This window comes from Diceros bicornis, chromosome 32 (genome assembly GCF_020826845.1).
Source record: "Diceros bicornis minor isolate mBicDic1 chromosome 32, mDicBic1.mat.cur, whole genome shotgun sequence".
Classification (NCBI taxonomy): Eukaryota; Metazoa; Chordata; class Mammalia; order Perissodactyla; family Rhinocerotidae; genus Diceros; species Diceros bicornis.
In genome coordinates this window covers 11,029,428-11,255,728 of record NC_080771.1, presented here as the reverse complement: position 1 = coordinate 11,255,728, position 226,301 = coordinate 11,029,428, and the positions used below count along the sequence as shown (strand labels likewise).

Here is a 226,301-nt window from a genome sequence, read left to right as displayed (position 1 = left end):
GTGTTCAGAGATGCAGACTGCTGATGTACAGGGGCTCTGGAGTCAGACTGCCTAGCTTCCAATCTCAGCTCGACCATGTACCACAGATGCCCACGGGCCTCTCTGAGTCCCGATGACGTCATCTGTAAGATGGAGATAATACATTGCACCACACAGGGCCACTGTGATGGGCAAATAATAGACTGGCATTTTCAAGTCTGAATGGGAATGAGGAATAAAGCCGACCTATCATCCCCTTGACTTTGCTACAGCTGGAGTAGAATGGAAGCCCCCTGAGAACTCTGTCTTCTCTGAATCCTGCCTCTGCCCAGGGTTATATACACAGAAGAGGTGTGATCGCCTCTTTCCTGACTCTTTAGCTGAGAGTTTGTACAAAGACCACATTAGTTATAACAATATAAATCACAGCTTTCCCCACCATCCATATTTAATCCAATTTCATACAAAAACAGACCCTAAAACACCAACCAAGGCTTACTCTCTTGGGACAATAACTACATCTGGGCTGGGCCCAGGGCAGCACATGGATGTGTGACCTATGCGGTTACCCATGGCCCTGTGTTTATTGAATGCTCTGCATCTTCAAATTCTTTATAATTTTTGAACAGGGGGTCTCATATTTTTATTTGCACTGGGCCCCACAATTTGTACAGCCTGTCCTGGCTAGACTGGAATACCACCTGATGTCTGAAAAGGCCCATGGGAAAGGGAAGGAGAGATGTGTCTTTTTGCACTCAGCATCCATCTCCTTTCCTGCAGCCACAGGATCCTGCTCCCTTTTAGAAGATTACCTTTCACTCATGCATCGTGAGTCAAACATGGGGACCCAAGTCAGGCCCATTGGCTCTCTTTCCTGGGAATCTGAATCTTGAGAGCTATTGCCCCCTCTTCCTCGCTAACAGAACCGTGGTTTAGCTTTGGGCAGCAAGATGCCCAGCTCCAGGGATGAAGCCCTGGCGTAAGCCAGTCACTGCTCTTCTGAGCCGTTATGCCAGGCAATAACTGTCCCAGCCTTCCCTGTGGCTAAGGGTGGCCATTGACCCTGTTCTAACCAATGAGTTATAAAGGGAAGGATGGTAGGAGGCCTCCTTAATAAAACAAAAACCCCCTATTGCTGCTGTCCCTCTTTCTTCCTACTTGCCACACTGCTGGGAGAATATATTTGGAGCTGCAGCAGCCATTTTGTGACCGAAGATCCAAAGAATCAGAGATGGAGACTGTGACACGCCTGAGTTGCCAAGCCAACCTCGAAACCGCTCATGTCCAGAGTACTTGTTACATGAGATGGTGAAATACCTTTCTTATTTAAGCCATCTTAGTCCCCATCTCTGTCACCCGCAGCTGGAAACATCCTGAGAGACAATCAGTGAGATGGAAAGGGAGGGAACGAAAGTGGGCACAGGTGCACCACAACTTTGGCCCTGACCACACAGACCCCTCGTTCCTGTTGACAGATCCTTGTTAGTACCAGGCTTCCCGGCCTTCCTGGTCTGGTCTCCAGCTTTTCCCTAAGTACACAGGCTACCGTGTGTATTTTGAATGTAGTCACCTTCAGCTTAAGTCCGTCAGAGTTGGTTTTTGTCGCTCACAGTGAAAGAAACCTCACTGATGCAGACAAAAGTGCTTCTGGGAGTTTCCTGGTTATTTAAAATTCAAAATCTGGGCCACCCATTCTGGGTGTCTAGAACAGCACTTGTGGGTTCTTAATGCAAACATCAGGAAGAGACGCTCAGAGATGGGAATAGAGGAGAGACGAGGCTGTTCTAAGATCAAATTCAAATACATCTCTGTGGCAGGGAAACCAACAGAGAGAGCGACGTGTCCTCCGGGGAGAACATGGGCTTTCCCCAGCTCCCTCCCTGTCCTGAAGAGGGACACAGCAGCAAGGACCCCTGGGACAGACCCCTCCTCATTTATGATCCTTTCCACTGAGCCTTCACTCTCTGCTGTCTTTTACAACGAAGTGCTAAGAACACAGGTGTCTGTGCTTTGTGGGTTTCGGAGAGCTTTCCCGCTCAAGTAGCCTTGTCCACCTCGCTACTGTGAGGTGATCAGGAAGGGAATTATTAGACCCAAATCAGAGGTGAGGAAATCGAAACCTCAGGTAAAGAAATTTATCCTCAGGGAATCAGCACCCCGGCTAGAGACAGAAATCGCCAAGAGAAAAGACCCTGAAGGCCACTGTCTTGCCTCTGCCACAGGCCTGTAGTGCAGACTCAGCTGCAGAACTTTCATTCATTCAATAAATATTTTTAAAAATCCTTTCTATGTGCCAAGCACTGTTCTGGTTGCTTCCCAGGCCTCAGGAGTTCCATCTCTAAGCTGGGAGTAAAAACGGTAAACAGTTAGCCATTGACGATTAGGTAGCTAGTAACTACAGTTTTTTGCAATTACTAATTATAGCTTCTAGTGGTCCCCCTCCCATTGTTAACTGCGCTGCTTAGGCAATGTACTATCCAGCTCCCACTAGGTTCTGATTTCCCTGGCGCCTGGGTCACCATGGTAACGGATGTTTGAGCTGTTTTTCAGGAATTAGGACCCCCTTGTCCAGTTCAGGCGGGTTGAGACCACGAACTCATCAACTGCACCTGTGCAAATGCTCGACAAGTGACCTTTTTGACGTCAAGGAGCTAAATCTCCACCCTCAGATCATGGTAACGCCGCCATTTTGTGAACATGTGTCCTGTGAAGAGGCATGAAGCTTGACTACACTCGCACAGATCATCAATTACCCCACTTCTCCTCACCTCCAATCACCTATCTCCACACTTCAGACCACCTTGCTCTCTACCCCATAAACATCCCTGAGTCCCCATTTTTGGGGAGACAGATTTAAGACTCGTTCTCCCGCTTCCTCACTTGGCTGCCTTGTGATTAAAACCCTCCCTCTGCCGAAATCTCATTGTCTCGGTGATTGGCTTTCCGGGTGACGGGCAAAACAAGCCTGGTTTGGTAACCAGGAATAAAACAACCCTTCCAGGGCTGTTGTAAGAAGATTCAATGGGTACTTGATAAGCTGACTGTAACCATGTTGTCTTAGTCTCCTAGGGCTGCTGTAACAAAATACCAGACTGGATGGCTTCAACAACAGGAATTTATTTTCTCACAGTTCTGGAGGCTGGAAGTCTAAGATCAAGGCTTAGTTTCTGGTGAGGGCTCTCTTCCTGGCTTGCAGATGGCCGCCTTCTGACTCTGTCCTCATAAGGCCTTTCTTCTGTGTCTGCAGAGAGAGAGAGCACTCTCTGGTGTCTCTTCTTATAAGGTCACTAATCCCATTAGATCAGGCCCCACCCTTATGACCTCATTTAACCTTAATTATTTTCTTAGAGGCCTCATCTCCAAATACAGCCACTCTGGAGGTTAGGGCTTCAACATATGAATTTGAGGGGGACACGTTCCCTCCACAGCACGTAAACTACGGATGTCAACATTTCCTGGATTCAGGATCTGAGCACAAGCTCCTCCAGTATTCCTTCAGAAATGAAAAGAAAGAAGGTCTGAGTGCCATTTTTACTTTATTCTTTCAGTGGGCATGAGGGGTTGGGATCTCTGAGGGGTCTTCACTGGTCACCACAGTAGAGTGCCAGATTTAGCATGTAAAAATACAAGATGCCCAGTTAAATTTGAATTTCAGATAAACAAGGAAAGAAGGAGGGTTTTTCGGTGTTTTGTTTTTTTGTTTTTTTGTTTTTTTTAGCACAAGTATAGCCCATGCAATTTATGGGAGATGCTTATGCTAAAAAACCATTTGTTATTTTTCTGAAATTCATATTCAACTGGTTGTCCTGAATTTTATCTGGCAACTCTCCCGGGCAAAGACCAACATCACCAGCACTAGTCAACAGGGCAGTAGCCTCCATTGCTGACTTTGGCCCTGAGGCACTCGGTCCCTCCCAGCCTGGAAAGGCCGGGCTAGGCATTTGACTGGACGCCTCACCCCCTCCCTTCTCCAGAGCTGGTCATGACTGGTGGGGGAGGAAGAAAAGGACCCTTCCCAGTCTAGTCACCTTTTGTCAGTGTTTGGTTTTTAACATTCATCGTTATTAATTTTATCCTGAATACACACACAGGTGTTCCGGATCAGAGACAGATTTCTTATTAATTATATTAAAGGAAATACTAAGCACATCGCCCCTGCCTCCTGGTCCCCCAGGCCTTACCCTTGGCCAGGGATCAAATGTCCTATGCAAGTAGCCGGACACTCCACAGGAGGAGAACTAAGAAAAATTATGTTTTTTCCACTTATAAAGAGGAAAGAGGTAACTATTCCCCTCCCTTCCTGAAAGAGTCTTCTTGGAAACTTAACGGGCCTGAAACCTGACTCCAAGCCTTTGGCATGTAAATCTCTCTCCAGGAGCTGGACAGCCCCTGGTGTCTCTGCTTTCACGTTTAGTGTAGTCTCCAAGTTCTGGGACTTCATCCTGTTTGATGTAAATACCTGGGGAGACCGCCCTGGAGTCTTCCAGCACCTTGGGGCTTGACCTATGGACCCACGGCCCAGCTGGAGCCATTTGGCCCTGTCCCCGAGATGAGGAACTCGATCATCCTTTCAGAGGAGAGCAATTAACTAGACAAATGGCTGCAGATCTAATTATCAACTACGTGAAGAGTCTCGGGAGGCTGGGAGAAATTCAGGGAAGTTTTATTTCCCACAGTCAGTGTCTATATAAATGTGTATATAGACTGTGGTGATCAACCCCACCTTGAGCATTTCCGGATTTCTGAAACCGAAAGCGTTTTGCTCCTTAAAGAAAGGGAAAAAAGAACTGGAAGTCTCTCCAGACAGATCCAAAAGAGTAATTCAGATGATCTGAAAACTTCCATGTGTAAGCCTAAAGTAAGTAAAAGATTTTAAAATCGAATTGACCTCAATTCCACGGATAGTCACATATTTGATGATTTTTGTCAAATTTGTAATGAACAGCACCCACCAGGAAAGAAAGGTGCCAGGAAGGAAAATGAGCCACAAAAGTTTGTACCAAAAAATAATGCTTTGCCTTCTATCAGAATCTGAATTTACTTGAAAGAGTGGACCTGAGGATGTAGGGAGATCCTCTTTTTAATTACCCCTGAGGAGCGTTACCTGATGACTAGGGAGAAGTTTTTGAAGACTAGAAAAGGAAATTAGAACCTTTGCATGATTCAGATTTGAATTCTTCATTGCAATCTGGGGTAATTCTTCCAGATATGAGTAACTCCCTCTGAAGACAAGGAACTGAAGCAAAGAATAATGCTTGTTGAATCATAGAGTTTCTCAGATGTGCTTAGAAGGAGATCAAAGGGCTCCCATCCACTTTTACTAGCAGGGCCCTAATGACATCTGCATGAGATTGCTAACATGAAAAAAAAATAAGAATATTTCTCTTAGTTTGTCAGCAAATGATAGAATGTTGAATGGTGCAACTAACAAGCAGCACTCAAAGCTGTGTATGCTTGGGCATTTGGAGCTGTTCTACTAGCAATTTCTTTGTTTTCTTTTTGTGAAGAAGATTAGCCCTGAGCTAACGTCTGTTGCCAATCCTCTTTTTTGCTGAGGAAGATTGGCCCTGGGCTAACATCTGTGCCCATCTTCCTCTATTTTATATGAGACGCCGCCACAGCATGGCTTGACAAGCCATGCATCTGTCCGCACCGGGATCCGAACCTGTGAACCCCCAGCCGCCAAAGCAGAGCTCATGAACTTAACCACTAAGCCACCAGGTCAGCCCTACTAGCAATTTCTTTTTGATGTCTGACAGAAGAGACAATTACAGTCTTGTGAGTCGCTTAACAACGGGCTCACCTTCTGAGAAATGCGTCGATAGGCGATTTTGTTGTGTGAACATCGGAGTGTACTTACACAAACCTACGTGGTATAGCCTACTGCACACCTAGGCCAAATGGTACTAATCTTAGGGGACCACCGTCATATATGCGATCCATCAGTGACCGAAAGGTTGTTATGCGACTCGTGACTGTACTCTCGTAGAACAACATAACAAAGTAAGAAAGTGGTCAGCTATAGAGACTTGACTCATTTCTTCAGTGCTTGGTTTCATCATAAACTTTGGTTTCTGTTGAAAGCTTGCCTAAATCGCTTTATATCCCTGTATTAGTAAGCTGCATATCTGTGGTATCTCCAGTGAGCTTTCTTATATTGTATTCAACTGAGTGCTTTATTACTCATACTTAGCAGAGAACTGCAGTCCTCAATGCCATCAGAATGTTTGTGAATGAGATCCCCAATGCCCCTACCTTGTCGTTGGTTCTTTATTGGGTTTTTGACCTTTCGTCTTGATGTTGCTCTGATTTGGTCTTTATGTGACCTAGATGGCCTTGCTTCCTTCATCTGAGCATTCTGGTCCTTGGCGGGCCTGGCTGATCCAGCCTCTGCCAGGCCAGGACTCCCCGCCCTGTGCTTTCCTTCCACTGGGTGCTCCATCTCCTCCTGCCTCTAGGCTTCCATTCCCTTTCTTATTATTTTATGACCTTTTAGATTTTTGTGGTTATGGAAATTGTGTGTGCGTGTGTCAGCACTCTAGCCCTTCTTTCTCTGGAGGCCTATGTTTTATATATACATCCCCCCAGGCATTGAAGGAAGTATTTTTTGCTTTCTTTCCTTCTCAGGCCCAGCATGGCGTTTGGTACTTTCCTTTACTCCCATTGTGGAATACATTTTTTGAGGCGGTCCGCCGTTTTATAACTTTGGGACCACTCATCTTCATAATCCCCTTGAAATTTATTCTACCCAGATGATTATGTAATTTTTCAAGACTATCGTCTATCCAGAAGCTTGGAGTAGCCCCTAATTCTGCTCATTTATAATCTGCGAGTTCTGATTCTTCCGCTGAGTTGGAATCCGACAACATAAAAGCACATATGCAAAATTGACCATCACAGCACACAGCCTTAACTCTTAACTGGTTCTATGTCTTGGACTTATTACAGCAAACATTTTCACTTAAGGACTTTATTTTTTTCCCTCTCAAACAACTTTATTCTTGCAAGGCTTTATCTCCAGGCTGAATCTAGAAAAAAGTTAGTGTTGTTTATATTGATCTATACATTGATTTAAATGGTTAAGTAGCAGTTCTGCTGACAAGAGTGAAAAATAGAAAGAAAAAAATCCTTCCGTCACAAGAAGCACATTATTGGAACAAAAGAAATTCTTTCGATTGAATTAAATAATTCAATTATCTACTTTAATGTAACTTCCCTTGTTATTAACAAAACCCAAAAGGAAAAACTAGGTCCATCTGGGAGGTACACAAGGCTCATAGACCAGAAGTGCGTGGACAACCAGGATAAGAAGTGACATTTTTTGGCGGAGCCTTTCCTGTGTGATATCAGCTCATGGAGTTGACAGGTCCATTAATCAAGGGACACTTACATCCAGCAAGCTGAAAAGACAGGCTCGAATTGCTGAGTATTCATTACAGGAAAAATAAGTCTCATAAAAACCTCTGAGCAAAGCACACTTATCAACAAAAAAGAGGTAATGAATGTGACGTCTGTGGATATACAGAATTTCCAAATGCAATTTCGGGACCAAAAGAAAAAAGAATGGGGCCGTTTGGAGAATAAGAACACATTTACATTTCAACGGGTGCCAATTCAGAAGGTAATTTTTCACAAGAACCTAATATATTTTAAATCACCGTGAAATTAATTGCTGGTGTTTTCCTTGTTCGGATTTTATTCTGAGGCTGATGAATTTGCACTGGGCTAATGGACCTTCTCCCGAAATGCTTTGGTTACTGATTTAAGCATGAACAGAATTTAACGTTTTTGTCTACTTAAGGTTTGTTTTTCAACTCTGTATGTTTGAAACTCTTTGAATTTGTCAGATAAAACTGAAACTGAACTGATCCCAATAGAACATGTCATCCTTTATGTAACTGTACGAGGCATAAAAGAGATACATCTGGTGAGCTTACAGGTTGAGGCCTATACTTAATGGCAGATGAAATATAAAAATCAGGCACAGACCTGCCTCTTAAGTCCATCCCCCGTAACCAGCTACATTCTTTTATGTTGTTAATGCCTGAAACGCCTGTGCCCAGCGACTCATCCCCCTCCTTCAAGGCTGTCTCCAAAACCGACCCATTAAATTCCAACTCCAGTCATAAAAAGACCGACTTGTGTTTCCTCCTGCAGCTTCTGCCTTTTTCAAAGACTCTTAGATTATAAATTTCCCCAAGAAAGAAATAATCTGGAGATAAGATGTATTGGCCGTCCCAGTCTCCCCTTTGTCTATGTGCACGTTCACTCTTGCCGATACAAGTGGCCTTATTTTTGGCTTGGAAAATATGGTCACTGTAGTGGGATGGTCCAGTTTCAACATCATACTGTATGTATTTCTGGGGTCATGCAATAATAATCACTGCATATGTAATGTATCAGTCCGTAAATAGCGACAAAGACTCTATCAGACTCCAATAAGGCATGATATAGAACAGGTTTATAAAGTATTGTGCTCTGCAGACGTAGGTTATTATTATTGCAAATATAATTATGCATATAATGGGATCTCCCTTTAGAGATGGTTTAAATGTAGGACTGATTTGTCCTGTTCCCCACTCAAAGGCCCTTATTTACTTAAGCGCCTATAAAGTACCTGCCCTTTTAAATGTTTGCTTTGCCCAGAAAGTGTGTCAGGAGCGTGGCCCTGGGGACAGACTATAGCAAAGCCTCAGTGTCATTCTCCTTCCATAAATGTTCAATTTTTTAAAAAAATTTTGTTTATTTATTCAACGGGTTGGTTGCTGCATGTTTTTGGCAACTAGAAAGTAATTTAGAAAACAAATACCAGGTTGATAAAATTTTCAGGTCAGTAAGTTTTAATGGAACTTACACATGCATCATTTAGACACTAATGTTTTGTTATCATTTTGCAGCTTCTCTCAGAATCATCTTTAATATTTTCTATAATATTAATCAGCTGTGTTTGGATTTTTTTGTTTGTCTGTTTGTGAGGAAGATCAGCCCTGAGCTAACATCTGCCAATCCTCCTCTTTTTGCTGAGGAAGACTGGCCCTGGGCTAACATCCGTGCCCATCCTCCTCTACTTTATATGGGACGCCGCCACAGCATGGCTTGACCAGTGGTGCATCAATGTGTGCCTGAGCTCTGAACCTGCTACCCCAGGCTGCCAAAGCGGAGCTGGTGCACTTAACAGCCACGCCACTGGGCCTGCCCCGATCTTGGGATTTTTAGCATTTCTTGTCACTCTGATGAAGGTAAAGAAAGCCATTTGAAAAATACATTATATACTTTTGTTTGTTTGTTTGTTTTGCTGATGAAGATTAGCCCTGAGCTAACGTCTGTTTTGTATGTGGGATGCCACCACAGCATGGCTTGACAAGTGGGGTCTAGGTCCCGCCAGGGATCTGAACTTGCAAACCTGGGCTGCTGAAGCAAGCCAGCCAGACTTAACCACTACACCACCGGGCTGGCCCCTATGTTATATACTCTTAATTAAATATTTAATTTGGGGGGCTGACCCGGTGGCGCAAGCAGTTAAGTGTGTGCGCTCCACTGCGGCAGCCCGGGTCCGCTGGGGATCCCGGGTGCGCATCGAAGCACCGCTTGTTGAGCCATGCTGCAGCGGCATCCCATATAAAGTAGAGGAAGATGGGCATGGATGTTAGCCCAGGGCCAGTCTTCCTCAGCAAAAAAAAAAAAAAAAAGGAGGATTGGCAGATGTTAGCTCAAGGCCGATCTTCCTCACACACACAAAAGAATATTTAATTTGTAGTTTTATTGGTTCATTAGAACTCTAAGCCATAGCTTCTTCGAAAGTACATTTCCTCCCAAAGAGAAGATTTAACTCGGAGAACAAGCAGTAAGTTGATCAATGAATGAGAGGACTGCAATACACAGGAATTGTTTTGCTGCCTTTTTCATGTGTCGGGCATCCTAATGGGCTGCTTCACACACCTGAGGTTCATTAGTTATTCCATCACCAGGGTAAAGGACGCAGAGTCACTGAGGTTAGGAAGTTCACGTTTGACCTAATTTCTTGCTGCCTTGTAACGTAATTAAGCTTGGGGCTTCCTTCTCGCGTCCACCCTCCCCGCTGGCCGCCTTTCCCCGCTACTGCGCCCGTGTACCACTAGGTGGCGCTGAGACTCGGGTTATAGCTGCCAGAGGCTCAGAAAACACTTGTAACGGAGCCAAGCCGCTGGAGTTTGAGAGCTGGGCGATCCCGTCCAAGCTCCTCCGGCAGCACTTTTGTTTCACAAATGAGGAAACAGAAATTCAGTGAAAATAAGTAATTTGTCAGCGTCCCCTCTCTCCCTTTCTGCTGCTGCGTTTTTTTTCTTGTATATTAATAGCTCCCAGCGTAACCTCATCAGTGGAGAAGGAGCCCAGGCAGGAACAGAGCTCAGAGAGGGACGTGGTCGGATTTGCTTTGCAGAAAGAGCACTCGCAGCGGCAGGGTACCATTCATTCATTCATTCGTGCAACCAGGCAGCACCTGTTGAGTACTTACTTTTCCTTTGCACAGTGCTAGGCACTGGGAATTAAATAAACAAACAAGACGAGGGTTCTAGGAACTCACATTCCCTTAGGAAATACAGAAATGAAAAAAAAAACCACACCCTACATCAAAGAGGCTGTAATAGGGGTGATTACAGGATGCTCTGGTCACTTAAGGAATTTGCAGCCAGTTGCATGAGGAATTTAAAGGGAAGATTTCAGTGAGATAACATTAGAGGCTGAAGGATACATAGCGTCCTGAGAAAAGGGAGGATCGGCCTTCCAGGCAGAGAAGAGCATGCACGAAGTGGAGGGGCTTGCTGCAGAGCAGCTGTCTGTGGCTGACGCCCTAAGGGCATGGGGCAGAGGGGTGCTGGCAATCCTGGAAGGATGGAGCGGCCTGTGAAGGCTTGGTCCAAGGTGTTAGGCTCAGGAATCTGCCCTAAAGCTGGGGGGGCAGCCCAGGGAGGAGCACAGCGCAAAGAACGGTGTGGACAGATTTGCTTCTCAGCAAAAGCTCCCTGGCAGCTGCGAGGAGGCCCAGAGGCGAGGAAGCCTTGGGGCTGGAGACTGGTGTCACAGCCCAGTGCCAAGGTCAGGGAGGGGGCACAGCCGGGATGGGAGGGAAGGCTGCGGGGGAGAGATTTCACGAGTGGAACCCACAGAGTTCTTTTTTTTTTTTTTTTTAATTAATTTTTTCCCCCAAAGCCCCAGTTGATAGTTGTATGTCATAGTTGCACATCCTTCTAGTTGCTGTATGTGGGATGCGGCCTCAGCATGGCCGGAGAAGTGGTGCGTCGGTGCGAGCCCGGGATCCGAACCCAGGCCACCAGCATCGGAGCGCACGCACTTAACCACTAAGCCACGGGGCCGGCCCAGCCACAGAGTTCTCTTTGAAAAACGGTGGTTAGGATTGTAACCAGTATCCTTAGAGGGTTGTTACAACCCTAGTGCTTGAATTACTTATAAAGCGCGGAAGAAATTGTTGTAATTAAATGCACATATTACTTCGATAATGTTTTTGAAATTATTTTTAAAATGCGACTTAATGGCATTCCAAGTCGAAGTACAGAAAATCCTCCTGTAGAGAAACCGCTCCCCCACCCGACTTAAAGGATCATGAGCCCACCTCCCCCTCCCCCTCCCCCAGCACTGACTGATGAGAATTAGGAAGAAACAGACCTCTTTGTGCCACGCTGGCCATCCTCCTCCTCTTCTGGATCATGCCCACTGATGTCCTTTTAATTCTGTTTCCACCAGAGCCCTTTCTTCTGGCTGCGACCACTGATGATGGCTGAGGCCGTGATTTCTCTCCTGGACCCACAGTCACCAAGGCCAGCCCGCAGTGGCCTGCTTGGTGGTGAGCTGTGCCTTTCCTTGCAGCTGGAAGGGTGCATCTTTTGGGGCTGTTGAGGGGGCTGCTCTGGGTAGGCCCCACGCTGCCACCTTCCCCTGGAGGGACTTGTCTTTTTAAGAATTTCCAAGTCTGGAACCATCCTGTTTTCCTTTTGTCCCACTCAAGCACTGATATATTTATTAATACTATTAATGTCACTTGACACCCCAAATTAAAAGTTCTGTGAACCGAATCATATTCCAAATGTGTTGGGGGTGGGAGGATGTGAATGGAAAGAGATGCAGTGAAGTCCTGGGTAAGATGAGGACCCTTAAAATGTTTTAAGCACGGAATAATTTCTTTGTTTTGTTTGCACAGATTTCCAAGTTTGGGGTTTTCTTTAAGAGGTAATAAAAGCTCCTATTTATTGGGAGGTTACCAGGTACCAGGCATTTTTAGTATTTTGTCTCTAACCCTCCAGGATCCTCCCCCGCACATCCTCCACGGGGCCAGCACGTGATGGGGGCTCAGGGCAGGTCTGCGAGAGTGCTGGCTCTCCCCTTACAGAGACGACCTGCAGCTCAGGCTGTGGGCACCGTTTATTGATCCACGCGTTACGGAAGTGCTCGGTTTAATTAGGGAAGTTCAAGGAGGCCTCTCTGAGAAGAAGACCCTCGAGCTGAAGGGTGGGAAAGAGCCACCATATAAGGAACGAAAGGGATCCCAGGCACGGGCAGCTGTAGGTAAGCCCACCCTGCCAGGATTTGCATCCAGAAGCTCATCCTCCCTCTTTGAGGGTCTAAACACATCCCTGACCAGTCCTCCTACTCCTGGAGATTGAGAATATCTTACCCACCTTCTGCCCTCCGGCCCCTCAATACCACAGTGAACACTGTGTCGTGAGCATCTCCTGGGAAAGTGGCAGCTGCTGGGTCCACAGTTCTTCCTGCCACCTGCAGTTTTCCCTTGAGAACTTCCAGGCTGGTCAACTGCCCTGGTCAACCTCATTCGATTTATGAGATTGACAAATAATGATCTAAGGTGTCATGTGATAGAATTAGAGGGGAGGATGTTGAGATAGAAGATCGACCGTGAGGATGAGTGAAAATACATAAGTTAGTTTCATTCGAATGTCCAATTTGATTCCCAAACTTGACTCTGCCCTTACATAATTTCCTTGGCAGGGATTAAGAGAGCTTTGTCTGCTACCGTTGTTTTTACTTTTTTATTTTTGTAGGTAAAGTGTTTTGAAATGAAACCAATAGTTTAGAGTTTTTAGTTATCTACACATGCTCTCCCATTGTAATTGTCCTATTACTCAGGGGGTGTGGGAGGAGAACTGTGTGAGGGAAGTTTCTAAGAAGGCCAATGTAGACAACATAATCTTGGAGTCTTTGGCAGCTCAGCAGGAGTGAATGAGTCCCCTGGTGGGGTTTCTGAAAGCCTGGCGAAAACAGCTATAATGAATATCTCTTTAAGTAATATCCTTTTTACTCCTAACTAAAGTCCATTTTGACTGCTCTAACCAAACTTTTGGGGAAGGGAGGGTGAGGAACACAGCCTTGGGGCCTATGGCAGTTCAATGGGAATGGATGAGCCCCCTGGTAGAGTTTCAGAATATTGGCAGCCAGGATTACACCCAACCTAGACAGGAGAGGGGACTAGTCACTCCTGGGGAAATTGACCAGGTCAAGAGAAAGGACCTAATAAAACTGCCAGCAGAGGCCTTGCCCTGAAAGGTCCTGGTCCCCACTCCACCACTCTGAGGGAGTCCTCCAACCACAGGCTCCACCCACACATACAGTTTCCTATTGACTTTGTAGTGCCCCATCCTTAAATATGAACAGAAAGTCAAGAACAATCTAACAGGAAGTCTCTAACTGACAAGTAGAGAGGGAACAAAAACCCTTATAATTCACAGTCCCTGAGAGATGAGATGAACTGCATTCTTGAAATGTTATTTAGTAAATGAATATTCAAAAAACAAGAAAAATCTCCGGGGAATTAAACATGTAGGGCCGGCCCCGTGGCTTAGCGATTAAGTGCGCGCGCTCCGCTGCTGGCGGCCCGGGTTCGGATCCCGGGCGCGCACTGACGCACCGCTTCTCCGGCCATGCTGAGGCCACGTCCCACATACAGCAACTAGAAGGATGTGCAGCTGTGACATACAACTATCTGCTGGGGCTTTGGGGGAAAAATAAATAAATAAAATTAAACATATAATGTGAGGGGGAAAATCAGTACATGAGTTGGAAGATAAAGTTGAGGAAATTTCTCAGGAGCTGGAACAAAAAGAGAGAGAGGAAAAATAGAAACAAAGGTAGAATCAAATCAGGAATTCCAAACCCAGACCCAAAGCTGTTCCAAAGAGAACCAAGAAAATAGAGGGAAGGAGAACATCAAAGAAATGACGCAGGAAATTTCCCGCAACTGAAGCACATGAATTTCTGGATTGAAAATGTCCTGATGAGGGCCTGGGATGATGGATGACTCACTCTTTAAGGACTCGAATATCTCAGGTATGTCCAGATATTTTCACAGTGTTTTACTCAGAGATTTCCACTACAAAGTGGAATAAAACTTAATAAAGTTTCCCCCTTTAAAAAATTTCCCGTTATAAACAAGAGTGAGCTACTGGAAATCCTTTGAATCTTAACATCATGCGACGAAGAACATTAAGCCCTTCTACTCAACATCTATTCTAGAAGCAGCGAGCTTATGTCCTTCCCTTCATGAAACAAAGGGCACTAACTCTGTAGTTTAAAAGACTAGACTGACTTCCAGATTCTTGGAGAAGTGCCGCCATGTACCCACCTAGTACTTTCATAAGTGCTTTCAAATAATTTCATCAGTAACAGCGAAGTAAATGCCCTCACAGATACTCACACACAGCAGTTTATCTCAATTGATGTGGTGTGTGTAAGTTTGCATTGTCATTATCTACAAGGTAATTTATCTCAATTAAACTAGTCTCTGGGGAATAAGTTGATGAGTGGAAACTGGGTTTCATTGTTCTGTTTATTTACAACTTACCCTTTCTCCTGATCACCAATTATCAACGAACTATTCTGGCAGTTGCCTTGAATTGGTTAATGGGGGTTTTAGTCTCCAGCAATAGGACCCAATTTCAGGCTAATGGATCTACAGATATAAACCGCTAAAGCTAACCTCTCTGCTAATCCCTTGTACCATCTGCTCACTCCCATACTCTTGTCTTCTGCTTGTTAAAAAGTGCATAAGAAGTGGGTGACTTATCCCGACATCCAAGGGGAGACCATTTTTAGGATTCTAGGACTAATGTTTCATCGAGGGGAGAAAAAGACGAAATTAAATCATCATAGAAATTCTCTCACAAAGCTTAATTTTGTGTGAATATTATCTGCCTTGAAAACAAAACAAAGTTTAAGCTCACTGCCTCCAGTGAATCTAAATTCTTTAGATTTATTCCTCTAACAGAATTTTGCAACCTTGAAAACGTGTGCTAAACCTCCGCAGGTTTTCTTTAAGGCCGTCTGAAGATACACAAGCATGTTCTAAGACATGGTCAATGTTTTTGCTAAAAACACTATGTAGTCATTCTTAGGGCTTCTGTTGAGTGAGAGAGACGCGTCAGTGATCTGCACCTAGAACCTAAAATGAAGCTCCTAAGGCATCTTACTGCTGGCCCTGAATTGCAGCTCTCTGTGTGGTCCTTCACTCAGTTAAATCACTCCTTACTCGCTTCCAGCTTACGCTAAAGAAAACAATGACCGAATAACAATGGTTCCAGGGCACTCTTGCTTCCCGCCGGCATCATAATAACAAATGAACACCCATGTGGACAAAACAAGCTTTTAGTTTTAGCAGACGCCACAAAATGTATGTCAGTTTCAAGGCATTAGATATAAAATAACGACTTAAGAACAAAACCGTGGCTTCCAATGTATTTTTTAATTAACAACAAAGATGCTCCAACAATAATTTTTCAGAGTATTTTAAAACGGTTTAAAAAGGACTCTTCTACCACCTGGACTTAATCTAAAAGTATATACTCTTGGGCCAGCCCCGTGGCTTAGCGGTTAAGTGCGCGCGCTCCGCTGCTGGCGGCCTGGGTTCAGATCCTGGTCGTGCACCAACGCACTGCTTCTCCGGCCATGCTGAGGCGGCGTCCCACATACAGCAACTGGAAGGATGTGTAGCTATGACATACAACTATCTACTGGGGCTTTGGGGGAAAAAATAAATGAATAAAATTATTTAAAAAAAGTATATACTCTTGAACAATAAGATGAAGGAAAAGAAGTCTTAATCTTCTCTCATACACCCGCATCACTCACCTCCCCAGCTCATAACAGAAAATTGGGCAGCCCTGTGTGTATTTGATATGCACAGAGTCTATTTGGAATAAAAAACGAAAACAAACTCCTTTTCATTAGTCATTTCTTTGTTTTGCTCATAAAAGAGTTACCCCAGGTCATAGACGAGCTCATGGAATTCATATAAGTAAAAGGTTTCTCAAAACCCAATACGAGTGTTTGTTTGGGAAGGAAATTGGACCTGGCAGAATGGAACCAACGTGGACCGGTGGTGCAGCTTTGAACCAGCCATGGGAGTGACACTTCTAATCTGCTTTTCTTGTTAACACCCAGATGGAGACGGAGAGAGAGGAGGGAGGGCATGCTGTCTGTAACCAGATGCATTAGAGAGTCAGGGCCGGGACAGGTCTGAGGAGAATTTGCACCTGTTTGGGCTGAACGGTGCCCTCCTCTCTTGGCCTGAGTGGCTGGGTCTCCTGGGCGGTCATCACATCCCAGACCTGCAGCGAGCCCACTTCTAGCAGGATCCCTCTCTACTATTCGCTTTCTTCAGCAATTAATATTTTTATTTAGAAAGCTGAGTGCCTGGAAGGCCCCTGGAGGCGGCTGGGAGGCCACAGGTAGGAAAAGATGCGTCCTACTGCTCTGTTTCTCCCAGCCTGATTTCGGGTCTGGAGCCAGGAGCCCCAAAGTGCTCTCAGGGCAGCTGAGGACCCAGTGGGTGGGGGTCCTCCACCTCCCAGCCCCACCCAGGAACAGGGGTGGGGTTTTCCCTTCCCCAGGCCACCCACTGGCCCCTAGAGGTCAAGGATCACCCCTCTCTGTTGGGGTGGGGGTAGGCATAAGCTTATAAGTGTCTATCGGGAGGTGCCTATATGGTCTCCAGCCTCTCCCCCCATCTCATCTCCCTGGGGGTCAGGAAAGTCCAAAACATTTTCTCTGCTCTCTTCCTCATCTTTGTGCCACAGAAATTCCGTACCTCACAGGGCCTCCCCTTCCCCATCACAAGTCTTTAGTTGTGTGCCAGGCTCTGCACAGCTGCCTGCAATACACTGGCAAACAAGAGAGACGGAGATCTCTACCTCGTAGGGCTTCCCCACCTCACAGAGGAAAACATAATGAACCACAGGCACAACAAATAAGTGTGTCATTTAGCATGTCAGAGGTGTTCAGTGCTATGAAGGAAAAAAAGGAAGCCAGGGCAGGGGGAGGGTTGTCAGGAGGCGGGGGGCGGAGGTGGAAGACGAGGGGTGAGGAATGAGTTATTATCAATAAGGTGGCAGGGGGAGCCTCCTTGAGGAAAAGACATCTGAGCAGGTGTGAAGGCGGGGAGGGAGGGAGCCATGTGGATATCCGGGGGAGAGCATCCAGATAGAGGAAGCAGCCAGTGCAAAGGTCCTGAGGTGCCTGGTGGATTTCAGGAGCAGAGTGGAGGAGTGGGGAATAGTGCGAGGTTCAGAGCAGAGAGGCCTCGAGGCCACTGTAAGACCTGGGCTTTTACTCGGAGTGATGATGGGAGCCATCGAAGGCACTGAGCAGGAAAGTGACATGATTTGATTTTGAGTTTTTTTCTTGAGATATAATTGACATACAACATACTAGCTTCAGGTGTACAACCTTATGGTTCAATATTTGTATGCATTATGAAATGATCACCAAAGTCTAGTTAACATCCATCACCACACATAGTTACAAATTTTTTTTTCTTGTGATGAGAACTTTTAAGATCTATTCTGTTAGGGCTTTCAAACATGCAATACAGTATTGTTAACTATAGTCACCACGCTGTACGTCACAGCCCCAGGACTGACTTATTTTATAACTGGAAGTTCGTGCCACTTGGATTTTAATGGGATCGCTCTGGCGGCTGAGATGAGAAGTGATGGTAGTGGGTCAAGGGCTGGAGCTGGGAGGCCACTCAGAGCCTGTCCACGGCAGGCATCCGTCCAGGCGGGGATGGCGGGAGCAGCGGAGGGGGTGACGAGTGGTCAGATTCTGGACAATATTTGAAGGTGGAGTGGACGGGAGTTGTAACTGACAGGATGTGGGGTGTGAAAGAGAGAAAGAGACGAGATGCCTGCGAAGTTTCCACCTGAGTCGCAGGAAGGATGCAGATGTTATTAGCTGGGATGGGAAGGCTGGGGGTGAAGCAGGATTTTTGGGGAATGAAAATCAAGGTTCAACTTTGAACACCTTGGCTTCCCCCTGGAATGTCAGGAGCCTAATTGACTTTATTTTCGTCCCCCTGCTACAACAATTCTAGATCTTCTCACCTCCGTGTGGACCGCAGAGGAGACACGCTGGCTAGAAAATTCAGAGGATGTTTCAAGACCCTTGCCTGTGCCCCGGGCCGTCCCCTGAAAGCTGAAGGACAGCCTGTCCTCAAAGCCTTCTAATTGCTGGACTAAAGACTGAATGCCCGCCTTGTTCAAAACCAAAGCCACTGCTGGTCCCGCTAGGAATTGGTGAACCAAGCAGAAAATTCCAGGGCACAGGCTACTGCAGCCTCCAGTTTGGAAGATTCTGCCCCCACAGTCTGACAGAGGAAGCCGGGCCCCAGGCAGTCATGTTTGTGGTTCCAGCCCTGATGCGGCTGAGCTTGAGCAGCTGGGCCCTGTGGAGGGGACGGAGGGGAGAGTGGGAGAGAGACGCCAGCACAGGCCAGGAGGAGGCCCCTGGCTGTCACAGCTGGCACTGGCCTGGCCCCGGCACCTCCAACGGAGCTGTCCTCGCCAAACTCCAAGCCCCCTCCCCAGGAAGCATCCTGGTCTCAGAGACAACGGACCGTGGCTTGCAGGTAAGGAGCCAGGGGACCACTACCAGACCTCGCCAAGGGGTTTAAATTGCCTTTAGGTAAAGGAAAGAACCTTCTCCAGGATGGAGTATGGGTGTTTTCCTTCAAGTCCTGTCAACATGTCTGAAGGTTGCCAGATTTAGGCGTTTCTAGTATCTTCTATACTCTCAGAAGCTCCTTCTAACTGCTCTAATCCTCAGAGTACCAGGTTTTTCCAGGGATAAAGATCTGTGTAGCCAGGGCTGAGTTCAGTACTCAAGCCCACCACTTCCTGGCCATGGGACCTGGAGCAAGTTACCTAATTGCTCCGTGCCTCAGTTTCCTCACTTGTAAAGTGGGGATAATAATACGTAGTAATGAGGGAATGCCTGTAAAGTGTATAGCCCAGAGCCTCGTTGACAGTGAAAGCTCAATAGACGGTGGTTTATATTCACGTTCTGATTCTGCTGTGGTTCAATCTCTGTCAAGTAGTTCAGAATTAATGAAAAATCCTTTTATCTGAGACTTCCCAATTCACCTGTGAGATAATTCGTCTTTAAAATCCTTTCTTACACAGTTCCTTGCACAAAATAGGTGCTCCACAGTATTGACTTAGAGGAATTTGAATACAACCGTGTGGCCTGGTGTTAGGATCCTGGCCCTGCCCCTTACTGGTTGTGTGATCTTGGGCAAGTCACAAACATCTCCTAAACCTCAGTTTTGGGACCTATTAAAATGGGAATAATGGACTCTGTCTCATTGGGTTGTCATGAGGATGAAAGAGATAGTAGGGGCCGGCCTGGTGGCTTAGCGGTTAAGTACGGGCACTCCACTTTGGCGGCCGGGGGTTCACAGGTTCGGATCCCCGGGGCACACCGATGCACTGATTGTCAAGCCATGCCGTGGCGGGGTCTCATATAAAGTAGAGGAAGATGGGCACAGATGTTAGCCCAGGGCCAGTCTTTCTCAGCAAAAAAAGAGGAGGATTGGCATCAGATGTTAGCTCAGAGCTGATCTTCCTCACAAAAAATAAAAGAAGAAAGAGATAGTAATGCCAAGGAATTGAATAAATGCCCAAGTTATTAGTATTGTTGAACTGTTTTATTGGATTGAATTATGAAATGGAATTATTGAATTATTATTGCATTGTTTTCATTGCTATTGTTGTTGTTGTTGTTCTTATTATTGATAAAATGGCGGAGCCTGGGAGGGGGGTTGATTAGTTTCCGAGTGATTCCCGCTTTGCTGCCCTGGATTGTGTTAATTATTTACAAGTTCTTTATCTGGCTCTGCTTGATTGATTGATTTCTTCACTCAGTAAATATGTATTGAATGTTTGCTCTGTACCAGGCCCCATTCCAGGCCGTGATCAGGCCAACACGGTTCTCTCTTTTGGAGCTCGCATTCCTGGTAGGGGAGGCAGACAGAAAACAAGATAATTTCAGATGGTGCTAAGAGCCATGATGAGAACACAGAAAGAGGGTGGGTGATGGGAGGCTGGGGGTGGTCAGGAGAGGTTTCTCTGAGGAAGTGACCTGAGATGGGCAGGAGCCAGCCTTGAGAAAAGGAGAATGGGAGATGTGGCTGTCAACCTAAATAAAGAGGTAAACTGAGGCAAGCTCGAATTACCAGAAATTGAGTTTGTTTGGGAATAGCAGAGGAATTGCCATTTGGGAAACGCATGCTGTAGCAAGCTACAGGCGAGTCCGTTGAGGGTTTGGGGCGGGCTGTATTTATGGGCGAGGAGCGCAAAGAGGGGGAAGTCCAGCCAGAGTCCAAGCAGGAAGTTCATTGACTTGAAGATGGGGAGGGGTTCTTGGCAGATGTTCATTGGTCAGAAATAAGTGTGGGTCTAACGTAAATTAGGCATTTACAGGGGATCAGCCTCTCAGTTCTTAAGTTCCATTCTTCTGAGGGCGCATGTGTGAGATTCTCCATTTTATAGCCTCCAGTTCCATGTTAGATTGAAATCCTTTCACAGGGGTATGTGTGGAGGGGTGAATGGGGTGGCCCAGACAGCGGAGCACCCAGAGCAAAGATGCTGAAATGGAAGAGCCAGGCATGGTGATAGACTCAGAGAGGCCCATGTGGCTGGAGACCCAAGCACATTGGGGCAAAGTGAATTAGAGAGGCTGATGGGGCAGGTCCTATAGGACCTCAGGGGTGGTAGGGAATTTGGGTTTTATTTTAATGTAATAGGGAATCATTGGAGGGTGTGACTCTGTCCCCAGGTATTCTGTGACTGCCCTCCCACTTCCTTCAGGTCTCAAATGCCCCTTTCAGTGAGGCCTTCCCTGACCACCCTACCTACCATTGCAGCCCCCTATTTAAAGGGCTGGAATGAATTCAGTCACTCACCACATTCCGTGTCCTCCTTCCCTGAGTTATTTTTCCCCTCAGGTCTTTTTATCCTCTAACGCTGTCTACGTTTCCCTCTTTAATTTTGTTAATGATCCTCTTCCCGAGGAGAATGCAAGGTCTAGCAAGGTCTAGAAAGTGCTAGAACAGTGCTGGCCCAGAGTAAGTGTGCAAATATTTGTTGACTGCAAGACTGAATAAAGGGACATGTTGTAGGTCACATTGTTGCAAGGTCTCTCTGGCTGCCTCGTGGAAAGGGGATTGGAGGACACGGGGAGCCTGGTGAGGTGGCTTCCCTGGCTCTCTAGTGTTACCAAACCAGGCTCGTTTTGCCCAGGGCACAGTATGTCAATCACTGAGACAATGAGTTTGCAGCAGAGAGAGGGTTTATTCACAAGGCAGTCAAGCAAGGAGACAGGAAAACAAGACTCAAATCTGCCTCCCTGAAAATAGGGATTAGGGATATTTATGGGATAGAGGGGTCTGAAGTGAGGGAATAGGTGATTGGAAGTGAGGAGAAGTGAGGGAATTGATCATCTGCGCAAGCGTAGTGGAGCTTCATGGCTCTTCTTAGGCCAAATGTTCACAAAATGGCGGCATTAGCATGACCTGAGGATGGAGTTTTCAGGCCCCTGACGTCAAAGGGTCACCTATCGGGCATTCGCGCAGGCCCAGTTGATGAGTCAGTGGTCTTAACTGGCCTGAACTGGACAAGGAGTCAACTCTCAGTTCCTGAAAAACAACTTAAGCACCCGTTACTATGGTGACCCAAGCGTCAGAGATGGTCTCTATAGGGTGGGATTTAGTAATGCATTATCTAGCTGCTTTTGCAAACAGACAGCTAACTGAGTCTAGCTAAGGCAAGTCGGCACCCAGTTTCACTAGGACACAGGTGGCGGGAGGTGGTCCAGTTTTCCATCGTCTTGCATATAGGGCCCGCTGGCCTTGCTAACGGCTGGAGTGTGGGTTTGAGGAGTGAGAGGACTCGCTCTAGGTTTTTGATTTGAGCACCTGGGACCATTTACTGAGACTGGGGAGGCTGAAGAGGAACAGATCGGGGTCGGGGGGCAGCGATCCAGTTGCAGGAGTCAACTTGAGGAGTCTGTGAGACGGCTGAGAGTGGCTTTGTAAATGGAAAAAGATGGTGATGAAAACAAAAGTGCTTAAAATAGTGGAGAAGCTGTCGAATCGACAGATATGAGCTGCTCACGTATCAGGGAATTTGAGATCCAGAAAAAGACAATCCAAAACCTAGATCTGAGTAAGTTTGGGGAAATACACCCTACACTTTGATTACATTCAAGTATAAAGCATCAAATAATAATGTTAGCCAAAACCCCTATATTTTCAAGTCACAGGAAGTGCTTTAATATAAATTTCAATGGAATTTTAAATAAAATGAAGAGAATGACATTGGGGGAGGTCTCCAATTTATAGTATTTTTTTTTTTGCCTTTCAGTTAAAGAGACAATTACAAATCTTGAATATTTTAGGGGATGGATACCACCCCAAATAAGGGTTATTTTCTAGAATGCTGTTCTAGGTTTTTAGGAAGAGGCCCACTGAGTTTTGCCTCCACGTGGGACCATCCAGGCCTGCCCTACATTTCCCAGGGGCCATTTCAACCACATCACCTTTCCACTGAGAGCTTCATGTACCTGCACATGGCGGTGCATTTTTGGTTGGTTTTCACATGCACACACGTTACAGATCTTTCTGTGACGAGGTTTGTGGCAACTCTAAGATGAGGAGTGGTTCCGGAAGCCAAGATGACAATGCAAAACCTGGAAGAAATGGATTAAGCAAAGCTATGCTACAGTCTAACCTTGATGGTCTTCTTGAAAGCATTTTGCTTTTTGGAACACGGAAGCTGCAGCACCATAGCAATTTCAGCCCGTTCCTTCCTCCTCACAGGGAAGTCATAAAAGCAATATTTTCCACCTAAAGATTTTCCTGCCCCCACGAAAATGATTTGCTGACGGTTCATATTTTCCCACACCGAGCCGTGCCTTCCCAACGCCGTCTGCGTGCGCTTGCCAACAGATACGCATGAAGACTCGCTTTCGAGAGAAATTGCTGCAGACAAGCCAGGCAGGGTTGTAACCAGGTGGCCGTGTCGGGAACTCCCGGGGTGTGTTTATTATTCCGTGTGCGTTGAGGCTGCGAGGACCCAGCCAGGGCTGCCTGGAGGATTGCTATGCAGCTCGCAGGACACATGAATTCTGAATCTCACAAGCTGCTTGCAAGGAGGTTTGTAGCTAAAATATCAGCTGCTCTTGCAGGTAAATCTGAGTTTAATTCCATCTCTGATTGCTGGGCTTGGGGACGCTGCTTTGCCCCCCATTTCTCTGTTCTTTGTCCTCTGGTGGCAGATTTGCTGGCAGTGCATGGTTTGGTGCAGGAATGACTGCTCCTTGAGAAGATAAAAGACAGCCCTGCTCTATCGATAGATTGAAGCTGTGCTATGTTGCCTCCTCGCCTCATTTTTCCCCCCAACCACTCCTACTTGACCCTGGTTCAGAAAGCCAGTGTAGAAGAGCCACCAGGAGTGGGTGGATCTGGGTCTGAGCCAGGCTCTGCCACGGCCACCTCTGTGTGACCCTCCACCTGAGCCTCAGCGTCCCATCCATGCAATGAGGAAGTTCAGGAATATCATCACCTCCACCTCCTTCCACAGCAGTGATGCTCTGCCTGGCATGGATGCTCAGAGACACAAGGTTCTCTGTGCACTGGTTATCAAAGATCCCAGTTCCAAGGGCCTTATCTGGAGGCAGTACCAGCCCCTCAATTATGAACACTGACAGCAGAAAATGGGTGCACCGTTATCCTCACACGTCCCTGAGGACACGTGTCTGCCCACACCTGCCCCGAACAAATGCTGGGAAAATGAAAATGTCAATTAAATGGTTGCTATGGCAACCTGATCTCATGTTTGCTGCTACATTTTCAGTGTTGTGATCATTATTTTCCTACTGAGTTGATTGAATTCCTTCTTGTTGCCTCCTTCCCCAACTCTGTCACCCTTTCAAAACACACACACACACTCACAAGTACTCACACACACACTATACACACTGGTTTGTAAAGACTAACAGAGCCAATGATGCATCTTTAAAGGGCTGAGACAAAAGGCAGGAAAATGCTTTTGGAGCAAGATTGTGCATTTTTGTATTCTTTGTGTGCCTTTTGGGGGGGTTCAATGAGATATAGGGAATTTTCAGCTTGAGATCAGGAAAATGTCGACCACTAATTCCCTTCATGACCTTGAACGAGCTCTCCAACTTCTTGAGCCACAAGTTTAAGCTCTTTATCAAGAGAAAATAATGCTCTTATCCCTACCAGGGAGGTCGGATAAAGACTGGACAAGAAAATGCCTGCGGTCTTCGCCTTCCCTGGGGAGGAGGGACCTGCACACCGCTCCTGGCTGCTTTCACTCTGGAATCCAGTGTGACCTGGGTGACGAGCAACAGCCTGAGAAAGGAGCCTGGGTGGGAACTGAGTTTTATTAGCTACAAAACTTTGAGTTGCTCCCGAACCAGGTTTGTTTTGCCCGCAGCACGATTATGCCAATCACCAAGATGACGAATTTGTAGGAGAGAAAGGGTTTATTCCCATGGCAGCCAAGGGAGGAGACGGAGGAACAAATCTCAAATCCGCCTCTCCAAAAAATGGGGATTAGAGATATTTATGGGATAAGGGGGCAGGGTGGTCTGAAGTGAGGGAATAGATGATTGGAGGTAAGGAGAAGTGAGGTAATTGATGATCTGCGCAAGCGTAGTCAAGCTTCACGGCTCTTCATAGGACGCATGTTCACAAAATGGCGGCGTTGGCATGATCTGACATCTGGAGGTCACTTATGGGTCATCCTCACAGGCCCAGTTGATGAGTTGGTGGTCTCAGCTGGCCTGAACTGGACAAGGAGTGACAAGGAACTGGACAGTTCCTGAAAAACTGAGCACCCCACCTGTTGCCATGGTGACCCAAGCATCAGAGATGTTATCTATGGGGTGGGTTTTAGTAATGCATTATCTACCTTTGTTTGCAAACAGACAAATAACTGAGTGTAGTTAAAGCAAGTTGGCTCCTGGTTTCAGAGTTAGTCCCTTAATCCCTCTGTTAGTCTATGAAACAGGGCTGACAGAGGGTGCTACCTCATTGGGCTTTTCTGATAATTTAATGAAGTGCCCTAGAAAATGCTGGCATGTAGTAAGTACCCAATAGATGATAGTTCTTATTATATCAGGTTGGTCACTTCAGGAGACCCACAAAGGAAAATTCTACTGTCAGATTGTCATAGCTGGAAGATAAGCGCTTTAACTTTCCACATACGTGGCTTCGCTGCTTTTCGGAATGCGTTCCAGCCTCATGTTTCAGAGCAAGGTAGGATGCCGTAGACAAACATTCATTTTTCCTCCCTGTGATAAAGCAGCTGATTCGATTTTGATTTTTTTTCTATTTTGTTTTGTTTTTAAAAGTCTGTTTTTCCGTTGCCAAAACCTTCTCGTGGTGAAAGCACCTATCGCTGATGTTGACGTGCCTTGGGGGCAGAGAGAGCATCTCTCCCATGACTGGGTGCCTAGAACAAAAGAGGGAATCTTCTTCGGTTCTTACTCACAGGGTGGAGGGGCCCTGCAGGGAGCCAGTCAGCCTTGGCAAAGAGGAGAACCAAAGAAGGGGGCTTTTTTTGTTGCTTTTTTTAACCTCCTGAACTTTACCATCAGAGGTAGGTGTCTTCCTCTGTCTTCTCGATCCGCTTCCTTGGAGAAGAACACTGAGCCGTGCTAATTCATTGCTGCTTCTGCAGAGCAGAGCGCAGTAGAGAGACACTGGAAAGTAACCCCCATTCTAGACGGCATCTAAAGGTATTTTTATTTCACAGAGATTTCAGAATTTTAACACTTTAAAAAAAAGATCAAAATGAATATTTTACTGAATAACGAATGAACTGTATAATGTGTATAACCTTTGCAATATTATATATTTTTTAATGTTTAAAAAATGTCAGGGGGCACAGTTTGCGCAGGGACACACTGATGTTTCCTAGTCCTAGAAAAGTTGGAACAAGGAGAGCTCCACTGAGAAACAGCACTAAGGTGATTTTAACAGATGGCAACCTTTAGCAATTTTTTTCAAGTAATTTATTGGATAATGAGTTCCTAAACTACCATACGTGTATTACTTTAAAAGAAAAATGCAGGGCTGGCCCGATGGCGTAGCGAGTAAGTGCGCGCGCTCCGCTGTGGTGGCCCAGGGTTCGAAGGTTCAGATCCAGGGCGCGGACCGAGGCACGCTTGTCAGGCCATGCTGTGGCGGCGTCCCACATAAAGTGGAGGAAGATGGGCACGGATGTTAGCCCAGGGCCAGTCTTCCTCAGCAAAAAAAAGAGGAGGATTGGCATGGATGTTAGCTCAGGGCTAATCTTCCTCACAAAATAAATAAATAAATAAATAAAAATTGCTATTGATTCTCCCTAGTTCTGTCCCCAAGCTTCCTCGGAGAGGGGAGGCCATCGATTCTTTTTCAAGCATCTCCAGGGTGCTATGGCTAAACTGTCTGTGTTCAAGAATTAGGGGAGAGGCTCTAGGTGAAGTTGATGGGGAGGCTGAGGGTCCCCAAGCTTCCTTTTGACGCCATCACTATTCCTGCTGCCACCACATCTTGCACAAGATGGGAAGGGGGAACCACTGGCCCCTCCCCCCATCCTGGGCCCCTGGGCTTATCTTTTTATAAAAGAAGAGCCACTTCAAGATGATTCTGCAAAAATCCCTCTTTCAAAATACTTTCCCATAAGCATAAGCAAGAGAGTCCCAAGGCCGGGAGTTAGGGGAAGGGGTGATGGGAGAGGACTCGGCTTTATCCGGAGACTTTTCTGCTTTTAAAAGGAAAGCATCTGGGCCCGCCCTGTGGCTTAGCGGTTGAGTGTGCGGCTCCGCTGCTGCCGGCCCGGGTTCGAATCCTGGGTGCACACCAATGCACCACTCCTCTGGCCATGCTGAGGCTGCGTCCCACATACAGCAACTAGAAGGATGTGCAACTATGACATACAACTAGGTACTGGGGCTTTGGGGGAAAAATAAATAAATAAAATTAAAAGGAAAGCATCTGACTACTGCAATTAGTTGTAATGTTAAATCTCCATGGCAAGACAGCACCAAAGGGGCTTGCTACCTGCCAGGTGTGTGAAGAGGGGGAGTGGGTATGCTGGGGGAAAAAACGAACCTTTCAATAAATAATCCTGCCACAAATGTCTACGTTTAATTCATTTTGTACCCCATCTCCCCCACCCCTCAAACAAAAGAAACCTTGAGGATTAGTTTATAGTAGTGGTTCCTTGAAACCCAAGTTGTGGAGTGCAGACTGCTCAGGGCTCCCTGTCTACCCGGTGAAGGGCAGCCACGGGTGTCCCTGGGACCTGAGGAACGTCTAGGACCTCATTCTCACCCACAGCATCAGCACCACCTGTGAGCTTGTCAGAGATGCAGAATCTCAAGCCCCATCTTAGGCTGCATTTTAACAACATCCCAAGTGATTCGTGTGCACCATGTGGTTTGAGAAGCACTGCTCTTGGGAGGGGGCTGGGGGTGCCTACTGCCAAGCGCTTTGGGAACACCCTGAGAAACTCTTTGTTGGGTTAGAGGGGTTCAGCCTCCCTGGTGTGAGCAGCTGTGGCTCTAACTACAGCACTGAGCCTCGGTGTCAGATGGGCTCACCTGCTGGGCGACAGGACTGTGCACCTGGAAGGAATCCCAGGTCTGCTCGTTACTCAGGCCTCTGTTCTAATTTCACGGTTTCTGCCTGAGGTTGTGTAATCCTGGATTTGCGAGGCTCAAGTGTGGCGTAAGTCACCAGGGCTGATGAATTTCCGACTCTGGTGACACCTTAATTGGAGGCGACGCTCCCCTTTCCTTAGTAAGGTCACTGCCTCCTGTCTAAACTGTCTCCTCAAAGTCTTGGAAGGAAAAGGAGGCTGACTCCATGATGTGGCCTCAGTGGTGGCTTTAGTGGCTTCTCCCAATTTATCAAGTCTCAGGCAAGCCCACACTGTAACAATTACTCAAGGCCCTAGGGATGTTGGGATCAATTTTTTTTCTTTCCCAAACAAATGAATATTCTTCTGGGTTTTACTAGTTGCAACTGTTTTCCTATACAGAAAACACTTTATTTCCACCCATTCTCATTACAACCGCATTGGGGCGGGGAGAGGGTTGTTATTATTCCCATTTTCCAGAAGGGAAAACAGAGTCAGAAAGGTAAAGTAACTTTCTCAGAGTCACACAGCAAACCGAATGGCAGAGCGGGGACCGGAACCCAGGTCTGAAAGACTCTAAAGCCAGGGCTGTCTGTCCACTGGGGCTGTACCTGGACTTTCAAAGACAGAATTCCCATGGTCGAGGGCCGTCTGTTGTTTCTTTCAGGTGAGGAAGAAAGGCTGGAATGTTCTTCCAGATGATCTTTGTCATTCTCCTGCTTCTCCCAGCTCAGGGGCAGGCACCTCCAGGGGCTCACACTGTTTCTCACCTTCTCCCTGTGAATGACTCAGCCCCTGAAACGTGGCTCCTCCGCTCTAAAGCCTTCTTGGAAGGCCAGGAGTTGAGCCCGGGCAGCTTGCCCACCAGGGAGTGTGGCCAGCCGGGCAAGTGTCCATGGCCCAGTGGCCGTTCCGGCTGTGGCCTTCCCAGGGACAGGTGCACCCTCAGCTCCCGGGATTGCCCTGGTCCTCCTCTGACACTGCGGGAGAGGCTGGGACGTTTCTTTGACAGCTCTGGCCTTTGGAGGGGAACAGATCTGGACGCACTTGTGCCTCTGTGGGCCCCTTTCCCCATTAAAAAGAAAAATCTAAAACTATATTTTACCACTACGTTGGTGTAAAGATGAATATATGAATGTTATATATTAAAACATTTTCTTCACCCTGAAAATTTATCTTTTTCCTTCTGATTTTAAGTGAAATTAAAACACTTTCATGGGCCCCTCGAAGTCCTGTAGACCCTGGGCACAGTGCCTACTGCCCCTACTGGATAGGTTGGCCTTGTGCTTGCCTAGTTTGTGGTGACCTTGAGCAAGTTGTTTGACTTTCCTGAGCCTGAGTTTCCTCATCTGTAAAATGGGTCCAGCAACAGTGTCTGCTTTAATCCATAGCAAGGGGCTTGCGTAAAGGTAGCCCCGTGGTGCCTGGCATTGTTAGTGATCAGTGGAGGTGCTGCTCTGCTGGGGAGTGAGGGGCTTGCTGTAGAAGGGGGTTGAGTGCCTTCCCTGGAGAGTGGGCTGCTTCTTAGGCACCTGTCGGAAGGTCACTAAGGGTGAGGGTTTCCGATGTCGGCCCTGCTTCCCGCTGCTGCATCACAAACCATCAGGGCCAGAAGAGTCGGGGTTCCTGCCCTCCGCCCAGGCCCGTGAGGAGACTGGATCTGTCAGGGCAGAGCTGGGATGGGGCCCCAGGCTTGGACCCCAGCCCAGCACCACTGGGCCACACCCTAGGCTGTCTCTTCGGGGGTGCCACCCTTGGGGAGACAATTACAAGCAGATCTTCTTGGCAATGACGTAGCAAGACTTTGCCACAAACCCCCCTCCTGCTGCCCACGTTGCCTCTGTGGCCTTTCCCCCACCGGCTCCACATCCTCACGGCCCCATCTGCACGTGGGCGGTCACAGGCAGTGCCCGGCGAGGGCCTGGCCATTCAGGGCGGCACGGCCCTGGGCCGAGGCCTGGCTCTGCCACCCAGGTACTGGGTAGGTTGCTTCACATCGGCTTCCTTGCCTGGGAAAGGGACGTCTGACCTCACGAGGAAATTGCAAAGGTGACACGATGACGCAGGTGAAGGGCTTGCTTGGTGATAGGCACAGGCGGGGGCTCCATCATGAGGGTGAAGGTGATGAGGAGCAGGAGGGACGCAGAGCTGCCTCCTCCTCCATTCTCCTTCAGGAAGCTTCTCAGGGAAAGCTCCGAGGGTCCATGGGCAAAGCCGTGGGCTGCCTGGGTTACAAATCCAAATAGGATAATCCTAGAATTTACCTCGAGGGGTTGTTAGGAGGAATAAATAAGCTAACACAGCTAAAATGCTTGCATTGCTACCTGGTATGTAGTAAGTGCTCAGTAAATGTTAGGTATTTTTTTCTCAGTACACAAGCTACATATGGCAGAATGGCTCTAGCCTTCAGGAGGGAACCTTCTAGAACTTACGGAGGTTCTGGAAATGGGAGTTCTCAGGTCCTTCCTCTCCAGAGTGTGAGAGACACATTCTTCCCCCACTGGAAGGTATGTAGCTCAGGGAGCCTGGGGGAGTTTCTGTCCATCCGTGGCCTCGTGGTTGCTAAGACCAAGATGATGACTTCTTAGCCTTAGAAAATGGCTGTGTTACCAGGAAGGCTGTAGCCCTGAAAATCCCCATGAGGTGCCATACAGGCAGCAGGAGGCTCTGGAGAGAGTCTGAGCTCCAGGAACTCTGAGGGAAAGGGGGAAGGAAGGGAAGGAATGGCAGATGTCGAGCAGCTCCTCCGTGCCAGGCACCGGGCAGCTCTTTGGCTCTCCTCCAGGTTCGTGGAAACAGCCTTGCGTGGATTTCCGTCAAGGGAATGACCTGGGAGGTGGTCAGCCAGGGCCCTTCGCTCTCTGGCTTCAGCTCTTGCCATATCTTCACTGTGGGCAGTGCCCTTGGACTTCGAGCCAGTTGGACACCACGATGTGGCCTGTGTCCACGGCCCAGGGAAAGCTCCTGGCTCCCACGGGCACCGAGTCTGACCCTGAGCCCCTGACACCAGACTCCGACCAGCCACAGCTGTTCACAGCTCTGCTTCCCTTTAGCTTCCCCCTCGTGGACCCCCTTTAGTCTGATGGACCCTGAAGCAGAGACAACGGAGCCCGTGCTCCCGGTACAGTGCTTTCCTGCAGAGACTTTCGTTACCCCGAGTCCCATTGGCTGCGGTATAAAATATTAATACCTAACTGAGCGTGAGAGCTACGGAGCCTTCCCGGCACGGGGTCTGGTTTCACAGGCCCGAGCAGGCAGCAGCTGCAGGCAGGGTCCACCGCAGGCCCCACCGCACCACCGTGAGGAGCAGCCCGGCCCACGCTCCCGCTCAACAGCCACGATCTGGGGACCTGAGGTCAAGGAGCATGACGACCGCGAGAGGTATGTACCCCTGTGGACGGAGCATGATAAAGAATCCGACTTCTGGAATCTGAACTGGACTCCGCCGGCTGTCTCTGTGACTGTCGGCGGAACACGCTGGGCGCTTCCTGTATAACGACCGAATCAAAACACACACACACACACACACACACACACACACACACACACACACGCAGGAGTGACGCCTGGAGGCAATCTTCTCACACATGTGCTTTTCTCCTATACCAAGACTTCTCAATGTGGAGTCTGTGAGCCTCCCTCTGGAAATCGAATGCAAAATAATTGCATAGGTTTTTTTCTTGTTTTTCATTAGGATCTCAAGGGGGTCATTGGGTCCTACCCAAAATTTAAAAGTGATAATACTAGCAATTCCCCTTCTAGGAATACCTACGACTACTTGTAAGTGAGAGCAAAGATCCAGGTACAAGGCCATTCCCGGAAGTTGTTTGTGGTTGCAAAAGACTAGAAATGGCTCCATTATTCGTCAACAGAGAGTCGTGAAATCAGTGGGGTCCCTTGACCCTTTGGAAGATACACAACCACAGGGGGACAGGGCTCTGTGTGTGATGTGGTGGGCACAAAGTGCAGAACAGTATGTGTGCTGAGCCAACATTGGTGGGGGAACGCGACATTCCTTAGCGTGAGCTTGTCTATGGGGTTACCTCTGGGAAGGATTGGCCAGCCACTGGGCGATGTGGTTGTGTCAGAGGAGGCGGGTGGGGGGACAGAGGTCAGGGGTGAGGGGGAGACTTTCTTTTCACCCAAGTTTGTACTGTTTAAACTTGTGTGGCATAAAAACAGTCAAACAAGCAAACAGCCCCACGGGCAGCATGCTGCCTTGGCTTTCAAAAGAACCTGAGCAGAGAGGCATGTGACCGGTGAACCGAGGCTGAACGAGAGGCAGCTAATTTGAGTGGGCAGCTGCCACTCCTCTAAATTAAGAAGGTGGCCGAGGCAAAGCCTGACTCACAGCTGGCCCTAGCGGCCGAGGGAGTTAAGTGGAGTGGCGTCCTCCTTGCTCGGTGTTTAACAGCCGGCTGCATGCAAGATCATCTCCTCGCCATCATCACGGTGTCCTGGCTTTTATGGAAGGAGCTCAAGCTTGTGTGCAAACCCTGTTGACCCTCCTCAGAGCCCTGGAGGCTGGAGGGCTGTAGCACAGATGCTTGGTTGGCATCTCTCAGGGAGGGTCAGGAGGGAGGGACTGAACGGTGACTGGTGAGCTCTGACAGTGCAGCCTTTGCCCCACGTCACTCAGGAGGGAAGTCCCCGGGAGGTCATCCATGTGGCAGAGCAGTCTGGGACTGCCCACAGGCCAGCCTGCCAGACAGGCCGGGCTGGGGCGCGTTGTGCTGTCAGCCACATTCCTTGGCCGTGAATTGCCCTGTTGACGGGGCCAGAGCCCCAGCTGCTGACGTCCATCCATCTTTCACATGTTGGGTTCCGGCCTCAGTGATAGCTGAGTAGGCTGCAGATGCGGGTTAACTACTCGCCTGAGGCCAACAGAGGGCCCGGTCAAGAGGTGCCAGTGGGGTGGGGCTGGCCAAACCATTTGCTTCATTCCACTCTTGGGGCCTCAAGAGTGACCCAGGCAAAGGGCCACTTGCCCGCTTTGAAATCTTGTTCTGTGAGGTGAAAGCCTTATTTTGCCCATATGTCTCCAGCCCGGCTCTTGTTGGGTGGGATGAGACGCCCAACCTGCATTCTGCCCTCTCACAGCCACCCTGGCCCTGGCGGAAGACGCGGCCTCAGGGCCCCCGCTGTGGGAGGGAGGCTCACTGGACCCACAGAGGCGCATCACGCACCCACAGCATCATCCACGGGGGTCGCCTGGAAGCAGGGCGACCCACCCTCCCGTTCACTCAGGACTGAGGGATCTCCCAGGATGTGGGACTTTCAGTGCTAAAACCAGGACAGTCCCGGGCAAACCTGGACCACCCTCCCTGGAAGCCTGCCACCAGAGGGACACGCTGTCCCCGGCCAGAGGGACACGCCGGGACTCTGCATCCTTTCAAGGGCAAGACCCCGCATTTCTTTTTTGTTTCTCTTTCATAATTATAGACTTTACAGAAAAGTTGCGAGAATAAGACAAAGAATCCCCAGATCCCCTCCACGTAGATCCCCCAAGTATTAACATTTTACAACACTTGCTTTATCCTTTTCTCTCTCTGAACTCTGAGTAAGTTGCAGGCACGATGCTTCTTTACCCCTAGATACTTCAGTGTATATTCCCTAAATATAGAAATTCTCTCTTATAACCACTGCAGGATGATCACAATCAGCACATTAATGTTGCAACAATACTATCTGTCTAATCTACGTATCGGGGTTTTGTCAATTGTCCCAATAATGCCCTTTATGGCAAAAGGAAGTGTAGCTCAGGTGTCGCCTGCGTGGGCAGGTCTCTGTAGTCTCCCTCGACCTGCAACAGTTCCTGAGGTTTTCTACTGATTTTGTGTCACCGATACTTTTTAAGAGGACAGACCAGTTATTTAGTAGAATGAAGGACCCTCTAGCAGTGCCTGGCATACAACTGGCCCCTAATAAGTGCTACTATGTATTGAGCACCAACTGTGTACCGGGCTCTTCCCATACATTATCTCGCTCATCTCTTCGACAACCTTTTGAAGGACAAGTGAGATGATTATCCCTATTTTGTACATAACGAAACAGGCTCAGGGAGGTCAAGGGGCTGGCCTGAGGTCATTTAGCCAGTGAGAGGTTGGCCTGGATTTTAACTCCAGAGCCCAGGCTCCTAAGAACTGGGCCCTTGTGCCCTGGCGTAATTTTCCTGGTGTTTTATTTGCAGGTGTTGTTTCTTTTAACTTCTGGAACTCTGAGGTCAGCAAATTGTTGTCAAGGTCCACGGCCATCCCCTATCCAGACCCCCTCACCCCAGGCACCTATAGAGACAAGAAGGCGTATCCTTGTACTTTCCCCAGGCCTGCAAGAAACAAGGGGGCAATTAGCCTTCAGAGCCTTGGAGAGATTGCGAGCAAATGGGTGCAGAAGAGGGCAGGGTGAAAGTTCACCTTTGAGTCTAAAAACCGCTGCCTCCTGATCCGAGTCCCTGTATGGGCTAGAGAGGATGTGGGCTGGGAAATCCTCCCTGGTCTGGTCTCTGTGGCTGTGGCTGTAGCTGAAGCAGCAGAGGGTCCCCTGGCTCCCCTTCCTGCCTCTGCGCCTGCCCAGAGCCACAGCCTGAGGCAGAGCATCCTCACATGGTCTGGTCACCCTCCTCCAGGAAGTCCTCCTGGCTGGAGACCCAGCAGCCTTAGGCAGCCCCCACCTCCTTTACCCTGTCCCCATCCTGCCTCCCCCACCTCCAGAACAGTTCTCCTCACTCGCTGCATGTAAGAGGTGTTCAATACCCACGAATGAATGAATGAATGAATGGGCGCAGGATGCCTTGGGGCCTACCTTTCGCTTGTCACCCTGACAAGTAAGCTTTAAGCTCTTACCTGCCTCTCCATAGTCTCTTACACCTGCTGGTTGGCCACGAGGTCTCGTCTGACTGCTCTTGAGAAAACAGCCTCCTTTCCGTCCGCCTCTGCCCTTGTTTGTGGCCAGGCGGCCCCCGTGGCTCCCACACTCCCCTCCTCTCCCAGGACTTCCCAGAAGCTTCCACTTGGCTTTGCCCTCTCGGGCTGCTCTTCTCATCACATCACAGCTGCTGGGCCAGCCTCTTCCCCGTCTTTCTCTGGGTGATCCACGCGTGACTCTGTATTTCTATTGAATTTGTTCATTTAGTCATTCGACAAATATCCTCTGAGCACCTACTGTGTGTGAGGCACTGTGCTGGGGGCTGGGATCAGCAGGGAACGAGACAGAGTCCTGTCTTCATGGGAGAAAGACGATTAAGGAGCAAACAATCAATAAAAAGGCCATGGCAGGTTGCTATAAGGGCAATGAAGAAAGAAAATAGGGGGATTACGTAGAGAATAACTGGGGGCCACCGACACTGGACTGGTGGCCACAGAAGGCCACTCTGAGGAAGGGACAGCTGAGCTGAGATTCTAAGGACGAGGCGCAGAGTTTGGGGAATGGCATTCCAGGCAGAGGGAACAGCAAGTGCAAAGGCCTGGTGGCATGTTCTGGAATAAGAAGGAAGCCTGTGTGGCTGGAGCTGAGCTGAGCTGAGGGAGGTCATCGGGGCCAGCCCTGCAGAGCCTTGTTGAACACACTAGGGAGTCTGGATTGCGTCGTAAGCTCCCTGGGAGGCCACTGGGCTTTTAGAGTCAAAAGGCGATGTGGTCTCCCTTACATGTTAGGACCTCTCTGGCCACTGCGGCAGATCAAACAGGAGGTCCCCAGGCTGCCACCCTCCTGCCTGGGCCAAGTCACGTCCTCCCCTTTGCCCTGCGTGGCTCCAGGGGGGCACTGGCTCGCCCCGGCCTCCTGGTCCTCAGTCCCGTCCCCCCTCTCTCAGACCCCCCGCCGGCCCCACTCTGGCCCTCGCATGGACTACGGGGCTCTCACCACAGCGGCCACTGTCGCAGCCTCCGGCCTCCCGAATGCCCTTTCTGCAGAGACCAAGACTGGTGCTCTGGACGCAGGCAGGCCTGGGACCAAGTCCTGGCTTGGACACTTGCCAGCAGGGTGACCATCCTCTGAGCCTCAGTCTCCTCCTCTGGAAAAGTAGGGGTACCAACAGTACCTACTTCATGGGGCGCTTGTGGGGATTAACAGAAAATGCTGGACTGTGCCTGGAGCCGGCCCTGGCACAGGCCAACAGTGCACTGAGTCTGTGTCTCCGCCCTTCTCGGCCGGGAGCCTCTGGAGGAACGGTGCCCACCGCTTGGCTTGCTGCCACCCAGGCTCCGGGGCTCAGCTGTGAGCTGTGGGGCCTCGTGGATTCTTGACCTGGTTACTCTGCTCTGTAGCCGCTCAAACAGCTGGCCTTGTGCTGGCAGATTGTCAGGGACGAGGGGCTGAAACCTGAGGAGGAGAATTTAAGCCACAGATTTACGATACCTTTTATGAGCTTGGCAGTGTGGCTGAAGTGGGTGTTATCAGTAAACACAGCAAGGCTATTGATCACGCTGGCTAAGTTGCCTCGACTGACTTGGCAAAGCCGTGGAATGTCGCGTTAGACCCCCATTTGGAGTCTATATAGTGGAGTGTGCTGGACCTGGGGTCAAAAGACCTGCCACTCTTAGCTGTGTGACCTTCACAGAGCCTGTTTCCTTTGTAAACCACAAGCTGGGGCCTTGAAGGTTGTGGTGGCGAGAAGAAAATGTGACGATGGCCAGGAGAAGCTTTGCAAATATTGAACCACTGGGTCGCTATGAGGAAATGGTGATGAGGATGATGTCTGAGACAGTGTAGTGTGGGTTCTAGAATCAGAGATACTGGGTTCCAGTCCCAGCTGTGTGACCTCAGGCAAGTTGCTTAACCTCTCTGAGCCTCAGTTTTGTCATCTGTAAGATGGGGATAAGCACAACATCAAGGTTGTTGGGGGATCACTTACGATGTCCTGGGTTGACTGGTGTCTTCCACAAACTGATGTCCATTTGGAACCTGTGAACTGCTCTTACTTGGAAATAGGGTCTTTGCAGATGTAATCAAGGTAAGATGAGGTTGTACTAGATCGGAGTGTTCCCTAATCCAACATGACCGATGTCCTTATAAGAAGAGGGAAATTTGGACAGAGACGCGGACACAGAGAGGAGAACACCATGGCGAGACAGAGACGGAGATTGGAGTAATCCGTCTACAAGCTAAGGAACGCCAAGGATGGCCAGTAACCACCAAAAGCTGGAAGGGCCAAGCAAGGATTCTTCCCTAGAGCCCTCTGAGGGAGCGTGGCTCTGCCAACACCTTGAATGTGGACCTCTGGTCTCCAGACCTGGGAGAGAATAAATTTCTGTTGTTTAAGCCACCTGGCCTGTGGGAATTTGTTATCACAACCACAGGAAACTAACACATGCAATAATCCAGAGAAAGTGCTCAGCATGGTACTTGGCACGTAGTAAGCAGTGTATTATTGTTATCATTCTTATAATTGTCTTTAGCGATGGTTCAAGGTAGATAGTGATGGCCACGGACTTGGCTGGGGGAGAGGCTGGCAACCTCCCTGGCATCAGGCCTTGCTGGCAGTGAGGGTGTGGTGGCTGACTTGGGCCATGGTCTCGTGAGCCCCTGCCTAGATGGGGTGGCAGCCCTTGGGGGCGGTGGCTGGCTTCCATGAATCTTGGGGGGTTATGTTGAGGCTTGGGGGCGGGTCTCCATGAGCCCTTGTTGTGGGGAGGAGTGGGGGCTGCCCGCAGCCGTGGCCTCCTGGGAGCCGCCTCGTGTGGCAGCAGCCCCAGCCTGGTTTCTGGAGCCCATCTGGGCAGATGCCTCATAAACCTGTCTGGCAACCACATTCCTCGCACGCTCGGGGCAGCCAGTGTCACGTCACAGCCCACTGTGGTCTTGTAACTCGTGGAAGAGGAGCATCAGCTGCGACTCTGGTGGGCAGTTCTGGGCCCAGAGGTTCCCCTGTGGCAGGCGGACCCTGCCTCCGGCCCAGCTTCTGTCAGCGATCACAGGTCTGAGGTCTCCTCAGAAGGAAGGGAGAGACGGGCCTCTGGATTCTTCAAACACTCCAGGACAGATCTCACTCCATTTCCTGCCTTCCTCGGGGGCCTGTCATGGCTTCTGGGTTTGGGGCAAGGAGGGTCATGGTTTGGGTTTTAGGTGCGAGTGAACAGTGGAGAAAGTTCTGGCAGTTTCCTTGGACTGCCCACTGTATCCTTTAAGCCCTCGGTTTTCTCACCTGTAAATGGGGACGTTTGGAGGACTTGAGGAGCTATTGGAAGGGGAGGGCACCCTCCCTCCCTCTGCCCACCAGCACGGGGCACATTTGTTGAGTGACTAGGAGAGGCAGGTCAAATGGCTGGTGGGAGGGTTTGACCGCATCCTTTCCAGCTCGTGTCCACTGACTTACATCAGGACTGAGGCGGCCTCAAGGGGAAAGGGACAGGACTCCTCACCACCTCGGCTGAAGTTCACGATGTAACAGCTGCTCTGCTGGGCAGGGGCGGCCCCGCTGAGTCCACCGTACAAATGGAAGCTGGCCCCCAGGCAGAGTTCACCCCAGGGCAGCCCCTGGGGATTCTGGGAAACGTTTGAAGCTGGGGTGGAGGGTCCTAGAAAACAGTGGGGTTGAGCTTGCAGCACGGAGCTGGGAAAACCCCCCCTGAAGCTATTCTGCTCTCAAATTGCACAAATTCCGCCCCCAGCCAGCCACCGGGATCCCCAGAGCCTCGGGCACCATCTACCCAGGAGGCCTGCCCGCCGTGGGCTCTGAGCATCATGGGGCTGGTTTGGGCAGAGTCTGTTTCTGTGGGTAAAGGCAGGACTGATCGGAGAAGCAAAAGCAGGCCACCCCAGGTGCCCAGCCTCCTGTCTGCCAGCGTCAGGCTCCAAAGATAACATCGTCCCAGCCAGGACAGGCTAGGCCTGGGCATTCTGGAGTGGGCGCAGGGCTCTGTTTCTGGAACTCTTTTCCTATCCAAGTCCCTTTCCATTTTCACCCGCACTTGACTGTAACAAAAGGATTTGAGTATCTGCTGCAAGCTAGGCTTTGTAGCAGAAGAAGGAACAGCAAAAACAGTAATGGTGGTAGTCCTAACAATAGTGATAGTTTTTTCATCTGTGACATGGGATAATAATAATGCCCACGTCCTAGGGTGCTGTAAGGATTAACTGAGATCTGGCATGTAACGTACCGAGCACATAGTGCCTGGCACACAGTAAATGCTTCATAAATATTACCCATAATAATAGTAACTATTATTATTAGGGGTGGCATTTATGAGGACATTGAAGCTCAGAGAGGTTAAGTGCCTTACCTAAGGTCACACAGCATGGGAGCCTGAATCAAGGAGCTCAAGTGTAATGGAGGAGACTGACAAGGCCCCGACAAGCTCCAATCCGGTGTACTGAGTGAGCTAAGGGCAGGGTAGGTGGTCCTGGGGCTATTCTGACTGGGCAGTGTCAGGAAGTCCCCATGGAGGAGGTGAAATTTCCACTGGGCCTCCCAAGGTGAGTGGGCTGTCATCATGGAGGTAACTGCATGTGCAAAAGTGGGGAGGCATAGACACAAGGGAAATTCAAAGAATGGCAAGAAGGCACCTCGGGGGGCTCAGTGGGAGAGAAGGCTGGGCAGCTGGTGTGCAGGCAGATGGTGAAAAGCAGATAGTGCACGTGGAGGATTGACACAGGGTGACGAGGACCCCACCGACTGACTGTACCCTCGAGGGGCAGTGTGGTACAGTGGTTCAAGACCTGGACCCTGGAGCCAGCCTGACTGGGTCAGCTCTGTGGCGTGGGGCCAGGAGTAGCACGAGCACCCCGCAGCGGGAGGAAGAAGGCAGGGGCCCTCAGCCCGTGCGGGGTGCATTCCCTCAGCCTCTGCCTGCCTGCCTGCAGGCACGTGGGTTTGACAGAGGGCTGGGACTCTCAGAGGCGATGTAGCTTCCGTTGTTCCCTTATGGCCTGCCGTCCACGGCCATTTGCCCGAGGAGGCGGGCGTGAGGAGGATGTGCCCACGTGGACCTGGACGGGGAGGTTTGCCTGCGGGGAGGTGCCTTCTGGCTTGTCTGCCTTTGGAGATTTAGACAGGGAAGCTGTGCCTCTAAGACCCTCTGGGGTCCTCCTCTTGCAACAGCAAGTTGCCCTCAGAGCAGGAGTAGCATGAGCTCCTTCCATTTATTGGCCAATTTTGCCCTCATTTTGGGTCCCCTGCACCTGTGCCCCTGGCTTGGGGTCAAAACGTTGCCTCTGGTGCGGCTGCATGCGTCTGCGACCCCACTGTGCCCAGCAGAACACAGCTGTACCAGTTTGTGGGGCCCCTCAGGAGCAGCAGGTACGTCCGACGCACACTTCCTGGAGCGCCACGATGTTTCCAGGCAACAGACAGCCCCAGGCCAGTGTTTCCAGGGCTCCCCATCCAAGCGCCACCTCGCCGTGACTCTCAGGGTCTCCTCCTTGATGGTCCCCCTGCTTTGGCCTCCATCCATCTTCTTGCCATCCCCCGCCCCTCCTCCCAGTCCTCCAGGTCCTCTGCTCTTTGCTTCATGGCTCCCTAGGCCTCCCAGGAGGTCAGGGGCTCCCATCACCTCTGGTCGGAATGTGGAGCCATCACTTGCGTGTCTGCGCACCCACCTTTCCCAGGCTCTGGAGCGCGGGTGCCTGGAGGAGGGACGACTGGGGAGGGGTTGGGTGCTGAGGGCCCTACTCCCGGGAGGCAAATCTCAAAGGCAGCTGGCCCATCCTCTGTGCAGGTCTCCCCCTCCCTCCTTCCTTCTTCCTTTCTCTCTTAAACAGCTTTATTGAGATATAATTAACATATCATAAAATTCACCCATTTAAAGTGTACAATCCAATGGTTTTTGGAATACCTGCAGAATTGTGCAACCATCCCATAATCTAATTTTGGAACATTTCCGTCACTCCAAAGAGAAACCTCATTAGCAGTGACTCCCCGCCCCCCAGGACGCCCCCCGGGCCCAATCTCCTTTCTTTTGTTGGCATTCATCTGTGAAGCAGCTATAAGTAGTGAAGACAGAGCCCCAGGTACAAAGACGGACTCACCCTCCCTTGGACCAGGCCTGCAGCCAGCAGAAGCTCAGAATCACAGTTATCTCCTCCAACTTGCCCACTCCCTCCCTCGGGGCTTTAGGGCTTCAGGGCTGGAGAGGTCACCAGCCCACCCTCCTCCTTTACCCAGAGAGGGACATGAGACCCGAGAGGGGAAGAAATCTGCCCAAGGTCACGCACGACTGGGAACACAGGTCCTGCCCCCTAGTACCCACCTTTTCCAGCCCTCTAAGCTGCCTTCCCACAGCTGCCCCCTAATCAGTCATGGGCCTCCCCCAGCCATTCTTATAACACAGCACCTCAGTTACTGCGTCTGTAAAATGGGAATTATCATACCTACTACACGTGTTGTGAAGACTACACGGAATCGGAGGCAGTCCTGTACGTAAAGTTTCCCCCAGTGCTTGGCAATAGCCGGCCCTCAGCAGAAGCAAGCTAAATCAAATCAGATTCAATTCCCACCGTGGCATTCCAGGCCCTGTACATTGAGGCTGTTTGGTATGGATAGAGGTTCTTCCCACCCCACTCCCAAAGATGATGGATAGGAGCCACGGAAACTGCTGAGCTCCCAGTCACTTCTTCCCCGTCACCTGGGAGCTGGTGATGTCGGCAGGGCGGTGGAAGGTTGAGACTTGTCGTGATGACTAAGAACCCCAAGCTGTGGGAGTCTGGTTAATCAGCAGCGTGAAAACTTCCGGTGGCTGTTTGCAAACAAGGGCCACCCCCAGAGGAGGAGGACCAGAGGGTTGGGGGGAGGCCGCGGGGCTGCCACAGAGCCTGGGGGAGCGAGGCTGGCAGGGCCCAGGGGCTGGCAGGGCCGTGGCTGCGGTTCCCTGGGAACACAGGGCTTCCCTTACCTGCCTGCTCCCCCCTGCCACCCCTTCTCCCCCCCGCCAGGAACGGAAAGCTGACTGCAGACACCAGAGCCTCTTGAGGGATTCTCTTTCCAGGAGTGCCTGAGTGACTTACCGCAAGAAGCCGGAATGAAGTGCCAGGCTGGTGTCAGAGCAAGGATAACCTCATTAATGCTAATGGCCTCCTGGACAGAATCTTCCAGGGCTGTGGGATGTCCCAGAACCCACCTGGGAAGGTGTCTGGGGGCTGAAGAGCACGCGATGGGGGCAGTGGCGCTGACTCAGAGCTCTCAGGCCCGCCCAGCCCAGCCCAGCCCCGCAGACAGAAACACCGACAAACAAACCAGACACTCCCCGTTCTTGACAGCCATCAGGCAGACCTCTTTTTATAGGCCTCATGCCTCACGGGGGAACCAGCCGGGCCGAGAATTCCAGATCCAAAAGAAAAACTATAAATTAACACAAGAAGTAGTTCTCGTCAAAAATGCTGCCAACAATGATGTGGAGTGTAAATTTGGTACAATCCTTCTGATGGCAATCTGGCAACATGTTTAGAAAGTGTAAAACAAATGCTCAGACTCTTTATTCAGAAGAGTCTATGAAATTAACAACTCTCTCTCTGTCTCTCCCCTCAACCCAGGGAATGAACAGGCTGTGGGTGGGGAGATGTTGACAGCAATGCTGTTTACAAAAGTGAAGAAATGGCAGCTGTACACATATCTGACCCCCTGGAATGGTCAGTTCAGTCCGGGTAGAGTCATTTAGTGGAATATTATGCAGCCATTTAAAATGATTATTCTTTTCAGTCGTTTTGACTGAGCGCTGGGTGTGCCCCAGACACTAGGACCCCAACACTGAATGGGACCGGCCTCATCCTCAGTCTGGGGCCTGCAGTTCAAAAAACAGCAGGCCTTAGTAGGAAAAAGTAGCTTGGAAAATGCTTATTATATGATTTCAGAAAAGGCAGAGTAGAAAATTGTATCCACTTTCGTGCCTTCCACTATAATCACAGCGAGTTTTTGTGGAACGCTGACTGTGTGCCAGCTGCTGGGCTATGGGTGTGACGTGTTTGCTCTTATTTACTTCTCGCAACTCAGTGGGTTAGGTACTAGTGCTACTGTCGTTGTCACAGGAGGAAACTGAGGCATGGAGGAAGTGACTGAACCAGGGTTCAAACCCAGGACCCCCTGACCTCTAATCCCAGTGTTAACCATTGCTCTATACTGTCTCCCCTTAATATAGTAATAACATCTGTTCAAGGTCAAGTACCAACAAGAAAGTCCGAGCCAGTGACAATAAGTTAAGGGTGGCGGGATTTAGGGACTTTTTCTTCTCTTGGTTTCTCCTACATTTATGCAGGAAAAAAAAAATTGAAGTTAAAAAAAAAAACAGCCACCTAGAATTTGCAGCAGATGGGGAAAATGAATGGGGAAGTTGAAAAGAAGCAGGATTGATGTTAATAATGCATGCCTTGGCTTAGAAGAAGGAGCTGGAATGATTTAGGAGCAAGGAGGGAAGCCAGGAGCTTTTGGGCCAAGGAGCCCAGGCGGGAGAGCTGACTCAGAGGGAGGCGGGGAGGGGGCGGGCCTTATCTTCCCCGGCCGTTCTTGCTAAATCTTTTTATTACCTGGTGCTTAAGTACACATCTCCTTAGTGTTTGCATTCCTCTCATTTTTTAGACTACAGGAAATGATAAAGAGGGGGAAAAAAACCCCTCTGTTTGCTTTCCACCCTGGAGAGCTCAGAGGGGGCTATCTCTGCCAAATTGTTCCTCAGGTCAGAAAGAGGTTTTAGGTTCCCCTCCCCTGAGAGCCAGGAAGTGCTGCTAGGTCCAACCTCCCTGGCAAATGCAGAAAGGGAGTCACTGTCCAGGGATTTGAAAGCAAGGTGGTTTTATTGGGGGGAGGGTGGCCTTGGTTCCCTGCAGAGACCTTTAGAAATGGGAGAACTGTTCCCCTGGTAATACAGCTTCTGGCAAGAAGGTGCCTTGGGCAGGGATGGGGAGGGCACAGAGGGAGCTGGAAAGGGAGAGAGGGGAGAAAGGTACCATTTGTTCAAATCTATTGAGCACCTAATGCCCGTAGGAGCCCAGTCTGTAGCAGACAAGAGCGACCAGAAGGTACGGTCCAGCCAAGGGTCATCCAGGACCCCACCCCTTCATGTCCACTTGGGAGCATGGCTTCCTGAGAGCTGGCAGGTGTGAGCCAAGAGGCAGCCCGCCTGGTACACCCAGAGGTCGGGTACAGCTGGAGAGGAGTCACACTCCTGTTTGCAGGGCCGGCTGCAGAGCCCTCCCCAGCCCCTCCTCGGGCTGCTCCCTGGCTCTTTCTGCGCTGTCCAGGACAGACTGTTTCAGGGGTATCTGAAGATGAGGATTCAAAACAGCAGCTAATTGAGTCAGGATTACTTAATATGTGACTCAACTCCAGAATGGTGTTCTCTAACTTCAAGTTTTCTAACTTCAACTGTTTATTACCCAGACTCGTGCAAGGATATACACTTGTCACAGCTGCAGGGTGCTCCTTACAGACGACACTGAAATAATTCCTTAAGGATTCTTCTCTGACTTCCGATAAGAACGATCATGAATTTATACGGGAAGAAGGTCTGCTCGGATATGCTTCATGCACCCTGTTCTTCCTGTCTGAATTATACGTGATCTATTTATTTATTCAATAAAAACTTACATGACGCCAGGCACTGCAGAGGCTTTCCCTGTGATCAAGTCAGGAAAGGGCCCTGCCCTCAAGGAGCTGATGGTGTAGACAGGAGGGGTGATTACAATCCAGTGTGGGGGGTGCTGCAGGGGGATGAGCAGTAGGGGGACTGTGGTCTCTGCGGGGGTCAAGGAAGGTGACCTCTAAGCTTGAAGGACTTGGAGGAGGAGTCGGCCAGGTAAAGGAGGGTGGAGGCAGGTGGGAGCGGGGCGAAGTGGAGGACTTCTGGGCAGGAAAAACAGCATTGCGGAGGCCTGGAGGCGAGCGAATCTCAAGTGAAATCGTTAAAACCGGAAAATCGTGTACATCTTACGTGTGCTTTACTCTGGGTTACTATGAGAATCAGATTCAACACAATCTGGCTTGTTATTCCTCTCTTTTGGTTTCCTTCTGGGTGGAACTCCTTTGGCCTGGACTGTGGCTATCTTTCTGATGGATGCCTGAGAGTTAAGGGGCTTCAGGCTCTTAGAACACAAAGATGGCGCTGCCACCCCCCGCCTGGGGGACCGAGTGGATGTGGATACGGATCTGCAGTGTTCCGGTCACTGCTTTGTCTGGCCCTCCCTGAGACAGCTCTGCCTCCCCCAGAAGGTGGGCAGGAGGTCAAGACCAAAGGCTGAACCCAGGAGTCCTCACTCATGGGTTCAGGACCCCAGCGTGGGATGGCCAGGTTTCTGGCAAATCCTCCACCTTCCCTGTGGCCAGGGGAGAGTTGGCAGCCTCCACATGAAACAGTCAGCGAAGTTCCTGGGATAAAAATGACCTTGAAGTCATTGGTATGCACTTCCTGGTGACATTGTGCATTCTTAAACTAAATTCCAACAGTCATGAAGCAATTTGTTTTCCCATTTCGTCAGAGTTTTGCTAGAATTCCGAAAATTCCTCCTCCTAACACCTCAATTTTCTTTTTTTTCTGTGAGGAGATCAGCCCTGTGCTAACATCTGCCAATCCTCCTCTTTTTTCGCTGAGGAAGATTGGCCCTGGGCTAACATCTGTGCCTATCTCCCTCCACTTTATATGGGACACCGCCACAGCATGGCTTGCCAAGCAGTGTGTCCGTGTGCGCCCGGGATCCAAACCGGCGAACCCCGGGCTGCCACAGCAGAGCGCGCGCACTTAACTGCTTGCGCCACCAGGCCAGCCCCTCAATTTTCTTTTTCTTTCACTGGCGCTTTGATCTTAATAAACTCTTGCAGCTGTATACATCTGAGAATACTGTATGTATGTGTATCTACGTACACACAGACACCTATTGGGTTCCAGTCTCAGCTTTATCACACACCAGATTTGTGAATGAACTTTCAGAGGCTCAGTTTCCTCTCCTGAAAAACTGGGGATATGATGGTGCCCCCCTCATAGGGCGTTCAGGGTTAAATGGGATCTTGTTTCTAAAGAGCTTAGCACAGCGGCTGGCACCGTATTAGCTTAGAATAAATGGTAGCTATTATGTGCATAGAAAAAAAAAAGACTGTACTGAAATGTTGGCAGCATTTATCTCTAGTGGGTGGGATGATGGTTACAATGAACATCTATTACTTTTGTAATCGGAGAAAAAGAACAATAAATGTTATTATTAATTTAAAAATCTGGCTCTGGCTTTGGCAGAAGGAGCCTGCAGTTAGTGTCAATGTACCAGCCAGCGAGTAAGACAGGGGTTACACCAGCACTGTGAAGGCAGACGCTACCCCCCCTCCAGTCAAAGACTATAATAAAGGGAGGTACTTGGTCAGGCCTCTAGAGGAGTTTCACCCTCATCCATCCTTACCGTTCCCTGGCCACTGCTGTCTGGAGAGGCAGGCAGGGGGACTCAGAGAAGGTAACTCTCAAATTATGGCCTTCTCTCCCATTGACGGGGTTACCCAGGGTTCTTAGCTGGAAATCTCTAACTCTCAATGGACCCATCCCAGGAGAGTGACATCTATCCTCTACTGGGCCTTCACTCAGCATCTCAGTTAGAAAATAAAACACACACTAGCTCACTTCCTGTAGGGGGATTGCGAGTGTCCAGGTCTGGCATCCAGAACAATCTGGGCCCAGGACCTTGGCTCTGTCTCCCGTTGAGATGCTTGACCGCCAGCCCAGCGCCTGGGCAGCTGCAGGGGAGAACCCTCCTGGAGCTGCACGCCCCCTCCAGTGCCCTCCTTGCTCCTCCTGGGCCATCCCCTGACAATCAGGAAGGGGCAGCGTGCCCACCCTCCTCAGATTGTCTGCGGAACCATCAGCCTGCACTGGGCTGGCCTCCAAGCTTCATTCTTTCTCCTCCTTCCACAGCCTGGAGGGGGAACATTGCTGCAGACTCTGGAGTAAATGCCACCTCTGTTTGGGAGACAAAGAACAGAGTAGCTCCTCTGGGTCAGCTGCCTCTCCTTGGCTGGCTGGCTCTCTGCCTCCCCGAGGCCTCTTCCAAGGCATCCTACAAGGAGGGCCTTCCGGGGCTACACCGGGAGCCGCTGCCTGCTCCCGGAGCTGCTGCACTCAGAATGTGTTTTCATGGGAGCTAAAAGGAATATTTTACCTTAAAAAAATCCCAAGTAGCTTGCCTGCTCTGGAAGATGTAAATTTGCCTGGTGGGGGAGGTGGGGGTTGTGGGTGGAGCTGTGGCTGGGGAGGCAGCACGGCCTATGTATTCCTACCAGAGCTAGTGGGAGCATGTGTGTGATAATGTGTAAAAGTACGTGTGTGTAACTAGAGTGTGTAAGAGCACGTGTGAAAGTGTGTACTAGGATTTAAAAGAATGTGTATACTGCAATGTGACCGAATGTGTCCTAGAGCATGTGAGGGAACATGTGTGTGAGCATGGGGAAGTATTTGTGTGAAAGTATGAGTGTGGTATGATGTGAGTGCATGTGTAAAGTGTATGAGAACATGTGAAAGTGTACACACGTATTATCTAGTGTCTAAGAGCATGTGTGAAAATGTTGCTAGAATGTGAAGAAAACACGTGTACTAGAATTTGTGAGTGTGTCAAGGATGGCAAGGGAGCACATGTGAGAAGTGTGTGTGAGTACTAACCAGAGTGTGAAAGTTTTGCACTAGCATCTGAGGATGTATTAGAGTGTAAGTGCAAAAGCATGTACATATGAACTGGTGTGGGATGCGTGTGAGAACTGTGAATGCGTTCGTGTGTACTAACTAGAGCCTGTGCGCGAACATATGTGTGCTAGTGTAAGGGCCATGAGGACGTACGCCGATGTGCGTGCACCAGCAGGTGAGCGCTCACGTGTGCACTAGCGCGGGCGGGACGCGGGGAGCGCGGAGCCCAGGGGGAAGGTCTGGGGGGACCAGGAAGGCGGCGGAGCGGGCGCCCCGCGCGGGAGCGAGCGTGAGTGCGCGCGGGAGCCTGTGCCGGAGCGCGCGCGCCGCCCCCCGCCGGGGTCGGAGCCGGTTGCCATGGGAACGCGCCGCGGCCCGAGTTAATCATTTCCTGTGGAAAGTGTGCGGGAGGGGCGGGAGCGGGGCGGGAGCGGGGCGGGCCGAGGAGGCGGCGGCGTGGAGCTGCCTCCCGCCGGCGGGCCGGGCCGGGCCGAGCCCCGGGCGCTGCGGCGACGCCGGGATCCTGCCTCCGCCAGGCCGGTGAGTCGGGGGCCCGGGCGGGCTGGAGGTGGGCTGGGCGCTCGCGGTCCGCCCGGCCCGGCGTTCGGGCGCCGCGTGCGGGCCCGCCCTGCCCGCGGGACCCCCCTGCCCAGACCCTCTGCGGGGCGCGAGGAGGGCCCGGCCCAGAGGACCTTGCCCGGAGCAGGGCATGGGGGCGGCACGTCCCCTGGGATCGGAGCAGCCTCGGGACCCCCTTTGCAATTTCATTGGCCCAGGAGAGCCAGACCCTCCCGGGGAACCGCGTGCCAGTCAGCGCCGCCCCCTCCCCGGGCAGAGGTCGCCGCACCCGCAGGGCGCCCTCGAAGGCTGCAGTTTCGGGCCCTCCCACCACGTACGTCCCCTGGGCAGTTCGCTTTCCCCCTCGCAGGGCCGGGGGTGGGGCGGGCCAGTCCCGAGGTTGGGAAGGAGGGCCTGGGCCGCTGCCTTCGTGGGCACTGGGGAATTGAGCCATTGACATCGGCAGCCTGGGGGGTCCCAGCAGCGAGGGCGAGCCGGAATCCAGCTCCTTTAGCCCCCTGTTGTGAGTTAGAGCAGAACTCTGGCGCAGTGAAGGGCCTGGTTCTGGGAGATTTTAAAGAGGAAGCTGCATTTAAATTCTCAAGTAGCATTTGCAGTCTTCCCTACCCCGAACACATCTTTCTTAAGGTTGGAGGTGGTGGCCACCCCTGGACTTTCACCTTCCCTGGCTGTCCCTCCGCTTGAGCCTGGGTGAACACCTATCTTTGCCCCTGCGGCGCATTCCGCACGCCCTTGATAAAGTAGCCCTCTCCTTGGCCAGGGAGAGCCTGCATTTGCAAAGAATGCAGTCTCAGAGTGGGGCCCTGTATTTGCAGTGACCGGACTTCAGGGACATAGGGTGATGAGTTCTGCTGTCCTCACCGGCACCAGGGAGCAGAGGCTTTGAAATCTGGGTTGCCCTGGAAAACCCAGGATGTGTGACTGTGGGCAGGGGAGGTCCCAACCCTTGTCCAACCTCCCTGACCTTCTGCCGGCTCTCCCAGGGAGACAGCCCTCCCCAGCAGTGGTCTCTGGGCGGTTGTCAAGTCTGTCCCTCAGTCATTGCAATATCCCTGGTCTGGGGGGAGGGGGCTGCAGCTCTACCACCTGGGGCTAAACCCAGAGAGGCAGATGCCCCTCCCCCTCACCTGCCCCCCCTGCATTCACCCACCACTGGAGGGAGGTCACTGAAAAATAAAATTTTTGAGTTCTTTATACATGCCGTTATTGTTCTGAACACTTTATATATGCATTGTCTAATCTTTACCCCAACCCTATAAGGTGGATTTCTCCCCATTTTACAGATGGAGATAGTGAGGCACAGAGAGACCACATAATTCTCCTAGGGTCACACATCTAGTAAGTGGCACAGCCAGGTTCTGAGCCAGCTCCACTGTTATGCTCCCCACTCCGTCACCCCACCCCATGACCTAGGTGGGTAGAGTCTCCAGCCTTGGGCTTATTTGAGAGTCCTTGATACTTTTGACCTTCACAGCCCTCCCGCTGCTAAATTCAGCTGCCTTTTCCTCTTCAGGATCTTGCACACGCCCTTCCTCTTTCTTCCTGATATCTTCCTGGCTGCCTCCCCAACTTCCCTTCCTGAAAGCCACAGATTCTTGCCCCTCAGACTTAGCTGATCTCCTTAAAAGTCTTTCCCCTCAGCCGTGGAACCAACCTTCGATGCCCTACGCCGTCTCACCTCTCCAGCAGCTTGGTGGGCAGGTGGAGCCTGTCTCTCTCCCTCCTTGCCCGTCGGGCCGCTGGTCCTTGGGGTTGGTTGTGTGCCCAGCTCTGTGCCAAGCAGCCTGGAGAAGAGGGCATCTGGCTGCTGCCCCTTCGACTCTACACTGGTCCATCTCCAGTTCCTCTGTGGAGCCCGCCCACATATCTGGATTAGCCTCCGCCGGGTTCTTTGGACCACAGCCCCCTCCCAGTGAGACTGCCCCCAGGAGCCTCCTCCTCCAAGTCATCTTCCTCCCGCAAGGAAGGCAGAGACCACGACTCCGACTCCGAGCCGGGAGCCTGGCATTCTGCCAGGGCTCTGCTCTGCGAACATGGGTCACCAGATCTTCGGACCGCCCAGCCCTGCGCTCATAGTTCTTTTTCGTCTCGATGCTTCCATCATTCCTGCCCCTCTGTCGGCCCAGCATGCTCCAGTTTCTCCTGTTCTGAATACCACATCCTCTTGATTCATCCTCTCCTTCCCATCCTAGCCAAACTTCCCCAAAGAGAAGGCGGTGGCTGCTGCCTCTAGCCCCCGTCCACCCCATGGGTCTTCCCCGGTCTGCCCTCTGCCCTGCTCCATTGGCCTTCTCCCTTTTTTTTTTTTAATTTTTATTTTATTTATTTTTCCACCAAAGCCCCAGTATATAGTTGTATGTCATAGCTGCACATCCTTCTAGTTGCTGTATGTGGGACGCGGCCTCAGCATGGCCGGAGAAGCGGTGCGTCGGTGCGCGACCGGGATCCAAACCCGGGCCACCAGCAGCGGAGCGCGCGCACTTAACCGCTAAGCCAGGGGGCCGGCCCTTGCCTTCTCCCTTAAAGGGCCCCCGGGGGCTTTCTTCCAGTTTGACTGCTCTGTGGCCTGGGTCACTGGGAGCTGATCATCCTCTCCTCCCCACTCACCCTCCAGGCATCTCCGAGGACTCGGCACCTGCCTGGCCCTCCTGCCGCCTCTCTGACCTCCCTTCCCCGGCTTCCCTTCCCATCCAGATTGAGCTCTGCCCTCCCTGATTGTCTCTCATCTTGCACAGTCTTTGGTGACTGCATCCTTACCTGTGGCATCAGTGACCTTTAGCCTCCCAGCTCAGAGTCTCCAGCCCGGCTCTCTCTTTCAAGCTTCAGTGTGAGCTTTTGTGTGCGTTCCTTGCACGGCCTTCTCCCAACAAGCCGGGGCTTGGTGTTTGGTGTGGACGTAGCTGCAGCTCCAGGCTGGTGCTGTGGGGCTGCAAAGATGAACGAAGGTGCTGTGGGCCGTGCCCTCAGGAGCCATAGAGGGTCAGGGGAGGTGGACACCGTTCAAATAGATATCTTTACTGCCTGGTGGAAAGTGGTCACTGCAGTGAGGGATGGGGAAAGTGGTCGGCAACCCCAGTAGCACCATTAGGAAGTCCCTTGGGTGCCTCCAACTCCATTTTAAACCCCAGAGCAAACTCAGCGTTGCCTCTGAGCTGACTTCACTTCTTCTGTAAATGGTGTCCCTGTTTGTCCAAGTCTGGGACTGTAGTTTGGTCACCTTAAATGCCCTCAAGGCTGCTTTGCACACATGAGGTGCTCAATAAAGACTTATGCAGTGAATGCTTGAGCTCTGTTCTCTTCATTTGCTCAGTTCATAAGGGACCTAAGCGGTTTTCCATCCCAGATCCCTGCTCCCCACCCCCACGTCCCTTCTCTCACGGCTCCCGGTGCGTGCCTGCATCCTGTTCCGATTGTGAAGGTCTGTTGAAATGTTTATCTCCCTCCCGACCCGGAGCTTTGAGGCCCGGTCGCTGCTGATCAAAGAGGACCCCTGGCAGGTGCCTGGCCCACAGCAGGCACTCAATAAATAATTATTAAATGAAAAATGAATGAATCTTTGTACCTCAGTACTAGCATGGTGCCTGCCACCTTGTAGGCTCAGAGTGAAGGCTGGTTGAATACATGAATGAGCCGACTTTAAGAGAATTTGCTACATATAGACCTAACTTGTCACTGGCAATAGTCTGGGCCCCTTCTGAGCCCCTCATCAGTGACATGTTAATATTCAGAGCATCAGCCACTTGGCTGACAGGCCTGGGGCAGAGGAGCCTGAGCTCAAGAGTTAGTTACTTGGCTGACTGCAGTCGGAAAATAAGATGAAGTAGAGAAAAAGGATCAGATTTATGGAGATGCTGTTGACTTGTGCTTCCTCCACGTGGGGAAGACCTGGCCTGTCTTCACCCTGCCAGGCTCACAGTGCAGGGACTGAGATGTGGGGTCTCCACAGTGTGCTGCAGACACACCTGAGGGCTCCTTGCCCACTTTTGAGCCTCCCCATTCTGGAACAAGCACCTAGAAATGGTGACAGGCCCCGTTTCTTCCCTGAGCCCTGGGGGTCCTTGGGGGACATTGGATTTGGGGCAGACCCTTCCAGATGGCGGCTCCGATCTGCCCCGGGGTGCCACCCTGGGGTCTTCAATCTCGTCTCCCCTTGTTCTCTCTGCAGGCTGCCGGCCGCCCAGAGGAGACTGCTGAGCCCCGGGCCATGGTCCCTTCTCGCAGGACGTGGAACCTGGGAGCCACGCCCTCGCTGCTCGGCCTGTGGAGAGTGGGCCGGGCCGGGGAGCCTGAGCCTGGGATGGCTCGCCCCGCCCCAGCCAGCCCGGCCGCCCGCCCTTTCCCACACACCGGCCAGGGGAGGTTGAGAACTGGTGAGTCCGCATTTTTAAAATGCCTCTTTATTTCCTTTCCTTCCTCCAGATACCAGAGATGAAACGGGGTTTCTCGCAAGTTCCTAGGCTCAGTCAGAGCTGTCAGGTAATTACAGGGTACCTGGCAGCCCGTGAGCCGGGCAGCCGGGCGTGGAGCAGGGTGTCAGTCTCGCCGGGCGCTCTGCCCTGTGCCGTCGGTACAGAGAAGCCCTGGACGCCGGGTTCAATGTTAACGCAGTCCCTAGAGCAGAGGGAGAAGCCGCGATCACCCACGCACTCCTGGTCCAGCCAGATCAGGGGAGCCCCTCGGTCCGCCGTCCTTGGCGGGGAGCTCCTGGTCTCGCCCCGGTTCTGCCTGCGGCTGGTAAACAAGGTAGGTGAAGTGGCTGCCCGGAGCCCTGCGCGGCGCTGTCACTTGATCCCGCCTGGCTGGCCGGCGGATGGTGAGAGGAATGCACCGAGGCTGCCCCGGAGCGTGGCTGGGCCAGGTTTGGGTGCCATGTGCTGGGTTTTAGGTGTCCTCCAGGATGGCTTCTGTAGGGGGTGGGCAGTGAAGGAGTCCCCAAGTCCCCGCTGTCCCCCTGGGGGAGCTGTCAACACGAGCTCTCCTTTCTGGGTCATGTCCCCGTGTGCCTCCAACATCAAACAGTGAGTGGCTCCTCTGATTCCGGGGGAAGTTGGAGCTGGGGAGCTGCCCCAGGACTGTCTCCCGAGCCGGCCTGGGCAGGTGGTCCTGGAAGTGTGGGGGGAGGGAGGGGTCTTCAGGCAAGATGCCCTCAGGGGTTTGCTGTCTTGCTCCAGACCTCCAGGGAAAGGGGTTTAGATTACCAGTCTGTCTGAGCTAGCAGAGTCCCTCTGGGCCATCGGGTCCAAGTACCTGTATGTACAGGAGGGGAAACTGAGGCCCAGAGAGGGCACACAGCAAGCTCCTGTTCACTTCCCTCTTTCCCACCACAGTTGTGCCATCAGTGGCAGCCAGAGTGATACCTTCCATGGTCTCTCTGCAGGGGACAACGAACCTGGGCTGACCTTAGGGGCTTCTGGCAAAAGCTTGGGCTTTGGGGTCGGGTAGCCCCAGTTCTCTGGAAGGGCCTGAAGATGGTGGTCTCCACCCAATGAGTTTGTCCTAAGGATCACAAGTGTAATGTGAATGAGTGTTATTTTCTTGGTAAAAAAAGAAAACAAGAAGCAAAAACCCAGAACATGTTGGAAAACCCAAAAAACAAAAATACAGAAAAGTATAAAAAAGAAAATAAAAATCAGCCATAAGCTTGTCACTGCACACTGTATATAGTTCCTTCTAGTCTTGTGTGTGTGTGCATATAGGTCTATTAAATGAGTATTGTGAGGACTACATGACCATGCAGACTTTTATCCACTTTTAAAATTTAAGACAAAGGTCAAGTGAAATCCTGTGTGTGAAATGCTAAGCATCGTGTCTGCCACTGGGTAGAGTCTCAGCCCACTTAGTGGCCCCTTGGCCCCCACCCTGACTCTTCTCTCTGCCTTGGGTGGGCTGGGCCAGCAGAGGGTGGGTTAGCACAGGGATTGCAATCCTGGCTTCCTGGGACCCTGGGCCGCAGTTCCTTGGGACCCTGGCTTCCTGGGACCCTGGGCCGCAGTTCCTTGCCTGTCAAGTGGGGAGAATGCTCTCCATCTCTCAGGGTTGTTGTGAGCAGCTGATGTGGTCCTAACAGCCTGCATTTGTGGCCACTTTCTGTGTGCCTGGCACTGTGTGAGCACTTTATGTGTGTGATCCCATTTAATCCTCAGCACCAGACTGTGAGGCTGGTTCCTCACCCCTATTTTATTGACCAGGAAACTGAAGATGGAGAATGGCATTAAGGCCTGGAAAACACTTGGCCGAGTGCTGGCACTTGGGATGTTATTATGTCCCAGGGTGGTGGGCTCTGCAGCTTGCCCCCATGAGGGCGAGCCCCCTCTTCCACCCCGTCTGACCCCACAGGCTGTGGTGGGGGGTTAAGGGGTGGATGGAGTGTTGATGCCATAGTCAGCTCTCTCCTCCAGCCGGTGAGGGAGGGGGTGTGTCAGAGGCACGAGGGGATGCGCTTTAGCTGGTCCTGAATATGCTTTTGGAGGCTGCGGGGATGAGGCCACCCCACGTGGGGTTGCTTGTAATGACGGCAGGGGAGAAATTCCCACCTAGAGGCAGCCCGGGTAATTAGGCTGCGGCCCCAGGGTGCACCTCCTATGAAGAGGAGCGCAGCCAGGTTGGTTGGCTTCCTTCTGTTGCTCTCTGTAGAGGGTGCTCACGAGCGAGCGCCAGCCCCAAAAGCCACTGTGGAGGGAGGGGAGCCCCCCGGGGGGGTCTGGGGCGCCCCTCTGAAGAGAATCTTAGGGCGGCCTTTGGTAAGAAAGGAGTGCGGCCCCTGCCTGGTGCCAGGCCCTCCCTCCGTGTAGGGCGGGCGTGTGAGGGCGTGTGAGCCCCTCCTGGCCACGCCTGGGCCGGCCCAGAGTGTGCGAAAGCGAGCTCAGCCGCGGCCCTGGCCGGTGGTCCACGGCCAGCAGTCTTTGGCCAGAGTCCGATTATCTCACCTGTCCTCTCTGTCCTGGGACAGGGCGTGGAAAAGACACCCCGGCCGGTGGTGACGAGGACTCCAGTGCCCGCAGCGCAGCTCGCCCGGCCCTGGCTCAGTGCCGAGCCCTCAGCGTGGACTGGGCTGGCCCCGGGAGCCCCCACAGGCTCTACCTGACGGTGCAGGTAAGCTCTGGGGCCTTGAGGAACGGGAGGGGTCGAGCTGGGCCGGGTGTGCCTTGGCCCTCTGAGCCTCAGCACCTGGGGCCCCGACAGGCTCCTCCTGGGAAGGAAGCACCGAGGGAGAGCCGGGGACCTGCCTTTGCCTCTTTGCCAGGCTCCTTGGAGCGCCTCCGCATCCACCCTGAGCCTGCGTGGATGGAGCACTTTGCTTTATTGGTTTATCTCCGGGAAAATCACACAGCAGATGACAGAAGCTTTGCAGCCACTCCCTGGCTGGGGTGTTAAAGTGGGAAATGTGGGGCTTTGCGGAGAAGCTGTTAGGGAGACAGGGAGGTTTTAGGGTAGCTGTTTCTTCCCACTGGGACATGTGAGTCCGTGGGGCAATATTTGAATTTCCTCGTTTAAAGTGGGAATTCAAAGTGAGATGCAGGGCTTTGCCAAAACTTGGGTCCTTTTCTCTTGCAGTTCTCACCAAGTGACTTGCAAAAGACAAACTTTGCATAGGTGTGTATATTTGGCTGTAGAAATAATACATAACGATAGCAGTAATAATAGCTACTGTTTATTAAGCATTGACTTTATACCAGGCACTGTGCCATGTATTATATATCTCACATCAGCCCTCATAATCCTCATAACAATCCTAAGACACAGTTACTGTTTTATGGATGAAGTAATGAAGGCTCAGAGAGGTTAAGTAACTTGCTACTTGTCACACAGCAAGCTGGGATCTGACCCACTAAACATGACTAGCTTTATAACATATGGTGTAAAGAATTCACACAGGGCAGAGATGTAATGTCTAGAACTGAATGCCTCCTGTAGTCCTGTATCTTTGAGAAGTCCACTACTAAAAGTTTGGTGCTTATTTATCTTTCCTATATAACCACTTAATTATGTTTATACAACTTTTACTCTGTATTTTACACACCATTCTGTCTAGCTCCTTCCCTCAACAGTAAATCTCCGTGATTTCTTCATGCATGTCAATATATAGAGAACTCCTTCATTCTTTTTTACTGCTGCGTAGTATTCTACTTTGGGGTTTGCCATAAATTCTCTCACTGACCCTCTGTTATTTCTGATCACAATGAGCTGCTTAAACAAATGTCTGTGCATTCATGCAGCTATAGCTTTGAGTGATTTCAGGACAGTGCACGCTCGGGGCTTTTTAAATGAATGCCCTTGTTAACAGATGTTGATGAAGTGCTTGCTCAGTGCCAGGTACCCTGCTAGGTGCTGGCATGCAGCAGAGGAGAGATAGACCTGACAGTCTAGCAGAGATGCTGGAGAGTCATCAAATGATCGCAGATGTATGAATGCAGACTGGGCAAGGGCTGTCGACGCGGGTGAAGGACCAGAGTTATCTGGGGGCGTTGCCAAAGTCTCCCCAGGAAAGATTGAGCATGAGAGGGCCCTCCTTGAAGGGACATGTGCAAATGGAGGGCAGGAGGGGTGTGGGAAACTCACGTGCCCTTTGAGCGTGCCTTTCCTCGGGCGGACGGAAGTCCTGGGCCCAGGCGTCGTGTGGCCCCAAGCCCAGATCTGAACATGGACCCAGTGCTTGATGTTGCTTCAGGGACAGTATTGTGCTTCAAGGGTTTTCTCGGCCCTTCTGGTGTGGTTCATCTGAAAACTGAACCAAACAGTCCTCCTTTTATCTGGAAGTTCTGTGAGAAAAGCAGATCTGGTGCGGGAACAGTTAAAGAAACTGGAGAACCCATTTTTCCTCTGACTTGAGCCATTGGTAGTTAAATTGGGAGGTGGTCAGACGCTGGCTGCCTTGAGTTGGGTGGTGGCTCTGTTCTTGAATCTTGATTATGGGGTGTAGAGTTGTGGTTGTGCCCGAGTCCTGGGGTCAGCAGATCTGCTGAGGATCTCTGAGGAGCTCCCACTGCAGCCAGTTTCCATGTTCATGTCCTGCTGTGACCCAGGAAGCTCCATTATATTTATAGGTGCTTCAAGGTCCGGGATGGGGCTGAAGTAGGGACCCAGGCTTGGGGGGGGGTGACTCACCCCCCTCCAGCCTCTCAAGCAGTTAAACCCCAGACGCTTCCCCTGGAGACACTGCAGAAATTCCCAACCCCCCGGGGGCCTGTCTGCCCTTCCTGTGGCTTGGCTGACAGGCCAGAAATAGTGTAACCTTTGCTCTGGTCGGCACATGGAAACTTCCAGCTGCCGCCGTTGCGGCCACCGCCGACAAGCCTGCTCGTGACGGTGTGGCAGTTGGTCCAAGGGTGCGGACAGAATAAAGTCGGCAGACTTTTCCTAAATACGAGGGATGTGCTCGCCACCCTCCCTCCTCAAGTAGAATGTGGGGTCGAGAGAGGAAGTGGATTGCAGACTAACTAGCCAGCGGCTGTTGCTTTTCGAGTCTTTTTGATTCTCTTTGTTGGCTTTTTGATGATAAAAGTAAAAAAATTCAAGGACTACAGAAGTAAGGTAACGCTATTGGCTGCCCGACATCCAGCTCTTCCTTCGTGCCAGACACTTGCTGCGTAAGTCAGCGCGGTTACTCTTTGCGCCGCTCCGTGAGACAGTGGTTATTCTCTTTTCTGTCTTAAGAGTAGGGAAAATGGAGCTTCAGGAAGGTAAGTAACTTGCCCACAGTCACACAGCTCACAAGAGGCAGGCTTCACATCCTGGCCCCTCCAACTCTAGCCTCGGGCATCGTTTTCAACATTGCATTTGTCTTTTTGTTTTGAATACGGCCGGTGGGCGGGCACAAAGACCCGCAAAATCGTGTCTATGATCTCTCTTCCCAGATAACTTCTGTTGACGTTAAAGAACAAAACAGAACACCGTAGAGGTTTCTAAGGTTAAAAATGGAGATGCTGGGTTCAAAATGAAACGTAAAGCGTTCTTTCCCTTCTTCCCGCTTTCTCGCAGTTGAGTTTCTTTTTATTCCCCCTATGGTGTAAGTGATGTGTCTTTCTCTTCTTCGCCGCTGTGCCATCACCCGACCGCCCAGAGAGGACCACTCTCTGTGTATTTCCCCCAGTTTTTTTCCATGCCTGTTTTATTTCTGGTATGCTCACATGGGATGGCACTGTGTGTGGTTCTGCTGCTTGCCTCGGACGTCTTTCTGTGTGAGCTGTAGGGGATTTTCTCCGGGTGGAACACTCTTTCTGCCACTTCTCTGCCTCTCCCCGCCTGTCGGCTGGTCTGCCCTACCTCGGCCTTCTTTGCCTCCGTTCCTCCTTGACCAGGAGACGGGTCCTATGGGGAGTGGGCCGTGGCCTTCCCCTGCTCAGGTGGCCCCGGGGGCACCCTCCTCGGCAGTCCTGGGCTGGTGTGTCTGGAGGCGGGAGCCGCTGTCATCGCGGGGAGCTGCCCTGAGGTGGCTGTGGTCCTGGGGCGGCTGGCCGGGCCTGTGAATGGTGGGGCTGCGCGCCCGAAGTGAGCGGGCCACCGTGCTGGTGACTTCCTCGCTGGTGCAGAGGGCCAGCTGCCGACGGGCGCCAGGAGAACGCACTGTCTTGCATGGGATCTGAGCACATTTTCTTCCAGACTCTGGGCCTCATCGTCCCCACGCCCCCACACAGTGAGGGATGGCCCTGGGGGCCCGGGGGCCTCGCCAGCTCCAGGAGCGCACCATCCTCAGGCTCGAGGGGCTCCCCTCCCCACTGCTGTCCCCTTCACGTGAGGATTCTGGTTGTGTCTTGGCAGCAGGCCCTGCAGGACAAAGGGTGCGAGAGCAAGAGTCAGGGGACGAAGGAAGAGAAGCTCCTGAGGAGGCAGGCGCCAGCCCCCCGGCGGGACCGGGAGGCCCGGGAAGCTGGTGGCACCATGAATACAGAGAAAACAGGTAAAGGAAGTCTGCCCACCGACCTGGAACAGCCATGGCTCAAGCTGGAGGGGAGTCTCTTGGCATCTGAGCTGTCCTCGCACACTGTCCTGCTGATTGGAGGTGGTGCAGCCAAACCCTGGCTGCCTGACACGGAACTCAGAGACCTCAGCCTGCCTGTCCCTACTCTAGGGACGCCCTCCTCCCAGTGCCACCGAGGGCCCCACTCGGTGATAAGAGGCTTTGGCCAGCGTGGGCTGGGGTTGAATTTCCCTGCTTTTTGTCTTTTCCCAGCACCTGTCAAAAGCAGGGCGAGGTGGCAGCCTCAAAGACGCCAGCACCTGCGGAGGGAGGCCTGGCCCCTTCCCCTTGTATCCGTGGGTCTACTGGGGACCCAGAGGCCCTAGGACGGGGCTTCACTCTGCTGACTCGAGGCCGGGAAAGAGGAGCTGGTGGCTCTACTCTTCTCTGGCAAGGCTGACTGGTTCTGGAAGATTCTACGGGTCGTTTCTGTGGAGTTCCCCAGCGGGAATCCTGACCCCAGCGGTAATTGGGAAAGGGCATCCTCCAGGAGCCCAAGGGGAGGCCAGGAGTGTGAGGAGGAAAAGGAGTCGGTCTTTCTCTTGTTTTCCTCCTCCTTTGAGCAGAGGTTGATTTGTGAGTCTGAACTTGCCTCGCGGGTGGAAGGAGCCACTCCTTCTCTGAGGCTGTGCCAGAGCCGTCTTCCCCGTCTGGGCCAGGCACTTAGCGGCAGGTGTGGGGTCTGGCCTACGTGTGTGGGCGGACAGGTTTTGGGAAGAGGGGCATCGTCCAGCCAACCAGGTGGGCTCTCCTGATTTGCTGGGAGAGAAAGGCCAGTTCCAGTTAGGAGTGAGGACTCACCCTTGTCGGTGGGGCCAGGGTCGGCCCCCCGGCTCCCTGGGCCTGAGAGCTCACGAGGGGCAGCGCCCAGGCAGGGTCTTCAGGATGTCCTCTTTCTTGAAAACTTGCCCTGAGAACCGACCTATGGAGAGGCGTGCAGCCTCCTCCGTGCAAGGGCCCGTTCAGTCCCTCACCCCCCTGCCCCTTTGATCTCCCCTCTCTCTCCTCCCTCCTCCTCTGACCTCCCTTAGCTTCCTCAAGGCCTTTTCTCCTTCAGCAAGTGCTCTCCAGCCCCCTTTCAGCGGCCCTGGCACGTGCGCACGGTGCCGATGTCAGGATGAACCCCACCAGGCGTGGGCTCTGCCGGTGTCTCAGAACCTTCTGTGGTCTGAGCAGTGTCCCAGAGGAGAAAAGCTCTCCCATGTCCTGTGGGTAGCACTCGCACACACCTGTGCATCCCTTGTGGGTTCCAGGCTCCTTTCCCAGGAGTGCCCCTTTGGGCAAGGACCCTTGTCCCCACTTCACAGTGGAAGACCCTGAGGGGCCCCTCCCACACATCTTTTACGTGAAGAACCAGCTCTTGGACCTGGAGTCCATTGTGTTCCCTGCCACCCCACGGCGGTCTGCAAAGGGCTGAGGTCGTCCCGGTCACATGCTGCTCATGGCAGCCCCGTGTGCAGGCCTGGAAGCATCCGTCTGACCTCACTCTCTCTAGAACAGAGAGCAGAAGCTTACCCAACTGTGTGTGACATGCCTTCTGTGTCACGCGCAGGCCACACGGCCAGGGCCACTAGCCAACCAGTGACTGTTCCAGCTCTCTAGAGGGTCCTGAGCCAGAGCCATCCTAAAGGTTGGAAGGAAGGGGAAAGCCGGCCTGCGTGAGCTCTGCCTGCTGTCTTTAGAGTGGGAGCAGGGGCTTCTCATCGTCTACCTGGCCTGGGGACAGTGCTGGAATGTCCCAGCCTGCCCAGGACCTGCTCCCTCCACACTCCCCGCTCCAGCCCCGTCCAAAAGCCAGGCTGCAATGTTTTGGCCTCTCTGCAGTCTCAGTGAGCACACTGCTGCCTCCCTGCGGTCAGAGCTGCCAGCGGGTGTGTGACTTCAGGCGCAGGTGGCTTCGTTCACAGAATCTGGGAGGCCCCCTGTCCTGCCCTGCACAGGGCTGCGGCCCCCGGGGACCTAGTGTGGGAGCCCAGAAGCCCTGCTCCTCCCCGTAGAGCGAGGCTCGCGGCCAGCAGATGGCGCTCTTTGTGCTTCACTGTGGGACTCCTCATTCTGCCTGTCAGGGCTTTGGCCAGGACCCGGTTTGGGCTGCGCGAGGGGAGGAGGCGCCCTTCCGCCCTCTCCTCGGCCCCACTCTCCCTCCTCCGAGCTCCTTACCAGCTCCCCGCCTCGGAGACCGTGGCTGTTCTTGGTGTCCCCGAAGCAAGCTATGACAAGCATCCCAGGCCCCATTAGCAGGTCCCAGGCCTTGTCTCTGTCTCTGTCCTTCCGTCTGTCTGTCTGTCTCTCTCCTGCTCCTGGTGACAGGACAGTGGAAGGCCGTGGGAGGAGGAGGACTCAGGCTGAGGCCCCGGCCACCCCGGTATTCATCACTTCCTCCCGCCTGTGTGGTCCCTGTGCTCAGTCCCGCCGAGCGCAGGTGTCTGTCCCAGAGCGGGCCTGGCTGTGTTCCTGCTCACGTGCTGTGTCTGCCTCCATGTCCTGGTCTGTCGTTTCCTTGCACATGCACACCCTCCCCGTGCTCCCTCTCCTAGTGCAGGTGATCACCCCCTGCAGAGGGCAGGGGCAGGCTGGGGAGTCCCGCCTCTCTTCTGAACTCTGGAGAGGGTCTGGGACACAAGAATAGTGTTTTCCAGGGAGAAAGCCGCAGCTCCTCCTCTGCTGTTGCCAGAAGGCATGTGTTTCTCAGCTGGAATTCCTTGCGGGCTGGCCATGGAGAGGGTATCACCCATCAGACCTAGAACTCATGCTCTGAGGGGAGTAGTCAGTGAAAGTTGCTTTCCTAAGTTCTAAGCTGAAGGGGCTTCCTCTGAGGCAGGCCCCGGAGGCCCCTGGCTGTAATCCAGCTGTGCTGCCCCCAGCCCTCGCCCGGCTCGCCCATCCCCTCTGCTTGCATTCCCTCCCCGTCCAGATGGTCTGCCCTGCCACGCCAGGCCCCTCTCCTCCACCAGGATGGGACCTCGGCTGCCCTGCTGATGGCCGCACTTTGCTCTTAGGTGGGCGGCTCTTTGGCAGCGGGAGGTGCTCGAGCCTGTCGGGGCCGCCAAGTGCGGCCCCCGTGGTGCATAGGATGGTGGAGGCCATGTCCCAGCTGCAGGAGGAGAAAGCCCAGCTGCAGGAGGAGCTGGCGGCCCTACGGGAGAGGCTGGCCCTCCGCGACAGTGACCAGCAAGCCACAGCCACCCAGCTGCAGAACCAGGTACCTGGGGAGGCTGGGACGGGCAGAGGCCACTGCCCACCGCCCACCGTGGAGTAGGTCGGAGGACATCGCCCGGGGCATCTGGCACCCACCAGGCCACCAGCATACTAGACAGATGGGGTCTCCTCTCCTGGTTCAGGAATGCACAAGAGGGTGAGATGGCAAGAGTCACAGGCCTGGGCCTCCCATCCTGGTCATCCTGTGCCCACTCCTCGTGGTTACCAGGGGCCAGGACCTGCCTCTCCAGAAGTGATGGGCTGTGGTGTAGACATGAGTAGAGCAGGAAGGCACAGGGATGCTTCCCGCCCTGAGGCCTGTGCTGGGTGCCTGACTGCTTTATTCTCTTCTCCTTCCCCACCTCCTCGTGGGCCCTGAGGCCCCTTTCCTGGGGCTCAGCTCCCCACTCCCATCGTCAGTGTCTGCCTCTCGTGCCTGTGTCTGACCGTCCCCACTTCCATTAGATCCCCAACCCTGTCTCTACATCATCCCTACACTGCATCCTGTACCCTGAGCTCTGGGCCTGGGGCTCCCTGTGCAAAGCCCTGCTTCAGGTGGGGCCACGTTCTTTCTCTGTCTCAAGAGCCAGCCGCTCTGTCATCCAAAGAGATGACCCAGCCGCGTGGACCCTCTGCTCGAGGGAACATCACTGAACACAGTGACTTGTTCTCAGTTCCAGGGGGCAGCAGAGGTTTTTATGCACTTTTTAATAATTTTCTTTCTTTCTTTCTTTCCTCCCAAAGCCCCAGTAGATAGTTGTATGTCGTAGTTGCACATCCTTCTAGTTGCTGTATGTGGGACGCAGCCTCAGCATGGCCGGAGAAGCGGTGCGTCGGTGCGTGCCCGGGATCCGAACCCGGGCCGCCAGCAGCGGAGCACGCGCACTTAACCGCTAAGCCACAGGGCTGGCCCTTTATGCACTTTTTTTTTTTTCTTTCGTGAGGAAGATCAGCCCTGAGCTAACATCCGTGCTAATCCTCCTCTTTTTGCTGAGGAAGACCGGCTCTGAGCTAACATCTATTGCCAATCCTCCTCCTTTTTTTTTCCCCCCCGAAGCCCCAGTAGATAGTTGTATGTCATAGTTGCACATCCTTCTAGTTGCTGTATGTGGAACGCGGCCTCAGCATGGCCGGAAAAGCGGTGCGTCGGTGCGCGCCTGGGATCCGAACCTGGGCCGCCAGCAGCAGAGCGCGTGCACTTAACCGCTAAGCCATGGGGCTGGCCCTATGTACTTTTTAAATGCAGTTTATTTTCCTCTTCTCAAGAACTATCTGTCCTGACCATCTGCCCCTTGCTGAGTTGGGTAGGCTTCCTTGGGGTGTCCCTAGGGCCCTGTGACCCCATTATTTGTTGCCTCTGGGCCTGTCTGCCCACAGACGGGGGCTCCTCTGTGCAGGGTGTGACACACCAGCTTACATCACTGTTGCCTCCTTTGATGCCCAGCCACCTTCCTCCTCAGCTGTGTGCTGGGGGCCTGGTGTGTACTGGGCACTGAGCCGAGCCCTGGGGGTTCCCAGGTGGACAGGTGCGCCCTGGCCTGTGGAGGCTGCAGTCTGGGGGAGGACGGACATTTGTTACTTGCACCCACATAAAGTTGGAAGAGGAACAAGGGCTTGGCAGGTGGGCACACACACAGGGCATGAGGACTTAGACCAGGAGGCTTTGTAGGGGAGATCAGGACCTGTCCGGGATGTCAGGGACGGCCTCCCTGAGAAAGCAGCGCTGGAGATGAGGTCTGGCACAGAGCAGGGGAAGTGCGTTCTGAGATGAGAGAACAGTCGTGCAAAGGGACTGTGGCAGGAGGAGCAAGATGAGTGTAAGGGTGGAACCAAGGCTTGTGTAGCTGGAACGTAGGGCCAGGCGCTGCCTTGTGGGGCTGTGCGGCTATTCCGGGGCCCACCCTGCAGGACACACATCTGGCCCGTGTTGACAGCTCATCATCAGCTCTTCCTTCCCTGACCTTCCCCAGTGAAGGCTGTCTACTTTTCAGACAAGTTTGTTTTTTTTAAGAGCTTTATTGAGATATAATTCACATGCTGTAAAATTCACCCCTTTAAGGTAGACAATTTGATGGTCATAAGTATATTAAGATGGTGATGCGATCAGCACCACTATCTAATCTCAGAACGTTTTCTGAAATTCCCTAAAAAGACCTGTTAAGTCGCTCCCCATTTCCCCCTCCCCCCAGCCCCTGGCAACCACTGACCTGTGTTCTGTCTGTATGGATTTGCCCTTTCTGAACATTTCATATAAATGAAATCATAATAATGTATGGCCTTTTGTGACTTTAAGCAAGTTAAAAAAATATTCTTTTTCCTTTAATTAGCAAAATCTACTTACGTTTTAGAGGGAAAGTTGAAGGGGAAGCGTCCCGGCCTTCCTGGTGTCTTGGAGCCGCAGCTCTCCAGACGTTCCCGCCCCCTCCTCATCCTCCCGCGGATGATCTGGAGAATTCAGAAGGCTGCTCGGTCTTTGCTTACATCTTATGCTTGAACTTGCTGACTGCCAGCTCTTTTCTGGAGATTTCTCAGGGGATGCTCCTGAAGCTCCAGGTCTCTGAGGCCCTCTCTGGAGGGTCCGGCCCTGTGGAGCTGGGCCAGCCTTGTGGGCCTGGAGCCGGGTTCAGATCCCAACTTTGCCACGGCTCTTTATCTGTGTGACCTTGGGCTGGTTAATCAGCACTTTGCACCTCAGTCTCCTCATCTGTAAAATGGACATAATAGCCACCCGATGAGATGGTCCAGTGTTATTGGTGTTGCTGCCGCTGCCAGCATCGTTGTTCTTGGGAAGGGTTTTGAATTTGGAATTGTGAGCAGGGTTCTAGTCCTGCTGTGCCGCTCGCCAGCTGTGCAGCTGTGGCAAAGCACTACCTCTCTGAGCCTTCATTTCCCAGTCTCTGAACTGGGGCTAATAAACGTCGCTTTGTGGTTATTGGGCAGATCAATCGTGACGGGACAGAAAAATGGATGGTAAACCGTAAAGCGCTATGCCTCGTGAGATGTCACTCCTGCTCTGATCTCCTGGCAGCCTCACTGTGGTTTGACACAGACTGACCTTCCTGGTCTTCTAAATATTGCTTCTCTAAGAAAAGCCCATGGGGGTACACCCCGCCTCATTCTCATGGTGCCTTGTTCCCAGCCTTGTCCCCACTCGCCTCCTGACTGTGGCTGCTTTCCCTCAGTGCTCTTCCTGAGAGGCAGTGTTGCCTAGTGGTTAAGAGTGAGGGCTCTACAGGGGTCACTGAGACCCGAGTTCCAATCATGGGTCCACCACTTGGTAGTCAGGTGAACTTGAGCAAGTTGTTTAACCAAGGCTTAATCTCTCGGAACCTCAGTTTTTTTTCCTGTAAAATGGCGATAACAATGGTACCTACCTGACAGGATTGGGGGGTTCAAAGTGATTATCTTACGAAGCCCTCCTGCCCTGCTGGCAAAGCTGACTCAGTCAATGGGGCTGCTGTTAACAGTGTTGGAACCTGGGCTTGTGAGGGCTGTAGGAGTCTATCCAGGCCTCTCCACTGGTAAGTGTCAGGTGGACAGGTTTGCATTCACTGGGAGCTCACCGTGCTCCTTGTGGGATGCACTCAGGCCAAAGTGCTCAGTCCTTGGGCCCCCGGCTGACTCAGTCCACAGAGGTCACTGGTCTTGGTCTGGCGACCAAGGGAGGCCGTAGCTAGTCCAACGACCCTCCCCGACGTTGGCAACGACCCCAGGCCATGTCCTGGTGGCCTCAAGCTCCCCTCTCCTCTGTGCATGTCCCTGAAGTGGTGGCCTCCACGCTTACAAGGCTCCTGCCAGTGTGACACACGCCCAGACTGCACCTCACCCCTCACTGCCCCTGCACCTCAAGACAGAACCTTAACAGACTGTGCTCAGAGGCCACAGACTGGCAGACCAGCTCTAGCCCTCAAATGTGTCTTGTTTGTTTGGCCTGCTTTTTTCTTTTTTTTAACCATTTAAAAAAATTGTGGTGGTGGGACCGGCCCCGTGGCCTAGTGGTTAAGTACGGCACGATCCGCTTTGGCAGCCCAGGTTCGGTTGCCAGGCGTGGAGCTACACCACTCGTCAGTGGTCATACTGTGGTGGAGACCCACATATAAAATAGAGGAAGATGGGCACAGGTGTTAGTTCAGGGCAAATCTTCCTCAAGCAAAAACAGGAAGATTGGCAATAGATGTTAGCTCAGGGTGAATCTTCCTCAGCAAAAAAAAAAAACAAGTGGTAGAATACACATAACATAAAATTTACCATCTTAACCATTTTGAAGTATACAGTTCAGTGGTATTAAGTACATTCAGATTGTTCTGCAACCTTCACCACCATCCATCTCTAGAACTCTTTTCATCTTGTAAAACTGAAACTCTGTCCCCATTAAACACTAACTCCCCATTCCCCTCTCCCCCAGCCCCTGGCAACCCCTATTCTACTCTCTGTCTTTATGAATTTAGCTATTCTAGGACCCTCATATAAGTGGAATCACAGTGTTTGTCTTTTTGTGAGTAGCTTATTTCACTTAGCATAATGCCCTCCAGGTTCATCCATGTTGTGGCAAATGGCAGAATTTCTTTCTTTTTTAAGGCAGAATAATATTCCACTGTATGGATGCACCACATTTTGCTTATCCATTCATCTAGCAGTAGACACTTTGGTTGCTTCCACATTTTAGCTACTGTGAATAATGCTGCTATGAACATGGGTGTGCATCTCTCTTTGAGACCCTGCTTTCAATTCCTTTGGGTGTATACCGAGAAGTGGAATTGCTGGATCATATGATAATTCTATTTTAAATTATTTGAGGACTCTACCGTACTGTTTTCCACAGCGGGGGCACCATTTTCCATTCCCACCAGCAGTGCACAAAGGTTCCAGTTTCTCCACATCCTTGCCAATACTTATTATTTTCTGTTTTTTTTTTTTTTAATAATAGCCATCCTAATAGGTATGAAGTGATATTTCTTTGTGGTTTTGATTTGCATTCCCCTGATGGTTAGTGATAGCGAGCATCTTTTCATGTGCTCATTGGCCATTCTTCTTTGGAGAAATGTTCAAGTCCTCTGCCCATTTTGAATTGGGTTTTTGTTGTTGTTGAGTTGTAGGAGTTCTTTATATATGCTAGATGTTAGCCCCTTATCAGATGGATGATTTGCAGGTGGTTTCTGTCATTCCATGGGCTGCCTTTTCACTCTGTTGATAGTGTCTTTTGATGCACAAAAGTTTTTATTTTGATGAAGTCCAATTTATCTATTTTTACTTTTGTTGTTTGTGCTTTTTAGTGTCATGTCAAACAAATCACTGCCAAATCCAATATCGTGAAGCTTTTCCCCTATGTTTTCTTCTAAGAGTTTTGTAGTTTTAGCTTTTACATTTAGGTCTTTGATGCATTTTGAGTTAATTTTTGTATAAGGTGTAAGGTAAGGGTCTGGCTTCATTCTTTTCATGTGGATGTCCAGTTTTCCCAGAACATTTGTTGAAAAGACCGTCCTTTCCCCATTGAATGGTCTTGGCACCCTTGTCAAAAATCATTTGACTGTATAAAAGAGTTTATTTCTGTGCTCTCTATTCAATTCGATTGGTCTCTATGTCTGTCTTTATGCCAGTACCACACTGTTTTGATTACTGTAGCTTTGTTGTAAGTTTTGAAATCAGGAAGCATGAGACTTCCAACTTTGTGCTTCTTTTTCAAGATTGTTTTGGCTATTTGGGGTTCTTTGAGATTTCATATGAATTTTGGGAGGGGTTTTTCTATTTCTGCAAAAAATTTTCTTGGGATTTTGATAGAGGTTGCATTGAATCTGTAGATGCTCTGAGTATCTTAACAATATTAAGTCTCACAATCCATGAACATGGGACATCTTTCCATTTATCAGTGTCTTTAATTTCTTCCAGCAATGTTTTGTAGTTTTCATGAAACAAGTCTTTTTCCTCCTTGGTTAAGTTTATTCCTAAGTATTTTATCCTTTCTGATGCTATTGTAAATGGAATTGTTTTCTTAATTTCCTTTTTGGATTGTTCATTGTTAGTGTGTAGAAACAACTGATTTTTATTTGTTGATTTTGTATCCTGCAACTTGGATGAATTGGTTTATTAGTTTTAATTGGGCTGTTTTTTATTTTTATTTTTTTTGGTGAGGAACATTAGCCCTGAGCTAACATCTGTTGCCAATCCTCCTCTTTTTGCTGAGGAAGATTAGCCCTGGGCTAACATCTGTGCCCATCTTCCTCTACTTTACATGTGGGACACCACCACAGCATGGCTTGACAAGTGGTGTGTAGGTCTGTGCCCGGGATCCAAACCCACGAACCCCTGGGCTGCCGAAGTGGAGTGCCCAAACTCAACCACTATGGCCACCAGGCCGGGCACTGGGCTGCTTTTTAATTTTATTTATTTATTTTTTCCCCCAAAGCCCCAGTAGATAGTTGTATGTCATAGCTTCACTTCCTTCTAGTTGCTGTATGTGGGACACAGCCTCAGCATGGCCGGAGAAGCGGTGCGTCGGTGTGCGCCCGGGATCCGAACCCGGGCCGCCAGCACCGGAGCACGCGCACTTAACCGCTACGCCATGGAGCCGGCCCTGGGCTGCTTTTTAAATGATCGAGTTAGTTGCTAACATTTAAATCTTAGTTAAGTTCACATAGAAATCCGAACTTCCTTTTTGTCATAAAATGTTGGAAGATGTGGCCCTTCTGGGCTGACATTCCCGTGTGGCACCCACTGCCTGGCGCCTAGTAGCAGCCTCCACCTTTGGTGGAAGTGAGCATCCTTCAGTGTGCCCCAGCCTCCACCTCACCTCCTGCCCGGCGCCCTGCCAGACAGCCTCACTCACAGGCTCTGCTTTACCTGGCCCTCGTGCGTTCTGCCTTCTCCCCACGTGTGCTTACTGAGCACTTTGTATGCGCCAGGCACTGGGAACACAGCGCCTGCACAGCAGACAAATGTCTCTGCCTTCACGGACTTTTATTTTTTATTTTTTTAATTTTTTATTTTTTTAATTTTTTTTTTTTCCCCTAAAGCCCCAGGCGATAGTTGTATGTCATAGTTGTACATTCTTCTAGTTGCTGTATGTGGGACGCGGCCTCAGCATGGCCGGAGAAGCGGTGCGTCTGTGCGCGCCCAGGATCCGAACCCGGGCAGCCTGCATCGGAGCGCACGCACTTAACCGCTAAGCCACGGGGCCGGCCCACGGACTTTTGTTCTAATAATAGAACTTATCGTGTGCTGACCCCTGTCCTAAGCACTTTATGTATATTATCTCATTTCATCTCACTTAATCCTCAAGACATCCTCGATGAGGAAGGCTCATTATACAGACGAGGAAACCGAGAGGCATGGCGAAGTTGAGACCTGTCCGAGGTTACCCGATGTCGGTGCTAGAAACCTGGGCAGTCTGGCCTGAGAATTATGTTCTCAGCTGCCCCTCAGTGCCAGAAGGACTCGAATGTGAAAACTTCGCAGTGGAGGCAGGGCGGGCTGGACGGGGCTAGACAGGCCTGGTCAGAGATCACGTAGCCAGGAGTCAGGTCTCCCGGGACGGGGAGTCTGTTGGGGACAGGGTGGGGTGCTCCCGGGGCTGCCACTCTGGCCTCTGGCTGTTTACTCGAGGCCTTAGGGATCCAGGCCCTCTCACCTTCCCAGCTCTGCAGCGCCTTGGCCCGGCCGATGGGAGAGCCCTGTTTTGCTCAGCAGACAGCCGGCGGTGGTGCCCCAGGCTTGGCGGGAGGTAGGAGGTAATCAGCAGCTTGTCTGCGTTGATGGGAGCAGACAGCTGAGAAAACAGACCTGCACAGGGCACCCCCACCCTCTGCTGAGCCCACTTCTGCCGAGAGACGTAAATGTGGGCTTGTGTCAGGTCGGCAGACAGGCCCCAGCTCCGTGGTCCCCCGAGGCCCCTCTGCACCAGGCCTGTGACTCAGTTTCGCCAGCTGATGAGGAGCCTGGGCATGAGGAGGGATGTTGCACAAACCCAGCCTGGTCCCTTCCTCAGCCCTGGGGCTGGCGTCATGCTTCTTGGGGACCATCACAGCAGCCTGTCAGGAGCCTGCGTTCTCCTTGGCCTGGCTCTTTGCTCTCGGGAGTGTGCGCTGACCCTTTGCTGTTACTTCAAGTGTTTATTGAGCATCTGCTGTGTGCTGGTCACAGGCTGGGATGGGGGCTCCTGATGAACGATGGAGAAGGCCCCTCCCCTCTTTGCGTACAGATACGAGCCTTGCTGACTCAGAGCTGTGGGGGCGCATGAAGAAGGTGCCTTGGGGGCTTCCTACCGCAGAAGGTCCTGCTCTCCGGCCAGGTTCACCCTCAGCTCCCTGCTCTCTGCTTTCACTGCTCTGAGCCCGTCTCCCTTCCGTGCTTCTCTGAGTGCCTCCTTCTGTCTGTCTTCTTGCCCACAGTTTTCCCTGATGCTGGGAGACTCGCCTGCTCTCCCTTCAAGTCCAGGGGAAAACTGGCATCTTCCCCCAGGCATTCCTGAAGCAGACTCCCTGATGGAGGTCAAGGCCTCCCCGCCTGGGCAGCGTGCGTTCTTATTTCCCAGCCCCAGATGGAGCTAGCCTGCTGGGCACGGTCACCACGCCCCGTGGAGTGGTTTGTGCCTGACTGGCCGCCCTACAGTGTGGGTGGGCTGTCCCTTGCTGCCTGAGACAAGCCAGGAGATGGCTGAGTGACTGACATCTCTGACAAAAGGGGTCTGTTACAGCCTCTTCCTCAACTCCCCTCCTTGCCCCATTTTGCAGCCGCCTCCTTCTGGGGCGCCCCTCGGAGATTCCAGACAGAGCTCGGGAGCAGCCGGAGTTCCGATTGTGATGCAAGAAGGGAACAGGAGCCTGGGCTGCAGGCGGGTGGCAGGCAGGCATCCTGGCCCCCAAGTAAACACTGGAAAACCCCACCTTCACGGCATCAGGGTCTGAGTGGCAGTGGCGTTGGGGACAAGCAAAGTCAGAGCACACCCAGCCCGGTGAAGAGGAAGCAGCCTGTCTGGGGGCACCGGCTCAGTGCAAGTGGATCTTCCTAGGGTGATTTCTGAGGGAGGGAAGGGGGTAGACTTTCAAAAGGAGGTAGACCCGTCTATTTCAGGCTAGGGGCAGTGCAAGAGGAATACATAGTCTTTGAGACTTAAAAATTACTGAAGAGCATCAAGAATTTGTCAAGTATAATTCTACAGTCCAGAGACCTCTACTTTTTTGTATTGTATTCACAATTTTGTTTTCAGATTTCTCTTGGGGTTTATATGTTGAGGAGCCTTTCCCCACCTCATTTAAAACTCCGATAATCATAACTGTAACGACAACATAACAGTCTGTGTGCAGATACCATGATTTACCTAACCGTTCTCCTCATGCTGGGTAGTCAGGTTATTCCAATTTCCTGACTAAGGCGTGAAAGGCTGCCTCGTGGAAACCGCCCCTCACTCCCTCTAGGGCTGGGGGAACTGGGCACGCCACGCACTAGACTCTGAGCGGAAGGGGGTATTGGCCTGGGCAGACAAGTGGCACCAGCTTTGCCACCCCGTGTGGTCCATGGCGCACCTCCTCCCCTGACCCACTCAGAGAAGCAGAGGCTGGACTATTGTGGTTCAGCCACTTTCTCCAACCCCCGGAGACAGGGAGCTCCGAGCCCGTGCTGCCCACAGGCTGATGATGACATCTCACCCATATAAAGTGGGGAGATTTTACACACACACCCTGAAAATCCTAATGTCTCTTGAAAGGCCAAAGTTTGGCGACATTGGGCCTGAGTCCCCTTGGCTGTGCCCGCAGGGAGTGCATGGTGGCTGCCTCCTGCAGAGGGATCTTGGGTGCCAGTCCTGCACTGCCCCTCACCTGTCTCACCTGGCTGGCCCCTGTCAGCAGTGGCCTTTGTCACCTGTTGTTTAGTGATAAGAACCCAATGCCTTGTGGCCCGCTTGTGTAAACCACACCACCTAATCCTCCACAGAGGGAGTCTGACTCACTGCGCCTTTTCCAAGGTGCACTGTGGTCATCACGGAATGGCCTGCAAGAAAACCCTGAACATGCTCTGATGAATGCTGGTGCATTCTGGGTTATTTCCAGAGGAGAGGTTCCTGGAGGCAGGCTGATGTGGCAGCAGGGTCTCGGTCCTGCAGGGAGGGTGGCCACTGGAGGACAGCTCCAGGTGAAGTTCGCCATCCTGGGATCTTTCTCTCGGGGCTGGTTTCCTCACCCCGGGCTCCGGCTGAGCCAGGTCCTTGCCTCCCGATGGGGTGCGCACACCTTCTCTTTCTAACACCTTCCACGAGCCACAGTTCTACAGGGCACCCTGGGCGCTGGGGTGGACGCAGGTCCCAGATGTGCCCTGGTCTTTGGCAGACCTGTCTCCACAGGCAGACTCAACAGGAACCACTCAAAGTGGAAAATTCTAGGGGCTGGGCAAGGACGGATCCAGGTTTTGGAAAGCCTGGAGTTTTTACAGTTTGGGGGCCCTTTTAAGAAAAAAGAATATAAAATTACAAATAGAAAAGTAGGTACAAGCCTTGTCAGGGGCCTGTGAGAGGCAGGCGTCCTGAGGGTCAGCCTCCTGAGTCTCCTGGTGAGCTGTCCCTGGCGTGGGCCCAGGGTGGCACAGGGGTCCCCTCTGTGCACTTGCTCCCAGACTTCCCTAAGAGCCCGGGCTCACTGGGTCCTGTGGTGGGAGAGGGCGCTGAAGGCTGCCAGTACTGGGCCACGTATCTCTCACCTGGAGTCCCAGGTGTGGCCTGATGCTCGGACACAGGGAGGGCTGGGGCCGTGGGGTCGGGCGAGAGGCTAGGTGTAGCTAGAGGTGAAGAACACAGCTCACCATGGCCCTGGCTTTGTGCCGGCAGGTGGAGAACCTGAAGGAGAAGCTCAGTAGCCAGGCCCAGGAGGTGAGCCGCCTGCGGTCAGAGCTGGTGAGGCTCGACAGTGGCGTCCTGTGGGAGGCGGGGGCAGACCGGGCTCTGCACAGACTGGCTGCCCTGGATGAGGGGTGTGACCCCGTCTCTCCCGAGCCTCATGCATCCCAGCCAAGCAGACCCCCGTCCTGCTTGGAAACACTCCCAGAGAACACTTAGCATCACTCACTGGGCCCTCAGAGGTCGTGTGACCCCCCAAGGGGAGGGGGGCTAATTCTCCTTTGCCGACATAAAATGGGAGTGTGAACTCTGTGTATAAATACGACTTTCCTTGTTACTTTCACACTCTGGAAAATAGAATGGAAGGGGTGGGGCGCGGCGGGGAGCACTTCCTGCCTCACTGCCCGGCTTGCCCTTTCTCTCCTCCATCTTTGTCTTTATTTCTCTCTCGAGCTCCTCCTTTCTTCTCTGCCTCTTCCCTCTCTCCCTCTCGTCTCCCTCTCTCCGTCTTTCTCCCCCGCTCTCCTCCTCTCTCCGTGCCCTCGCCCTCTGTCTGCCTCCCCGCTCCTGTCTTCCCCCTGACCTGCCCTGGCCCCATGCCCGCCCTCGGCCCTGGCTCTCTGCAGGGAGGCACCGACCTGGAGAAGCACCGGGACCTGCTGATGGTGGAGAACGAGCGACTGAGGCAGGAGATGCGGCGCTGCGAGGCCGAGCTGCAGGAGCTGCGGGCGAAGCCGGCGGCCCCCTGCACGGGCTGCGAGCACAGCCAGGTGAGCACCGGACCAGGTGGGCCTGGAGGGCTCCGTGCCTAACGGTGACCCTGGTTCCTGACAGTGACCCCTGCCTGCCTGTCTGCCTGCAGGAGAGCGCCCAGCTCCGCGACAAGCTGTCCCAGCTCCAGCTGGAGGTGGCGGAGAACAAAGGCATGCTGTCGGAGCTGAACCTGGAGGTGCAGCAGAAGACCGACCGGCTGGCCGAGGTGGAGCTGCGGCTCAAGGACTGCCTGGCTGAGAAGGCGCAGGAGGAGGAGCGGCTGAGCCGGCGCCTGCGCGACAGCCACGAGACTATTGCCAGCCTGCGGGCCCAGTCGCCGCCCGTCAAGGTGAGCCTCGGGCCTGGCAGCCACGGGCAGTGCCCTGTGTGCGCCTGGACTGCGCCTCTGCTTGGCCCCTGGCGCCCAGGGCGGGGCCGGACGTGGGAGGGGTTTGTCCTGGTGAATAGGAGGTATGTGTGGTGGAAGGATCATTGCAGGTCTGCAGTCAGTCCTGCCCCTTCCCCTTCTTGCCGTCCAGGGCCAGGCACGTAGTGGGCATCCAGCAACCAACACTCAAGGTGCCTGCCGCTTGACCAGCATGGACGCGGTGCTTTGCTAGATTCTGCCCACGTCTTTGCCCTTCTTGTCTGTTCTGTGCCCTGTCCCGGGCCACAGCCACGCTCGTAGTGGACTCATTAAGATGGGAAGATTCCGGGAGGCCCTTGCAGCATTCTGGAAAGCCGGGACCTCGAGGCTCCTCAGGCTCGTTCCGGGGGCTCTGAGTGGGATGTTCCTGAGGGTTCTGGCGTGAGGTCCAGGCACCCACGCACCTCCGTGCACCTGTCCCTCCCTCACGTCGCAGTATGTCATCAAGACGGTGGAGGTGGAGTCGTCCAAGACCACGCAGGCCCTCAGCGAGTCCCAGGCCCGCAACCAGCACCTGCAGGAGCAGGTGGCCATGCAGAGGCAGGTGCTGAAGGAGATGGAGCAGCAGCTGCAGAGTGCGCACCAGCTGACCGCACAGCTCCGGGCGCAGGTGCGCAGGCCGCGGGAGGCTGAGCGGGTCTGTCGGGGGAGCGCGTGCTTGCTGCGCTGGAAAGCTGGGGGTGGGCCTTTGGTCCATTGCCGGGGTCAAGTACTTGGGGGTCCCACACACCTGGGTTCCAGTCTCTCTACCCTCCATTGGCCGTGTGACCCAGGGCAAGTTTTGTCTGAGTCTGTTTCCTCCTCTGTAAAATGATCTGATCACAGAACCCGCCTCCCAGCCAGGCTTAGGGACACAATCACGGAGGCTCTGCGCACGGGGCCCAGCACCCCGCTCTTGGAAAGGAGCTCTAGTCGGTATCATAACAAATGCCCCCCCACCCCGCTCTCCTGGGGCCTGTGGCTCGTGCTTCTGTTATGTACCAGGCCCTGGGTTGGTGCTGGGATAATGCAGGGGAGGAGTAGCTCCGTGGAGCCCAGAGACCTTTCCAGGAGAGAGCCGGCCATCCTCCCCTCTCCTGTGTGTGCGTGTGTGTGTGTGTGTGTGTGTGTGTGTGTGTGGTGTGTTCGCTTGCATGCACAGGGGTGAGGGGCGGGGTTCCTTGCCTTCCCCTGCCCCGGCACTGAGCTTCCGGCCCTGGCCGCCAGATCGCCATGTATGAGGCGGAGCTGGAGCGGGCCCACGGGCAGATGCTGGAGGAGATGCAGTCCCTGGAGGAGGACAAGAACCGGGCCATCGAGGAGGCCTTTGCCAGAGCCCAGGTGGAGATGAAGGCCGTGCACGAGAACCTGGCAGGTGAGCCGGAGCACTGGGCCCAGCCCGCCCCAGGCCGCAGCCCCCCTACCCCGTCCCCCTCACACCCCTCGTGTCCACATAGGCGTCCGGACCAACCTGCTGACACTGCAGCCGGCACTGCGGACCCTCACCAACGACTACAACGGGCTCAAGCGGCAGGTGCGCGGCTTCCCCCTGCTGCTGCAGGAGGCCCTCAAGAGCGTCAAGGCCGAGGTGAGCGCGGGCCGTCGAGGGTGGGGCTGGGGGAGGCCTGGGGCCCCTGGGCAGCGCACATCTGCCCAGGGCTCCCCTCCAAAATGCAGACAACGCCCCCCAGACAACAGCTCCCCCTACACCCACTGCCACCTTCAGACCCTGCTTGAAAAACAGACTGGCTGGGGCAGGCATTTGGGTATTTGTCGTGTTATGACTCGTTAAACCCAACACGTGACATACATCCTTATGTCTCATACATGCGGCATATCTTCTCACGTCGGTTCGGTTTAATTTAATTCTTTCAAGCTGCACTTGTGCAGAATGAGAATAGCCAGTGTCTCCTAAGTGCCTCCCACGTGTGGAGCCTTTTATACCTGTCAGCTCCTTGAATCTACGACAGCTCTGCCCAGTAGAGAGACGGGCGTATTTTGGGAATAGAAAATAGTTCTCCTTTAACAAATTGTGTCAGTAATACATGGACAAGGTAGAAAGTTCAGACCCTGCAGAAGGGCATCAGATGGAAAGGAAAAACCTCTCTGCCACCCCAGCCCACTCCCAGAAAGCAGCCTGTCTCCCAGTACTCCCCCCAGGGCGTTCTGAGCGTGATGAACACATCAGCCTATCAATGTAGATGTACCTATATGTACACTTCCCTCTTGCCCAGCAAAGGGGGACAGATGTATGTGTGGTCTGCATCTTGCCTCTTTCCCCAGTGAAATGGAACTTGGAGATCTTGACCTACCAGCTCCTACAGATCCACAAGTTAGATGGTGTTATCCCCCTCTTGCACATGAGAAAACGGAGGCTGAGGTCCCCCGGCTACTCAGGGGTCGAGATGGAATTGGGGTCCAGCCGAGTCACGTTGTAGTCGAGTGCTAGTGCTCTGGGGCGCGGGCTGAGTCCTGGCTCTGTGCTAATTAGCAGGGCAGCCTCAAGCCACCGGCTTAGGCTCTCTGGGGCTCAGTTTCTTCCACAGTACAATGGGCCTGGTAGCGGTGCCTACCCAGAGGGGCTGCTGGGAACATTTGACTGTGCCAGCGCACGTCAAGTACTCAGCCCCTGGCGGGAGGCAGTGAGCAGCCCGTGTGGGGTGGGGGGACAGCAGTCAGGCAGACGAGGCCGGCGGAGCTGGCCCTGACGGCGCTGCGCGTCCCCGTCAGATCGGCCAGGCCATCGAGGAGGTCAACGGCAACAATCAGGAGCTGCTGCGCAAGTACCGCCGGGAGCTGCAGCTGCGCAAGAAGTGCCACAATGAGCTCGTGCGGCTGAAAGGTGACTGCCGGGGGCTCGGGGTGCCCCGCATGGGCCCCCGACCTGGCTGGAGGACATCCTGTCCTTCCCCACGGCCCCCAGCACCATGCCTCGGAGCTGGGCCCTGTTGTTGTAACTCCCTCTTTGTAGATTAGGAGACAAGGCGCAGAGGTCAGGGAAGCTGCTCAAAGCTGCAGGCCAGGCAACGTCCACCTCGGAGCCGGATTTGGATCTGTCCAGTGCTGAAGTCCCTGTCTCAGTGCCCATGGCAGGCTACCCCCAGGCCCTGGCCACGGGGTCGGGTGTTGAAGCACTGGGTGGGTGGCTGGAATGCCACTTGTTCTGACCTAGGGCCTAGTCAAGCTTGAGACTTCACCCGTCCACTGCACAGAGGTCTAGGGAGTGCCCGTTCTGTGCCAAGTGCTGTTCCAGACGCTGAGATATGACTGTGGGCCCCAGACATGCCATCCCTGCCCTCACGGTGCTCACTGCAGCTGGGAGGGCAGACAGTGATCACTAGTTACGGAGAACCCAACACCGCCCCTGTTACCAGGGCTGGGGAGGAGCTCCGCGAGTCCCTTGGTGTCTGATAGTAGGAGGTGTTGGGGGCTTCCCAGAGGAGGCGAAGCTAGAGCTGAGACCTGAACTGGAGTTGGAGTGGACAGGTGAAGGGGAAGGTGAGGCCATGCTGGCTGTGGTGGGGAGTTTTCTCCTCACTCCAGGAGCACTGGGATCCCACTGAAGGGCTTGAAGCAAAGGGGTGGTGCGATCAGATCCAGGCCTCCAAACACCCCTGGGGCTGCTCCGTCGCCTGTGCCCACTCAGCGCACTGCCAGTCGTCCACCTGCTCTCTGGTCCTGTTTGTCCTGATTCCCAAGCCCTGTCCTGCCATTCACAGCGCCCTTTCAGAATGACAGAACCAGTCCCTTGGCTAACTGGGACCCAAGCCCTCGTTGTGTAGATGAGGAAACAAGTCCAGAGATGTAGAGAGAGTGTCCATTTTGGTATCCCACCCAGACTGGGTGCAGTGTCTGAGCCCCACATCGAGCTTTCCTTGCTGTCCGCAAGGCGAAGCTCCCACCCTCAGCTGGTTTGCCTAGGAAAGAAATGTACCAGTAAGTGAATTCATGCTGTAGTGTGAGTGACCGATGGCAGCTTTGTGGGCCACCTTGCCCTGGGGGCCTTGCTGAGAAGGCAGCTGGCTCCTGAGCCACTAGCCTACTGAAGACACTGGTGGACACCAGTGTGGAGGCAGTCTGGTTTTGACCGGGTCTGGACCCTTCTGTCCTCCCCCACCCGATCCAGGGAACATCCGGGTGATTGCTCGTGTCCGGCCAGTCACCAAAGAGGACGGGGAAGGACCTGAGGCGACCAACGCGGTGACCTTCGATCCCGACGATGACTCCATCATCCACCTGCTGCACAGAGGAAAGCCTGTGTCCTTTGAGCTGGACAAGGTCTTCTCCCCGCGGGCCTCACAGCAGGATGTGAGTGTGGTGGCCCTGTGGGGGAAGGGACAGAGAGCAGTGGAGAGAGGGGAGGCAGAGAGACTCAGGGGGAGAGGGAGAGATGGTGTGGGGGTGGACAGAGAGAAGTGTAAGAGTGGGGAGACAGGATGGAGAAGCCTGGGGCACCATGGTCCCTCTCTCCTTCCCCTCTGGAAGAGAGAAGAGGGTGGGAAGCTATGACTGAGGGCCTTAGAGGCCTCTGCTGGGAAGGAGAGAGCCATGTGCAGCCCTTCCCACCCATGTGGCCCCTCACAGCCTCACAGCCCCATCCACTTTCACAGCCCTGCCCACCCTCACAGCCCCATGCACTCACACAGCCCCACCGACACATGTTACCCCTACCACACATGTGGCCCCTCCCACCCACATGACCCCTCCCCCGCACATGTGGCCCCTCCCACTCTCAAGGCCCCACTCACCCACATGGCCTCTCCCAACCACATGCCCTGTCTGTGGCTGGCATTGAGACAGGCCCCTCTAGCTGTGAGCACCCTGTTGTATCGGTTCCCTGGATCTTTGTAGCACCTCCCTTGTCCCCAGTGCAGAGCCCTCAGCCTGAGAGAGCCATGTGGTCTCAGCATCCCCTCTTCTCTCATCTCTGCCAGGGCCAGCCTGCCAAGCCTTTCTTGCCTGTGCCTTCTTGTCCCCATACTTGGCTTCACCTTTGCCCCTGTTCTTTGTCCACTGGCAGGCAGACAGGCCAGAGGACATGCCAGGCATGCACCAGCCTCTGCCTTCATTTTGCTGCACTCTCTGTGAGCGCAGGAGAATGTGGGGTTGGGGGTGCTCCTGAGCTCCAGGGCTGGGGGACCCCTTCTTCAGGTGTTTGCCAGCAGTAAGCACTGCCCTGTCTTCCCTTCAGCCTCTGGGCAGCCAGGTTGCCCGCTGATGTCTAGTGTAAGTGACTTATTAGTTGTGAATTCTGCACAGTGAGCTGGTCGCCTACAATAACATGTGCTGTATTATTGCTGAAAGAGAGAGCGGTCAGGGGGAGGGGGCTGGACCTGGAGCTGGCGGGGGGCCCCTGGCCGCAGCAGCCCTGGCAGCCCCTCACCTCCCATCTGCGTCCCCTCCTCAGGTGTTCCAGGAGGTGCAGGCCCTGATCACCTCCTGCATCGACGGCTTCAACGTCTGCATCTTCGCCTATGGTCAGACGGGCGCCGGCAAGACGTACACAATGGAGGTGGGTGCCCGCTGGACGGGGCAGGGGTTCAGAGAGTGAAGACCACCCCCTTGCTGCCATAGAGAGGCTCCCTCATTGGTCTCGGGGTTTGTGTGGTGCATGTTTTGCCTCACTTGGTTTTCACAACCACCCCGGGAGCAGAGCCTGTAGTTACTCGCATTAGCCCCATGGCACTGAAGAGGGGGGCACCTGGCTCAGTGCACCTGCCATGGTCCCCTGGGTGTGGGGGAGGGGCAGGCCGACAGCAAACTCCAGCATCAGAGGGATCTCGGCCTGGGGCCAGAGTCCAGGGCACACCACATGAGTGTCTCCGGATGGGATTTCATTTCACCCACGTGCATTTATTGGGCTCCTGCTGTGTGGCTGCCCCATGCTGGGCCCTGGGGCATCAGGATGAATGAGGGCAGGTCTCTGCCCTTGAGGAGAGCCCCGGGCAGTGGGAGAGACTGGCCAGTGGAGGCTGTCATGGGCCCCCCAGCTCTTACCTGCTGCCCCCAGGGCCAGAGCAGGGCGTCATCTTGTGGCGGTCCCCCTTTCCATGGGGTGTGGCCAGGGATGGGGACATTGAGAGGAGGAAGAATCTTGACTGCAGATAAAAATGGAAAGCTGTCCCCAGGAGGTGTCTTTGGTTTGTCAGCATTTCCCTGGCTCTTGAGGGGGTGCTGTGGGGTTCCCCAGGTAGGGGAGGGGCAAGGGGCGTGAGAGGGCGGGACAGGCCCTGCTGGCCCGGGCTGTTAGGCACCCTTTGGAGAGGCTGCCGGGGTGGCAATACTGGAGCCCGGCAAGGAGGCTGAGCAGCAGAAGTGGAAGGAGGGTGGGAGGTGCCATCAAGGGGGAAGTGAGGGCCCCAGGGAGGACCCCAGATGTCCTTTCAGAAAGGCGGGCCAGCCCATCGAGCCCTAGGGCACTTGTGGCTCTGCCTGTGCCTCCGCTCCAGCACCCACAGAGCCCGGCCCATGGCCTCCCTGACATTGAGCCCCCCATGGGCAGTGGCAGGGACATCATACGTTCCCCGGGTGCCCTCCCAGGTGGCCCACCTGGGCTAGGTGTGCCTCTGGCACCCAGCAGCCCCTGTGTGCAGGCCCCTGCCACGCCTTTCCCCTGGTGCTCTGCTTCAAGTCTCAGGGCAGTCCTGGCAGGGTGCTGCCATTTTAAAGGTGGGAAACTGAGGCCCAAGTTGGTGAAGTTGCTTGCGGCTGATGGAGGGCGTTTTGGGGGCAGACCGGCAGGCAGGTGGGAGCTTCGGTCAGGGAGGCTGGCCTGCGAGGGGGATGGGGGCCACAGACACCCTGTGAGCATCTGTATGGTCCACCCCTCGTGGTGGGGAGAGGCCCGCTCACTGGGGCCTTGCTTCTGCCCCAAGGGGACCCCTGAGAACCCAGGCATCAACCAGCGGGCCCTGCAGCTGCTCTTCTCTGAGGTGCAGGAGAAGGCGTCTGACTGGGAGTACACCATCACCGTCAGCGCGGCCGAGATCTACAATGAGGCCCTCAGGTGGGAGGCCCCCAGGTGGGAGGCCCTCGGGTGGAGGCCCCCAGGTGGGCAGTTTTGTGGTCCTCAGGGCTGGGTGGAGCCATGTGGGATGGGAAGTGGGGTCTCCCTTAAGAAGGGAGTTGGAGGCTGTATGTCCTGACTCAGCCCAGGGGGTCCGCTGGCCCCAGGCCCCTGCCCTATACCAGCGGGCAGCGGGGAGGAGGGCTCTTTCCCCTGGAAGTGTCCTCACCCTCCCTGCAGGCCACAGCAGGTGGTGATAAGTGAGAGTAGGGGGCTTAGGGGCCCCTGCCCACCGGGGCTCAGTGCATCGTGGAGGCAGGAGTGGCACCACCACAGGACTTTGGGGAACATTAGATCTCTGCCCTTCAGGGGATTGAGTGCAGGGAAGAGCTGAAGGAGGGGGACTTAGCCTGATGCTCAAGGAAGGCTTCCTGCAGGTGTGGTGGGTTGGGGGAACATTCCAGGCTGGGGGCAGGCGCAGCGCATGCAGACGCAGATGGAGGAGGAGGGAGTGACCCCGTGTGCCCACCCCTCCAGGGACCTGCTGGGGCAGGAGCCCCAGGAGAAGCTGGAGATCCGGCTGTGCCCGGACGGCAGTGGGCAGCTGTACGTGCCGGGGCTGACGGAGTTCCGGGTGCAGAGCGTGGACGACATCAACAAGGTGTGGGGCGGAGTCCGGGCGGGGAGATGCTGGGAGACCCCACCCCCCCGCAGAGGAGGACACATCAGGTTGAGGTGCAGGCTCTGCCACGTCCCCACGCCTCTCTGAGCCTCAGTTTCCTCCCCTGTACAGTGCAGAGGCTGACACCCCTCACAGGGATACTCAGGGACGGGGTGATTCTGAAGACTCCTCTCCAAACCCTGTGCCTCTGCCCTCCCCGCCCCCAGGTGTTTGAGTTCGGCCACACCAACCGCACAACGGAGTTCACCAACCTGAATGAGCACAGCTCCCGCTCGCACGCCCTGCTCATCGTGACGGTGCGCGGCGTGGACTGCAGCACGGGCCTCCGCACCACGGGTGAGTGAGGGCACTGGGCAGCCGGCCTGGGCGCCCCCATTGCACCGGCCCCCCAGGGCGGCCTTGACCTGCCCTGCACCCTTCCCGCAGGGAAGCTCAACCTGGTGGACCTGGCCGGCTCGGAGCGCGTGGGCAAGTCGGGGGCCGAGGGCAGCCGCCTGCGGGAGGCGCAGCACATCAACAAGTCCCTGTCGGCCCTGGGGGACGTCATTGCTGCCCTGCGCTCCCGCCAGGGTCACGTGCCCTTCCGCAACTCCAAACTCACCTACCTGCTGCAGGACTCGCTCAGCGGGGACAGCAAGACCCTCATGGTGGTGCAGGTGAGGGCCTCAGGGCGGGCGGCCAGCTCCAAGACCAGGGACCCCTCCCAGGTACCCTGGGCTACGCAGGGAAGGGAGCCTTGCTCTCAGCAGCTCCAAAGTCAGTGACATGCACCCCTAGCCTCCCCAGCAGACCTGGTGACATGCACCCTGTGTGCCTCACAAGTTCTTCCTTGCTGCCTCTGTGCCATTTCTGCCACCTCGGGTGCCCTCCAGCTCCCCTCCCTCAGTCTTCTCCGGGAAGCCTTCCAGAGTCCGCTGGCTGTGAGCTCCCTCTGGTGAGCACGCTGCCCCCTCCAGTCCTTGGGAGCATGGCTGGTCGGGGTGGGGAGTGAGCCCTCCTGTCTCCCAGGTGTCCCCCGTGGAGAAGAACACCAGCGAGACGCTCTACTCCCTCAAGTTTGCTGAGAGGGTCCGCTCTGTGGAGCTGGGCCCCGGGTCCCGCAGGGCAGAGCTCGGGTCCTGGTCCAGCCAGGAGCATCTGGAGGTACGGGGACCACCACAGGCCTGTCTCGGGCTGGCACTGGGTCAGAGACTTCTGCTCATGGGCAGAGGGGAGATCTGGGAGGGGTACATCTGGAGTGGTGGGGAGAGGAAGATGCCAGAGCGGGTGGAGCCAGAACTTGAACCCAAACCCAGCAACCTCTTCAGGCCAGGTATTTCTTCTTGGCCTCAGAGGTACCTGTGGGGTCGTCTTCTGGTTGGGGTAGCAGGCTGGCACACAGGTGCTCAGTAGTAACTAGTTTACTTCTTTACATGTATTATCTCATTTAATTCTTGTACTACCTGAAGCGAGGGTATCATCATCATACCCATTTTGCAGAAGAGAAAACAGTTTCAGGAGGCTGGGGAGGGGAGGGGAGGGAAGCACGGTGCGGGTGGGGAGCCAGGGCAGCATGGCCCCAGCCCACCTGCCCACCCCTGACCACAGTGGGAGCCAGCTTGTCAGACGCCGCAGCCCGCAGCACGAGCCCATTCGGCACCCGGCTCTGGGACCACTAGCCGCCCAGGCTCCATCCGGAGGAAGCTGCAGCCCTCAGGTGAGCCTTCAGGGAGTGGGCCAGGGTGGGTGGGTGGGCGAGCTTCCACACAGGTTGGTCACAGCCACTGGGCTGCCCTTACTTGGATGGGCTTTTTGTTTTCTTTCTTTTTTTTTTTAATTTTACAAAACTTGACCAAAACTTGTTTCACCACTTTCCTTGGTCCTGGGAAGTAGTCGGGGTGGACAATGCTGGGACCATTTTACAGATGGGAAATAGAAGGCCCCTTGGAGGAGGGGGTAATGCAAGGAGGGGCCCAGCCCTCTGGCTCCTAGCTGGGCTGCTGACTTAGGCCCAGGACACAATTCTCCCAGGCTGGGCTGGCCAGACTCACGCAACATCCACCCTCCAAGGCAGACCTGGCACCCCCCGGGGGACCAGGGTCAGGGGAAGGGCAGGGCTCACCCCATGTCCCAGGCGAGGACTGAGTCTGGCCACATGGCTGGAATCTGGCCCCCCGCTTGGCCCCACTCATGGAAGGGCCTGACAAGTGCTTGAGCAGGGGGGCTAGGGGCAGCAGGGTCCTGGGAGGGTCCTGGCCTGAGGCAAGCTCACCAGTGAGACGCCTGTCACTTTGATTTCAGCCTGACGGCTGGGGCTGCAGAGTCTCCAGGTGAGTGTGGGGCCGGCGGCCCAGGGCTGCCTGCCGCCCGCCCGCCCGGCCACCTTGGGATGCAGCGCTGTGCTGGGAGCTCGGCTGCTCAGGGCTGGGGTGTCCTTCCACTGCCTGCTGTCTGTGTGCTTCTGCCTCGCTCCCTCTTCTCCTGCTCTCCTGACGAGGCTCATGGACCCCCTTCCCCTCCCGCAGGGAAGTCAAGGCCGGTGCCGGTGTGATGGACGTGTCCACCCTGCTGGACGAGGAACTGGGTCCTGAGGCCTCGCTGGCCTGTTTCTGCTGCAACTCTGGGAGCTGGGGAGGTGGAGGCCTGAGTGGAGGCTCCTCTTCTGCTCCGTCTCCCCTCAGAGATGAGAAACATGTTCAGAAGGAAATGGTGTCTCGGCTGTGGCTCTGGGCGCTGGTGGCATGGGCTGTATGGGCAGGGATGGCCGCTCCACCTGGAGGCCCGGGCCGTCCGAGTGGGCCCTAGTGCGGAGGGCAGGAGCCTGTGCGAGGGGCCCTCTTGTGTGGGCTGACCCAGCTCGCCCCAGCCTGCAGGGCCCGCTCTGTGGTGAGCGGGCTGAGGAGCCCCCAGAAGGCACAGAAGCTGGGGACTGGGGGCTGGTGGGCAGCCCTTGCCCCTTCCTCCAGGGGCCCGCACTGGGTGCGTATATAACCTCCTAGGTGTACCTAGGGGCTCGGCCTCCCTGCCACGGGGCCGGGTGGTATTTGGGGCCGGGTGGTATTTATGGCCGGCAGGAGGCCAGTGGGCGGGATTCTGCTGCCCCACTCCGCCACCCCCTCGCCTGGCACCAGGCTCTCCTTGCTCACTGGCCTCCTGACAGTTTCCTCCCTCTGAAATCCTATTTAAGAACTTTTGGAAGCTTAGCCATTTTTACTTATTATTAAAAATAAAAGCCTTTTTACACAAGTGTGGTCTGAAAGGGGTGGTCTTGTGAGCCCCTAGTCGGGTGGCAGGGAGCAGGGCATCGGCACGTGCTGCTGGCCGGTCACCCACAGCCCTCCCGCCCTGCCCTCCAAGTCAGGAGCACGTGTCCTGAACGTCCATGATGGGAGGGGCCCATGCCCCTCGCCCCACCCTGGTCAGCCTGTGACTGACGCCCGTACGTCAGTGCCGTCACCTCCATCTTACAGATCTTACAGACGGAATGTAAGGCTCCTTAAAGCCTTGCCAGACCGCGGCTGCAGGGCCACCCTCTGCCCTGGCCTTGCCCCCTTGAGTGAACTGGCCGCGGGTGAGCGCCGCCCTCCTCCCAGTGCCTGCAGGACCGCCTCCCACCCCGCCTGCACCTGGTCCCTGCCTCCGTGGGGCCCTCCCTGACTGAGGCTGAATGATAGCTGCTGCCTCGGGAGCAGGGGGGCCACCTCCCAGGGATGACCACTGGGTCAGGGGAGCTTGTTCTGGGCAGCTGGCACTGGGGCTCCTGACGGGAGTGAAAGCTAAGCAGAGCCCTCGTCAGAGGATGGGGCAGCTGCCCTTCCAGTCCTGTCCCTGGAGGCATCCTGGGGGATGGGGAGGGTGCTGGGCTCTGGGCCAGCTCAGTGGTGGCCGTGCCTGCAAGGCTGCGGTCCCAGCCCCCTGTAGTGTACAGCTGTCGGCCAGCCCTGGAGGCGTCCAAAGGACAGAGGGAGTATGGCTGAGACGGGGATAGGCTGGTGGGGCCCACCCCCTACCTGTTTCTCCTAGCCTCCCCCCACGTCCACCAGAATAAGTCTAAATTGGCTCTGTCCCACCGGGCTGTCACCCTGCTGCCCCCTGCTGGCCACACTGCCTGGTGCACCATTGCTGGGGCTTGGAGGGGGTGTGGTCCCGTCTCTGAAGAGGCCAGACAGGCCATCCTGGGCCTAGGAGAGCCGCGGGCCAGAACCTGCCCCTCCCGGCAAGGAAACCAGGGAACAGTTACAAATTTAATAAAATTCGCCTTATAAATTACAGCAGCAGCCCCAGGGCTCCGTTCGCTGCCCCAAGAAGCAAGAGTTGGGCAAAGCTGGGCAGCTGTTGCTGGAGAGAAGTTATCTGCGAGTTTGGGGCTGTGGGGGAGGCCAGTGGGCCAGTGCCGCCGCCTCCAGGATGGCCACAGGGCAGCAGTGGGGGCCGGGCAGGGGCTCATGGGCCGGTGCGCGCACAGGGAACAGGAGTGGGGGCTGAGGCCAGGCCCTGAGGGCTGCCGCTTGCCCCCACCCACGGGGCTCCTCAGTCCAAACTGGCCATGAGCAGGTGCAGCTCGCGGAAGGCACTGCCGTGGCGGCCGCTCAGGCCTGACTTGCTCTTGACGAAGCCGCTGATGCCCTTGAGCTGCTTGTAGCACAGCCGGCACTTGTGCAGCCTGTGGGCAGAGGGGCAGCGCTGCAGGTGGCTGGCAGACACGACCCTGTGACCCCACCCGACCCTGGGGTGTCCCGTCCTAACCACTCCTGCCCCTCCCCACAGAGGACGGCTGTGGCCCAGAGCACAGGACCCATCCGGGCAGTGCCAGGGCTCAGGGCAGAGCCAGGCCACGGAAGACCCCTCGCCCCGGGCCACTGCCCCAGCACAGCAACCTCTTCCACAAGCTGGTACAGCAGGGCCACCCACACACGGGCCAGGCCCCCTCGGCCTGTGTGCCCTTGCCTGGTATGGCACCTCTGCCCCAACACCCACACACACCCCGCCTGGCCCCTCACCTCTCCTCGCGGCTGATGTCCACACCCACGGAGGGCGGGGCCGCCAGGATGTCAGTGATCAGGGGCAGAAACCGCTGCAAGATCAGCTTCAGGGAGGTGCAGCCCGTCTGGACATAGCTGGAGAGGCAGACAGGTGATTAGAGCCACAGACAGAAGCAGCAACAGAAAGCAAGGTACACAGACAGACAGACAGAGGATCAGAGGCAGCATGGGCTTGTTATCACTCTGGCCTCTCCGGCACTTGGAGGGGACAGCGATGCTGCACGCCACCTCACATGGGCACTGGGGTCTTTCCCGTGGTCCCTGCGGGAGCTCAGGCCCCCTCCCGCTCCCCACACATACCTCTCGTACTTGCTCTGCAAAAGCTTCTCGATCTGCGGCAGGACCGTGGTGCACAGGTCCAGCTTCCACAGGGAGCTGGGGAGAGGGCCAGGGACACGTGCCCTCAGCACCCGCCTGCCCAGTCCACCCGCTCCACCCTCTGCGGCCACTTACGCTTTCTGGTTGACGATGTTGAGGAGGTCCACCACGACCGACAGGTCATTGATGGCCACGGCTGAGTCCACCGAGGTCTGCAAACAGAGCACCCGTCAGAGGGGACTGGGGACAGTGCTGCCCTGCCGGGGTGTGGTGTGATGACAGGGTGTGTCGTGGGGTGTCAATAAGACTACACCTAAAGTGACGAGCGCAAGGCCAGGCCCATAAATAGGTGCTCAATAAACAGCAGGCTATGACGATGAGGAAACAGAGGAAGTCAGCCATGGCTGGTGACAGAGGCCGCATACCCCCGCCCTCCCTCGTGTGGCCCTCTGCTTGGTCCAGCCCTGAGCCCTGGCAGGGGCGGCGCCTGCCTTGATGTCGCCCGTGGTCCACACGGCCCTCACGGTGTCCAGGTTCTTGTGGCGGCTGGTGAGCACCACGCACATGGTGTCGTGGCCTTTGCGGATCTGCGACATGGCATCCTCATCGACCAGCTCTGCCTGCTGGGGGATCTTCACGGCCTGGAGGGATGGGCACCAATGCTGGCAGCAAAGCTCTGCCCTCGCCCCACGGGCCTCCACCCTGCCCTCGGGCTGGGCCCCCACTCACGGGCAGGAAGTCGGAGGCCTTCAGCCCGATGGGCTCATTCCGGGTGGCAGGGATGATGGCGGGCTCGGCCTTAGGTGCAGGGGTGGAAGTGACGACCGGGGGCTGGGGCAGGACCTCGAGCTGGAGGGATCCGGAGCTCAGCAGGCGGCCGGCCTGAGGCCTCCCTTCTGCCCCCCGCCCCACCGGCGCGGGAGTCCCCCGCCCCCGGTTCAGGACTCCAGCCCCTCCTGACCCCACACCACGCCCTCTCCAGCCCAACGTACATTTGGCACCGGGAACTGTGCGTCTGTGGCTGGGCTGGACTTTGCTGCCTCCTTTGCTGTGGCCATGTCTGGAGGCAGAAGGAAAAGATCACTGGTCAGCCAGGAGAAGTGACTGGCAGGAAGAAGGCCGGGCTAGGGTGGGGCTGTGGGCATCTGTAACTGGGGGGATGGAGCAGGAGCCACAGTGCAGGTCCTGGGGAGCCCTGAGGGCGGGGCCGGGCCTGTCTCCTCCCTCTCCACCCACGGGGTCTGGCAGAAAGCAGGCGTCTGTCACTGTGTGTGGATGGGACCCAGGGGCCTCCAGGGTGTGGCGATCCTGTCACCTCACTAGCAATGGAGTGTGTGTGTTGGAATCGGGGTGGGGGGCTCGTGGTGAGTGGGAAGTGCAGGAGGGTGAGGCCCCTCAGGAACCCAGCCTCACGGGGGGGACGAGAAGATGGCCCCTTGAGGAGAAAGCCGGGTGGAGGGGAGGGTGCCCCACCCCTGCCTCTTCCCCAGTCGTAAAGCAGACCATGTTCTCTCCCTTCGTGAATCCTCCTCCAGCAAAACCCAAACTCCCCATAGGACCTGCAGGGCCTGGCCTCCTCTCCTGGCCCCCGAGCCCCCACCCTGCTCTCGCTCCCTTGCACCCCAGCCGCTGCCCTCTTCTCCCCTCAGCTGGCCCTCAGGTCGCCTCCTCAGAGCCTCCTGCTCCCAGCACAGTGCGCCCTGGCGCTCTCACCACGCCCGGCTCCTTCCTCCACGGCATGTGTCCCATTTCTAGACCCACCTGTGTGGAGGTCTGTCTACCGTCTGCCCTCCTCACCACGGTGTGGGCTCCTAGGGGGCACCTGCCTGCCTCATTCACTCCCAGTCACCAGGGCCTATCCCGGGCTGGGCACACAGGAGGTGCTTTTGGGTGAGTGGAGGGAAAAGACCCAGTGGGAGAGAGGCTGGAGGGGAGGGGCAGGGGCTCAGAGGAGAGAGAACAGGGAGAGAGCACTGGGGTCCCTGGGAGGCCAGGCTCTGCCCCCTGACTCACCGTCCTCCGGGGGTGCTGGGAAGGGCTCACTTCTCCGGGGTGGTGTCCGACCTGCAGAGGTGAAGGGGGCTGAGGATGCACGCTGACCAGCCAGGGCTCCTGTCTGAGGCCTCAGGGCCGATGGCCTGGGACCCAGGGCCCTGTCAGGATGCGGGGGATGGAAGGTGGCTTCCAGGCACAAAGCTGCCAACCCATGACCCTGTTCCTGGCCCCACAAACCCTCACGTGCCCTGTGGGCCTTCCTTTGCTCGGGGCGGGCAGGGGCACCAAGCAGCTGCAGGGCCTCTGTTGGGGCCACAGGACCTGGGAACAGAGCCTGGGCCCCGTGTGGGGTGGGCGTTAAGCTAAGGGAGCGGAGCAACGAGGGCGCCATCCCTGAAGAACGGTCTGCCTCCACCTCAAAATGGGGACACTGGGGCTCGGGGGGACGCAGGGGCGCGGGCCTCACTGATGCTGTTCTTGGGCTGGAAGATCTCATTGTAGTCCTCGGCGTTCTGGATCTCGGCCTGCGACTCCCGCTCGTCCCGGTCGTCCTCGCTGCTGGGGCTGCGGCGCTCGCTCTCCGAGTTCTGCTTCACCCTGGGGGGTGGGGCCCGGTGAGGCTGGGCCTGGGCCCCCCGAAACCTTCCCGGTGACAGGCCTGTCTCCTGTGCCCCCCAGCACCCTCTGAAGCCCCGAGCACCCCACCTCTGAGGCTTGCTGCAGGCTGTGCTGGGCCGCTCGTAGATGCGCCGGAGGGGGGCGCTGGGGTGGGGCAGCTGCTGCGCCAGGGGCCGGCTGTCCCGCACGGGGTCCTGGGCCACCGTGCCCGTCCTGGTGACCCGAGTCAGGTCCACCACGTAAGAGGAGACGTTGCTCTGGGAGAAGGCCACGCCTATCTGCGGGAAGCGGCAGAGCTGGGGCAGGACCCTCGCGGCAGCGGTGGGGTCTGGGTGGGCAGGGTCCCGGCAGGGTGGGGCGGGAGCGGGGGCCTGCGGTGGAGGCAGGCGGGTGGCCCTGGAAGGTGGGCGGCGGGCGGTGGCCCTCTCACCAGCTGGTCGTTGCAGATGGCCAGGTCGGCCACCTTGCCCCAGTTGACTAGGACCACGTCAAAGCAGCGCTCGGGCTCCCAGCCGTAGACACGCAGTGAGTCCTGGCAGCCGCTGTACAGGCAGCAGCCATCGGGGTTGAAGAGGACGCTCCTGGGCCAGGCGAGAGCGGGCCGTGGGTCCCAAGAAACCGGGGAGGCTGGGGAGCCCAGGAGGGGAGGGAGCAAAAGCGGAGATGGGAAAGGCCCACCCACATCCACATCCCACCGCCCCGGAGGAGGGCCGGGCCCACCGCCCAGCTGCCTGCCTACCTCACAGGCCCCGGCTCCCCTTCAATGCAGCTCACCACCTGGAACTTCTCCAGATCCCAGAAACGGATGGTCCTGCAAAGGCAGCCAAGCTGTGCTGGGAAGCCAGTATCCCCACGCCGGCCTCCACAAAGGCAGGTGGCCGGGGAAGCCGGCTTCTCTCCAGACACCTGTCCCCCTCTCCCCCGATCAAGGCCACTAAGAGCAATGCCTGGGGCCAGGGCCTGGCCCTGCACAGGCAGGGCGAGGGGACTCAGCAGGTGGGAGGCGAACATGGGCCCTGGATCCAGACATGACCAGGACACTGGGGCTGGGGGAGAGATACGACCGGGGTCCAATCCTGGCTTGGCTGGCAGTCAATTCAGTCTCCAGAGGATCATCAGGTGTATGACACCCCGGGACAGAAAGACAGACTGGGGACAGATGTACACACACACAGAGAGGGCAGAGATGTGAGGGACGGCCGTCACAGGCGATGGGCCCTCCTCCTCCTCACCTGTCAGAGCTGCCAGAAGCCAGGAGGTACTCGTTGGGGTGAAATTCCACCACGTTCACAGGCCCCGTGTGGCCGGGGAACTCGGACATCATCTTGCCAGCAGTCAGATCCCAGAGCTGGGTGGGGGCTGGAGGTCAGGACCAGGCCCGGCACCTCGGCTGCCTGCCCTCTCTCTATTCCAGCCCGAGCTCTTTATCCACAAACCACCTTCCACTCTGGGCAGGCTTGGGGCAGGCGAGCCCGACCAGGAGGGAGGTGAGGACCCAACCTGAGTGCGGTCAGCAGACCCCAGCCCTGGGCCCAGGGCAGGCCGGGAGCTACCTTCACTGTGTGGTCATCCGCGGCCGATGCCAACCACTTCCCGTCAGGGCTGAACCGGAGACACCGCACAGCCTGGCTGTGGCCCTGAGGAGAGCACAGCACACTGAGCTCACCCGGGGGGCCTGAGCCCAGCGGGCTTCCCGCCCACTGCCCCACTCCACCCCTGCCCTCGACGCGGTGGGAACAGGAAGTTCCAGGACTTCCTGGGAGGCAGGCAAGGAGGGGACAGCCAGCCACATGCAGGAGATGTCCTAGAGGGACACTTCTCCACACGCCGTCACAGACTCCCAGTCCTGCAGGATGCTCCAGGAAATCAAGATCGCGTGCTCAGACACTTTGGGAAACAACATATCTTGTGCCTCTTTTTGGAGAGTTAAATGCTCTCTCTTCCTGTCAAAGGGTCTAAAAACCTCTAAACATGATTTTTTGTTAAACTCAGTGCTTCCAAACTCATATGAATAGGCAGCCCTTCACCTAAAGATACCTGTTTACCTGCCTGCAAAACCAGAGCATGGAGCAGAGCCTGGTAAACACAGCTTGGGGGGATTCATGGAAAGCCAGGGGTCTAGGTGGACCACCCATGGCACTCCTGCTCTGCTCCAGATTCACATTTCTCGTCTGGGCTCTCATTTCTCATGTTCTCACCCACGACGGAGAGCAGGCCCCTCTGGCCCCTGCCAGGGTCTGGGCACCGCCCCATGCTCCATGCCTGCACGGTGCTTGTGGAATGACCGAGGGTGCTCTCCTTACCCTGTATCGGAAGACACAGCCTTTTCTCCTGATGTCCCAGAGCTGTGGGGGGAGGAACAGAGGGGCAGAGTCAGAACAGGTCATAACCAAGGTGGGCTTGGGTTGGGGAGGCCTAGCCAAGCTCAGCACTAGAGCCGGGGTCAGAGGGCATGGTGTGGCCATGAGCAGAGAGGGGCTCTGGGCACCTCAGGTCATTACGCCCCCAAATGACAGGGGTCTGGAAACTGCTCGCTAACGCTGGGCATTCTAAGCAGAAATAGAAACGTCTGGCGAACACCTCCACATCCTCCTTCCCTAGGAGGCTGTGGATGCAGCTGCAGAGGGAAGACGCCTCCAGACAGAGCCAAAAGCCCACCCTCAGGAATGACAGCCAGCTCATCCCCCGGCCGGCCCCATGGAGACACAGGGCTCAGAGCGGCGTCTCACCTTGATGTTTGTGTCCTGGGAGCCTGAGGCCACGAACTCGCCGTACGGGTGGAAATCCAGGCTGCAGATGTTGGCTTTGTGGCCCATGAGTGTGCGCAGAACTGCCAAGGAAAGAGCAGAGATGATGCCGTGAGGCAAACAGGACGGCCATGGAGGAGGGCTGTGGGGTTCGTGGTGTGTGTGCTTTAATACAACGGCACAGAAACACAGAACCGATTTAAAAAATATGGGGCAAAATCAACCAGAGTCCCACCACCCTAACAACTGATTTTCTTATTTTTAACCCAACAGATGACAGCCATTTCTGTCATTACCCGAGCCCCCAGAAAATGTATCACACACTCCCCTCCGCTTGTGCCTCTGAGCTCGCCGCACAATGTGCAGCTTATGGTCTGCTGGGTATCCCACCACACCCAAGAAAGAGCAAGGAGAAGGATGCAGGAGAGGTCCAAGCTGGGGGAGAAACTGCATGGTTGAAAAGAGAAATCTAGGAAGGCTGTTTGGAGGAGGTGGTATTTGAGCAGGATGTCAGTGGGAGGAGGATGAGGGAGGATGTTAGGCAGAAGGAAGCAGTGGGCAAAGCCCCCAAGGAGGGCGAGTGGAGGGAGTGCCTGGGGCAGCACCCATGCTCACACCAGTCCTCTGTCCAAGGGATCTTTTTTTTTTTTTTTTAATTTATTTATTTTTTTCCCCCAAAGCCCCAGTAGATAGCTGTATGTCATAGCTGCACATCCCTCCAGTTGCTGCATGTGGGATGCGGCCTCAGCATGGCCGGAGAAGCGGTGCGTCAGTGCACGCCCGGGATCCAAACCCAGGCCACCAGTAGCGGAGCGCACGCACTCAACCACTAAGCCACGGGGCCGGCCCTGTCCAAGGGATCTTGAGGGTGGCCGTGAGGACAAGTAGAGGAGCCAGGAGACAGAGAGAACACAGGGAGGAGGACATGACTGGGGCTCTGAACCCTCAGGTGCGGGGGTGGTCACCTCCTGCTCCCCTAGGAGACCACGTCTCCCATCCTTCAAAGCTTTGCAGGCAACTCCATGACCCGGCCTGGCCCGCAGGCAAACCTCGTGTTTCTGTCTCAAGAGCATTCTCTGGTAACTCAAATTTGCCTCTTCTCTCTGGCCTCATGTGTCTGGCTTTTTAAAAGGTTTATAATTCCGCTGTCTGAATAAACCAATCACCCCCTGAGTGCTGAGGCCACGGGGTGCGGGAGTCCAGCCATCCTTAGGTGTGACCCTCGGTGACACAGGGTGCCGTGTGAAGTAGTGAGCTCTTTGTCAGAGGAGGTGTTCAAGCAGACTCCAGCTGTAATGCTTTAGGGACAAGAGAGTCGAGCTCGAAGCACTGAGCGAATTAAACAAACTCTATCATGTGACTGTCTCCACCCCTCGAGGTCCGGGTCCAGGGCCGAGGACCCAGACAGAACTGGGAGCAGTCTTGGCTCTGCTCCTCGCTGCTGTGTGACCCTGGGCAATCCCTTACCCCCTCTGAGCCTCATATTGCATCATGGTGAGAATTTGGTAATAAAATGGACATAAAGTTCTCAGCACAGGCCTGACACGTGGCAAGTGCCCCATAAATGGCAGTTATAATTGTTGTCATCTCCTCCTGCACGAGGCCTGCCTTCATCCCTCACCTCTGTCCCCCAGGCTGGACCGTCCTTCCTCTTCAGGCCTCAGAGCACGTGTCCCGGTTCTCTCTCTTCTAGCCCCAGCCATGACCCACTTACTCAGTGCCATGGCCATTTGGTCACCTCCCTCATCCCAGGATGTCTGCTGAGCACTTCCGGTGTTCCCAGAACAGGCTGAGTGATTCCGAGCGTTAGTCTCCCTCTCCAGCCCCCCAACGACGCCAGGACAGGGGAGGGCCTGAGGCTCAGACAGTGGAGCAGCCCGCCTGAGGCCGAGCACCAGGCCACGGAGCCAGACTTGAAACCAGGCCTCTGACTCCCGAGCAGCACGCTTTCCCGTGTGACCCTGTACCTGGGCCACATTTGTCCACAGCTCCTAGGCCAGGCCAGGCACACCTGAGAGCAGGATAAAGTGAGCTGCTCTGGTTGTCACCCGCCTTGAGGACAAAGCCCATCCCTCCGCCCACCGCATCCACTCATCCCACCAGGTGCCCCTCTGCGCAGGCCCCGTCGGAGCTACGCTGGGACTGAGGCACCTTTACATCCTTCACGGAGTGACCAGGCACCTGCCACATCTGTCGAGTGAGTATCTAATTCAACCACACCAAAACCTGAGCAGCCGCCCGTCCTCGCTCTCTGTGGTTGTCACATGTCACTAGGGGCTTGGCATTGGCTTGCTGGCCAAGGAGGCCTCGGGCACATGCTCCCAGTCCAGGGCCTGGAGGGTGCAGACTCAGGCCGGCTCCTGCTTCAGTCCACTCGCTTTGCATCCCACAGCAAGGCTTCCAAAATCCTGCCCTGCCTGGAGAGGATGTGGCGGGTCCCAGCCCTGCATGGGCCAGCTTCAGGAAGCGCAGGCCGCCTTCCTGTGGGATCCCCTGGCTGACCCACCCTCGCCCCTGGCTGCGCCGTGGAAAGCCAGCAAGACCACATTCTTCGGGCGTGACTTCTGCCCTCGCTCTTCTGTCCACGAGGGCCCTCGGAAGGCCTCCTGATGCCAGACTCGGTCACAGGATCCGGGGACCGCAGAGTGGAACGGCAGGGTGGATATCTGGGATGGGATCTTGACACCAGGATTCGAGTCCCTGGTTCTGCCACCCCCGGCCACAGGGCCTTTACAAGCTCAGGGCCCTCCCTGGGTCTCAGTCTGCCCATCTGTCAAATAAGGGGGCCCTGCCAACCTGGCTCTGCATCTGAATCACCTGGAAGCTTATTGAAAGCCAGATTCTGGGCCCCCTCCACTACTGAGTCAGGCTCTCTGGGAGTGGGGTCTGGGCCGTGTCTGTAATGAGCTCCGTGAGAGTACCAGCCCTGGATGTCCAGGGCCCAGGAATCCCACACGCCTTCAGTTTTCATTCTTTGCCCACCTCAAGGAATCCCTCACATTTTCCTCACGAGTGAACAGTCGTGGCTGAGAAAGCACGGCACCCTTGGCTTCTCTCTGTTTCCCTTGCTCCTCTGTGAAGAATGAATGGCTGGTGCCGTCCACTGGGATTCAGGTCCAGGCAGAGGCTCCCCAGGAAGTGAAGCGCCTTCTGCTGAAGTTTTTCTGCTTTCTCAGCTGGAGCCTAGCCAGCCCGGGCTCGCTCCTCTCTGGTCCCTCGAGTCCACTAAGCCCAAGCACAGCATGCCCCGGGTCCTGCGTGAGGCCAGGCAGCAGGAGCATGTGCTGAGATACAGTTTGTTATCAGGGGTCCTGGGGCTCCGTCTTTCCTAAGCAGCTCATCACCAGTGGGCAAGCATCACCCAAGAGACCCCGGGGCACCATCTTTCTTGAGGACCACCTACACAAGAGGACCACCGTTCTTGAGCAGAAGGAACCTGGCCACACGGCATGTGTGGCAGAAGGCTGCTATCCTGCAGCGGAGGTAGAGCATGCACCACAGCTGAGGCCCAGAAGGACCTGTAAGTCTCAGCCGGGCAAGGGGGCTCTCTTCTGGAAAAAGTGGCCCCGACAAAATCCACGCTGCTATTTCCTCTCTCGTCCTTCAGGTGGCAGATGGCCTCCCGCCTGGCACGCTGGAAAGTCCAGCCTACAGGCTGGCAAAGGGCAGCAAGCAAACACGTTTTGCTGGGACCTCTCAGCGTTGGCCTGCATAGTGGTCTGAAAAATATGTGGAATTAGCTGTCAACATGCAGAAATGGGTAGATCCACATCGATTTCCAGATTCCCAGCTTCTCTTGGAAGATCTGTAGAGCTGGCAACACTGCACCCATACTGCCATGCGGCAACATCCAGCTGGGGCTGAGAGGCAGAAAAGGCGAGACTCCCGCTTGGCCCAGAACTGAGGGCCGAGTTTACAGACTAAAAGAGGATCTAGCACGGGGGTGAACGCTGACCCACCATGGTCCATCACTGTGCAACTTCAGCAGCTGGGACACCCTGCCGGCCGGCAGAGAGAGAGGCGGGGGGGGAGAAGCAGGGCCCATGCTGAGAGAGGGGTCCTGGAGGAGACAGCGCCGATCTCCAACGGAGATCGCAACGGATCTGCAACGGAGCTGCGCCTCCAAAATTCTGGGGAAAATGTATTTCCAACCTAGAATTCTATACTCAAACTCTAAAAACAATGATGGAGATAGAATAAAGTCATTTTTAGCCATGAACGGTCTCGAAAACTGTGCCTGTCATGTACCCCTTTTCAGTAAACTACGAAAGAACGTGCTCCATCAAAAAAACAGAGAAAGGGGCTGGGCCGGTGGTGTAGCAGTTAAGTTCACGGGCTCCGCTTCGGCGGCCCTGGGTTCGCAGGTTCGGATCCCGGGTGCGGACCTACACACCACTCATCAAGCCATGCTGTGGTGGCGTCCCATATGAAGTAGAGGAAGGTGGGCACGGATGTTAGCCCAGGGCCGATCTTCCTCAGCAAAAAGAGAAGGATTGACAACAGATGTTAACTCAGAGCTAATCTTCCTCACCAAAAAAATAAATAAATAAATAAATAAAAGAAGGAGAAAACCGAGAAAGATGGCAACGTAGGACCCGGTGCGGCAGAGAGCTCCCAGGAGAGGAGACAGGAGGCCCAGGATGACAGCTGGTCTGCAGGCTGGGAGCTCCCAGGCCACTAGGACCTGGGGGACAGGGGCTCTGAGAAGACACACCTCAATTATGGGATGGCTTTGAGGGTAAACTCAAGGAGGAGGTTGACTCTTCTGTCAGAGAATTTGGGGATGAATTACTAACAATGATGTAGAAAACATGCAGATAAAAAAAAGAGAGAACAATTATTATTTTTTTTGAAAAAGAAGAAGATTGGCCCTGAGCTAACAACATCTGTTGCCAATCATCCTCCTTTTTTTCCTCTTTTTTCTCGCCAAAGCCCCAGTAGACAGTTGTAAGTCATAGCTGTACATCCTTCTAGTTGCCCTATGTGGGACACCGCCTCAGCACGGCTTGATGAGCAGTGAGTGGGTCCGCGCCCAGGATCCGAACCTGTGAACCCCGGGCCGCCAAAGCGGAGCGTGTGCACTCAACTGCCATGCCACCGGGCCGGCCCTAAGAGAGAATAATTATTAACTCCACGGAAAAAAGTTATAAAAAGAAAAGAAATATAATTAGCTCTGGTTAATACCTATATGGTCCTGATAACATAAACATTGAATGTTTAAAAGGTGACATTGGGAGGATGGAGTGGAAATGTGAGTGACAGAGTTGGGGTGGCTCTGAGAGCGTAAGTTCTCATCTTCTGTAGAGAAAGGCAACAGCTAATGTAGAAAGTGTGTTTAAAAAGAAAAGAAAGAAATTGCAGTCCAGCCACGTTGTTTAGAAAAGTGGAGGTGACGAGCAAAACGCCAGGTAAAGGTGAGAAGGCTGAGCCTATGGGGAGTGGGAAGGAGTGGGGCACAGGCTTCCTCTTTCATTGTGAGTATCCATAGAACTGCCGGTATTTGACTTCTGAAACTATGTATAACTTCTATAAAGATGAAAACTAAATTAAAACAAAGCCCAAGGGACTGAAGGTCTGGCCACCAGAGGCCCCATTCCTGCAGGCAACAGTGAGCTGGAGCTGAGACGGGCGTCCCTGAGGGGCCGCACGCTACCCAGTTCTCCCCATAGCCACCTCACTTGTGCACGTGTCCTGCGTGGCCCCTGGCGCACTGACGTCCTCCCAGGTTCTGAATCCACACAGTCGTCCATGCAGACGTCTACTGGGCGCCTCCTCGGTGCCAGCACGCAGAGAGAGCAGTGCCCACACCGTCTGGTCAGGGCTCCAGGAGAGAAGCACCCAGTGTGGTCAGGGCAGGCTTCCAGGAGGAAGTGACTAGACATGAGAGCCCGCAGTGAGCACGGACGCAGGCGTGCGTGTGGGCAGGCAAGCGCGGACACCTACTTTTGGCAGCTTCCAGGTCCCAGACGCGAATGGAGCCCGACTGGGAGCCGGCCACGATGAGCTCCTCGGGGGTGTTGAGGCGGACACTCTCCACCGGGGACGTGTGACCCGTCAGGCTCTGTGGAGAGAGGGCAGCAGCTTCAGTGAACTGCGTGGACAGACCCCAGCTGCTGCCCCACGTTCTGGGTCCCCGGAAAGGGCATCAGTGACAAGTGGCTCAAGCAGGAGAGCTGTGCTCCGCGGAGCCGCACCCCGGCTCTCCTGCAGACAGGCCGAGCAGCCGCCCCTCTCAGCCTCGGCTCCCGGGGCTAAAAGTGGGCCAGACCCCAGTCAGTCATGCCCCATCCCCTCCCACTGCCTACTGTGCTCCTGACATGGACGCCACCTGCAGAAATGGCCCTGGGCCCCCTGGAGCGGAGCAGCGGACCCTCTAGCCCTGAGTCCAGGCCCACGGCCCGCCTCGGCTCTGCTCCCATTTCCACGCTCTGCCTGGCCCGGGCCCCTCAGGAGAGGAAACCGTGGCAGAAGCGAGGCCTGGCTCCAACAGTGGCACACGGCTCACCGCTCTGGAACTTCTGGAGGACCCTGCCACGCTCCCAGGCCAGGGCTCGCGGAAGCCAGAGAGCCTGGGAGTGACTTTACTGGAAAGAACTCATACCCACTCAGAGCAGGCGGAGCTGGGCAGGGCCCCTAGGAGGGGTGGGAGGTGCTGGCATTTCCAGCTTTCTGGAGAGGGGGCCAGAATCCGCAGTCCAGGGTGTCTGTCACTCTCCGCCCAGCACTGGCCACCCCAAGGCACAGTGTCTGCTAAGACCACGTTCCCCAGGGGGCTTGGGAACGGTAGGGGAAAACTGAAGGCCAGTTACAAGCAGCTTGTCCAGCTCCTAAACATCACTGGCAGGAGCATGAATGGGGGGGCTCCACGGAGGGCAACCGGGCAGAATCTATCCACAGTGAGAAACACACATTCCTGCACACCAGCACCCCCGCCTCCGGGAGCCTACCCTGCACACACTCACACACACGGGAAACAGCAGACCGAGGTTATTCACTGCGGTGAATCTACTTGACAAAAGACTGGACACAATATAAACGCCCAACACAGGAAACTGGCTAGATAAGCTGTGGTCATCCATGGTCACCCAGGCAATGGATACTACTCGGCCATAAAAATGAATGAGGCCACCCTCTGAATATGACGACGACTCATCTCCAGGATACTTGAGGTGACTAAAGATGGAGAACAGTGTATACAGCAGGATACCACTTGTGTGAAAAAAGGAGGGGGAGGACACAGACATACACATTTGGTTGAAAATGTATACAATAATTCTGGAAGGACACAGAGGAATCGGGAGCCGTGGTTGTCTCCAGGAGGGATGTGGGGGTCAGAGGAGGAAGGAAGGCTTTTCACCATTTACCCTGTACCATTTGGATGTTGAACTGTATGAGTTCATACATACTCAAAACCACACAGAAACAGATCAGAGTGGACTGCCTGCAGAGGGAGCATGCACATACACGCTCAGGTGGGAGAATGGGGGCCGGTCTGAGTCGCTGAAGGCCTGGGCTGTGGTGAGTAAGGGGAGAGAGGCACAGGATGGGGCCTGCTGGGCCCGTGGGCTGCACCTGGTGTCAGGAGATAAGTCTAGAGGCCAGACCCAAACTGTCCCCATGGCTTCTCCGGGGACGAGAGCATGGGGTCACTTCATGCCCATTTTCTGTCAGTCTTTGTTGATTCTTTTTCTGTTTGTGTGTTACTTTGGCATTTCAGGGGGGAAAAACACATTTGAACACCAAAAACAAAGTGAAACAAAACAAAACAATTTCATTTCTGTTCTTAACCCTGGCCGTGCTTCTGGTCAGATCTCGGTTGGATCTCACAAAAACACTGAGGTGATTAAGTTTCTACTAATAAATAACACCTCCCACCTCTTTTTATCTTTGTCTTCACTGGGCCAAGAGTCAAAAGAATGATAATACCCTGTGCTGCCAGGTTGTGGGGGGAGAGGGCGGCTCCTCTGCTCCCGGCGAGAATGCAAATTGACTTCTGGTGGGCAATTTGGCAATATGTTTTGAAAGCTTTTCAAAAAGTGCACGCCCTTGTATTTAATGCAATGATCACAGATCTGCTCAAAGATTTAGGTAGATGAGGATGGTCACCTTGTGGCTGAGCTGAGCCAAAAAACTGGAAATGACCTCCACGCTGGAAACAGGGCGTGGCCAAGCTAATTCCAGCCCATCCCTACCATGGAATACCATGAAGCCATTAAAAATCATGTTGTAAAAGGATATTTGTTGACATAGGAAAATGCTCACAATATTGTTCCTTTAAAAAACCAGGCTACAGAAGAGGAAGATAGTGTTCTGGAAATATCTTGTTATATACTTAGGTGTGTGCACATGCACGTGTGTTTGCACGTGTGTACATGTACACGCCTGCATACGCCTGCACACACATGCGTGTGCAGGTGTATGTATCTATATCAGCACCTAGGACATAGACCAGAATAGCAACTGTATGGTCTTTGGATAATGGAACTATATGTAATTGATTTTTGTACTTTTTCCTCCTATACGTTTTCCTGTTTTGGAGAAGTTTTTGGCACTGAATGTAGTTGCGTAACGGGGTGGGGTGGGGGGGGGGAGTGCTATTAAAGAACCAGCTCTCTAACAGCTCCAACCAGCTGCCCTCAAACCCTTTTTGCGGAATGAGGTGGGGAATGAATCAAAATAAACCCACGTGCAGCCGACAGGGGGCGGATGGGCCTGTGGGCTCATGTTAGCTGCTCACACGGGCTCCCTGAGGCCTCTCCCACGGCCGTGACTCCCCCATTCCTGAGGGCTGGCCACTGTCCCAGCCTTTGGGATTGTCCTGGGCCTTCCTGAGCAGACGGCTGGGGCAGGCCCTGAGGTCCTTGTCCCCCTGCCCGCTGGCTCGGCGCCCGGAGGACAGGGTGGCCTGGGCCCGCAGAGCCTGCAAAGCTGCCTGCTGCCCGCGCCCTGCCCGCCCCGCCCATAGCCCGGCCCCAGGCCCCGCCCGGCCCCGCCCCCGCCGGGCTCACCATGATGCAGTTGGGCTTGTTGATGGACCACAGGTTGACGCGGCAGTCGTCCCCGCCCGTAGCCAGTAGCCGCCCAGAGGCTTTGCCCAGCACCAGCGACGACACATTGCTGGCGTGGGCGACGATCTCCTCTGCACAGGACAGGGCAGGGGGCAGGCAGTCAGGGGGCTGCACGGGCCACATGGAGGACGGGTGGGCCTTGCCCTGCTTAGCAACCGGCTCCGGCACCGAAGCCCAGCAGAGGCTCCGCCCACTCAGCTCCCTTTGGTGCCAGACCCCTCGCGGGCCCTGGGACCAGGTGACAGGGCAGGCCTTGGGCATGGGACAGAAGTGACTATTTCTCAACTAGTCATTCTCACCCCACCTTTAGGCCTCACGACTTTTTTCCTTTTTCTGCACATCAACTGATGATATTGAGTTACTATGCTCACTTTTTAAAATTGACTTATTTTTATTTAGCTATCTTTTAAGCAATAATATCCAGGAAATTACAAGTTTGACATGTTCATTATACTTTTTCTATGATACGAAAAGAAAATGAAAACAATCATTAAAATAAAAAATATTCATGCATGTACCACCTACGCACCTCTCAAGCTGCCGCTCGCTGTGTACACAAACTCCACTATTGGGAACACACTTTAAGAACCATCCGGGTCAGCTCCAGACAAGCTGTCCCCGGGTGAGCCCACCCAGGGCTTTGGCCCACAGCTTCAGAATCATGGACCGGATTCCGGTCTGAGCTCTGCTATGGCAGGCTGTGTGACCTTAGACAAGTCACTCACCATCTCTGAGGGCTGGGTTCCTTGTCTGGTAAACGGGGATAATAATAGTTCCTGGCTCATTGAGTTGCTCAGGATTCACTGAGAACACGCCTGTGAGCTGCTGCGTAGGGAATGAGTGCTCCATGGTTGCTGGGCAGCTATGGAGTGAGTAGGCATTGGGGTGGACACAGGAGGGGGGCTGCGTGAGAAGGGGGGACAAAGAGGTCTGGGTGTGAGGGGGTGGGAGTGAGGGCTGACCCGATGGAGTGGGAGGTCAGGTCGCTGTGGGCAGCCCCGGGGGCCCCTGGCCTGAACTGCTGGGGCAGCAGTGGGGGCAGCAGACATGGCTTCAGAGGGCATCGGCAGTGCCCCAAGGAACAAAACCTGGGCGAGGACCCAGAGGCAGCCCAGGCCTTGGAGCCAGGCCCTGAGCGAGTTCCTCCTGGGAACGAGGAAGAGACAAGACAGGTCTACCCTCACAGACAGAGTGAAAACCCCAACGTGCCAACGCCCGGAGGCAACTGGGAGGCTGGCTTGAGTGACACCGAGGAAAAGGGCCCCTCCCGTGCTCCAGCTCCGGCCTCACCCTGCCTGGGGGTCTCTGTGGTCGGGCTGCAGATCACAGGCAGGTTGGGAAACTGGGCCCAGGAAGGCTGCCTGCCATGCAACCTGGCTCAGAGGTGCTATCAAAACTGCCCGGGGGACTAGGCCCCAGGCTGGACCTCAGGATGACACCCTACCTCAGGGCCTGGACAGGCCAGAGCTGGGCAAAGGTAGCAACAGCCCCAATGCGGGCGAGAGTCCCTGCAGGCCCACGTCAGCCAGGGCCTCGGGGACCCCATCACTGGATCCAAGGGACCTGCGCCCCTCTCTAATCCGCATCTCAGCCAAACAGCCTTCTGTCCTCTGGACACTGTAGGGAACAGAGCCTGGGGTGCTCTGGGGCTCTGGCCCCAGACACTTGTCTGTCCAAAGGCATCTACTGGGTCAAAGTGACTGCCCAACCCAGCTCAGAGGGCAAACTTCTCCCTGAGCACTCTGTCCCCAAGGTCAGGCCTCCTCCCCTTCTCTGAAGACACTCCCCGCACGCACTCTGTGCGTGACCTGCCTAGAGGCCTGAGTGTCCACCCCTGCTCTCACCTTTCCCAGGGAAAGTTCTGGCTGGGCCCGACCTCATTGGGCCTCCTTGGGCCCTCTCTGGCCCTCAGGACTACTGCCCTGGAGACAGCCATTAATTCATAATATACACGTTTCCCGGATGCCTGCTCCAGGCCCAGCACTGGGCAGACAGCGGGGAACGAGAGTGATGAGGCTCCTGTCTTCACGCCACAGCTGATCAGACTGCTCCTGGGATGGGGCATCTAGCTGGAAGAACCATGGACTTAGGGCTGAGAAGGATCTGGAGGTTGGGCCTTTCTAGAAGGGCTCAGACCACTCCCCTCTAAGCAGCCTGACCAGCCTGGAGCCCCCAGAGGGACCCGGGGGAGAGCGGGACATACCATGGGCACCAGGCAGAGGAGGGCTCGGCCCAGGGCACTGGCCCAAGAGCTCCGCCTCTGACCCGAGGGACAGCAACCACCATCAGGCGGAGGCCTGGGTACCAAATTTTAATGCAAACAGATAAAAACCCTCACAGCATCTTCTGGCAGGCCAGGCTGACGGCTGCTGCTCCACCCTGTGGCACAGGGCCACCCCAGTTTCCCAAGCCCAGGTGGCACAACCTAGGCCCCACGTCCCAGCCAGAGCTGGGGAGCACTGCATTCTGGCCAGAGGCGCTGAGGACTTGCATCCCAAATGGAAGATGCAAAGAACTAGGTTTCAGTGACCCCACATTGGCCAAGCACCTTCCAATCCTTGCCAGATCTCGAGCCATAAGAAGCCAGAGGTCCTTTGGCCTTGAGCTCTTCAAACAGCTTATACCCATGGAAACCACAATGCACATGAAACTGTCAGCAGATGCCCGTATGTCTCATCACATCTTCTTCCTGGAACACTTTCATGGCTTGGTCTTGCCTTTAAGATAAAGTCAAAGCCTCAGAAGGGCCGGGGTCCTGCAGACATGCCCCCTGAAGACCTCGCCAGCCCACGTGGCACCACACTCTCCCTATGGCTGCAGGCCATGGCCTCCTTTGAGGTCATCCGAAGCACCGACCTTCCCGCCTCAGGGCCTTTGCACAAGCTGTTCAGGCAGCCTACAGCACTCCCTTACTTCTGCCCCCATCATCTACTTACTTGATTCAAAGCACATGGCCCAGCTTAGAATTAGAGAAGGAGAGACAGCAGGTTGTGATTATCTGATTCTGGCCTGTCGCCCTCCCCAGGCTCTGCCCTCTACTGCACAGGGACCTTGTCTATTTTACCCCCGCTGTTTCGCCAGAGCCTGGTTCTATGCTCAGGAAAGACCAATTGTTGAAGGGACAGATACATAACCCCAATAAACACAAAGCCATGCTGCCCAAAGTGAATCCTCCTTGGGAGCCCCTAACAGGGCTCTCCCAGAACCCTAGGGCTTTGAGGAACAATGTGAAAATGGCCCAAAGCTGTTATTTAACAAGTGAAGACACTGAGGCCCAGCAAAGAGCTTTGCCCAGGTTCTCACGATTAAGAAGTGGAGGAGCCTTGCCCCAGATTCTGAAAACAGCCCAGGGGCAGCTCACAGTGGAGGGTGACCAGTCTGGGCACACCAAATCTATGCCAACCGGTTATTACAGGCGGGGAGGGCCACAGAGGCACCAACGTGCAGAGCAGCAGTTCTCAGAATGGGACCCGAGGAACCTCAGGATCCTCCAGAAACTTTCAGGGGTCCAACAGAATAAAACTATTTCCAGAATAATGTTAAGACAGGATTTGCCTTTTACACTCTCGTTTGCTCACAAGTATACAGTGGAGTTTTCCAGAAGATACATGACATGTGATGACATCATCACTAATGGCATGTTTGACTGTATATCCTTGTGTTTTAAAACGTCTCACTACTAATTTCTAACATGGTAAATATTGACAGATAGAACTCCCATAAACAAAAACTTTTTGAGGTCCTCAATAATTTTTAAGAATATAAAGGAGTCCTGAGATCAAAGAGTTTAGACTCTAGTGTAGAGTAATGGTGGTGGTGGGTGGTCTTGTGCTCAGTTATATTCCAGAGCCCTGTCAACATCCCTCTGCCTACCCTATCACTCCCACCCATCCCAAGATGCCCTGGTCTAACGGGGGAAGCTTGATTTGTGAGATGTCTGAAAACACCAAGAACATCTTTCAGGATTTCTCGCCCCATCCTGCCTGTCAGTCTAACTGGAAATCCCACACTAAGTGCCTCATCTCACTTGAATCCCATAGCAACTCTAGAATGTAAGTGTGATTATCTCACTGTACAGACAGGAAACTGAGCTCAGAGAGGTTAAGTCACCTGCCCAATGTCACCCACCTAAGTAGTGCCAAAGTCACGAATTGCATCTTGGTCTCTCATACTCCAAAGCTGGAGTCTCCCCCTGTGCCAAGAACAGGAGACAAAGCCGGGGGTTCAGGCCACCCGGCAACAAGCAGCTAATGGAGGTAAACAGCGGGAGAAAGAAAAAAGAAAACCACTCACGCAACTTCCAGGCCGTCTTGGTGACCACAGGGGTGGCCATCCTTCAGTTGGCTGGCACCTGAAGCTCCGCCCACAAAACAGACTGTGCTTTCCTTGTGGGGTGGGGGTGGATCCCCCCCAGACCCACCAATCAAGTTGGCAGGGAGTTCTCACACATCCAGGCAGAGGGAATGCTTCGTCTCCCAGCCCTGGATCGCCTCGTGGTTTTAAATCAGCCACAGCAGCAGCCTGTGCGCACCTGTCAGGATCCTGGATCGCAGAACGTCAGGCTCGAGCCATCTCAGCTCAACACTGGGCTGGAACACAAACAGAGGGGATGGCTTGTTAGGAAACACTTGGTGGGATCTCAGGGGGCCCCGGGTTCACAGAACTGCAGCGGCAGCTCCCTGGATCACCAAGGACACTTCATAAAGACAGACACCCACCAAGGACACCAGTGCCAGGAGCTGCTCTGCAAATTGGGTTTGAGAATCTGGAGACGGGACCCCTCAGGCAGGGTGACTTGGAATGCAGGCAAAAAGAAGGCCCTCCTAGAGGCCGGGATAATAGGAGAGGCTCCATTCCCGGAGGCTGGCTGCCTGAGGTGCAGCAGCCGCAGTGGGGCGGGGAGGACCACATGTCTGCAGCTCACATAGATTTCTGGGAGTCACTGTTTTGTCTGACGTATGGGAAGGGGTGGAGTCAGAGGCTAAGCTTAGGGGCCCACGAGAGGCACCCCAGAGATAGGCACTGAAGTCTTCTCCCGGGAGAATCTGCAAGAGGGCCCTGAGAGCCCACCCCCCAGTGTGTGGCAAGGGATCTACTCCCGGTCCCTGCAATTCCCAAGGATAGTGCTGGGAGCTAGGCCTCCAGTGTGGGCGTGAGCCGGTGTGCCTCCTCAACTCTAAAAGGCCACCTCATGGAGCCTCCTATCCCCTTACCCCAAGCCTCCTTCCCACGAACCCTCTCCTCTCCGTCCCGTTTCTCTTGGGCTCCCCAGTTCTGTCTCTCTAGTCTTCCGTTCACTCCCCCTTCTCCTGCCGCCTGTGGCCCCGATTCGTGCACATCCTGTCTCCTGGGCTCCTTAATGTGGCCCCTGCCTCGCCAGACCCTCTTTACTGCCTTTTCCCCTCTGCGATCGGTATCCCCCATTCATTCACTCTCCTGCGTCTTGAGTCCCTATTCATCACCCATCCTTCCGCAGACCCCCGGCTCTGCTTCCGGCCTCCTCGTTTTTCCCCTCCGGCCTCCACGCCGGTCTCGCCCGTCCGGAGGCTGGGGCTGTTCCCTCGGCCTCGCCTGATCCTCCCACTCCTCTCAGCTTGCGGAGCACCGGCTCCAGCCTGGCCCCGCCCGGAGCCCTCTCCCCGCAGCCCGGCCCGGCCCCGCCCCGCCTGGCCCGGCCCAGTCCAGGGCCCACCGTCCCCTCGCCTCCTCGCCCCCTAGCCCACTCCACCTGCAGCTGCGGCTCCGGAGGCCGAGGCTCTGCTCCAGGCGCGACCCCCACTTGCCTCCATCCCCTGCCCTGATTGGCCGCTGCTTGACAACCGACCCTCACAACAAAACCTCGGCCCAGAGCACCGCCCGCCTCACCTCCCGCACCAATCAGCCGCCGCGGGCGCTCCACCTCCTGCCAGGCTTGACCAATCGAAGCAGGCCCTTCTGCCGCTTTTCCTAAGTACCCGCCTTCTGTTCCTGAATTGGACTAATCACGAGGAAGGAGCGTTCAAGAGCCGCCCCCCGCCTCTAAGGAACCAATGCGGGCGGCCGTTTCCTTGGTCCCGCCTCCGTCTCAAGCTTTCCCTTTCCTTCTCTCCCCCAACCTAGTTTGCGTTTAAAAAATTTGCGACACGCCCTCCAATGGCGGCTGCGCCAATCGCTTTAGCAACCGTCCAGGATCGACCAATCAGCGTCAGCATTATTGGAAAAGCGATTTCCAACTAGCCAATGGGAAGGGGCCGTCGGGAGCAGCGTGAAGCGGCGTGGAGTCATCTTGGAGTGGGGCGAAACGAGCACTGGGCCTTAGTCAGCGTTTTGCCGTCATTCCTGCTTCTGCCTTTTTCCCGGGAGCGGTGCTGCCGCGCTCTGAGGACTCTGTGCCTCTTGTTTGGACGCCGGCTTGAATCCCTCCGGGGAGGGCTGGAGGGAAGCGGAGCCTGATGGGGGTCCGAGTCGGGCGTGGAGCCGAGTGATGCCCCGTGGTGGCCTCGGTGACTGGACGAGTGGGCTGCTCCCTTAACGGGACCGCCAGCCAGGAATCGGAGAAAGGCCGACTTGCTTTGTGACTCTGGTGGGCCGAGCTTAGGGAAGGGCCGTGACCGGCCAGGAGACGGGGCCGCTTAGGAGGGACTTGGCCCCACAGAAGTGGCTCCTCGGGCTGGGCCCAAGCAGACGAGAGGGTGGCCCAGCCTTCCCAGGGCCCCGTGCCCAAAGACCCTCGAACCGCTCCAGCGACTCGCTGCAGCCGGGGGCAGCTCGATCTCACCTAATGCTCATCATAACCCTAAGGGGTAGGAGTACCTTTTCCCATTTACAGATGAGGAAACTGAGGCCCAGGTTAAGGTGCTTGTAAAAGACCACGCGGTAAAGGTGGTCTGAACAAGGATCTGAACCCTTGTTTTTAAAGCAAAGCCTGCGGATTACTCCCTGTACTGCACTCTCTGTAGGACAGAGGCTGAGGGTCTGCCCCTCACACTGTACTCTTGGGAAGCGGACCCAGGGAGGCATGTGGGCACTGTCAAAAGAGGACTAGATTAGCAGAGTAAAATCTGATCAAAGCTGTCCACCTTGTATTTCCGCTCAACTTTTTATTATGGAAAACTTGACAGAGAAAACTTAAAAAAATACTATGATGTAGTTGAATAATATAATGACTCATATACTTATCATGTAGATTTCAAAACTTGCTAACATTTTGCCATATTTGCTTTGTCCAGTGTGTATATTTTTTATGAACCATTTGAAAGTTGTAGACATCACGAGATTTGACTCCTGACACTAAATACTGAGCACATAGCTCTTAAAAATAAGGCCCTTCTCCTACATAACCACTGAATCACTACAGCTAAGAAAACTAATAATTTTTGAACATCCACTCCATATTCAGATTTCCCCAATCATCCCAAAAATATCTTTAATAATTTCTTTTCCTGATTAGGAAACAATCAAGATTCAGCACATTTGGCTCTTTTAAGCTCATTCTATTTCAGTAACTTTTTTTTATGACATTGATATTTTGAAGAGATCAGGCCATTTACTTTGTAGGCTGGCCCACATTATTCTTTGTAGGCTGGCCCCAGATCCCATGTTATGATTTTGTCTGACTGTTTCTAGTATCATTTACCTTGTTCTTTTTCCCAAAAGTTTTCCAAATTTTTGAATTTCTTGTCAAGCAGAAGTTAAAGCTTGATTAGATTCGTGACCAGAATTTTAAAACACTTCATACTGAAGTGTAATACACATACCCCAAACGGCGTATACTGTAAGTGCATGAGATTGATGAATTTCACAAACTGAACATACTCAGGTCAAGAAGAACATTACCAGCACCCCAGAGGCCCCCCTGATGCTCTATTCCATTCACTCACCCTCACACCCCAAGACTGAACATCCTGACTCTTCTCATTTCAGGATTAGACATTAATCCTGACTTCTTTTGTGTGTGTGTGTATATATATATTTTTTTAATTTCTGCGTGGATTACATCATGTTCTCATGTTCACCACCCAAATACTAATTACAACCCATCACCACCCGCATATGCCTAATTATCCCTTTCGCCCTCCTCCCTCCCCCCTTCCCCTCTGGTAACCACCAATCCAATCTCTGTCTCTATGTGTTTGTTTGTTGTTATTATCTACTACTTAATGAGTGAGATCATACGGTATTTGACCTTCTCCCTCTGGCTTATTTCACTTTGCATAATACCCTCAATGTCCATCCATGTTGTCACAAATGGCTGGATTCCATCGTTTCTTATGGCTGAGTAGTATTCCATTGTGTATATATACCACATCTTCTTTATCCATTCGTCCCTTGATGGGCACTTAGGTTGCTTCCAAGTCTTGGCTATTGTGAATAACGCTGCAATGAACACAGGGGCGCATGTATCTTTATGCATTGGTGTTTTCAAGTTCTTTGGATAAATACCCAGCAGTGGGATAGCTGGATCATATGGTAGTTCTATCCTTGATTTTTTGAGGCATCTCCATACTGTTTTCCACAGTGGCTGCACCAGGTTGCACTCCCACCAGCAGTGTATGAGAGTTCCCTTCTCTCCACATCCTCTCCAACACTTGTTGTTTCCTGTCTTGTTAATTATAGCCGTTCTGATGGGCATGAGGTGATATCTCATTGTAGTTTTGATTTGCATTTCCCTGATAGTTAATGATTTTGAACATCTTTTCATGTGCCTGTTGGCCATCTGTATATCTTCTTTGGAGAAATGTCTGTTCAGGTCTTTTGCCCATTATTTAATTGGGTTGTTAGCTTTTTTGTTGTTGAGATGCATGAGTTCTTTATATATTTTGGAGATTAAGCCCTTATCAGATGTATGGTTTGCAAATATCTTCTCCCAATTGTTAGGTTGTCTTTTCGTTTTGTTGATGTTTTCCTTTGCTGTGCAGAAGCTTTTTAGTTTGATGTAGTCCCATTTGTTTATTTTTTCTATTGTTTCTCTTGCCCGGTCAGACATGGTGCTTGAAAATATGTTGCTAAGACTGATGTCGAAGAGCGTACTGCCTATGTTTTCTTCTAGAAGTGTCATAGTTTCCGGTCTTACATTTAAGTCTTTAATCCATTTTGAGTTAATTTTTGTGTATGGTGCAAGGTAATGGTCTACTTTCACTTTTTTGCATGTGGCTATCCAGTTTTACCAACACCATTTGTTGAAGAGATTTTCTTTTCTCCATTGTATGTTCTTGGCTCCTTTGTCGAAGATTAGCTGTCCATAGATGTGTGGGTTTATTTCTGGGCTTTCAATTCTATTCCATTGATCTGTGTGTCTGTTTTTGTGCCAGTACCATGCTGTTTTGGTTACTGTAGCTTTGTAGTATATTTTGAAATCAGGGAGTGTAATACCTCCAGCTTTGTTCTTTTTTCTCAGGATTCCTTTAGCTATTCAGGGTCTTTTGTTGTTCCATATAAATTTTAGGATTCTTAATCCTGACTTCTAATACCATCCTGACTTCTGATACCATGGATTAATTTTGCCTGTTTTTTTTTTTTTTGCTGGGAAAGATTTGCCATGAACTAACATCTGTTACCAGTCTGCCTCTCTTTTGTTTTTTTCCCTCCCCAAAGTCCCAATACATAGTTGTATGTTCTAGTTGTAGGTCCTTCTAGTTCTTCGGTGTGAGCCATCGCCACAGCATGGCTAGTGACAGATGAGTGGTGTGGTTCTGCACCCAGGAACTGAACCTGGGCTGCCGAAGTGGAGCATGCCGAACTTTAACCACTAGGCCATCAGGGCTGGCTCTGTTTTTGTTCTTTATGTAAATGGAATCATACAAAATGTACTTTTTCGTATCTGGAATCTTTTGATACTATATTCAAGAAATCCAACCATGTCATTCATGTGGTTGTAGTTTGTTCATTTCCACTGAGCCTGGGCAGGGTTTCTCAATGTCAGTATTATTGCCATTTTAGGCTAGATGATTCTTCGTTGTGGGGATCTGTCTTGTGCATTGTAGGATGGTTAGCAGCATCCCTGGCCTTTACACAGGAGATGCCAATAGCACGCTCCAACCAAAAGTGTCTCCATGACATAGGTATCCATTCTACTCTGGTTGGACATTTCGGTCATTTCCAGTTTGGTGCTAGTGTTAATAATGCTGCTGTGAACATTCTAGTGCATGTGTTTTGGTGGAGACATATATATATATATTTTTGTGTGTGTGTGTGTGTGTGTGTGTGTGTGTGTGTGAGGAAGATCAGCCCTGAGCTGACATCCATGCCAATCCTCCTCTTTTTGCTGAGGAAGACCAGCTCTCAGCCAACATCTATTGCCAATCCTCCTCCTTTTTTTCCCCAAAGCCCCAGCAGAGAGCTGCATGTCATAGCTGCACATCCTTCCAATTGCTGAATGTGGGACGCGGCCTCAGCATGGCCAGAGAAGCGGTGTGTCGGTGCGCGCCCGGGATCCGAACCCGGGCCACCAGCAGCGGAGCGCGCGCACTTAACCACTAAGCCATGGGGCCGGCCCTATATATGCATTTCTGTAGAGCTGTTCTTCGTTATTCTTGTTTATTGGATGGACAGATGAATGGATTGATGGATGTGATGGTAGGAGGGTGAATGGGTGGATGGAGTGGAATCTAGGAGCAGAATTGTTGGGCCATAGTTTTTCAGTAGATACAGCCAGTTTTCCAAAGTGGTTGTACTGACTTCCACTTCCCCTGGGGAAGCTATCTCTGAGAGTTCTAGTTGCTTCTCATCCTCACCAACACTGACTCATTTTATCCATACTAGTGGTGTGTGGTGGCGTTTCATTTCCCTGATGACTAATGAATTTGACATTTACGTGTGTTTATTGGCCTTTTTTTTTTTTTTTTGAGGAAGATCAGCCCTGAGCTAACATCCGTGCTAATCCTCCTCTTTTTGCTGAGGAAGACCGGCCCTGAGCTAACATCTATTGCCAATCCTCCTCCTTTTTTTTTTTCCCCTTTTCTCTCCAAAGCCCCAGTAGATAGTTGTATGTCATAGTTGCACATCCCTCTAGTTGCTGTATATGGGACGCCGCCTCAGCATGGCCGGAGAAGCGGTGCATCGGTGCGCGCCCGGGATCCGAACCCGGGCCGCCAGCAGCGGAGCGCGTGTACTTAACCGCTAAGCCACGGGGCCGGCCCCTATTGGCCATTTTTTAAGCTAACATTTAGTGAGTACTTTGTACATGCTGCTTCTACCCCTCTCTGCTTTGCCAGTCTTACCTCATTTCACACGTCCACGCCATCCCAATCCGCAGATGGCTGGACAGTGGCTGGGAAGCAGAGCAGCTGCCATGCAGTCCCCTGCAGTCTAATGTCAAGCCTCCGAGTTCTGGGGAACTTGGCCTTGCCATTCCCACCTTGTGAGCTGGGCCCCCGTCGCCATGTTGGGATCTAACCAGTGGTTTGAAGGTGGCTGTGAGACCATCTGCAGGGGTGCTGCAAAGCCCCAACAGTCCAGTGGAGGAGGGACAGGAAACACGTGAGGAAGGCAGCCAAGGGGTGGGGGAGGCGTGGTCTCAGGCTGTAGGTAAAGAAGAGAAGGAGAAAAAGGCTGGTGCTTGTGAATCCGTGAACCATCAATGACAAATTAAAAGTGCGTTTATTCACAGGAACATCATGAGAAGCAGGAATAGATGGGGCTTTGGGGAGGGGGCGGGGCGGGAAGGCCAAGTGCCTCCGTCGACGGTCATTAGCTGGGTGTAGGGAGTACAGGGGCCAGGCTGTGGGGGAGGCTTCTTTCTCTGTCCGAGGCCCCAGGAGGGACATCAAATAAAGACTTTCAGGAATTCCCCAGGCGTGGGTCCTTGTGAAGCTTCTCCTCCAGAGCCAAGTACTTCAGTGGGGCCAACTCCTTGTGTCTGAAATCAGAGGGAGGAACGAGAGGTGGTGGGGGATTACGAAGCTGCTGCTCCAGCCCCCTAGCGGTCCTTCCCCCTCTTGTCCTCACCGATTGAGCCGCTGCTCCAGGATGCGGATGCGGAACATGGCCTGAGAGCAGTAACTCAGGTACAAGTCTTCATCCTCCGTCGTCAAGGTCACCTGGTTCTCCTGGTACCACTGCTGCTTCTTCTGTAGCTCCTGGGTCTCCTTTGGGCATGGCGAGGAGAGAGCAGAAGGGTTGATGAGGGCTGACCCTCACCTAGGCTGCAGGCTGAAATCCCACTGGTCACTAGACAGCCCCCAAGGGTTGGCCCTACTACCCCCACCCGCAGAAGCCAGAGGAGTAGAGGCAGGGGCCACAACGTGTCTTGGGAGGGAGCCACTGGGGTCATGTTTAGAGGGTTATCATGTCCATGAGGTCAGAGCAGGGCTCAAGCCTGAGACAGCCATGTGGCTCTGGACAAGGTACATTTTCAGAGCTTCCAATTTCTTTTATGGAAAATGAGGGTCATTGTACATCTCCCCACCACCACTGTAGAGCTCTTTGTGAAGATTAAATGAAATAATGCATGGGAACTAGATGGTGTGTACCTGACCAACAGAAATGGGTCAAGGATATAACAACAATGGGTTGTTATAATGTACCATTCATCCATCCCTCCACCCACCCATGCATCCCTCCACTCATCCATTCAACCACCCATCCATCCGTCCATCTACTCATCCCTCTACTCATCCCTCCATCCCTCCATTCATCCACCCATCCATCCATCCATCCCTTCATCCCTCCACCCACCCACCCACCCACCCATCCATTCATCCATTCATCCACCCACCCACCCATCCTTCCACCCATCCATCCTCCTATCCCTCCATCCACTCATCCACCCAATGAACAAGAGTGAGGAAGGACAACTTGATCATTTGGGAACTCCAAGCACTGACATACTCGTCCCCTCATTAGTCCCTCACAAGTCCATGAGATGGTGGGCAGACAACCCTGGGCCCGTTTTCTGGATGAGGATGCCAAGGTCCCCTCCCCTTCCCCGGGCCCTGGCTGAACCTTCTCAAAACGGGCCTGGATGAGGTTGGCCTTGTCGATGAGCCGCTGCTTGAAGTCACTGAGGCACTCCTCCTTGAGGCGCACGGCCTGCCAGCGCGTCATCTTCTCTCCTGGTGGGAGCTGTGCCAGGAACGGGGCCAGGTAGTCCAGCTGGGCCTCCACCTGCCGCAGGTGCTCCTCGTGCATCACGCGCTCCTGTGGAGTGGGGAGAGGGTGTCAGCGGGACCAGCAGGGGCTGCAGAGACCTCTGTATCAACCAGCTCTGTATCCACATGGGACTGAACAAAACCAGGCCTCAGATTCAGGTCCCAGTGTTTGGCGCCTCTGGGACTGAGGCCTCAGAGGGGACCTGTATGCTGTCTCTTGTTGCCATGGTTATTGGCAACAGCCCACTCTTGTGTCACATGAATTCATGTCTCTACCTGAGCCTCAGCACAGAGCTAACACTCAGTGGATGCTTGCTCAATAGATGGTAATAAATGGTGGTTATGAACGATGTTAAATCAAAAACTGCCAGTAACTCCCTTCCTTTTTCTCTTTCATCCTGGGGTCTTATGTCTTGTGTAGGCAGACAAGGGCCGGTGAATTTGGAGATGAGGAGGCTGACGCCCATCCTGGGAGTCTGAGGACCAGTCATCTGATGCCCTGTCCTGCCTCCCCAACCTCTAACTATTTTTAGAAATCTCCATGTGGTTAGTGAAGCGGATTCTGAAGCTGGCCTCAAAAACCAGGCTGGGTCTTGCAACCCAAGGGTGTAACCCAAATGCTCGCTGGGGCTCCCGGCCCAGGTCGTGACCTTGAGGGGAGCCCCAGGTGGAGGGGGGTGCACAATTTCCATTCTTTTCCATGCAGTAGAGGCCTTTACTTGGCCACAAGTCCTGGAGGTGGGGGGAGATCCTGAGTGCTCTTTGGGGGCGAACCATAGAAATGGTCATTGCAGCAGCAAGGATGACCACAGTGGTGTCAATAACTTCATCCCCTACAAAGGGCTTCCCGGCAGAATCTCTAATCCCCCTCACCACCTTGGAGGCCCGGGTTGGTGTGGGTGCAGGAAAAGCCAGGGCCTGGGCCGGGAGCAAGGCTCACCATGGCCTCCCGATACTCCTTGCTCTTCTCGTTACGCTTGGTGTCGTAGATGGAGATGGTCAGCGCGTGTGCCTCCTCCTCTTCCTCTCGAAGCTTCAGGATCTCCAGCACCTGAATTGGGAAGTGGGGGAGGGCATGGTTAAGACACTCTCCAGCCCCTGCCACCTCCCACCTGCCCACTCTCCCATGGGACCCTACCTCCAGCTCCGACTCCCAGGTCTGATGTCTGGACAGCTTCTCTTCATTTTTCAGCTGCATCATGGTCTCGTACTGGTAGAGAAGCTTCTTGGTGTGCTCCATGGGCTCCACCTGGGACAACAACAGCCACAGTGACACAGAGAGGCAGCAATGGCTGGGGTCGTGGGCAGACTCTGGAACCTGACCACTTGCGTTCAAATCTTCCCCTGCCATTTTTCTAGCTGTGTGACCTCAAGGAAGTTGCTTAACCTCTCTGGGCCTCAATTCCTCATCTATAAAAACAGAAATCATAATAGAAGAGGAACTGGAGACTCAGAGAGGCTAAGCAACGTGCCAGGAGAGGGAGGATTTGAGAGCCAGCTCTGTGGAGGTGACGGGATCTGCTCCTAGTCCAGTGTTGGTCCTGGGATCTGGGGTCTGCTCTGCCCAGGGCTTGGGGGCGGGAACAATGAGGAGTAGTCCTAGCCTGCTGGCTTGTCTTTTTTTTTTTTTTTTGGTGAGGAAAATCAGCCCTGAGCTAACATCCATGCCAATCTCCCTCTTTTTGCTGAGGGAGACTGGCCCTGGGCTAACATCTGTGCCCATCTTCCTCCACTTTATATGGGACGCCGCCACAGCATGGCCTGACAAGCGGTGCATCAGTGTGCGCCTGGGGTTCCAAATCTGGGCCGCCAGCAGCGGAGCGCGCGCACTTAACCGCTATACCACGGGGCCGGCCCCTGGTTTGTCTTTCTTGATGGAAAGGGGAAGATTTTCAGAGGAGCTGCAAAGAGAAGGGTGCCCAGATGGGAGCTCTTGATTTCCCAAGGGGCAGAGATGAATTTCCGGGCTGGGAACCGGGAGTTTCCATCCCAGTTCTCCAGAGTTGCTGGGACGGGACAAAGGGCCCCGCGCCTTCTCCTCCCAGCACCCGCCCGCCCCGCCAGCCGCGGCCCCAGGCCCACCTCGAAGCTGACGCACATGTCGGGCGTCATGATGACCTTGTTGCCCTTGCCGTCCACCTCCGTGCGCCGCAGGAACTCGCGCTTGGAGGCCGTGATGTGGTCCTCGCGGCAGTGGTAGCGCAGCTGGATGCGCTCCTCCAGGATGAGAAACACGCGCTCCGCCACGTCCTCGTCGGCTGGCTTCGCTGGGTTGCGGAAGAAGCGCTCTGTGATTCTCTGGGAAGCCAGAACAGGCACAGGGTGGGAGGCGGCAAAGGGGATTTCCCTGTGCACCCTGAGGGCAGGAGCAAGGGACACTGGGGTCTGGGGTCATTTGGGTGTTCGTGTGGAGTGGCCCTTCCTAGCCAAATAGCGGCTCTCGTGGCCCCATGGGTTCTCAGTGCCAGGCTGCTCTAGCCCCATATAGTGCTGGACCCCTTCTCTCACTCCCTCCACAAGACTCTGCTTGCTCACTTCCAGAGATGGGGAGCTCACCACCTGTCCAGGCAGCCTGCTCTATCCCTAGACATCCATTACTGCTAGGAAGAGCTTCTTTGGTATACAGCCATTCGACACAGTTGCCAAATAACTTGTAATGATATGAAGAAAAAAACGCACAATTTAATATTAAGTGGGTGATACAGGGATTCTACCTACACACACACTTTCTCACACACACATACACACACCTCGGTTAAGTTAGAAAAGACTCTCAAAACCAAACCTATTAATAAGTGGGAATATCTGAGAGATACTATTCTGAGATATTTTTACTTTTCTCTTTATATTTTTCCATATTTTCTAAACACTTAGTCATGAGTGTGTGTTTTCTATAACAGTAAGGGGATAATACCTCCTCGGCTCAGTGGCTGAGGGTGCAGTCTGGCATCAGATGCCCCGGGAGCGTGCATGTGGTGAATGTTCACTGCTCGTAGCTAGGGCTGGGGAAAGGTTGCTTGGGAAAGATGCTGCGCCGGGGTTGGGGCTCCCCCCGTCCCAGGGTAACCTCGGCCTGCCAGAGAGGGCGGCCCCCCTGTCCCCAGGCCCAGCAAGTTCTCACCACTATGGGCCGGGGGTTTGACTCTGCGCTGTTCAGAGCCAGCTTCTTGACCCTGGGCCCGAAATTGACGTCTCGGTAGGACAGGAAGTCAGACCGTCCTTGATAGTACTCTGTCATTGTCTTGGGGGTCTCTTCCCGCTTTAGCAGGCCGTCCACACGGGCCGTTTCATAAAACTCCATGACGCGGTCCATCTCAGGCTGCATGGACCTGTATGAGTGCACTGCGGTGGGAGGCGAGGACGGGGAGATGGTTGGGTGAACACCACGAGCTCTGGCCGCTGGCTTGATAACCCAACCCCAGGCCCCAGGGACAAGGCACGTCCATGAATGAGCATTAGGTATATAACCAATCCCCTACTGCTGGGTATTTAGGCTTTTTCCAACTTTTTTGTAGGTATAAACACCACCATGATGAACATCTGCACCACGCCTTTTTTCTTCTAGCTTGTTATTTGCTCAGGACAAATTTCCAGCAGTAGAATTGCTGGTCAAAAAGTGTATACATTTTAAGGCTATTATTGACATATTTTGCCCAACTGCCCTCTAGAAAAGTTGTGCCAATTTGCTTTCCTACCAGCAGTGACAGGGAGCGACTGTCTGCTACTTTGCACACTTGCTTACACCTGGTAAGACCATTTTTTCATCTTTGCCAACATGAGGGGCTAGATGATTTAGTTTCATTATCACTTAGTGATTTAGTTTCATTTTTTTTAAATTTCAACCCCTAGGGGCCGGCCCGGTGGCATAATGAATGAGTTCGCATGCTCCACTTTGGCAGCCCAGGGTTCACAGGTTCAGATCCTGGGTGCGGACCTACGCACCGCTCATCAAGCCGTGCTGTGGCTGCGTCCCATACACAAAAAATAGAGGAAGATGGGCACGGATGTTAGTTAGCTCAGTCCCAATCTTCTTCACCAGAAAAAAATTTCAACCACGAAATGAGGTTGATCATTTTCTAAAACGTATTTTAATCTTGCATTTTTCTTTTATGATTTGTTGGGCAGAGCTGTTGATTCTCTCCTGAGACATGTCCTTCCCTCCCCTCCCGGCCTCCTGAGCTCCTGGCCATGTCCACACCCTTCACACCCTCTGCATTGGCTCAAATGTGGGGGCATTTGTTGGTTTTGTTCCTCAGCATGCTGATCCCCATGAATGTGGCCCCCACTGTGTGCCTGATCCCAACCACAGAATGGGCACGTGGCCCTGGCTTTGACTTCCCTGGAGGAACACTTGTCACATCTCCCTGGATTTTCTGTGCTTCCCCTGACCTCCCACACAGCTGGTTTGCTTAGGGAAGCAGGGTGGTTTCTGTTCTTTGCCACCCAAGAACCCTGGCAGTACAGAGATACTGGTTCCTCCCACCACATGCCAGCTGCCACGGAGGAGGCTGCTGTAAGAAGTCTGTGAGGCCCCACCCAGGGCTCCTAGCTGGCCTGCAATGGGGCCCACTTACCACGCAGAGCCTGGGGGTGGCCCGGCTTGAAGTAGTCGATATTCAGGCCCGTGCTCTTGTTTATACGCCTCAGCTCCAGCCTGTCCTCCCGGTTCTGGTACCACTCCTTTATCTCCAAAGTGTTGGTACCTGTGGGGCCCGATCGGTGCTTGCTGCAGCCAGGCCAACTCCGCCAGCCTGTCTCCACCATTCCCAGCACGCAGAGGCCAGCAGGGCCCGCGTGCACCCCGAGAGAGTGGCAGTGACGTGCCCAAGGTCACACAGCAAGTGGGGAGACCCAGCTCTCCTGCTCCCCGCAGCCGGGGCTGCCCCCCTTACACTCCAAGTCCTCGTAGGTGGTGAGGCGGCACACGAGCCCATTGCTGTTGAGGTACGGGGCCCACTTCTCCAGCTTTGCCCTCTTGTACTGTATCACCTTCTTTCCATTTGGGCAGCGAGCCTCGAACGCTGTGGACGCAGAGCGAGCTGGGGTCCCTCCTCCCCAGAGAGGGGAAGAGAGGGCCACCCCCACCCAGCCACTGTCCATTGCGCTGTCTGCTAAGCTCCTGCAGGCCCCCAGCCCCCTCCAGGGAGGCGGAGGAGAACAGTCACCAGGGGCGGCTCTGCCCTGGAGGGGTTCTCAGGTTGGAGCCTGACGGAGGATCTGCGCCCTGCCACATTGCACTGTCTCGCTGCCAGGCTTTTGCCTGTGCAGGTCTCTCTGCTGGAAACACCGTCTCCTCCTGCCCTTACTGGGCTAACTCCTTCTGATCCCTCAAAACTTCGCTCAGATGACCCCTCCTCCTAGAAGCCCTTTCTGCCCACCCACCCCACGAGCCCCAATCCCAGGGCTGGGCTGGGTTCTCCTCCCCTGGGGTCCCATGACACGCTCTCTAGTCCTACCCTGTTGGAATGGCCTATGCCCTCCCCGTGGGCTGGATGCTGCCAGACGGGAACCTCAGCAGCCAGCAGAAGTCGGCATGGGGCACGAGCGTCCCCGTCCTCCTGCTTTCTCTGCCTGCACCTCCCTGGTCCTGACATCCCCTCCCCTGTGCCATGTGGGTGCTGTGCATGGCCTCCTCCTGGCAAGGTGGGGTGAGGGAGGGGAACGGCTGGTCCTCGGTCCTCCCTCACCTCCCACACTCCATCATCCAGCACATGTTAACTGAGCCCCCTCCTGTCTGCCAGAATGGTGTCAGGCCGTCGGCCACGGAGCTCAGTGTGTGTAGCAGGCGGGAAGCAGGAGGGGTGGCAACCAGGGGCCAAGGCAGCCTCTGCTGGCCTCCCCCTGCCTGGCTGGTGCCGCAGGCCTCCCCAGAGGCCCGGGAGCCGGTCCTGGGGAGTGAACACAAACACGCACGTACCTTCCGGGGAGATCTCAATCTGCTCCACCCACGAGGTCGGCATGTCACAGCTCTTGTCCTCATCCTCCTTGCACTGTTGGGAGAGGCGGGGCGGGCGGGCTGGTTCTGGTCAGGGCTGGGTCTTGAAGCAGAAGTTACGGGCAGAGCCTCTGTCTCGCCCCCCCAGGGCCAAGCCAGAGTGGCTTGTCAACTCCCCCAGAGGGGCCAGAGGTCAGGGGCAGTTCTGACCTGGTGTGACCCAAGACAGAGAGGAAGAGGAGGAGGCAGGTCCTCGCCAGGAGCCCTCCCCTGCACCCGCCTGGCTGGGACAGCAACACCCCTGTCCCCACGTGCCACCTTCTCTCGGTCGTCAGAGGCCTCAGGCACAGCCCTTCATTAAGAGAGGGGCTTCCGGAGTCAGGTGGACCCAAGTCCCAGCCTCCATCCGACACCAGCGAGTACCTTAACCGCTCTGAGCCTCCGTTTCCTGACTGTGAACTGGACCCCTCAGGATTAACTGATAGAATGGATGTCAAGGGCTTGGGACACTGCCTGGCTGCCCTTATTGTTTTTTTGTTCTCTTCTAGCCTTAGTTTCCCCATCTGTAAAATAAGGCCTGTCTAGACAAATGGTCCTCAAACTAGGTAACCACAGAAACTTGGACAAGATTTTCTCAATTTAAAACTTTTCTTCCACAAACGTTGCTCAGACCTCTGATGCCTGCTTGTCTGATCAGTCCACGTCTCAGGGCCAGCAGGGGGCGCCTGTGCCCCAGATTGCACAGGGAGGCTCTGGTCTCCAGAGACGAGGACCCTGAGAATGCTCGACACCAGTTCCAGGCATGTCCACGCTGCCAAGCCAAGCACATCACAGCAGTGGTCTCATTTTGTCCTCAAGCAGTCCCAGGAGGTAGAACAGAGTCACCATTGGGAGCCCAGACTTGGGAGCCAGACTATCAAGTCCCAGGTTCAAATCCCAGCTCCACCACCTACTGGCTGTGTAACTTTGGGTAAGTTAGTTCATCCCTCTGTGCGTTAAGTTTTCCTATCTGTGAAATGGGAGGATAATAGTCATGGATGCTAACCCTAGTACCACTTCACCAGGTGGTTGTGAAGACTTAGATGAGTTAATTCAGGTTAGCAACCCCTGTCACTTAGTAAGGGCCATGTGAGTGTTGCCTACTGTTAGGGGCTGAACTGTGTCCCCTCAGAATTCCTATATCCTAACCCCTGGTTCCTAAGAATGTGGCTATATTTGGAGACAGGATCTGTAAAGAGGTAATTAACTTAACATGTCATTAGGGGGGTCCCTAATCCAACATGACTGGTGTCCTTATAAGAAGAGGAGATTAGGATCCAGACGCACACAGGGAGGACCGTGTCAGGACACAGGGAGAAGACGGCCATCTACAAGCCAAGGAGCGAAACCAACCCCGCTGACACCTTGATCTTAAACCTCCAGCCTCCAGAACTGTGAGAAAACAAATTTCTGTCTGTGGTACTTTGTGGTGGCAACTCTAGCAAACAAATACACTTATTATTACTCTGAATATAACTGACCCCACTCCCCCACTTTACATCCAGACAATTAAACTGAAGCTTCCAACGATCAGAAAGTTTGCCCAAGGTGTCCAAGCCAATAGCTGAGGCCTCTGGGCCCCTGATGTCCACACACAAGGCCTCAAGTGGACCTGCCTGGAAGGCCCCTGACCAGGAGATGAGAGAAGCTATGCTGACGAGTTGGGGAAGGCCCCAGGCCAATGACCTTTAGAAGGGCTGATAGGATGGACAAGAAAGGCCTGGAAGTACAGGGGGGATCATGGTGGCTATGCAGGAAGGCCTGGACGTGAGGAATGGCCAGCCTTGGGGCTCCGCGGGGCTTGTGGAGAGGGTCTTATCACCCGAGAGGAGCAGGGCAGCCCCTGAACAGGGTGGACTGTGTGGGAGGCAGGAGACCTTAAGGCAAGTCCCAGCCCTTCCCTAAGCCACTGGGCAGGGCACTGGACCTGTCTGGGCCTCTGTTTGCCCATCTGTAAAATGAGGGGAGGGTCCAGGCCCTTCTGCTTTTTTTTTTTTTTTTTTTTTTTGTGAGGCAGATCAGCCCTGAGCTAACATCCATGCCAATCTTCCTCTTTTAGCTGAGGAAGATTGGCCCTGGACTAACATCCGTGCCCATCTTCCTCCACTTTTTATGGGACGCCACCACAGCATGGCCTGACAAGCGGTGTATTGGTGCGCGCCTGGGATCCAAACCCGGGCCGCCAGCAGCGGAGCGCGCGCACTTAACTGCTACACCACGGGGCCGGCCCCAAGGCCCTTCTGCTCTGAGGAATCTATAATTGGTCCATCTGGACTGTCCCCCCCAGTACACATCGTGTGGTGGGGACATTTGTCAGGCTGGCAAGACAGGGTGTGAAGCCCCTCCCCACACCCCGCGGCCCCACGTGCTGCTGCGCCTCACCAGATCTTCCACGTCCTCGTCATCATTCGTGCCACTGTCGTCTTCCTCAGATGTGGACAGGTGAGGCTTGTCGGTCCCCAGGAGCAGGTACTCCCACCTCACGGGGTCTCCCAGGTCAAAGACCAGGTCCTGATAGGGGAGGGACTCAGCTGAGTGCACCCCACCACCACCACATCCCTCCTGCTCCACGGGGGCGGGGGAGGAATGGCTGTTTTCAGAGTAGAGAGGGGCCCTGGGCCCAGGGCACAGAGGGATAGAGTGTCGGTTCCGGCCAGCCTCTGAGTGTCCCCGCACCCTGCTCACTTCAGCAGGGAAACTGAGGCCCGAGCAGGGTTGGAACTCCCTTCCCGTTGCCCAGTCTCCCCATGAAGAAATCCCGTTGTTGGTCCTGCGAGAGACTTGGAAACTCTGTGGCCTGGGAGCGGCCTGGACGTGGGGGTCGTTCTGCATTGTCTAGGGGGCGTCCCAGGCACGTTTAGAGCAAACGCACGCCGGTGAGATCTTATGGGAGGGGGACGACAGGGTTGGAAAAAGACCTCCTCGCGGTTTCACCCAGGCCAGGAGGGAGCTGGGCAGGCACACGTGGAACTGTCCGGAAGACGCAGGTGGGAATTTCTCATGGTGTGGGTCTCCCACCTCTTTTCATCTCAGCCCACCTGGGCCTCGGGTCACTTGCCAGATGACTCCCAGCAGGTGGGGAGCATCCCACATCCCAATCTACCTCCCCCGCCCCACCCCAATGCCCCTGAATCAGTGCTCCAGAGAGAGGTCCAGGGCTTAAGAACAGCTGCCCCCAAGGGGTTTTAACACGAAGCTGTCCTGGTGCCACCCTAAACCTAGTCCTCGCTGTGGGATCTGAGTCCCCGAGGGCCTCTGAGGGTGACTGCTCTGCTGGGAGGTGGGGGGGGGGCATGGCGGAGGAGAGGGAGGGAGAGACTGCTCGTAGATGTAACAGTGACCGCCAATAGTCAAGGCTTCGTGGAGAGGAACCAATTGTACAGATGTTTGTATTTCCTTAAATCACGTCCTCCACTCTGTCGCTTTTGTAAGTAATAAGCAGTAGTTAGATGTTACGCCTTGCTACTTTAAATTAATGTTTAATTTCTATTTTTAAAAAAGCATAAATGAGTGGACAGCTCCCACGTCCCACGAGCCTGGGTGTGTGCGCACCAGGCAGTCTGTGTGCGGGTGCCTCGCCGTCGCTCCCCACCCGCAAGGCCATTTCAACGTTCTTTGACGGAACAAAGCAGCCACTCCCGTGCTCATCAGGCAGTAAAAGTGACCGCCAGTGTCGCCATCTCTTTCTTCGTGCCCTCACTTGGTGACGCGGTACTGCCCCTCTGGCCTCACTTTCCCACCCAGCCACCCTTCCATCTCCATCTCATAACTTCCGTTATCCGTGTCACCTCCGCCTGGCGCTGGCGCAGGGCATGTGGGGAGGGGAGGCTGAAGGGCCTTCAGCCTGGAAGAGGGCGAAGGAGGACCGGCGCGGCCTCTGAAGGGCCGTTATCCTTCAGAGGGCACTGACCACTGTGGCAGGTATGAGCCTGGGCCCTGGGGGAGGGCAGTCTGGGCTCTGCCCCCTCTGTGTGGTCGGGAAAAGTTCTTTTTGTCAAATGAGAGGAACAATAGCTAACATATTTGAACGGCCAGGGACTACACGAGCACCTACTGAGTGTTGTTTCCCATAACCCTGTGGGGTCAGCGAGGGCCGAGCAATCCTGGGATCAGCGGCCGAGGGAGGCCAGGGGAGGGGGTGTGGCTCCTCCACTGAAGGCAGAAGTTTCTCCACCTCGGAACATCTGACTTCCCCACAGACCCAGAGTGACTTGCACCAGAGAGAACGTGCATTAACTCTGCTCCTCTCCCCAGCGGGTGACAGCTGTCCCTGGACAGGGTCACTTAGGAATACGGGGGAAAGGGTCCAGGATCTGCCTTTGGGAAGCTGGCCTGGCTGGAAATGGAGGAACTTGGAAACAACAAAAAAGCCCAGGACCTAGAGCCTGGAGCCTGTCTCTCTTTCGATTTGTGCACAGCTCAATGAATTTCCACCAACTGGACGCACCCTGGTTCCCTGCACTGAGATCAAGACAGAGAACGCTGCCCGCAGCCCAGAAAGCCCCCTTGTGTCCAGTTACGACCTGCCCCCAAATATGTGCATGTGTTCTTAACTTATGTAAGTGGTACTGAGTTTTATATATATATAAATTTGTGGAAATTCATTGAGCTGTAAACTTAGGATGAGTGCACATTTCTGCTTGTATGTTACACTCCAATACAACGTTTTCAAAAAACTCATTCATACAAAATAACAATCCACATTTTATAAGGATATGGAAATCAAAAGAGAGACAATAATCATATTAGAACGGTAATTTATGGGCAAAGGAGTGGGCTGAGGGGACTCAGCTGTGGGGAAAGTCCGAGGCCCTCATGGCCCGGTGGCCCGCTCTCCCCGCTGGCCGTTGCCTCCCCCTGTTCTGCCAGCTGCGCCTGCCGCACCTGCCCAGGCCCCGGCCCGGTACCTTGCAGCAGTTCCAACAGTCCTGCATGTTGACCCAGTAGTTCTTGTGGTTCCAGAGGCTCTCGATGCCCAGGAAGTGGTCGTCCTGCGGGCTGTAGCTGCGCGCCGTGAACGGGTCAATGAAAAAGCTCTCCGGCACCTCGCGCTTTCCCGCCAGCACCAGGACCCAGCAGTGCACCCGCAGGCCGTGCAGGGGGTCGGTGTTTGCCTTCTCCGCCTCCTACACAGCAAAGGTGGGTGACTACGGGCCAGATGGGTGGGAAGGGGGGCATCAGGGGCCCAAACATCTCCCCGGGGCTGAGGAACCGGCAGGATACCTGAGTTCTGACCCAGACTGCACCATTGGCTGGCTGTGTGACCTTGAGGACATCGCCCCACCTCTGAGCCCATTTTCTTATCAATAAATTGGGAGGGTCTGACTCCATCTGTGGTTTACAAACTGGGCCCTCTGGAGCTCTAGGGTATCTGGGATTCACTGGCTTTCTGTGTTGTGATTCTGAGTGAGATTTCATCCAAACAAAGGTAGGGGGACACCATATGGCTTCTTTGTCTGCCTCCTCTGGGAGAAAGGTGATTGTGTCATGTTCATTATTGTATCCCCAGGGCCTGGACCAGAGGAGACACTCAGTAAATACTACATGGAAGGAAAGAAAAGACGGGAGGAAGGAAAAGAAGGTGGGAGGGAGGATGGGAGTGTGGATGGACAGAAGGAGAGACGGGAGGATGGATGGATGGAAGGAGAAATGAGAGGATGGATCGAGAGAAGAGATGGGAAGACGGATAGATGGAAGGAGAGACGGGAGGACGGGTGGGAGGGTGTGTGTAGGTTCATCTTCAGTGCAAACGTCTGGTATGAGGAGAAGACCAGCACTGCCCAGCATCAGATGGGTTGCCCTGGGCAGCAGAGCTCGCTGATGTTGGAAATCCATCCCTAGAAGCTGGCTGACCACCAGGGGGAGATTCCCACCAGCCTGGCGGCGGGGATGGGGAGTGCTTGAGGGGTGGAGGAGGGGTTTGGACATGGGGGTCCGGAAGCACATCCCTTCCATGCCCTGTGTCTGGTTGCCTGTTCCTAGCAGCCCCTGCTCGAGAGCTGAGCTCAGGGGTCGAGGGCCGAGGACGATGGACCCACCATGAGCCGTTCCTCCTCCTCCCTCAGCCGCCTCTCCTCCTCAGCTCTGATCTCCTCTTGCTTCTTCATCACCTGCTCCTGCTCAAACCTGCTGCTCAGGTCCCTGGGGGGTTTGATGGTGTACTTCTTAGCCGGTGGCTTTTCCTCCTCCCGGACCCTCTGTCACCCAATGAGAGCAAAATGATCAGTGGCCTGGAACTGCCTGCCCCTCGGACCAGGAGATCCCAGCTGCTCCTGGAGCCTGCGGGCTCTCTGGCCCTAAGTGCAGAAAGGGCCTCAGCTCCAGCTCTGTGGCCCTGGGTGAGTCCTCCCACCTCCCTAACCTCAGGTTCTTCTGTAAAGTGGTGTGAGAGTCAGAACCTTCTCCCCGGGCTTGTTCTGAGAAGTAAAGACAGGAAAACACCCATGGGCAGGAGCTCAGGAGATGCGATTTTCTCCTCTTCATTCCCCACTGCCCAGCTAGCTATGATCTGGATCTCATCTAGAAAGTGGGGCAAACGGTCGGGAGTCAGATTTTCCAGATTTTGTCATTGGAGGGTGTCCTACGTTGACTTAAAGTAAGTTTGTCGGGCAAGGAAGAAGAAGAAAGCCTGTGTGTGTGTGTGTGTGTGTGTGTGTGTGTGTGTGTGTGTATACGAATGTGTGCTAGGTGGCAGAAACATGTCCAGGAGAGAACACCACAGAGGCTGCAGGAGTAGGCCTGTGACAGTTATGAGGGAGAAACAGCAAATCTCTATGGTTTAGAGTCAGACAGACTGGGCCTCGGTCCCGGGGTCTGCATTTACCAGCCGTGTGACTTGGGCCACGTAAGTGCCCCTCCCTCTTACATCTCAACACACTCATCTGTGAAACAGGAGTGATGGTACCTCCCACACAGCACTATCGTGACGAGTGATGAAGTCAATGGACATGAAAGTGGTTTATAGCCCGGAAAGTTCTCTGCATCTGTTAGCTATTGATATCATTTTCATAATTAGAATTTTGGCTGAGATAAGAGACCAGCGTGTGAGCTCACAGGCCTCTGGAGCCCAAAGCAGTGAGGGAGCCTTTGTTCCCTCCTCCTTGGAGAGGAGGGCCTGACAGCAAGGCCCTCACCTGGTACCTCCCCTCCGTCTCGCCTCCCTCCACCAGAGCGCCCGCCCCGGGTCCCCAGGGGCTCGCCCAGGTGTAAGCCAGTGCACACGCATCCCGCTGGAGCCCCAGGACCCTGGACCCCCAGCCTTGAGCTGCAGATGCCCCTGGGGATTTGACCCTGATCACAAAGTCCTGGAATCAATCCAGCTCATGAAAAGCACTTTCTGCCTGGCTATTTTCCAAATACAAAGAGATGCTTTCATGATTCCTAAAATTTAATTCACTTAAGAGTGTTTCTTGTGTTCGCAGAACCTCTGACCATTATGGAGCTCTCAGTCAACAGGTATGAAAACACAGCCACCACCTGCTGGAGGGTTGCTGACATTTTTTTGCTGTTAAAAAGGGGGCCTTTTTACTGGGAGCAGGGTAAAAATACAGAACCAAATGCCTGTCCGTTTGTCTGTTTTTTCCTTATATGAAAACGGCTGGATGGATTTTTATCAAGTGCATAGGGTAAGTTCGGAAGGGTTTGACTTAAGATATAAGCCATGTGGCATTCAGAAAATTTGCTTTATGGGGAACACAGTAGCTGAGTTATGACAAGGCGAGAGGGACAGTTTGGGAACTGGGCAGTAGGCGTTGAGACGCTGAGGACAGAGAAATCACTGGCAGTTTGAAATGTGAACTCCAGGGCAGCTGCAGGGCTGCGTGGTGATGCTGCGTTGAAGGGGCTGCGACAGGGGGAGGAGTAGCAGGGACACACCGCTTTAAGGATGGCGCGTCTGGCAGGACGCCGAGGGCAGCGCGAGCCCGCCGTACCTCCCTGGGCCTCACGGTGAAGGGGCACACCTCCCGGGTCAGGTCCATGTGGCACAGGTCCTGCGAGCCGTACCCGTTGACGCAGTAGGCGTCATAGCCAGAGCCGATGAGCATGGAGCAGAGCAGCGTGCTGAAGTCAAAGCAGTTCCCCTTCTGGCACTGGAGCACCGTGGTCGAGGAGTACAGGTGGGAGGGCTGGCCACAGCGGGCTGGTCAGCATGGCCGCCCCCCCCCCCGCCCCCGACCTGTCCTCCCCATGTGTCAAGGGCTGGGCACTAGGGCCGACGGGCAGGCTGGACCCCAACAGGGGTCCTCACCTTTGTCAGGGTAGGGAGCCTGCTAAGAGTGGGAGGAAAAGCACAGGCCCTGTGTCCAGAAGGTGCAATCCACTTTGCCTGTACTTTTAAGGGGATGTGGACTTCCTGATGGGAAAGACCCTCTGGACTGTAGAAGCTTCTGGTCTAATGTTCTCTGATTGGTCACTTGATGGTTTTATTCCCAAGTCCCCCTCCCCTTCTACCCCCATCCCTTCCTTCTCTGCCCTGTCTCAGTTCTCCACTGTGCACCAGTCCCTTTCTCCCCGCCCCCTTCTCAATGAGAAGCAGATTGAGCTGGTCAGAAGCCCAAAGATGGGGCCGAGGCCCACAGGCAGCAGGGCCCTCCCCTCGCTCTCCTTTCCCCACCTCCTGAAGTTGTGAAAGGAAGACTCTGAAGGCAGATAGAGGCAAAGGAGGCAAAGAGGCGGAAGCTGGGGGACCAGGCTTGCTGTGTGACCTCAGGCAAGTAGCTGCCTGTCTCTGGGCCTGTTCCCTGACCCTTCCCAGACAGACTCATGGGCTGTGGCCTGAGCCCTGCTGAGCCTCCTTCTCCCGACCTGCCTGGATTCCCATCTAGGCCCCATGGGCCTAGGGATGCAGCCCTGGGGTGGCACTTACCGGCTTGAGGGGGTCGGGCAGGGGCACCATGGAGAGGAAGTCTGAGACAAACTGGGCACAGCTGTCCCAGTTGTAGAGCTCGGGGTAGGGCATCAGCGTGGGCCGGATGGTTGTGCTCACAAACTTCTGCAAGGGGACAGACCACAGGCTCCTGGGAGGACATTCCACCTAGTAGGAGACCTCGGCACTCTCAGGAAGCCTAGGAAGCTGGAGACCTGGGGCGGAGACCTAGGCCTCTCTGGGTCTTGGGCTCCCCTGGTGTTGGGAATTGGAGGAAGATGTCCCTCAAGACCCTTGCAGCCCAGATCTAGAATAAGCTTGTGCTATTCCTGGTGGCCACGTTGTGTCAGGGCCTCCCTGTCACCACCACTGCCCTACCAAGTGCCACCAGACCTGGCATCACCTCTCCGGTCCCCCAACAACCCTGTGAGGCAGGACCCATTGACAGATGAGGAAACTGAGGCCCCGAGAGGTCAGCTGACTGGCTCAGGTTCACGGTCAGTAGCAGAGCTGAGTCTGTCTGGCTCTAGACCACCGCCCAATGTGGGAGACCCAGTGCTTCTAGGGCCCTGGAGGGGCTGCTCTGCCACCCTTGGCCCACGGGCCAGGCCCCCAGGATCTCCCTGTGGACTCGAGAAAGGCCCCAAGGCACCGGATCTCGCATGGCCCCACATAAGGCGCAGCCTCAGTGCAGCCCCCTCTGATTGCTGCAGGGGCAATGCAGGCCTGGGATGACCAGACCAAGAGAAGAGGGGCCTAGGGAACCATCTGTATGGGAATTCCTGAGTTTCACGTGCTGGCAGCTAATACAAATGTTGAAAATCACCCCGTGGGCCAAATAGAACAGTCTGTGAGTCCAGGTCAGCCTGTGGGCTGCCGTCGTGCAAACTTAGGATTCATCCCATGCCCTTCTGTCCATTGATGAGGAAACTGAGGCCCAGAGAAACTCAAGGACGTGCCCTGGTTCACAGGGTAGAAGGAAGGAGGCCAGTGCTCAGGTCCTGGCCCATTTTGTGTTATTTCTCTGCCCTTCCCCCGGGCAGAGCCGGCCTCTGGGGCTGGAGACTGCCCTGGGCGTCCGGCTGCCCCTCAGGTGGGGCGGGGGGTCTCCAGGCCAATTCCCAGCAAGCCTGCTAGGGCCTGCGAGCACGTGAGTTTACGCTGCCCTTGGACTATCAGCTCTGGCCCACGGGAGGTCTGTGCTGTGGCCCATCTCTCTCCGCCCCCTGCCCTTCCTCCTGGCCCTGCCCTCCACCCTCGGCCTTACGGGCACTCCACACTCGTTCAGCGGGTGCAGGAAGAGGGGCACGCGGTCCGGGCACAGGTGGCTGTACTGGCGGGAGAAGTTGTCTGCCACCTGCAGCAAGAGTTCCTCCTTGGGTGTGTTGCTTTGGTAGGAAAGGGGCAGCTTGGAGATGTCGATAGCGTCACTGGTAAAGATCCTGTGCCCACAAGGGGGATGGTATTAGTTCGCCTGAGGCTAGACCCAGCGCACAGGGAAACTTCTATCCACCTTAGCTGCCATTGTTCTATCCCTTCCTCATTCAATCCTCACAACTACCTAGGAGGGAAGTATCGTTATAAGCATCTTTACTTTTAAACAGATAAGAGAACTGAGGCACAGAGAGGTTGAGTGACTTGCCTAGGGTCACACAGCTAGTGAGAGGCAGAGTGGAGATTTGGAGCAGGCAGCCTGAAAGCACAGCCCTCACTCATAACCGCCTCCCTCTCCATCCTGGTCCTGCCTCCCAGCGCCGGCGCCACCATTCCCCCTGGCTCCTCCTTCGCCCAGCCTGCTCTGACCCCCGCCAGGGCTGCTGGGCGGAAGCCCCCATCCCGACACTCACGAGGGCTTCCCCGGGATTACGATCTCCGACAGCTTCTTCTCCAGGTCCCTGAGCATCTCCTGCGTGAGGGGCGGTTCCTCCCTCCGCACCTCCACCGGCCTCATCATCTTCTCTCCCCTCTCGGCCCGCTCCGCTGCCTCCTCCCGCTCGGCCGCCTCCTCCTCCTCCACTTTCTCCTTCAGGACCTCCATCCTGGCGCGTCTCTGGCCGTCTAGAGATGGAGTCTCTGCGGGAGGGATAAAAGCCCTCAGAAGGGCCGACTCCAGACCGGAAAGGAGCCACCACGACCACCTGTGTCCTGGGCGGCGGTTTCAGGTGGATTAGAAAGATCTCCCTTTAAAACAAAGACAAAGCAGGCCACGGATTGAGAGCAATTGTTAGGGCTGGAGCAGGCAGCCCCCACTTACCGATATTGCTTTGCTTTTTCGTATATTTATTTTGACGGTCCCTTCTCGTTGTGGCAAGTGATGCTAATACTATAGGGACTGTTCTAGTATTCCTATTAAACAGAAGTTTCCTATTAAATATATTTATTAAGTCCAATAAGTGAATTGGTTTAAAGAAAATTATGCAAAATAGTAAGGTGATATGGAATGTGATCAAAAAAAATAAGAAGGTAATATCACCAAACATGGAACTGAGGCACAGAGAGAGCAGGGCAGGGCTGCCACCAAGGCACAGGGACAAGGGGCAGGTGGAGGTGAGGGTGACACAGCCTGCGCTCTCCTGGCCCAGCCCTGCATCAGCCCACAGGATGGAGATCATTTCGTGAGCCACTTGGAGACGCCATATGTGCTCGTGTGCCCCGGGGAAGGCCTTGCCTGCGCCGCAGAGCAGAGCCTCCCCAGGTAGACCGCTAGTTGCCTGCCCAGAGATCCAGTCCCCCCTTCCATGTGGCAGAACCCCAGTTTTGTTGGGGGCAGCAGTGTGCCTGGTTTGAAATGTTCGGCTTCCCAGCCTCCCTTGCAGCTAGAGGTGGCCCTGTGACATGAACCCAGTTCTGGCCAGTGGGATGAGAGTCGAAATTACTGGATGTGAAAGGCCAGGGCCCAGCTGGCAAAGACTCTTTGCCCTTCTCCTCTTCCTGCCTGGGACATGGACATAAAGTGTGAGGTGGGACAGCCGATGCATGACCGTGAGGTGACCACACCTGAGGACCACAGCTGCCTGCTAAGGACGGCAGAGTGGAGAGCCGGGGGAGCCGGGGTCCCAAGGGGCCCTGTGGAGCCCTTGAGTGCCACCTCCAGACTGCCCGTTGTGTGGAAAACTCAGCCTCTGCTTGTTCAAGCGGCCGTGTGGGGTTTCTGTTCCATCAGCCCAGCTGATCGGCCAGCCTCCTGTCTCCCGGCTCAGGTCTCTCCACTACCCCACCTCAAATATCTATTTTCTTTCCAGCAAACAGGGCAAAGGCCCAGAAAGGAGGAAAACAGACCCAATGCACAGGATGTGGTGGGGGGGAATGGTGAGGACTGGGGAGAAAAGAGCAGGGTGTCCCAGATTTGTCATCACTCCCTGGGGTGCAGCCAGGACTGAGGGGGTAACAGGCAGTAGGAGGGAAATGCCGGGCCCCACCTCCCTGCTCCAAGCCCTACCTGGCCGCCTCGGCCTCTGAGCAGCAGCCTGGCTAGGGGGATAACCTGGCTCTGCTGGCAGCTCCCGAGGGCCACTCCCTGCCCCGGTCTGGGCCTCAGTTTCCCTTTCTGCAATATGAAAGGAGGGACAGATGTTTCCTGTCCGATGCTGACATTCTGTAGGACTCAGGAGGGGATGAACGCACCTGTTACTGGAGGTCTGCCCGCCCGAGTCCCAGGTGGTCAACATCCCAAATGAGGCCTTGTGTCCCGCAGCCCATTCAGGACCCCAGTTCCCTGCAGGCGGACCTCCCACTGTGCCCACCAGCCAGGCAGCACAGCCCGGTGATCAGATCCCGGCACAGAGAGGATGCCTCACAGAAAGGGCAGTCATAACCATCAGAAGGCGCTCACGCCTACTGTGTGCCGGGAGCTGTGCTAAGGGTTATGTGGAGATAATCTCATTTATCCTCCATGGCTCTGTGAGATCATAGAAAGTATATATTGTCTTGGCCCCCTATTCCTGGCACAGGGCTTCTGAAACCTTTGTAATTTCCTAAGTGATAGGACCACTAGGAGCATCTTTTGTTCACTGAGGTGACTCTGGGGGGGCTCCTGGAAGGCTCCTGGATGGGGGTGGTCACCAGAAAGACCAAGCCATGATTAGAAGCTTGGAATTTTCAGCCCCACAACCCCTCACTTCTCTAAAGAGGGGAGAGGGGCTGGAAATGGAGTTAATAATTGATCACGCCTACGTGAGGAAGCCTCCATAAAATCCCAATAGTATGGGGTTTGGAGAACTTCCAGGTCAGTGAACACATCCACGTATAGGGAGAGTGACATACCCTAACTCCATGGGGACAGAAGCTCCTGCGCTCGGGACCCTCCCAGATCTCACCCTATGTATCTCTTCATCTGGTTCATCCGTATCCTTTTCATATCCTTTAATAAACTGGTGTTTCCCTGAGTTCTGTGAGCCACTCTAGCAAATCAATCAAACCTGAGGAGGGGCCATGGGAACCTCCAATTTGTAGCCAAGTCGGACAGAAGTTGTGGGTAACCTGGGGACCGACCACTTGCAACTGACATCTGAAGTCGGGTGGGAGCAGTCTTGTGGGACTGAGCCCTTAACCTGCGGGATCTCTCACTGTCTCCAGGTAGATAGTGTCAGAACTGAGTTCAATTGCTGGACCCCCAGCTGGTGTTGTGCAGAATTGCTTGGTGGGGGGAGAAAAATCCCATACATCTGGTCAGAAGTGAAGTGTTCTGTGTGGCTAAAGGGGGCGCACAGGAGGTGGAAGACTGAACTGGGTTTTCCCATTACAGACCCTATGAGGCAGACACTATGATACCCACTCAGCAGATGAGAAAATCGAGGCCTAGAGAGGTTAAGTGCACTGCCTCAGGTCATAGAGCTGGTAAGTAGCAGATCTGGGGTTCGAACCCATATATTTCTGGCTCTGAAACCCATGCACTTAAGGGCCTAACGAGATGGGGAAGTCCTAGAAGGGAGGGTAATGGGGCAGTGGAGAGGAAGGAAAGAAGGATGGGGAGAAGACCAGGGTGTCAATGGGCAGCAGGCGGTTACGACTGAGCCCAGGTCGCAGAACACTGCCATCAGAGGCGGCGCTGGGCCGGAATCCGCAGTACTGTATTCCCCACACCAGGCTGCCTCGTCAGCTACAGCGCAGCTTGGGGAGGGCAGTCCTGCCTCAAGGTTGCCTGGACCCTGCCCAGAGGCCCGGAGGCCTTCCTGGCCCCACAGCCCTTCCCTGCATCCCTATCCCCAGCAGCAACCTCCTTCTCCCCACAGCACACACACACACACTCACAGACACACTCTGAAAACTTCCCCAGAAAGATCAGGGCTGGGAGCCCCCAGGCAGAAGAAACCCCCTTACGGCCACCATCCTTCCCAATCCCCTGCCAGGCAGGGTCCAGCAACCCCCGGTGGTCCCCTGCACTCTACTCACCCCTCTGAGGACAGCCTGTACAGTCTGTTAGCCTGTCTCCACGGTAACAGCTTTCTAAAGTTGAGGGCAGGTCCTGGGAGAGGAGGCTTCTGGGAAATGTAGTCTTCTGTCCCTACCCAGGGCTGGGCCCAGAAGACCCACTGCTGCAGGGCCCTCGACCAGCGGCGGGCTGGAGCCAGCTTGTGCCAGTTTGCAACAGCTGACTGTTAAAATTTCGGGAATATTTGTGAGCCAGTTGACAAACACAGCCATTATTACAAATTTCAGTTATAAAAACTTATAAGTAAATGCGTTATATTAAAAACAAAGATTTCTAAAATACCCAAAACTCATCACTTCCTAATTATTTTACTACATTTTACTATTATCTATGCTCTTGAGGTTATTTATGCTTATCGCATCCACACAATGAAAATATTACATAATGGTGAGCTATGCTGCGTCTTCTCCCAACTTCCGTTCAGTGACATCACATTGATAGTTTGAAATTGGCCATAGGATTACTTACACCACGGAAATTGGCAAATGCTACAGACCAGGGCCTTTTCCTCCCAGTGAGCCCCAGGTGTTAAACATTTACCAGAACACCACTGTGTCTGCCCCACTCATGATCAATGTGGCCTTCATCAGGACGGATGGAAACCAGTGTGGGTCCCGGCACGGCTGCCTGCCGTGGTGGACAGAGCCAGGCAGCCTGAGTCCTGGGTTCAAGTTCAGGCTGGGCCTCCAATTTGGTATATCACTTGCAGGACGGGGAAAATGTATCCATTGGGTTAGTGGCCCATGAGAAATGTTTAGTTTTAGGTTCTTTTTAATTCAGAAGAAAATATGAATAGACTAATAATGAATGTAAAATTATGAGTCTACCCTGGATTATATTCATCTTTGTCCCGATGTAGTCATAAAATATATTTTTACTGTTTTTTTTTGGAGGAAGGGGCCCACGAAAGTGGTAATGCAGCCCTGTGGGGGGCGGGGAGCTCAGAGAAACACTGCAGGTATCCTGACAAGGTTATAGAGTTGCTGTTACTGGTGAAAATGTAGGAATCACCTCAATTCTCAATGACAAACAATGATTTTAAATTCTCTTTGGAATACTATGCAGTCATGAAAAATAAAGTGTGCCGGATGAATTAGACGGAGGGAAAGCTCATGAGATGGCGTGGGCACATCGGTCCTGTGTGCACTCTAGGATTACCTCCATGGGGAATTTGCCCGTGGTGAGGGAAGGAAGAGATGAGGAAAAAGAAAACAGGTGATGTGTTAGGCTGGTCAGATGGAACGTAGGCTTCATTTTCCTTTTTCCCCATGCAACATCTCATTTGTTTTGTATGTTTATTTATTCCCTTTTATCTCTATACCCACTCCCATTCCCCGCCCCCTATAGGTAACCATTCTGATATGTATTTTATTTCCCCAAATGAGCACTGTTTGCATGCTGCTGTTTTTAATTTGTGTAAATGATATTGTGTTAATATCTCCTTCTGTTTCTTATATTTGCACTAAGAGCTGTGTTTTTAAGATCCAACCATGTTGCTGTGTGTCCATGGTGTGGATCCACGCTAATTATCCTCTCTACTCTCCCAGTGATGGACACCCCGCTTTGCCACCAACTCCTTTCCACTACAGATAATGCCACTCATGTCATCGGGCGAGTCCCTTCTAGACCTGTAAGAGTGTTCCTTGGGGATAAGTAGCCAGGAGCACCATCCCATTTTTCTTCAGGCAGCGAAACTTACACTCTCACCACCTTCCGCCATGCGTGAGGGGGCCTAGGACCCTCGCCCCTGCCAGCAGCTGATATTATCTGGCTTCCTCATGTTTGCCCATGTGATGGAACCATGTTAAACATGCATCCCTCTGATTACCAATGATTTCAATGTGTCTTCTCATGCTAATGCGTTCTTTTTAGGTGTTTCCTCCTCCGAAACTATCTTTTAAAACCTCAGCCTATTTTTCTTTACTGGGGACATGTCCTTGTTTTGATCTGCAGAACTTCCAGTTGTTAATGCCTGGTTTCAGATGTGGCAAATACCTTCCCCAATTCCGTCTCATGTCTGCTGACATTGCCTGTGGTGTCCTTCATTAAACAGAAAACTTTAATTTTAGTGTAATTAAATTTATCAAGTTTTTGTTTGTTTGTTTTGTTTTGTTTCGTTTTTTTGCTAAGGAAGATTGGCCCTGAGCTAACATCTGTGCCCATCATCCTCCATTTTGTATATGGGACGCTGCTACAGCATGGCTTGATGAGCAGTGCGTCAGTCTGCACCCAGGATTCAAACCTGCCAACCTCAGGCTGCCGAAGCAGAGCACGCGAACTTAACCACTATGCCACTGGGCTGGCCCCAAATTTATCAAGTTTTGGTTTGATGTTTTGTGCTTATGAATTTTTGTTTCAAAAGTCCTTCTTTGCCCTTAGGTTGCAAATATATTTTCCTACATTAACTTTATAGTTTTGCCATCCCATTTAGAATCTTTACTCTGCCTGGAGACCATCTCTGTACGAGGAGTTCGGTAGGGATCCTGTTTTATTTTTATCCATATAATAGCCAATTTTCCAACACCATCATCAGACCATCCATCCCTTCTTGGTGATGCCACTCTTGTTGTGTATTAAGTGTGTATATGTCTGCCTCTGAGCCCTCTGTACTGTTCCACTGGTCCTCATGCCTATCCCTGCTCATATCCCATGTTGGATTTACCACTATGGCCGTGTAATATCTTTATATCCATGCCCTCTTTCATTAAGGTTGACTTAGCTATTTGATGCCCATATGCCTTCATATAAATTTTACAATACGTTTTTAGAAAACCTAAAAAAAGTCATTTGGAATTTTTATTGGAATTGCATTGTATTTATAGATTAATTTGTGAAGAATTTTTATCTTTTCATATTAAGTTATCTTTCTGGGAGCACAGAGCAAGTCAGTCTTCTTATTTCCTGTACATTTATTATATTGTAATGAAAAATAGCAGGAATGAAGAAATTGGGGCAGACCAGAGAAAACCAGGCACGGAGGTACAGTGGGGGGCCCTCCCTACAGCACACAGAGGACTCCTGCGGCCCAGGGCTGAGAAGGTGACGGCCACGGCAGAACTCTGGCTTGGTCCCATTCACGCGGGGCGGGGCGGGCCGGGCACTGGGCAGCCCTCTCCGCCAGCGTCTCGTTTAATCCCGCATCAGCCGTCGGGGCAGCGGCTGCGACCCCTGCCTTTCAGGCTCAGGAGGGGAGGAACTGGTCCACAGCAAGTCGCTGAGGCAGAATTGGGACCAGGCGGGCTGACCTCAGAGTGTGTGCTCTGAACAACGGGCCGGCCGCCTCCTTGGTTGCTATTGTTACCGTTCGATGACAGGGGAACCCTGCCTATCCGTGCTGGGCCTTGGGGCGCACTCTCGCCATAGCCCCTCTTGGTCTTAGAACATGCTCAGCTTGGCACTTGGAGCTGCTTTTGCACTGACCCCAGGCAGTGAGGGACCCCAGCCCCTCAGCCCCTGCCTGGCCCTGGAGTTGAGAGCCCGCCGGAGAGGGAGCGCAGCCCCGCCGTCAGCTCCACTCCCATCTGCCCTCTCCATCCGCGTCAGGAAACCCCGCCCATCCGGGGCTTGTGGGTTTTTGGACCCACATCCCACTGAGCACATCTGGAAAAGCTACAGACCAGGGTTTCCGTTGGGACTCGGGGGTGGAGGATGAGCTGATGATTCTTGAACCCAGGGAAGGCTTTGGGAGGAGGCCCCAGCCTTAACTTCAGCCCAGCTCGCAGAGCGGCCTTGGGCAGGTCGCTGGGCCTCGCTGGGCCTCCATCTCCTCATCCCCACGCGGGGCTGGTCCACTTGGCAGAGCTGTAGAAGGACTCTGGAAGGAGCTTTACCCTGTATGCCTCTCCTGTTTTACATGCAGGCTGCAGAGGGTCATGATTCGCTTTACACAAGGGTTCCACCTGGTTTTTCCTTAAGCTGAAGGGGTCTCGGGGGGCCAACTAACTTCTGCTGAGTCCTTGCCAGGCCCTTTACTTTTGTCACCTCACTTAATGCTCTCAGGACAAAGCGAGGACTTTATGATCTCCATTTTACCAAGGGAGAAACTGAGGCTCAGAGAGGTGAGGTGACACTCCCAGGGTCACACAGCCCCTGAGTAGCAGAGCCAGGATTTGAACCCAGGCCTGTCAGACACTGGAGCTGCTGTTCTTTCCAAGCACAGGTTCGTAACTCTGAGACTCTGGGGGAAGGGAGCCAAGACCTTTAGTGTGAGGAACACACGTCTGTGAAGATAAGCCCAAAACCCACCAAACATGTCCACAAACACTGATAGTGTGGCTCAACTGATGCAGTGTCCACACCCCAGAATTTCCCCTCCAGGAATGCAGCGACTCGTGTAAAACAAGGGCCCCTGCCTTCTTGTCTTTCATGTTTGCTGGGTGGGAGGAGGGAGAAAGGGATCCATTGCAGTCTGATCAGCATCTGGCATCTGGGAGGGGAGGCGGGCTGGCAGCCCAGGGGCTGTGGGGGGCGTCTAATAATAACTTCTCACCTGTGGAGAGTGCCTGACCGGCCACAAAGCCCGCTGGAGAGGGTGGGGGCTGGGTAGGGATGGTGAGACTTCCAGGTGGTTAGTAAGTCAAGGCTAGAGGAGGGTATGAACACGCGGGGTGAGACTCCAGGGAGTCTGGCTGGGGACTCCAGGGAGGGTGGACACCAATGTTCTCCCCTCCCTGCTGTCTTTCTGCATCTGCTTATCTGTTAATTCTCTCTCTCTCCATCTCTCTATCTCTATCTCTATTATCTCTGCCTCTTTTCGTTTCTTACCAAGGAAAGCAGCTCATGGTTGTAAAATGGAGGCCCAGCCACTGGAAGCGACATACCCAAGCTGGGTCTGGCCTGAGACACTCCCCTGGCTCAGGGCCCCACTCACACACCCATCCATTCAGCCAACACATATTTATTCAGGGCCTGAAACTCGCCAGGCTCAGGGTGGGCTGACCCCTTGAGTGAGGATGGCTAAGTGCCTGCTCTGTAGGAGCTCAGATTCCGGGGGAAACGCCCACCTTCTCTCGGCTCAGCCCAGCCCTCTGCCCTGCCCTGGCCCCTCTGCCCTCTGGGGTGCAGAGCCCTGGACCATGTGCCCTCTACCCCACAGTGACAGCAGATCAGAGGTTGGGCCACCCACTTAGCAGTCAGAGTGGGGACTGGGGGGCTTGCTTGAAGTATCACACCCACTGGGTAAGGGCCATTCTCTGAAATTCAGTGTCCCCAGCCACCTGGAGGGTGGCAGCCCCTGAATGGTGGGGGATCATCTGTGAAGATAGACCTTGGTGGGACTGGCCGAGACCAGGGTCAAGCTGGCCGGGAGGCCCAATCCCCCTCAAAGCAAACCTCCAGTCCACAGAAGCCCCAGTGCCTGAGGGGACGACTGCCTCCCGGATGTCCCTCACCTACAGGCAGCCAGTGGGTGGAGATGTGGGAGGGCAGTGATGAGAGGGAGGAAGGCGGGAGGCTGGGGGCTCTTTCAAGGGGCTGTGCCAACAACAGACTCCCCTCCTTGGGCTCAGGCCCTTACTGAGACCAGAAGGTGGGCGATGGCAGAGACAGGCTGCTTTGCTCTGAAGGCAGGGGGGTGGGGTATGGGGCTGGGGGTGAGGGTGATGCTCTGTGCTGGCAGGGGTCTCAGGACTGTAGGACCTTTAGACTCCTGCGATCCTGGATTTGTGGACGCTAGGACACATAGATGTGTCTGGATGGGACCTTTGAAGCCACATGGTCCAACCTGGTCCCCACCCCCTCTCGCTGCAGCCACATTGTACAGAGAAGGGCACTGAGGCCCAGAGGGAGGCAGCGAGCTGCTCGAGGTCACACAGCGAGTCAGAGCTGAGTCCCGATTGCAGGGCCCACCCTGGCCCGGCCACACTGCGGCCCCTATTCTTGAGACACGGTGTGGGCCTGGTCAGGTCGGGCGGTACCGGAGGAGGAGGACACGGCGCTCTGCTTCGGGAAGTAGAGGATGATGAACCAGCAGAAGATGAAGATGCCTGTCAGGGAGGAGAGGGCATCGTGAGCCTGGGGTGTGGCCGACAGGGAGCTGGGCAGCCTGGCTGGCGTCCCCCCAGAGGAGAAATAGCTCCCTTGTAAAAGTTCCAAAACTTATGGAAAAATCAGGCAAAAATGAAAACTACTCCTAAGAAAGATCCATATAGAAATCTTGGAAATGAAAAACGGTGTCCTTGAAATAACGTATATACACGCACCCATCACAGAAAAGAAAGAGCAAAAGATAGGAATTTTCAGACATACAAAACAACCACCACCACAGTGGGTTTCTCCCACTGCCCCTCTATAAAGGATTACTACAGGATGCGCCTCAGCAAGAAGAAGGGGGAAGGTGTGAGGTATAAAATGTATAGTAAGTACAGAAATCTATAGCAAAATAAAAACTTTGTGTGTTTAAAAGAAACTTACAACTAAAACTCTGAACAACAATAAAAACATTGAGAAGAGTTCAAGGGCAGTTAAAGTATGCTGAGGGCCCTGTTGTGTTTGGGAGGAAGATAGAAGGACCGAATAATTCCCACTCGGTTGAAACAACTCGGGAGAGTGAAGTGTTCAGGCTTAAATATTAAGGGTAACGTCTGAAAGAATAACGATATAATCTACAGTTTCAAGGTGCATCTCTCCCCAACTCTTAACATCTGGGGTTTTCCAGATGTGGACTCATGATTCTTCATCTGGGGACCATCTCAGAGGGCCTAATAATAATGACTTCTGTGATTAACCTAGTTCCCACATATTGAAGGCCTACTGTGTCCCCACACGTATTATTTCAGTTATTCATCATGAAATCTGATGAGAAAGTACTGGAATTATCCCAACTTTTCAGGTGACTGGATCAGAGGCGCGGAGTGACTTGCTGGGTGGTGAGGGGAACCAGGATGTGGACTCGGGTCTGCCTGTCCCCAACCATGATGCCCCACAGTCTCACGAGGCACTGGGAGGCAGCCCCGTCTCTGTGGGCTCCCCCCATTGGGTCCGGGACACCTGGGTTCCTAGCGCCTCCTCTGGACGGGATCAGACTGAGTCAAGGCGCACACTGTCCTTCCCTTCTCAGCTGTCAGGCTGCGACGCTTCTCTACGCTGTGTGTATGAGGCGAGGGTGCAAGGAGCAAAGAGGATAGGTGCAGGCAGGGGACCCATGACCACACCCCGGGCGCCTACCTCTTGGCTGGGGTATAAGAGGAAGGGTCCTGGGGGCAGGGAGCAAACGAAGCAATATTTCCTCCACTAATCATTTCCTTCCTGCCTCCACAGCTCCTGAGAGACTCTGTCCACGTCATGTGGCCAGCACATCACATGACCCTGTCCTCCTGGTCACAGCTGATTGGACCAGAGATGGACACCTGACCCAAGATGGCCTGATCAGGTCCTTGACTCTCCTCAGACCGTGGAAGAGACAATCTGACCGTGGTCATTAGACTCAGAAAGTCACGCAGGGTTGAGGTGGCTGTATTGGGCAGCCATCTGGGGGCCGTGGGTAGGAGTGGGCCAGCAGAGAGAAGAATGAAGGAGTTTCCCGAGAGAAGGTGAGAGACTGCATGCGGCTCCAGAGAATAAGATGGAGAAAGTCTCTGCTTTGGTTTCTGTGGCTTTTCCTGACCCTGGTGCCAGCTCACATGAGATCAGCCAGCCTTCCTGCCCTGGGGCCTTTGGCACAGCCCTGGGTATTTAAAATCAGTACCTTGATTTGAGCTAGCCTGCGTGGCATCCAGTTTCTTGCCATCCAACCCCCAACAGCACCCCCCCCCCCCCCCCCCCCCCGCCCAATGCAGACGGGGCAGCTGTCACCTCCCTGGCCCGGGAGCCTCACCTTGCAGGGAGTTGAACAGTGCGAAGACATAGATGGTGGACACGCCCAGGGGCGTAAGGATGGCCAGCCCCCACGTCACGCCCACCAGGCTCGAAAGGCCCAGCAAGGTGAGGACCGCCTTCCAGTTCAGCCCCTGTTTCTTGCCCGCCATGGCACTCGGCAGAGTGAAGATCTTCCAGGCCACCAGGCCCAGGACCACCGCGCTGCAGAGGAAGGTGACGAGGAAGTAGCCATGGACGGTGACGTAGAGGGGGACGGCAGCGTTCTCGCGGAACCAGCACCTGGAGGGGGCGGATGGCCGCTGGGACTGGGACAGCACCCCTGAGCAGCCAGCCCCAGCCGTCTCCCCTAACTGACCTTCCATGACCAAGAAGATGCCTTCTCCCACCTCCGCCCACCGTCCCCCGCTCTCCTGGGGAAGGGGTCCCAAGGCTCCAGGCTGCTGTCTCTTTAGACCAGTGAGTGCAAAAGAGTCAGGTGGCCCCAAAGACGTGTTTTGTTTGCCCCACGTGATATTGTAAAAAAATTGCATTAAGTGATTATCCTTTAAAAAACAGAAAGTTTGGCATAAACATCCAGATTTCTGCTTCTCGTAAGACCATACACCTGGCAGGCCTGTGGATGCCCTCCTGAGGGACCGTAATCAGCTGCCCTTGAGATGGGCATGTGACCGCCAGTCTACTGCAGACCTCCCGCCCCCGGGCTGCCACGTGTGCTTATATTATCTATCTGGCCCCTTTGGCTCCTGTATTTGAGGCCCTGGGGACAGGACCAAGGCCCCACCAGCCCCTCGTAGCACAGAGCCGTGGGCCCGGGGCGGACGCCCTGGGAGAGGCCCGGCTCAGCCCCACAGCTCCCTGCACTGCAGGGGCGAAAGGCTGGGAAGAGCGTGTCCATCAATCTCCCATTGTACAGATGAGGAGACTGAGGCCCTGGGAGGGGACGGGCTCACCCAAGGTCACACAGCAGCTCAGAGGCAGAGCCTAGATAGAACCAGGCTGCTGCAAATATTGGGCAGGTTGTGCTCTGCACAAGGGCACCTGGCTGAGGGGGCAGGTGGGGGCTGAAATCCAGCTCACCCTCCACCCACCAGGCTGAGCACCCGGCATGGCAGGTGGAGGGGGATGGGGGTTCCTTTTTAAATTTGCCCAAAGGTGCCGTGTAGGCTGGTGGTGGCCCAGGCTAGAGCAGGGCATCCTGCCTCCTGGACCAGTTCTCCCTCCGCCTTCTCAGGCCCCCTGTCTCATTGCACTGCCTCTCTCCAGGCCTCAGTTTACCCCTGCAGGCCATGAGCCAGCTGGATCTGAGGATCCTTCGCCTTGACTCACTCGGCCTGTCTTCCCAGATTCCCTCCTCTCCCTACCTCCCCCTGGCCTGATAGGTGCAGCCAGGGACCTGATGTCACCCTCGCTCCCCACCCGCCACTCACAGCTCCAGTGTGGTTCTGTTCTCCTCGTCACGGATGCTGTAGCGGCCGTAGCTGTTGGCACTCCCGGTGCCGATGACCACTAGGGCAGGCAGGCCTGGGTGCGAGGGGGGCAGTATGGCATTGCTGGGCTCCCTTGTGTGTCCCCCTGCAAACCCCCCTCCAGCTGCCATCCCTCAAGCCCCGAGTATATCTGAGAGAGGCAGCCGCCTCCCTGCCCTAGGCCGTTCCCCTCCCCGCTCCTCCCAGGGCTGGCCTTCCCCTCTGCCCACCAGGCAGCACCTACCCCAGCCCACGAGGCTCAGCTTCAGGAAGTAGCGCCCGAAGTAGGTGTTGAAGACCCTGACGATGAGCAGATAGAGGTGGAAGGCTTCCAGGCCCATCCAGGTGAAGGTGCAGAGCAGGAAGTAGTGGAAGACGGCCCCCCGGGCCCAGCAGGCGGAATCGGACCCCTCCACGCCATGCCCCACGTTGGTGAAGAAGACGAGATTCAAGAGGAACAAACTAACGCTCAGGGCCACGTGGATCTTGGGTGGGTCTTCTGACTTGAGCCTCTGCCAGGAGAACCTGGGGCCAGAAGGGCTGGTGAGAGACTGCAAGGGGCTGCAGCTGCCACGGGCGCCCAGGCCTCTCCATCCCACCTCCTCTGCTCTACCCCTGCCGGCGTCCAGGGCGTGAGCGCCCTCAGGTTCAAGTCCAGGAGCCCTCTTGTGGCCCACAGGGCCCCGTGGGTTCCAGATCCTGCCGGCCTCATCCTTCGACTCAGTGCTTTAGCCAAACTGCATAACTTGCAATTTCCCGAATGCATTCTGCTTTTCCACATCTCCCGGGTTTTGCCCATGCTCCTCCCTCTGCTCTCAATGCCTTTCCCTACTCTGCCTTCAAAATTCCCCGGGGGTATTTCCTTCTGGGAAGGCTGTCTCTGAATGCCCCTTATCCCAGGCTGACTTGGGTTTCCCAGCAGCGCAGTGGAACTGTGTCCCCACCCTTTGTCTGCCCCTCCCCACGCTGTGACCTCGGGCCTGGCACAGTAGGCAGGAGGAGGCCCTGGGTGCATTGTTGAGTGAGTGGACAGACATGATGCATGAGCCATAGGGGATAGGAGGGAGAGTGAGGCTCAGAGAGGGACAGGGACTCTCGCAGAGTCACGCAGCAGAGCAGGGGCTCCAGGCTCCCAGCCCAGTGCTTCTTCGCAGGGCTCATCTCCCTCTCTGTGGAGCTCCCATTCTGAATTCTTAGCAAATTTGATTGCAAACGACTCTCACCTGAGGGATGGGAGCCCAGGGCTGCCTGGAGGGGGCATGAGGTATAATGTCCACCTCACCTGAGACACCAGGCCCCACCCTTGGGAGCTGGTGCCAGTGCCTCCTGGCGCTCCAGGCCTGGCTCATGGGGTCCAGCAGTGCAGCCAGCTGGCAAGTCTCGCTCAGCGTGTTGGGGGTGGGGGCAGTGTCCCAGGCCAGGGCTTGGGGGCTGGGGGCAGGGGTGTCACCACTTACGCTCACGATTCAGTCTGAGATGGAGCAGGTGAGGCCTGTGGGGGCTGCAGCCCAGGGCCAGACGGTGACAGAGGCAAAGAGGCATGTGCAGCAGGGCAGTGGGAGGGCCCCGGAATGGGAGTCAGGAGCCCCAGGGGCTGCTCCAGGCCAGTCACGGGTCAGGAGGCTGGAGACGGGGCAGGCAGGGGCGGGGGGCTGCTCCCACAGGCTCCTTCAAGCTGGCAGCTCCTGTGGGTCCCTCAGCTACGGCCTGGGCCTGGGAGAGCCTGGATGCAGGCCGCAGCAGACTCTGCTGTTTCTGCCTGTGCTGCACCCACTCCTCCTTTTTCCAGAACTAGCCCCAGGTTTCCCTTCCCATCTCTCAGCCGTGGAGTGTCAGTGGGGTGGGCCTTTTGTTGGCTCAAACCCCAGAGCAACCACATGGCTTGGGCTGGCCAATCAGTAACCCATCCCTTGACCACATGACCTGCTCAGTCATGGGCACAGGGGACGAGTTAGACCAATGACACTCAACTCTGGTATACACAGGATGAAATTGCATAGAACACTCACACAAATGAATGCATGTAAAAAATAGTGCCAACTGAATGAGGTCTGTATTCTAGTTCATAGCACTGTACCCATGTCAGTTTCCTGGTTTAATATTGTACTACAGTTATATAAAGCGTCGTCATTGGGGAAAGCTGGATGAAGAGACTATGGGACTCTACGTACTATGCTTGCAACTTCCTGTTAGTCTATAATTATTTCAAAATAAAAATCTGTTTTTTTTTTAAAGACCTCAATGCTGGGACTTAGTTTAGAATATTGGCTATCAAGGCAGCTAAAAAGCTGCGACACAAGCCTGGGGCTCCCCAAAGCCCCTGAGTGTGGAGTCGCTGCCTGACACGACTGACAGAGGAGGAAGCGAAGTTGTGAGAAGCAGAGGGGCTGAAGTCCCGAGGACATGGTCCTGATCCAACCATGACTGAATGAAGTCACCTTGGGTTTTTCAATTACTTAAACCATGTGTTCCCTATTATATTTGAGGCAGTTGAGTTGAGTTGCTGCCACTTGCAAATGAAATAGTTCAGACATGTTTCAACCTCCAAGCCCATTTTGTAAATGAGGAAACTGGGGTTTGGAGAAGATGTCAGCATAGGGCTGCACAACCAGGGTGCTTTCTACTCTGCACTGCTGCCGCCCCTGAGGGCAGGAGGGAGTGGGGATAGGGTCACCCACCTCAGGGCAGCGTAGAGGACAATGGTGAGGGCCAGGAAGAACATGGAGGCTCCACAGCCAGCCTGGGAAATGCGTATGAGGGCCTGCACGGTGACCTTGTCCAAGATCGGCCTCTGTGGGGGACCCCCCCCAAACCGGGACCCCATCATTTGGAGGCCAGGCCCACACACCCCAAAGGTCCTGGGCCCTGCCAGGCAGCCTCCTCCCTGGGGCTGGAGCCTGGGCAGAACTGCCGGGATCAGGGTGGGTGGGCCATTACCAGCAGCAGGGCGAAGAAGGTCAGGTGGTCACAGCGGCACACAGTCTCCTTGGCTCTGTGCTCCGTGGAGCAGCCCTTGGAAGACCAGTCTCCTGCTAAGCCTGGAGAGGAGGGGATGGGAACACAGAGGAGTGTATGGGAGTGTAGGGGGGTGGACGGTAGGGGAGGGACAGGGGTGGGGGGAGAGGGGACCTGAGAGGAGCCAAGAGAGGGGAGGGGCCTGCAGTGAAGCCCTGTCCCCTAAGGGGACCCATACCCTCCCCACCTATCTCACCTAGACCTACCTTTATTGACATCCCAGAACACACAGCTGAGGGTCAGGTTCTGAAACCAAAGAGGGTGAGTCAGGGGAGGGGCAGGGGGAGGTGGGGAGCAGGGAGAGGAGAGTGTGGGGAGGGGAGGGGGAGAGAACAGCATTCTCCCGCGCCTTAGCATGTGTGCATTAGGTAGAAAGCAAGGCTCACCCCGTGGGTCACATGGGAACATTAATGGCACCATATGATGGACCCTGGGTCAGCATGTGAGTGGTGTGGACACGGCGTGGGGCTGTGAGTGGAGGGTTACGTGTCTGCGGGCGGGTGTGTAATGCCGTGTTTGTGCAGATGGGTCTGCCAAGTCCTAAGTGCCCCTCTGTGAGTGGGCGGGAGTCTGGAGGGCACGTGGACACGTGTGCAGAGTGGGCCTGTGTCGCTGGGCACGTTGTGTGTATGGCGGCTTCCCCTGGGTGGATGTGGTGGGGGCGCAGAGTCCCAAGGATGTCTGCCCGTACGCCCGTGGGCGCCCCCCTGCCTGTCTGCCCCTCGGTGACGGCCAGGCGGTGGGGGGGGAGCTCACGGGAGGCTGACGCTGGTGGGAGAAGGTGATCTCCAAGGGCTCGGCCAGCCCTGTCACAGGCGTACGGCCCAAACTCAGGCCCACCAGGTGATTGTTCAACACGCTGCTGCCGTCCTCCAGGCTGAGCCGGGGCCCCTGGTAGGGAAACAGGGCAAGGCCAGGCTGAAGAAGGGGCTGTCGCAACCCAACCCTGAAGGGGGGTCCTGGGAGTCTCCAGGACCCGTGGCCCTTGCCTGGAGGGCAAAGTCTGAGCCTAGGTGACCAGGGGGCCAAGGGGTCATGGGTGACGTTTCTGCTGCTCCTTGTCGTCTCCTACTCGGGCTGGGCCAGGGCAGCCCCACACTCCAGGCCAGCTGGTCGTAAAGCCGTGCACCTGCCAGCTGTCCACTGCTGTCCTCCGGAGTTCCTCTGCCCTCTTAACCAGAGGGGCGCAGGGCCAGGACAAAGATCAGCCCGGAAGTGGAGGACAGTGGGTGCCCACATATGGGGGAGCACCTGTCCACACCAGCCCTTAGGGGTACACAAGTCTACGTGTGAGTGGGGACACACACCTGGCACACATTTGCAAGGGCGTGAGTACGCTTGCTTGTGTGGACATGGTCACACCAGAGCACACATGATTATGTGTGCACCAGGAATGTGAAATGATATGTGTGTTTGTGCCTGCACAAGGACACACAGGGATGTGAACACACTCAGGTTACACATACAAGTCCACAGCTGAGTGTGTGTGGGCAGTGTGAGTCCGCAGTCCACAGACTTAGAGATAGGGGTCTGGGAGGACCACAAGCTGCTTCGGAAACACTCTCCAGAGGCTTATCACCTCCCCCACCCCCATCGGGGCTCTCAGCGAAGACTCCAGAGGGCCAGCATTGCCTGTGAACCTTGGAGCTTCCCGGAGCCCCCATCAGGCCTCTCCTCACCTTGAAGAGATTCCCCGAACCGATGTCCAGGACGGTTATGGCCAAGCGGACCGTTGGCCTGCTGCCCTGCAGGGATGCGAAAAGGCTCCTGGGCAGCCGGACTCTGTCAGGGCGCTCGTGCTCGTGCTGGGCCCCTGTCACCTGCCTCGGAATCTGCAACCAGAGACCCGGCCGCTCCGTCTTTACCCAAGGATTCCAGCCCCAGCACAAGTCCTGCCACTTCGCCCGGTTGGGAGGGGAAACTGAGGCACACTGGGTGGAGGGGCAGCACCTGAGGACATTGGCTCTGAGAGGCAGGACACCTGGAGGCACAGTCAAGCTCTGCCCTGTCCAGGCCGAGAGCCCCTGGACAAGTCACGGCAATCATGGAGCCTCAGTTTTCCCAATACGGAGAAAGGAGCTAATGAGCTGCTTGCATGGCCACCTGAGCGGCTGAAAGGGGGCTGTGAAGAGACGACACCCAGACAAGCTCGGTTTGCAAGTGTGAGGGGGAGTGGGCTGGGGAGCGCTTTTTGGCCAGGGTCCTTACAGCCCCTGTGCTCACAGGGGGCTTCATGATGGTGGTGTCTGGCTTCTGACTTGGGAAGAAATGGGAGGAATAAGACCATCGGGCAGGGAGACAGCGAGGGCAGAGATGGAGGATACAAGAGTTTACACTGACTGTGATATCCACTCACGCCCAACAAACACAAACTTTGTAAAAGCTAAGAGTGATCAAAATATTAAAGTAAATTTCACTGGTAATTGCAAAGTGTTTTGTTCATTCTCTGACCTCGCTGTTCCCCTGGGGCTGCAGCCTGATCCCACCTGGTCCTGCCTCAAAAGCGTGCCCTGGTCAATGGAACAGGGGGAGCTAAGTGTTGTAGCTGAGGGCCCCAACTTTCTCCTTCCCAGTCCAGACCCTTGTCAAAAGGACATGTGGGTGACTTCTGGGGTCACTGCATACCCCACGCAGAGGGCTCAGCTCTTGGGTGACATAGTAAAGGGTTGAGAAGGGCCCTATCCGTCTTTCATCTCCTCTTCTCCAGGCAGACCTAGAAGTATCTCCAAGATAGCCAACTTGCCTGCTGCCTGAACTTCCACCCTAGGCTTCATTCCCTACAAGGCGCTGCGCCCTCACTGCACCAAGCATTCCCTGTACATTATCTCATTTGCTCCCTGCCCCCCCCATAACCTTGAAAGTGGGCAACACCATCACCATTTTACAGATGTGAACACTGAGGCTCAGAAAAGTTAAGCAATTTGCCCAAGATCACAATGGCTGGTAAGGGACAGAGATGGGATTTGAAGGCAGACCAGCGCAAATCCAGTCTGCCCATTCAGTCCTTGGCAGTACGGCTAAGTGTGCCTTTAGCTGGTTTCCATGTGTCCCCAGGGTAGAAGAGCTCATGGGAACTTCAGACTTTGGGGAGCCTTAGACCTCATTTTACAGATGAGGGCTCCAGGCCCAGAGAGGGGAGGGGACTTCCTGGAGGAGACCCAGTGAGGAGGTGGGAAGTCCGGGACCAGAACTCAGTCTCCTGACTCTCAACTCAGTGATCTTCCGACTGTCTTGTCCTACCCCCGGGATAATCTGTTAACGGATCCATTCATCTGCTTAACTCACTAGTTCCCATTAGCAAGGAGGCAGGGCACTGAAGGGACAAATTTTGATGGGCACCAAGCACAGACTAGGACTCTCTCCGAATTCTGAAAAATAAGACTGATGAAAACAGGGCCAGGACCAGCCAGCAGGAATGGGGGACCTCTTCACCTGAGAGGGGCTCAGAGAGAAGTGCAGGTCTTCTGAGATGTTGGTGCTGAAGTTCTTGACAAAAGACTTCAAAAAAGTCAAGTTCACTGTCTCCATCTGACTCTTCTCCACCAGATGGACCTCGTAGTTCAGCCAGTATCTGCAAGGGGCCAGGATTGGGGGAAGCAGAGGTTTGCAGGCTGAGTTACCCACTCGCCTGGCCTCAACTACAGACGGAGAGATGCCATGGGCAGCGGTCAGCCGGCCCTTTGCCCAGAATGTCAATAGAAAGACCCTGGGGTCACTGAGGAGAAGAGGGGTGGCATGGAGGCCCTCCGAGCTGGTTTTGAGGGATTCCAGCTAGCAGTTCCTCTGAGTATTTCCTGTGTTTGTCTTTTTTGTGTTAAAATCTATACAACATAAAATTTACCATTTTAACCATTTTAAATCATACAGTTCAATTCATTAAATACATTTACAATGTTGTGCGACCATCATCCCTATCTAGTTCCAGAACATTTTCATCACCCCAAAGGAAACCCTGTACCCGTTAAGCAGTCACTCCCTTCCCTCTTCCCTCAGCCCCTGGCTACCACCAATCTTCTTTTTGTCTCTATGAGTTTTCTTATTCTGGATATTTCATATAAATGGAATTATATGATATCTAGTCTTTTGTGCCTGGCTTCTTTCATTAAGCATAATGTTCTCAAGGCTCATCTATGTTGTAGCATGTATAAGTATTTCTTTTTTTTTTTTTAAAGATTTTATTTATTTATTTTTTCCCCTCAAAGCCCCAGTAGATAATTGTATGTCATAGCTGCACATCCTTCTAGTTGCTGTATGTGGGACGCAGCCTCAGCACGGCCGGAGAAGCGGTGCGTTGGTGCGTGCCCGGGATCCGAACCCGGACCGCCAGGAGTGGAGCGCGCGCACTTAACCGCTAAGCCATGGGGCCGGCCCTAAGTATTTCATTCCTTTTTATGGATGAATAATATTCCATTGTATGGATATACCACATTTGTTTATCCATTCATCCATTGATGGACATTTGGGTTGTTTCCATTTTTGGCTATTGTGACTATGGCTGCTATGAACATTCACATACAAGCTTTTGTTTGAAGACTTGTTTTTAATTCTTTTGGTTTTATACGTGGGAGTGGACTTGCTGGGTCGTACGGTAATTCTATATTTAATTTCTTGAGAAACTATCAAACTGTCTTCCACGGCAGCTGCACCATTTTACATTTCCACTAGCAATGCATGTTCTAATTTCTCCATATCCTTGCCAACACTTGCTATTTTTCATTTTGTTTTTAATTGTAGCGCTACTAGTAGGTGTGAAGTCGTATCTCATTGTGGTTTTAATTTGCATTTCCCTAATGAGTAATTATGTTGAGCATCTTTTCATGTGCTTGTTGGTCTTTGCATATCTTCTTGGGAGAAATTCCTCTGAGTATTTTAAACCGTGGGATGATAATTATGTGGTGTGTGTGAGCGCTCAGCAGGTTTGTTGAGTGCTAACTGCATACTGGGAATTCAGCCTTTGGAGACTGAGCTGTGCGGGAACCGACTTATGGGAACTGAGCTGGTGTTGGAACCACACAGAACATAAAATTTAATTGACGTTTATTTTACTGCAACCCCCTAGCATCAGCTAAAATGTCAGGGCAAGGCAAGCCCATGGTGCTCTCCGTGGTACTGAAACTTCACCACGCTTTTCCTAAGCCTGAGGTCCTAAGACCCGGCTTCCCAGGTGAGGGCTGAGGTAGCAATGGGAGAGAAAGGGGAACAAAAGCAGATACGGCCAGATCAAGGCTGTTGGAAAGGAGTACCTAGGGAGGTCTTGCCAGGGAGAAAAAAGGGAGACTTTTATTTTGACATCATTTTCAAACAGTGGCAATTACCAAGGGAAAAAAACCCCAAAGAAACTACAGAAAAAATATCACATGATATAAAGAGTAAGCCATGCAAATATGTGCAAATGTGCTTGGGTGGGTCAGGCAATTAGAACACCAGCCAGTCAGAAACAGTGTGACAAGATTGTCCAAATCCATTGATTAAGCTACACCATTTGATTCTAGCTTTTATTTACCTTTTAAAATCTAAACAAAGAATTATTGTGCTTTTCAACATTACCAAATAAAATAGTGAGTTGTGTTTCACAACATATATCGTTTACCTCAAGCACTTTCAAAAAATTTCTTGGCCTCATAAAACAGCCCAATTCACTTTCTTGAGGGAAGATTTCCTGATCTGGTTCTCAGAGCATTTTTAAAAATTATTTTAGTTGTGAAATATAATATATATTCAAAAAGTCTAAAGCATGGGTATATGGTTGAATTTTTAATTACAAAGTTGACATCCATTTGAGCATCATCTTCTTTGTCTGATGTTAATATAGCTACTCAAATTACTTTTGGCTCATGTTTGCAAAATACGTTTTTTTCCACATTGTGCCTGTTTTTTCATGGTAAATGGTGTGAGGTTCAACAACTTGTCTTTTACCTTGGAGGGGATATATTGACATTCTCCAGACCTCTGAACGCTCAGAAAATTCTCTGAGGTGATGAGCCCCTGAATTCTTGTGGGGTTTATCTCCCATCCTCTAGTTCACATATCTTCCTAAGGCATCTTAAGTACTTGCCACTTTCTGTTCATCAGATCTAATCAGCATAATGTCAGTATAATGGACCAGAGTGACACGTGGTAGAAAGTCAAGATTAACAAGGTCTCTGTGAACTATGTGATGACAGAGGTCAGGAGAACTGATATAGCCCTTAGGAGACACTGGGCAAGTATACTTTCGGCTCTGCCAAGTAAAAGAGAACTGCTTCCACAGTCCTCGAAAATTGGTATAGAGAAAAAAGTATTAGCCGTGTCATAGCTGCATACCAACTGCCAGGGGCCGTGTTGATTTGTTTGAGTAAACATACTCATCTGTGACAGCAGCTGTGACGGACCCACCCCCTGACTGAGTTTATGATAGTCCACAGTCATTCTCCAAGACCCACCTGACTTCTGGTGAGTTAAATGGAGTTGTGACAGGTATCACCAGCCCTGCTTCTTTCAAGTCTTTCATGGTGGCATTCATGTCTGCAGTTCCCCCCAGGGATGTAGTTTTGTTTACGGTTTACTATCTTTGTAGGAAGAATATATCCTGTTCCAGAAGCTTCCATTTAGCCCTTCAATGGAATGCCTTCCCAAAGGCAATTCAATGGAGAAAGCATAGTCTTTTCAACAAATGGTGCTGAAACAATTAGATATCCAAATGGAAAAATAGTAATAACAATAGTATAAAGTTAGACATTTACCTCACACTGTGCACAAAAAATTAACTCCAAAGGCATAACCTAATTATAAGAGCTAAAACCAGCCACTTGTAGAAGAAAAATTAGGATAAAATCTTTGTAAACTTGAGCTAAATGAACATTCCTTTGATATGATATCAAACACTAGTACACACAAATTTAAATTGGATTTCATCAAAATTAAATGTTTTTGATCTTCAAAAGACATCATTAAGAAAATGAAAAGACCAAGACATAAACTGGGAGAAAATATGTGCAAATCATACATCTGATAAAGGACTTCCATCCAGAACATAGAAAGAATTCTGAAAACTCAATAATAAGAAAATAAACAACCCAATTAAAAAGGAGGGAAAGATTTGAATAGTCATTTCACCCAAGAAAATATACAAATGGCTAATGAGCACGGGAAAAGATGCTCAACATCATTAGTCATTTGTGAAATGCAAATTAAGACCACAGTGTGATACCAGTCACACTCACTGGCATGGCTATAGCCAAAAAGCCTGACAACATTGCAAGGATGTGTGGAAATAACAGCCTTTTACATGGCTGATGGGAAAGCAAATGATACAGCCACTTTCACAAACAGTTTGGCAGCTTTTTATAAAGCTAAACATATACTTACCATATATCCCAGCAATTCCATTCCTAGGCATTTACCCAAAAGAAACGAAAACACACATCTACAAAGACTTGAATGTGAATGTTCATAGCAGCATTATTTATAATAACCCCAAGCTGGAAACAATCCAATTGTCCATCAATTGGTGAATGAATAAACAAAATGTAGTGTGTCCGTGCGATGGAATATTACTCAGCAATAAAAAAGAACAAACTGTTGACATATGCTAAAATATGAATGTAACTCAACAACACTATAAGTGAAGGAAGCCAGACTCAAAAGACAACACAGTATGTAGTTCTCTTTGTAAAATGCCCAGAAAATGCAAATCTATTAATCAGAAAGCAGATCAGTGGTTGACTGTGGCTGGGTATGGGAGCAGGAATTGTTTGCAAACAGGCACAAGGTACTTTTGGGGTGCGATGGAAGTTTCTAAAATGATTGTAATAATAGTTCCACACGGCATAAATATACCACAGATTATTGAACTGTACTCTAACAATGTATAGATGGTATGGTATATAAGTTGTGCCTTAATAAAGCTATCAAAATTAATAAAAACAAATGAGATACCACTGTATACTTCTTAGAATGGCTAAAATTAAAAAGACTGATGATACCAAGCGTCATAAGCTGTGGGGTAACTGGAATTCTCACACACAGCTGGTGGGAGTGTAAGATGATACAGCCACCATGGAACACTGTGGCGGTGCTAAAATTCACCATATGCTTGCCTGCGCCAGCAATTCCACTTCTGGGTATTTACCCAAGAGAAATGAATGCATATGTCCATGGAAAGACGTGCACAAAAATGTTCTTGGTGGCTTCATTCATAATAGCCCCTGTTATGGCCTGAACATTTGTGTCCCCCCGCAAATTCATATGTTGAAACCCTAGCCCCCTTTGTGATGGTATCAGGAGGTGAGGCTTTTGGGAGGTGATTAGGTCATGAGGGTGGAGCCCTCATGAATGGGATTAGTGCCCTTATAAAAGAGACTCCAGAGAACTTTCTAGTCCTTCTTTCCACCATGTGAGGATACAATGAGAAGTCGGCAGTCTGCAACCCACAAGAGGGTCCTCCCCAGAGCCCGACCCTGATCTTGGACTTCCATACTGAAGAGCAGTGAGAAATAAATTTCTGTGTTTGTAAGCCACCCAGTCTATGGTACTTTGTTATAGCAGCCCGAACTAACTAAGACAGCCCCAAACCAGAAACAACAGAAATGCCCATCAACAGTAGAAGAGACGATGAATAGTGGGATATTGATGCTGTGGAATGCTGTACAGCAACAATGAGAACAAACTATTGCCGCATTCAAAAAAACCAGATGAATCTCACAGGCATATGGATGAGGGAGAGAGGCCAGACACGAAACTATGTATGTATGATTCTATTTATATGAAGTTTGAGAACAGGTAAAACTAATATTTAGTTATAGAAGGGAGAATCACAGTTACCATGATGGGGTGTTACTGACTGGGAAGGAACATGAGGGACCTTTCCGTGAGGCTGGAAAAGCTTTATAGCTTGATGTGGGTGGAAGTTAAAGGATGCATATATAAATATGTGAAAATTTATTGAGCAGTACAGTTCACATCTGTGCATTTTGTTGTTATATATTATACCTCAAACTGGCTTTTCTTGGAAAAATTTTGGGCCTTGGACCTCTGCTTCTGAGTAGTGTGGAGGTGTTTGCGATAGATCAATGCTCTCACTGAGAACAAATAGGAAAGCTAGATACAATACAAAAATAGATACAATACAAAAATAACTTGTTTAAAGGCCTCAGAGAGCGGCTTGAACAACAAGAACTAGAGGGGTTAAAATTCTCCAGAGGGAGCGTCACAGAGAAATGAGCTGAAATCTGCAGTCTCTTTTTTCCTGGGGACACTTGCTCATTCTAAGCATGGACGAAAGACTGAGAATTTGAGTTTTGCCTGGACAGAGGTCACTACTGGTCACAAATACTGCCCTGCTGGGCACAAGATGAATGAAACTCAGAAAGGGGTTAAGTGAAGGAAGCCAGACTCAAAAGACGACATACTGTGCCTTTTATTTAAAATGCCCAGAAAAAGGCAAATCAATAGACAGCAGATCTGTGATTGACTGTGGCTGGGTAGGGAGCAGGGGTGGGTTCCAAACAGGCACAGAGCACTTTGTAAAGTCCCAGCAGGGCATTTGGTGGTCTTAGTGGTGGTGTGGGGGGGGGTGGGCAGTGAAGAAAGGACCCTGGGCCCTCAAATTCAGACCTCTTCAGAATTCTAGAACGGCATGTCAGAGAGGCACAGCTAAGGGGAAACTCTGAAAAGCAGAGCAGATTTTTCCACAGGCTTTCACTTTCTTTTAGTGGATCGTAGAGATAAACGTGAAAGGTAAAGCAACAAATCTTTGAGAATAAAACATAGAAGAGTATCTTCATGATTTGGGGGTAGGCAAAAGTTCCTTAAACAAGACTCAAACGCATTAACTATAAAGTAAAAGTCTGGTAAATTGCATTACATTAAAATTAAGTCAAAAGACAGCACTAAGAGAATGAAGGGACAGCCCCTCGTGAGGGGGAATATATGCACGTGTATATATTTGCAGAGACATGTATCCAGAGTATATAAAGATCCCCTAAAAATCACTAAGAAAAATTCAAACGACCCCATAGAACACCGAGCGAAAGACTTAAAAGGGCACTGCACAAAGAGGATGTCCAAATGTCCAATAAATATATGAAAGGTGTTGAATTTCAATAGTCATCAAGGAAATATACAGTCATGTGTCACTTAATGATAGAATATGGTCTAAGAGAAATGTGTCATTAGGTGATCTCGTCATTGTGTGAACATCATGGAGTGTACTTGCACAAGCCTAGATGGTACAGCCTCCTACACACCTAGGCTCTATGGTACTAACCTTATGAGACCACCATCATATATGTGGTCCATCGTTGACTGAAATGCCATTTTGCGGTGCATGACTGTAATTAAAATCACTATATGATACAGTACAAACCTTCCAGAATGGCGAAAATGAAAAAGCAGACAATACCGAGTGTTGAAAAGGATGTGAAGCAACTAGAACTGTCATATACCGATCCTGGGAGTGAAATTTGGTTCAGACACTTTGGAAAACCATTTGACAGTTTCTTTTTTTTTTTGTGAGGAAGATCAGCCCTGAGCTAACATCCGTGCTAATCCTCCTCTTTTTGCTGAGGAAGACTGGCTCTGAGCTAACATCTATTGCCAATCCTCCTCCTTTTTTTCACCCAAATCCCCAGTAGATAGTTGTATGTCATAGTTGCACATCCTTCTAGTTGCTGTATGTGGGATGTGGCCTCAGCATGGCTGGAGAAGCGGTGTGTCGGTGCGCGCCCGGGATCCGAACCCGGGCAGCCAGTAGCGGAGCGCGCGCACTTAACCAGTAAGCCATGGGGCCGGCCCCGTTTGGCAGTTTCTACTAAAGCTAAGCACATGTCTACCCTATGACCCACTAGTTCCACTCTTAGGAATATACCTTACAGAAATACTCATGTTCACCAACATACACAAACAAGAATATTCATAGCAACACTGTTTGTATAAGCCAAAAACTGGAGACCACCCAAATATCCATCAACATAGTAGAACGGATAAATGAATTATATATTTAATCCTTGCAATAATCCTACAAATTAGGTGTTATTTTAGCCCCACTGTACAGATGAGGAAACTGAAGGTAACCTGTCCCGAGTCCCAGACCACTTTTGAGCACCAGCAGTCTGACCCCAGTCTGTATTGCCGTAACTTCCCCCACCGCCTTCCCAACCCAGGTTCATGCTTGACTTTGCTACTTACCTGCTGTGTAGCTATGGACAAGTTAGTTAACCTTTTGGAGCCTTAATTATCTTATCTGAAAAATAGGTTGATAACAGGACCTACCTCAATAGGGTTGTGAAGATAAAGGAGGTAAGTTGGTTAAATGATAGAGTTGGGAACAGAATCCACATCCTCTGATCCCAGACCCCCTGCTTTTCCCAAAGTGTTTATCCCCACTAAAAGGCAGCTCGAAGAGGAGCCCTCTGAATGCTCCTTGGAGCTAAGAAGCTATTGGAGCAGCTGCAGGGGGGATGGGAGCGTTTCCAGAGCACCGGAATAATGTAGTTCAATCGGATTGCTGTCCTAACCCCCAGCCTGAGAACACAGGCTTTTCATTCATTCTTTTCGACAAATATGTATTGAGTACCAACTATAAACCTGTCCTGAGTGTCCCAGAACGGTGATGGGCAACTTTGATTGGACAGGAGAAGAAGGCAGAGAGGCAAAGGTATTGTTGGAGATGACTCTTGGAGGTGTTGTGTTCTAAACTCTTTCCTCTCCCGCAACCCAAGATCTCCTGATCTCTTGGTCTTGTCAGTCTCTCGGTCTTACTGATTCTACACTACAAATCGCTCTAATCCATCCCTCCCTTCCAGGTGCACAGGGCCAATTGGTGGTGGTGGCGGTGGTGGTGCAGCCCTCACTCACCCAGACCACCACCGGTGCATCCTACCTGGTCACATCTCATCCCGCATCACCACCCTTATATCCTTCCCTGAAGCCTGAGTAATCTTTCTAAAATGCGAAGTTACTACACTCTTCCTCTATTTAAAATATATCATTGCCCCGCCCCCTCCCACGTTGGTATAGCTTACACAACCCTTCACACTGGTCCCTGCTTATCTTTCCAGTCTTATCCTCTACCCACCCCACCCCTCCATTGTTGCCTCCATCCCCAGCACTTTACTCTTTCACAGTTCAAAGTACTGTAGTTCTCCCCCAGTACTCCCTGAAGTTCTGCTGCTAGTGTCCTCTAACATTGCTTGGGTCCAACTAGAAAACTCCTATGCAGCCTTCTAAGCCCTTTCATGGGTTGCTTCCTCTGGGAAGCCTTGGCAGACTTCCTTCCTTTGAGCTAACCTGGCACCTTGTCCACACTTCTGTATGATCACACCCTAGAGTCACCATCATTTGGGGCCATGTCTGTCCCTCTACAGCTCCCAATGACAGGGACAGGGGCTGATTCATCTCTGCATCCCCTGGAGCAGAGGGGTCTTGGTGGGCGGGTCAGGCAGAATGTTGGTGTCAAACAACAAGGTGGAGGGGTGAGATGGGAGCAGCATTTTCCAGAGCCATAGGAACTGATAGCTCTGTCCCTTCCTACTACACTAGTCTCCCCCCAACCCCCGCAGGAGCCCCAGATTCCTGCTCCAGCTCAGAGGGGCCGCTTACCTCTGCAAGTTTCCCAGGTGACAGGTTTTGCTCCCCCACTGCCTGCACTCTCGGAAGCACTTAGCAGTGTTCTCAAGGTGAAAGGACTCATACATGTTCACATTGACTAGCCCCAGGCAGACATTTCTCGGCATCTCCACGCTGGCGTTGGCATTTCCCTCACCTAAGGGAGCGATGCAGAGAGTGTGAATGGGCTGGCTGGGCAGGGACAGCAAGGGCAGGGAGTAGGGGGGACGGAGCTCGGGCTCCAGAGCCTGGTAGTGTGGGCTGGAGTCCCAGCTCCATCCATCCACACTAACTGTGAGCTTGAGCCGGACTCATACCCTCTCTGGGCCTCAGTTTCCAAGGTGAAAGGAGATACTACCCCCCATCTCACAGGGCCAGTGGGATGCTTTGGGGAAAGTGTGTACAAAGGACTTGGCATGTGGTTCTGTCGATAAAAGGTTTCATACGTTAGTGCTATTACCCTTTACCGCCTCCTCCAGGGAGTCTGCCTGGCTTTTCACAGTCGTTCCATATCAGACTTTCCAAAGCCCTTGTAACTGTGGCCTCACGGCATAACTCTTGGATGTATTCTGTTTTGGTTTGCTTCATTCTCCCACATTCCCATTACAACCCTCACGGCGACCTCCTGGGGTGGGTAGAGAACACAGCAAACTGAGGCCCCCTGGAGCCTAGTCACTCGAGCACAGTCACCAGCCAGTTGGAGACGGCTCCAGGACTAGAGACCAGCTTTCATGACTTCTAGTTCAGTTCCCTTTCACCTGGTACAGGGGATGGAGTGGAAGCTTTGGGTCATTTACTAGCTGTGTGACCTCAAGCAAGTTACTTAACCTCTCTGAAACTCAATCTTCTCATCAGCCAAATGGGGCTAATAACACCTTCACTGCAAATTTTAGGGAGTATTAGAGATCACATGCATAAAGAACATAGCTCACTGTAGGTCTTCAAAGAGGCGGTCTTATTTATTCCAGGACGTGAGAATTTCATTGTAAAACTATTTGTATATCATATACTTACGTTGGATGTATGTATGTGTTTACATATTTATCTATCTCTCAACAAAAGTAACACTTGCACAGAGTTAAAAAAAAAAAAACAATTAAACCGTGCACAAGGGCGAAAAATGAAAACTAAAAATCCCCGCAGCTCCCAGTTCACCTTCCAGGCTTCACAACCTGTAACAGTTTATTGCACACCCCCCCCCCCGAAATTTTCTATGCTTATGTAAATCATTTTAAAATTTACACGAATGGGATCACTTAGCAATATATCTTGAAGAGCTTTCCACATCGGCACGTGCTGATCCATCTCATTCTTTATATACTTGCAGACTCGTCCGTTATATGGGTATTACAACGCTTTCTCTGTTGGTTCTCTATTGGTGGACATTTAGGGTTGTTGTTTTTTTCTTGCTTTTTTCTATTTCGAACAATGCTGGGTACATCTTTGTCAGCTTGCGTTAATTCATAGAAAACATCCCTATCATAGGAATTTCTGGGTCAAATGTGTGTGCTTTTAAAAATGGCTAGGTGTTATTGAATTTCCTTGTAAAAGGGATGTACCTATTTACACTCCCACCCAAAGTGGGCAAGAGCGGCTGTTTTCTTCATGCTCATAATCCTAGACTTTACCAAACTTTCAAATCTTTGCCAATCTGAGGGGTAAAAATGAATTTCATTTTAATTTAAGAAGGAGTCGGAGCATCTATTTGTATGTCTTTTTCCGTGAACTGCTTTGTCGTATCCTTTTTCCATTTGGGAGTGGGGGGACTTGACAATCTGCGTGCTTTATCTTCCCGACTGGCCCCCCAGGGACTGTTGGGGGGGCTACCTCTGGGATGTGCGGTGCTCGGGGTGAGGTGGGCAGAGAGATATTTACTTTTCATTTTTTATATCCTTCTCTGGTGTTTGATTTTTGTGTTTAAATCATGCACATTGTTACTTTCACAATAAAAGAAACTAGTTAAATTTTAAGACAAAAATAAAATACATGATACAGATAATGGCAGACCAAAGTTAGAGTAAATGTAGGGTAAAAAGAAAGTAACATTTTAGCAGATTTTATAATAATCAGATCTATGTGTAACAATGTTTTAAGTAGCTTACAAAGGAACTTAAATTTTCTGTTAGATTGTAAGGATGTCCACAATACATTGTTTAATGGAAAGAGCACACAATGAGTGAACGTGTATATAACATGATCCACGTTTGCTTTTAAATGAAAGAGGAAGAGAGGAGTAAGAGGGAAGAGAGGGAGAAAGGGAGAAAAAGAGGAAGAGGGAAGAAGAGAGGAGAGGAAGAGGCGCGGGGGTGGAGAGGAGGGCAGGGGAGGAGGTAATTGTCAACTTGAGGGAGGTGCCATTCTCTCTGTGATCGCAGCCCTCTGTGTGCCCGAGGGGTTACAAATGGGTGCTGGGTGCAGGTTGTACGGAGGTGGGTGTGAACAGAGCTTCCCTCCCGGCCTGCCATGAAATTTCAGTGCAGGCATGTATGTGAAGCTCTTGCCAAGCCCCTAGCGCAGAGAAGATTATTAAATATCTTTTTTGCAATTATTTTTGGAAGACGTTGGAAGCATTTAGCCCAGACAGGGAGAGCCTGAACCAGGCCTGTGTGCAGGATGGTGCCCCTCCGCCCCCGGTCCCGCTCTGCCCGAGGCCAGCCTCTGAGGACCACCTCAATCTGGGCTCATACGGGGAGTGGGCCGGAAGCAGAGGGCAGGAGGGGGCGGGGGGGGTACTTGCCCCTCGCGGTGCCCCTACAGCCCCTCCCTACAACTCGCCACCAGCCGCCTGCTTTTCCCTGGCCCAGCTTGTTCTCCCAGGCGCAGCCATGGCGTGTGACACCCTTCTTGGTTCCCCCGCCCCCACCCACACCTTTGTAGGGTGTCCCTTTATTGAAGAGTGTGCCTGCCTCCTGCTTGGCCCCCTCTACGCCTGGACTCCTCTGAGTCCCCGTCACTCTGCGGGACTGTGAGTCCCCTGAGGGCAGGGACCCTGTGGTGAACCAACACAGGGCCCGCAGTCCGTGGAGGGCCCCGTCAGTGCACCTTTTATGAATGAATGAATGAATGAATGAGCAAACAGATGAATGGCGACTGAGCCATAAACATCTCCAAGGGAAGGAGATAGAAACCTCTCAAGGCTCCTCACCGCGTTCAAGTGGCTGGCGCTTTGCCCAGACCAGAGCACCCACATCCCCGTAGGGTAAGGTCCATCGCAGGGGAGCCTCGGAGGCCCAGCCGGTGAACGCAGCTTTTGTGAAGGGCCCCGGGTCCTCAGGACGCCCACCGAGACCGGATGATGGCCGACGTCGGTGAGTAGGTTAATTAATCCTTCAAGTGTTGCCTGACGGCCTGCTCCGCCCCAGCCCTCCCCACACTACCAGGAGGACAGCACTGCCCTTTGTCACCCTTTTTGAGCCAGGCACTGAACTTTGACCTGCACTGAATCTTCCGTTTGACGAGAATAGGTTTCCTCGAAGCCGGAAGAGTTTAATTCGTGTGTCCAAAGCCACATGTCCCCATGCTGGACAGACACACAGGGGGACAGGCCACGCGCTGACTCAAGAGCAAAGCAGAAGGAGGCTCAAGGCACTGAGACGGGAGCCTGAGGAGGGGGCACTCCCTCTGCCCGCGGGGACCACCGCAGACGGAAAGAGCGGTGGGAGGGCAAATGAGAGCGGCTTCCCCCGAGACAGGACAGGAAGGGCAAGGCCTGAGGTCTCAGACCTCTAGAGAGCCACCACATGTGTGTGCAAGGCCGAGAGGAGGGGGCGGGGAGAGTCTTGTTCCTGGCTTGGCCGTTTGAGGACTGTGGGGCCATTGCGGGGACAGAGAGAGGGGAGCGGCGGCGGGGCGGGGTGGCAATCGAGGAGGGGAGGGCAGCACAAGTGGCCGGCCTCAGCCTCAGAGCACCCCAGCCCCCTTCCGCAGGAGCGCAGAGGCCAGCTGGAGAAGAGCTTGTCCAGGGACCAGCCATGTCCCGGAGCCAGCCCGTCGGGGAGCCACAGCCCAGAGTGGATCTGACACCCAGCGCTGACCGAAGTTTATCAGGATGCCATCTAACTCAGGAAGGTGTTGAGACCATCAGAGTGGGCTCCTCGGAGGATGTGCTCCAGACACCCCGCTCCCTACCCGCTCCCTGTCCCCATCCCTGGGTCTCCCAGGCTTGGCAGGAGGGGACGAGGAACCAGCTACTCACCTGAGGCCAGAAGCAGGAGGAGCCCCAGGGCCCTGGGCATCACCATCCTTGGCCAGCCTTGCCCACACTGGCCGGAGCCCTGTGGCCGTGTGTCCGTCTGGTCCCAGATTCTGCCCAGCCAGCCTGCCCCCACCCCCCGCAGCCACGTCACCACTTCCTGTGGCCTCTTCCTGCTCCATGGCGCCATCGGTTGGGTTGTGAAAGGTGACTGGGGAGAACGAGGCAGTGCTCCTGGCCTCACCCCAGCCCGCAGAGGAGCCGCTGAACCCACCCAGGGACGCTGCTCCCAGGGCCCCGCCTGGGTGGGCGCTGCAGGGCTGGGGTCCAGCGGCCACAGAGGCCTCCGCACCCAAGCAGACACCTAGGGAATAGTGATGAGCACAGGCTTTGGAGTCAAACACACCCAGCTCAGACCTTCCTCTCACAAGCTGAGGGCCTCTCTGAGCCTCCGTTTCCTCCTCTGTAAAGCAGATACAGCAATGGCGCTCCTTCCTAGGGCCATGTCAGGGTTTGAGGAGGCCCGTAACACGGCCTGGCTATAGAGATGAGGGTGAAGATGTGGACAGGCTCATGTCTCTCATTCATGCTCGTGGTTTGGACAAGGCCGGGCTCAAGCCAGCCCTGGAGGCCACGGCCCTCTGCCACAGACTGGAGAGCGGGAGAGGCAGGGTAGTTGAACAGGAGCACTGGCTCTGGGGTTGGTCGGGCCTGGGCTGACGCCTATCCTGGCCACTTCCCAGCTGGATGAGCTTGTGTGAGCTGTCCGCTGCTCCGAGCCTCCCACGAGTCAAGTGGAGAACTCACGAGATGACGCGTGTGGAATTCCTCAGCCAGTGGGTGTGGCCATTATCGGCACTAACATTTTACGATTATCGGTAATGCGAAATTACTGTCATCGTCGCCCAGCTCATTACAGGTGGCCCAGGCAGGAAGTGGGGGCAGCAAACACGCATGGGGTGCAGCATGAAGGAAGGGGAGGGGCTGACCACTCAGAGCCCTACTCTGGGGGCCCCAAGGAAGCCGTGGGATGAGGCCAGGGCCCTTGGCGGGGTTCCACGGCCACTGTGAGATCACAAGATGAGGGGCCCCCCACGAGGAAAGTGCATTGTCACCAGCATCCGCCCTAGGCCCTCAGGGCCAGAGCCAGACCTCCGCCTTGGGGGTCTAATGGGGACTCAGCCAGCCCCCACTGGTCTCTACTTTCCCATCCTCCCACACAGTGTCCAGATAGGATGCAGTCCACCGTTGGGCCCTCTGGGCCTGGGGAGGAGGGGAGGAATGTCTGTCGGGGTCACTCATGGCGTGTGGACGGCAGGTGGGAATCTGGCAGGGAGCCCCAGGCACTTCCTCTGCAGGGGAGGCTGCAGGGCAGATGGGAACCACTGGGCCTGCCCCTCCTCCCCACCAGCAGCCTGCCCCGACCCACCGCCTCCCTCCCAGCCGCAGGCCAGGGGGAGGGGAGACGGTGGACAAGGCTGTGTGACCTGTGACCTGCTAGGCCCCCCACCGGAGACCTGTCCCGGCGCCTGGGCCCTCAGAGGGGCTCACGAGTGCCTGTTTGTGAAAAAGGGCCTGGAGATCTGCCGACTCGGCCCCAAAGTGTTCAGGAGAGCCGGGAAGACAGGACCAGGGGGCCAGCGAAGTGGCAAGGAGGGGTCGGGCAGGGCCAGAGGGAGGGCCACCTCTGGGCCCCACAGGGGCTGAGGACTGAGCTGGAGCCACTTACAGAGCCCTGGGACCTCCAAATCCCAGACAGAACTGTAGGTTCCCCTTCTGCTGGCTCCCACCCCCCGCTTATCCAAAGGGCTCCAGGTGGGCTCCTGTCTCCAGGGGCATGGCCTCGAGTCCCCCGGCCAGGCGTGGCCTGCAGTCCCCCCTCTGGCCACTCCCGTCCGTTTCCCACACCAAACGGATGTCTCCAGACACAAACCTGGTCATGTCCCGGTGGGAACAGTGGTCCTATTGTCCGAGGCCCCACAGCCCAGTGAAGTGCACGATAAGAACCGTCAGGGTCAAGGAGCGCCACGGAGCTGTCAGGTGGCCTGTCAAGGGCTTGTGTCGAGAAGATGGGACCAGACCCGGGACCCCCTTGCCCACTACACGCGCTGGCCTTGAAAACAAAAACTAGGTGTTCACGAGAGATCATCGAAGCAGGAGAATTTGAGGGGAGGGCTGCCTGCCTGGGGGAGGGGGCTGGGTCCTTTCCTTCTCTCCCTGGGGATTGGGGATAGGACGCCTCCCCAGGTCTAGCCAAGCGATAGGGCGCCGAGAGACTGAGGGATCTGTGAGAGGGGAGCTGGCTCTGACCCCGCTGAGCTGCCCAATTGGGGCACTGTGGGGGGCCCCTTGGGAAGGTTTGGCCTTTGTCCCCAGGAGCTGGAGGAAGGTGGAGGCAGAGGCCAAGGGAAGAGGCAGGAGCGGAGGAGAGGTCGGGAGAAAGGCAGGGGCGGGGCGGGATGGGGGCAGGGAGTGTTCCACATGCCGAGGTCCCTGCAGGTCCCCAAAGATCTCACATTCATGCCCATCCGTCCACCCCTGGCTGCCAAGGTTGCTTCGCACCCATCTCATCCAACCCCAGAGACCGCGTCCCTTTCCCCGGCCCGCCCTCCCCTGGAGCAGCCGGGAGAGGAGGGAGGAGACCGCGGAGGGCAGAAAGCCTGGATGTGGATCTGGGGGGACTCGCCCTGGACATTTAGACCTGGACACGAATAGCAGTCATGGGACACACCCGCTCCCATCACTGAGAGGGACAGAAACCTATGTGATCTGCCTCACCTGTGTCACGGGATGGGAGGGGAGACTTGACAGAACAGGCTGAAGGCAGTGATGGGAGAAAAGCCCGGTCATTTCATTCCTGCAGTCCACCTACTCCACACTGGTCAATAAACTGGTTACACATGTCACGTGACCAGCCAAGGGCTGAATTACCCAAGTTTTTTGGATTAGCCAAATTTTTAAGTCAGGGGATTTTGCACCACTCCAATCTGGATTTCTCAGTTACCAGAGAAAGGCAAGTGGTCTGGCTACATGGGCCCTCGTCCTTGCAGGCAGTGACCAGCTGAAGCTGAGTAGCAGCTGCTCCCTCGGCGTGGGGCTTGTAATCTCTGGTTCACAACAGACCCCACCGCTCCCCATTGCCTCCCCAACACTGACATCATGTTGCCATTTATCCTCCTCCTTGCCCTGATAAAGTTTCCAGCAGATTTTTTTACACATGGCCCACTTCTCTTGTTCATCTTTCCTGATGGGCCCCGAGGTGTCCATATCAGTGACTCTTAATAGAAGCACAGAAGACAGCTCAGAACAAAATGCTCCAAAATGTTGACATTGGTTTGTTGATTTTTATTTTCTTCTTTATACTCTTCTACAGTTTCCAAATTCTCTACGATCAACATGTACTTCTTTTTAATATCAAAAGACAAATGAAGTGGTATTTAAAAAGAAATCCTCCCCATCTTTAAGGCTGAGATCCAGATCAAAAGCTGCCTCCTACAGGAAGTCTTCCTGGATTTCCAGCCAGAAATGATGGCCCCCTGAACCCTGTGTCTGGAGCTCTTGTCTGTACACGCCTCACACACTAGACAGAGGGATCCCAAGAGGGAGTGACCAGGTCTGGCCATCTGTATCCCAAAGAGCTAACTGTGATGGGCTTGAGCGAGCTCCAGTCCCTCTGCAGGGACTCAGGGACAACCCGTTAGGAGCGCGTCGGGCTCCGGGCCAGTGTCGCCGGGGAGGCACGTCTGTCTTCAGAGTGCTGGGGTGGAAACAGATTTGGACTGTACGCTCCACAGCTCTTGCCACAAGAGAGCTCCGGGAGAGGCTGGGGGTCTTTGGGAGGAGTGGGCTCGGCATTGTGAGCAAAGGTAACACAGCTTATGGAGAGGCCCAGATGGACAGACGGACCAGCCCAGCCCAGAACGTCTACACTAAGCCTGAGTCAGGGGCAGGCAAAGGCCCGCGCAGTAGATAAAGGTTTACAGCAGGCACCAGGCAGCTCTTGGGACCACTACCCGGAATACAACATTGCAACTGGGACCTCCAGCTGTGAGTGGAGGACAGGGGAGCAGAGAGGGAGGGCTGGGAGGGACAGGGGAGGGGAGAGGGAGGGCTGGGGAAGACAGGGGAAGGGAGAGGGAGGGCTGGGGGGCTGACGGAGGGCGGGCTCTGGGCTCAGAGGTAGGGGAGCTATGCTCTGGGAGGGGGCTCTCCTCCTCCAGGGGCCTGGCTCCAATGCTCTGCCCCAACCCTCTCCCTGGTGCCACCCTTGGGCTAAGATGACAGGGGCTACAGAGTGTCCTCATGGTGATTACTAGAGACAGAGCAGCTATGGCACAGGATGCCACCAGGCCCCCAAGGTCTGAGGCCTGACCCTGAGGCCTGCGGGCTCCTGACCCCCAGCCGTGAGGGCTGGGCCCAGCGATGGCGAGAAGACCAGCCTTCAGCCCCAGGTTAGGATGGCCAGGGCACAGTCCCACTCCCTGTGAGCTGGACCCGAGAGCCGAGTAGTCCCCTGGGTCTGGCCGCCATGGCAACAGCCCCATCCCTCCAAGGTCCTCGGGCCTTCTCAAGTCTTCAGCTGACCCCTCAAGGGCCGGGCCTGGCTGCAGGGGCTGCAGGCGTGGTGAGGGGAGGCCGCACCTCTGCTTCCTCCGCGGGGCGAGCGGCTGGCGGCCTAGATGCGGCTGGACGAGGTGCTGCCCGAGCTGATGGGGAGCCTGGCACTGTCCGAGCTGCTCTTCAGAGGGGAGGGCCCGCCCCGGGCCTGCAGCCGCATGGACCAGTACCAGAGGAAGATGAGGAAGCCTGCGGGCAGTGAGCGGGCATGCGGCTCAGTGGACAGTGGGCAGCCCCATGTCAACCCTCCCTCTCCCTCCCAGAGCCACCTGGACTCAGATCTGCCCCCAGCCCTCCGCCCTCCACACGCTTCCGGCACCAACGTGACCCAGGAGCACCTACTACGCGCCAGGCCCTGCGCAATTCACTGGGTACCACCTCGCTTTATCCTCTCGAGGATCCTATGAGGTCGGGCCTAGTCAATACTATTCTGTTTTACAAATGAGGACACTGATGCCCCGGGAGGTCCAGGGATTTGGCTGAGCCAGGCGTCACACAGCGGGGGTCGGGTTCCGGAGCCCACCTGCCTGAGCGCCAGGCGGTATTCCTCCTCTCCAGATAACACCATGATTTATCACTAGCTCAGTAAATGTTTGTGTGAACTTAGGGGCATCATTTATAACCCTCGCTTCACAGGTGAGAAAGCAAAGACTCACTCCCTCACCCCCACTCTGTTCCATGGGGAAGGCTGCGTGGGAGGCTGGCCTTGCAGCCCCTGTGGGCCCCCCCCCGGCCTGGCCAGGCCCTCCCTGTTTTCCTGCCCACATCCTCCTCCCCACGCAGCATGGCCGCGGAGAGGCCTGTGCGTGTGTGTGTGTGTGTGTGTGTGTGTGTGTGTGTGTGTGTGTGAGATGTGGGGTCGGGGTGGAGGGGGCAGGCAGAGCAGAGAGAACTCTGCCGGCATGAGGCCAGGCCCTCATGATCCGGCCCCTCTGCCCCTCTCCCCTCACTCACTGACCTTCACCCTCACTCTCCTCACTCTTCTTCCAACACATAAGCTGTTCCAGCCTCCGGACCTTTGCTCTCGCTTCTCCCTCTGCCGGGAGCACTCCTCCTCAGAGTGTGCATGCCCTGGGCATCTGGGACCACGCGGATTCTGACTCAGCGGGTCTGAGGGGCCCGAGGCTGCATTTCTAACAAGCTCGCAACGATGCTGATGCTGCTGGTCCGAGGAACACACTCGGAGAACGAGGCTCTTGATCGCTCCCTGGCTGGGTCCTTCTGTGGTCTCCACGTGTCTCCTATACAGAGAGGCCTCTCTGGCCACCCTCCCTTAAGTGTCCCCGCTCCAGCCCAGGCTGTCCATCACACTGCCCACTAGCGCTTCCCTCCTCTCCAAGATCCCCTCAGATGGCTGTGTGCTTGCTTGTCACGCTGGTTCTTCTCCACTGGAGATGAGCTCCAACCAGTTCACAACTGTAGCCCCAGGGCCTTAGCATGGGGCCTGCACACAGTAGGGACTCAATTAAGACTTGTTGGCATGGCCTTGATGCCCCGATTTCACGAATGGGAAGCCTGAGGCCCAAAGACAGGAGGCCTTCTGGTTGCCTGGGTCATCTGTGCGCCCTGCCCGGGCCAGGGGGTGGGGCCTTCTCCGTGCCTACCTTGGAAGGAGGTGATGATGCTGAAGAAGTAGAGGACCACGAGCTGGAAGGTGCCAGAAGCAAAGGAGAAGAAGACCAGGGCCCAGGGCAGGCCGAGGACCAGGCTGAGGCCCAGCAGCGTCAGCACGTGGGGCCACTGCTGGGCGTGCGGGCGCAGCCGCAGGATCTGCACCACCATGGTGCCCAGCATGGCCGTGTTGAACAGAAACACCAGGCTGAAGAGGCCCAGGTTCGTGACGTGGCTGACCAGGGAGTCCCGGATCCAGCACCTGCGGGCGAGCGCGTGAGGGCTCAGGATGACCGCTGTGAGCTCCCTTCCCTTCTCCTCTACGCCTCCTCTGTAGTCAAGGGAAAGGCTCGGTTTGGTGCTAATGTGTTTAACCCCTCTACACTGGCTCATCTCCCTCTTCAGCAAAGAGCCAGCCTTGGCTCACAGCCTTCAGCCAGCAGTTAGCAACAGGGTTTTCTTGTGCCTGTGGTTTTTTTTTCATGATGACTCACTGTTTATGACAAGGGATGCTTGTTTTCTATTTGTAGTATTGATATAATAATTTTTTTAAATACATTTAAATTAACGTCAGACGATTTAAAGAAAAATATTAAGTAAATAATGATACTGATGGTACAAAGGTGAAGCAAAAAATCACAAGTAAATTGTGATTCAAAGTTTCAAACACGGAAAAGTTTCAAAACACTGAGTGAGTGGAAAGGATTCCTTCCCAGCCTGGGACTCAGGAAGCCTGGCTTCTAGTCTAGTTTCACTGGGACCCACAGGCAGGGCTGCCACTAGCCTGGGCAATTAGGTAAGTAAAAGATGACTGGGTTTCAGCTCCACTCATCCCCCAGATGGGTGCCTTTGAGCAGTGTGGTGTGGATCCCTCTCTGGGCCTGTCTTTCCATCTGTCTGGGGAGATAGAAGAGCACAGCCAAGGAACATGGTGCAGGCTCATCTGCTCAACCCATACTCCCACTCACAAATGCGGAAACTGAGGACCTGTCAAGGTTGCCTGGTGAGTGAGTGGCAGATCCAGGCCTTTTCTCATCCTCCCTGACCCTCAGCCCAGTGCTCCGGACACTGCCAGGCCAAAACCTCCAGCAGCCCTGGCACCCAGGAGTCTCCTGGTCAGCGTGGTCTGGGCCCAGGGTGCCCTCTGGCCTTTGCACCCCGAGGCCCACATTCCTGCCCCCACTGCACACAGCCGCTCACATGGAAGGGTAGATGACGCTCTCTGGAGTCCTGTGCACAGCCAGGATGATGGGGCCATAGTTGTTCACGTCCACCAGTGCCACCAACATCACCAGGAAGATAGGGAAGCCTGCGGGCAGCAAAGCGTGGAGTTCCATCTCCCACCCTCTGAGGCCCACCTAAGGGCCCACCCGTCCCCTGCCCTCTGGTGAGACCTCCTCCCAGAGCCCACCCAGCCCTATCTGGGGCACGTCCTCCAAGCTCAGATCCTCCCCTCCCCCACTCAGGTTGGGTTTCCCATAGAGGGAGCCCATCTCCCCTGACCTCACCCCTGCCTCCTCGCCATCCTGGGGACCCTCAGGAGAGAGGGCCTGCAGTTCCCTGGGGAGGGGCTGGACATCACAAAGAGAGAGGGGAGGAGCAGACAGGACACTGGTGGGTGGCGGACAGTTCGAGGGGGGATGTCCAGGGTTCTGCCCTCAGGGGATGTCTGCACTGGGCCTTGACCGCCTCCAGGAGGTGGAGACTGAGGGCTCCCTGGAGGGGATTTCCCACCACCAAACACCTGGGTCTCAACACAGAGCCAACTCTGAAGGAATTCCGTGTCAATCAACGGGGGGAACCAAGAAGGAGTGAGAAACACAGGAGGAGCCGCGAGTTGGGGTCAGGGCCATGTGGTCGGTGGGCCTGTGCAACGTCCAAAAGGACTTGCGGTGTGTGCCCCCGGGCCTCCAGGTCTGACATAAGAGGGGTCTGGGCCATAGGTGAATTGGGTTGTTCTTGGCCAAGAACAAATGCCAGAGCCATGGGGAATCTGTTACCTGAGGTTCACGGGGATCCACAGGCAGGACCACTGCCAGCCTGAGAGAATTAGGTGAGTGGAGGACTGGATTACAGCCCCACTCATCCCCCAACTGGGTGCCTTTGAGCAGTGCACAACCTGCACAACCCTACCTGGTGGCTCTGTCTGCCAACCCCCCTTTTAAAGGAGTGAGTGATGTGGAGGATATGTAAGCGTTCCTTGGGGACAGGGCTCACCACTTACCTTCCTAAAGGGGACCTGGACCTAGGGAAGGTAAAGAACCCCTGAGGATGGGTGGGTGAAGGAGGCAGTGAGGGAACAGAGAGGCAGGTAGAGAAGCGGAGCCAGGTGCCTGTGTTTTTCCAGAAGCCAAGAGGGAGAGGCAGGTCTGGGGGCCCACCACCACCCTCCACCAACCTACCCCAGCCCACGGCGCTCAGCTTGAGCAGGTAGCCGGGGACGTAGGTGCCGAAGACCTCGACCACGAGTCGGTAGAGGTTGTAGCCCTCGAGGCCCATCCAGGAGAGGCAGGAGAGCAGGGAAAAGTGCAGGAAGATGGCGCTGGCCCGGCAGCCGGCCTCGGAGCCCGCCAGGGCCACCGGCTCGCTGAGCAGGAAGCTCACGTCCAGCAGGAAGACGGCCAGCAGCAGGTTCATGTGCACCTTGATGGTGTAATCGCGGGGCTTCCTCCTGCTCGGGGGAGACGGAGGCAGAGGGGGTCACCCTGGGGGCCAGTATGGGGGGGGTGCCCGCTCCTCCTCCTCCTCCAGGCAGCCTTCCCAGGCTACACACACACACACACACACACACACACACACACACACTCCCTATCCTACCCCTGTGGCTGCAGCCAGGCCATTCCCCACTTGTCCCTGAGCACCTACTGTGCGCCCAGCACCCATGGGCTTGGGTACCAGGTACACATCTAACAGCGGCCTGAGGAAGACAAATCAGCCCCTACAGTCAACCAGAGGCTCCCAAAGTCGGAGGGAAAGACTTGGGATTTGTTGTTGTTTTGGGGAATCCACGCCTCCCGTGTTCTGTGTCCGCTGTCCGTCTGCACAACTGTGCGTCTGTGCGTCTGTGAGGGTGGGGTGTGTGTGTCTGTCTGTCTTCAGGTTTGCAGGTCTGTGTGTGCACATCACAGCCCCACCCCACAACAGGATTCTGCGTGGTCCAGGGCACTGTCGGCCTTTCCTCCCTGGCCCCCCACGCCCCCCACCGTGCTCAGCCTGGCACCATCCCCTGCCTGTCCCAGAGGGCGCAGAATACCCAGGCCCCAGAGTCACCGCTCTGGATGCCCACGCCCACCCTGCCCCTAACTCGAGGCGCAACCTTGGGCTGGCCCCTTCCCCCTCACCCTCAGTTTACTCGTCTGTGGAGGGGGGACGGCCCCTCACAGGGTTGGGGTGAGGTTACACTGATGAGAGGGTCTGGCACAGACAAGATGCTCGGTCCCTAAGGGTTCCAGTCCCCCTGTCCTTGGGCACTTTTGTGACCAGTGGGTAGGTGTTGGGGGGCTTGTGTCCCCGCACCCAGCCCCCCACTGAGCCTGCCAGCCGTCCCTCCTCATCACCTACTCCAGCCCCGCCCTGTGCACAGCCGTGGGCACCACAACACAACTGCTTGTGCACACGGCTCCCCCTCCTCTCCTCCCAGGGGAGGACTGTGAGCACACTCGGGGTGTCCCGCAGAATGAAGGGTGTCTCCCCTCCACCAAACAGGCCCTGGCCCTGATGGCAGGTGGACCTCAACTTAGGCAATGACCCAGGTCACCCAGCAATGACCATCCAGACCCCCGCACACAGCCGGCCTGAGGGTGGGAGAAGGCAATTCTCCACTCCACGAAGGCTCACCGTGGGGCTCCTTCTTCTTCGAGGCACCCCGATGACTGGGGTGATGGAAGCCTCTTTTGGGTGGGGGCGGGCGTCAAACTCCAATGCCTGTGGGGGCCAGGCCTCAAAACAGACACCAGAGACCAGGAGGCTGGAGACAGCTCTCGAGGATACACCTGCCCACAGCAGCCACTGCTGCTCGGCCCGGGTAACTGGGGCCCCGTGGACCTGGAGCCAGCCTGCCCGGGTTCAAGCCTGCCTCTGCCACTTCGTGCTGTGTGACCTCAGGCAAGTCTCTTACCCTCTCTGAGCACTCTTTCATAAGGTCCTTGTGAGGATGAAGCAAGTTCATGCACACAAAGCACTCAGAACACGGGGAACATGGGAAGCTCAAGGTAAGTGTCAACCGTTATCATCATCACCATCATATTACTATGTGCCCCCAGTGGGATCACATCGGATTATCCAAAGGCAGAAATCTAGATTCTTATGTCAACTCTCCCAATTTTGAATGTTGGCAGTTAATAAAATCTGTAAATGCTATGTTACCCAAACACCGCAGACCTGAGGAGGAAAGGCAGCCCGGGGTCAGCTGGCCGCACCCCCAGGGCTCCCGCAACCACACACACATCAGGGTCAGTGGGGCCGACCTCCAGGCGGGTCTCCCTGGTTGTGGGTCTCCCCCTGCACCCCCCCCAGGCCCACCTGGAGCAGAGGTAGGCGGCGATGGTGAGGACGCAGGCCAGCGCGGAGATGACACAGCCCACGTAGGACAGGACAGTCAGGTAGTGCTTGTGTGCGGCGTCCACCTCCACGGAGGCCACCTGGGCGCAGACACAGGCCGGGGCTGGCCTCAGTGTCCCCAGCTCGGCACTGAGGGTTTGCCCCGGGTGAAGGCCTGGGGGGTCTATGACCTGCCCCCCCCAAACTGAGCAGAGTGTGGTCCCATGAGCGCATTTTTCTGGGGGGCTCTATGGCTTTCACCACGTTCTCTAATGGGTCCCCCACCCACCAGGGTCAAGGAGCCCCCGCAGAGAACTCCTTCCCTGTCCTGGCACTATTTTTCTATAACATTCAACACAGGAGTCAGTTTCCTGTGAGGGCGTGAGCTCCCCACACCCGGGGACAGCTGGAAGGCCACTCCCGTCCCTCAGACGCTGGCGTCCTAAGATTCTGGGAGAATGAACCTAGGACACTAAGCTTCTGAGGCCTTGGGGGCACTGAAGTCCACCACAAGGGCCTCCACCCTGGGCCTTGGCATCCCCTGGAGGGCTTGTAATAAACGTCCTCCTGGCCCTACCCCAGACCTGCGGAATCAGGATCCTGGGTTAGGGCCAGGAATCTGCTTTTTTTTTTTTGCTGAGGAAAATTAGCCTGAGTTAACATCTGTGCCAGCCTTCCTCTACTTTATATGTGGGTCGCCACCACAGCATGGCTGACAAGTGTTGTAGGTCTGTGCCTGGGATCCGAACCTGCGAACCTGGGCCGTCAAAGCGGAACGCACTGGACTTAACCACTATACCCCAGGAATCTGCATTTTTATCATGCACCAAAATATGGGAATAAAGAGCAAGGCCTTTAGAGACCAGCTCTTTTACTTGCTAGCTGTGTGACCTTGGGTAAATTGCTTAACCTTTCTGAGCCTCGGTTTCCTTATCTATGAAATGGGACGACAGGAGCCACCTTGGGGGTTGTCATGAGGAATGAATACACATATGTGGAAAGAGGCTGGCACACAGCCGGAACTCGGCCTGCAGTGTGGCTGTGGGTAGGAGGGTACCCTCACCATCAGCACTGCAAAGTAGGTCAGGTGGTTGCAGAGGCAGGATGTCTGGGTCTCTCTCCTGACGGTCTCACACCCGGCGTCGCTCCAGCTCCCCGGGCTGCTCACTGAGGAGGGGACAGCATGGGGCCCTGATCAAGCCCAGTCCCCCAGGACCCCACTGCACCCCAAATGCATGACTGTGTTACTCTTCTGAGCCTTTGCTCCATCTGGTAGACCCCTAGCCTGCCATCACTTTCTCCAGGACGCCCTCCCTGATTAACCCTGCCTCCTCCACCCTCCAGGACCCCCTTTCTCCTCCAGACACCTGCCCGGCTCAGAGACCCCTCCACACTCACATGTCGCGTCTTCAACCCAGAACACACACTGTAGAGTCACATTCTTCTGTAGGGACAAGAGGGAAGGAGAGTGGGTCCCGTTACGTCCACTCCTCTAGGGTCCAGGCCTACGAGGGCAGTGTCAGGCCCCCACCCCACTGGACCTGACAGGCTGGTGCCGTCAGCCAGCCAGTCCTTTTGTCAGAGACAACGATTCAGGGGAGAGGGCAGGAAAGGAGGCCCGGACCCCTCATCCCCCAGCTGGTCTGCTCCCGCTCACCGGCTGCGGCTGGTGCTGGAAGGTGAGCACCACGGGCTCCAAGAGGTTGGCCACTTTGGTGTTCTGCACGACGATACCCAACACCTTCTCACCTAAAACTTGGCTGGAGTTCTTGTCCTGGATATATGGGATGGGGGAAGAGAGTAGGCAGGGGCTCAGGATGGAGAAGAAAGGTCCAGAAGTCCCCTAGCCTCCCTAGGCTCCCACCTCCCCCCAGCACATGGCTCTGCGCTCTGAGTCTCCCTCTGGAAACAATTCTTGCACGCGTAGTCATTTACACTGTAGTGAGAACAACACCGTTTACCCTCTCCTGGGGAGATCTGCACGTTGCAGTCCAGTTTCTGACTTTACAAGGAAAGGCTCTGACCCCTGGAGGAGGGGGGCTTGGCTCCACGCCTTCCTTCCATCCCTCCTCCCCAACTGCTTTCCCGAGGGGAGGGCACGAGGAAGAGGGCCAGTACCTGAAACAGGGCTTGACTGCTGAAATCCACCAGGAGGAGCCTCTTTTCGGCCTCCCCCCTGCGGCCTTTGGTCTTCTGGAAGAGAGCTCGGGGCAGCAGCACCGAGTACTCCAGGATCTCGCTCTGTTCTTCCTGCAGACCAGGGTCCCATCAGGGCTCAGCCAGAGGTGGACACCCAGGTCCCCTCCACTTCCCCCACACCCACAACTCTAAGCCCACCTCCTTCGGGAGCCATGCCTGACTCACGACCGCCCTCCTCAGCCCTGTTTTCCTTGGCACCAGTGCTGGCTGGAGAGCCTTGTGGCTAGAGCCCAGGGCCCCAGGGCAAACAGGCCTAGGAGAATCACGTGGTGTTCTGGGCTGTGGATGCCAATTCTGCCTCCAGCATCCTGGCATGGTGGGGCAGGGGGCAGTGAGGGCGGCTCCCAGCTAACCAGGCCCAGGAGAGGGGCAGTCTCAAGACTGGGGGGCCTGCACAGGCATCCTGGGGTTGGTGTTCTGTTCACACGGGTGTGAGCCACTGGTGCAGGGAGCAGCTCCCTCCCCACCTCTGTCCCACCCCTGTGCCAGGAAGGGTCCTGAGCACCACGGGGTAGCCAGGGCGGTGTTCCCTGGGGTGAGGCCCTCCTCTTAGGCACACATCTGGTCCCAGAGGCCGGGGAGGGGAGCGCTCACAGCCCCCACACCTGCTTCCTGCCCTGGCCGGCCCAGATCCCGACCCCTGACCTCCTGCCGGGAGTGGATGTGCAGGTCCTGGAGGCCGGCCGTGGGCTGGAGCTTCCACACCGTGGCGTTGACCCGATCCTCCTCGAAGGACACGGTGTCCCCGGCGAAGCTCACAGAGGCCAGCTTTGACTCCAGGCTCTGCAGCCGCCTGGTGGGGGGAGGGGGAGGGTGAGTGCAGGAAGGCAGATGGGGGGCAGGCAGGGAGACGGGGAGAGGAGAGGCAGGTACACAGGAAAGAGGCAGCGGGAGAGAGGGGAAGGAGGGTCAGGGAGACAGCAGAGGGACAGACAGAAGGACCTGCGGGGGACCGGGGAACAGAGGAGGCTGCAGCGTTAGAGCAAACAGGAAAGGAGAAGGAGTGGGGCTCTCCCGGGACTCGGCCAGCGGGTTCTGGCCCGGTTCTGCCTGGACCGACCCCCTCTGGCTGTGGAGCAGCCCTCCCCATCTCCGGGCCTCAGTCTACTGAGCTCTAAAATGGGCCAGTCGCTTCTCTTGTATTGGTGGGACAGAGGGCTGGGGGTGGGCAGCTATCCTGGCATGGGGTGTGACAGTTGTTTTTACTGTCTCAGGCAGGTGAGGGGCTTGGCCAGGGGGGAGGTATCTCGATTCCTCCAGGAGGAGATGGAAAGATGAGAAGAACGTTCCAGCCCTGGGAAAGGCCTCCAACCAGCCTCCCACCCCAGGTGCCCGCCCCGCCCGGGCCAGGTCTGGGGCTGCCTCCTCCTGGCCCCTCCCGCGCGGGGAGCCACACTCACTGGCTGGGGGGGGTGGACGAGGGCCTCCTCCCGGCCTTCCCGGGATGCTTCAGGAACTGGCTAAGCAGCTGGAGGTCCCGCTTCAGCTCACACATGTCCACCGAGGCATCGTGGGAGGCCTTCCGCGGAGGGTCTGGGGGACAGGACAGGGGGACACACTTCAGGCTGCTGAGGGGCCACGCCACGCTCATTATGCTCCCATTTAATCCTCCCGCAACTCTGGAAGCTTCTATCCCCATTTTATAGGAGAGGAAACTGAGGCTGCAAAAGGTGGGGTGGACTCCCCCATGGTCACTCAGAGATGAGGGCAGCCAGATGGGGGCTCTGTCATGTGGAACCTCCCACAACTCCAGCCCCCACAGGGCGGGGTGGGACACACTGACCCAGGCCCCCTCTGGCCACACACACACAGCAGAGCCAGGAGGGCCCATTCCAGGGCCCAGGCCCGGCCAGGCCCCCTCAGAAGGGATTGGAGGGAGGGCTTGTGTGGTGGCCCCGGGGACCCCACACCACCAGCTACCCCTATCCCGGGCTCCAGGCCCTCCACCCGGGTACCCTGCACCCGAGGGCTGCAGACTCGGGGGTGTCCAGGGGTCAGAGGGGACTGAGATGAGGCAGACAGACAGGGACAGGGACACGTGGGGAGGAGGCATGCCCGGTGCCATCAAGGAAGGCAGACTCTGGGTAGCCACATCTGAATTTATAAGGCAGAAAGCCTGATTTTTAGGAAAACTCTGGCTTGTGGTTTTTTTTGTGTGTGTGTGTGAGGAAGATCAGCCCCGAGCTAACATCTGTGCTAATCCTCCTCTTTTTGCTGAGGAAGACCGGCTCTGAGGTAACATCCATTGCCAATCCTCCTCCTTTTTTTCCCCCAAAGCCCCAGTAGATAGTTGTACGTCATAGCTGCACATCCTTCTAGTTGCTGTATGTGGGACACGGCCTCAGCATGGCCGGAGAAGCGGTGCGTCGGTGCGCGCCCGGGATCCGAACTGGGGCCGCCAGCAGCAGAGCGCGTGCACCTAACCGCTAAGCCACGGGGCCGGCCCTGGCTCGTGTTTCTAAAAATTTCTCTATAGGCCAAACCAGAGCTGGCCAGACCTGTTCTCAGGACTCTGTTTGCAGCCGTGCCTGCCTCTGCCCTGAACCCTCCAGGTCAGGGCAGAATCCCAGCCCGGGGGGCCCATCGACGCCCCGGCCCCTGACTGCTGCACTAGACCGCCCCCGGGCCGGGAGCCGGGCCTGCTCCTGGCAGTCCAGCATTGCCACGGGCCTGGAGCTGCTAACACGGTCAAAGGGCAGTGCCCCCCCCGACCCCCACCCCTGGGAGGCCCGCCCTACTGGAGCTGCCTGGAAGGACTCAGAATTGGGAAAGCCTAGACCCCCAGGAAGGCCTCCAGCTCCTCCTGGCCACCTTCTCCTCCTCGTCCCCCATTCACCAGATCACACCTGTCACACCCCAGCAGATCACACAGCCTTCACACCTCAGAGTCGGCCTCCTGCTTTCCTGACCTTTGACCTCTCCTGCTCCACACACCCCCCCGCCCCCACCAAATGCCAACCAGCTGCTGGGTTTAAATCCTGGCTCCCCCACTTACCAGCTGTGCAGCCTCTCAACGGGACTGTGCCCCTCCACCCTCAGCCCTGCCCTCCCACCAACCTTCCTCCCCCTCCTCAGACACCTTCCATGGCTCCCTACCGCCTGTGAACAACGCCCAAGCTCCGTGACCTGACACTCACACCCAGTCCGCCCTCAACCCTGCCGTGCGTTTTGCCCTCCTGCCTCCAGGCCTTTGCCCAGGCTGTTCCTTGCGCCCGGAAGTCCCTTACTGTGGAAGGAGAAGGTGAAGCCTGCGGCGCTGGGCAGGCTGGTGTTCCGGGGGCTCCACCAGGAGCTGACAGAGGTGGCGAGCAGCGGGGGGCCCTGGGCCCGGCTCTCCTCCTGGTGCTGGAAGCACAGGAGGCCAGACGCTTGGTCACTTAGCGAGAAGTTCTTCCTGCCGTATTGCAGGTGCAGTTTCCCAGCGTGGCGGTTCCAGAAGAGGCAAAAGTGGTACAGGCCCCTGAGATGGGGGAGTTCTTGGGCAGCCCGGGAGTCTCCAGGGAAGGGGGCGTGGACCGTGAGGGCCTCCTGGGAGTTCTGGATGGAGATGTGCAGCTCTGCCGTCTGATTATAACGGAGGCTGCTCTTGTGCGTCTGGTTCCGCTGGCCACAGAAGCGAAAGTCTTCCCTGGGGGCCCCACCATGGGCACCTGAGGAGGCAGAGACTGCAGATGGGACTCTGGGGCAGGGGCCACCAGTGGCATGGGAGGGGGCAGGCCCTGGGCCCAGAACACAGGAGCCCAGCGCCTGGGGCCCACACACGTTTCAAGGACCTATATCTCAAAGGGTCTACAAAAATGTGAGTCTATCCTGCTCAAAAATTACTGGTCTCAAAATAAGAAGAAACTCAAAATTAACAATAATTTCAAATGCAAAAAAAAAAAGCCTTTAATAGCAGTAAGGTATTTAACGAGGCCATGCCTGCCATAGACAGTTGTGCAGGCTGTGCACTGCACAAGGATGCTCTGGCTGCAGAGGTGAGTGGGGCTGAAACCCAGTCCATGTTCCCCAAGCTGTGCACTGTGGGGCTGCATCTGCTGGAAAGAAGGGGTGCCTTTTTCCTTTCTCCAAAATACCATCCACTTGCTAAGCTGTGTCTGCTGCCCCATGCCTGCCCAAAGGGGTCATTAGTGGATTTGCTGGCAGCTGTCCTAGACACAGGAGGATTTTAACATAAGGGACAACAGCACCCACAGGAAAGCCCACCTTGAGCCAGGAGGAGCAGCCCCAGTGGGAACAGCGCTGTCTGCAGCAGCGCCCGGGCGGTCATCTTCTCCCCGAGGTCACCCTGAGAAGCCACCACCTGAAAGATGCCGGGAGTGTTAGCCGGCGGCCTGCCTCGCAGGGCAGCACCACCCAGACCACCCCACCACCCTGCCCCCTCCAGGCCTGGAGGAGACAAGGAAAAAGGGGGCTCTCGGCGTTCTCCTCCAGGAACCTCACGGTCATCACTCCTGAGACCCAGCTCAGAGGACGCCTCCTACAGGAAGTCTTCCTCACCTCCGTCTGCAGTCAGTCCTGGCCTCCTTGGTCCCCACCCCTGGCCAGTGCCCCGTGTTAGCCTCCCCGGCGGTGCAGGGTGGTGCATTCCCACCTCAGCCAGCCAGGGAGCCCCTGAGCATCTCTGAGAAGAGGGCCTACTGCCCAGAGGTGCTGGACTAAGCCTAGGGGGTGGACGGGTGAGGGGAACACAGCGAAGGATCAGCGCAGCCACGGCGCCCTCTACCCCCGCCGGAGGGGAAGGGTGCTTCCCATCATGGCCTCCAGGGGGAGCCGGCTCCCGGGGTCCTGGGCAGCGGGAAAGGCCGAGGGACCTCCTGGCCTGGCGGGAACACGGTGTGGCCCAAGTGCGGGGAGGCCCAGCCCCCCAGCCCCACCCCGGTGGACAGTGGGCTCTTCTGACCGCCTCCCGGCCTCTATCAGCTGAGCGCCAACTATCTGCCCGCCTGTGCCGACCCACCCCACCCCACCCCTGTATTATCCTCACTCCACCCCCGGGAAGCGGGCCCTACTCTGGGCCAATTTTACAGACCCGGAACCTGAGGGCCAAGGGTTAAATGACTTGCCCAAGATTACCCCGGAGGCCAGGGGCTTTCCCCGCCCAAGCAAGACTGTAGTGCCTGGCGGGGAACCTGCCTGCCTGGCACTGCAGAGATATGCCAGGTGGCTTGGCCCTCTCCACTGCCAGCAGGCCCTGTGACCGAGCTGGGTGCTGACAGACACAGAGGGCAGCCTCACCCTGTGGGGAACTGCATATGGCCGTGGGGACAGATGCAATCATCTGCCACAAGCCAGACGAAGGGAAGTCTGGCAGTCTGTGGGCACATGAGAAGTCTGAGTTTGAGAGAAATCAAGGAGGGCTTCCAAGAAGAGGTGGCTTTTGCACAGACTATTTGAGGGCAGCATTAAAGCGGGGCGTGGTGCAGGCAGGAGCTCATTGCCTCCTTCCTGGGCCGGGCCTTCCTCGGACTAACCTGGCCCCTGAAGCTAGAGCAAGTCTCCTATGTCCCCCCATGTGTAATGGAACCCCACTTTCTCAGACCTCGTCAGTCCAATCATAGGTCAGTGGGGCTCGTCGTCCTGCCCTGGTGGCTTCACAGGACCCCCCTGAAGAAGGATGTGAAAGTGTTTTAGGGACTGTGGCTGTTTCCTAGGCTGTGATTTTTATGGTTTCACTCTGTGTCCTCTCTGAGCATTTTGGCTGCTCTTGAAACTGCCTGCTGCCACCGCAGACCAGCAGAAGGAAACCCAGCATCCAGGGAGAGGAGCACGTCCCTCCTTTCCTTCTCCTTTCTACCAGTCCCTGTTGCTGTCTACTTCTGATCCCCAACCCAAGTGTCACCTCCTCCAGGCTGCCCTCCTCACTGTGGCCACTGTTCCATCCTTGTGAGCTTGTAGCTCACAGATCATTTTGAAAATTTGGCCCCAATTCCCCATTTTATAGCATTTAGATTCGAGGCCCAGAGAGGGCCAATGACTTCCTGACATCACACAGCAAGCCAGGATGGAGCTGGCTGGAAGCCGCGTGTGGCCCGCTGACCTTCACGGTGAGCTACCACTGCCGGCAGACAAGGCGCCAGGACGGGGCAGACCATCCGCTTCACAGCAGTCCTCCTAGATTGACCTTTGGAAGCCAAGGAAGCCGAGACGGGGAGTGAGCTCCCTGCCATTGGAGGGGCATCGGCAAAGCTTATGAGGTACCGTGGAAGGGATTCAGACAAAGACAAGGGGCCGACTGCACGACCCTGACACGGTGACCCTGACACCTCCCGGCTCATCCCCACTCCACGCTGGCTGTTCGAACACTCACACAACTCTGTCCCCATCGACATTCTGAGGGGAGGGGCTGCCTGGCTTCCTTTATCCCGCTCTTAGTCAGTGGAGTGGACTTGGGGGCCAGACTGCCTGGGTTCAAATCCCAGTTCCCCCACTCACTAGCTGTGTGTCCTTGGGCTAGTTACTCACCCTCTCTGGGCCTCACTTTCCTTATCTGTAAATAGGAATAAAAACCGAGCCTACTTCAAGGGCCATGGTGAGGATTAGATGGACTGACACCTGTAAAGGACTTAGCACAGGGCCATGCACGCAGTGGGCACCGCAGGTTCAGCTAACTATCTCTGTAAACTTCCTGACCAGCTCATGCCTGCCCCTAACGCAACCCCCTGGGCCTGTCACAGGCTCCTACTCCTCCGCCTTTCCCCCACCCTCCAGGCCCCCCTCGCGGCCCCCACGGCCAGCTCACCCTCCAGAGCACCTTGCCGGGAAATGCTTGGAGCATGAAACTTCCTTTGCGGGACTGCAGGGGGAAGACTGAAGCCCCACCCGGAAACCTTCCCTCCTCGCGGCCTGGACCTGAGGCTGGCCGCAGAGCCCTCCTAAAGGGCGAGAGGGCTGGGCTGGGGACACGGAGAGGATTCCAAACCCGATCGGGCAGGGGCAGGGCACTGTCCTGCTGGGACACTTGGCTCTACCCCCACTGCCCATCTCACCACGCCCTCCCCTGCCCCCTGTACACACACCCGCCACCCCACTCAGAGGGCGCAGCCAGCATCCATGACAGGCCTCCAGCAGGGCTGCAGAAGGCCAGCCAGGAAGGAGGGGGCTCTGCGCTCTGGAGCCTGAACCCCGGAACCGGGGGCCTATGTGTGAGCCTCCGCACGGACCACACAGACAGAACCTGTCCCCGGTCTCGGGAGCCGTGGACTCGCAGAGCTGGACAGGCCTCAGCCGTCAGGCGCTCTTAGAACCTGCCACTGGCCCGCAGGCCAGACCCTTGTCTAACCTCACACAGCACAGGGCCAGAGCCGGGGAGTCGCCGAGAGGGGGATTCGAGAAACAGCACCATAATCACGGCAGCAGCCCCACCAACACTCTCACGTGAAATCCTCACAGCCACCCTGTGAGCCCGGCTCTACTGTTTTGCCATGTTACAGATCAGGAAACTGAGGCTGGGGAAGGGCATCTGTTCCAAGATGACCACGAGTGGAGGCAAGACACAGACCTGGGACCCACCCTAAGATCGCCCCGCAGAGCTGGAGCCAGCAAAGGTCCCAGAGATGCACGCTCCCCTGGCTTTGAGAGACCCCCAAAGAAGAAAAGCATGGGGGGCAGCCAAGACCACAGGCGGTGCAGACTTTCCAGCCTGGGAGACAGGGCTCGAAGGCCAAGGCCCCCAGGGGAGCCCTCCCAGCTCCCCTTCCGGAGCAGCCACCCCTGACCTCGGGCCTTCCGTAAACACACACGGAGAACAGAACAGTCCGGCCCTGCTTGACACAATGGGGGCCACCATCACGGGGTCCCCAAGGATCCAGGCAGAGCGGAGGGCAGCCAGGGCTTGTCTAAGCCTGGGCTCCCCCCGCCCCTCCCAGGACCGCTAGGCCCAGGAGAAGGGCTCTAGCTCAGCTAGGCCCAGCCCTGCCCATCCTCACCGTGTGGGACCTGGGACAGGGGAAGGGGCAGGAGACCCGCAGGCTCACTTTCTCCCCCCGGGCCTGAGTCACTTCCTCTGCCGTTCCTGTGTAGCCACGAGTCACCGCTGGCCCAGTCCAGGCTCCTGGAAAACCCATTTCCTCGGAGGATGGAGGTGGAGGTTGAGCGGACGGGCCCCGGGCAGCTCGGGGGTCAGTCCTTCCCGGGCAGGCGCCTCTCCAGGAAGACACCGGGACCGGTCCCCTCTCCTTTCCTTCTCCTTCCCCTGACGCAGTGTGAACCACAAACGCATCCACCCCGCCCCCAGACTGTCCCTCCTCCTGGAACGCCTTCTCCGTCCCGGTGACAGCCCAGCTCATCTTTTCAGACCCAGTGAAGACACTCTCTCCCCAGGAAGCGTTACCTCACTGCTCATCCCCCATCAGAATTAACCTCCGTGTTCCTGGGGGCAGGACCACGGCCCACACTCGACCCTACATGCCCCACTCCGTTCCCACAAGAGTTCACGTCAGAGGTGCCCAAACCCGCCCGTGGGTCAGAACCACCCCAGGGAGTCGGCCAAAATGCAGATTCCCAGGCCCGCACACGGAGGGTAGGACGCAGCAGGTCCGGGGTGGGGCTCAGGAGTGAGTCTGCCTGTAACGAGCGTCCCACTGACTGACGCTCTTCGGGCTTGGGAACCCCTGGGTCACAAGCCCGGGATGATACCAGTAGCCCTGTTTTACAAAGAGTCAGAGACGGGTGGGGACTGGCCCCAGGCCACTCGGCTGGTAAGTGCCAGGGCCTGGACTGGGCGAGGGCAGCGTGTCCCAGCGGCGCCCCTTCTCCACCCGGTGGCGAGGACGTGTTGTGTTCCTCTGGTTCACTGGCGTTAGCAGGGCCGGGAACCTGGAAGGGGGCTCCCAGAGGACAGCCAGGAGACGGAGGGTGCGGGTGGAGGGAGGGAGCCCAGGAGAGAGGGAGCCCCCGTGGGGCTTCGGGCACCAGCCTTGTCTTGCCTCCTGGAGGAGAGGACCCAGCTCAGCTGTCCTGCTCCAGCTGCTCTCCAGTGGGGGCGGCGGGGGGCGGGGGCAGCATCGAGCTGCTGGCTACCCCCTGAGCCCTGGGCAGAGGGCCTTAGGAAGGACAGGTTTGGCCCAGGAGTGGGACAAGGAGAGAGGTGGGCGAGCACAAAACCTTGTGAGTGTAAGCGAGTGTGTGTGCACGTGTGTGTATATGTGTGTGCGTGTGTGTGTGTGTGTGTGTGTGTGTGTGTGTGTGTGCCCTGCATGCACGTGTACACAGGGAGCAAGGCCAAGAAAGCGAAAGAAGGCTGGGAGGCGGGCAGGTTAGCTCCTGGGGGAGGAACAGGGAGGCGGCTCCGGCAGATCTCACAGGCTGGGGAAGGCTCGTTAGAACAGAACAGGGCACAGCGGGTCCTGCAGGTGTTTCCTTCATGGGGGGGTGGTCCCTAGAGGACCCTCCACCAGCTGTTTCCAAACTATTTTATAAAAGTCGATCTTACTTAGAAACACCATGTCCCCAACAAATCAAAGGAGGTGCCCCCATCAGACACGAGTGGGACCTGGGGCCACAGCCCACCCCCAGCCCAGCCCCCCAGACCCTCGGCAGGGCCCGCGGCTCCTGGGAGCACAGGCTGCAGATGCTGAGCCACTCCTCCTCCTTCTGTTCCTGCTCTAGTGGGTGATGGGGCCCAAGCCAGGTGACCACAGAGCCCCCCCCAGGAAGGGTGTTCTGGCATGGCTGGGGGAAGCAGAGTGACTTCAGGTTTCAGGAATTTTTCTACAATAAAGGAGAATAAAAATTAAGCTAGCTGCCTGCGCCCAGAGGCTGGCAGATGCCCAGGCCCTGCCTGCTCGCTGCCCCGCTGAGTCCCACATTTTCCCTCCAGACTCTGGGGGGCTGCCCCTGCCAGCACAGGCCCCAGGTCCCCACAACTTCTGGTCCAGCCCAGCCTTGGGCCCCGGCTGCCCGTGCATGCCCAGACGGCCCTGCCCTGTGGGAGAGCGAGAAGGGGAGAGTGGGGGGAACGGCCCGCCCAGGTGAAAGGACTGAGTCCTCCTGAGGGCCAGTTCCCAGAGCCTCCGCCCTGCAGCCTGCAGTGTGGGGACCAGAGCGTCTGCCAGAGAGGCAACCATATAGTCACCCACCCAGAGACGAGCCTGGGCTGGCTGTGCCCACCCCCGGCCTCTGCCCACACTGGCCCTGCTCCCTGGGGGCCAGCCTTGGGACATGTCTGTGGAGGTCCCGATGCCCTGGGCCTGAGGCCTCCTCGTTCTCACCCAACTGCACGGCGCCTGGCAGAACACACATGGTGAGTGGGAGCAAACACGTCCCTGCACAGTGGAAGGACCCGGAATCCAAGAAGAGGAGGGGGTGACAGCTCCCATCCAGCAAGTCTTCAGTCTGAGCCTGCGGTCGTGAAGAGCACTGTCCCCAAATTAGCATTCAGTCCTCACCACACACAAGTCGTGAAGCAAATGCAATTATCGTCCCCACTTTAAAGACAAGGAAACCGAAGTCCAGAGAGGTCAAGTGATGCCCAAGATCACGCAGCAAGTAAGTAGCCACACCAGGGCTCACACCAAGTCTGCCCAAGCTCAAAGCCCATGCTTTTAGCCCTTGTGGTCTCCGGAGTCCCTTCCCTCCTCGGGGACCGTCTTCCTGACTTTACCATAAGGTAACTTGCCAGAGCACTTCCTAAGAAGCACTAGTTCCCAAGTTAGGGAAACACCGCAGGCCCTACTTGGTCTGGTGTATTAGATAGCAAAGGCTCTGATAAGTCCTGCAGGAAGAAAATTCAGAGTTTCGCTGGGCTTCGTTTACCAGCCCAATGTGACGGTTCATCCTTTTTTGCATGGACACCTGTTACCAACATGAAAAGCAAGCTCCCAGAAGGCACCACACAGATAAGAAGCTTGTCAGCATTCTCCCTCCCAGCCCCCCTCCCCTCCCCTCTGCGCTGTCCCAGAGGCCATTAGCCAGTGTGAGACGAGCTGCAGGAGCCACTTAGGCCGTGCTGGTCCCCAGGACAACTCATCACCATCCTTGACACTTCCAGGCGAGAGGCCCCCCAGGAGCCTGGGGTGTATTCGGCCCCATCCACCCCGCCTCAGCCAGCAGCGCCAGCTCTGGGGGAAAGGGCACTGCCAGCCCTGCCCCCAGGTTGGCCACTCATTAAAGCCAGCCACAGCCAGCTGGGCCCTCAGCCTTGCACCAAACCGGCCTTGCACCAAACCCTGAGACACTTAGAATGTTGGTCTTGAGAGGGAGGGAGGGAGAGAGAGAGAGAGAAAGAGAGAGAGAGAGGGAAGATGCAAGATCTTTTAGGAGCTGAGAATCAAATCTTAGAATTTTAGAGTGGGTTGAGGAGACCCAGAACCGAAGGGAGGAGACGGGAGGAAGAAGGGTCCCAGATCTGTTTCCGTCCAGGGTGGGGCTCTGGCACTGGGGTTTCTCACGAGCAGTCCAGGGCCTCTGGTGCCAGCCCTGCTCAGCTCCGCGCTCCTGGGGCGGTCTGCACCCACGGCCAAGTGTCCTCCCCGGCCCTCTCCCGGGAGCCGGGAGCCGCCGAGGCTGGACTCCAGGACCCCAGGGCACACACCAGCCAGCACCTGCTCGGGGAATGCAGAGTGGGGGTGGCAGGAGTGAGACACACGAAGTTCAGAACTAGCTCTGTGGCTAACTGGCCCTGGGAACTTTGGGCCAGCCTGTCCCTCTCTGGGCCTCAGTTTCCTCCTCTGCAGAGTGGGTGACTGATCCCTGTCCCCGCCTGCCTTCTCCGCAGCCCAGGGCCTCGGGATGCTCCCAGGGAAGGGCAGGGCTTACCTCCAGCTGGCAGCAAGGGGCAAAGAGGGCGCTGGGCCGTCTCCTCCTCCTGGCCAGCCTCTCTTCCCCCTCAAACTGCAGGTGGCCCTCAGCTGTCTGGCTGAGTTCCCCCTTCCGCATCCGTGTTGCCACACTGCCCAAGGCCGGGTCTACCAGCTCAGCCCAGGCACCTCCCTGCTCAGTTTTCAGGGCTGCAGTTCGGCCACTCCGGGCCTGGCAGAACACCCATCTTTGGAGCGCGGGACCCTCTGCATGCCCAAGGGCAGCCACCAGCCCTCCCTTTCTCTTTTCCTCCTCCAGGTCCCAGAACCCTGGCTGAGGGGCGGAGGGACACACAGCCAGGTGTCCTCCTACACGAGGGCTGGGGCCAGGGCAAGGCTGAGCCGCCAGCCCCTCCAGGGAAGGGCAGTGGAGGCACAGACCAGGACCCCAGCCCAGCCCACTGAGCACACAGCACAGCGTCACCGGGTCCCCCACCGCTGTTTGCACACCCCCATGGGTGGGATGCTCACCACCTCCAGTAACGCAGCCAACGTTAACTAAGCTCTTTGAAAATGCAAGACTTGATTCTAAGCTCTTTACACAAACTAATACATTTAATCCTCCCCAAAACCTTCTAAGACAAGCACCATCATGCCCATTTAACAAAGACAGAAACTGAAGCCCGGAAGGAAGGTCGAGTGACCTGGGGGAGACCACATGGGTAGCGGTAGCGAGTGGTGGAGACTGAGAGCCGACCTCAGGGCCCGGATCTAGAACTCACTGTCTTGGTTTCACGACCTCGTTTCGCCCTGACCTTACCTGACTATTAGAAAGGGCTTCTCTTTAAAAGTGACAGTAAAACGTGCTTCAAAAACTATGTTTCCATGACATTAGCTGAACACCCTCTGCCGGAGGGTGTTGGTCCTGGTGCTGTCAGAATGGCCCAGGTGACCCCCGATCCCAGCTCTAGATCCAGCCTCTGCAGGCCCTGGACACGGCGTCCCAGCCCTCCTCAGAGGCTTGTCTTTGACCAGGGGATGCATCCCAGAGACCAAAAATAGTTTTTAGGTGGAGTATGACTGAGGGGAGGGTGTGGGGTGTGGGGTGTGGGGTTCTCACCCCAACCACTTCCTTGTCTTTGTGGAGGCTGCTGTCGATTTAATTGACCAATTCCCCTTAGAATAACACCTACGACTCCCAGGGTCCCTAGTGCCACTCCAGCCCCATCTAGCCCCACCCATCAGCTACACTATCCATGTTGGGGAGAAGGGGGGTGGAGGGAAGAGGGGGAGGAGGGAAGAGGGGGAGGAGAGAGAGGGTGGGGGATGGAGGGGGAGGAGGATGGAGGGAAGAGGGAGAGGAGAAGGGGAGGAGGGGGATGGAGAGGGAGGGGGAGGATGGAGAGAAGAAGGAGAGGAGAAAGAGGAGGGGTGGGGGATGGAGGGGGAGGAGGATGGAGGGAAGAGGGAGAGGAGAGAGAGGGGGGAGGGGGATGGAGGGGGAGGAGGGTGGAGGGAAGAGGGAGAGGAGAGGGGGGGAGGGGGATGGAGGGGGAGGGGGATGGGGGGGAGGGGGATGGAGGGGGAGGGGGATGGAGGGGGAGGAGGGTGGAGGGAAGAGGGAGAGGAGAGGGGGGAGGGGGATGGAGGGGGAGGGGGATGGAGGGGGAGGAGGGTGGAGGGAAGAGGGAGAGGAGAGAGGGGGGAGGGGGATGGAGGGGGAGGAGGGTGGAGGGAAGAGGGAGAGGAGAGAGGGGGGAGGGAGATGGAGGGGGAGGAGGGTGGAGGGAAGAGGGAGAGGAGAGGGGGGGGAGGGCGATGGAGGGGGAGGAGGGTGGAGGGAAGAGGGAGAGGAGAGAGAGGGGGAGGGGGATGGAGGGGGAGGAGGGTGGAGGGAAGAGGGAGAGGAGAGAGGGGGGAGGGGGATGGAGGGGGAGGAGGACGGAGGGAAGAGGGAGAGGAGAGAGAGGGGGGAGGGGGATGGAGGGGGAGGAGAGTGGAGGGAAGAAGAGGAGAAAGGGGGGGATGGGGATGGAGGGGGAGGGGAGGATGAAGAATGGAAAGGGGAGAGGGGCTGGGAAGTGGGGCGAGGTGGGGTGGGAGGAGAGGGGAGCAGGGCCAGGAGTGAGGGGACGGAGGGGCAGAAGCGTACCTGGACTGCTTCGCGGCATCAACTGGACCGTAAGGACGGAGAGAGCGTGAATGAAGGAGCGAGGGGCTCGCCTGTTTGTGGGCTGCAGCTGGCTGGGGTGTTGGGTCAGTCAAGAGGCCAGAGGGGTCTTTGAAGCTGAGCCGCCCCAGCCCCCGCCCCCTCACTTCACTGGAGCTTCAGACAAAGGGGGCAGCCAGGGAAGATGGGCTGCCAGCCCGCCAGCCCGCCAGCCCGAGAGAAGGGGCGCAGGTGACAGCAGCCCCTGGCAACCGTTGCCCTGGCAACTGTTGGCAGCTGCGGGGACTACGTCACTGCCAGGCTCCGACCCAGCACAGCGCAGGCCCCCTAACTTGTCCCCTGCCCAAGTCCCCCGACTCGGATGCCGGCCCGGCCAGGCAGGGAGCTGGCAGGAGAATGGCAGGGTTAGGACGGCAGGTTGTGGGGAGCACTGGGGGACACCTGCCTAAGTTTGTCAATATTGACTTTAAAACCAAATCTTTTTAGAACCCAGTGGAGGCTACTGCTGTGATCAAAAATGCCTATTGTCAGCTGTGTTTGCCCCTAGATGCTGCCAGCTTGTGGCTTGGCCTCAACTCAGGCTAGACACTCCTCTAATCCTCACCATTGGCTTCCACAAGCACAGAATGTGCACCATACTCCCCTGGAAGCGTCTTAGGGGGCCACCTCCTCCAGGAAGCCTTCCCAGATTGCCACATCCTACCAGGAATCTTCCTTCTGAGTTAGCCCTGGGGCTGCGGGTTCTGCCTGGCTTTCTTCCAGAGCTCCCTGGGGATCGAGAGCAGGTCAGACTCTCCTTTCTGTGCCCCAGAGTAAGTACCAGTCTGGAGGGAGGAGAACAGAGGCAAAGCTTCTGAAACCCCTGCTATGTGCTGGGCACTACCCAGGGCATTTTAGAGATCCATTTCCACCCCCCTGTGAGGTTAGCCCTGTTGAACCCATCTTACAGATGGGGAAACAGAGGCTCAGGGAGGAGATATGACTTTCTCAAGGCCACATAGCTGGTAAGAGAGGGGGGTGGAATTCAAACCAAGATCTCCTCTGATACATGAAGACAATACGACCAAATGTCCATCGGATGCTTGACTAGTCCTGGCCCCCATCCTGTGCACATCTGAACTCTATTTAATCACCTCCAGTGACAGGGAGCTCACCTCCTACCCAAGAGGGCACATCTCTTTGACCTCTAAAAAGCCCCACTGAATCAAAAGGAAAAGAACATCAGAGCCGTGGGTTGGCCTCCTCCCATGTGCCAGACAGGGCACAGCAGAGAACCAGAGCGGGCGCCCCCGCTGAGGCCTGCGGCTGCAGACCAGCAGCAGAGCAGGAGACAGGATGGGGTTGCTCAGGGAGCTAAGGGCCCGGGGTCTCAGCCAAGCAGCTACGAGCACTTTCCCAGAGCAAGTGGGGAACCTCCTTGGCGATCACATTCCAAGGGGCTGGAGGGGCTTTGGGCCGGCTTGTGGCAGAGCCCACGGGAAAGGCAGCAGAGGCTGGGGCCGTGGGGATGGTGTGCCCGTGCGCCCCACACCTCCCCCACACGGATGGACCAGAGCCAGGAGCGGCTTCAGTCAGGAGGCGGCTATTGTCTCGCTGCTGCCGGCCCAGAGCTGTGTCCCATTCAGGCCCTATTTTTGGCCCCCGGAGGAAGAGGAAAAGAAAGCAAAGAAAGGAGTTGCTGTTCTCGTGGAACCTTCGCCCGGAAAGGATTCCAGGGCCTGCTGGGCCAGAGAAGCCAGTCCCTGCTGGACCAAAAGACCTTGCGGTTAAAAGGAGCCAGCAGGGGGCTGTGGTTGAGGGGAGCCAGAGCAGGAGACAGATGGGAGCCCCCGGCCTTTTACACACACTTGGCGCTCACTAACTGCAGCCACAAGCGGAGAAACAGAGTCAGAGCATCCTGGCCCCACCCGCAGTGGCTAAGCACAGAATAGTAAGAATGCCGACAGCAGCTCATAGCTTGTCGCTCCCCAGAGCCGGGTCTCCCCAAAGAGATGGGCATCCTCACGTAACACCCCCAACACTCCTGGCCGGAGCGGAGGTGGGCACAAAAGTGATGGGGCTCGTTTCATAGGTCGGCTAAGCGAGGCTCAGGGAGCAGCCTGAAGGCCATCATCTCGAGCTAGTGACCCCACCCACTCCCTCCACCCCACCCTCCTTGTTCCCCAAATCCAGCGTGCTAGCCTTCTTTCTGTCCTCAGGGAGGGGACACGTGGGTCCTAGAGGCTCGCAGCCCAGGAGCAGGGGCCAGGCCCCTTCACCCCTACGCCCCCATCATGCCTAGACAGCAGTTACTGGTGTAACTGGCTCCCCAACTCTGGGTCCCCAAACCCCGGTGGGGGGGCAGAGGCGGGACTCCAGGGGGTGCTGGCTGACCTCCACCACAGCTGGCGATGGGTGCTGCCCCCAGGCCCAGGTCCCCTGCCCCAATCCAGGCACCAGGACCCGGGGATGCTTGGCTCCCAGAGGAGGAGCTGGAGGGTAGACTCTGCCCCTCTGGTCCGGGTGTGTGCGTAGGTGACAGGGCCCCGAGAGGGTGCAGCAGGCACGGTCACGGGCATAGGATAAGCACAGCTTTGAGAAAACCACAGGAGGATTCCTTCCGCCCTGCCCACTGCCCACGGCTCTCGCCGCAAGGCCATGTTACGTGGAGGTGCGTGGGAGGGGGAATACCCCTACCCAGGGGAGGGACAGCAAGGGGCAGCATCAGCTCCCTGATGATTTGAGAGGTGGGTGTTCCCTTCCCCAACTCCTCCATCAGCACCCCCGCCTCACAGCAGTCCCGTTTCCCTGACACCCTCCCGCCCTCTGTGCCCCCTCCAGCTCACTGAGGAGGCTGGCCGGAGCCCCTGGAGATGCAGTGGACAGCACTCTCGGTGGAAGTTCAGGCCTGGTGACAGGCAAGGCTACGGAGATGGTTTCTAGGTGGAGGCGCCACCTGCCCACAGACGTCGCCTGATGCTGCCAGAATGACCGACACACTGCTTAGGGACTTGATGGGAGAACATGAGAACTGGGTGCCTCTCCTTCCCAGGGCTGGAAGGAGCTGCGAAGAACCCCACATGATGCCCAAGTTCCCTCTACACCTTCCCTGCCAAACTTAAACACCTGTAGGGACAGGGAACTCAGTACCTCAGTTGGGAACACCATCTGCGGTGCCGTGGGAAAAGGTCCAGGCCCCAAGGCAGGAGACTACCTCTGACTGGCCCGGGGACCTGGGACCTGCTTCCTCATCTGGGAAATGTGGATCAAGATGCAAATCTCCAAGGGCAAGAGCACCCAAGACTCAATGAGGGTCTTTGTAGGCAGTGAGGCATATGAACCAGGGGTGGGGGGTTGGGTTATGAGTCACTCCAGGGGGTTGCCACACGCCCGGATGGTGACACAGCCAGAGGAGCGGTGGGCAGAGGGCACCAGGCCGAGCATGACTCAGCCACCCAGCCGGCCCCTGGGGTTCGCTGCTCGCATTTGTCACCATCAAGGCAGGTGGGTCTGGGCAATTGTCCCCTGCCACAGGGTCAGAGACCCAGGGTGCGCACCACAGAGCCACACCCTGAGGGCCAGACTCAGTCAGGGACCCAGAACGGGTTGGCCACCTAGGGGCCAAGGGAACTGAGCCCAGCAGAGAAGTAAGCACAGAGTGCTGCCCCAGAAAGCCAGCCCAGCTCGAACCCAGGCCTCCCCTGCAGGCCGAGGACTGCGGCCAAGCCAAGCAGGCCTTGGGTCTCAGGGAGCAGGAGGGACCCCCAGTCTTGGACAGCTCCTCAGGCCAGCAGATCAACACCCCATTGGACGGGAGTGTCCAAGGGGCAGCTCTCAGGGGCCTGGGGCCTTTCCCAGTGACATCAGGATGGGGCTAATGCTCCAGGATAAACTCACTGCTTCTCCCTAAGAGAAAGGCCAGGTGGGGCCCCAGAACAGAGGCAATGACAACATCAGTTATGGTGTGCCAGGCACTGTACTCAGCACTTAGGATTTCACGGCTCACTTAACCCTCTCAAGGTGCCATTACCATCCTCATTTTTAAAGATGAGGAAACCGAGGCACAGAGAGGCTTATACACCTGTCCAAGTTCACACAGCTGACGGAGCTGGGACAGAACCAGGCAGCTCCAGAGCCCCCCACCTTGTGTTGCCTCTCCCAGGGGGACAGCTGAGCTGGGCAATGGAGGAACAAAGGTCCAGGACAGCTGGGGACGGGGTCTACTGCCCGTGGGCCCCTACAGCGTGTGGCTGCCTCAGTTAATCCCCTCAGGGTCTCATTTAGAGATCAGAGATTCATGCATCTTCAGCCCCATTTTACAGCCTAAATAATGAGGCTTAGAGAAATTCAGTGGCTTGCTCAAGGTCGCTTTTCAAGGATTTGAACCTAGTTCTAACTCAACCACCACATGATCCCGAAGACAAAGCCTTCAGCGAGGTTTGAGGAAAACCTGTTAGAGCCCCACATTGTGTGAAGTACCCACTTTGCAGCCATTTGTTGCCCCAAGTTCCAGCAACAACCCAGCCAGGGGGTGGCACTGTCATCTTTGTGTATAGGTAAGGACGCTGAGGTCTAGGAGGATCGCGACCTTGGGCAGCAGGATATGGGCCCTGAAGACCCCCACTTTCCCACGTGGGCCCAGAGTGACAGGCCAGGGCTCTGGGAGGAAGGCAGAGGTCTGAGGACGGAGGAGGGCTCTGAGAGTTGGGGAGGCAGCTCTAGTCTCTTATCGTTGCTTGTTTTGGAGTTTTATGTGGCCCTGAGCCTGGGGAGCCACGCCGGAGCCATTAGCTGCAGAACCGATCGCCTTTCAGGGGCCGGGAGCTGGGCTGGCTCCCAGACAGTGCCGCCCCACCCCAGGCCATCTCCCTCTAACGCGGAGGCCTGTCCACCGGTGCCCGGAAGCTCTACCAGCTCCGCCGGGGCTCAGTTTTCATCTCTGCCTGCCTGGAACTGCCAAGCACACCATTCACCGCCTGAACCGGAGCCAACGCCAGCCCAAGAGCCTGACGCCCACCGCACTGGCCTCCTCGCGAAAGGACAAGTCAGGCTGGGGGTGGGGATGGGTCCTGCCAGTGCCCAGGTGGCTCCAGCTCCCCCGGGGGGTAAAGAGACAGGAAGAAGTCCCCCAAGTTATTACAAGTTATCTCTGGGCCTCAGTGCACCCATTCGCCCAATGGGGAGATCATGACAAAGGTTAACATTTATACGGGCATTACGTTAGATAACATGATGTGGACCAGGCACTGTTCTAAATGCTTCACTACAGTAATCCCTTCATCCTCACAACAGCCCCCTGACATAGACACTGTCATCATCCACTTTTTCCAGATGAGGAAACTGAGGCAGACGCCCACATTCACACAACCAGAGAGGAACAAGGGCAGGGTTCTCCCCAAGGAAGTGGCCACGCCATCTCTGTGGTCCTGTTGCCCCAGAGGAGCGTGGGCTTGGCAGCAGCAGGGATGGGGTTTGAGACAAGGGCACCCTCCTGCGCCTCAGTGTCCCCACCTCTGCAGTGGGCTCTGCAGGAGCACCTGCTCACGGGAATGAAGGCATGTGCAAGGCGCCGAGCCCAGGGCCCCAGAGTCTGATGGCCGGGAGGGTCCAGGGTGGTTCCGGCGCAGGCCGAGCCGCCAGGGGACCAGGGAGAGCTTGGGGCTTGAGGGGCCTGCGGAGGTGGCTCAGCCCACCTGTGCCAGGGCAGCCGGCACCGGGCAGGGGTCAGAAACAGTGTCCCAATCTCCTCCCCCACCCGTGGACGCTCTCCCTAGCAGCCCAGGCCTGACCCCAGAATCTGCGGGCTCCCCGAGGGCCTCCAGGAACTCCAGATGGGGCGCGAGGACCAGACTGGTGGAGGGCAAGTTCTCAGCCAGGGCCCTGCCCGCCCGGTTTGAGAGGCCCCTTCTTGCCAGCCCTGCCCCGCCCCCACATGCCATCTGCCGGGTCCCTGGGGTCCCGGGCCCTCTGGCGGCTGGTGTGCTCACGTGATGCCCCATCTGCTGTGAGTCAGACAGTGGGGACCACAGGGCCCCCCCTGGATGGGGTTGGGGGTGCTGAGCCTGCTCAAGCTCTGGTTCAGGAGGAGGAGGCGGCACTGGGGTTTGGGGCTGTGTTTGCACGTTTCCCCCACGCCCCCACGTGCACCCCTGACATTCCTACTGCCTCCGCTGTGCCCTCCCTCAGAACCCTGCTCCCGACCCTTCAGCCCCGCCACGTGGAAGCCCACCTGCAGCCCCAAAAGGGTCGCAGCCCCCACCACCCACACGCGGCTCCGGCTGAGGATGAAGTGACCTGGGGCCCAACTCAGCTGGAGCACAGTCCCTGCGGCCCCCTTCATGGCTGTGCCCCGTGCCCCATCTTTGTCACACCAGGCCCTGCTAGGAAGGCCGTCCTCACAACACAGGCCCTGCCACGGCTCCGCTGCCTCCTTCACCCACCGGCCCTTCGACTGGGTGGCCACCTCCCCTTCTGCCCCATAGCCATGAAATTGCCCTCCAAGCATGAGCCTCGAGCCCCATAGCCGGGGCCCGGGGCAGCCTGGCCAGCCCCGCATCACCAACCCTGCCCTCTCCCTCCTGCTAGGGTGATAGCCGGGGCACCCAGCCCCACCCGGCACCTCCTGGCCTGGCTGCTGGCTGCAGCGCTGCCCATGTCCTCCTGCCATCCCCTTCTCTGCAGAGCAGATGGGGACCTGCCGGCCTGGCACTCCAGGCCCCATAAAATGACCCATGCCAGGTCTCCGGTACCATCGCCTGCCCCATTCCCCGCTCTCCCCAAGCTCTCCTCATTCCCAAACCTTTTCCCACGCAGTTTCCTCTGCCTGAACGCCCCCACCAATCCTCATACACACGCTGCAAACCCTTCTCCCCTCTCCACCGGTCCCCAAGCCCAGCCTCAATGCGCTCCACAGAGCCTTCCACTTCCTCCCAGGCCAGAAAGTTCTCTCCCACTACTAGCAAGCTTATCTCACTCCTCAGCCTCAGACCTTAACTGTCTTGTTTGTTTGTGTCCCTGACAGATGGGGGTGCCCCAGCTGGGCTGACTGGCCCCCGCCCCATGGCCCAGGGCTCTAAGACCAGCAACAACAGTGCAGGCCGCCTAGTACAGCCTCTCCCCACAGACCACGCCTGGAGTGGTGTCCTCCACGACCTGGCGCCCTTGGAGCCAAGCCCCAGCACCATGGGAGACAGGGCAGCTATTATTACACACACACCCATTTAGCAGCTCGGGCAACTGAGGCCCAGGGAGAGAGGCCAGGCGAGGGGGCCACAGTGCTGCCATGGCTGAGCTGGGTCTCTATCTCAGATCCCTGGAGTCTCTGCAGCAAAGCGGGGTCAGGTGTGGCCCCAAGAGCTAGCCCCACTTCTAGACATTGGCAAGAAGACTCCACAGGACCCCTGGCCTGGGATCTGGGGAACAAACTCTGCAGCTGGCAGCTCTCACTGACTGGAGACGCTCCTTCCCACTCAGTCTCCAATTCCAAGGAATTAATCCTCTGCCCTCAGGCACCCACGGTGAGGGAGCAGGGGCCTTGGCTCTGGGTCTGGACCACCCACGCATTCTAAGACCCCTTATCTGTCTCATTCATGGCCACATTCCCCATCCCTAAGACAGTACCAGCACACAATAGGCGATCAATAAATGTTTATATGAATAACCTCCTTGGTCCTCTGGAGCCACAAAGGATATTCCTACCCACCCCACCTACCCCAGACCAGAGCTGCTCCAGGCAGAGTGGGAGGGGGGGTAGGATGGGAGGGGCCGTACCTCACCTCATGCCTCCCTGACTCTCCTCGGGAAAATGAGCACCAGCCCCCTCCTGCGGGGCCATGGGAGATCCCAACTTGGCACCACAGGAAGGAGGCTGGCTGGGGAGGAGGGCACAACCGGAACCAGTGGTTCCCCCAGATGGGACGGGGGGGCTGATGTGGTAGCCCCCCCACAGGAAGGCCATATCAGCTCCAAGCAGATGGGAGCCCGGAGGTCTGGTGGTTGGCGGGCAGGGGGCTCTCCAGCTCTCAGTCTCTGCTTCCACATCTATCCGCCCCGGTTCCTAAAACATTCTCTCGCCCCAGGTCCCCCGTGTTCAGACCCCATGGCCAGGACCATCTTCTCCCGAAGGTGGCCTGTGTGATGAAGAGCCAGATTGCCCCTGACCCTCTTAGGGGCCCCCACCCAGCCCGGGGGCAGCTGCAGGTAAAGCCACCCTCAAGAGCCCTGCACCCAGCCCCCTGCGGCAGCCTCTCCTCCAGAGCTGGACCCTGGTTCTGCATCCCCAGATTGTTATGTGACCCTGAGTAAGCTACCCACCTCTCAGAGCCTCGGTTCTCCCATCTGTGCAGAGGGAGCAGGAGCGGACGGTTATCTCAGAGCCTGGAGAGCAGACCCCAGCTTGCTGGCCCCAGCAACTCTGAGCCTCAGTTTCCCCAGCTAACAAACGACTAGTGGCTCTGAGAGGTTCTGTCCTCTCGGCCCCGTCCTCTTCCCAGGCATCTCCCTGTCCATCCACCCCCAACTCTAGAGACGGCGCACAGCATTGCTCCTGTGGGCTAGCTCCCACCAAGACACCAAGAGCATCAACACCCCTTCCATCAGCACCTCTACCCTCTGCCACTCGCACTCCCTACCCCCCTCCCTCCTGCTGTCACGCCCCTGATCTGGTACCTGGTGCTGGCTGGAAGGTCCTGCGTGGGGCCAGGCAGCTGAACTGCCTTTCAAGATCCACCTCCAAGGCTCGACCCGTGGTCTCCGCTGCTGCCAGGCGAGCTGGTGAGCGTGGGAGGCTCCCAGCCACCGCCTGCCGCAGAGCCAGGCGGGCAGCCAGTGCGGAGCCGGGGGAGGTGCCAGGGTGTGTTTGGTGGGGGGACGCCCCCTCCTGCCCCAGCAGGGCTCCTCCCTCCTCCTTAGCCCTGCTGGGGATGACGGGACCATACGTGAGTCACGGACCTCCCAGAGGGGGGTGGGAGGGGCCGGGGCTGAGAGAGCTGAGGTGGTGACCCGGGGGGTGCCCGTGACTCAGCGCTGGGCAGGGGGGCACCTCAGCCTCACCCGCATCCAGGCAGACAGGTGCCAGGCTTCACGGACGGACGGCAGTCTGGGATAACTCAGCCTCCTCGCCCTCCATCTGTCGCTTTCCCAGGGCTCTTCTCCCCAAAGTTCCCGCGGAGAGGCCAGGGTTGCTACGGCAACAGGCCTCTCTGATGCTGCCCCCCCACCCCAGGCGACAACTGCCCCTTCCTGAAGGAGAGTCCAGCCTCCTTGGCAGGAGACAGGAGCCGGCGCTGACCGGCAGAGCGGAAGGCACGCCGGGAAAGGGGGTGTCAAGCAGCCTGGCGCGCAGCCAGCCAGGCCATGCACGGCTGGCCGCCCGACCTTGAGTCCTCCCCAAGCTCACGGAGTCGTCCCAGCAAGGGGACCCATCTCAACACTGCCCAAGCACACACGGTGTCGACATTCCAAGACTCAGGGTCTGGATTCCGAGACCCCAGGGACTTCGGGAAATAGACTCCCTTAGTCCCTCTGCTGGGCCAAAGGGGAAACTGAGGCCCAGGTGAGGAACCATTTCTGGTGGCTGCAAAAGCTCAGAAAGAGAAATCTGGAAGTGGGCCGATGCCCTCATCCCCTTCCTGGCCACTGGCCTCTGTCAGCAGCTCCCCCCACTGCGAAGGTTCAGGCCACTCTGGGAGTCGGGGGGCTTCAGACGGATCCTGGGCCACCCTGCGGATTGGGCACTCCCCGCCTTCCTTCACCCCTACAATGTGGGTAAGTCCCAAGTCACAGTGCTGTAAGGATTTCACAACATGATGAGGGTGAGTGATGACAGCAACAACGACAGTAATAATAATGATGATGACATTTACTGACCATTTGCTACATTCCAGACTCTTCCCTCACGCCATCGCCATAGTGCCACAAGACGGTGGCGAGCAGGAAAACGTTGCTCAGACCAGTGCCTGGCACTCCATAAGCCCTCAATCAATATTCACTGTGAATGTGACAAAGAAGGGAGAGCACGAGGCAGGGAAATGAAGCTCAGAGAAGGGAATTAACTTGCCCGAGGTCACACAGGTGTGAAGTGGTGGAGCTGGGACGGAGGCCCAGGCAGTCCGGCTTCACACTGGCTCCCCTGAGCACTCATAAATGCAGTCTCCCCAGACCTCTGGAGCGGGGCTGGACACAGCGGATGCTCAGGGCACTGTAAGTCCCTTCTCTCTCGCAGGGATCCTCATCCTAAAAGACGGGGCCTGGAAAAGTCACAGAGGCAGCATGAATGAAGCTTTTGAGGTAGCCCACGAGGCAGGGGTTGCCACAGGTGATGTATACCCGTCACCTCCCGCATGAATCAAGCCACAGGGAGAGGAAGGGCAATAAGGCCAGCCAGGGCAGCGCAGGGAGGCCCCCAGGCCAGAGCTTCCAGAAAGCAGAGCTGTGCTTCTGAAGCCGTCAGCCCCGCTGTCCAGGCTGTGGCTGATGCCCACAGCAGACGGGCATTGTGGGCACTTGGTTCTTGTCTGACCCGCTGCTCCCTCCTGGGCTGCAGTGGGCACTCCCTCACTGCCAGAGCAGAAGGGGCCGGCCCCCACTAGGGGCCAGGAAACAAGAGAGTGGAAGTGAGTTATCCAGGAAAGGATGGGGAGTCACTTACATGCCCTGTCCCTGGGGCAAGTCACCACCTCTAAGCCTCAGTTTCCCCAAGCTCTGCCCTTCAGGGCCAGGCTGGCTGGCAGCTGGGGCAGCCTCAGCTGTTCCCAGGGTCCAGGCTAGCAGGGCAGCAGTAACCCCCAACACACACACCACAGAGGGGAGAGGGAGCTGGAGGCGCCACTCTCTCTGCGGTGGCAGGGGCCCGCTGAGCAGGACGCCCGAGCAAGGGCCGAGAAGCCAGGAGCCAGCTGCCACCCTGACCACACAGGAAAGGCCTGTGGGGTGGCCTGGCCAGGGCAGATGTTGGCTTGCCAGGCTCTGCCTGCCCTCTCACCATCAGGCTTCTCACAGACCTACTATGTGCTGGGCACCAGGCCAGGCTCCTGGGCCAGGGTGGGGAGCCAGCCCCAGCTCCGAGTCTGGCTGGGGAGACGAGCCTGGCTCACATTGGGGCGATTCTAAGGAATCAGTTCTCGGCACCGCAGAGCTCCCAGAGGGCTCTGGGCGTCAAAGGAGAGAAACCAAATAAATTATTATTAATCACAATACTATCTCTTATTAGCGCTAATAACAGGACTGATAATAGCTGCTCGTCCGGAAGGTTCATTGTGTAAGACACTCTGCCTTATGTGGATCATTCTCATTTCATCCTCTCAACCCGGTGGGCTGGGTCCCCCTGGTATGTTAGAGACTCAAAGTAACCCAGCCAAGGCCGTACAGCTGGTCTGTGGCTGGGCCCCCAGATGTGTGGGCTCCAACCAGGCACCTACCAGGTGTCAGGCCCTGGCCAGGGTCTTCATATTCATCATCCCCTTGGGCTCTCACGACAGTCGCTGTCCCCACTGCACAGAAGAGGGAGCAAGGTAGAGAGAGGGCGAGGGGCTTGTTGAACCACGGGTTGAACCATGTATTGGCCCCAGAGCCCCAAATGGGTCTTAAAGGAGGGGTTTCAATAAACAGAGACCAGTGGGAAGGCCATTCGGTAGAGGGAACAGCATCAACAGAGGTGGAGAGGCGGGACATGGGAGCGTGCTTGGAAGGAAGTGGGATCTAATTAGGGCAGTAGGGGCAGATTCTGGAAGGTTTTGAAAGCATGGAATTTGATGAGGTTTCGTCAAAGGCACCAGGAAGCCAGGGAGGGTGTTTAGGAGGGAGGGGTGTGGTCAGCATTCAAACTGTGGTCCACACACCTACAGCACAGCCCGGGAACTTGGAAATCCGGCGTCTCAGGTGTGCCCCATACCTGCTGGATGAGAAGATGTATTGGAACTGGATGCCCAGGTGATTCCAGTGTTTGTTAAAGCAGCAGAAACCCTGGTCTAGCCTGGAGGGGCTTGTCCCAGCACTGGTGGAGAAGGAGGGGTGAGGGATCGAGGGGAGGCCAGGGTCCAGCCAGGGCACTGGGGAAGACAGAGGCAGAGGGAGGGGTTGCGGAGGAGACTTTGGTCCAAGAAACCAGAAGCAGGGCTAGGACCTTGACCTCACGTGTGAGAGGGGAGATATCAGAAGCTGCCCTGCAGTGTGGCGGGTGCAGGGTGGCGTATAGATCTGGGAGGCAGGGAAGAGGACCCAGTGGAATGGGGGTGCCCCTGTAACATGTAGGGGAAGCTTCCAACAGGCAGCTGGAAACACATTGCTGGGGCTCAGGGGTGAAAGGCTGGTGTCTCCCAAGCCCAGAGAAGGTCATGTGTATTACTGGCTGGTGACAGTAGCCAGGGATGGGGTGGGACTGCAGAAAGGCCTTCGTGTTACCAGACAGAGGAGAATGGGCAATGCTGCCGCCCAGAGGTTGGAAGCCCAGACTCTGGGCTCTGGCCAACTGGCTTCTGCTCCTGGCTCTGCCAGCTGGGTGACTCAGGAAGCGTCTCTCTAGCCATCCACCCTCTCACCTGTCACATGGGGACAATAACAGCACCACCAACAATAACAAATGAGGCCACAGATGTAAATCTCCCAGCCCAGGCACTAATGAGCACCCAGATGTATTTGCGACAGCTTTATTGTGCAGAGCAGCCGGCAAAGGAGACAGAGATGGGGCAGTCAGGGAGGTGGGAAGAGATCTGCGAGAACGTGTGGACCCCAGGACGGGGATAAGGGGACGGGAGATCCATGGTGCCTACTGTGAAGAGACCTGGGCATCTCCATCTCTGACCCTCCAGTCGGGACAGTGTGAGCCAGCCTTGCAAACAGTGAAGAGCTGCGCCCACCTGTGGGAAGAGCCACAGGTAACCGCTGCCTGCCTGGAGGTGGGTTTTTATTGGATAAAAGCAGTTCAAGTCCAGGCCTCTCCCATTGCAAGCTGAGTGGCCTTGTCAATCACTGAGCACCATGCCATACGGTAGGTGCTCAGTAAATATTGGCCAATGTCATTATGATTATCATCATGTCAGCACAAATGCCAAAGGCCCAGCACTCCACAGTCTGCAAAGCCCTTTCATGTCCAGTATCTCCTATACAAAACGGTGTTGGTTGTTCCCATTTAGCAGAGGTGGAAACTGAGGCTCAGAGAGAGAGCCTTCCCAAAGCCTCATAGCACATCTGCAGCAGAGCTAGGACGTGAACACAAGTCCTGTAACCCAGACTACGTGCTTTGCAGCCAATGCTCCCAGCTACCTCCCTGTTTATTCCCGTGGGAAAGCCTCCTGGCCACAGGCGCAGGGGCAGCCGCAGCCCCATGATAAGGCCATCTCCCGTCACACTCACCCCGGGGCTGGCAGGGGTGGCGTTATGCATGTGACTCAGCCGCCCTCACAAAGGGAGCTGTGTGCCCCGTGCCCTAGGTCTGCCTCCCCCACCCACCGCACGGGCCCCAGCTGGAGAAGGAGCCGGGGGCCTGACATCTCCAGGACGTGGAGCGAGCAAGGTAAAATGGCGCAAGTCTAAGGTGGATTCAAGCCCAGGCTTGCGTGCAAGAGGTGGGGGCCGCTCCAAGGACGGAGGACAGGCCAGGCGAACAGGAGGGCAGAGAGCGCCCAGGTCCAGGCCTGTTCTCCGAGACCTTATTTGGAGCTCCAAGGACAGACTCAACTCGTCTGGCTCTCGGGTGGATCCCAGGCAGGTGCCCCACCCCCGTCTACCTGCATCAGGTTTCAAAAGCACTGGGGCTTGTGGTCAGGGGAAAGACACTCCCCGGATGCGGCCAGGCCCTTGTGTCCACACCTGTCCCCAGCTCTGACCTCGCTCCACCCCTTCCCCTGAAGGTTTCAGACTCAGAGCCCACGCACCCCTATGGGGCACTGACTATGTGCCAAGTGACTTGCATTTTCTCCCACAACCCTGCCAAGGAGGCCTTGCCCCTTCTGCCGGAGGAGGGGATTGAGGCTCAGAGAGGGAGGGGGGCCAGCCCAAGGTCACAGAGGATTCGAGCCAGGACCTGACTTCAAGGCTCGTTTCCTCCCCCAGTACCCCCTTCCCAGTTCCAGTGGCATCTTGACCACATGCCAGCAAGAAGTGGCCTTGGGCTCAGCCCAGACAGGCCGGCAGACAGACATCCCCCTCGCCACGGTCACCTTGTTCCTGTCCTGCTGGGAGCAGTCTGCTGCAGAACGTAGGTCCTTAGACACAGTTCAGGCTGGCTGAGCCTCCCGGGGCCACCCTTGCCGACCTCCGTGAGGCGGGCACGCCTGGGTGCCCAGCTCCCTGAGATGGAAGGTAGACAGGGCGACCGCCCCCTCTTCCTGGGCATGACGGAATGTCTGACCTCAGCCCAGCCCCCAGGCGTACTCGGCGGGTGGGTTGGATCCACCCAGCACAGGCCCAGAAGGTCATCCTGGCCACATTGCTGCCTCCCAGCCTTCAGGAGCCTCTGAGCCCAGGGCGAGGATGGGCCCACCGAGGATGGGCCACGAGCCCTCTCCCCAGCCCACTCCCACGCCGGCCAGCCTGGACCTCTCTCGCCATGGGAAGCAGGTGCGGGGCCAGGCATCTAGGCCAGGGTCCCCAGGTGAGGCCCTAGCCACCTGTACATGTCAGGGCCCCCCTTTGCAGCTCAGGGGTTGGAGCTGGGGGTGCTGGGTAGTGGCTTCTCACTAGGCCTCTGGAGCCAGAAGTGCAGCCCCTCCTGGGGGTGTGATGGCTGGGAGGACTGCTCTTCCCAAAGGGATCCTCGGCACCCTGCTCAGGCCTGGGGGACACCCAGAGATGGGGAGACTCCTAACCGCCCCTCCCCCACCTCGACCCCTCCCAGCATTGCCCCAAAGTCCTTCAAAGAGCCCAGCACGGGACCTGGCAGCACGCTGGCCCAGATCGGAGCTTCCTGTGCCTCGGTATTGCAGGTGTGAAATGGAGACACCAGGCCTGTCTCGAAGGCAGAGCAATGACAGGGCTGTCACTATCCTAGGCTCTTCCCTGAAATGCAAATTACCCCAGCAAGAGGAGCACAAGAGGCTTCTGATTCCTCCATAGGAGCCTCCCTCTCTGGACAAGGGGGCCCAGACTGGCCATGCCAGCTGCTGCTGATGTCACCACAGTTGTGCCTCTTCTGTCAGCTGCTCGCTGGGCCCTGGCCTGTGAGGTTTGGGTGGCAGCTGCTCAGACACCCAACGTTTAGGCCAGGTGCCTCTGGTCGGCCAGTGAGGCATCGTGCCTCCCATGCCAAGGGAGGCAAATGAGGCACAGAGAGGTTTAGTGACTACCCACAAGGCAGCACAGCAGTGTGCAAAGATGGCAGGACTTGCTTCATCTTGAGAGGGACAGTGTGCCATGTCACTTGACTGCCATAGGGTCCCCAGGGCCGAGGATCTCGACTTTGACCTCCCCGTGTGCCCCACCCCTACTCCCACACACATACCCATCGGTGCCCAGCACAAAAACTGTGTTAAGGTGTTGGCTGCAGGAGACCCACTGGGGGAGTCATAAAGAGGGTGCCTCAGTTTCCTCACCTGGAAACCAGGGCTGCCCCCACTTCTCTTTCAGTAAAATGAAGAGCTGGAGTTGGATGTTCTTTGTGGAAAAATCACGGAGTGCCTAGCCCCCTGCCCTGGGAGACACTGCCCAATGCTGCCTCTGCCCCTGCAGCCAGGTAGCCCCCGGGGTCTCCCCCTAAGTGCTGGGGCACAGATGGCTCAGGAGGCGTAATGGAGCAACGATGACAGCCAACCATTAGTGGGGAGGCCTAATTAACAGAAGAAACATGGGGGGCCCATATCGCTACCCACACGGCCCAGGGAGCCGAGGTGGTAGGGGCAGAGCTGGCCAGGCGCCAGGCCCCCTCCCAACCCCGGCCACCCACCTCTGCCTGGCTGACAAGTGGGGCCAGGAGACGGAGTTTGCTGGAGGGGCTGCGGGGAGGGAAGGGTCTGCTGCTCCCGTCTCTTTTCAGACCACTGCCTGCCCACCTCTCTCGGGTGCAGATGGGAACAGCCCAGAGGAGGGAGGCCTGGCATCCTCCAGATGGCTCCCCCAACCTGGTGTGTCCTTGGCCACCATTTGGGAGTCTCGTCACAGAGGCCTGGCCCAGAGGTAGGGAGCAGCCGGTCGGGGAGCAATGTGACCTTCACCTCCCGCTTCTCGAAGCCAAGGTGGGGAGGCCTGTGCTGCCAGCTGAGGGGGTCGGGGAGAGGCGGAAGGACCCTGTGCTGGCCGATGGGCAGGCCCTATCCCCTCCACTGGCTCACCAGGCGAGACTGCCTTCCTCTTCCTTGTCAAAAGCCAAACAACCCGGGCCAACCTGCTCCCAAACCGGTTTCCCTGGACTCCCAGGAGGAAGTGTGCTCCTGCACGGGGGAAGCAGGCCGGGGCAAGGGGGCCTGCCTCCTGCCTCCCCATCCAAGCACCGGGGTCCACAGCCTCACCCTGGCCCTCCGCCTTCTGCAGTCTCCTCCTCTGAGCACAGAGCGCACCCCACGCCCTGCCAGCTGCCCTGTGCCCGGATGACCACCACTGAGCACGCGCAGCCCTCACTCGGAGCAGCAAGGGGCAACCCGGCCACAGCCGGGGCCTCCAGACCTGCCTGGAACCCTGGGTAGGCCCAGGCCAGGCCTCACACGTGCCCCTATTGAACTAGACCTGGGGGATGGCTGAGGTCAAGGCTGCAGGCTGGAGCCACAGCCCGCTGACCTTTCCTGCCCCGTCCCCCGCCCCGAACAGCAGCTTCTCACCTCCAGGTCTGGGCAGGCCCCGGGCCGGACCCTGCCGATGCTGCCTGCTCCTGTTCCACCGCCTCCCAGGGCTCCCAGGCGCCCAGTCTGAGCTTGTCCGGGCAGGCGGCCCCAGGTGAGGCTCCGCCCGCCCATCTGGCCCCATTTCCGGCTGGCCCTGCACCTGCTGCTGCCACCTCCCTCGCTCATTCCTGGGTTTCCATACAGGGGCTCACCTGGCCCTCGGGGCTGAGTGCCCCCTGCCCCTCACATCAGCTCTCCGTGGGCTTTCGGCACCTCTACCCAGGGCCACATGGGCTGCTGGCCCCCCGTGACCCCTGGGTGAGCCTGGGGGAGGCCCTGAATGTCTCTGAGCCTCAAGGGCCCCCCCAGGGCTGTTGAAGGTGCTGCCCCCTCATATGGAATTACCCATCCTGCAAGCTCCCTCCTGCCTCCTTCCTGAGCTCAGGCCCCACCTGGAGTCTGGGCCTACCCAGACTCACCTACCTGCAATAAAAACAAGCCCACAGCCAGCAGCTGGCTGGAGGCAGGAGGCGAGGGCGGGGTGCAGGAGGATGGGGAGTGCAGGGGACACCGTCCCTGCTCTCAGAACGTCCAGCCTCCCGCAGGACACAAAGCGGGAACTGACACAAAGTGTGGGGGCAGGGGTGGGAGAGAGGAGCTTCTTCCTAGGAGGGGACTGGGGGCCGCTGCTCCAGGTGTTCCCGGTCGATGCGGAGGGGAGCGGTCCAGGCAGGCTCTGCTCCAGCCGAGAGGCCCCCACGGAGGCCCTGGGCACCCCCCTCCCAGCCTCCTCCTGGACCACTGGCCCCCCAGCCCTGCCCACCCAGCCCCTGAACCACCCTTCAGGGCTCACCTGAGACCAGTGGTTCTCCAGGGGGGTCTTGGCAGAGTTCTCACACCCAGGCACCCACTCCCCCAGCTGGTTTCTGATTCCCACCCCTACCCCCAATACCCCCAATATTGAGAACTGAGCCACTACTTTTTCCAAGAAGCATCTAGGCAGTCACTGACTCACTGGACAAAGTCTGTACCCTGCGCCGCCGTGGGCCGGCCCCAGGCCAGGCACTGAGTGTACAGAAATGCAGCTTGGGAACCTCCCCCCGCCTCCCCCACACCGTGTGTCTCCCACAGCCCCCTGGGTTCCCCCTCACCTGGGACCCCTCCCCCACTGTCAGGATTATTTCTTCCTCATCTGTGTACCCTGCCAGATCACCAAACCCAAGTCCCAGCACGGGGCCTGGTGCGGAGAAATTCTGGGGGAGGGGTTAGTGCAGGAGGAAGTGTGGGCAGAAGGAACAGAGGAGGGATGGACGGACAGGTGGATGGACTCAGCCAGGCAGGGCCTACTGTGTGCCAGGCACTCATCTAGGCCCTGGGGACACAGCAATGAACAAAACACACAAATCTCTGCGCTCTTAGAGCTGGGGGGAGACAGATAATGAATTAATATGCAAATAAATATAAAATATATCCAGTGGCAAGAACTATGGGACAAAATAAAGCAAGGGCAGGGGGAAGAGAGTGATGGAGGATGGACTTTTGTTTAGATTCTCTCTGAGAAGGTGACAGTTGAGCACAGACTGAATGTGGCAAGGGAGGTAGACTTTGCAATGTCTGGAGTGAGAGTGTTCCAGGTAGCAGGAACAGCACTTGCAAAGGCCCTGTGGTGGGTCGGTGGTTGGTGTGTTTAAGGAAGAAGAAGGAGCTAAGCATAGCTGCATGAAGGAGTTGAGGTAGAAATGAGACCAGGGAGGTGAAGGAAGGAGAGATGGACAGATGGACAGACAGGAGCAAGGGTGGATCCTGGTCTGGTGAAGTGTTGGGGAGCTCCAATCCCCTGAGGGAGGGCTCTGCCTGTTGGCCACAGCTCATTCCTGGAGGCTAGCCCAGACCCCATTGGGGTTTCTGGTTCCCAGATCACCTCATCACCCCACTTCCCCCTGTCAACTGCTTCCCCCTGTCAATATCCCCCCTGGCAAATGTCAACTGCTGATCCTACTTCTGCTCTGCCTGGGCACGCGCGTCTGCCCTGCTCAGCAGGAAGCCCCCACCCCCCACAGCTGAGCACAGACGAGGGGGCACCAGGAGAGAGATGGAGGGTCTGAGAGAGACACGGCCTGCAGGAAGACAGCCTGACTCCTGAAGCCCCAGAGTTTCCCTAGGGCCCTGAGAGCTGCGACAGTGGCCCCAGCCATGCCACCCACCCCGATGAGGACACCAGGGGAGTCAGTGACTTCCTGTATACCCATTGGTGACCCCCTACTCCTGACACCCACGCTCCATCCCCTGCCGGCCCGGCTCTGCCCTCAGAGCCCTTGGCATGTGATGTAATCACCTAGCTCTGTCAGTCCGGGGCTGGAGCCCTGGGGGTTCGCTGGGTGCACTTGGGGAGGTTGCTTAACCTCTCTGTGCCTCAAGTCATCTATTGAATGAGGACACTTGCCTTTGCCCTGCTTGCCTTCCAGGACCAAAGGGATGGGGCCGGGAAGGTCTCCGGCACCAGCAAAGCCCAGATATGGCCAGAGCAGGTATCTGTGGAGCATTCATGGGGCTGGTGGCTTGGTCTCTAGGACCCCCATCCAGGACCTGGGGGTCATCCCACCGACTGCCCACTACACCATATGAAGCAGGAGTCCCTTTGCAATGCGGGTTTACAGATAAGGCGTGGGGAGGGGAGAAACACATCTGAGGTTGTACTCAAGCAGTCTGCCCCAGGACTCCGCCCTTATTTGACCCTGGGTAAGCCCAGCCTCCCTCTGCTCACGCCCACCCCCACTCAGGGGAGCCTCAGGACATGCAGACCCCTTCTCATCTGGGGACACAGGAAGTGTGGAGGGGTGTGGAGGCTCTCGGTCTGACACCTCGTGCCCCAGCAGGACCCCGGGCCCAGCCTCCACGCTCCACACAGCGGCTGGCGCATGGGGAGGGCTCAGTAGGCGTCTGCTGCATCCGGATGCAGAGGCGGGTTTAAGTTACCGACCTTGTAAAGCCCCTCTGGTCTTCGGCGTGCCTCTCTGTTGAACGGAGCTGGCCCCCGCTCCTTCCATTAGAACAAGAGAAAAACTTTTCTCTATTTTGGCCACATCTGGAAAAAGGAGATCTCCATGGCCAGATGTGCGGGCACAAGCCTTGACGCCAGCCCCAGCGTCCTCACCGTGCAGGATGGGCTCCCCGTCTTCAGGCGAGAGGAGGAGAGAGAGCCCACAGCGGGACCCTGCTTCCCAGGATGGGGTCACCCTCTACCATCTGCATTCTTTGGTCACACTCGCCCTCCAGGTTCTGTCTACACCTGATCATCCATCTACTCCCTGTCTGGGGATGAGGAGACCGGTTCTAGTCCTGGGCTGCCACTCACTGGTGCTGAGCAGGTCAGGGCCTTCCCTGAGCCTCAGTGCTCCCCATCTGTGAAATGGGATAATAAGAGGACCCATCCTGCAGTGTTCTCAAGAGACTCACAGGGGGAGACGTGGGGCAGGGAACTGCTCTGAAACGCACTGTGCCAACAGGAAGACCCGACCGCCCCGAAGCTCTGGGGAGTGTCTGTCCCCATGTTACGGACGAGGAGACTGAGGCAGCCCAGGGAGTGAGGGTGATTTGCCCAAGCACACATGAGTCAGTGGCATCAGGCCACATGCTTTGCATTCCATGACACCACGGGAGCTGTCCTCGTGTGGTCCCAGGGGGCCTCTCCAGGTTTGCCCCGTGTCGAGTTGACTGAGTTCCAGCAGAGTCGGGACGGGGCAGCTGAGTTACCCCCCAACCGGGGCATTTTCAGCTGGGGCCTCCCCGGAGTCAGCCCTCACTGTGAAGCCACCAAACACAGGAAATGGGTACAAACCAAATGTCAAGACCTCAGGAGGCTGTGGGCCCATCACCGAGGTAGCATCGAGAGCATCTCATCACCGCCGCAGGGCAGGCCCACCCTACCCACCGTCTCTCACCGGGACAGGTGTCCCTCTTCTCTCCTGATCACCCCATCTCTGTGCAGAGAAGTTCCACCCACCCTCCTTCATGGCCCAGTTCAAATGCCCCCTCTTCCAAGAAGCCCTCTTGGAGTTATCCCATCCTTCCCTATAGGAAGGCAGCCTCTGAACCCCTGAACCTCACAAGTCCTGCGGCAGTTTACCTACGAGGATACTAGCATCCAACTCTCCTGGGGCCCTCATTGTGTGTCGGGCCCTCTCCTAAAAACTCTGCTTGGACTGATTTGTGTAATCCCCACAACAACCCTATGAAGGAGGTACTATTATTGCAGACGAGGAGACTGAGGCCCAGAGAGATTTAGTAACCCACCCCAGAGCACATCACTAATACACGCCAGAACCAGGGTTTGAACCCACATCTCTGTTGGACCATGATTTAGCTGTATGTCATGCAGCTTCTCAGTAAATGTATTTCATTCTTTCATTCAACAAACATTTTCCACTAAGTGCCAGGCCTCACACTGGGCTCTGTGGATATGAGACAGACACCACTCCTGCCTTCATGGAGTTTACAGCTTGATGGGGTGAGGGATTAAAAAAAAAATCAATGAAGTAATAAATTAATCAAGTAATTCAATAAGTATGAAAACAAACAATTACCTGGAAGGGCAATGAAGAAAGCAAACCAAAAAACAAAAGGGCAGAGATGGCACACACCAGGGAACCTGCTTTAGCTAGGTAATCAGGGAAGGCTTCTTGGAGGAGGTAACATTTGTAACAAGGTCTGGAAAAGAGTGGACCTGGGACACAGAATACCAGGCAAAAGGAACAGCATGCGCAAAGGCTTGGAGGGGTGAATGAGCTCAGAGTGTCGGGGAAACAGGCAGCTGGTAAGTGTGGCTGGAGCACGGGGGCAACAGAGATGAGCGGGGATGTGAAGACAGGCAGGGAGGTGCCATCTTAGTCCCCAGGCGGTGGGAAGCCATGGGTGCATTTAAGCGAGGTGGGGTGGGGTGGATTGATTTACATTTCAAAGAGAGTAGCTGAAGGAGGAGGCTCTGCCCTGACCAGGTCCAGGCTGTTGGTCAAGGCCAGGTCAAGCTGCCTCTCCTGCTTCCCAGGCCAGGCCTAGTCAGAAATCCAGCTGCTAACACCACAGGGTCCTAATCGACAGAGGTAGTCGGGCACCAAGCAGGAACCCTGCAGAAGTCCCCCAGGGCAGAGAGTGAGGCAGCCCCCCACCCCTCCTGGGGAAGACCCTGACTCTGGTCCACCCACAGTAGCCACTTCCCACAGGGCTGAAGGCGGGCAGCGTCCATCCATCAGGCAGTCCGTCTGTCCATTACCCGTCAGCCCTCTGCAGCCTTGGGTCCAGAGCTGGCCTCCCCCGCCCCTCACCCATGGTGGGTGCTCAGTGGTCACAACTACCTCTCTGAGTGTTGTTCAGACGTGAATATTGACACTGGCATTTACGCTGATAAGTGAGACAAAAGCGAAACGACGATGACCCGTGTTGGAACTTCACTCGTCCGTCAAGACACGGGCCATTTTGTGCTGAATTGGAGAACAGTCTTCAAATGCTGGAATCCTCGCTGACTCCGACAACAGCTTTTGAATACGTTTTGAATGGGAGCAGAGTTTTCTGTTTTTTTTGTGCTATTCACCATGTAACGACCACAGACAGGACACATCGGATTGAATATGCTTATTCACATTTTCTCCACCACTTTCTTAAGTCTATCTAGACGATCAACAATAACTCAAGGCCTGATTAGTAGCATTTGCAGATTTCCGTGGTGTAAATACTCCCACGATGATCAGTTTCAAGATACAAGTGTTGAGCACGGAAGTGGGAGAAGATGTGCCTGGGCTCACCACGCTGTGGCATCTGTGTTATGTGCCGATACGGCAGATGCTGGTAACCTCAGGAGCATGGTGATTAGCCTGCCGGGGTGCTGTGACAAAGGACCACGGGCTAGGCGGCTTAAACAACAGATATGTCCTGTCTCGCAGTTCTAGAGGCTGGAAGTCCAAGATCAAAGTCTCGGTATGATTGGTTCCTTCTGAGGCTGTGAGGAGTCTGTTCCATGCCTCTTTCCCAGTTTCTGGAGGTCTGCTGGCCATCTTTGGTGTTCCTTGGCTTGTAGAAGCATCCCCCTGATCTCTGCCATCCTCTTTACGTGACACTCTCCCTGTGTGTGTCTGTGTCCAAATTTCCCCCTTTTATAAGGACACCAGTCATATTGGATTAGGGCCCTCCCTAATGACCTCACAGTAACTGATTACCTCTGGAAAGATTCCATGTCCAAATAAGGTCAGATTCTGAGGACCTGAGGGTTAGGACTCCAACATACGAATTGGGAGGGACACGCTTCAGCCCATGACAATAGATAATAGCAAAATGTGGCATAGTAATCAGGAAGTAATACATTTTGAGTATTTATTACCATTTTTAATGTAATTTAATTTTAAGTTGAGGTGATTTAATTCTTAATAGTGGCTGTTTTTAACAACCAACAACCAGCTCTTGCAAGTCAGTGCAAGCAGGCTCCCACACGCCCTCAGCCCTCGCCCCCATGTTGCCAGCCCTGTCTCAAGTCCCTGGCTGACCTCCCTGAAGGCTCAGATGAGGGACGGGTCAGGAAAGCAGGGTTTAGGTCCTGTACATCTCCTCTGAGGAGCCCAAAACCCTGGTCTCCTCCTCCCGGAGAGAGGGTCCTGGGGGAAGTGACAAGCCACAGTCACAGGGCTGTCCGGCCTGCCTGCCAAGAGCTAGACACAGCCCAAGTGCCCAGCACCAGGAAATGGCTCAGAGAGCACAGCCAGCTCTGCCCCCCAGGGTGACCAGCCATCTCTATTTGCCCCGAACAGCAAATAGACTGTCCCAGCTTTAGCACTGACAGTTCTGCATCCCTGGAAATGGGGACAAACCGAGATGGTTGGCCACGTACCTCGTGGTCATACGGTCACAACCAAAAAAAAAAAAAAATGCTGTTAATACTAAATTCAGTGAAAATAAGCAGAAAACAAAGGTGACATCTTCACCTGTCTCAGGGATTTCTTTCTCTGCTCTGAGGCAGGGCTGTGCCCAGAGGCTCCTCAGAAAGGCTCTGCATAGAGTGAACGACGCTGTCGAGTCTGTGTTTCTGGGTCAAGGCTAAGTGTGGCAGGGATGTGGGGAAAGGAGAGGCAACCCTGAGAAATGGGAAAGCGCAGGACACTGGAGCTGGTGCGAGTCCTCGCTCTGCCAGCCACTAGCTGTGTGACCTTGAACAGGTGACCCAACAGCTCTGTGCCTCAGTTTCCCCATCTGTAACCTGTTCCTCCCTCATTGGGTGGTTGTGCGGCTTCAGCGAGATCAACCACACAAAGCAAAGCTCCTGGCATGCAGCAAGCGCTTAAGCAACGCTACTGGGAAGCAAAGCCAGCTGGAAGGATTGTGGGTATTTCTTTCCATTTCAGACTATTTCCACCGTGGCTGCTCTAATGTCATTTGTGCAACCGAAACAAAACAAAGCAAAAACTGTAGGCATCTGTGTACATACATGTATATAAATAGAACCTGAAACCAAATGTCGGACTGAGATGGGGCTGTGGACGGGGTTCCCCGGACTCTGCAGCTGGCCCCGAACATGCCATTCTTGGAGGGGTATCTTTAGAACAGCCGATGGGAGATGTAGCTGGTGCCTCTCTGAGGTTATGCCAACCCAGATCAGAACTAAAACTGGGCAGGCAGCTCCAGCTGAGAAAATAGGAGGCAGACGGGCACAGCTCCTGAGTCAGAGAGGGCGTCCGTGTTTCCGGGGCAGCCCAGCACAGGCACAACACGGGCCCACCTCCACCAGCTGGCACAGATTCCACTCCCTCAGCGCTCGCCAGCCCCGCAGAGAGAGGCCTCAGCGACTTGGGGCTGCGGCGGCCCCAGGGAGGAGAGCGTGCCCCGTTACGCGGAAGGGGGGGCCACACCCTCCCAATGGGCTTCTTCACTCGTCCCTGAGCTCCTGTCCCCGTGATAAGTCAGTCTCACGCGGGTTGGGGCCAGGGAGGCCTAGGGCACAAGATTTAAGGAGGCCCCCACTGTCAGGCGACTCTCTCTGACTCTATGTGGCAGGCTCTGTGATTGTCCCATGTCACAGTCAAAATGAAGCAGAACACAAGGCTCCGAGAGCAAGTATTACTTGCCCTGGAAAGTGGCAAAGCCCAGACTTGAACGGGGGCCTGGGAGGCTCCAGCATCTACTGGCTTAACTGCTGAGCCCAGGGGTACCTGGCTGACCCTCAGGTGACCAGTGTGGCAGAAAGTATGTGGAAGCTGTGTTTGCAGGCTGGAGCTGGGGTCCCAACTCTGTCTGGGCGCACTGGTGACTTTGGGCATGTCCCTTCTTTTCTCTGTGCCTCAGTTTCCTTGTCGATAGAAGCCGATGGCTGCACCGGAGCAGGAGTTACAAACCACAGTGGCTACAAGCTAGTGAGAGCAGGAGGGAAGTGGGCTGGGTGGGAGGCTGTAGGGAGTGGGGGGGGCCTGGGGTGAACTGGAGAGTACAGGCCATCTTGGGGAGCACTGCTCAGCTCCAGCCAACTGTCACTTGAAGGGATTTGGGACCAGTGTGGCCTGAGCCTTCAGTTTTTCAAGGGAAGGCAGAAATCTGATTTTTATGTGACAATCTAAACTGTTAAAAGTTGGGAATTAATTCAAGTAGATTGAAAGCCCTTTGAGAGTCAATCAAAGCCTACGCAGGACCAGACCCCACCCACAGGCCTCCAGCTGGAGACCTCTGGACCCAGGTCAGACCCTTTGGGTGTGCCCCAATCTCGCTCGTCCCTTCTAGAGGAACAGAACCTCAGATATTTGGCTGGGCTCATAGCCCACGGAATAAAGACCTCGTTCCTAGTTTCCCTTACAGCTAAGTGTGGCCATGTGGGCAAGTGCACCCATCATGACAAAGGCTAACAATTACATGGGCATTATCTTAGATAACATGATACGGACCAGGCACTGTTCTAAATGCTCTACGACAGTAACCCCTCATCCTCACAACAGCCCCCTGACATAGACACTGTCATCATCCACTTTTTCCAGATGAGGAAACTGAGGCAGACGCCCACATTCACACAACCAGAGAGGAACAGGCCAGGATTCTCCCCAGGCAAGCGGCCTCGCTGTCTCTGTGGTCCTGTTGCCCCAGAGGAGCGTGGACTTGGCAGTGGCAGGGACAGGGCTCGAGACAAGGACACAGCCCTCTGGCACCCAGCAGGCCTGGCCAAGGAGCCCCCTCCCCACCGAGGGGGCAGGAGGGCACGGTGGACAGGAGAGCAGACTCTGGAGCCCCGAAGACAAGCAGTTACTCCCGGTGAGCCTCCCGCACCTCAGTGTCCCCACCTCTGCAGTGGGCTCTGCAGGAGCACCTGCTCACGGGAATGAAGGCATGTGCAAGGTGCCGAGCCCAGGGCCCCAGAGTCTGAGGGCCGGGAGGGTCCAGGGTGGTTCCAGCCCAGGCTGAGCCACCAGGGCACCAGCGAGAGCTCGGGGCCTGAGGGGCCTGCAGAGGTGGCTCAGCCCACCTGTGCCAGGGCAGCCGGCACCCGGCAGGGGTCAGAAACGGTGTCCCAAGCTCCTTCTCGACCCGTGGACGCTCTCCCTAGCAGCCCAGGCCTGACCCCAGAATCTGCGGGCTCCTCGAGGGCCTCCAGGAACTCCAGATGGGGCGCGAGGACCAGACTGGTGGAGGGCAAGGTCTCAGCCAGGGCCCCTCCCGCCCCGTTTGAGAGGCCCCTTTGTGCCAGCCCTGCCCCGCCCCCACATGCCATCTGCCGGGTCCCTGGGGTCCCGGGCCCTCTGGCGGCTGGTGTGCTCACGTGATGCCCCATCTGCTGTGAGTCAGACAGTGGGGACCACAGGGCTCCCCCCGGATGGGGTTGGGGGTGCTGAGCCTGCTCAAGCTCTGGTTCAGGAGGAGGAGGTGGCACTGGGGTTTGGGGCTGTGTTTGCACGTTTCCCCCATCCCCCCCCAGCTCTGCCCCCGACTCTTCAGCCCTGTCATGCAGAAGCCCACCTGCAGCCCTGAAACGGTCGCAGCCCCCACCACCCACCACACACCACACACCACACACCACACACCACCCACATGCAGCTCTTGCTGAGGATGAAGTGACCCGGGGCCTAGCTCAGCTGGAGCACAGTCCCTGCGGCCCCCTTCATGGCTGTCCCTCCCCTCCCCCGTCCTTGTCATGCCAGGCCCTGCTAGGAAGGCCGTCCTCACAACACGGGCCCTGCCACAGCTCCGCTGCCTCCTTCACCCGCCGTCCCCTGGGCGGCCACCTCCCCCTCCGTGCCCACAGCCGTGAGGCTGTCCCAGCCCTGCATTTCCACATTGCCGCCACTCGGCCTGCTTCTCTCCAGGCTGAGGAGGCCTTCAGGCCCGGACTCCTATGTACTCATCCCACGGTTGCTGTGTGACCTCCAGCAAATCACTGCCCTCTCTGGGCTCTTCTTCATCTAGACTCATGACCTCCCGCGGCAGCTTCTGATTTAATTGGTTTTGGATGGTGCCCAGCATCGGTAATTTTTTTGAAGCCTCTCTCACCAGGGGACTCCAGTGTTAGGGAATGGGAGGGGGACGGTGCTTCCTTCCCAAGGGTCTTGGGTATGAGCCACCCAACCTCTACTGGCCTCCATCACTGGCTCAGCCTTTCCCCTAGAGGGGTAGGGAATGTGGGGGCAGTGATCTGGAAGGTAGAGACCCTGGAGGGTCAAAGTCTGGGCCGGTCAGCAGTGGAGAATGAAACTCTTGGCTGGAAACGCGGAGGGTCTGCACCTGCCGCTCCGCAAACACGCCTGCCCCGGCCTCTGAGCAGCAGCCCCCGGTGGGCACTCAGCACTCCCCAGCCATGCTGAGCCTCTGCCAGAGGGAGAGAGGCCCTCGAGGGCCAGGGGTGGGCCACAGTCACCACAGGGTGGGCCACAGGGCGTCACAGGAACAGCCGGTCCCCGGAGACATGTAGACCAGGGGCTTGTCTCCCCTCCATCACTGACTCACAGTGACCTCGGGCAAGTCCCTTTTCAACTCGGAGCCTCCGTGGGCCTAGTCTTGGCAACAACGGGTAAAGCGCCCAGCCCGGCGTCCAGCCTGGAGTCAGAGCGCAGATGGCACCTTACCAGGAAGGGGAAAAAAAGAAAGATAAGCTGATTTTTCTCTTTCCACTTCTTGCAGGAGTCAATAGATAATGTCCAAGGTTAATAAATCAAGAAACAACAGTGTGAGTGTGTTCTTTATTGCTCTGCCAGTAACCACCACGCGACCTAAAACTGTTAGAGTACTTGACTCCGAGGAGGGGGTTTGCAGGAACCTGGGCCTTTTGATAAGTCTTTTTAAATATCTATTTATCAAAAAGTCACTCGCCTCTCCAGAGTTGTTTTGAGCGATCACCACTGTTAACAGAAATATTTTGGGCCTATAAAGCCAAAATAAGGTTAAGCACTCAAGTTGTGGAGTCAGGCTGCTGCTGTTCAAATCTCTGCTCTGCAGCTGACTAGCTCTGCCACCTTGGGCAAATTACTTAACCACTCTGTGCCTCAGTTTCCTCATCTATAGAATAGGAATAGTAATAAGTCCATACTGCCAGCATGTATAATTGTAAGACATTATTATTATATATACCTATAACTAATATCTGCAATTGTTTTACAAAAATAGTATTATTATGTGATACATAGTTTTTGCAACTTGCTTTCTTTTCTCTTACCAAGATATAACAGGTATTGTTCCAGATCAGTACAGAGTTCTATTTCATTCTTTCCAATTAATGTAAGAACTCCATTGCACAGAACGTAAAATTAATTTCTCCATAACCCTTTCTATTGAAGGAAATTTAGGCAGTTTCCAATTTTTAGTATAATATACTTTGCAGCAATTAACATATATTTTGGGGCACATGTGTGGCTATTTCTGAAGGATAGATTCCTGAGAGGGGAATTGCTAGGTCAGAGTTTGGGCAATTAAAACTTTTATAGATACTGCTAATTGCCCTCCTGAAAAAGTAGCACCAATTTAGATTCCCACCAACACTGTCTGAAAGGGCCCATTTTCTCATACCCATACCAATGTTATGGAATTTTTGCTAATCTGGAGAGGGGTGATGTCATTGTTTTAATGTGCCTATCTGTAATTGTGAAGGAGACTGAACGTCTTTTCATAACTTCGTTATCAGTGTTTATTTCTTTGTGTGTGAAACAAATGTTAATATCCTGTACCCATTTTTAGTTGGGGTTTTTGTCACAGATTTATTTCTTTTCTTATTGATTTATAGGAGGACCTCTTTTCATAGTAAAAACCTTAATTCTTTAATACATATGAGACAATATTTTCTGGTGGTCTACTGTATCCCTTTTAGCTAAATTATTGGTGTCTTTGGTCATAAAAAGTTTTACATGGGGCCAGCCTGGTGGCATAGTGGTTAAGTTCGTGTGCTCCACTTTGGCGGCCCAGGTTCATGGGTTCGGATCCTGGGTGCGGACCTACACATTGCTCATCAAGCCATGTTGTGGCAGCATCCCACATAGTAGATGAAGATTGGCACAAGTGTTAGCTCAGGGACAATTTTCCTCACCAAAAAAAAAAAAAGAAAGAAAAGTTTTACATTATTATATAGTCAAATGTAACATTCTTTTATAATTTTTGGCTTTCCTGTCTTAACTTTTTCTGGTTGGAATTTATAAAAAAATATTCTCCTATATTTTCTTTTAATGCTTTTATAGTTTTTGTTTGACATTTACTCCATCCATCTTTAATCCATCTGGAATGTTTATGTATGTGTATATGGTGTGAGGTAGGGATCTAATTTTATTCCCTTCTAGATGGGAAGCCAATTGTCCCAACAACATTGATTGATTAATCCATCCTTTCCTGGCTGCCTTGTGATGTCTCCTTGCCAAATGTACCTCTCTGCCCTTTTCAGCACCCTTGTTGTGACCAACACATGTCAAAACTCTGTAAATGTTGACTTTGGGAACAATTGAAATGACAGCTAAATGGGAACTAGCATATGCTATCGTGCAGCCAACACAGGTCTCAGGATTCAGAACTGGCAAGGAATATGAGTGGCTCCCAATGTAAATGAATATTTGTGCCTTTGGTTTTGATTTTGTTTTCAAATCAGCTTTATTTACCCACAATAAAATTTCCACATTTTAAGTGTACAAGTCAACAACTTGACAAATGTGAACACTCGTGTAACAAACACCCCATTCGAGATATAGATCATTTTCATCTTTTCAGAAAGTTCCTTTGTGCCCCTTTGCAGTCAACCTCTCTTCCAACTCCCCCACCCCACCCCCCTAAGGCAACCACAATTCTTTTTAAACTGTGCACGTGTAGTACATTGATAACATTTGCAGAGAAATAAATAACCCAGCTGCAGCCTGAGCCCGTTGGCTGAGGAGGAAGGCAAACTTCCCCTCTTGGAACGGCTGACAAACAACCCCCTGGACCTGTTTGGTTAAGAAAAGAGGGGGTAACCCAGGCCAGATTCCCCCAGCTTCAGGCAGGCAAGTTCATTCTCGCAGTTTTTTCCTAGTCTGGAAATCAAATTTGTCAAATATTTACTTAGTATGTCTTTTAGATCTATGGATCTTTTTAGATTTAATTCAATTAAATCTGAATTAAATTTAAAAGCAATTGATTGCTTTTAAAGGAAAACATAATATCCCTGTGGTAAATGACCAGGGTCACAGGCCACAATTAACGAAAGGCTATTCATAAGACTAAAATTGAAAATTAATCTCCCTGTGCCATCTAAAATCGTATTAAATATTGCCTCTCGGGGAAAGCCACAGACACAGAAGAGGTAAGTGAGCAGCAGAGGAAGGATCCGGAACTTGAGGATGGAGGCTGGTGGCTTGAGGGGCAGGAGAGCAGCTAGAGGGAACAAGCCAGCCTCAGTGCATCTGAGGTCCTGAGGGCTCCCTTCATCACTAAAGCCATGGAGTTGCTTTGGGGACAGACCTGAGTTCACACGCCCCCTCCCTGCAAGGACATGAGGGAGTCGGGCAACAGCCCCTTAGCTCACAGGTTCTGGTGTCTTCCATCCATAAAAGGAAACAGGCGTTTGAGGAGCCGCTCAAGGGGAAAATACCTTTGGAATCAGACAGACTGGGTTCCATCTGTACTTAGTTACGTGTCCTTGTGGAAAGGAATAACCTTTCTGAGCCTCAATTTCCTCACCTGTAAAATGGGCATAATAGTAGTACCTCACTGTAAGGACTGAATGACATGGGGTTTATAAAGCATACCACTGCCACAGAGTTGAGTCTCTATATGATAACCAGGTACCTTTATTTCCCCCAGGATCTTGGAGGATGCAAACCACAGATACCAGCCTTTGCCTGAGTGACCAAATGGTTAATAAAATCAGTCCCTGCTGAATGAAGGGGCTCTGCCAGCCATCAATTCTATTAATTAATTGCTCATTAAAGTCTTCCTGTTTGCTAATGGGAGCAGTTAACTGCCTGCAGGCTGGTGGCCCTTAACTAAATGATAACTGATTTGGGGGTTGACCTGGAGGCAGGGCAGCATATGAGCACGTGGAGGCCGTGGCCACAGTGGGACTGTGGCACCTGCTCTGGAACCACTGGAGCCAAGGCCTCTTCCGAGTTCTGGCTTCCTCTCTGGGGAGGCCTGAGGCCCCTGAGGGCCTGGGAGCTGGCTGCAGCCCCTGAGGCCTGGCAGGGGCAGAGAGGGGGCCGTGGTGGGTGGGAATTACTTTCTGCAGTACTGAGCACTGACACTGAGCCAGGCTCTGGGCGGATCACCTCAGGTAATCGCCCTCCATGCACAGGTGAGGTGCACGGGGGTGAGAGGGGTCAGACAACAAGGTGGTCAGGGCAGCTGTCCCCATGCTCCACTCAACGCTGCCTTTCCCCTGCGGTGGGGGGGGGGTGGCTATCTGGAAACTAGGGCCACGCACTAGGAGGGACGGTCTCACGTTCGCCTGATGGGCAGGTCAGGTGGGGCCCTTGAGACTTATCCACACTGTCTCTGCTTCCATTTCACTGAGGGGGGCCTGAGGCCGGGAGAGGGGCAGGGACTGGCTCAAGTTGGAGGCTGAGTGTCCTGCCTCAGCTCAGGGAAGGCGAGACTGAACAGGGCTCGGAGGCCCAGAGAGGAAGGCCTGCTTGCCTGAGGCCACCCAGCCAGAGGGCTGCAGCACATTCACACCCGCACTGTCATCCTCACCTCCCCTGTGAGAAGATGCTTAGCCAAGCCAGCTGCTAGGTGACACCTTCTTAAGTGCTAGAGTTGTGGTAGTGGTCAGTTTGAAGCTGCAAGTTCTCAAGCTTGTGAGTTCCAGGAAGGCAGCTTCAACTCATCATTCTGCTGCACGTCCCCAGCTCTGGGTGTCCTTGAGTCACCTCAGCAACCACTACCTCCAAACCGCCCGAACCTTGGGGCTTGGTCTTAACACCCCCCACTGGTCAGATGGAGCTGGAGGCAGGTGGAGGGATGACTGGCCCTTCCTCTTGGTTCACCAATAGAGAAACTGAGGCCCAGAGAAAGAACAGACCAGGCCACAGTCACAGAGCTAGTCAGCAGTGGCAGAGCTGAGGCTGGAACCCTGGAGTGCCACTCTCCAGGTCAGGGAGCCAGTGGCCTGCTGAACGGCTTTGGCTGAGCCCTTACCCTCTCTGGGTCTCGGTTTCTCATCTATAAAGTGAAGGGGTTGCACTAAATTAAAAGAGCAAACCCAACAGTAATATTGCATCAATATTTCAGTTGACCTGGAGAGAAGTGTAAGACAGTTTTTATCATCCTATTTTTTAAAACAGATTATATAGTGCATAATAAACGTACCAGGCACTCTCTTAAGGGCATTACAATTATTACTCGTTTATTCTCTTGTCAGTTCCACGAGCTGGTTACTATTGTGTTCATCCCCATAGTGCAGATCTGGAATGAAGGCCTGGAGAGGTGCGGGAGCTTCCCTGGGGTTGCATGACTCCATGCGAGGGAGCTGCGATTTCCACCCAGCTGGCCTGGCTTCAGAGTCCGTGTTCTTAACCAGCCTACTGCACTGCTCCCATTTCATAAACCATCCATGGAGCAGGAGGCAGGAGGTCCTTAGGGCAGCTGTTTGGGGACAAGTGGACATAGGAGAGGTCATTGAGAGATGTGCCAGTAGTTGAAGAGTCAGGCTCCACCCTCTCGCCTCCCCAAGAAGAGGAAGGTCTCTGATCTTCCCTGAGTTCTGCCCGCCGTATCTAACTCACTTCTGCTCATGCCATGTCAGAGGACACAGCACCCTGGCAATGGTACACCAAAACGGTGACAAGTGGTAGGCTGGTAGAGGTAGCCTGTGTAGAGACTCAAACTATAAAGAGAATATTTTCTTTTATGCAACTCAACATGAAATGGCCCTTTGACAGATGTGCCCTCTTAGACCCTCAAACTCAGTGAATCTAAAACTGACCGTGAGATTTCCATTTCCAGTAATGGCAGACTTCCAGTCAAGGGAGGGGAGTCTTAAAGCAGATCCTCCCTATGTAGGTTGGGACCCCCTCCTCAGGAAAAGGGTAAACCAGAACTAAATCACGCCCCTCTCCCCCGGCCCCAGAGAGCACTTTGGGACCGGGAAGAGCAGGAGCCAAGGGGAAGGGGGAGGAGCCCGTTCTGAGAACTGGCAGCCACAGACTGCCATTCACTCACTTAGCCATCGCGGAGTACAGTAGCCTGAGGCAGACGAGGAACCACATGCTGTGAGCTTGGTCTGAAATTTTTCCACCTGTTAAGTGTCCCAGCTGCCTATCAGAAACAAATGCAAGGCTGGAGGGGGCCACATCCATTCCAGACCCTGGGGGAAGCCCCACAAATAATTTTTCAAAGCCAATGACCACAACAAGGTCAAAGATAACAAAGTGTATAAAGACAAGAGGGAATATAAGCCAGAACTAGAAGAAGCAGAGCCATGGTTACTGCAGATACTATAATTATCAGATAACGGGGATAAAATAACTATTCTTACTACGTTTTTAAAAATGAACTATGAGCTGAAACTATCTGGAGGGAGTAATAAACCATAGAAGGTGATATGGCATATTTTAAACAAGAACCGAAGGAAACTTCTAGAAATAAAAAAATTATCAATTAAAAGAGAAATGCAATGAACACATTTAGCAGCAGACTAGACACAGCAGAAGAGAGAATAAGCAAATGTAAATATAGATCAGAAGAGGGGGCCAGCCCCGTGGCTTAGCAGTCAAGTGCGCGCTCTGCTACTGGCGGCCCGGGTTCGGATCCCGGGCGCGCACTGTCGCACAGCTTGTCCGGCCATGCTGAGACCGCGTCCCACATACAGCAACTAGAAGGATGTACAGCTATGACATACAACTATCTTCTGGGGCTTTGGGGAGCAAAAGGGGAAAAAAGGAGGAGGATTGGCAATAGATGTTAGCCCAGGGCCGGTCTTCCTCAGCAAAAAGAGGAAGATTGGCACAGACGTTAGCTCAGGGCTGATCTTCCTCACAAAAAAAAAAAAAAAAAGATAGATCAGAAGAAATTACCTGGAAAGCACTCCACAGAGACAAAAAGATGAAAGATATTGTCGAGAGGGTAGGAAACACGGAGGATATAGTAAGAGAACATCTAACATATGTTTAATCAGAATCCCAAGGAAAGAGACAATGAATGGGTCTGAGGAAATACTTGAAGAGACAGTAGCTGAATATTTTTAGTATTTTCCAGAACTGATGCAAGATATCCATCCACAGACTCAATCCACTCCATCCACAGAAAATCTCAAGCAGAACAAATACAGAAATATTGATATTTAACAGAAAGACGAAAACAATGAGAAAATGTTAAAACCAGCCAGAAGGAAAAGACAATTTACTTTGAAAGGAATGGCAATTAGACTTACAGATCATTCTCAACAGCAATGATGAAAACCAGAGGGCAGTAGATGAAATTTCTAACATCATGAAACACAATAAATGCCAACCTAGAGTCTATAATCAGCTAAAATATCTTTCAAGAACGAAGGCAAAATAAAGACATTTTTCTTTGGTGTTTATTGAGGAAGACTGGCGCTGTGCTAACATCTGTTGCCAATCTTCCTCTTTTTTCTTTTTTCTCCCCAAAGCCCCAGTACATAGTTGTATATCACAGTTGTAGCTCTTCTACATGGGATGCCGCCTCAGCAGAGCCTGATGAGCAGTGAGTAGGTCTGCGCCCAGGATCTGAACCAGCGAACCCGGCGCCACCGAAGCGGAACGTGCGAACTTAACCACTGAGCCACCAGGCCGGCTGCAAAGACATTTTTCTGGCAAACAAAAACTGAGAGACTTCATCACTAGCAAATCCTGGCTAAAGAAATTCTAAAACAAGTACTTGAAGCAAAAGGAAAATGATCTAGATGGAAGATTGGAGGTACAAAAAGGAATACGGAGTAGGGAAGTGGTAAATATATGGACAACGTACAAAATATTGACTGTATAAAATAATAATAATAAAGTCTAGTGGAGTTTAAAATAAAATGAAAATACCAGATACCATATCCAATAAATTGGGGGTGGGAAGTAACTAGAATCAAAATGTTCTAATACTGATGTGTTACCCAGGGGAAGGGTAAAGGTTCTGAGGCTTTAACAAATTAAAAATTTTA

The 226,301-nt window shown here is 54.8% G+C and overlaps 5 protein-coding genes across 18 annotated transcripts; 1 reads left to right on the top strand and 4 right to left on the bottom strand.

Annotated features, from left to right (window-relative positions):
* The first annotated feature begins 47,209 nt into the window (after positions 1-47,209).
* KIFC3 (kinesin family member C3) lies at positions 47,210-84,979 on the top strand. Of its 8 annotated transcripts, XM_058527907.1 has the most exons (22): positions 47,210-47,720; positions 52,290-52,494; positions 55,074-55,216; positions 58,883-59,021; positions 62,081-62,283; positions 73,093-73,158; positions 73,728-73,871; positions 73,964-74,203; positions 74,718-74,891; positions 75,488-75,635; positions 75,718-75,848; positions 76,991-77,102; positions 78,387-78,568; positions 79,668-79,772; positions 81,136-81,266; positions 81,804-81,927; positions 82,155-82,284; positions 82,375-82,604; positions 82,957-83,091; positions 83,536-83,644; positions 84,229-84,257; positions 84,453-84,979. In XM_058527907.1, exons 1-21 carry the CDS (start codon positions 47,703-47,705, stop codon positions 84,231-84,233), a joined length of 2,874 nt encoding a protein of 957 aa, XP_058383890.1. In that variant the 5' UTR covers positions 47,210-47,702; the 3' UTR covers positions 84,234-84,257; positions 84,453-84,979. The 8 variants fall into 8 exon arrangements, with proteins under 8 accessions (XP_058383890.1, XP_058383889.1, XP_058383888.1 ...); XM_058527906.1 differs by lacking the exon at positions 84,229-84,257 and having other exon boundaries at positions 58,886-59,021; XM_058527905.1 differs by lacking the exon at positions 84,229-84,257 and having other exon boundaries at positions 47,212-47,720.
* Positions 84,980-86,158: 1,179 nt separating this feature from the next.
* On the bottom strand, positions 86,159-107,545 carry KATNB1 (katanin regulatory subunit B1). Of its 3 annotated transcripts, XM_058527904.1 has the most exons (20): positions 106,434-107,292; positions 106,009-106,304; positions 101,656-101,786; positions 98,591-98,708; positions 92,630-92,730; positions 92,204-92,245; positions 91,454-91,537; positions 91,133-91,248; positions 90,640-90,711; positions 90,331-90,481; positions 89,988-90,178; positions 89,749-89,879; positions 89,301-89,351; positions 88,280-88,347; positions 88,017-88,136; positions 87,779-87,928; positions 87,423-87,499; positions 87,270-87,344; positions 86,928-87,044; positions 86,159-86,590 (listed from the first exon to the last, which is right to left on the bottom strand). In XM_058527904.1, exons 2-20 carry the CDS (start codon positions 106,046-106,048, stop codon positions 86,458-86,460), a joined length of 1,968 nt encoding a protein of 655 aa, XP_058383887.1. In that variant the 5' UTR covers positions 106,049-106,304; positions 106,434-107,292; the 3' UTR covers positions 86,159-86,457. The 3 variants fall into 3 exon arrangements, 1 of the variants encoding a protein (XP_058383887.1); XR_009216420.1 differs by lacking the exons at positions 86,159-86,590; positions 87,270-87,344; positions 106,434-107,292 and adding an exon at positions 107,444-107,545 and having other exon boundaries at positions 86,980-87,044; positions 87,423-87,928; XR_009216419.1 differs by lacking the exons at positions 86,159-86,590; positions 87,270-87,344 and having other exon boundaries at positions 86,980-87,044; positions 87,423-87,928; positions 106,434-107,293.
* Positions 107,546-113,279: 5,734 nt separating this feature from the next.
* On the bottom strand, positions 113,280-131,660 carry DRC7 (dynein regulatory complex subunit 7). Its single transcript, XM_058528620.1, is given in 17 exon segments — positions 113,280-113,551; positions 113,641-113,780; positions 114,637-114,831; positions 115,723-115,833; positions 115,921-116,031; positions 116,865-117,080; positions 117,904-118,124; positions 119,357-119,485; positions 119,675-119,803; positions 120,700-120,772; positions 123,139-123,267; positions 125,664-125,882; positions 126,795-126,953; positions 128,688-128,882; positions 129,623-129,748; positions 130,890-131,064; positions 131,464-131,660. Coding segments are annotated over 17 exon segments (2,604 nt in total). The 3' UTR covers positions 113,280-113,472.
* A 6,284-nt stretch (positions 131,661-137,944) lies between these two features.
* On the bottom strand, positions 137,945-164,175 carry ADGRG3 (adhesion G protein-coupled receptor G3). Of its 2 annotated transcripts, none has more exons than XM_058527902.1 (12): positions 164,130-164,175; positions 159,929-160,091; positions 150,782-150,920; positions 149,029-149,181; positions 148,106-148,240; positions 147,556-147,595; positions 147,272-147,372; positions 147,013-147,125; positions 144,579-144,859; positions 144,296-144,389; positions 142,867-143,147; positions 137,945-141,037 (listed from the first exon to the last, which is right to left on the bottom strand). In XM_058527902.1, exons 1-12 carry the CDS (start codon positions 164,173-164,175, stop codon positions 140,925-140,927), a joined length of 1,659 nt encoding a protein of 552 aa, XP_058383885.1. In that variant the 3' UTR covers positions 137,945-140,924. The 2 variants fall into 2 exon arrangements, with proteins under 2 accessions (XP_058383885.1, XP_058383886.1); XM_058527903.1 differs by having other exon boundaries at positions 142,867-143,069.
* Positions 164,176-167,456: 3,281 nt separating this feature from the next.
* ADGRG1 (adhesion G protein-coupled receptor G1) lies at positions 167,457-207,794 on the bottom strand. 4 transcript variants are annotated; one of them, XM_058527899.1, is made up of 14 exons: positions 207,725-207,794; positions 181,299-181,395; positions 180,320-180,742; positions 178,493-178,625; positions 177,738-177,885; positions 177,012-177,143; positions 176,551-176,667; positions 176,292-176,337; positions 175,957-176,060; positions 174,876-174,994; positions 172,757-173,025; positions 171,555-171,663; positions 170,348-170,616; positions 167,457-168,932 (listed from the first exon to the last, which is right to left on the bottom strand). In XM_058527899.1, exons 2-14 carry the CDS (start codon positions 181,360-181,362, stop codon positions 168,802-168,804), a joined length of 2,064 nt encoding a protein of 687 aa, XP_058383882.1. In that variant the 5' UTR covers positions 181,363-181,395; positions 207,725-207,794; the 3' UTR covers positions 167,457-168,801. The 4 variants fall into 4 exon arrangements, with proteins under 4 accessions (XP_058383882.1, XP_058383881.1, XP_058383880.1 ...); XM_058527898.1 differs by lacking the exon at positions 207,725-207,794 and adding an exon at positions 199,647-199,811; XM_058527897.1 differs by lacking the exon at positions 207,725-207,794 and adding an exon at positions 185,021-185,310.
* Positions 207,795-226,301: the final 18,507 nt, after the last annotated feature.

Excerpts from the sequence above, each read along its gene's own strand:
- ADGRG3 (XM_058527902.1), bottom strand. The coding sequence starts at position 164,175 with ATGGTGATGCCCAGGGCCCTGGGGCTCCTCCTGCTTCTGGCCTCAG. Across the intron at positions 147,126-147,271 it reads CCTTCTTCGCCCTGCTGCTG|AGGCCGATCTTGGACAAGGT; the intron begins GTAATGGCCCAC and ends GGTCCCCCACAG. Across the intron at positions 143,148-144,295 it reads AACAGAACCACACTGGAGCT|GTGCTGGTTCCGCGAGAACG; the intron begins GTGAGTGGCGGG and ends CGCCCCCTCCAG.
- KATNB1 (XM_058527904.1), bottom strand. The coding sequence starts at position 106,048 with ATGGCCACCCCTGTGGTCACCAAGACGGCCTGGAAGTTGC. Across the intron at positions 101,787-106,008 it reads CAAGACGGCCTGGAAGTTGC|AGGAGATCGTCGCCCACGCC; the intron begins GTGAGTGGTTTT and ends TGTCCTGTGCAG. Across the intron at positions 90,712-91,132 it reads GCTTCTGGCAGCTCTGACAG|GACCATCCGTTTCTGGGATC; the intron begins GTGAGGAGGAGG and ends CTGCCTTTGCAG.
- KIFC3 (XM_058527905.1), top strand. Across the intron at positions 83,092-83,535 it reads CCAGCCAGGAGCATCTGGAG|TGGGAGCCAGCTTGTCAGAC; the intron begins GTACGGGGACCA and ends CCCTGACCACAG. Across the intron at positions 83,645-84,452 it reads GAGGAAGCTGCAGCCCTCAG|GGAAGTCAAGGCCGGTGCCG; the intron begins GTGAGCCTTCAG and ends CCCCTCCCGCAG.
- ADGRG1 (XM_058527897.1), bottom strand. The coding sequence starts at position 185,158 with ATGGGTTTTCCAGGAGCCTGGACTGGGCCAGCGGTGACTCGTGGCTAC. Across the intron at positions 177,886-178,492 it reads TCGTCCACCCCCCCCAGCCA|GCGGCTGCAGAGCCTGGAGT; the intron begins GTGAGTGTGGCT and ends TCCCCCCACCAG. Across the intron at positions 171,664-172,756 it reads GCTGAGCGCCGTGGGCTGGG|GCTTCCCTATCTTCCTGGTG; the intron begins GTAGGTTGGTGG and ends TGCTGCCCGCAG.